General features: G+C 37.8%; 2 protein-coding genes across 5 annotated transcripts; one reads left to right on the forward strand and one right to left on the reverse strand.

Annotated features, from left to right (window-relative positions):
- Window positions 1-9,691: 9,691 nt before the first annotated feature.
- METTL8 (methyltransferase 8, methylcytidine) lies at window positions 9,692-200,512 on the reverse strand. 3 transcript variants are annotated; one of them, XM_046658544.1, is made up of 11 exons: window positions 200,394-200,507; window positions 173,573-173,631; window positions 167,967-168,121; window positions 150,947-151,038; window positions 141,280-141,650; window positions 139,014-139,063; window positions 134,251-134,314; window positions 132,882-133,021; window positions 128,914-129,020; window positions 128,714-128,779; window positions 9,692-9,795 (listed from the first exon to the last, which is right to left on the reverse strand). In XM_046658544.1, exons 2-11 carry the CDS (start codon window positions 173,603-173,605, stop codon window positions 9,701-9,703), a joined length of 1,173 nt encoding a protein of 390 aa, XP_046514500.1. In that variant the 5' UTR covers window positions 173,606-173,631; window positions 200,394-200,507; the 3' UTR covers window positions 9,692-9,700. The 3 variants fall into 3 exon arrangements, with proteins under 3 accessions (XP_046514500.1, XP_046514499.1, XP_046514502.1); XM_046658543.1 differs by lacking the exon at window positions 9,692-9,795 and adding an exon at window positions 127,446-127,936; XM_046658546.1 differs by lacking the exons at window positions 9,692-9,795; window positions 173,573-173,631 and adding an exon at window positions 127,446-127,936 and having other exon boundaries at window positions 200,394-200,512.
- Window positions 200,513-200,805: 293 nt separating this feature from the next.
- DCAF17 (DDB1 and CUL4 associated factor 17) lies at window positions 200,806-240,283 on the forward strand. Of its 2 annotated transcripts, XM_046658541.1 has the most exons (14): window positions 200,807-201,213; window positions 201,623-201,726; window positions 207,963-208,053; window positions 210,527-210,663; window positions 212,108-212,186; window positions 213,021-213,110; window positions 215,278-215,382; window positions 215,685-215,790; window positions 223,825-223,967; window positions 227,330-227,439; window positions 230,293-230,383; window positions 231,310-231,393; window positions 233,245-233,400; window positions 234,177-240,282. In XM_046658541.1, the coding sequence occupies exons 1-14, from the start codon at window positions 201,088-201,090 to the stop codon at window positions 234,324-234,326; spliced, it is 1,572 nt and encodes a 523-aa protein (XP_046514497.1). In that variant the 5' UTR covers window positions 200,807-201,087; the 3' UTR covers window positions 234,327-240,282. The 2 variants fall into 2 exon arrangements, with proteins under 2 accessions (XP_046514498.1, XP_046514497.1); XM_046658542.1 differs by lacking the exons at window positions 215,685-215,790; window positions 223,825-223,967 and having other exon boundaries at window positions 200,806-201,213; window positions 234,177-240,283.
- Window positions 240,284-278,610: the final 38,327 nt, after the last annotated feature.

Here is a 278,610-nt window from a genome sequence, read left to right on the forward strand (position 1 = left end):
CTTCTTCTTCTTCTTTTTTTTTTTTTTTGGTGAGGAAGATTGGCCCTGAGCTAACATCTGTGCCAATCTTCCTTTATTTTGGATGTGGGATGCCAACACAGCGAGGTGTGATGAGTAGTGCATAGGTCTGCGCCCAGGATCCGAACCCATGAACCCCAGGCCACCAAAGCAGAGCACATGAACTTAACCACTAGGCCATTGGGCCGGTCCAAAAAGGAGTATCTTTTTAAAAAAGAAAAATGTCATTAATATGAGGGGAAATGAATGGTGTTTTCTTACGGGAAGAAGTGAAGAAAACAATGTCTTAAAATCAATAAACATACAATGAAATTTCTAAAACTACCACTATGAGAAAGTCTTCAAGTAAATATCTATCTATGTAACTATTGTTCTCTTTGGGTACTCAGTGAAGAAAGTTGTTTGGGAATTTTTTATAACCTGTATATTCTTGGTTTTGAAAACAGTTATGGACAGATAAACATTCGTTTCAGGAAATACTTGATGAGCGCCTACCCTGGCTAAAGCCAAGTGCCAGGTGCTGTGGGAGTGCAGTGGGGAGTCAGAGGCCGAGCTTAGAGGTGATGAGCAAAGAATAGTCAGGCAAATTACCCCCATCCAATCCATTCGAGAAGTGAAGCATAGATAAATGGGAGAACTTAGAGGCAAGAGAGATCACATCTGAGGCTTCCTACATGAGGAACAATTTCAGCTGGGCCTTGAAGTGCATCAAAGTGATCTAAATTATTATTTCCTTTTCAAGATTCAAAACATCCATCAGAGCCTGGATCCATTCCATATACCAACTTAAGACTCTATTCTATTTTTTATTATATCTTCAGTTTCATATAGTCTTGAGCTCCTAGTTCAATCTTTGCTTTTTTGTCTTTTTTTCCTTGTTTAGAAACCTCAACATGCTTTCAAATCCCTCCTTGAACTGCTTTTTTTTTTTTTTTGGAGGAAGAGTAGTCCTGAGCTAACATCTGCTGCCAATCCTCCTCTTTTTTGCTGAGGAAGACTGGCCCTGAGCTAACATCCATGCCCATCTTCCTCTACTTTTTTTGTATGTGGGATGCCTGCCAAGAGGTACCATGTCTGCACCCAGGATTGGAACCGGCGAACCCTGGGCTGCTGAAGCTGAATGTGTGAACTTAACCTCTGCGCCACTGGCCAGCCCCTAGAACTGCATCTTTTAATTTACCATAGGCTTCTCCTTGATCTAAGGGTTGGGATGGGTTAGGAGAGCACAGGGACGCTAGTAACAGAAAGTAATTTTCCTCAATGAAACTAAGTCACCTACTACTAAACGTGCTGAAAAGAAAATTCAGTCAAAGCATTAATTTTATTTCGAATCAACAAAAAAGCGTATCAGGAACATTCTCCCATGGGTTTAACACAATTTGATGAAGCATAAAATCGAGAATCACTGAATCATAAAAAGAACTCACAATTTGGAAAATAGGGGTTGGAAAGAGTTGATGGGGATGTCGAAAACAGACTTTAGCTATAGATATAAGTTAATATAAACACTAATAATGAGAGATGAATTGACGCTAAGTCTAAAATTCTAATAGAAGTATAGTAACAAGATAGTTATATTCAGATTTTATTTATAATCATGGGATTTTTTTTTGGAAAGCAATTTAGCAGTAAGGATTAAGAGTCCTCTGAAAAATTTATTCTTTTTGACCCACCAATTTCATTGTGGGAATCTATCCTAAGGAAATAATCCTAAATTATATTTTTAAAAAATGTGCTTTTTCTCCTTTTGCACAAAGATAACTCTATTCAACATTATTTATGATAATTAAAAAATTGAAAATAACCTAAATGTACAATAATAAGGATATGATAATAACTTATGGCTCATCTACTTTGTAGAATATGATAAAGTCATTAAAATAATTGTGAAGATTTTATAATAACCAAATATAACTGATTTGCTTATAAGGGCATTTCAGTGAATAAAGCAGCATATAAAAATTATGTATACAATATAGTCTCAATCTTATAAAATGTATATGGTGAAAAGATTGAAAGGAAATATACTAAAATATTCACAGTGGTTGTCTTGGTGTGGTAAGATTATGGCAGATTTTAGTTACTGGCCTTGGTACTTTTCGGTATTGTCCCAATGTTTTACAGGAATAGAAATTACTTTATGAAAAAAAAAATATTTTTTTCAAATTACTGGGTTTACTACCCTAGATTAAATTAATGAAGACCTTCATTTTGCTGAAAAGGAAGGATTAACAGGGAGCTGGGGAAAAAAAATGTTTGATGCCTTCTTCTACATCAAGTTTCCAATGGTAATTGTTTGGCCTTTTATTGGTAAATTAACAAATGTAGATTTTAAAGTATTTGTGGAAAGCTCTCAGGAACCCACTAGCAGAATCAGAGGAACGTCCACCTTCAAAAATCACAGTAGAACATAAGAGCAAACAAAACGAAGTCTGCAGAGCAAATGACAAAAGTGAAAAGAAACAGCATCACAAGTGAAAACAAAGGCACAAAAATACAGCAGTAGCGAGATTAAGCATGATACGTTTAGTTATTAAATTTAGATTCCCTATTAATAGAAAAAGGCTCTCAGATTGTGTTAAAAATTAAAATCCAATACTTTGCTGTTTATAAAAAATACATCTAAATAAAATAGCACAAAAAGACTAGAAAGAAAAGGATGAGTAAAAATGTAAGCAAGCTTGAAATAAATTACAGATAGCATTATTAAGTTAAAATAGAATTCAAAGCAAGAAATCTTAAAGGTTATTTTGATTTGATATAAATATTAGATACCCCAAAAAGATAAGTGGCAATAGACACAAACAATTCACAAAGGGGAAAATATGATTAGTTAATTATGGGATTAGTTAATTATTAGTTACCTCTCTGGTATCTGGTTTTCCTCTCCGCCCTGGACACATGGGAAAACTATACTTCCCAAACTTCTTTCAGTGAGATGGGGCCATGTTACTAGGTATAGACAATGAAACATGAGCAGAAATCTGGTGTGTTCCATCCAGGGCATGGATTTAAGAGTCAGTGTGCCACGACCACACTCTTTCTTCTTTTAGCAGGCATTATAGAGACCACCTAATGATATGAAGTCACAAGACGAAAGTGACCTGGATCTCCTGGCCACTGCAGGGAGCCAGCTGCCCCATGAGTTGGCTCACTGGCACTGGACTTTGCATGAAGGAAAATAAACTTACGTTGTTTGAAGCCTGTGAGATTTGGTGCTTTCTTTGCTATTGTAGCATGGCCTATCCTGTCTTGATTAACACAATAGAGAAACATCAAACTGCCAAAATAATCAAGAAATTCAAATCAAACAATCAGGTACCACTTTCCATCTGTTCAACTTGGGGAAAAAAAAGAACCTTAAAATATTAACACCCAGTTCTGTGAGGGAAAGCATAATCTTTTCAATAAATTCAGCTAGGTCAAATAGATATCCACATGGAAATACATGCATCTTGACTCCTACCTCACATCAAACACAAAAATATACTCCAGATGGCTTGAAGATCTAAATATGAAAATAAAAAATAAAACTCTTAAAAGAAAACATAGGGAAATATCCTCATGACCTAGAGGTAGGCAAAAGTTCCTTAAACAGGACAAAAAATGTGCTAACTGTAAGGAACAAATTTGACAGATTGAACTATATTAAGAACTTCTTATCACCAAAAGACTTGCTTTAAGACAGTGAAGACAAACATAGAGTGGGAAAAGATATTTGGAACACATATATCTAACAAAGGACTCATATTCAGAATATGTTTTAAAGAATCTCCTACAAATCAATAGAGAAAAAAATAATACAGTAGAAAAGTGAACAAACACTTGAAGTTACTTCAGAAAAGAGAGTATCTGAAGGGCCAAAGATATACAAAAAAAATACTAAACATCTTTATTTAACAAGGAAATACAAATTAAAGCCAAAGGAGTTATCACTCACCAGAGAAAGATGAAATGTCAGCAAGCATGTGGAGCATTGGGAACTCCCACACAGTGATGGGAGTGAAAAACGGTAACCTTGGAAAACTGAGGGCAGTAACTACCAAAGCTGAACATATACCCATCTTATCATCCATCATTTCCATTCCTAGGTATATTCCCAACAGAAATGCATACATATATTCATCAAAGGACATGCACAAGAATGTTCATAAAGTGGCAATGTTCATAATAGTCCCAAACCAGAAACTACCCAATGCCTACCAGAATAAATACATTGTGGAACAGTCACACAATGGAATACTATACAGAAAAGAGAATTAATGAATCACGACTAAACAGTGACGTGGATGAATTGTACAAACATAATGTTGAACAAAAGAAGACAGATATGAAAGATTACATACTATGTAATTTCATTTATATAAAATTCAAAACAAGCAAAACTATTCTATGGTATTAAAAATCAGGACAGTGGTTACCCTTGGGGGTGTATGAAGGAGGCTTCTGAGCTGCAGGTAATGTTCTGTCTCTTGATTTAGCTTCAGGTTACATAGTGTGTTCACTTTGAAAAATCATCAAGCTGTACACACATTTGTACACTTTGGTGCGTGTATGTTTTACTTCAATTAAATTTTTAACATATATAATAAAAATATGTTCGTGCCACAAATACATAATATCAAATATGCCAAGTATCTAGTTAAACTTGGATTCTCATACATTGTTGGTATCAAGAATAAACTGGTACAACCATTTTGGAAAGTAATTCAGATATATATATACAAAACGCGTTAACTAGAGTCTAGCCCTGTGGCATAGTGGTTAAGTTTGGCATGCTCCACTTCGGTGACCCGGGTTTGCAGGCACAGACCTATATCACTCGTCAGTCATGTTATGGCGGCAATCCACATATAAAAAATAGAGGAAGAGTGGCACAGATGTTAGCTCAGAGCTAATCTTCCTCAAGCAAAAAAAGAGGAAAATTGGCAACAGATGTTAGCTCAGGGCAAATCTTCCTCAGCAAAAAACCCCAAAAAGCACATTAACTATATAATATATATATATATTTTCCCATTTCTGAGAATATTTCCTAAGGAAAAAATCCAAAATATGGGGGGAGAACTATGAATAAAAATGTTTATCACAGAGCTAAAGTCAACTATAACTATAGCATATCCTCTGGGTATACTTTTATTCAGACACAGTTATGACCACTTTGAAAACTCTAGCACAACATGACAAAAGCTTTTGGTATAATGTAAGGTGAAAAGGAAAAAGGAAATTACATATGCCCAATTATTACAACTAAATAAAGATATGAGTTAGAATAAAGTGACTAAAAAGGAAAACACATAAATGATACATATACAATTTCCCTGCCCAGTCTCATCTGCTCTTATGACTCCAAGAATCACATATGTAATGATGACTCTTAAGTCTGTATCTCCAGTCCATACACTTCTCCTGAGCTTGAGGATATTCAAATTGGTCACTACACATCTCCCCTTGGATGTTCCACAGGTCTCTCAATTTCTTCCTCCTATATTTGTTGTCTGGGGTAGAAATAGGACTGGGAATAAGAACAGAGACAGGGATTTAGTTATCCAAACCAGAGATCTGAGAGTCGTTTTTGTTTTGCCCACTCCTCCTTCCCCAGACCCCCATCCCTTACCATTCCCTAAGTCCACCCTGTCTCCTGAAGAGCCCTTTGAATTCATCCCTGTCCATCCATTCATTCATCCATCCCTCCTCTGCCATTGCCATTATCATTTCCCACCTAGATTATGGCAAAAGCTTTCTAACTAGTCTTCCTGCCTTCAGTTTCAGCCCTTTCAGTTCAATTGCCATGGTTATATTTGTAATACCAAATCTGAGCATGCTTTTCCACTTTAAAATTGTTCCTTGGCTACTCAGAAGTGACTGGATGAAGTTCAAACTCTAGCACAGCCTATGTGAGTCTTTTTTATCTTATTATCAACTGCCTGTCTTTCCAGTTTTACGCCTGGTTACTCCTTCATGGGAATCCCACACTCCAGCCACACCAAAGTTATTATAGTAGCCAAACGGGTTATATACTCTGTTTCAATTCCCTTGCCTTCTTCCAGCTCAGAATTTCCTTCTTCCTCCCACCTTTTCCTGACCTTATTTGCCTGGCCCAACAACCAAGACTCAGTTCAAGGCTTTCCTTCACTGGGATCACAATTTAAATGGTTGTAATCATGGAGTACACCCAATTTTCCATCTTGTTTTTATCACTAACATTAAACATGAGCAATTTTCTAGTTTGCCAAGGTGCTCGTCATAATTATCATTTAACATGCAATATTAAGTTCTCTATCTTCTCTGCTCCCACACTATGCTGCTTATAACCTTTATTATATCACTTATCAATTTGTTTTGTAATTATTTTTTTTACATGTTCACTTCCCTCACTAGGTCTTGAATTCCTTGAGGGCAGAAATTTTTGTGGTATCTATTTCTATATGCCAGCACTAAATGAAAGTGAATGAATGACTAAATAATGGTGGCTCTGTTAGTACAACAGAAAATGGGTAATAATTTTTTTCCTTTTCTCAATTGCCCAAACTCTGTGACTATTTATTTAGATTTAGCATCTTTTAAAAGAAGAAGAAGAAGAAGAAGAAAAAAAAGCAGGGGTTTAGAATACAATTTTCAGTATTAATATGTTATCTTAACCACTTAAAAATTTCTTTTTATTTATAAGAAGTCTTACAACTCCCAGTTTTGCTTAATAAGTAGATATATAAAGGAGAAAGACTAGAAAAGTTTTTGTCTCCTGTTCTGTTTGTAACACACTTCATCGTGCATAATTAACAATTAACGTTCAGTTCTTGTCTTGCTAGTCCTTCTAGCAGTATTTGACTCAGCCGATTGCCCCCTCCTCCTTGACCCTCTGTCTTTATTTGACCTCGGGGACACTATCCTGGTTTCCCTCCTACCTTGATGGCTGCTTTTGATCAGTCCTCTCTGGATCCTCCTCCTCTTCCGATCCACTAAATATCGGAGTCCGCCAAGCCTTAGTCTTTGATTCCCTTCTCTTCTCTTCCTACAGTCTGCTACCTCACTCCCTTCGGCCCTGGTTCTCAAGCCCAGCTACAAATTGGAATCACTTGAGAAGATTTTAAAATGAATTACCAACTCCAGGCCCCTTTTGTATCCGAGCCTCTGGAGGCAGAGCCAGGATTTCACAGGTTTTTAAGCACCCTAAGTGATTGTAATGTGGGACCAAAGTTGGGGATCACATTGGGTGGCTTTAAATACCATCTCTATGCAGATTAGTTCAAGATATATGTCCCTGGCCCTGAGGTCTCTTTGAACTTCAACCTCAAATATCCAACTGGTTCTCAACAGCTTCTCTGGGGCTCTCTAATAACTAGTATATTCAAAACTGAACTCTTGATATTTGCCCCCAAACCTGTTCTTTCCCCAGTCTTCCCATCTCTGTAAATAGTCCCATCATTTAGCAGTTGCTCAGACCAAAACCCTAGGAATCATCTTTCATTCCACACTCCCCTCACTTCCCACGTCCACGTAACTCAGTCCTGATCAGCTGTACACAAAAAGGATTTTCCAAATATCATCATTTCTCCTCTCCTCCAAGGCTGTCACCCTAGCCTGGGCCATCATCATCATCTCTTACTGAGTTAAAGCAATAACCTGGTCATTGGTCTCCCGGTTTCCACTCCTGCTTTCCTATCCTCCATTGCCCACACAGTTGCCAGAGAGATCTTGAACAAATATAAATTTGGTCACATCATTCCATTTCTTAAAACCCTTCAGTAGCTATCTTCATACTTAAGAGAAAATCCAAACTTAGTCCACAAATGACTGGCCCCTGTCTGGATCTCCAGCCTCCCCTCTGACTCCTTTACACCTTGCTTGCTTTGTTTCACCTCATTGGCCTTCTTAAAGCTATTCCTCAAATGAGCAAACACACTCCCACTTCAGGGCCTTTGCACTTGCTGTTTGCTTTGCCTGGAAATCTTTTCCACCAGACCTTAGCACAGCCTGTTTCCTCACTTCATTCCCATCTATGCACAAATGCCCCCTCCTCAGAGAAACCTCCCTCAACCATTCTATCTGTAGTGCAGTTCCTCCCTGCCTACCTTTATTATTCTTTAGAGCTTCAACACTACCTCAGATATTGCATGTATGTATTCTTATGTTAATGTTCTGTATTTTTCACACTAGAATGCAAGCTCCATGAGGGCAGATGTTTTATTTTTTTGCTGAGGAAGATTAGCCCCGAGCTAACATCTGTGCCAATCTTCCTCTAATTTTTGTGTGTGGGACACCTCCACAGCATGGTTGTTGAGTGAAGTAGGTCAACACCTGGGATCTGAACCCATGAACCTGGGCCCCCGAAGTGGAGCACATGGAACTTTAACCACTCAACCACAGGGCCAGACCCAGGCATATCTGGTTTCTCAGCACCTAAAACAAAATATGTTTTCACCTATAACACGTTTGAAATCAGGATGCCCCTTACAATTAAGGGCATGCCATAGTTAAATAAGCAATGTTTTCTTCTTTCTTTGTATAATATATAATAAAGATGCATTATATAGTCAATGATTTTAGGCTCAATGAAATATGGTACCAGGCACCCAACAAATTACATAATGGGCTGGGGGCACCAAATAAACATATAAGTAATTACAATAAGTGTTAATATACCTGGGCCAAAAACGTTACATCCTGGTTATCATTTACATAGAGGAAATGCACCATAGAAACAGAAGATTTTCACCAGTGTAAGGTGGTCAGAAAGCCCTGGGTTATACCTCAAACACAGCTGTGGGGACCCTTGGCATACAGAACCCTAGAAGTCTTGAGAGTAGGGGGGGAGTCACTGGAAAAAGAAAGCAAATTTGAAAGAGAACTGGTCATCAAAGAAAAAGAGGTATCAAAGATACTGGACAAAGGTATGTCTAAAACCTGTCTCAACTAACAAAGGGATGCAAGTATAGCAATTGTTAGCCTCAAAGTCATTGCTGAATAAGACCCCCAAAAGAATATGGGAGCATCTCCTACCAAGCATATAGTGCACTTTTCAAACAAAAATATTTTTTATATTGATAGCACCAATGTCTTATTAGCTAGCATTTTTCAATGCTTACCATATGCCAGGCACCAGGTAGTGTTTACGTGCATTATCTAATTTAATCCTAACCATAAACTCTATGAGATAGATACTATAGTTATCCTCATTTTACAAATGACAAACCTGGGGCATAGAGCGATTAGGGAGCTTGTCGAAAGCCATGCAGGTATTCAAGGAAGAAACTAGGGGCTGGCCCAGTGGCGCAGTAGTTAAGTTGGCACATTCCACTTCGGTGGCCCGGGGTTCACTGGTTTGGATCCTGAGTGCAGACATGGTACCACTTGGTAAGCCACACTGTGGTAGGCATCCCACATATAAAGTAGAGGAAGATGGGCATGGATGTTAGCTCAGGGCCAGTCTTCCTCAGCAAAAAGAGGAGGATTGGCAGCAGATGTTAGCTCATGGCTAATCTTCCTCAAAAAAAAAAGGAAGAAACTAGAATTGGAATCCAGGTCTGCTTGAGGCCAAAGTCCATGCTCTCAACTGCTCTGAACGCTGCCTTTTATTTAGTTCAGTTTCCACAGACTATACTTAATTTCTGGATGGAATGTCATGGAGCTTTCAATTATGTACTGGAACTGAAGCGAAGGGAGCTCTTTGGCTTCTCACCCTTTCCTACTTCCTGATCATGTTTTCTCTTCCTTGACTGTCAGCATAAGAGAGACGGGCTTGGGTGCAGACAAACTTTGTGACAACGGTGGTAACAAAATCTATTGAATAGGCAAAAACAACAGTGGAAAGGTAACTCCAAGCCTGACAATCAAACTAACCAAGACATTAAGCAAAGCATTAGCTGAAATGGATTGAGAATCAGTCAGCTGTATAAGAAAAACCACAGAGAAGTTTAAGATCAATCTTGTCTAAATAGAGTCAAACAAAGCTGCTGTAACGTATATTGCCTTTATTCTTTTTGTTAAACATTTATAGACATTAAACTGAAGAAATATAAGTGGAGTTTAGGCTTTGTACAATTTCCTGGTTTGGGTTATCAATTTAAGTTAACAGTATCAAAACAAGTCAATTTTGAAGTATTATGGCCTTTTACACTGATGACTATTAAATTTTATATATACTTTTTATTGCACTGGATTATTCAGTGCATTTTCAGTGCTGTAATTTTGAATGACTCTTTCCAAGTTTCTGAGGTAGCTTGCACCTGCTCGTGTTACAGCTTTTTACAGCCTCATGTAACGATGGATTTGAAGACTTTTCTAATATTTATTGTTACACCAGAATGGGTCTTATATTCCACATAAGAAGATACGGAATAGCAATTACCACTGTATAGGGAAATTGGCAATGCTACTGTGATGACAAGCACAGTTGTAGTAGTGTGACCAATTTCTTCATTTCCTTAATAACCTTCATAGTTGTAATGAGTCATCCCTGTCTCTTATTCTAAATTATAGGACACCCTTTTATTCCCAAACCAAATGAATATACATGATGACATTTTTTTCTTTCTCCCGCTCATTTCAAAGACCTAATTTTTCATAATCCAGCAGTTAAGAGAATCAGACAGACGTGAGTTGGAATCCTGGCTAAGATAAAGAAAAGGTTAGAGAAGGCGTGGATTCCTCCACTGCCCCCAACTTGTCCTCTAGACGTCTTTCAGAGGCTATGAAACATGGTCAGGCTCTTTGTTGCTGTGAGTCTGACATATAAGCAGCTAGCCCCTTCCATTCCTTTTATGAAAACAGAAGGAGGAAGAGAGGAGGAGAAGAGGAAGTAGTTTCCGGTTTGACAATCCAGCAGACAATATTTACTCTATATATCAATTTCACTATTCACAAATAAGAGATTTTTTAAGGAGCTGTTAAGTAACAGTCATCTGAGAAGACAGAACATATCTGCCTTCCAGGTCCTAGTGTGTTAGTAGGTGGCGTTCGTCACAGAAATTCAGACACTGAGCTCATGAGAAAGACAGCCTCAGCATATTATTAGTCATTTTATCCCTGTTAGTATCTTTTCTTGAGCGTGAATAATTGAAATCACTGATTAGCATCTTAGCAGTGCTGCAAACTAAGGAGACCAATTGTTTTCTCCTATGATTCCTGGAAACAGATGAGGAACTGTCTGAGCTGAGAAGATTGCAACATGTTTTAACTAGTTGCTTCAGTAGCACACAAAGTTTTTCTACATTGGCTTAAAAATGAGTGACTGTTATTTAGACAAAGATTTGAAACCAAAATTTTCAGTGATGTAAATTCTACAGATGAGTCATTTGACCTGTTAAAAGGAGTATGTGAGCATAAAAACAATGGTAAGAGGAAGTATTTTTGACTTGAACATAAACTTCAAAGTTAGAGAAGATGCCCCTCATGAGATATAAAACTATAGGCCTAACAAAAATATTAAAAAGTTCAGAGATGATTAACTCTGATAATGGTGATTGAGGAGTTATATTTAGATCAAGAAACAGATTCATTCTGTAAGAAAGCTTGAGAACAAGAAAGTTTCTGTTTGGATTTTGAAGAAAAACAATAAAGGTCTGCCATTTGTTCTGATCTTTCAACAGAAGCCAGAAGAATTAATGTCTCATTAAGGAAAAGAGTAGCTGAAACAAAATATGGTGTTTCTTTTATGAACTGGAAATAAAACATCAAAGTTGGTGGTGTAAAACTCTATAACATTGGGGCCCACCCAGTGGCACAGCAGTTAAGAGCACACGTTCCGCTTCTTGGTGGCCCGGGGTTCGTTGGTTCGGATCCTGGGTGCGGACATAGCACCGCTTGGCAAAAAGCCATGCTGTGGTAGGCGTCCCACATGTAAAGTAAAGGAAGAAGATGGGCATGGATGTTAGCTCAGGGTCAGTCTTCTTCAGCAAAAACAGGAGGATTGGCAGTAGTTAGCTCAGGGCTAATCTTCCTGAAAAAAAAATAACCAAAAAACACTAACATCACAAAGACCCCAAAATTGTGAGACTCACAAGTGAAAGCAATGTTGATTTGTTTCTTGACTTCAATTAGTATGAATCATTCTATGTGCTTAAACAATGAGGTGTCAATATAAAGACTCTGAAGCATTAGTGAGCATCTGAGAAATCTGAAGAACCCAGCCAAGACTTGAACCCAAGTGCTCTGACGTCTCTGTCTCCAGACCTGCCCATTCACCATGTTAACATCATCAAAGGTCTACATCTTCGCCTCTCTCTGTTTCCTCCTGATCTATCAGCTGCCTCTGGCTTCACTGTCTACCTAATGCAACCAAACCCTGCAATCTATTCCTTCAACCCCACTCTTGCCAAGACTATTAAGTTCCTTATTCCTTTGAGAGGTCATCCACTCTGAATCAATCCAAACACTGGCTTCTTATTCTCATACCTAAAAGTCTGGAGAAAAAAATCACCAGATTATCAAAAATTAATGTTAGAAATGGACATCTCTGGGGATAGGGCTATAGGGTAATTTCATTCTCTGTACTAATAAATGTAGAAGAAATGATGGAATTAGAAAATCACCTTTTGGCAATCAGCACAGTAACATTTCAGGCAAGAGGCAGCAATGGATGCTAATACTAAAGGGTGAAAGTGGAATGAGGAGCAGAATTTTACATAGTCTCTAAGTACTTCCCTCAAAAATGTATTAATTATAAATTACACAATGTTATAAACCATTATAATCCCAATAAAATTACTTAAAAAATTATTAATTATAAAAGAGTGGAGGAGGGGGAAGCCCCCTGGCCAAGTGGTTAAGTTTGTGCACTCTGCTTTGGTGACCCGGGGTTTTGCCGATTTGGATTCTGGGTGTGGACATGGCACCGCTCATCAGGCCATGCTGAGGTGTCAGTGTCCCACATAGCACAACCAGAGGCACTCACAACTAGAATATACAACCATGTACTGGGGGCCTTTGGTGGGGAGAAGAAGAAGAAAAAAAAGATTGGCAACAGTTGTTACCTCAGGTGCCAATCTTTGGGGAAAAAAAAAAGGTTGAGGAGTAATTTTCCAGTTGAGAAACCTGGTAGATACCATCTTAAGCAACTGATCAAATTAATACTACCAGAAATGGGACAAATTGACATCATGGGCTACCCACTGGGATGCAATAACAAGAATTTGGCTTCACTTCTATGATGTTCCAGCAAGATCTGGGTCTAATCATAAGGAAATTTCAAATAAACCTACATTGAAAGACATTCTACAAAATTATTGACCTGTAGTCTTAAAAAATGTCAAGGTCCTGGAAGTCAAGGAAAGACTGCAGAACTGTTTCAGGGTGAAGGAGACTAGAGAGACATAACAACTGGGTATAATACTACAATATGTGTTTTTTCAACACCACCAAGCAATTAACTCAATTCTGACACTATCTACCTGGAGAAAGCATCAGATCCTACAGGTTAAGGGCTCAGTCCCACAGGTTTGCTTCCTCTGCAACTTCAGATGCCAATCACAAGTCCAGGTTGTTACCTGTCTTCTAACTGGCTATTAATCAGTGGTTCCCACAATCAGGTTTGATTAATTTGCTAGAACAGCACACAGAACTCGGAGAAACATTTACTTATGCTTACCAGTTTATTATAAAAGGATATAACTCAGGCACAGCCAGATGGAGGAGATGCATAAGGTGAGGTATGTGGTAAGGGGCGTGGAGCTTCTATGCTCTCTAAGAGCACCACTCTTCCTGCACATCCATGTGTTCACCAACTGAAGTCCATCCTTTTGGGTTTTTATGGAGGCTTCATTACATAAGCATGATTGATTAAATCATTGGCCATTGGCATTGATTCAACCTCCAATTCTTATCCCCTATCTGGAGGTTAGGAGGGTGGGACTAAAAGTTCCAACTCTCTAATCACACGGTTGGTTCCCTTAGCAACCACCCCCCAACCTTAGGGGCTTTCCAAGTCACTTTGTTAACATAAACTCAGGTATGGTTGGAAAGGGTTGGAAAGGGTTTATTATGAATACCAGGACACCTTTATCACTCTAATCACTTAGAAAATTCCAAGGGTTTTAGGAGTTCTGTGCCAGAAACTGGACAAAGACCAAATATATATTTCTTGTGATAAATTGCAATATCACAAACACATAAATCTGGAGTGGATCCTTTTCCTATAAAGAATACTGTTGGGACAATTGCCAAACTTGAATAGGGTCTCTGGACAAAGGGTATATCGGAGTTCTTCGCACAATTCTTGAAATTGTTCTGTAAGTTTGAAATTGTTTCAAATAAGTTGTTTCAAAATAAAAAGTAAAAAAGCTCCTGCTTTTTCATTTTTAAAATCATGAATCATTAGATACATACACAAAAAAATAAGTATAATGTATATGTGAGTTATGACATTTAAAAATAAAAATGAACACCTATGGGGACTGGCCCTGTGGCCTAGTGGTTAAGGGTTAAGTTCAGGGTGCTCTGCTTCGGTGGCCCGGGTTCAGTTCCCAGGCACAGACCTATATCACTCGGCAACGGCCATGCTGTGGTGGCGACCCACATACAAAATAGAGGAAGACTGGCACAGATGTTAGCTCAAGGAGAATCTTCCTCAGCAAAAAGAAGAAGAAGAAGAAGAAGAAGAAGAAGAAGAAGAAGAAGAAGAAGAAGAAGAAGGAGAAGAACACCTATGAATTTATCACTGAATTTGAAACATAGAATATTTATCAAAAATCTTAAAGTTCCCCATGGGCTTCTCTCCATCTCACCCTCCCAAGGAGTCATTATCCTGAATACGTTTTATCATTCCCTTGTTTTTCTTGAAAGATTCACCACACATATAGAAATTCTTAAATAAAATTTTCTGATAAGTAAAGAGGTATAGCATTTTCCCCCTTCTTTGTTTATTGGTTACTTTTATGTCTTCTTCTTTAAATCATCTGTCTTATCCTTTGCCCATTTTTCTATCTGGTTGGGTTTTTTCCTTATCAGTTTGTAGATACTCTTATATACTATGGATACTATCTTTGTCTGTTGTATCTGTTGCAAATATTTTTCCTAGTCTGATGCTTGTCTTTTAACTTTGTAACTTTTTTGTGGTGCCTTTCATTGTATAGATACTTTAAATGTTTATCTGGTCTAGTCTGTAGTTTTATCTATAACCACTGTGTTTCTTATCCTATCTAGGAAATCTTCCTTTTTTTAAAGATATCCAAATTTTCTTCTAATACTTTGGTAGTTTTGTTTGTTTTTATGTTTAGATCTTTAACCCATAAGTAATTTATTCTTTGTTTATGGTGTGAAGTAGGGATCTAAATTGACATTTTTCACCCGTGATATGCAGAATAATGACCTGACAGAGATGTCTATACCCTAAACCCCAGAACCTGTAAATGTTACTCCACCTGGCAAAAGAGATTTTGCAGCTATGATTAAGGTTATGAAATTTGAAATAAGGAAATTATCCTGCATTATCTTGGTGGGAAAAGCCTAACCACACAAGTCCTTAAAAGTGGAGAACATTTCCTGGCTGTGGTCAGAGGGAACTATGACTATAGCAGAATGGTTAGAGAAATGCAATGTTGCTGGCTTTGCAGATGGAGAAGAAGGTCAAGAACGAAGGAATGAGGATGGTTTCTAGAACAGGAGAAAGTAAGGAAATAGATTCTCACTCACAGCCTCCAGGAAGGATGCAGTCCTGTTGATACCTTGATTTCAGCCCACTGAGACCCACCTCAGACTTTTGATCTACAGAACTGTAAGATAATGAATTTCTATTACTTGTCACCATGATTTTGGTAATTTGTTAATTAGAAAACTAATAAACCCCTCTAACCAACACCTTTTTATTAAATATTCCATCCTGTTCCTACTAAATTAAAATGTCTTTACTGTGTACATAATTCCCATGCACATGCTGATTTCTGAACTCCCTATTCTGATCCATTCATCAGAATGGATCTCTCGGGGCCAGTCCTGTGGCCAGGTGGTTAAGGCCATGCACTCCACTTTGGTAGCCCAGGGTTTCACTGGTTTGGATCCTGGGCAAGTACATGGCACTGCTCATTAGGCCATGAGGGGTGGCATCCCACATAGCACAACCAGAGGCACTCATAACTAGAACATACAATTATGTATGGGGGGGGGTTGTTTTGGGGAGAAGAAGAAGAAGAGAAAAACAAAAAGAAGATTGGCAACAGATGTTAGCTCAGGTGCCAATCTTTAAAAAAGAAAAAAAGAATGGGTCTCTTTTCCTGATCCATAACCATATTGTTTTAATTATTGTTAGTTTATAATGTTGTTTTTGTTGTTTTAATGTCTTGAATCCTTCCTCTCCTTTTAATCTCCATTCTTACTTCTTTATTTAGGACCTTATAATTTCGCTCCTCTTTCCTAGCATCGTTTTTTTTTAAAGATTGGCACCTGAGCTAACAACTGTTGCCAATCTTTTTTTTTTCTGCTTTTTCTCCCCAAATCCCCCCAGCACACAGTTGTATATTTTAGTTGTGGGTCCTTCTAGCTGTGGCTTGTGGGACGCCACCTCAACGTGGCCTGATGAGAAGTGCCATGTCCGCACCCAGGATCCAAACCGGCAAAACGCGGGGCCACCGAAGAAGAGCATGAAAATTTAACCACTCGGCTCCGCGGCTGGCCCCTTTCCTAGCATCTTAACCACTCTGTCTTCAGTTTCACTCTCCTCCAGTTCATTCTTCACTCTATTGCCAACATGATTTAAAATGCAAGCATCATCAGATTTCTACTCTTTGAATCCTTCATGGCCATCCTTCATCTTCAATACAAAGTCCAAATTTCTTGGTATGGTACATAAAAGTGGTATGAAAATGACACTGCCTATCTCATCAGTGTCATCTGCCCCTGCCTCACAGGTACCATCTGCTCCAGACACCAAAGAACCTGCAGTTCACAGAGTGCACCACTCTTTCAATTCTTTGTATCTTTGGCTATGTTGCTGCTTCTGCCTAGAATATCTTCCATTCCTCCTCCAAGCCAATCAGCACTGTACATTCAAAACTCAGATAAAGCACCAATTTCCCTCAGCAAACTTTCCACATTCCTCACTGTTAGATTGACCTAGTGCCCTTCCGTTGTCCTCCCACAGCAGCACAAATAGACCTCTTCCAGCAGGTATTATACATTTTTATTGCAATTATTGGTTTACTTGTCTACCTCTCTCACTAGATAGTGAACTCTTTGAAGACAGGAATTGTCTTTCGTTTCTGTATCCACAGTACTTAACAGAGTGCTAACAACCTTGTAATAATAAGAAGAATATGAAAAATAATGAAATAAGTGGTAACTCATTAAAATCTGGGCAAAGTGCTTTTCATAATTCAATAACTACTAAGTGTCAGCTCATAATTTTGTGTTCTGTGAAACTGATTTTAACTAAAAATAATATTGTCCAGCTTGTTCACTCATCTTATTCACAAATCTTGGCTACAAGTGACTTTGGGATGCTTCCAAAGGAAGAAAGTTTCCTATGTTGAACAAATTCAAAAGAACATGACTCAGGCTCTAAAAGTAATCCAGAAGAGAATTTCTAAAATATTTTGAGTAGGAATGTTATTGCTGGATTATTTTGATAGGAATAAATGCCTGTGAGAACCACCAGATTCAGTGAAGTGCCTCTCCTCTGTGCTCCCATAGCAATGAACACAAACATCTAGCCTAGCACGTGTTGTGTCATACGGAAGTCATATATTTAAATCTCTTCTCCATTACCAGTGGTTTTTAATCAGGGAAAATAATACAACCCCCTTCCCCTACAGAAGCGTTTGGGGAAATTTTTGATTGTCATAATGATGGGGGGAGGTGCCCCTCTCATTTAGTGTCTAGGAGCCAGAGATGCTAAATATCTTACAATGTGCAGGATAGTCCTGTACAACAAAGAATTATCCTGCCCAAAATGACCATAGTGACCCCATTAAGAAGCTGACTTGTTTTATCTTTGATTTCCCTTTGGCTAGGAGAAGGCCAGCACTAGAAGTCACTCTGAACTGAAACTGCAAAGGAATGGGGTCAGGAACACCCAGTCATAGTTTGTAGGCTGTGTGGGCTTAAATGACCAGTCCGTTACTTTGTAGTCACTGTTATAGTTACTTCTATATTTCTCTCTTATATAATTGACGAAAGATGAATGAGGAGAGAATTAAGTCATTAATCCAAGTATTTCTTTTTCTTTTTTTGTTGGTCCAGATAAGGTTAATGTTAATAGAAATATCAAAAAACCTTTATCTTCAGTACTTTCTTCCATCAATCTACCCATCTCTAGGAGTCTCCTTCATATTTTGGCATCTACCTCCAGAACCTTCCCAGTTTGGCACCACTCTAGGAAATAGCCATCTTGGCCTGGAACACCATTCCTTTAGAGTCCAAGGTATACCTGATACGCCATTCCTCTAGGGTCCAAGGTCTTCAATGTTGAAACTGAGAATCCAGGTGGTTCCCACATAGTACGGTTTCTACATTATCTCTAAATTCTCTTCTTTCTTCAACCTTCTACGATTCAACACCACTAAACATCTACAATATTTTCACAAGTCCTTCCTAAACTTACTCATGACTCTAAGCTATTAATGAACATGCACAGTTTTTAAAAGAATAGTGCCTGTGCCATGAATTGAAGTGCAAGAAAGAATTTTAAGGAGAAAGGGGCCATTTGAAGACCATTTCAGTCAAGCGGGAGATATTTTTTGGGCTGCTGGATTTCGGGTTTCTCTAATCATGATTTTTAGGAAACCAGCTCTCCACCATTCTGTGGGTCCATTCTTAATTTTAAAACGACGTTGTTTATTGTCTGCTTCTGCTAGAATATCAACTTCATGAGAGCAAGAACTTTGTTTGATTTCTTTATACTACATCCCCAGTGCCTAGAACTCTACCTATTATATAGTGGCCCTCATTAAATATTTGTTAAATGAATGAATAAGTAATTTACTATAAGTAGAGATTTAATCATTTACCAATAAAAGAATAGAGTGGTATATTCTACAACAAAAGAAAGTCATGGGAGGGGCAAGGAGCAGGAATCATATGCATAACATGAAATGTAAAAACAAATATCTCTAAATTATAAAGAGCACTTAAGCATGGTGCAAAGGTCAAGTGAAACTCATTTATCTTTTTTGTCTGATCTGGGTGAAGACTATCTGGTAAGCTCTCAGCAAAAATAAGATCGATTCTAAAGTATTACCCTGAAAAGTCCAAAGTCCATTAGCTTAAGCAATAATCCTGGACACACTTAAAACATTATTTTACAGGATCCTGATATGCACATTAAGACCCAAGCAAAATACCTCATAGGAGTAATGTTTGATACCTTACCAACAACATACAAAGAAATTACAACAATCCCATTTAACCATTTGTGTTTAATAGGAACCAGTAACTATTTCCATTTTGCAAAAAGGCAAAATAAAGATATTTGAAGTATAAGTCAACCAGGAAAACCATCTTAAATCAATACTGCATCAAAGTGAAATTTCCATGCAACTAGACTATAGTGAAGGAATTTAAATAAAACTAAAAAATCAACTCAGGGGTCAGCCCCATGGCTGAGTGGTTAAGTTCATGCGCTCCACTTTGGTGGCCCAGGGTTTCACTGGTTCGAATCCTGGGCACGAACATGGCACTGCTCATCAGGCCACGCTGAGGCAGCGTCCCACATGCCACAACCAGAAGGACCCACAATGAAAATATATAACTATGTACTGGGAGGATTTGGGGAGACAAAAGCAGAAAGAACAACAACAACAAAAAGATTGGCAATAGTTGTTAGCTCAAGTGCCAATCTTTAAAAAAAAAAATCAGCTCAAACATTGATAGCATAATTTTAAGACTCCAAATATTTCCTGATTTTAAAATGTCAATGAGAAGTATGAGAAAGACTTGTGAAAACAACGTGCATTATTCACTGCATATGCCAGCCAATCTTTTAAAAGTTCAAAGTGTCACAGAGGGTTGCAAAAGAAATTCTGTCTCCTGGATCCTTAGTTCAAAATCACTCTCAGGAGAAGTGTTTCAACTTGCAATTGCATTAAGCAGCAAATAACAGAAAACGTAGTTGTTTTTTCATGTACCAAGAAGTCTGAAGGTAGACAGTGATATGAGTTCAGGAGGCTTCTATCTTTCTGCACCTCCATCTTAGCATATAGTTTTTCACATAGTGTTGTCATTTCGTGGTCACAAGATGGCTTCTCCACCTCCATCACTGTACATGAATTCCAAGCAGGAAGAAAGTGACGAAGGGCAAAAGGCATGTGCCAGCTAAAACTTGGTGAGAGATTTATCAGAAGCCTTTATTCAGTGACTTTTCACTAAGGGCTCATTGACCAGATCTTGTCTCACACGGCCACCCCAAGTTGCAAGGAAATCTGTGAAATGCAATGTTTTTACTGGTACATTGCCATACTCTTGGTTTTTGTGGGACAGATGCATAGTAGACTGTTACAGATTAATGCAGTACTGAATATCTAACTGGGAGGCACTAAGTATGAAGGGATGCGGACCTCAGAGCCAATTTATCCTGATACTAATAAAGTTTAAACTTTGGCTTCCCTCACTTACGTGGACCTCTCCAAGGTCCTGGGAGAGGTCCTGAAAAAATGTTCACGAGGTTGTATGTCTTAGAAAATTTGCACAATTAAGGTTTTTTTTACTTATGGAATTATACTGTTATTATTTTATTTTATTTTATTTTATTTTATTTTATTTTATTTTATTTTGAGGAAGACTAGCCATGAGCTAACATCTGCTGCCAATCCTCCTCTTTTTGCTGAGGAAGACTGGCCCTGAGCTAACATCCATGCCCATCTTCCTCTACTTTCTATGTGGGATGCCTGCCACAGCATGGCTTGCCAAGCGGTGCCATGTCCGCACCCGGGATCTGAACCGGTAAACCTCAGGCCACCGAAGCGGAACGTGCGCACTTAACCACTGCAACACTGCGCCGGCCCCTAAGGTCTTTTAATTGCAATTAATTAATACCACTGCTCTCTTACACTCTGACCTTCCCATCCTCACAACATGAGGTGAGTGTTGTTGGAGTAGCCATGGGTATTTGGGGGATCAAGCTAAGTAGAAGCTAAATGGAGGATACATTCAGTTTGGATTTAGTGAGATATATTAAGGAGGGTCACAGTTGCTTCCATGTATCGTTGAGTTATTGCCAGCCACTGAAGTGTAGGAATCATTTTCAGGAATACTACTGCTGCCCACTGTGCTAACTCACCTGGCACCGTGATATGAAGGTACAGGGCTCAACATAAAGCTCATTAATAAGCCACCACGCTAACACATTGGTGACAAGCTGTTCAATGAGTGTCTTCAACTCAAGGAGTAGTTACATTAGTCATGAACAAGGAAACTTGAAATGCTCTGAAATGTCATATATGAAAGAAGCTAAGTAAAAGTTTTCCAAAATTTCAAAATAATCCTAAAATTTTACCTGACATTGCCAATAAGTCACGATGCTGAAAGAAACTTTTCTCTATTATCAACAATAAAAAACAAACTTCAAATTTGCTAGAGGAAAGTCTGGATTATCTTTGTATTCTATGTAAAATGTTATTGCAAAATTCAAAATCTTCACATGAAGAGGCAAACAATAAGCATGCAGCAAAAAAATGTTTTTAAAAATAGAGATGTGTCTGTCAGTTAATAAAATTTGTGTTGTTTTTCTGGATTTTGTGATATTCATGGTATTTGTCAGTTTTTAAAATCTAATGTGTTGTGATTTCTTTCCTCATTTTAAATAGTCGCTTTTGTTCCTGATTTTGTATCTTTTCTATTAACATGTTCCCCCTTCCTCCAAATTGGGTAACTTTCAAGCCCCATTGAACCTGGATCTGCCTTTGGGCCTCGGGAACCCAATAAGCCTCCTAGCAAGCAGTAATCTCTAAGGCCTTCCAGATATATCTCCATGTCCATTGGGAGAAGAAAGTGTAAGGAGAGTGGCATTCTCCTTTCAAGGCAGAATTGGAGCTGGCCAGAGATGCCCACTTGAAGTGTCTTTTTCCCTGAGCTGCATCCTGAATTCATTTAGCCTTCTTAGATGAAGTTCACTGTCAGGCATCCCACACCAGCCAGGAGAGGGTTATAGGAAGAAGACAAGAGGAAATGAGTTTTAAATTCTCTTACTCTTCCCACTGAAAACTAAACCTTTTGGTCCCACTGTATCCTTAAGAACTCCATTTTGTCATCGACCCATATTAGCTGTGTCTTTACCTGGACCTAAGAAGGGGTTTACCCAGCAGGTCCAGCACACTTCTCTAGGGGTATCCTGTGAAACATCAATCTCACAAATCTCTGATCCTTTAGCGTAATAAACTGGGGAAATGCTGCATGTTAGAGTCTTCTCTGAAGATGCCCAAAGCACACTAGCATCTCCAAAGCTTTAAAAAGTGCAGAAGTGGGTTGACTTTTATTCCACGTTTCCCAATCTAATTTGACCACAGGATCCTATTTACCCCTAGAATACATCTTGAGAATTTTTGCTCTAAATAGATGTACAAACATTTTATTATTCTTATCATTACCCTCATAACACAAGTAGCATGCCTCCAAAGGGCATTTGGTCTTTAAAGAGCTGTTGGTAACAAAAGAAACCAAGTGTCGTGGCCAAAAGGTTAGAAATGGTTTAAGACAGTGTTAGGGGACTATCTGTACACACTTCAAATTCCAACATCTTGATGACTGTTGTCCCACCATTCATAAGGCAGATCTTGAGTCTATTCCCAAAAGAGAGGATTATAATGGAGGATCTTATTTGTTACTTGATTATGTTTCCATGCTATTATTCTCAGATTTGGAATTAGTTGCCTAACAGATCAATGTACTTTAACACATGCACTTTTTAGTTCTTAGTTACAGAATCTATGGAATGATTGAGGTGTAAAGTCTGCTCATTTTCCTTGGTTAATAACAAAGCCAGTTTAAATCGCTATAAGAAATCTTGTTTAAATTTGCTCTTTAAAACATTCTGCTCAGGTATAAACTTATAGTATTGGTTGGTAGCCACAGATTTGGTAAAAGGAGAGGATCTGTGAGTTCAACCATATGCTAAGATAAATCAAGTGCATGAGACCAGTAGGCGTGCTTAGAAACACCAATACTAGGAGTGAATGAAAGGCCTGCTTTAGGAGTGGAATCACTACCGCTAGGACTTCATAAGCCTTACCAAAACCTTGTGTCTTAAAGGACACAAAATACATGTCTGTGGTGACTTTTAATTTCTTGTTTGCTTTTATTATTTATTTGTTGCTTTCATAATGCTATTGCCCTGGTCTTGGCATATCTGAATCTTTTTTCCCTCTTGTGCTAAAAGCAAATGGAGGGCATAGTTGCAGCTCTCCATTGATGAAAGGTATTTCTTAGTTTCTAGTCATATTAACCTGCAAACACAACACTCAGGAAATGTAGGAAAATGAGCCTCTGCAATCAGGGCTGCCATATATAGTGGTATAGGTTGTGGACTGTACAACCTGCACAGCTATACACAGCAGCCCGGTGCTGCAGTCTTCAATGGGGCCCTGTGTCTCCATCTTCCATACTTGCAGAAATAGGTTGACTGAAGAAGAGGGGTTTGTAAAGCAATCTTATGAAATTCTATGATTTTTCTTTTCACACAAGAAGCAAAGTTGATAATTTATGATGTAACTTTAAGTTCCACACTCTTTATTACGGAAAAAGGTAAATTTTTGTATTTGAGAAAAAAGTTCAGTAAAATAAAATTTGAGTAAAAATTAGAAGTGAAAGCCATTGTGATTATTTTCTATAAAGAGAAAAAAAATCCATTTTTTTAACATTAGAGAAAAAGAGGGGGATTAAAATGTGAGGTTCTTGGCAACCACTACATGAATCATTATTCTGCTCATTCTCTGCTCCTTTTCTAACACACCCCTTTCTGCAATCAGTTCAAAATGCAGAATGTCTATGGCTGGCAAGTTGGAGTCAGCAGCAAAATTTCCCTGAGATGCATTTTTATATTTGCCTTCAGTAGAGATGGAACTAGTGAAATTCTTCCAGCTTTCAAAATTAAACACATGAAACACTCTTCACAACCCAAGACACTCTTTTCCCGATAAGATAATGTCAGACACTAAGAAGAAAACAATACGTAAGCAAGATCTATGGTTAAATATATACCATTTTCCAGAGGCCCATAAGTAAATACATCCTCATCTTTTGCTCCTAAAATTACATATATTGTTCCTGAATAATCAACACTGTTCATTTTATAAGATATTGTCTTCTTAGATCTCTTTTGGTTGAGTATATGGATAAACATCTAAAAGTGATTGCTCTTGTATGATTTTCTGTTGACATCCCAATTAGCTCAAAGGCATCGTAGCTGTTTTAAGAGAGATGTGGTGGGACTGTCTCATTTTATTTAAATATAATGTGGATAATTGTCTCCTGCTTATTAGGAAACATCAAAACAGTGGGGAATTTTTTTTAATGCTCTCAAAAAAATAGACATATATATATGACAATATTATATATATATATATATATATATATATATATATATATAAAATCATTAGATAATATATGGCAGCCAAGCAACTGTATGTGTGTGTCTGTGTGTATACATATATATATGTGTGTGTGTGTGTGTGTGTGTGTGTACACATATATATATATCCTCAGCTGCATGGACAGAGGTCGTAGAGAAGTAAGACAAGGGGAATTGATTTCCTCTCTGTAGGGTAAGCTAGGGCATCCTTTTAATTGACTCTAAAATACTAAGTAGCTTGCAGTTGAAATGCAAAAATAGTATGCAATGAAGGAAGTAGTCTGGAGCCATTATCAGCTTGGTTCTAAGAGAGACTCCACAATGAGCTGGGACGGGGGTGGTGGGGGACTCTGCCTGACCAAACTTAAGCATTAGTGAGAAAAATACCAAATTCTACCTGTATGAATAGGGCTCTAAAATCTTACTTGGTGAGGTTATTTAATGTTTTGCTTTGTTAAAACTTATTTTCATAGTCTCTTTCAAAGTAGTGGGCATATAGCTGGAATCTGCATCTCAAGTAAATCATAATTTGGGCTTTAGTTGGACTAGAAAAACAAAATGTTTCTTTCCTCCTCGAAGCAGGAGACCCTACTTGCAGGAAAAGTATCTATGAAGAAAAACAGACTCAGAGTAGCAAACTAGGAAATCTAAACTTTTACAAAGTGATAACATTGTTATAATAGTGTTATAAGGTGTCTAATTTTATGGTTTAATGGTGGAAAAATAACAAGGAAAATATATGATAATTTTCTAGGTTTTTAGCAAAGTACTCATATTTTAAATCTTCTTATACTTAACTGGTAATCTCTGAATATGAGAAGATTTCTTATTTAAACATGACAGAAAAAATATTTACAGAAAAGGAAACTTGTTAAGTAACATTTGCCTTTAAATAATATATTTTTTTTAAAAAAACTTCATGGTAGGAGTACAGAACTATAGGCACAAATATGAACCATTCAGTAGAAGTTAATATGGTGTCTTGAAAGTGTTATCAATGGACTACCTGCATCAGAATCACTAGGAGGACTTGCAAAAATGCTCCCTGGGCTCCACGCCAGACTCTTCAAATTGGGGTAGATGAGAACTCCGGAATCCACATTTCAACAAATACCCTCATATGACTCCCAAGAACACTAAGATATGAGAACCACTGCACCAAAGTTTCTTGTAGATAAAATAGATACAATGTGCCCATTTTTGTCTCTTTAGTGCCTAGCATGCTGCCTGACCCAGAGCAGACATTCAATAAATATTTACTAAGAACTTGTATAGAGGAGAAGGTATTTCTCCTCTTAATCCTAGCTTAAGACCAAGCATTTACCTTAGGAAAGTATTCATCTATGTTCTATAGTTTCCAGAGGAAAATGACTACAGCAAAAAAAAGTGAAAGGCAAAGGACATGGGCCGGCCAACTGGAAATACATTATAAATGTATTTGATGTGCATACTTAATGCATGATATAAATGCATAGGCTTAATTAATGTGCTATAAATGTGTCAGCTCAATTAATTAAAGCATGAAACTTTTCTGCCCAGAGGCACCGTTTAAGAAATAACCATGGACAACATAGCCTCAATTGCAAAAAAATTTGTAAAATATTTGCATCTGATGGATGAGTAGAATAATTTTCAATATAAAAATTAGCACATTTAAAATTGCAATGGAAAAATACTAGAATGAATGTGCCAAAGTAGAGGATTGGAGTGGGTTTGGATAGGATGTACAAAAGGGCCATTGTAACTATTCAATTAGCAGGTTGTGAGAGCAGCTGGGCTGGATAGAGTTGGTGGTTGGGTTGGCAGTGATAAGAATGGGAAGTTAGACCAGTATCCAAAGATGCATCAGAAATAGGTCTGATCAACTAAAGGATGAATATGAGAAATGAATACAAATGGCCTTTAAAACCCTGTATGATCTGAAAAATCTGACCGTAATAAATTTATTCTCCAATCTACAAAAGCAAATGTTTGCTTATTTCAGTTCTTTACTGATAACTTAAAGTCTTCCCTATTTACCCATTGATCAATTTTAGAGTAAATTTATAGCACATTTATTCATTTAAGTACTTTATTTAATAGATTAAAATGAACAAAGCATGGTTCTAATATCACCAGAATCAACTTTTTGGTAATATGTAATATTATTAAAAAATAAAAATTGGGGCTGGCCCCGTGGCTGAGTGGTTAAAGTTCGCACGCTCCACTGTGGCGGCCCAGCGTTTTGCCAGTTTGGATCCTGGGCGCAGACATGGCACCACTCATCAAGCCAAGCATTCCACATGCCACAACTAGAAGGATTCACAACTGAAAATACACAACTATGTACTGGGGGGCTTTGGGGAGAAAAAGGAAAAATTTTAAAAAATGTTAAAAAAAAAAAATCAAGTCTTGTCCAGCCAGTAGATTTGTAATGAAAGGGCCATGTACCCATTCATTTTTCAAAAGAATGAAAGGATTGTTTTCCAAAATGGCATCTGTAACTACATTGTTTGCTACTTGAAAGTATTTCTCTTAGAAGTAGTGTTATATTACCATTGTGAATCTTTTAGATTAGTTTTCTAGGCTAGCCCACAAAACATACTGGAGTCACTCTGAACTCAAAAATCCCCAAGGGTACTGAGTCATTCTGAGCCTTGAGATCTAAAGCCCAGAGTTATCTCTGAAGTTTGAAGGATCACTCAGCCAGTGGGTCTTCCTGGATGTGTGTGTTGGGGGTGGGTCACAGTCAAAGCCGTAGAACCAGTGGTCCTCTTTGTTGGGGAAGAAGTTTCCAATCAAGGGGAACGGGCATCTTACAAATTCAAAGCAGAATCTGGAAATTTCAGAGCCTAATCTCTTGAAAAGGTTCTACAAGGTAAAAATCATGGAAATGAGGTTTGGTGTTTTCAAGTCTTCATCGTCAGAATACCGGTGAACAAACAACCTGAGATTTTGTTGATATTTTAAACAGAGCAAGTCTAGAGGGAAAAAAAGCTATACAAAGTGGATAATTAGTAACTGTTGAATAGATGGCACACTTTTGACACCACTTACAGTAATGGCTCATGGACTCCCTTTTCCTGAAAACATAGAAACCCCTAGCATAAAAGTGGGAGACTGGAAAGAGAGGCCAATGTGGCAAGAGTTTTTCCCTGTAACTAAATCAGAAGCAATACAGTTAGAAAATAGGGGCCAGCCCCACGGCCAAGTGGTTAAGTTCACGCACTTGGCTTTGGCGGCCCAGGGTTTCACTGGTTTGGATCCCGGGCGCGGACATGGCACTGCTCATCAGGCCATGCTGACATGGCGTCCCACATGGCACAACCGGAAGGACCTATAACTAGAATATACAACTATGTACTGGGGGGTTTTGGGAGAAGGAGAAAAAAAACAAGAAGAAAAAGATTGGCAACAGTTGTTAGCTCAGGTGTCAATCTTTAAGAAAAAAAATCCCAGTAAAATATACAAATAAGCATATTGCTTTCTTTGGAAAACACAATAGAAATAAAAATTGTGGGGTTTACACTTTCTCCTCCCATCAAAGATGCTATTTCTTAGCCTTCCACAGTTATGTTAGATTAATTAAAGTGTGCTTCAGTGCATCCTTCAGGTATTTCTTTGCCATCCCATTTCCTGGGTTGTTAAATTTCAGTTGAGTGATACCATCACATAAAGGAGTTTTAAATTTTGACCTATGCAACAATAATGATTTGAATTCATCTTTATCATATGGCTTTCTGGAAGTCGTGGTTCTTTTCTTTGCACACTATTAGGATAACTTATATCGCCCACATTTTACAACCTTGGTGTGATGTATTGAGATCCATAAAGGTAGGCCTGAGCTTAGGAATTTTAAATTGCAGGCAAGTTAAATTGGACAAAATCAAAATTACTTGGGAGATTCTTATCAGGTCCTAATTAGTATCAGAAATACATTAGGATCCATCAGTTTCAACTTGCGTTATTTTTTATCTATCTAAATCATTTAAAAATTGCTCCTAAATCAAATTAGGCACTTGACTGAAACCCCATTTTATATTGTCTCTCTTCTTCATCCTAATTTCATTACAAAAGTCTGTACATTCATAGAGTAAGTTTGTGATTAATTTTAAATTCACTTTACCAATGCTTGTTATGATTTAACTGCCATCTCATTGTTTACAGACATACATGCAATATTTTATCGTCAATCATTATCTAACATTCTTTGAAATCACTAGACAGATAGCCATGAATATTGTGGTAAGAGGCACAATATTAATACCAACCCTGCCTGATCATACTTCAGAGCATCTGAGATGATAACTGGGCCATATATACAACCATTCAATTAAGAAATCGCCTTTATGACACATTTAACAGGAGTCATCCAACCTCAGTTGGCAAGAAACTCACTACTCGTTAGGTCCTAGCTTACTGGATCTACAGACTGCTCCAACCCTTGAGAATTTTCCTCATACTGGGCTAACTTTTCATGCTTCAGTCTCCCCAGCTTTTCTCCAGCTTAAGCAGAACACAACAGAGGGAGGTGAGGCCCTCAGCTCTCTTGGTCTAGACCTCACTATCAATTTAGCCTAAAACTACTTCTATCTATCTATCTATCTATCTATCTATCTATCTATCTATCTATCTATCTATCTAAACAATTTGCCTCACACTGGGGGCTCATGTAGAAGCTGGAGTTTGGGACTGTTACTGGGTTTTGTTAACAGATATTGAGTTCTTATTATGCCTAAGACATAGGGTTGTCACATAAAATACAGGAAATTGAGCTCAATTTGAGTTTCAGATAAGCAACAAACAATATTTTAGCATAAGTATGTCCCAAATATTGCATGACTATACTTATACTCAAAAATTATTCATTGTTTATCTAAAACTTAAATTTAACTGTGTGTCTTGTACTTTTATTTGCTAAATCTGGCAACCCTATAAAGACTTTAACTTATTTTATCTTCATAATAACATGGTGAAATTAGGTACAATTATACTCCCATTTTATAGATGAATAATCTGATGCTAGCAGAGTCCCCCAGCTGGTGAGCATGGGAGTGGGGATTCAAACTTAAGCCGTCTAAAGCCACAAAGCTTAACCCTGGTGAGTGTTAGAAACAACTATTGAACTTAAGAAAAATATAGATGTCAGGGCCTACTGCAGACCTATTGGATTAGACTCTTCAGTGGAGGAGCCCAGGCATCTGGATGCTTGCACAGAACTGCAGGTAGTTTGGACGTGCAGCAAGGGTCGATAAGCTTTCTCCTACCACTCCAGACATTTTTACACAAAGTGCTGTTAAGCCAGTGTTCCATGGAGAAATTAATTTTTTGAATATAAAAGCAGAATTTTATATTTATCTGTTAAATTGTTAGATTAGGCTTATTTTGATAGAATTTATTATTTTTAAATCTTAATTCTAGTACGCTTGAAGATTTCCATTTCTGTAGAATGATGGTTTTTAGCTTCTTTCAGAGTCACATAAATTTTGGGGAATTTGATGTAAGCTATAGATTCTCTCTCCAGCGGAAGAGAAAACACATACGAACACCCATGCAATTTTGGGCACAATCTCGGTGGTTCTACGACCCAGTCACAGATCTAAAAATCCATGGACCTCTAGGTTAAGAACTCATTTGTAGAGGATTTTTAACTCTGTATTGCAAAATTTACGAAAAGTGCTACTAATATATTGTGTTATTAATTCTTCCAGTTAACTTCATTAAACTTTGTAGAATAAAGCCAGCTGCTTTTTCCATTGAAAAGTAATTTTAGGAGAAATAAGTACTGCCATACCCTACTGGTGAAAGAGTAAATTAAAAAAAAAATTTAATTGTGGCAAAATACACTAATATAAAATTTACTATCTTAACTATTTTGAAGTGTACAGTCAATAGTTAAGAATGGTTAAGTCCATTTACTCTGTTGTGTAACCAATCTCCAGAATGCTCTTCGTCTGGCAAAACTAAAACTCCATTTGTGTGAAACAACTCGCCATTCCCTCCAGCTCCAGCCTCTGGCAACCGCAATTCTACTTTCTGTCTCTACAAATTTGACTACCCCACGTAACTCTTATAAGTGGAATTATACAGTATTTGTCTTTTTGTGACTGGCTTATTTAACTTAGCATAATGTCCTCAAGATTCATCTACGTTGTAGCACATACATAGATTTTCCTCCCTTTCAAAGACTGAACAATATACCACTTTATGTATACACTACATTTTTTTTTTAAAGATTTTTATTATTTCCTTTTTCTCCCCAAAGCCCCCTGGTACATAGTTGTATATTCTTCGTTGTGGGTTCTTCTAGTTGTGGCATGTGGGACGCTGCCTCAGCGTGGTCTGATGAGCAGTGCCATGTCCGCGCCCAGGATTCGAACCAACGAATCACTGGGCTGCCTGCAGCGGAGCGCGCGAACTTAACCACTGGGCCACGGGGCCAGCCCCTACATTTTTTTTTTATTCCTTCATCCGTCAGTGGGCATTTGGGTTGCTTCTACCTTTCGGCTGTTGTGACTAATGCTGCTATGATCATGAGTGTAGAGAGTGGAAATTTATACAAAATTTCTTGGAGGAAATTTAGCAGTGTCAATAAAATTACTACAGAATGGTGATTGATGCGATATATAAGGATTATAAAGAGAATGATAAAATTATGGTTAAGAGGTTAAACATTTAAGTAGGTATGTTATATAGAAGACAAACTAAAAATTTGTGTATTGGATCAGAATTTAGAGGGATTTAGAGTTAGACTGGAATATTACTGTTCAAGTGAGAAGTCAATGTAAATTCAAGATTTTCAAGAGAAATACCTTTTCCAGCTCTGCTATCAAAGCGGCCTAGCAGTGTCAGGCTCCTGACTACACCAGTACTAACAGGGAACAATCTAATTTTTAACCCTAGTGTGTGCCCAGATTTTGGTCTTTAATTTTAGCAGCCATTAAAAGTAGCTAATTCCATGTTCTACAGTAGGGAAAAAGATTAAGATAGGCTTAATATATCTTAATGTTTTCAGAAAACAGGGATGTTTTTAAAATGTCTGGATAATGTTGAAAGGACAATGGAGCCAACTTAGAGGTAGGCCTGGTTAACTCATGTCAATCTGAGCATTCAGGAACAAAACTGATAATTATGGCTAATTAAAATGAGTTGCATCTGTGAAAATCCACAAGCCTGTAATAATACTCAAAACAGGAAAAGTCTACATATATTGTATAAAAAGGAAACTGTGACCTAAATAAGGTAAATGCAATAGAATATGCCTAATTTTTTTTAATTGAGATTCATAATAGTTTACATCATTGTGAAATTTCAGTTGTATACTGTTTCTTGTCTGTCACCACATAAGTGCTCAATATGCTTAATTTTTAAAAATGTATTTTTAACAAATAGGGGAATGTTGACGTTTGTGGGTGTTCTATGTTTTCCTCTATTAAATATATGACAATTAGTAAATTATAAATACATATTTATTGATTCTAAGACAGTTTTTTTTTTTTACATTTTAACATCTCTGAAATTGTGCTTCTACAAAGGATGGTCTTTTTGATCGCTGTTAGTGAAGAGCTGTGTGTGTTCACCGTTGGTCATAACTGTTCATAATATTCTCAGTTCAGTTTAGTAATGTGCATTGTTGGTATTTTATAGATTGAATTCAACTGCCATTTGAAATGTCTAGAAAAAATTTCTTCTGTAATTTTGGCTTTGGCATGAGGTATTGTGTACACAGAAAGGGAATGAAACAGAACAGTGGAATGTGCATTTGCTATTAGTGAAGGCTTCATCTTCAGAGGAATGTCAGCATATTTTCCATATTTTCTTTCAAAATTCAACAAGTAAGTGCTTTATGGAAACTGTGAAAGAAAGATACCCACAAGCAGACGAGCTATGCTATATTTTGTTACTAAGATACATACAAAAAGATTTTTATTACATACCAAGAAATACAACTGAATGCAGGAAAATTTGCCAAATCCCTCGTAATAAATAAAAAGCATTTCAGAGCAATAAGAAGTTAGTTTAACTGATTCCTAAATCGTACAAAACTATTGTTAAGGCATTGTGTCATAATTAGCTTTTTCTTTCTTAGAGATATGTGTATAAGATAATATACTGAGCAGCTGACAACCGATAGCATCTTATACTTGATGAAATATGGTATGCATTTTTCTCCATTTGATTAAGAACGGAAAAAGAAAGTCGAAGAACTGTGAGATAGCCAAATAATAATGAAAAAAACTAGGAACTCTACCAAGAATAGAAAGAACTAGTAGAAGAGAGTCCAAGAGAGGTGGAAAGATGATGGATTAGCCACCTGTTCTAAAAAGGGAGGCTAACAGTACAATCTCTATCCCTTGTCTCCATGGAGATGAATCTGTAAAGGGCCTATTACTTCTAGGGCCTAGTAAGGCTTATATGTTTTCGCAATAGTGCTAGAAGACCAGGTCAATACTTAACAGGGACATGATATCGGTTTGTATAATGCCGACCAGGCAAACCAAAAGGAATATGTGATTTCAGGGAAAAAAGTTCATCTTGCAAGAAACTAAAATCTACCTGAAAATGTGGTCCTCTTGAGGGCCGGCCGGGTGGGGCAGTGGTTAAGGTCGCGCGTTCCGCTTCTGTGGCCCGGGGTTGGCTGGTTCGGATCCCGGGTGCAGACATGGCACCGCTTGGCACACCATGCTGTGGTAGGCGTCCCACATATAAAGTAGAGGAAGATGGGCATGAATGTTAGCCCAGTCTTTGTCAGCAAAAAGAGGAGGATTGGCAGCAGTTAGCTCAGGGCTAATCTTCCTTGGAAAAAAAAATAGTCCCCTTGAGATGAGTAAAACCTAACTATAAAAAGGGAGCCTACCATAAAAAAAAATACATATATATACAGATGGAAAATAAGCATATGGAAAGATGTTCAACATCATATGTCATCAAGGAACTGCAAATTAAAACGAGATACCAATATTACAATGGCCAAAATCCAGAACAATGACAACACCAAATGCTGATGAGAATGTAGAGCAACAGGAACCCTCATTGACTGCTGATGGGAATGCAAAATGCTACAGCCACTTGGGAACACAGATCCGTGACTTCCCACAAAATTAAACCTACTCCCATACAATCCAGCCATTATGCTTCTTAGTATTTATCCAAATGAACTGAAAATGTATGTCCACACAAAAATCTGCACAAAGATGTTATAGGAGCTTTATTCATAATTGCCAAAACTTGGAAGCCACCAAGATGTCTTTCAGCAGGTGAATGGATAAATAAACTGTGTTACACCCAAACAATGGAATATTATTCATTGCTAAAAAGACATGACCTATCAAGCCATGAAAAGACATGGAGGAAACTTAAATGCATACTATTAAGTGAAAGAAGGCAGTCTGAAAAAGCTACATACTGTACATTCCAACTACATGACATTCTGGAAAAGGCAAAACTATGGAGCTGGTAAGAAGATCAGTGGTTGCCAGGGGTTAGGTGGAGGGCAAGATGAATAGGCAGAACACAGAGGATTTTTAGGGCAGTGAAACTACTCTGTATGATACTAAAACGGTGGACAGGTGCCATTATAAAGGTTTCCAAAACCATGGAATGTACAACACCAAGAGTGAACCCTAATGTAAACTATGGACTTTGGGTGATAATGATGTGTCAATGTAGGTTCACCACTTGTAACAAATGCACCACTCTGTTGGGGGGATGTAGATAGCGGGAGAAGTTGTGCAAGTGTAGGGTCAGAGGGTATGTGGGAACTCTCTGTACTGTCTCAATATTGCTGTGAACCTAAAACTGCTCTAAAAAATAAAGTCTATTTTTAAAGAGGAGGAGGAGGGAGAGGTATCCTGATGACTGATGACTTAGGTTTGAATCACCTTGGCAGATGCAACTACAAGTCAACTAAATTGACAACCCAGGCTCTCTAACCTAGTCTGGAGCAGTCTTTTTTCTTTTTCTTTTTACTTTTGACCCTCATTAAATTACCAGAAGAGTATAATCCTGGAAAAGTATAGAAATTAGTATTATTATAACCTGAGGAAGGGATAAGAACAAGTATACAGATAATTTTTAAAAAAGAATTGAACTCACAGTGTTGCTATTTTAAAACAGTAAGTATGAGTTCTATTATCACTGCTGTTTAAGACATTTAAATATTCTAAATTACATTATAGGAGTGGAGAGTGCTCCTCTCCATGCTTAAAAGCCCACGAGACTTCGAGAATCCTCAAAATAGATAGTATAGATCAAAAGCCCTAAAAATGCAAGTACTCCTGAAACAACATAATCAACTTTGAGAAATGTATTGTAATGAAATAATTAAAATATGAGCAAAGGAGTAGCTATAAGGATATGAAACTTAGTGTTGCTAAGTGTAGCAAAAGCAGAAACAACTTAAATGTTCAAAAATGAGGCATTTGATATTGATAGACATCGAAAAGTTTGCAACTCCTCCTACTAGAGAGGCGGTGAGGATTTAGTCACTGTCCACTGCGGATGGGACTGCAAAATGGTGCAGCCTCTATGCAGGGCAACTTGACAGCGTCTACCAAAATTACAAATGCATTTTGACTCAGCGATCCCACTCCTAGGAATTTATCTCAGCAATACACCTGTACTTGTAGGAAATGACATATGTATAAGTTTATTCTTGGCCCCTCTGTTTGTAATAGAAAAAGATGAGAAACAACCTTCATAGAGGACAGTGGTTAAATAAACTATGGTTCATCCACACAATTGTATATTTTGTGCCTGTAGGGGAGAATGAGGATGCTCTTGAGGTACTGATAACGGAGAAGCTCCAGAAATATAAGTGAAAAAAAAAAGGAAGGTGCAGAGCAGTGTAAATAGCGTGTTCCCTTTCGTGTGTAACAGAGCAGGGCAAGGAAATAAGAATGTATATTTGCATTTGCTTTTATTTGCATAAGAAAACACTGGAAGGATACATAAGAAACTAATAAAAAGGGGTTACTTATGAGGAAAAGGGAGTGGGATGGGAATGAGTCTTCTCAGTGCTCACCTTTTCACACTGTTTTGGTTTTTGAACCATGTAAATATATTTTTTATTCAAGAAATTAAATTAAAAATAGAAGAATTGTTAAAGAAATTATGATGTGTCTGTATGATAGATTACTAGGTAGTGATTAAAATAGATGTTGTAGGTGTTTACATACATAAAGAAATGTTCAAAATACACGATGAATAAGAAAGCGGGTTATAAAAAAGTAAGGTAGGATCCTATAATTTGAGGAATTGTATTTATTTCTTTAGTATAACTTCCTAAAAACAGAGTAACTCAGTAAAATATCCTTTTTTAAGTCTATTTATTGAAGTCCTAACCCCCAGTACCTCAGAATATGACTGTATTTGGAGATAGGGTCTTTAAAGAGGTAATTAAGTTGAAAGGAGTTCACTAGAGAGGGCCCTAATCCAATATGACTGATGGCCTTAGACGAAGAAGAAATTTGGACACAGATATGTACACTGGGAAGACCATGTGAGGACTCAGAGAACATGCTCATCAGCAAGCCAAGGAGAGAGGCCTCAGAAGGAAGCAACCGCACCTACACCTTGATATTGGACTTCTAACCTCTGGAATTGTGAGAAATGAATTTCTGTTGTTTGAACTCTCTGGTCTGTAGTCCTTTGTTATGGCAGCCCTAGTAAATGAATACGTTATTGATCCACATTCTCAAAATTTCTAGGAGCTTATACCACCAGTGATGTATGAGAATGCCTGTTTCAAAACTTCTACTAGCTAATTAGGTAAGTCAAATTATGGTATCATTTCCTAATTTGCATTTCTTACATTTTTCTTATGTTAAAAAGTTGTTTTACTGTTCTGAATTTGAATGTCATTACACTGTCATGATCTGTGAACCAACTGATTCTTCTTAGATGACTAAAGCTGAGCTGGAGTGTGGTAACAAAGGCATGTATTAACAGTGCCCTGCTGAAGGAGGAATAAGGGTATAATGCCACCCACAGCTTCCTGGTCAATATTGCTCCCCTTGTGTGCAACAGTCCTGTTTGGGGCTACTTCCCACCATTCCCCCTCGTGCTACCTCTCAGGCCTCACTGTGACTGCTGTTTTCCCCAAGACCACACCTAGGCAATTATGTGGGACAGGCAAGTATTTCAACCTCGGAAATAATCAGAAAAATCTCCATAATGAGCACATCTAATGGGCTGAGCACCACAGTAAACAAAGAGAATTTCTCTGTGCAACAACAAAACAAAACAAACAAACAAAAACCCAGTCGTACAGCTCAGAGATCCTTTGGACTGTGAAGTTTTTTGCATTGTTTTGCAACATTCTTATATCTGAACCATCTAGTGACCAAACTAAGATGCTTTACATGGAGAACTTGCTGGCTAATTAATTTAGGGAAAAGTTAATTTATCAAGAATGCCATGAAATGTAGAGGGGGAAGCTAGAAACTGCTAACAGGAAATAGGCTCCTCCCACTGTTACCAGCAGGAGAAAGGAAGCTGCATTTGAACCTGAATACATCCCAGAGGCTGAGAGTAGCTTCACCCAGCAGGTACAAACAGCTGGGCATACCAGGGAGAGCAGTTATGAGCAGCCAGTTCAGAAGGCACTTTTAGAAGTTTCTTTAGAGATAGATCTGCTTTATCTCATAAGATCTTTGCGGCACATGAAAACCTTACTTTTGGTTGATTTCTCTACTTCCTGCCCCATGTTATGTTCTCAGAAACTAAAAATCGCTCTGAAGACAGATGCTCAACAATTCGGAGAACTGGAATCTTATGCGGTTGTCAGTGCCTGTAACACGGTACATACCGCTCTAGAACATTTCATGCAACAAAAACTTAAAGTATTGTTTTATTATTTACCTGGCTCACTTTCTAGAACAGATTTTGGTTGTAGGAAGCCTTTTGGTTTTCACCACAAGTTATTTCAAACCATGTGCCATGTTAAATTCACTTCCTCTTCCTTTTCTTGCATAAGCTCATCTGAGACGCCAATATGGTTACCCCATCTTTTGACCCACCAGAAACATAATATATAAAGGTACTTCATTGATGTGCACACCAAAGTTTAATTTTTCAATGCTATTTTCCATTGACCCCTCTCAGTCTAGTATTCTACATCATAAATACATCTGGTGATATCTGAGTTAAATGGATGCTCCTTCTCCCTTCCCTCTTAGGTCAAAGCCTGTCTAACAAGACTTGCCAGTTTGAAACTCAGAAATTGATTGCCATCTGCATAACTGCAGCCTGGCCTCTCCAGCAGTTGTGTTTTGTCACAGAAAAACATTCCTGGTTCCCATCCCCCAAACTCCACTCCTTCTTATGCTGCCTTTTCACCACTTGAACTTAACATCCCCAAATTTCCCAAGATCTCTTGAGTTGCTATTATCTATATATCTTGTAATAAGTCCTGACGTTTGATTTCATCATATCTTTCTTGCCAGGGTAAGTTAATATGTTGCCTCAAGCAAATAAGAGACATCCTATTAGACTTTCTTTATCAACGTCCGTGTGGTCTAAGGGAGAAGGATTCTGAACCACGAAATAGAAGATTTCAATTCCAGCACCAGCTCTTTTTATAACTGGGTATGTGACCTTGGAAAAGCAATTTCAGTCCTCTGTACTTCTAGCATGTAGTTTCCCGACTGTAATAAATATTATAAATCCATTCTGTCCTCATCATTTTTACCATCAAAGAACATTTATCAAATGCCTACTTGGTGATGGCACCTTGCAGGGTGAAGCAGGCAATCAGGGCCCCTGTTAGTTAGGGGTCTAAAGCAGAGCCTTTGAGCCTCATATGAGGCTTTGCTCATATGAGCCTCATATGAGAATTTCCTCACAAAGTTTTAATGCTCTTTGGGGAAATAAGAGGAAAACACACAGTAAAAACCTTTTTAAGAAAAATAAAGCCAAACGTATTTAATATTTTTTAAAAAAATCTGTTCTTAAGGGCCGGCCCTGTGGCTGAGTGGTTAAGTTCTTGTGCTCTGCTTTGGCGGCCCAGGGTTTTGCCGGTTCGAATCCTGGGCGCGGACATGGAACCACTAGTCAGGCCATGCTGAGGTGGCGTCCCACATGCCACAACTAGAAGGACCCACAATTAAAAAAAAAATACACAACTATGTATTGGGGGGCTTTGGGGAGAAAAAGGAAAAATAAAATCTTAAAAAAAATCTGTTCTTAAAGATTATGCCTAATACATTTTGTTGATATAAAAATATCATTTCTTTTATGAAATTATGGTCATAGTAGATGTTACTTTCTAAAATTGTCCTCACCAAAATTTTTTAAGAATTTGCCCTTTGAAAACATTTTATCTCCTAAGGTTTTGCTGAAGGGTGAATTCCAAGTTTGAGCTCTGGCCTGGGCCTTATCTGTCTTGAGAAAGAGTTTGCATTCCACCTCTGGCAGCCATCACCGTCTTCCAGACTCTGTGATGTGTAGTTTTAAAACACTCTGAGCTGGTGGTCTCTAGGCAAGCTGGGACTCAGCGCCTGCACTGCCTTTTACTGTCCATGTGGTGTGGGTTAGTCCTTTAACCCCTCTTCCCCTCAGACTCCCCATCTGTAAAATGCGTCGAGAGAGGTCACCTTTTACCCTAGTAGGTGACAAAGACTCTCTCTTTGACCTAACTCTACTCTCTCTCCTCTAAATTCTCAAGGCCCTGACCTTGGGTTCTGTCCTTGAGCAGTTAGCCCAGTTTTAGCAAGAGCCCTGCTGGGTCAGTTTAGCGGAAAATCCCCCACCCTTGATATCTGATCAAATTCCTCATCCCTGCCCTCGATATCTTATCATTCCAGCTTGCCTTCAGCAAAAATCCTGTTGAGTCGGTCTAGCAAGAATCCCATTAGCCTTCATGTTTTATCATAGCAACTTTCCATATGCTGATCTCCACCCGGATCTTTGGCTATAAATCTCCACTCATCCTTGTTGTATTCGGAGTTGAACAAGATTCCTCTCCCTTACTACAAACCCCATTGTAGTAGTCCCTTTGAATAAAACCTTCTTTTTAACAAGTCTTATGAATAATTTTTTTCTTTAACGTGGGACACCTGAGAATTGCACGTGCATATGCATAGCTCTCTGTGCCCCATTCCCTGGGCGCTAGTTGTATACAACTTCATCCTTTTCACTTTCCCTTGATAAAGCACACCTGGATGCCAGGTGAGTTAGATTAATGCTATTTTAACAGAGGTTCTCAAACTGAAGTGGGTATCGGAATAACCTCCAGTGCTTGTTCATCACAGGTTGCCAGGCCCCACCCCAGAGTTTCTGATTCAGTAGGTCTGGGGTAGGAGTTAAAAACCACATTTCTGTTAAGTTCTGAAGTGCTGCTGCTGCTGCTGCTATGGCTGGTCCTGGAACCACACTGTGAGAACCAATGTAGGATAAGAACTTTGAATCCATCAGAATTAGTAATCAACCAATCAATCAGTCAATCATTCACAAACCACACTCTTATTATTTGTAATAAATTACTTTCTACACTTTGGTTCAACTGCTGAATTAGTGACCCCTCAAGGGCTTTCTGGTTAAAAAATTCTATAAGGTTTAAGTGAGGCAAGACAATGAGTCTTGATTCGACAACTGAAGCCTGACTTCTTCTGCAATCATCTTCTCTTTCAACTCTTCCCAGTATCCCCTCCACCCCACCTAAAGACCCTAACACTCAGCATCATAGGGACCAAAGATGGCACACTATGTTTCAGTTTCCTGCACGAGTGCAGAACGGAGCGCTCTTCTCCAAGTTTTGTCAGTTGTGATGAGAATCTTCTATTTCTCTCAGAGCTTTCTCTAATGGGATCAAATCTACATTCTGGCTCTTCTGAGGCTGCAGGGAGGTCATTCCAGGCCCAGCAAATACTGCAATTTGCTTTTAAGAATGTCCAAGACGGGCACCACAGTGATGTATTGCTCTTTCTCTGATAAAGCCTACAGGTCATTTTAAGTTGAAATCCAAAAGGAACCAAAGAAAATTTAAATTCTATATATAGGCTTTCCTAATAGTGATGTATTTTCTGTGAAAACATTTCAATCAATTGTTCTTCAGAGGCTGAAGAAAGAAGAAATCTTTCTCCTGGAGTTTTGAAAGTCCACTGGCTTTACAGTTGGCCAGAGCCAAGAAAGGCAACTTAGCAGCTTGGGGAGTGAGAAGCACACTGGGCAGCTGCCCGCTCACTCCAGGGCCAGTTTCTCTGAGAAGGAGGCTCTGATAGGAGCATTCACACTGTGGTCTGCTTTATTCCCTCAGGCTTTTTTTTTTTTTTTTTTTTTATTAATGTTATGATAGATTACAACCTTGTGAGATTTCAGTTGTACATTTTTGTTAGTCATGTTGTGGGTACACCACTTCCCCCTCTGTGCCCTCCCCCCACCCCCCCTTTTCCCTGGTAACCACCGATCAGATCTCCTTATCAATATACTAATTTCCACCTATGAGTGGAGTCATATAGAGTTCGTCTTTCTCTGACTGGCTTATTTCGCTTAACATAATACCCTCGAGGTCCATCCACGTTGTTGTGAATGGGCCAATTTCGTCTTTTTTCTTGGCTGAGTAGTATTCCATTGTGTATATATACCACATCTTCTTTATCCAATCATCAGTTTCTGGGCATGTAGGCTGGTTCCACGTCTTGGCTATTGTAAATAATGCTGCGATGAACATAGGGGTGCAACGGACTCTTGAGATTTCTGATATCAGGTTCTTAGGATAGATACCCAGTAATGGGATGGCTGGGTCATAGGGTATTTCTATTTTTAACTTTTTGAGAAATCTCCATACTGTTTTCCGTAGTGGCTGTACCAGTTTGCATTCCCACCAACAGTGTATGAGGGTTCCTTTTTCTCCACAACCTCTCCAACATTTGTCACTCTTGGTTTTGGATGTTTTTGCCAATCTAACGGGTGTAAGGTGATATCTTAGTGTAGTTTTGATTTGCATTTCCCTGATGATTAGTGATGATGAACATCTTCTCATGTGTCTATTGGCCATATTCATATCTTCTTTTGAGAAATGTCTGTTCATGTCCTCTGCCCATTTTTTGATTGGGTTGTTTGTTTTTTTGTTGTTAAGCAGTGTGAGTTCTTTGTATATTATGGAGATTAACCCTTTGTCGGATAAGTGGCTTGTGAATATTTTTTCCCAATTAGTGAGCTGTTTTTTTGTTTCAATCCTGTTTTCCCTTGCCTTGAAGAAGCTCTTTAGTCTGATGAAGTCCCATTTGTTTATTCTTTCTATTGTTTCCCTCAACTGAGGAGTTACAGTGTCCGAAAAGATTCTTTTGAAACTGATGTCAAAGAGTGTACTGCCTATATTCTCTTCCAAAAGACTTATTGTCTCAGGCCTAATCTTTAGGTCTTTGATCCATTTTGAGTTTATTTTGGTGTGTGGTGAAAAAGACTGGTCAATTTTCAATCTTTTGCATGTGGCTGTCCAGTTTTCCCAGCACCATTTGTTGAAGAGACTTTCTTTTCTCCATTGTAGGCCCTCTGCTCCTTTGTCGAAGATTAGCTGTCCATAGATGTGTGGTTTTATCTCTGGGCTTTCAATTCTGTTCCATTGATCTGTGGACCTGTTTTTGTACCAGTACCATGCTGTTTTGATCACTGTAGCTTTGTAGTATGTTTTGAAATCGGGGATTGTGATTCCACCAGCTTTGTTTTTCTTGCTCAGGATTGCTTTAGCAATTCGCGGTCTTTTGTTGCCCCATATGAATTTTAGGATTGTTTGTTCAATATCTGTGAAGAATGTTCTTGGGATTCTGATTGGGATAGCATTGAATCTGTATATTGCTTTAGGTAGTATGGACATTTTAACTATGTTTATTCTTCCAATCCATGTGCAAGGAATGTCTTTCCATCTCTTTATGTCATCGTCAATTTCTTTCAAGAAAGTCTTGTAGTTTTCATTGTATAGATCCTTCACTTCCTTGGATAAGTTTATCCCAAGGTATTTTATTCTTTTCGTTGTGATTGTGAATGGGATTGAGTTCTTGAGTTCTTTTTCTGTTAGTTCATTGTTAGTGTATAGAAATGCTACTGATTTATGCACGTTAATTTTATACCCTGCTACTTTGCTGTAGTTGTTGATTATTTCTAATAGTTTTTCTGTGGATTCTTTGGGGTTTTCTATATATAAGATCATGTCGTCTGCAAACAACGAGAGTTTTACTTCTTCGTTACCTATTTGGATTCCCTTTATTTCTTTTCCCTCAGGCTTTTTTACAACTTACCCACCACCACGCCTCTCTAGTGGGACTTGATCATAAGAATAGTCAACTCATGGTTACTCATTTTTCATAAAAAAAAAACTAACATGTATCAAGGTTCTCTATGTGGTGGGCATTATTATAAGGACTTTCCTGCTATTAATTCATTTAATCCTTACAACAGTCCCATCAGTACTATTATCATCTTCATTTTATAAACAAGGAAACTGAGGCACAAAGAATTAATTAATTTGCCCAAGATCCCACCAGTTAGTAAGAGGTAAAGAAAGGATTCAAACCAATTCTGGCCCCAAAGTCACATTTTATGCTGCCTTTAAAAAATTTTTTTAATAGAAAAATAACCTTCTAGATTAATTAAATCCATAATTCAAATGCTTTGTTGAACCACTTGACAATGAGAACCTGTTATGGGTTGAATTGTGGCCCCCCCAAAAAGATATGTTGAAGTTCTAGCCCCCAGTAGTCTAGAATGTGACCTTCTTCAGAAATAGGGTCATTGCAGATGTAATTAGTTAAGATGAAGTCATACTGGAGTAGGGTGGGCCCTTAATCCAGTAGGACTGGTGTCCTTATAAGAAGAAGGCCATGTGAAGACAGAGACAGACAGAGATAACGCCATGTGACTACAAAGGTAAATATTGGAGTTACACAGCTGCAAGCCAAGGAACGTCAAAGATTGCCAGCAAACCATCAGAAGCTAGAAAGAGGCAAGAAATGATTCCCCTACAGGTTTCAGAAGGAATGTGGCCCTGCCTACTGACGCCGTGATTTCAGACATCTAACCTCCAGAACTACGGAGACAATAAACTTGTTCTTTTAAGCCAACCAGTTTGCGGTACTTTGTTATGGCAGCCTGAGACACTGATACGTAACTGATGGGTTTAGGATCTGTTTTCCTCACTTCTCCCTTTTAACTTCCAACAGCAGTGCTACAGAACAGCAGTTCTGCTTAGTAGGACAGGAAGCAAAAACCTGAGTTGTTCATTCATCCAGAGTCCAGCATGATTCCTGGCACATTGCAGGTGCTTAATAAATGCTTGTTGATTAAATGAATTCTTTCAACATTTACTAAGGGACTACTCTGCCAGGATTATCTAAAAATGGGAAAAGTCTTAAAAATCAAGAGTATACAGTGAGTAACATTCCCTCTCTCAAATCCACAGATAACTTAATAAATATTAGCCACCAAAGCGTCTTCCAGCATCCCTAATACAAGTAAAAACGACTGGGCCCTCCTATTCTGTGGATCTCTGTCTATTTGTTAGTAATGCTTTACCTCTTTTCTATTTTCTTGCCCCTCTCTGGTTGGAGGTGCTAATGAATGGAGAAAGATGTGAAAAGCTGAGAGCAAGAAAGAGAAGTACAACCCCTAAGCCTTATCATGACAACGAGAGGATAATAGAGAGGACACCACTGACAAACTGTAGAAAGAGTACTCTGAACATGTCTTAGACACTAGCATCTAATGAAGATACTAATTCATTAGGGTAACTAACGAAGGCTTATAAAGGTCCTTTAAAAAACACTTGCCCAAAGACAAAGAATAAAATGATTATTCTGAAAGTAAACTTATTAAACATGTTGAATGGAAAGAGCAAATAAAAGTGTGTATAATATAGTCTCAGTTTTGTGAAACAATGACAAAAATTCCCAAGCATATATGTGTGTGTAAAACTATGTACATTTATGTGTACTTAAGACAGTATGAACATGGAGAGAGAGGTAGAAGAATACTGTATTAGTTTCCCATGGTTTCTATAACAAATTGTCACAAACTTTGTGCCCCGAAACAACAGTGAGCAGTTAAAAACTCATAGAGATAGAGAGTAGAATGGTGGTTTCCAGGGGCTGGGGAGAGAGGAGAGTGAGGGGTTGGTATTGAACGGGCATAGAGTTTCAGTTTTGCAAGATGAAAAATTCTGGAGATTGATTGTACAACAATGTAAATGTACTTCACACTAAATGTACACTTAAAAATGGTTAAGATAGTACATTTTATGTTACATGTATTTTACTACACTTTTATTTTTAAAAGATTTAAATCTTTGAGGTAGGTATTAATTTTAGCCCTATTTTGGAGGACATGAGGCACTGGAACTTGCCCAAGATCACAATGAGAGTAACTGGCAGAGCTAGGATTAAAATCCAGGACAATCTGACTCCAAAGGCCTTCCTCCTAATTGTCATGACATATAAAAGGCAAAATAAATAGTCTCTACCTATTTATAAAACAAAAAAGACATCCCAAAACCCAGAACATTTTCTCTTACAGTTCTGGAGGCCAGCAGTCTGCAATCAGCTTCACTGGGCCAAAATTAAGGCATCAGCAGGGCTGTACTCCCTCTGGAGTCTCTGAAGAGAATTCTCTTCTTGCCTCTTCCAGATTCTGGTGGCTGCTGGCATTCCTTGGCTTGTGGTTCCATCACTCCAATCTCTGCCCCCGTGGTCATATTGCCTTCTCTTCTGTGTGTGTCAAATCTCCCTCTGCTCCTTTCTCTCTCTCTTTTTTTTTTTTTTTTTTGAGGAAGAGTAGTGCTGAGCTAACATCTGCCGCCAATCCTCCTCTTTTTGCTGAGGAAGACTGGCCCTGAGCTAACATCCATGCCCATCTTCCTCTGCTTTCTGTGTGGGATGCCTACCACTGCATGGCTTGCCAAGCAGTGCCATGTCCGCACCTGGAATCCGAACTGACAAACCCCAGGCCACTGAAGCGGAATGTGCAAACTTAACTGCTGAGCCACCAGGCTGGCCCATGCTCTTCTCTTACTAGGATCCTGTGATTGCATTTGGAACACACCCAGAAAATCCATGATAATCTTCCCATTTCAATATCTTTAACTTAATCAAATCTGCAAAGACTCTTTTTTCCTATGAGATAACACTTACAGATGCCAGGAATTAGGACCTGCTGTCTTTGGGGGGCCATTATTCATTCTACCACAGATGCATACTACATCATTAACATGGGGAGGGGTAGCATGGTAGCTAGCCTTCAAGATGGGTCCCAATGATCCTTTCCTCTTTATATTCATGCCTTTTTATAGTCTTTTCCCACACTGAATGAGGGCCATCTGTGTGACAAACATAATACGGCAGAAGTGACAGTGTGTGATTTCCAGACTAAATCATAAACAGTGTTGTCATTTCTGCCTTGTCTTGGATAGCTTGCTCTGAGGGAAACCAGCTATCATGTGAGGATGCTCAGGCAGCCCCACCGACAGGCTCATATGCAGAGGAACTGAGGCCTCCCACCAACAAGCAGCACCAACTTGCCAACCATGTGAGTGTGCCACCTTGGAGGCAGATCTTCAAGACCTGGGCAAGACTTGAATAATGACTGCTTGTTCAGAACTGCCCCATTACCCAGCCAAGCTTCTCTTGAAATGCAAAATTTATGAGAGATAATAAATGCTTATTGCTGTTTTAAGTCATTAAGTTGTGAAGTAATTTGTAACATAGATAGTGATGTGGGAGGGGAAACCAAGCCAAACAAACCAACTTATACTGAAAAAAACTCCTCTTTGTACCCATGCATTTAAGTAAAATTATGTATTTAAAAAATTTTTGCAGAGAATATTTAGGGCTTATAAGATATTAATGTCTGAGAAAAAGAAATGGGGGGGGGGGCGGCCTAGTGGTGTAGTGGTTAAATTCACATACTCTGCTTTAGCAGCCTGGGGTTTGTGGGTTCGGATCCTGGGTGTGGACCTACACACCATTCATCAAGCCATGCTGTGGCAGCATCACACATACAAAAGAGAGAAAGATTGGCACAGATGTTGGCTCAGGGCCAATCTTCCTCACCCCCCCAGAAAAAAGAAAAGAAAAGAAGAAAAATTAATTTGAGTGGCACACAGCATTCTACATTCCTGGGAGCAGAGAGAAAGGAGCCTGCAGCTTTGTTGTGGTTACCCTGCATCTTCTTATACTGGGTAGTGTAATTAATACCTATTGTTATTGCTTCCCCAGTATCCATTCTCCATTCTTCTGGTAATAGTGGCCCATTATCCCTCTAGGGAATACCCTTGAAGGACATAAAGAAACAAGAGAATGAAGAAACAGCCAGATGAGAAGGCAGAACGGATTGAAATAAATAAATAAATACCTAAATAAATACCTAAAGCAAGCAAGCCCCTGGATGCTCTGCTTATGACTTCAATAATCTATGTGAATCAAACATTTAAAGGAGTACCTAGTTACGTGTGTGATACCAATCCACTCCTCTCCTAAACCTCATAAACCCCGTGGAGGAAAAAAGATGACACATTGCTATACAAGCTGTGAAAAAGTCCAAGGCTTTCCACTGCTTAACAAGTAAATATAGATTAAGTCAAAGCATTCTTCAATATGGTCCAACCTATTTTTCTAGTTTTTCCTCCCTCGATGCGGCTGAGATATTGTACTAGTTGGTTCAGGCTGCTATAACAATGTACCTTAGACTGGGTGGCTTAAAAACATACATTTATTTTCTCACAGTCTGGAAGATGGAGGTCTAAGATCAAGGTGCCAGCAGGGCTAATGTCTGGCGAGACCTCTCTTTCTGGCTTCTAGACAGCTGCCTTCTTGCTTTGTCCTCACATGGACTCTTCTCTGTGCACATGTATAAAGAGAGGAAGAGAGATCTCTGGTGTCTCTTCCTTGTCTCATAGGGATACCAGTCCTATCAGATTAGAGCCCCACTCTTATGACCTCATTTAACCTTTATTACCTCCTTAAAAGTCTTATCTCCAAATACAGTCCATTAGAAGTTAGAGCTTCAACATATGAATTTTGGGGGGACACAACTCAGCTCATAGCAGACATTTTCTGCTCACTAAATATCCATGTGCTCCCTGACATTTCCCAGCCCTTTACAGCCAGTCAGGGTCATGTGACTAATCTGGCCAATTGGCAGTTAGCAAAAGGCACATATATCACTTCTGACTGAAACTTTTAAAAGCTGGCACATGACCCTTCAGTTCTCTACTTTTCTCTTGATGACCTGGAAGCTGTATATTCCAGATAATGCAGCTGTATGATCACACAGCTTCCATTAGCCTGGGTCTTTGAATGACTATGTTGGAGCATAATCCTCAGTCAATTTGCACTGGGTATGTATCACAAATTAGAAATAAATCTTTGTGGTGTTGAGCCTTTGAGATTTCAGGGTAAATTTGAAATTAAGCAAAACCTTGCATTTCCTGACTAATTCTTAAACTTTATCTTTTGACCATAGTGAACTACTAAGTAAATGGAAAGACATCCTATGTTGATGGATCCAAAGTCTTAATATTACTAAGATAGTAATACTCCCTAAATTGATCTACAAATATAACACAATCCCTATTAAAATCCCACTTGCGGTTTTTTTTTGCAGAATTTGATAAGCCAATTCTAAAGTTCATATGGAAATGCAGAGAACCCAGAATAGCCAAAACAATCTTGAAAAAAGAACAATGGAGGATTCAGATTTCTCAATTCAAAACTTACTACAAAGCCACAGTAATCAAGATAGTGTGGTGTTGGCATAAGGATAGACATATACATCAATGGAATAGAAGTGAGAATCCAGAAATAAACATTTACAGCCAACTGATTTTTAACAAATTTTCCAAGACTATTAAATAAGGAAATAATAGTTTTTTCAATAAATGGTTCTAGGACAACGGAACATTCACATGTGAAAGAATCATTTTGGGCTCTAATTCATACCATAAACAAAAATTAACTCAAAATTAATCAAAGGCCTAAATGTAAGAGCTAAATATGATAACAAAAGCACCAAGTGACAAATGAAAAAAATAGATAAATTGGACGTCATCAAAATTAAAAACTTTCATGCTTCAAAGGACAATCATTAAGAAAGTGAGAAGCAACACAGAGATTGGGAGAAAATATTTGCAAATCATATATCTAATAAAGGCCTTGTATACAGAATATATAAAGAACACTTACAACTGAACAATGAAAAGAAAAATAATCCAATTTAAAAATAGGCAGAGGATCTGAACAGACATTTCTTCAAAGAAAATATACAAATGGCCAATAAGCACATTAAAGATGCTTAACATCATTAGTCCTCAGGAAAATGCAAACCAAAACCACAATGAGACACCCTTTCACATCCCCCAGGATGGCTATAAGAAAAAAACACGAGGAAAAAGCAAGCATTGGAGAGGATGTGGAGAAATTGGAACCTTTGTACATTGCTAGTGGGAATGTAAAATGATCCAGCTGCTTCGGAAACCAGTCTGGCAGTTCTTTAAAAAGTCAAACATAGAGTTACTATGACCTGGACTTTTTACTCCTAGATACATTTCCAAGAATACTGAAATAGATAACCACAAAAAACTTGTATATGGATGTTCACACATTATTATTTATAATAGCCAGAAAGTAGAAACAATCCAGATGTCCATCAATTGTTCAGTGGATACACATGTGTTCCTTAACGCTTCCTTATTTTCTGGAACAATCTTTCCCTGACCCAAGCCTAGAAATCAGCCATTTCTCTAAGGAATCCTGGTTTCTTTCATCCTTGGTAAATGAAATTTAGAAACCAAGATCTCGGTACTAGGTGTGCTCATTGCTACTGGGCTGTAGTTGTTTCTAGGCACTTTTAGTGGACAGAGTTGATTTTTCAGGCATTAGTTTTTTAAAAAAAGTATCTTAATTTATAAACTTACAAGATTCCCACTCACTCCCTGTAGTCTTCATATAGAGTATTTATGGATTTTCCTTGGTGGAGTCCCACATTCTAGAGCCCCAAGGAAACAAACTGCATGGTAATCTGTGGAAAATGGTGGAACATGTAGTGAGAATGAGAAATAAGCTTTTGTTATTATGAACAATTGAAATATGGGGTCATTTGTTACAACCACATAATCTAACCTATTCTAACTGTTATAGTAATTGTGCACAAAGCACTGGGCTAGATACAAATAGTTGTTTTAATATAAGTAGCAAGAAATATTAAGAAATTAAAATCTTGTTTGCTTTCACATAAATCAGGAAAACATCAAAAGAGCAGAAGACCCATCAGAAATTTCAAAGTGGCCAAATTTCCTAAAAGGCATCTGGTACTCACCTCTGACAGGATAAGGGCCAGCCTCTATACAACAGAAGTTAAAGCCCAAGAGTTATAGGTAACAAGGGCCATGTTTTTCACATAAAAACCACTTCCCTAGAATCTGAGGACTCCATGTCACTGTGCAGATTTATGAAGAAAACAGAATTCTTAATAGAGCCTTGGGCATCTGCTCCTATCATAGAGGGAAAGCACTCCCAGAAGCAAGGAGACAACATTTGCCTAGAACCTGCTATTATTACACTCTGTGCATATGGTAGCTAAAAACTCATTAGTTCTATAATTCTGGCTGAAGTTGGCAAGCCACCTCCAGAAATATTTCATACAAGCAAAGTGACAGATGGCAATTTCCTTTGTTATAGAATGAGCTGATTAAGGTAGTGGTCATGCACACAAAAATCATCCAGACAAGAGTGAAGCTACTCATATGTAAAGTGATTTATTTGCAGCTCTGATAAGTCAATTTTTGTGTAGTAGGCCTCATTTTTGTCACCCAAGAATACATTATTGGTCAGACTTAATTTCTTTCACATAGGATTAGAAAATAAATTACAGTGGCCACAATGAGGTAGATAGGTAACATTTTGTAGCAGCAAAAAACCAGAGGGTAGTGATTTTGTTTTAACTTCCTTCCCACAGCTGCAGTTCCTTCTGTAGGGACTGTTTGTTTGTTTTCCTCTCCAGCACACCATCTCCAGTCTCTTTCTTCTAGTAAAATGTCCCAATAATACTTTAAGGCTCCCTACCAGCCCTCCAAGTGCGTCAGGTAGAGCTGATCCCCACCCCTATCCCCAGGCTCTAGGGATGAATACATGACCCAAATCTGGCCAATCAGAATATTGTATCTCTTGCCCTCGTGATTGGTTCAGATATGGGTGTGTAATCCAAGTTGGGCCAATGAGAGTCTTCCTCCAGTTTTGTGCTAGGACTATCAGGAAAGAGATACTCTCTTTCCAATGGATAGAATGTAAGCCTGGAGTTGCTTTTAGAATCTTTTCGATCACTACAACAGAACTTGTCTGACTATGCAGCTGTACAGAGGAGAGAAGAACCAAGGGATTCCTGGCTTCATCTTTTGTGTATGTGGATCCAAATAATCTTGAAGCCACCATACCCTGGACTTCATTTACATGAGTCAGTAAATTCCTTATTTTTGTTTAAGCCAGTTGGATTTCTTTCTTTTGCAACCATATGAGTTCTGACTAATGCGCTCACTTTTATAAGACAGTCAGAAAAATACTACAGTCCTCCTTGGTCTTATCTCTATGACTTAGTTATTGAACCAGAAACACAACACAACTAAAATTCCTTCCCAATATAGTATATTTTCCTGAAGAATCTCAAAGCATTTACAAACTTCAGAGAACAATACTCTGGAGGCATCTTGGAAGAACAATACATGAGGCACCTTGGAAGAACACTAACTCTTATTAGTAGAGTTAAAAATAGATTTGACCCTTTCCTGAGAATAGGCTATGTGCCAAGAACTGTACGAGACATTTTCTAGCTTTACTGTACTTAATATTCACAACCATTTTATTAGGTTGGTATTATTATGCCCACTTTACAGATCAGGGAGTTGAGGCTCAGGGAGATTAACTTTCCTGAGGGAATTCAGCTCATAAGTGACCTCTCCAAAATTTAAACTTATGTCTTTCTGGCTCAAAGTCTGTGTTCTCCTAAATGACATTTCCTGTCTCTTTTCTTATGTCAATATTATGTCAATATTGACCTTTTTGTCAATACCTTTCTACTCACCCCTGCCAATTGGCCTTCCTCCTCCTGGGGTCCTAGCTGCATGGAGCAGAAATGGACACCTGACTTGGGCAAGCTAATTAGATCCACTCGCTTGAGAATTTAAATATGAGACACTGAAAGAAGTTCCACTTAGTAGTACATTCTTGAGCTGAAATGGTATTTATATAACTTACAAGACACACTTTTCCAGCTTAAGAAATGATATGGTCTTATATTTTTTATTTTTCCAAAAATTTACCCAAATTCTCACATGTTCTTTTCCAGGATCTTCCCTGTGAGGACTTCCGACCGGATTGTCCAAGACTCTCAGGGGCTTTCTGGTGCAAAAGGATCCACTCTGTCAAACTTCAAAAAGAAAGGACTGGAAATCTGATTAGTTCCCTAGCAGTGTTAGTCCAGTCCCTGCCACACAGCATCAACTTCAGCTGGCCTTGTGCAGGGTGATGGATGCTTGTCTGTCTTCATTAGCCCAGAGTCTCATGCTTGGCCTCCAAGATCAGAGTTTTCTTGGCTTACATTCACTTATTCAACACAATGCCAGGAGAGCTGAGTCTCACAGGGAATCTACTTGTGGAATTTCATGCTTAGTCCAGGTGACTAGCTTAAACTCACCCTTCCCTCTTGGTGCTACCCCTTTTGGGAACTGTAGTGTCCAGCTCTCCTAGAGGACAGGACCAATTTGGTTGATCTGATAGACTACTTCAATTCTCAGGAAAGATGGGTAGGGTCTCTGTGTCAATGGCCCTTATATTTGCATAACTGAGAGAGGGGAAGTCAAAGGATTCCTCCCATAATAATGAAACTCTGCTCCTGGTTTAGTTATTGTCTCCACCTAAGAACACAGATACCTCTAAATCAATGTCTAACCAGGCACCCCGTGCCATTTTTGTTGTTGTTGTTTTTTTAAAGATTTTATTTTTCTCCTTTTTCTCCGCAAAGCCCCCCGGTACATAGTTGTATATTCTTTGTTGTGGGTCCTTCTAGTTGTGGCATGTGGGACGCTGCCTCAGCGTGGTTTGATGAGGAGTGCCATGTCCGCGCCCAGGATTCGAACCAACGAAACACTGGGCCGCCCGCAGCGGAGCGCACGAACTTAACCACTCGGCCACAGGGCCAGCCCCCTGTGCCATTTTGGATCAGAGGCTTGACCAGATAGTTAGTAGAGGAAGCTGATTGATATGAGAGAGAGAGAGCGAGGCCTTCTGACTTTGCATAAAGCTCCCGGTTCTATTGTGCACAAGGCCTTGCTGTTCTTCTTGCCCTTTCCTGGGTTTCACCCATGTTAATAAGACACCACCTTTGTGTAGGAGTTCATAATGCAGGTCGAGTTTATATTCCAGGAAAAGGCAACTTGACAGTACAAAAGACTAATAAAAGATAATTATTTCCATAATGATTAATATTAAAAAACTAATATACATTTCCAGAAGCCCATAGTCCAACTCTTTATCTGTTAACTGCCACAGAACACTTAAATAACACTTCATTGCTTTGCATAAATAATAAGAGACTTTGTGTAATCATTCTTAAAAATGTTGGTTCTGGGCTTGATGCAAGAATTTTTGAACATTCTATGGAGAATACCAAAAGCAAGGACTATAAAAACTTTTTGGTGAAAGGACCAGAGTTAGGCAAAGGAGAAATGGAGGAGATGACTGACTTTATTTTCCACTATCAAATCTGCACATATATCTGGAGCCAAAAGCAGCCAGCAGACACAAAGGAGCATTTTACCATAGGCTTGACAGGCCTCTCCTTCATATATACATGGAGCATATGTATGCTTTTAAATTATGCGTTATTTGAAATCTATAGAAAAGTAAGAGAATAATACCCATAAACCTCCCAGATTTGACATAATTTCACTTTTTGCAGTGCTGTATTAGTTTCCTGGGGCTACCATAACAAATGACCACAAACTTCATGGCTTAAAACAACAAAAATTTATTCTCTCAAAGTTCTGGATGCCAGAAGTCCAAAATCAAGATGTCAGCAGGGTTGGTTCCTTATGAGGGCTCTGACGGAGAATCTCTTCCATCGCTCTCTCCCAGCTTTTGGTGGCTGTAGCAATCCTTGGCATTCCTCTGTGTGTCTTCTCCCCTTCTCTTCTCTACAAAGAATACTTGTCATTGGATTTAGGGCCCACCTTAATTCAGGATGATCTCATCTCAAGGTCCCTAACTTAATTACACCTGCTAAGACCCTTTTTCCAAATAGGGTCATATTTACAGGCTGTTGGTGGAACATATCTTTTGGGGGGTCACCATTCAACCCACTACAACTCTTTACTTTAAGCTTTACAGATAAAATGGCACAGCTATCATTGAAATTTCCTCCTCAACCCCCTTCTATCTATTTCACTTCATCCCCAGATGTAACAACTGTCCTAAGTGTCACTGCCATGTGTTTTAATACTTTTGCTATCTTTGTATCAGCAAAGAACATGCAGTTGTTTAAATATAGACACTTTTATAAGATAAAAGATTTCTGTAAATGATAACACCTTGTACATTTTCATCTTGTTTTTTCACTGAACGTTAAAATTTTAAGATTTACCTATGTTGATACACGTAGCTCTGACTACACTTATTTTGACTACGGTATGAATATCCCACAATTTTTCCATTCTCCTGTTGAAAGAGGTTTAGTTTTTTATGATTTTGGGTATTATAAACTTTGTGGTCACAATCATCCCAGGATGTTTCTCCCTATCCTTATACACACACACGTGTGACAAATTCTCCAGGGTGAATCCCTTGAAGTGGAATCAATAGTTTTGTTTCTGTATTTTTCTATTCTCTCGAAGAAAATAGGTAGATGTTAACTGTTGTTTGTTGAAGGTTTGCTGACACTAGGCAATAAACTGTCTGGGCCTCATTCTGTTTTGGGAATGGATTGCTTTTCACTGTAATTTAATTTCTTTAATGATTATAAGTATATTAAAGCTTTAAAATTTCCTTTTTCATTACTTTTTGTCATTTATATTTGTCTGGAAAATCATCCACTTTATCTGTATTTTCAAATGTTTGGACTTACGGTTGTTTATAATAACATGAAATTGTGGTTTTATAAGGTCAAAAGGTCAAACAGTGGCAATTTCATAAGACTTGACAATAATTTCTTGTAGCTTTAAATTTCCCTTCTTTATCTGTAATTATGATCTCCTTTCATTCCTAATATCATTATTTGTACCTCCTGTGTATTTTTGGCTTATCACCAAACATTCCTCTATTTTATTAGTTTTTCAAAATATAAGATTATTTCTGCTGTTTCTTCATTTTTTATTTCATGAATTTCTACTCTTGTTTTTATTTCTTCTTCTTGCTACCATCTTGCTATCTTTGAATATACTCTGTCACTCTTTTCCTAACTTCTTGAACTGAACATTGAACTCACAGATATTTAATGTTTCCATTATCTGATTTACACACATCTGAGGCTGTACTTTTTCAGATGTATCCAAATTTTAATAAGTAGTATTTTCATTGTCATTTGATCCCACATACTCTTTATTTCTATCTTGACTTTTCTTTGAAAAGTAAATTATTTAAAAGTGTATTTTTTAGTTTCTACAATAGATGAGAGTTTTATTTATTCATTTATTGATATTTTCAATAATTCATTTCAGATTTTATTAGTTTTTGTTAAAAATATATCAATTTCTTGGAATTTCCCTTCTTCTATGGCCTAATTTATGATTTGGTTTTTTGTTGTTTTTTTAAAGATTTTATTTCTCCTTTTTCTCCCAAAGCCCCCGGTACATAGTTGTGTATTTTTAGTTGTGGGTCCTTCTAGTGTGGCATGTGGGATGCCACCTCAGCATGGCTTGACGAGCGGTGCCATGTCTGCACCCAGAATTCGAACTGGCGAAACCCTGGGCCACTGAAGCAGAGCACATAAACCCAACCACTCAGCCACGAGGCCAACTCCTTATGATTTGTTTTTGAAAGAGTTGATGTGTGCTTGAAAAGAATGAGCACATTATTATTTTGATGGTAGAATACTATTTTTATAGGAAGCTGATAATTGTGCAGTTCAAATCTTCTAGAGGCTTACTGGTTCTTTTTTTTTAACTCTGATCTATCAGTTTTGGATAGATATATTAAAATCTTCCACTATGATTCTGGATTTGTAAAATTTTCTTGTGATCCTGTTCATTTTTGCTTTTTATATTTTGAGGTTTTGTTGTTAAGCATATACAAAGATGGCAGTTATTTTCTCTTAGCAATTTTAAGACATTAATTCCTTTTGCCTCTGACCTCTATTTTGTTGTCTATCTAACTGTTGATCCAGTGAAGGCAATCTGTCTTTCCTTTCTGTTTATTTTAAAGATTTTTTCCCTCTGTCTTTAATGTTTTGCTATTCTGTGATGTTTCTTGATAGAAATCTTATAGAATTCCAAGGCTGTATAAGTGCTGCCACTCAGCACCCATCCCCTAGGGCCAATATCCTGGTTTGGTCTTACTCTGAGCTATTGGCAACTTCTGGATCTTATTACTCTGACTTTGAGGTTTTGTGCCATTTTCAGAATCAATTGTTTTATTTCTCTTATTTTTTCTTTATTCATTTCTTCCATTAAAAAATGTTTTAGTAATGTTTTACCCAGCATTTCTATGTGTTTATAGTGGGAAGAGGTTCTTTGTCAGCTCTGTTATCAATACTGATGAATCAGAAGGGTATGGAATCCTCTTTATTCTTCTGTGAGATCATGAGGAAGAAAGAGTGAACTGCTTTCCACTGAGCTCCTGGCATTGAGAATCAAGGAATAATATTCTCTTCCATCCAAAATCCCTGGGTGACTTAAGATCAGTATAATTAAAAAATGTGATGACTGGTAGATAAAAAGGTTGTCTAAAAGTGAGTGATGCCATTGTGAAAGGACGTGTTATTATTCATACTTTATAGAGGAGGAACTGAGGCTCAAAAGTTAAGTAACTTGCCCAAAGTTAACAATGACAGTAAGTGGGAGAATCAAGATTTTAAGCTACAATGCTGAGACCAAAGCACATACTTTCTCTACAATGTTGCCTCCTAGGAAATTGTAATCTTTATAACAAAAAGAGACACTTTTTTTTTTTTTTTAAAGATTTAATTTTTTCCTTTTTCTCCCCAAAGCCCCCCGGTACATAGTTGTATATTCTTCGTTGTGGGTCCTTCTAGTTGTGGCATGTGGGACGCGCCTCAGCGTGGTCTGATGAGCAGTGCCATGTCCGCGCCCAGGATTCGAACCAACGAAACACTGGGCCGCCTGCAGCGGAGCGCGCGAACTTAACCACTCGGCCACGGGGCCAGCCCCCAAAAAGAGACACTTTTAAAAGATAAAAATTAAAGAATCAGAATATATTTAAGGGCTAAACTGTGTAGTACAGAACAAACTATAAAAGGAAGCTATCAAGGTGGAGTATATATATCTCTTCATTCCTGTTGAGAGAAACCAAATAGCTGCATGTCAGTTGAATGCATTCCTCACAGATAGAATTACCTGTCGAGTATCGTTTTTGGAAGAGCTCAGCAGATGGCATTCCAAATGAGAGATGCCCACATGGGCTGTGAAGGCTATAATGGATTTCAAACATCTTATGTCTGTCTCTCTGGCAAATGACATTGCTTTGAAAAGGTGGTTTTTTTTCTTTGTCTTTTGAAGCCTGTATCCACTTATAAAGAGAGGCACACCTGCCTTATATGGATTGGATCTAAATCTGTGTAGACATCAGATTGTGTGTGGTAGTTGACTGAATGATATTGGGTGATCCTGAGCTTAGAGGTGCTTTAGCTGATTTTATTACCCCTATTATTAGCCCATTCTTATTTCTTCCTACGATAAAAGGATCTGATTTCCTGAACAAATGCACTGTTCCCTGATGTAAAGCTGGTGATAAGTGAGGTCTCGGGTTTTAATTCCAATGCATTGGTTGTATATAACAAAAAACTCAAATAAACGTGGCTTAAATAGTAAGGAATTTATTTTCCACATAGGAATTCTACAGATAGAGTGATTTCCAGGTTAGTTAATTTAAAAGCTTAACAATGTCATCAAAAGCTCTGGCTTTTTCCATGTTTTCTTGCTTCCATCCCCAGTGTGTTGGTTTTTGTCCCCTTGCTTGTCCCATCACAGTTCTAAGATGGCTGCCTCATCTCCAGGCATCTTCCCCTCAAACAGCAATATTGAGTCATCAAAAAAGGGCAATTTTTCCTCCCAGTTGGAGGAAAACCTCTGCGAGAAGCTACCACTCACCCCAGAAAAATTTCTGTTAAGTCTCATTTGCCACACCTGCCTCACACACCGATTGCCACATCAATGGCAAAAAAAATGGATTTTCCACAATGGACTTTGCTAACAGAGACTCACTTTTTGGGGTTGGAGAGAGGCTCCTTCACTGAGCACATGGCCATGATAAGCGTGAAGCAAATTATGGTTCTATTGGTAAGCAATACGGGAGGCACTGCTTGTTGATAGGCGACCAATACTACCTGCCACACTTAAGTCCTGTTGGACTGGGGAAATGTGCTAACAATGATTACTTTGGTCAGTTGGTTGAAGAAGGGAAATTATCATTATTTAACCAGCAAAGTGCTATGAACGACAGTTTGTTTTTGACCAGAAATATTTTATCTTTTTCAGCTCATGAAGCTTGAGCCTATATCTTAAAATACTATAGTTTTGTCTGCTCAAAACAGCATTCCGTCTTTTTTTTTAATCAAATTTTTCACCACTTCAAACAAGTGAATCTTTGAGCACTGCTGATCGCTCTCAACCCACCTCCCTGGCCACAGAGCTGAGCATGTGACCCAGGATGGGCCAAACATACTCTATCTCTCTGATCACAGTGATTGGTCTATGGTGGGTTCACAGTCCAGGCTAGGCCAAGTGTCTTTCTCAAGATTTTTCTAACTGGAGATAACAAGAAAATACTAATTTATTTGAGAGTTAGGGTGGGATTCAAACATAGAATTATAGAGCCTGGACACAAATGCAGCCATGATGCTAGATGCATAATTATAGCTGGCCTGAAACAATGAAGCCACATGCATTAAAAAATAGAAGCAAGATATGGGGTGGGGGAAGGAGGGAGAAAGAAAGTAGGACAGAAACTGAGACATGGTAGAGTTTGATTCCCTGAACCTGTCATTTGTGCCCTTTTTAAGGTTTGGGATTTTTGAACAATAAATTCTTTTTCATTTAAGCTAATTTGAATTAGATTACTCTTAATTGCAACAAGAAGAGTCCTGACTAAACAGAGTCTTTTAGTTACCTAAGCTATATAATTGAGGAGAATCAACATTCAAATTGTACAATAGAGGCACAGTATCAGTCAAGGTCCAATCAGGAGGCAGAAATCATACAGTAATTTGAACAGAGGAAGTTTAATATGAAGAGTTATTAACCATAACAGGGGATCATAGTAATGAGGAAATGAGTAGTAACAAGTAAAGAGGACTCTAAATAATACAGGAATAGCAGCTGTAATGGAGCAGCTACTACCCCTAGGACAGAGATAGAGTAATCATGGAATCATTCTCCAGCCCCTCTAGGCTGAGAGCCAGACCTTGTTGGAGTGAGTGGGGTATGTGGCTCACTGAATGGCAGAGAGATCTCTGTGGTACCAAGTTAGTGCAATCTGCTGGAAATACACCCTGCCAAGAAAGCTGTTAAAGGAGAGGTGTCTTGCGGGAGGTGTTCTACCATAAAACTGTCTGAGTGGGGTGCCAAGAGAAGCCGCTGGCTGCTGGGCACTGCCGACCACCACCCACCATGGTAGTTCAGTTCTGGAGAAAACTCCTGTACTGCTGGTTGCCAGAGAAGCCACCTCCACTGCAGGAGCTGCTGCAAGACACACAGTAACCAGGAGGGAAAACAACTGCTTTCTGCAATGTCTCCAGCAGACCCTACAGACAAAGCTTAACACTGTGTCAACTGACAAAGGAAAAATATTTAAAGGGTCCAGCTCCATTTTTGCAGAGCAGGCAATGCATAGTGATTTTGGAGCTGAGAGGTAGTAAATGGAGAACTGGCAAAGGTATCTAACTGGAATGTCTTGAGAACCTCACAACATGCTGAGTCAGGGGTCCAAGAACAAAGACAGCCTTACTTGACCTTAAAGAAACATAAAACTTTAGAAGTGTTTCAGGATAACTGTTCCTTAAGCAATTTCTTTCAGTAATCAAAAAACAAGACCCAGGGTCACTCAGCTCACTTTATGGTTGTTTCATAAACAAACTGGACTCCAATAGAAGATTCTGTCATAGCAAAGCTCTTGGTGGATATCCTCTCCCCTGCTATGAAAGACTGTAGAGCTTGTTACAATCATTTGGTAACTGTTAGTCCAGGGCTTAGAAAAAAATACATTCGTCTTTAAAGGGAAGAGCATACTACCTAATGGACAGAGTACAGGTTCTGGAGTTGGATGGCCTGAGTCTGAAGCTTCATTTGGACCCTTACTAGCTATGCATCCTGGTACAGGACACTTACCCATTCCCTTCCCTATTTCCTTCATCTATAAACTGAGGATAATAATAGTCTCTCCCAATGGTTGCTTTGAGGATTGAGTGAGATGATATGCTCAATTGCTTAGAACAATTCCATGCCTCATAATAAGTAGTTGATAAATGGTAGCTATTATTATTAAAATCGGACCCTGGAAAATACAACCACCAGAGATCTATAAAGGAAAACAAGGTTAAATTACTTGCAAACACAAACCCCCATGTGCTCTAATTCTCAATAAATTTCTCTACCGAAAGACCTCTTCTAAGTGGATAAAACCAAGAGAGAGTGGAGAGTAGAGGAGAGAGAGAGAGAGAGAGAGAGAGAGAAATGACGGGTCTCATTCATCAACTGTATTCTCAGGACCTCAGTAACCAAGTGACGGTTTCTGCTCTGTTTTGCCGTGCTCCTGATTAGGCTGTACTTGACTAAAGAACCCAACATTCTTTGATTTCTACAGTGAAGTCGAGGTCAGTGGCAAGAGGAGTCTCTATCCTCTTTGGCTGACACTTTCTTAGAGGAGAGAGAAGCTCTTTTCTGATTTTATTATGTAGCAGATGATTGATAAAGTGAACAGTCATTGTGTCAGTTTAAATTATGCCCTCTATCCTGACACTAAACAAAAATTTGCAAAAGATACTCTCTTCAAATTGCTATGCTCAGAAGTACCCTCCCTCTGACGCTTATCCTTCTATTCATGGACCCCAAAATGCAGCAATGCGAGGGGGCTGGGGAGAGGGGGAGCCTGAGAAAGGGAAGGCCTATGGCAGTGGGGGCAGGACACATTTGCTGACTATGAAATAAGGAAGTGACTGATTGTGCAAATACCAGGTGGCAGAACAAAGACCAAAAGTAGAAATGAAGGGCAGAATTTGGCTGAATATAAGGTTACATTTCCTAATAGAGTTACTCTCAAGATAGGCTACCTTACTAAGTTGTGATTTCTCCAAAGTAGACATGTTCAGGTGCAACTAATGAAACTGGGGCCCAACTTGCTTTAACTACACTCAGTTAATTGTCTGTTTGCAAAAGTAGTTAGATAATGCATTACTAAAACCCACCCTACAGATAACATCCCTGATGCTTGGGTCACCATGGTAATAGGTGCTTAAGTTTTTTGGGAACTGAGAACACACTCCTTGTACAGTTCAGGCTGGTTAAGACCACTGACTCACCAACTGGGCCTGCTGGGATGATCGATATGTAGCCCTTTGACATCAAGGAGCTGAAAACTCCACCCTCAGATTGTAGTAACACTGCCATTTCGTGAATATGTGTCCTATGAAGAGCCATGAAGCTTGACTACAATTGCAGAGATCATCAATTACCTCACTTTGCCTTACCTCCAATTATCCATTCCCATGCTTCAGACTACCCTGCCCCCTTATCCCACAAATATCCCTAATTCCCATTTTTCAGGGAAGTGGATTTAAGATTGATTCTCCCATCTCCTCACTTGGTTGCCTTGCGATTAAATCCTTTCTCTTTGCAAACTCATCATCTCAGTGATTGGCATAATCATGCGGCAGGCAAAATGAACCTGATTCAGTAACATTAATGGGTATTGTAGAACAGATTCCTGCCTTGGTGAGAGAATGGATGAGGTGACCGCTAGACTTTTGATGATTCCATAGTACTTGATGGAACAAAGGGACAGCTATGCTCTGACAATCAGTCTTATAGAGAGATACTTCATCATGGTTACTGGTTCAAAGGCTCAGGCATAAACCAATTCTTATTTGGTTATCCTGACTCACCAGACTTTGTCAAATCTTTCATTATGTAATCCCCTCAGCAAGCTGATATCAATTATTATTCCACTTTACAAAGGAAGGAACCGAGGCTCAGAGAATTTAAGTTGACAGTCGTAATTAGACTCTAGTTCTGTCTTTAAAGACTGTGTTCTTAAACATTTTACTAAACTGAAACACTGATTACGAATGTGTAAACGTATTTTAGACACTATACAAAATCAAGCAAACTTTAAAAGTAGTCAAACAAGTTTAGATACAAAATTTTGGTACTATGTCATTAGCAGCCACTCCTTAACAAAATCTTGATTTTTCTCTTTTACTTTTCAGAACCACCTTCTTTTTAATCCCCCTCAATTTTAAAGCTTCAAGACCTATGGCATGTTATGAATAAATCACTCTTTAAAAGTCATGGTAGACATCACAGGGGTTCTTCTTCTGTGTGTGTTAATTCAGAATTCTGAATAGTATGACTTTCATGTCTTTAACGGCATCAATCTTTCTCTAATATCTCCCTTCCTGGTTCTTTCCTCTTCCTGTTCAGAAAAAAATAATGTTCTTATAAGGGAGGAAAATGTTTCCCTTCTATCCTTCTCAGTTCTGTGGCTGGTCTAAAATTAAATTGACATAAAATAGATTAACAGGAGAGGGAAAAAAAGCAATTTTAATTATGGCCACGGAAGCCTCACAAAGATAACGGAACTCAAAAAAGCAGGCAGGCAATTGGGAGCTATACACCATCCTGAGCTAAGGAAAGGGATAGGTGTCTGGGGCTTCTAGGTGGTGGTCGTGGCAGGGAGGCAACTTTTGAGGAGGGTGAGAGATGGAAATGCATGGTAAATAATGAATGCCTTGCTAGGCAGATAAGTCTCTCAGGTGAAAAAAGTTATCTCCAGTAGTAACTCTCTGCCTGGTCCAGGTACCCTTTCTAATGGAAATTTCCTTTATAAACGTAGATTTCCCCCACAAATGAGGAAAATCACACTTACTTTTAGGCAGTTAAGGGGGAGGTAAAAAGCTTTTCCAGAATCTGCTGGGTCTCAAAATAATCCACATAGAAAAGTGGCATATTTTGGGGTGACATGTTCCAAAACTCTTCACTCTCCTCATTTTTTTCTTCTACCACTGTCCAAAGTTTGTATCTAACCACTCTGTTTTCTTTCAACCAGGAAAAATTTACTGAAGTAACCAAGTTACTAATTCACTCAATTAACTTCTTCCTTCATCACGTCTCAATCAGCTTAAGTGACTTCTTTGCTAAACCCTGCAGTTTTACAATCTGCTCTGGCCAACCTGCATCTTCAAAGAGACATTTTTGTTTAATGAAAACACTTTAAATACTTCTTGACAGAATAGAACCATTTAAAAATAAGTTATCTATGATAAAGGCATAGGTATAGGGAGTCCAGACACCTCACCTGATTTATATTCTCAAAAATGCTGCTATCAATAAAAATGATATAAATTGAATCTGATTTTCCCCTTGGAAGCCATAGGAAGGAGATGAAGCATCTGACTAAGGGTCTGAAGCCCATGATTTAATGAATGCTATGAATTCATTAAAATGAAAGAAGTGAGAAACTGGAAGGAACCTTAAAAATCAACCAGAGACTTTATTTCTTCTATTTTACAAGTATAGAACAGCAACCTCACACTCCACAGTCAATAAATTATATATTTAATGCTGAATAGTGTATAGTTTTCAAAAATATATGTAACCCAAATAGTAATTCATCATACACAAGTTCAATTTTCATAGCAACATATGAACACACCATAAAAGGTCTTTTTTAATATTCTTCATAATTTATTCCTTATTTTTATCGTAGCAAAGCAAAAATTAAAGGATCATTACACCTTGGGCGGAGGAACTGAAAATAATTTCTGATGAAGATTTTGAGAAAGCTTCTTGGGAAAGTAACTTTGGGGGATATTTTGGGGAGAGTTTTTGGGTACCTGGCTCAGGGAAGCTTGTTTCAATGTCTCACTTCCCAGCTTTATAAATCAAACTAATGGTGTTGGATCCTGGTATAATAAAAATATATATTTGGTCTTTGCCCCCAGTTCCTGGCACAGAGCTCCTAAAACCCTTGGAATTTCCTGAGTGACGGGAGTGTCTTTTGTTATTTGTAAGGAGTCCCTTTCAAACATGTCAGAGTTTATGCTAATGAGATGACTCTGGGTGGAGCCCCTAAATAGTTTCAGAATGGAGGCTGGACACCAGAAAGACCAAAAGTGTGATTAGAAGGTTGGAACTTTCAGTGTTCAACCAGAGGTTGAGTTCCATCACCAATGGCCAATGATTAAATCAACCATGCCTACTTAATGAAACTTCAATGAAAACTCTTGAACAATGAGATTCAAAAGCTTCTGGGTCAGTGAAATCGATGTGCTAGGAAGGAGGGCATGTTAAGCTCTGCACCAACCCCACCCTACCTCCAATACCTTTCCCTATGGATCTCTACATTTGGCTGTTCCTGAGTTGTATCCTTTATAATAAACTGATAGAAATAAGTAAAGCTCTTTCCTAAGTTCTATGAGTAGTTCTAGACAATTATCACACCTAAGGGAGTGTCATAGGAACCCCCGAATTTTTAGCCAAGTCAAACAGAAGTACAGGTGGCCTGGGGACCTGGGACTTGTGACTGGCATCTGAAGTGGAGGCATCTTGTGGGACTGAGCCCTTAACTTGTGGACTCTGCACTAACTCTGGGTAGTTAGTGTCAGAATTGGATGGAATTGTAGGACACTCAGTTGGTGCGGGAGAACTGAAGAATTGGTGTTGGAAGAACATATTTATTATTGGAAAGAAACCACACATTTGGTATCAGAAAAAAAACACACATGGATGTATGCAAGATTAGGATCTGTTATGGACTAAATGTTTGTGTCTCCTCAAAATTCATATGTTAAAATCCTAACCCCTGGGGCTGGCCCCGTGGCCGAGTGGCTAAGTTTGCGCGCTCCGCTGCAGGCGGCCCAGTGTTTTATTGGTTCGAATCCTGGGCGCGGACATGGCACTGCTCATCAAACCACGCTGAGGCAGCGTCCCACATGCCACAACTAGAAGGACCCACAACAAAGAATATACAACTATGTACCGGGAGGCTTTGGGGAGAAAAAGGAAAAAAAATAAAATCTTTAAAAAAAAAAAAAATTCCTAACCCCTGATGTGATGGTCTTTGGAGATGAGGCCTTTGGGAGGTAATTAGGTCATGAGGGTGCTGCCTTCATGAATAGGCTTAGTGCCCTTATAAGAGGATGAAGGAACCAGAGCTTTCTCTTTTTGCCATGTGAGGATACAATGAAGTCAGCAGTCTACAACTTGGAAGAGGGTCCCTACCAGAACCCTATCATGTTGGCACTCTGATCTCAGATTTCTGGCCTCTGGAACTGTGAGAAATAAATGTCTGTTGTTTATAAACCACCCAGTGTATGGTAATTTGTTATAGAACTGCCTAAGACAGGATCCATTTTCCCCTAATTGGTCAGATGATGCCACATGGCAGCACCTGTGACACTATGTTGAACTCTTCATTTCCTTGTCTGTCTGACCTACTAAACTGTAAGCACATGGAAGATGGAGTTGGGCCTTAATACATCTGCATTTCAAAAGCCATATAGCAGGAGCAAATCTAAGTTCTGTGGGCCGAAAGCTTATACAATTTGGGGGAGGGGTTCTTCAAAAGAATGCAAAATTAGATGGGAAGAAATCAGAACAAATTATAAATATAAAGAGCTGATAAATACCATAAAATCTATAAAAATGAAAACTGCCTGGCACATATCTATAATTCATTTTTCCTACTTTTTTGACTCATACTCTTTGATTACCTCTTTCTTATAACAACAATTTATAAGTTCATTTTCTATAAAGATTAGAAAGATCATGCTTTTCTCTAGCATGGTTGATCAACATATTTCTATTATTGATAATTTTAAAAAGCTTCTTTCAGTTTCCCAAGTCATTATTGATAAGTCATGCACATTTCTAGGAATGTTGTCTAATTTGGGAAACCTCTACGAAGTTTCTTTCATATATGCGCCGTGATACTTCAGGATATTTTGAATTATCTTGTACAGTGACTAGTCTTAAATACTCTTTGAACTGACCATACTCATATTAACCAGTGTGTCATCAATGGCTTTGCATCTTCAGGTCACAAGAACAGGTGAATTGGCACACTGAAGGGTAGGAGTATTCCTACAAGCCATTCCTAAGCTGGGACAGCTGGCAATAACTTATCTATTCACAGAAATGACCACCAACCACATACACTAATCCCACTAAACCCAAACAAAATGTGTTCTCAACTTAACTTCCCTTAGATGAACCCTTGAAATGACCATGGACTCTCCAAGGCCATCAGACACAAGGGAAAATTATGACAGAGGGGATGTCAGATTGGAAAGAGATAATAATCTTAACGAACTGTGGTTAAAATATTTTACTTTTGCAAATTTTGCGAAACACAACCTCATGCATATATTGCTCGGTGCCCCCTGGGAAGAGGTCTATGAATTTGTGAGTCCCTGAAGATCAGGCTTCTTTGGCTTCACATCAAATTCCCCTCTCCCTAGCACAGTGCCAGGCACAAAACAGATACCTAACAAGTATGAATGAGAGACTTTATCTGTGTGCAGCCTGTCGGAGGGCAGTAACCCTAACACGGACAGGGAAGGAGTAAGCAAGCTCTTGGAGTCAATTATTCTAAGTCAGGGACTGCCTGAGCTTTCCTTTTAAACATTTGTTCCAATGTAGTAAAAGAAATGAAAGGTTCCTCTGGTTAAAAACAGTGAAGTGATTAAATCCCAACAGCTCCGAAAATAACTTTTGCAGCACATCCCTCATAGTCTCTTCTTGCTGCATAAAAGCAAGGAGAGGGCTGGCAAATCCACCCGGTGATCAGGAGCCTTCCAATTCCCTGCTGCCCTGATTCTGAACAGCCCCCTCGTCACTCAGCCTCATCACTCTGGTGAATATCTCCATAATTTGGGACAGTCTTTAAAAACTTTGATATGATAAGGTCTTTCTTATCTTCAGGTCAGAGCTTAAGTTTTATTTTCACCAAATAAAAATGTGAAAAGGAGCTTTAAAAAATTTAATTGGCACACATAGGCACCATCAGGAGAATGCCTTCACAAACTGTTTAGGGAACATTTCTGATCATGAAAATAACTAACATTTCCAAAGTTTGAAAGAATAACTCTAAAAGTTCCTATAAAAACACTCCCCATCCTAATAATTTGGGCTACTTATATCTTGGATGAAAAATGATCTATTTGCTAATATTATGGGGTATAGGTATTGGTAAACGTCTATATTGCTATGTGACATTTTTTTCTCTTACAGCCTCAATTCTGGGTTGTGTTCCAAGTTGTGGCTTATGAGGGGGCAAACAGTTGTTACCTAGTTGGGAGTCAGAAGTGGGTGTCAGAGTTGGCCAGCAAGAAGAGATCCAAAACTTGAGAAAACTAAAGCTAATAAAAATAGGCTACACTATAAAGGATAAAGGGTAACAAAGAGGAGCACTGGGAACATACCCAGGTTGGGGGCCAATTCTGCAGGATGTGTCTTTGTAGTTTCTCCAACATTAGATAGTCATTCCCCCCTTAAAGATCCCACAGAAGAGATATTTCCTGTTGTTGGGGTACTACTCAGCATCTGAAACTCCTTCCTATGTTTGGGGAATGAAAGTTACTTTATGAATCTCAATGGGAAACAGTGCCTACTTCTCACTTTAGAAGCAGAAAATGCCAGATTCCCATTTCCCAGCTTCCTTACTGGAAAGTTATGTCACAATGTGAGCAAAGCCAATGAGAAATAACTGCCTTAGACTTTGAATCAGTGACCCAAAGACATACATATTGCAGAGAATCTTTTTTTTTTCAGCAAGGGGCAGTGGCATCAGTAGCAACATCAAGTGGGGGGCAGCGTTTGGTGACATGGTTTTGGCCATGCACCTGGCTGCTTTCTCTTCTCTTTATTCTTACCTATTTTTAAAACCTGGTGATTGTGGGAGTTACTCAATGTTATTTCAAAAAAATTTCTTTCTCTCATGCTCTTTTTAAAAATTATTATTATTTTATTTATCTTTTTTCTTAATCAGCCAGAATTAGTTTCTGTTGTGTGAAACTTGTGACCAAATCATGGCTCTGACGACTTGGTCACAATGGAACTGCTATTTTAGGGGGCTTGAAAGGCATTTTGAAATTTTGATTAGTTCTCTTTAAGTATTTAAATATGACCTTTTCCTGCACTTTAAACTTAAAAAAAGTTGACATCTATTATGATCATTGACCCTCATAGCAACACTTAAACAATTGGGGCACATATTATGAACCCAATTTTACAGCTTAGGAAACTGAGGCACAGAGAGCCAAAGGACCCGGCCCAAGTAACAAAGCCCATTTAATGCCAAAGCTGAGAGTGTTGAAATCCAGTCCTAGATCTTTCTCTTTCTTTAACAAATCTTTATTGTGAAAGCAAAAGAAAAGCAGAGGGAAAGGTACAGTATCAGAACTCAATCCATATAAGGAGCAGACAGGTGAAGCCCAGCACCAAAATGACTTGAAGCAGCTGCTTCTGTCAAGGCAGCCCCCCAACTCGCAAAACAGGACCTAACGGCAGCGGGAGGGAGTCTCTCACTGGTTTTCCTGCAAAAGAGGCAAATCAAGACATTCCTCCTTTTTCTATGGCCAGCTTAGACTGTGACCAATTGTGAAGGGCAGTGACAAGATAATCAATCATCAATTCTTTCTGGTTAAGGATGACCTCTGTAAGGTTATCTTAAGGGGAGGAATTACTGCTAAAGACACAGTCAGGGAGTAGTAATCAGAAAGGCTTTCTCTAGTGCAAGTCCCAAAGGAGATATTTGTACTGAATAACATACTCAAAACAAACCTATTCTGCAGAATACATTTCAGTTTCTTGATAATGCTTCTGCTTTATATAAAACTCAGCTCTGTAAAGAGTAACTTGAACACTCATAGCTCCCAGGATATCAACCCCAAAACGGTAATGTGCATTTAATGAGAACTTCAAGGAACGTTCCTTAATTTGGAAGAGGTGCTGTCTATAGGCAATGATTGTAGTTATTGCAGGCAACCACTGAGAGTTCAGCTGTTGTGTTAAAAATAAAAGGTCGGATTCCATCTTGGAATTTCTCACAGATTATGTTCTATTCACACTGACAAATAACAAAATGCTTGGGGAAGTTATTCTGTTGTGCACACTGCTTTAATTCCGGTTTTTGTCTAGATTTAGTTGAAAAATGTTTAGCTGATCATTTATATCCTCTATTACCCACCTCAGATAATGAACTGCAGATTGAGCTCAATGTAGGTAGCAACTGCTGTCCCTGGTGGGCTGTGGAGGGCTGGAGAATAAGTCTAGCAAAAGGGAAAGTCTCCTTTTTTCTTTCTAATATACAGCTTTTTATTTTAAAACAGTTTTAGATTTACAGAATTATCGTGAAGATAGTAAAGAGTTTCCACATACTCCACACCCAGTTTCCCCTATTGTTAGCATCTCACATTAACATAGTACATTTGTCATAATTAATGAAGCAATATTGATATATTATTATAAACCAAGTCCATAGTTCGTTCAGATTTCTCAGTTTTTCCCTAACGTCCTTTTTCTGCCCCAGGATCCCATCCAGGACACCACATTATATTAGTTTCATGTCTCCTTAGGGTTTTCTTGACTCGGACAGGTCCTCGGTCTTTCCTTGTTTTTGACGATCTTTTAAGGTGATACTGTTCAGGTATTTTGTAGAATGTTCCTAAAATCAGATTTGTCTGATGTTTTTCTCATGATTAGACAGGGGTTATGGGTTTTGGGGAAGAAGACCCCAGAGGTAGAGACCCAGTCTCATCACATCATATCAAGGGTACATATTATCAGCATGACTTATCACTCTTGATGTTTAGAAAGTCCACTTTTTCTCTCACTCACAAGTACCACCTCTTCTAAGTCGCCGAATAACACTGACTTGGTTTCTCTTCTGACTATTTAATTATTATAATTTCACAAGTAAAATTGAAGATCCAATATTCAAAGGTAGACAGAGTCCCTAATGCAGGCAAGAATTCTATAAATTCCAGACCTGTAACCAAGGAGAAGGCAGAGAGAGGCCTTCTTGTCTAAGCCTCTGCCTTCTCATTGTTCCCCTGACAAATCAAATCACCTCAGACTGATGAGGCTTTCCCATGTCACAGTGTCTACCAGGTGATTCTGTCAGTAAAGGACAAGAGGCATTGCCAATTGTGTCAATCATATTGTCCAGTACATTTTTATGCAGCTTTGATTTGGCTAAATATAGCTGTAATCCATTTCTGTTGCTAAGCATCATATTTTTATTAGGCAAGGCACTCTATTTGAAAATGCAAACAGAGGCTGGGTCTTGTAGTGAAGTACCTGGAAAAAAAGGGGCAGATTCTAAATGTCAATGACTTGGGTCAGTTTGAACTTCCAGAATGGTGTGGTACAGTTTCCTAAATCCACCTTACAAATGAGTCGAGGGAATGACCTGCTTTCATCTTGCAGCCTACTTTATTTTACTGCCATCTCTGTGTGTCTTATTTCACATATCGTTCCTGTCAGCTCCAGAAGGGCTGAGCTACAGCTATGGCTGCTGAGCTGTGTCTATCCACAGTCACGTGGTTCAGGTGACAACAAAACAAATAACTCACTCAGACGAGCAAGGGCTCTCCAGAGCAGGGTAATCTATAGCTGAGGGAAACAAAAACTATTTAAAATCCTTCCTCATGAAGAGACTCTGGGAATATATTAGACAGTGCAAAGAGTCTATGGGTTGCTAAAAATTGCAGCAGGTGACCCATGGAGGTTTATGTAGAAAATTCTTCTCTGGCAGTTGAAGAAAAGCAGAATAGGTGTTTGTCTATCTCAGCAGCTTAAGAATAAGCTTCTCTTGAAACAGTCATAGACTAAATGTATTAGTCAGGGTTCTTAGTTGCAAATCAGAAACCAACAGTAGGTTGTTTAAGCACAAAAGGCGTGTTTTGGCAGAGGTCAGCAAATGTGACCTGCCACTTATTTTTGTATGGCCTGCATGCTAAGAATAATTGTTACATTTTTAAATAGTTGGACAAAAAAACTCAAAAAAGAATATGACATGACCCATAAAAGTTATAGGAAATTCAAATTTTAGTGTCCATAAATAAAATGTTCATGGAGCACAGTCACACTCATTTGTTTACATATTGTCTATCTGCTTTCATGCTACAGCAGCAGAATCGAGTAGTTGTGACAAAGATTACCTGGCCCACAAAGCCTAAAATATTTACTAATGTCTTAGGCAGCTTGGGCTGCTAAAACCTCATAGGTTGAGTAGTTCAAACAACAGAAATTTATTTCTCATAGTCCTAGAGACTAGAAGTCCAGATCAAAGCACCAGCATGGTTGGTTTCTGGTGAGAGCTCTCTCCTTGGGTTGCAGATGGCTGTCTTCTTGTCATGTCCTCACATGGAAGAGAGAGAGAGATAGCAAGCTTTCTGGTGTCTCTTCTTATAGGACACCTTATGACTTCATCGACATCTAATTACTCCCCAAAGCCCCATCTCTAGATATCATCACATTTGGGGTTAGGGTTTCAACATATGAATTTTGGGAGGACACTGTTCAGTCCATAGCAACTAACTCTCCTTTTACAGAAAAGATTTGCTAACCCCTGTATTAAAGGATATTAGGACACAGAGAGATTCTTCAAGAGGGACAGAAAAACATCCTACACATTGTGTTGGAAGCAACACAGACAGGAAATTCACAAAATCACACTGTAAACTGGTTCAGGGAGATTCCACTTCCACCACTCCAAGGTGCTGCTAATACTCTCAGCACCAGGCACTGGCCAAGACTGCCAGGAGCCTTGGCACTGCTGCCTCTGTAAACTGGAATATTGCTCTTTGCACCTCACCAGAATGGGTTCAGCCAGTGCCTGTTACTTGCTCACAAGCTTTTTTTTTTTTTTTATTAAGATTATGATAGTTAACAACCTTGTGAAATTACAGTTGTACATTATTATTAGTCATGTTGTAGGTACACCACTTCACCCTTAGTGCCCTCCCCCCACCCCTCCTTCCCCCGGTAACCACCAATCAGTTCTCTTTGTCTATATGTTAACTACCACCTATGAGTGGAGTCATACAGAATTCGTCTTTCTCTGTCTGGCTTATTTCACTCAACATAATACCCTCAAGGTCTGTCCATGTTGTTGTGAATGGGACGGCTTTGTCCTTTTTTATGGCTGAGTAGTATTCCATTGTATATATATACCATATCTTCTTTATCCAATCATCAGTTGCTGGGCACTTAGGTTGGTTCCATGACTTGGCTATTGTGAATAATGCTGCGATGAACACAGGGGTGCATGGGACTTTTGGAATTGCTGATTTCAGGTTCTTAGGATAGATACCCAGTAGTGGGATGGCTGGGTCATAAGGTATTTCTATTTTTAACTTTTTGAGAAATCTCCATACTGTTTTCCGTAGTGGCTGCACCAGTTTGCATTCCCACCAACAGTGTAGGAGGGTTCCTTTTTCTCCACAGCCTCTCCAACATTTGTCACTCTTGGTTTTGGATATTTTTGCCATTCTAACAGGTGTAAGGTGATATCTTAGTATAGTTTTGATTTGCATTTCCCTGATGATTAGGGATGATGAGCATCTTTTCATGTATCTATTGGCCATCCGTATATCTTCTTTTGAGAAATGTCTGTTCATGTCCCCTGCCCCTTTTGTGATTGGGTTGTTTGATTTTTTGTTGTTGAGCTGTTTGAGTTCTTTATATATTATGGAGATGAACCCTTTGTCTGATAAATAACTTGTAAATATTTTTTCCAATTAGTGGGCTGTTTTTTGTTTCAATCCTGTTTTCCCTTGCCTTGAAGAAGCTCTTTAGTCTGATGAAGTCCCATTTGTTTATTGTTTCTATTGTTTCCCTTGTCTGAGGGGTTATGGTGTCCGAAAAGATTCTTTTGAAACTGATGTCAAAGAGTGTACTGCCTATATTCTCTTCTAGAAGACTTATTGTTTCAGGGCTAATCTTTAGGTCTTTGATCCATTTTGAGTTTATTTTAGTGAATGGTGAAAAAGAATGGTCGATTTTCATTCTTTTACGTGTGGCTGTCCAGTTTTCCCAGCACCATTTGTTGAAGAGACTTTCTTTTCTTCATTGTAGGCTGTCAGCTCCTTTGTCGAAGATTAGCTGTCCATAGATGTGTGGTTTTATTTCTGGGCTTTCAATTCTGTTCCATTGATCTGTGCACCTGTTTTTGTACCAGTACCATGCTGTTTGGATCACTGTAGCTTTGTAGTATGTTTTGAAGTCAGGGATTGTGATGCCTCCAGCTTTGTTCTTCTTTCTCAGGATTGCTTTAGCAATTCACGGTCTTTTGTTGCCCCATATAAATTTTAGCATTCTTTGTTCAATTTCCGTAAACAATGTCATTGGGATTCTGATTGGGATAGCGTTGAATCTGTAGATTGCTTTAGGTAGTATGGACATTTTAACTATGTTTATTCTTCCAATCCATGTGCATGGAATGTCTTTCCATCTCTTTATGTCGTCATCGATTTCTTTCAAGAAAGTCTTGTAGTTTTCGTTGTATAGATCTTTCACTTCCTTGGTTAAATTTATCCCACGGTATTTTATTCTTTTTGTTGCGATCGTGAATGGGATTGAGTTCTTGAGATCTTTTTCTGTCAGTTCATTGTTAGCATATAGAAATGCTACTGATTTATGTATGTTGATTTTATACCCTGCAACTTTGCCGTAGCTGTTGATTGTTTCTAATAGTTTTCCTATGGATTCTTTGGGGTTTTCTATATATAAGATCATGTCGTCTGCAAACAGCGAGAGTTTTACTTCTTCGTTGCCTATTTGGATTCCTTTTATTTCTTTTTCCTGCCGAATTGCTCTGGCCAACACCTCCAGTACTATGTTAAATAAGAGTGGTGAAAGTGGGCACCCTTGTCTTGTTCCTGTTCTGAGACGGATGGGTTTCAGTTTTTGTCCATTGAGTATGATGTTGGCTGTGGGTTTGTCATGTATGGCCTTTATTATGTTGAGGTACTTTCCTTCTATACCCATTTTATTGAGGGTTTTTATCATAAATGGATGTTGGATCTTGTCGAATGCTTTCTCTGCATCGATTGAGATGATCATGTGGTTTTTTTTTTTCTCATTTTGTTAATGTAGTGAATCACGTTGATTGACTTGTGGATGTTGAACCATCCCTGTGTCCCTGGTATAAATACTTGCTCACAAGCTTTTGATTCAAAGTCTGGTGTGGGTGCATCTGATTGGTGCATCCTAGATCACATATCTGTATTACTTACAGCTGCAGGAGAAGCTGAGACAATGAGTGTCTGACTTCTGCAGTGATGGGGGTGGGAACCTATAATGTGGGGGATTCCCTAAATATCTAAGTCTATCTAATATCAAGTCACAGTGTTAAAATAACTTGTTCCTACATTGTTTCTCCTCCACTATTTTCCCTGAGAATTGTCACCTCTTGAATGAACCCCTATTCTCTTTGGGAAGTATCCCCATGTAGCATCCCAATATTTGACAAGCCTTCCTAGATCCAGAGATTGTTCTTGACAAAATGGAAAACAGGAGAGCCAGCCCTGATGGCCTAGTGGTTAAAGTTTGGTGCACTCCACTTTGGTGGCCCAGGTTTGGTTCCTGGGTGCAGAACCACACCACTTGTCTGTCAGTAGCCATGCTATGGCAGAGGCTCACGTAGAAGAACTAGAAGAACTTACAACTATACACAATTATGTACTGGGGCTCTGGGAGGGGAAAAAGGAAGAAAAAGGAGGAAGTCAGCAACAGATGTTAGTTTAGGGTGAATCTTCCCCTAGGTGAAAAAAAAAGGGAAATGGGAAAAAGTGGGGCTCAGTGATTAGGAACCTCTCTGCAGTGGCATGACATGCTTGTGTCTCTACCTGCTTCTCTTGTTAAATTCTCTGCACCAGAGATTAGCTGCTATCAGTCTTTCCCACTTTGGAATTAGGATTTGCCTCCTCTCTCTGGGTCAGAATTTACTTTGACTCTTTTAGACCACCACAACATGGAAATTTTGGGAAAACTATAAAGAAAAAAAATCAAACACTTCCACATTCCTTTTATTCTCTTTAAAATTCCATGTCAGGAGAACTTTTACTTTTCACCAAGATGGGGTAAGAGGGAACAGATTTGCCTTCCTGTGCAGAACAACTGAATCTTCCCTTTTCCATCAACAAAAACCCCAAACACACAAAAAATCCACACAAAATACATAAAACAATGGGTTTCACAAAACCACCGGACAACAGGAATTGAAAGACACAAGATGAGCCCTATGATTGACCTAGCTTACTGCCTTGAGAGAATTTCTAGATAACAGTGCAGGGAGGGGGAACTCAGGAGGAGTATGGCAGACTCTGGGAGTTGAGGAGAGCAAGTTGAGAGTCCTGGGTGATAAAGAGGCTAGAGTTCAAGGGGGGAAATTGCTCTACAGAAAAAGAACTCTAGAAATCTGCAGAGTCCCACTTGAGCATTCATCAGAGTGATCATCAGTCTATGTGAGCAAGGAAACTGTCCCAGGCTGGAGAAAGAGCAATCTTAGGATATGAAAGAACAGTGTTCATTGGTAGCACAGGACCAGGAATACTGCTTGTTCCCACCAGTTAGAGTGCTAAATCTCAAAATTTACAGGGCATTTAGGAGACTATGAAGTAAGACTTAGTGGGGAACTGGTCTCACCCAGCAAATTTTAAAAGCAAGATGCAAAATGTCAATCTGTTTCCAAGTAATTTAACTTCATCCTAGAACAAAGCTCAAGAACATTGATAAGAATACAAAAATAGCCAGCACCCAATAGAGTAAAATTCACATTTGCCTTCAGTAAAAACTTACAGTCATGCAAAGAAGCAGGAAAATACAACTCAGAATGAGGAGAGAAACCAACCAACTGAAACAGATGTGAAACTGACACAGATATAGGAATTAGTGACAAGCACATTAAAACAATTGGTATTACTGTATTCCAGATGTGCAAAAAGTTAAGTAGGCACATGGGGGAAAATCAAATTTCTAGAGATAAAAACTATAATATGTGAGATGAAAATTACACAGGTGGGATTAATGGCAGAAGAAAAGATTATTGAACTTGAGTACATAGCAATAGAAATGATTCAAAAATGAAACAGAGAAAAAAGAGGATTTAAAATAAAATGGAAAGAGAATCAATGAACTGTGGGACAACTTCAAACATCCTAATATACATGTAAGTGGTGTTCCCAAGTGGAGGAGGGACAGAAAAACTATTTGAAGAAATGATAGCAGAAAATATCCCAATTTTGATAACAACTATAAACCCAAAGATCCAAGAAGTTCAATGAATTCTAAGCACAAGAAACATGAAGAAAACTACACCAAGGCACATCAGAACTAAATTGCTCCACATCAATGATGAAGAGAAAAATTTTAAAGGCAGCCACAGAAAAAAGACACACTATGTACAGAAAATCAAAGATAAGGGATGACAGAAAATTCCTCATAGGAAAGAATTCAAGGAAAAGATGGTGGAGTAACATCTTTAAATTATTGACAAAAAACAAAGTGTCACCTAGAAATTTATACCCAGTGAAATATCTCTCAAAGAGGAGATTGGAACAAAGACTTTCCCAGATACACATAAGTTGAAAGAATTCATCACTAACAGACCTGTACTACAAGAGATGTTAAAGGAAATCTTTCAGGTAGAAGGAAAATAACACCAGATGGGAATATGGACATACACAAGAATACAGAGCAATAAAAATGGTTACTACATGGGCAAACATGTAAGATTTATTTTTGAATAATAATAATTTCAATATCTTTAAAAGATAACTGATGGTTTAAACAAAAAAAACAATATATTGTGAGTACTATAACATATACATAAGTAAAACATAGGAAAACAATAGTGTAAGTGTTGGGAGGGAGAAAGGGAAGTATATCATTATAAAATTTACATAGTATATGTGAAGTGGCATAATATCACTTGAAATTAGACTGTGATAAGTTAAACATATAGTAACAACCCTCAAACAGACACTAAAATAACAAAACAAAGAGTTGTAGCTAATAAATCAACAAAGAGATAAAATGGAATTATAAAATATACTCAGTCCAAAAGAAGACAAACAGAGAAGAAAGGGGTAATGAAGAATATATGGGTGGAATAGAAAACAAATATCAAGATGATAGATTTAAACCTGTGACAATAATCACATTAAATGTAAATGGACTAAATACCCCAATTATAAGGCAGAGACTGTCAAGTTGGATAAAAAAGCAAGACCCTGCATCATGCTGCCTAAAAGAAATCCATTTTACATATAATGGAAACAAATAGGTTAAAGAAAAAGGATGGAAAAATATATGCTGTGTTAGCACTGGTCAAAGAAAGCTGGAGTCGCTACGTAAACAAAAGAAAAAGAAGATTACAGAACAAAGAATATTACTAAGGAGAAAGAAGGTCATGTCATAGTGATTAAAAGGTCAATTCATCAACAGAACAAAATGATGAGCTGCAAGGAGAAATAGACAAATCCATAATTATATCCAGAGATTTCAATACTACTCTTTTGATAATTGATAGAACAATTGACAGCAAATATTGAAGACTTGAACAATACTAGCAAACAAGTTGACCTAATTGACATCAACAAAAATCAGCAAAATAACATTCTTTTTAATTTCATACAAAATATTTACCAAGATACACTTTGATATTAAGGTCTATATAACAATTCTCAATAAATTTAATAAATTTAAATATACGTTCTCTAACCTCAATAGAATTATATTAAAAATCCAAAAGCTCACAAATATTTGGAAATTAAATAACAATCTTCTAAGTAACCTAGTGCTCAGAGAAAAGGAGTCAAAAGAGATATTAAAAAGCATTTTGACTTGAATAAAAATACAACACATCAAAACCTGTACGACGCTGCTAAAGAAGGTCACTTATGGCTCTAAATGCCTATATTAGAAGAGAAGAAAGGACTCAAATTAATGACTTCATTTTCCACCTTAAGAAACTAGGAAAAGGGGCTGGTCCCATGGTGTAGTGATTGAGTTTGGCACGCTCCACTTTGGCAGCTTGGGTTCACGGGTTTGGAACCCTAGCATGGACCTACACCACTTGTCAGCCATGCTGTGGCAGTGAGACATGTATGAAGCACAGGAAGGTTGACACAGATGTTAGCTCAGGGCAAGTCTTCCTCAGCCAAAAAATAATAATAATAATAATAAAGGTCGGAGTGGAAATCAATGAAATAGAAAACAGAAAATCAATAGAGAAAATTGATGAAACCAACCAAAAGCTGGTTTAGTATCCTTATTTGGAAATAGAGTCTTTTGCAAATGGGCTCTGTAAAGCGTACATCAAATAAAGGATTTGCATCCAGAATATATAAAAAACTCTCAAAACTTAAGACGAAGAAAACAAGCAATCCAATTAAAAAAATGGGCAAGAGATTTGAACAGATACGGATGGCAAATAAGCATATGAAGCATATGAAAAAATGTTCAGCATCATTAGTGATTAGGAAAATGCAAATTAAAATCACAATGAAATATCACTATATACCTATTGAATGGCTAAAACTAAAAAGATTGACCATATCCAGTGTTGACAAGGAGGCAGGGGAACTCGATCTCTTCTATACTACTGTGGGAATAAAAAATGGTACAACCACTTTGGAAAACAGTTTTTCAGTTTCTTAGAAAGTTAAACATACACCTATCATATGATCCAGACATTCACTCTTAGGTATTTACCTAAAAGAAAAGAAAGCATACATCTACATAGACCTGTACATGAATGTTCATAGCACCTTCATTTGTAATAGCCCCAAACTAGAAACAACCCAAATGGGTGAATGGATAAATAAACTGTGGTATAGGTAACCAATGGAATATTACCCAGGAATAAAAAGAAATGAACTATTGATACATTCAACAACCGATGAATCCTCAAATCATTATATTGAGCAAAAGAAGCTAGACAAAAAAAGAGTATGTACTGTATGAGTTTATTTACATAACATTCTAGAAAATTCAAACTAATGTATAGTGACTGAAAACAGATTAGTGGTTTCCTGGTGGATGAGGAGATGGGGAGGTATAAGAGGAAGGGATTACAAAAGGGCACAAGGAAACTTTTGGGAGTGATGGCTATTTTCACAATCTTGATTGTGGTGATGATTGCATAGGTGTATACATAAGTCAAAACTTATCAAATTGTACATTTCAACCATGTTATTTATTGTATGCTAATTACACTTCAATAAAGCTCTTTAAAAAAAATGAGTCAGTTATTAAAAAAAATCAGTGTCGGGCATTACTCATACTGTGTCCATCCTCCTAACTCTTTGAAGCTGAGATTCTTCAGTCATCATAATGGTTCAGGCCCAGAAACTGGTAGTTCTTCGTGGAGTTTGGTCTGCTCTCTTGCAGTCAAGTCTTTGTAAGCCATTCAAGGGGATGGGAAGGGGCGGGAGCCACAGTGTTGAGCTTTCATATTTATTTCTTCAAGGCAAAAATTAAAGGCCCTTGGGGTCTTCCAAACACAATTCTCTTATCTCATTTGAGTCACTGCAGGCAGGTTTCTGTTTTATTTTATAGAAACATAAAGAGTGAGCATGATTCCTAAACAGAGGAGGGTATTTGCAGATGTTCTTGTTCCTTGATGCGATATAAAGTCTATCTTTTGAGAAAAGACCAAGAGATTCATATGTGCCTTGCTTAAGAACAATAGACAAATATCGCAGCCTGTTAATTCCATCTGCTTCCCACGAGAAGAAAGAATTTTTACCATGAGGTGTCAGAGGGTCTTCAGGCCCCACAGAGGGGATTTTCCTGAGTGGATCCCCTAACAGCCTTCCTGTGTATTTAAACCAACAGGCTCCACCTCCTAGGGTAGTTTGCCTTATCTCTGAGGAATAAAATACTTTGTCTTATTAAAAGAATTTGAGCCATGAGGAGAATGGAAAGTATTTTGGTTGATAGGGGGTGAAGTCACATGGTTGTATACTTCTCTGGCCGTGATGAAATCATTTGTGTAGGGAAGAAACATCCAAAGTAAAGTACCGTCTGTCAGTTACCATATTCTAGAAATTGTTAGCTTTCCTGAGGCATTTGGTGACTGGAGCAGACAAACAGCTAGCAGAAGATAGTAAGGACCAAAAAAAGCAAACAGGTTCAACTTTGAAGGCCATATCTCTCCATCCTTTCTTTTCTGGGTTCGTGGGGATATGTTTGCATAGCAAGGAGTGCCCCTTTCCTTCTGTCCCTAGCAGAACGTCCCAGACCTCAGATGCCTCCCTGGCCCCGGGGCTGCTATCCCAACAGGCTAAGAGGCAGGCTGCTCTGCAGTGTGGTGCATGAGTGTCCAACAGGCTCCCACCCAGCAAACGTCCCTTCCTCTATGACGATTCTAGCCACCTTTCTAGTCTTCTGCATAGGTGGCAGAGTGTGCGAGAGGAATCCTCACAGGGGAGTTACTCAAGACTGCAGACCCTACTCATGGCAAGTTTCCCTGCCAGGAAATTGGGTTTTGGCCTCAATCAGCTGGATGCGGCTGGGATGTATTTTGTGTTTCTGGATACCCAGGATATGCGTTCCTGCTTCATGAGAGTGTGAAACTGAGGGTCAGCTGTATGGCTGGAGAGACGTGAAAAACAGTGTGGGCATTTTGTGTTAGGCCTGACAATTACTACGGAACTCCACGGAGAGCCTCAAAAGTGAACAAAAATAAAAATAGTCCTCTTGTATGTAATCTCTCCCCATAGGGAATATCTCAGAGACTATTTTCCAACAAAGGTAAGATCTGAATAAAATGAAAAGTGTTACTTTTATCCCCGTAACCTGATGGGCATTATTAGCCTATTCTATTATTCAGGGCCTGGTGAGTAGTTCCAGAAATCCTCTGAGTACAAGAAAACTTTGGATGGACATAGAGCATTAAAATAAACCATATTGACTAACCTCGAGCGAACCCCAACTCTATGTTTTGTCTCCCCTTAAAAAGTACCTAGTGAATTAGTTTGAACAAAAATGAAACCAAAATTTGAGAAATAAACACATAAAAACGAAAACTATTCAACAATATAAAAGGAGGAATACAATGAAAGTAATTCCTCATTTAGTCTCTGTCCCTTGTTCCCTGTTCCCCTCCATGGAGCATTGTTAACAACTACTTAATCTATACATGGTATTGATATGTACATTATCAATGTACACACACAGAGAAGATAGACAGATAAGTAGATACAGATACATAGATACATAGATATCTCATATATCCTTTTTATTATTATGAATTTCTTCATACATACAAAAGCATATAATATATAAGAGATGGGCAAAGATTATGACTAACATGAACATAACTGTATCAGTCATGGTTCTGGAAACAGATGGCATGCTCAAACTAGGAAATTGAGGAGAGTTTAATAAAATGAATATTTACAAAGTTGCAGGCAGGTTTAGAGAAACCAATAAAGGACAATGCAGTACACAACGGTTTATTCAGGTTTAAAACATATTCAATTTTTAAAACCTTCTTTAAGAAAAAGGATGCAGGGCTGGCCCAGAGCATAGTGGTTAAGTTTGTGTGCTCCACTTCAGCGGCAGGTTCGGATCGCAGGCGTGGACCGAGCACCACTTGCCAAGCCCATGCTGTAGTGGCATCCCACATAAAATAGAGGAAGATTGGCACAGATGTTTGCTCAGAGCCAATCTTCCTTACCATAAAAAAAAAGTGCCAAATCATTGATACAAAAGTAGGTACAAAAGTGAATTTAGAATGAGAAAGAAAGAATATCAAATTACAAATTTATAGAACTTCAAATACTACAAATGTCACAAAATCTAGATAATATTATGAACATCACATTTCTTTAATACTTTTTATTTTTGCGACATGCTCTTTGATCACTGTGTCATACGACATTGACATCATCCTCTACAGAAAGAATAGAGAGCTAATTCAGTCTTTCCTCTACCATAATCTCTTTCTGGATTCTCTATTCTATTCAATTGGTCTATGAGTTCCTTCCTACAACAGAATGAGAACAGTCCAGTGTCACAATTGGAAAAACAATTTATAGCACATATCCTGATAAGCACTGGTCAGAGGCAACATTTTTTTAAGTGTAAAGGTCAGGGTATTTTACAAAGCTAAGGAAATCTCAGCCCATCTTCCACGCATAAGAATGGTCTTGTCACTGCTTACACCAAGTACTTCAGTGGCTCCTTATCCCTTCAGGATAAAAATCTAAACTTCTCCGTATGACAAATGGGGCTTTTCATCTTCCTAGTCCTTCTTACTGGTCTGGCCTCAGCCCTCATCACCTGCCTTCAACCACCTCCAACTGTTCCTTTATACTCCAGTAACACTCAGCTGTCTACAATCCCAGAAGCTACCATGCTCAGTCTCATCCCTGAGCCTTTGCTCATGATATTCTCTCTGCTTGGAATACCCTCGCCAGCTTGTCCACCTGGCAAACTCACCCTATGCCTTCAAGTCGCAGACGCAATGCTATTCCCTCTGTAACGCTTTCTTTGACTCCCTCAGATACACACCTCAGGTTTTCTTCTCCTTTGTTACATTGTGTCTCCATTGACACAACGATCTTTCTCCAGTGCAACTGTTTGCAGGTTTATCTCCTCATCGGCCTGTAGCTTTCTGGAGATCACAGACTGAGACTTCTCATCCTTGTATCCCAGGCACCCAGCACAGGGCCTGGCACACAGTTGGCACTCAATAGGCGTGTTTTCAATGAATTAGCATTGAGCCATGTTCTACAGGCCTACCACTGTACTAAAATGTTATCTCATCTTGAGCTTATAACAAGCCTATGAAGAAGCATTATTATCCTTATTTTACAGATGAAGAAACTGAAGCTTGGTGAGTTTAAATAATTTGCCCATAGCTATTTTAACCCACTTCTGATGCCAAAAATGTGTGCTGTTCACTCCATTACACTGTTTCTCTTAGCAGGTAAATTGTGCAGTTGCAGTAGCACTTAAGTTACCTGCATATTGCACGGCTGATCCAACTTTTTCTGAAATAATACACTATTCTTCATTCTCTCAGAGATCAAAACCACTATTATGTTTCTGCCCCAGTCACTCCCACTGAAATTGCTCTTTTCAAGGTCATAAGTGACTTCTTTGCTGTGGAATCTAATGACTACTTTTCTCTTATCTCTTTTGACTCTCAATAGTTTTCCACAAACTTGACCACTCCCTTCATTCTGAAAATAATTTTCTTTCTCAGTTTTTGTGACAAACCATTCTGTCAGTTTTTTTCTTGCCTCACTGGGCACTCTGTCTCAATTCCCCTTTCTGGCTCTTCCTCCTCTTTCCTACCTCTAAATACCAGACTTCCTTAGAATGACAGTTTGAACTAGCTCCTCTTCTCTGCCCATCTGCTGCCCTGGGTGAACTCACCCAGTCTCGTGAAATTAAACAAAATCCATACCCTGTATGCCAATTGCATATCTCCAGCCCAGTTGTCTGCTTACATTCATATATCCAGCTAACTACTTGATATCTCTACCTGATCGTTTCACTGGGATGCCCTCGATTTTCATTGGCATCTCTTAATTTCTCCCTCTACCAGTGTTCCAGTTATTTTTGCTATGTGACAAACTACTTCAAATCTTAGTAGAGCAGGAATTTGGACAGGGCACAGTGAAAGTGACTTATCTCTGCTCCAAGATATCTGGGGCCTCAGCTGAGAAGACTCAGAGACTGGGGGAGACTTAATACCAGGGGCTGGAATTACCTGGAGACATCTTCACTCACCATCTGATGGTTAATGCTGGCTATCAACTGGGACCTCAGCTGGGGCTGGTGACTGGGACATTTACACATGGCCCCTTCCAGTGGCCTAGGCTCCTGCATAGCAGGGTGGCCTCAGGGTAGGTGGACTTCTTACATGGTGGATTAAGCAATGTCCCAGCAGACAGGGCAGAAGCTGCACAGCCTTTTATGGTCTAAATTCAGAAGTCCCAGGGTCATTTCCACTGTTACTTTATTGGTAGAAGTAGCCACAAACCTGTCCAGACTCAAGGGGATGGGATGTACATCCCACTTCTCAGTGGGATAAATAGATAAACCTGGTGCAAGTTGCCATCACCTTGCACCTCCTAACTGGTCTCACTGCTTCCGTTTTTGTTCCCTTCCAATACATTTTCCACATAACAGTCAAAATGATCTTACTAAAATATGTCAAATTTTTTTCTCTTGCTTGAAAGTCATCAGTATTTCCCCATGCACTCAGAATCAAATCCTAATTTCCTGTCTCTCCAACCTCATCTAGTATCACTTTTCCCTTGACTCATCATATCACACTAGATGCATGCCCCTTTGTTTCCATTTTATGACCTTTGCACTTGCTGTTCCCTCTGCCTGAAACATTCTTTCCTTTCCTGTTGTTTCCAGAGAGCTGGCTCTTTCTCATCCATCAAGACTTGGCTCTATGTGATCTGACCACTCTAACTAAAGTGACCTTTATTTAATTGTATGACCTTTTTATTCACTCCCTCATCATCTTGTTTATTTTCTCCAGAGCTCATTTACAATCTATAAGTATATTATTTATTTGTGTACTTGTTTATTTTGTGACTCCTCCATTAGAATGTAAACTCCATGAGGGTCTCATTAACTACTTTATCCCCTGCACCCATCACAGTACATGACACATAGTAGATGCTGAGAAAGTATTTGCTGAATATAATAGGTAGATAGACAGATAGATAGATAGATAGATAGATAGATAGATAGATAGATAGATGATCTATTTATCCAATGGCAGCAAAAAAAGAGACAGTTCCTCCTGAGTGCCTCTTTAGCCAAGAAGAAAAAATAATTCCCTTAACAAGCCCTCTCCCATAAGAGCCCAGGTCCAATTCCCAGTCTTCTTAAGATTTCAGACATCAGATCCAGGTCCTGGAATGCACCTGGCATCTTGGATCACACTCTGTCCCTGGAGGAGGCATGCTTGTCAAATGATTGAAGCAATATATCATTTTCACTGTCTTAGAGGTAGTGACATCATTAAAACATGCCGGTTTCTGGAGCTCAGAGAGGTCTGTGATGGGTTTCCTAGGATCCCCTTTTTGGTTCAGGCAGTCATTGGTAGCCAGGTCTGACCATCCACTTTTAGATCATCATCTCCGTAAACATCTTACAATTCCAAACATACAAAGACACAGATACAATGGTTTCCAAATACTTTGGATTCGTTACAACACTACATTTATGCTTTTTAGTCCCCACTCATCTAAGAGCTATAGGCATCTATTTGATTTTCCTAAAGAGGAGCACAATAAATGATTTTGAAAGCATTTTTGCCAATTTCTCTAAGCTCGGTAAACAGCTTCAGGTGTCAAAAAACCAGCACTCCAAATCCCCATCTGAAAGCTTCTTGACAATCTCATTAGTACTGAAAGTTGGTTTACCATTTCATTGGCCTTATCAAGATGTTATTTTTTTCCCTTTTATTCACACTGGATCTTTAGCCAAGGAAATGTACTCCCAGCTTCCCTTCAAGGAAGAATTTGCTTTTATTGTTTTCACACTGCACTTCTTTCTATTATTTTTTTCTCAACTTATGATGGCCTGCTATGTTCCCTCTAAATTTTATTCTTAAGAAGGTATTTAAGCCCTTTACAATCTGCTACCTTTATTGATAAAATGGAAGCTTATTTGTCTCTTCTCCTTGAAACTCAGGAAGGATTTGTCAAATGTGACGTTTAAAAAAACCCAACAAACCAACTGTATCTGTTTGGCAGAGATTCACTGCTGCATTTGCAATTCTCCTCTCCAGTGCTTTTCCTGGGACTGACAGTTTTTTGGTCTATTTTACTGGCTGCTGTAACATGTTCCCTTACATTATCTCATTCCCAATAGTTTGGTAGCAAGTCTGCAATGAATGACTCATGGGGAACTGGAAACTAGAATTAACACTTGCAGCCCTCCACACTCTCCCTGGACCCTTGTAAAGGCCACTTCACATCCTTTGCCTGTCACAAAGAGCCAAATAACTTACTCTAATACCCATTCATCTGTTTATGAGTGGAGCTTGTGAAGCCTTTGTGAGAGCAGAACATGGCTGCCATATTTGGGATTTTCTCTGCTCTCTCTTTCCCTTTGGAGAGTTTACACTGTTTACAATTTAACTTTCCTGATATCTAAAGGATAATCTTATGGTTAGGAAAAAAAGAGAGTGAATGTTAATGAGCAACATTTTTATCAATTCTCTCAAGCTTTACCCAAACCATTCAACTATCTTATTGCTAAGAAGAATTCTACAAACTCTTCAGATGGAAATCCTCTGGACTGATGGGGTATAGATCAACCTTGCGAACAATTTATTGTGACGGGGCTTTTATTGTTTGCAGTTTCTTCAGAGAAAGGCAAATATTTACTACATCTGATACTTTGTCTCTAGTCAACTTATTTTTCAAAAAGACAAGGTCTTTTGAGCACTTGATTTTCTCCTAAGTACTCTGAAAAGTATTCTGTTTTGCAATGCTCTTTATAATGTTCCATCTGTTCTGATTTTTCAGAGGCTTTTTTTTTTTTTTTAAATCTCCTCAGAAAATTCAATGAAAAAAGGTAAAGGCTTTACTGCCAGTAAATTTTTGTTTCTCTGCTTTCTGGGAAAGAGCCAGTTTGAGTTTAAAAATAGACCTGAGAAATGTCTACAGCTTGAGGTTCATTCAATCCACTAATATTTGCACTAGAATAATAAGGAGATTTGATACATTTGAATTAAAATGATCCCCATATTTGTCACCTTTCCACCTCAGATCAAATAAAACACCATAGCAGCCTTCTGTCGAAGCAAACTTCATTATGTTAACTACCTCCTCTCTGATTTTTAATTTATCCTGAAAAATGTGAAGTTGGTAGTTAAGGTCATTCTAAGTGTCCCATGTTAAACATTTATCCATTAATGCTATTTATTATTAATTTTCAATAGCAGTCCCTGTGATCCCAACAGCAGATATCCACTGGGATAAAAACATTGGGGCAATAGAAAACAATGACTTAATTTTAAAGCTTCTTTAAAAAATCAGAATTGTTGAGGTACAATTGACATACAACAAAATTCACAAAATTTAAGTGTACAATCAATGAATTCTCATAAGTACATACATTTGTTTAACCACCCTCACAATTATGGCATAGAACACTTCCATCAAGCCAAAAGCTTCCCTCTTGCCCCTTTGCTATTCTCTTCCTATCTTTGGCACCAGGCAACCACTGATCTGCTTTTAATAACTCTAGTTTTGACTTTTCTAGAATGTCACATAAATGGAATCACACAGTGTGTGGTCTTTCATGTCTGCTTTCTTTTACTTAGCACAACACTTTCATCCATGTTGTTGTGTGTATTACTAGTATGTTACTTTTTATTGAGTACTAGTCCATTGTATGGATACAGCACACGTTGTCTATCCATTCACGATTTGATGAACATTTGAGTATTTCAACTTTTTGATTATTATGAATAAAGCTGTTGGAAACATTCAAGTAAAAGTCTTTGGGTGAAATATGTTTTCATTTCTCCTGGGCGAATATCTAGGAGTGGGACTTCTGGGTGTGATGGAAAGGTACTTTTTTTTCCCCAAGGAAGATTAGCCCTGAGCTAACATCTGCTGCAAATCCTCCTCTTTTTGCTGAGGAAGACTATCCCTGAGCTAACATCTGTCCACCTTCCTCTATTTTATATGTGGGACACCTGCCACAGCATGGCTTGATAAGCAGTGTGTAGACCTATGCCTGGGATCTGAACTGGTGACCTCTGGGCCACTGAAGTGGAGTGCGTGAACTTAACCACTGCAACACCAGGCGGGCCCCTAAGTGTACATTTAACTTTATAAGAAAGACAAATTGTTTTCCAAAGTGGATGTACAATTTTGCATTCCCATCAGCAATGTACAAACATTGTGGTTGTCCCACATCCCGTCAACACTTGGTATTATTATTCTTTTTTATTTTAGCCATTTTAGTGCTTGTGTAATGGTATTTCATTGCCATTTTAATTTGCATTTCCCTAATGACTAATGGTATTGAATATCTTTCCATGCACTTATTTGCTATGTTTTTCTTTGGTGAGATGTCTATTCAAATCTTTTGCCTATTTTTAAAAACCAGGTTATCTTCTTCTTATTGAGTTCTTTATTCTGGATACAACCTCTTTATCAGATACATGTTTTAAAAATATTTTCTTCCAAAAGAATGACTTAATTTAGCTAAAAATCAGAGGATTTCTGATGAGATGACAAATCCAAAAGTGTGGCTGCTTGAATTTCTAATGTCCAATTAGAGTTCTAGATATTAATATATTGATACTTTGGTATAGCCTCAGGGACAATGTCAAAAGACCTCTATAAGACGATTGGATGCTTTGCCCTAGAAGCAGTTCATCTATGCATACAAAATCAATTCTAAAGGAGCCATGGGTAAATTTCCCATACAAATTGTTTCCAGAGTAAAATAAATATCCCCCTTCCCTACATTGGGGATGGATTTAAATTATTGCAGCTCTAAAGCTTAAAGGAGAAATTGAGTACCCTAGGAAGATGGGCAGATAAAGGACACTTGGGTAGGCAAGCTCCTGAGTTTCTTCTTCTGGTTTCTGTCTTACTCTCCTTAAAATAAGCTTTTGCTCTTTTTCTTGGTAACTGCTTATTTAAATGTAATTTCAAACACGGAAAAGTTGCAAGAATAATACAAGGAACTCCAATATACTCTTTACTCAAATTCATCAGCTTTTACATTTTGCCGTAACAATTAAATTTTACATTTATTTATTTTTTTAATTTCAGAAAAAAACTAAGGCCTGGTTCTTTTTTTTTTTTGAGGAAGATTAGCCCTGAGCTAACTGCTGCCAATCCTCCTCTTTTTGCTGAGGAAGACTGGCCCTGAGCTAGCATCTGTGCCCATCTTCCTCCACTTTATATGTGGGACACCTGCCACAGCATGTCTTGCCAAGCAGTTCCATTATCCGCACCCGGGATCTGAACTGGCGAACCCTGGGCTGCTGAAGTGGAATGTGCGCACTTAACCGCTGCCCCACCAGGCCAGCCCAAAGGCCTGGTTCTTTTTAAAGTGTTTTTTTTAAGTTGTGGTGGTGAGGAAGATTGTCCCTAGGCTAACATCTCTTGCCAATCTTCCTCTTTTTGCTTGAGGAAGATTGTCCCTGAGCTAACATCTGTGCCAATCTTCCTCTACTTTGTATGTGGGATGTACCACAGCATGGCATGATGAGCAGTGTTTGTAGGTCCATGCCCAGGATCAGAACCTGCAAACCCTGGGGCTGCTGAAGCAGAATGCATAAACTTAACCACTATGCCACTGGGCCAGGCCCCCTTGGAAGTTTTTATTTCTATTTATCTCTAGCCTAAGTGGTAGAAAAAGTAGCAATTAACACTCCCAATTTACAGTCTGGGAGACTGAGGCACAGAGAATCCTGTCACAGAACTCTGGGGACCCAGCACTACCTGTGGCCACCATAATAAAGCCAATCACCATTCAGCCTTGTAGTGTAGAGTTGCAGCCCATTTCCTGACTTCTTTCTGGTATCCTTGGCTCCTACCTAAAGCTCTTGCACTTGACTCTTAGTTTTTTTTGTTTGTTTTTTTTAGATTGGAACCTGAGCTAACATCTGTTGCCAATCTTCTTTTTTTTCTTCTTCCTTTTCTTCTGCCTGAAGCCCCCCAGTACCTAGTTGTATATTCCAGTTGTAGGTCCTTCTGGTTGTGCTATGTGGGACGCCATCTCAGCATGGCCCAACAAGCAGTGCTAGGCCTGCACCCAGGATCCAAACTGGTGAAATGGAGGCACAAGCTGGGCCGCCAAAGCAGAGCGCATGAACTTAACCATTTTGCCAAGGGGCCGGCCCCTACTTGACTCTTAGTTTTGACAACAGACATTGCTCTTATTATCCTGATTTTCGATGTGTCCTCTACCTTTGGTCATTCTGGGAAATAGCCCACCTGGGACCTTAACCTGATACCCTGCTTTGCCTCAGCCCTAATATCAGGCAACTTGACAAGCAGTAGCATTTTTGAGTCTGTATGACTAGTGATACTGAAGCCAGGTACCTAAGGGTTACTGTAAATATGCAATAAGATTACCTTTGACCTATGAAAAGAAATTAATCTTGTCAATTTGCTGTTTTCCTGTTTAAACTGAGGGGTCACTCAAGGGTCACAAGGATTTATGACCTTGTTTTACAGAATAAAGAGAACGCCTTCAAGGATCACCAGATAACCAGCCCCCAGCTGCTACTGACACCCAGAAGTCAGATTGCCCAGGGGCTTATTGGGAGTGAAAGAAACACAGATTATCCCTTTGTTTCTCCAAAACTCCTCCTTTCACACCCCTTAGCTATATAAGATCCCCTGCTTTCTTCTTTTATTAAGGTGAGTTTGAGAGAATCCCTGCTACCGCCTTCTTGTCTTGGCCAATTTGAATAAACCTTTCTCCATCTCCAAGCACCAAAGTCCCAGTGTTTGGCTTACTGAGCATCAGCAGGTGAACTTGAGAATTAAGAGGTTTGGTAACAATACCAGCTATCCCAGCATCTAGAATGACAGAACTAAGATGTAGTAGTGCTGAAAGGACCTTGAGATCATTCGGTACAACTCTTCCATCTTCAGATGAGAACACTGAGGCTCCAAGAGATTTAATACTTGATCCAAGGTCACATCGTGACTTAGCAGCAAAGGCGTGACTAAAAATCTAGTTTCGTGCTTTTTTCTACAATATACTGCTGCCCCCAATTTTTATTACTACTCATAATGAATTCTCAGATGGAAAAGTTCATGTATTTGTTCATGGAGTTAACATCTATTTATTGATCATTTATGATAGGCTATGCACTAGGTATACAAGAGACTTAGTCTGCCCTCCCAGAGCTTACTTTCTAGCAGGGAAATAGATAATTAAAAAGTAATTACGCATAGTGGAAAACAGTATAACAGTTCCTCAAAAAAAGTTCCAAACATAGAACTTCCAGCAATTCCCCTTCTGGAATTGAAAGCAGGGACTCAAATAGATATTCGCATACTGTATCAGTCAGCTCGGGCTGCCATACAAAAATGCCACAAACTGGGTGGCTTAAACGACAGAAATCTTCTCACAGTTCTGGAGGTGAGACGTCCAAGATCAAAGTGCCATGAGGGTTGGTAAGCTCTCTCTCCCTGGCTTGTAGACAGCTGCCTTCCCTTCTTGCTGTGTCCTCAAATGGCCTCTTCTCTGTGTGTGTGGGGGTATCAATCTCTGGTGTTTCTTTCTCTTCTTTAAGGACACCAGTCCTATCAGATTAGGGCCCCACCCTTATTACCTCATTTAAACTTAATTACCTCCCTAAAGGCCCTATCTCCAAATATAGTCACAATGGGGCCTAGGACTTTAACATACGAATTTTGAGGGGACACAGTTTGCTCTAAAAGACACACCAGTGTTCATAGCAGCATTAGTCACAACAGCCAAAAGGTGGAAACAACCTAAATGTCCACTGACAGATGAAAGGACAGTCAACATATGGTAAATACCTATAATGGAGTATTACTCAATCTTAAAAAGGACAGAAATTCTGACACATGCTACAACACGAATGAGCTTTAAAGATATTATGCTAAATGAAATAAACCAGATGCAAATGGACAGATATTGTATGATTCCACTCATAGGAGGTACCTAGAGCAGTCAAATTCATGGAGACAGAAAGTAGAATGGTAGTTTTTAGAGGCTCAGGGGAAGGGGAAATGGGGAGTTACTGTTTAATAGGTACAGGGTTTCAGTTTGGGATAATGAAAAAGTTGTGGAGATAGATGGTGGTAATAGTTGCACAACAATGTGAATGTACTTAACATCACTGACCTGTATGCTTAAAAAGGCTAAGTGTAAGTTTTATGTTATGTATATTTTACCACAGTAAAACAAAAAAGTAATTTTGGCTTCAGTATGCAGCCATGATACTGAGAAACTGGATTTACTCTCCCACTTTATATTGAGAAACAAGACAAAATATGAAATAATGGTTTTCAGGCATTGGACGCATGAAACCCAGGACAGTAATCCCTCAGAGAAAGGAAATAAATGAGGTGAGCCCTATGATTGCCCTAGTTTATTGCCTAGAGAGTTTCAATGCTACAGCACAGGGAGGAAAAGCCCAACCAGAGACCACAGTCCCCCTGAATTGAGTAGCCAGAGTTGAGAATCTGGAGGGGCCAAGGTGGATAGAATATACAGAACAGAGTGCCAGAGAAGAGAAAGCTGCACAGAGAAAAAGTGAGGGCTCCTCCTGAGTCTGCAGTTAGGTCCTAACCAGACATACGAATGAGGAACCTATTCAAGTAAAGGAAAAGACCCACTGGAAAGGAGCAGACAGACAATTCCCAGACTCACACAGGGCCAGGAGTAATCCATGTTCCCAGCATTCAGAGTGACAAAATTTTGTGCTACACTGGTCATCAGAAGAATACTTAGAAGGGTATTATTTTGGTATGACCAAACTCATAATCCTAGTCTAATCATGAAAAAAAATCAGATAAAATCCTATAGAGGGGCAGCCTACAATATACCTAACCAGTACTCCTGAAAACTTTCAAGGTCATCAAAAACAAGGGAAGTCTGAGAAACGGTTACAGCCAAGAGGAGGGAGACATGACAACTAAATGTAATTTGGTGTATTAGAGGGATCCTGAAACAGAAAAAAGATATTAGGAAAAGACTAAAGAAATCTGAAGAAACTATGAACTTTAGCTAATAATAATGTATCCACATTGGTTCACTAATTGTAACAAATATACCATACTGATATAAGATGTTTATAACAGGGGAAACTGGATGTGAGGTAGGGGGTGAGCGGGGCGAGTAATATGAGAACTCTCCGCACACTGTATTAGTCTTCTAGGGCTATCATAACAAAATGTCACAGATCAGGTGGCTTAAACCACAGAAATTTATTTTCTCACAGTTCTAGAGGTGAGAAGTCCAAGATAAAGGTGCCCTCAGGCTCGGGTTCTGGCAAGATCTTTCTTCCTGCTTGTAGACAGCTGCCTTCTTTGTCCTCACTTGGCCTCTCCTCTGTGCACGCATGTAGAAAGAGACTGATCTCTGGTGTCTTTTCCTCTTCTTATAAAGGACGTCACGTGACTGGATTAGGGCCACACTCTTAGGATCTCATTTAACCTTAACTACTTTCCTAAAGGCCCTATCTCCAAACACAGTCACATTGGGGGTTAGAGCTTCAGTATCTGAAATTAGGGGTGGAGAGAAAACACAACTCAGTCCATAACAGAGAAGAAAGAGAAGGGAGGACAAAAGAATTGTGAAGAAATAATGGCTGAAAATTTTCCAAAGTTGATGAAAATTCTAAACCCACAGATCCAAGAGGCTCAACAAACCCAAGCACAAGAAACAAGAGAACTATGTCAAAGCACAGCAGAATCAAATCATTCAAAATCAGTGAAAAGAGAAAAATATTAGAAGCAGCCAGAAAAAAATAGACATGTATAGAGTAAACAAAGGTAAGAATGACAGCATACTGGTAATCTTCTTGTCAGAAAAAATGGAAGCCAGAAGACAGTGAAGAAATCTTTAAAGTACTGACAGAAAAAAAATTGTCATCCTAGAATTTTACACCCAGCAAAAATATTTTTCAAAGTGAAAGGCCAAATAAAGATTTCTTCAGACGTACAAAAGCTGAAAAGATTTTCACCAGCAGATCTGCACTACAAGAAATGTGAAAGAAAGTCCTTTAGGTGGGAAGAAAATGATACCAGATGGAAATCTGGATTACACAAAGGAAAGAAGAGCACCAGAAATGGTAACTATGTGGGTAGACATAAAAGACTTTTTGAGGTTGTTTTTTAAAAAAATTTCTTTAAAATATAATTAAATGTTTAAAGTAAAAATAATAATACATTGTGGGGTTACAGTAAGTAATTATAATAAAAGTGAGTTCAGAGTGATGCTATGGGAATAACCTAAAGCTATGAAATTGGTTCAGAGCTGCAGGAGTTTTAACTAAAACTGCTTATTCCCTAAAAGAGTTGACAAAAGAAACATTTTTTAAAAACTCTCTTAGCATTAGCTTGATCACAAAGCAAGATGATTATGCTTCATCTGATCTTTTTTCTCCTTGTAACCTTACGATAGTGATATCCAGGCTCACAATTCCTCTGGGAACCAGACTCCATTTTTAATAAAGTCTGCTTGGGAGGACTGACTGGAGGGGCTCAGAGACCTGTCTTTACTAATTTCAAAAATAGTCATTTAAAATAAACTCAGGCTTAACTTCTGATACACTTGATAAGACTTCTTTTTGGATAAATTAGGAAGACGATGAGGCAGAAGTATCTCTTTGAAAGTTAAAGGCAGACATTTGGCTGGGGGGATCATATGGGCAAGCTAACTCTATGCCCTTTCTCAACCAACTTGAGGTAGAGGGACATGGGAAAAATTGGACACAATAGGCTGAGTTAAAGATGGAAAAGAGGGTTTGGGTTTGTAAGATGGTCTCGCTATTCCCTTATTCCCACATATGCCTTTATTGGAAACACTACTTTGGGTCACTTTTTTATAACCTCATCTTATTTGCCTTTTTCCAAAAAATACTGGTTTTGCTTCCCCAAGTAGAAGGTAGACTTCCTGATGGTTGGAACCCCATTTTGGCCTCTCTAAAAGTACGCAACTACTTCACAGTTAGTATGGCAAAATGAATAAGGAGAAAAAATGCTTTATATTTATGTAAACACAAAAGAGTTAAAAGTGACTGCCTGTAGGGATTGGACCTATGGGTTGGAGAGGAGCTGGGAAAAAAATCAGTTACCATTTGGTACCTGTTGGGGTTTTTTTCAGCTTTATTGAGGTATAATGAGAAATAACATTGTAAGATATTTAAAGTGTACATCATGATGATTTGATACATTATGAAAGGAGGTAATATGTTGCTGAGGAAAACAAGCAGGTAACAAGAGCGTGTGTGGTGTATTAAGATGAATATCAAGCTGAGTGATGTGATTTTAGATTTTTTTTCTTGTTTGCTCATTTGTATGCTGTACTTTCTTTACAAGATACATGCTTTATTTACAAAACTAGGAAAAAAATATAAAAGTATTTTTTTAAATTGAATGAAATTCTGGACTCTCATTGAGAATTTGGACCTCAACAGCCTTTTCAAAATTCTCACCTGTCTTCAGTGGCTCAGGGGTGTTCTTTCCTGGGGAGAGGATTCCCTCCAGTAGAAGAAAAGTCCATCTTCAAACAGCCTAGGCAGCTCTTGAAAGTACAAGGCTAAGGAATCCTCAAGAAACCAACACAGAAGTCTCAGCAACATTGCAAACAACCTAACGGTCCAACATTATGGGATTCTAAATGTAAATTATGGAACCTCCAGATAATTGGAATATTTGTAGTCATTAAAATCTCTGTTTATAAGAATATTTAATAAGATGAGAAAATGCTCAAAGTTTAACATTAAATTTAAAAAGTTATATGCAGTATTGTGCTATTTGAAAAGAGAATTATATACGTAGTTTAATTTCTAAAACAAAATAGACCCAAATATTAATAAACGTTATCCCTGGGTGATAAAAATATGAATAATTTTGGCTTCTTTACCCCTTTTTCTATTTTCAAAAACTCCTACTATGACTTACTTTTATAATTAGAACACACACAATGTTATTATTACAATTATTTTTAAAGAAGCTGGCTCATAGGACTGGAAAGTGGTTCATTGCACAGGTTCTAAAGCTGACGGCTTGAGTGTACATCCTGGTTCTGCCAGGCCAGCAAGCCACTGTCCCTTTCTGTGCCTCCATTTCCTAATCTTAAAACAGAGAAAATGATAGCACCTACATAATATGGTGGTTGAAAGATTAAATGAGTTAATGCATAACAATATACTTATAGTGCCTGGCATATAGTAAGCGTTCCCTAAATTAATCTATTATGACTATTATTACTGTAGCTTGAAATTCCAGCCTCCTACCTATTTACAAGTTCAGAAGATTCAATAAAGGCTATTTTCTGAATATGATCACAGACCTCCACGACTCAGTGGGGCCTACATACAATATTTATTGCAAAAAACCCTAACCGTTTCCTCAAGGATCAAGTATTTAGCTTGCTGAATTAGGCAATGGAGGGCAAACTAGTTAGGATCCGACCTGTGGCTGCTCTTCCTCTTTCTCTGTGGCTTTAACGCTGCAGGTGAGATCACTGAATTACACCTGTTTATTCAAAGAATAGAAGGGTAAAGGAGCCCTCTACGAATTTTTCCTTGGTGGGTTCCAAATTTAGAGCTCCACCTCTCAGAGTTTGGTTCAATCCTGTGGTCTAAATTTGGGTGAAAAAATTCGAAGATCGCCCAGCTAATAAGGGGCAGATCTGGGGTTTGAACTTACGTCTATCTGGCTCCAAACTTTAGTATTTAACTTGTATCTTATAATACCTTTCAACTGAAATAAGAAAAGCTCCAGGAAGGCCATTTTATCCATCAAAATCGAATAGTGGGACATAGAGAGGATCAGTTTGTTTCCCACTTCACATTCCTGAATGTCAGCCACATCAAACAAATCAAGATCCAGGATGGCATCAGTGCAAAGATCAGCTCCTGACTCTAAAACAGAGCATAGAGCAGAAGGGACCTACTTTCTTCATAAAACGGAGAATGAGTTATAAAAGAGGCCCCATGTGCACCATGAATTGGGCCAGAAATCTGTGTCCCAGTGACATTAACTCAGGGAAATCAATCTTCTCAGTTGATGCAACAACTCTAGGTGAATGCTCAGGAAGGGAGGGGTAACCTGGTGCTCTGAGAGCCTGGAGCTTCCCTAGCTCCTGCAGCACTTCCAGTCTGGGCTATCAATCCCTATCTGTCTGTCTGTCATCTATATCCCTGCCTGGCTGGTAGTGATCTCTTCCACACGTCTTGTTCCTGTTTAAAAACTAGAATGCTACCACCTGTGAAGCCTGCTCCCCTCTCTCTGGGGACAGCTAACCATTCCCTCCTCTACTGAGCTTACCCACTCTGGGTCTGTTCCTTCATGACATTGCTTGTCACACTGTGTATTGTTGTTCTCTGTTGTGTCACACTCCGATAACCCCTTAAAGTCAAAGATTACAACTTTCTTTTAGAGTTGATGGGAGAATAAATTGAGATGATGTAAGTGAAGTGATAGACTGTGTCTGGTACATAATAGATGCTCGATAAATGTTCTCCCACTTTGTCAGTTCTCCAATTTGTAGACCCAGCACTCAGTGCACTTCCTTCAAGGCCATGGTTACTAAACAGATTTTTCTTGAATAAATGAATGAGTAAATTAACAAATGCATTCCACCTTCTGCTTTGAGGGGAGGCATCACATCTTATACTGATCTGTATCTCCTTGAATATCTTTACTTTTATTTATGTCCTCTGAAATATCTGTAACAACTCTGGTCACATGGCTAGGTGCAGAAAACAAATTGATTTATTTTCTGTTGTTGCAAAGGATATTAACTGAACATTGACCTCTGGGGCAGCTACAGGAAATATGTCTTCTCTCGTCTGTTTCATCATGAATGGCGTGAGATTGCCAGGGGTCTTATAGATAGAGCTTTTGGTCTCTCTAGTAAAACTTAAGCTTAACCCACTTGACAAGGAGAGGGCTGTTTTCCTTTCTTTATTTATAAACAGTTAATAACCTATATAAACTCTAGAAGAATAAGCCCTCCAAAAGTGAGAACCTTGATGAAATCCAAGTATTTACTGTTATGATCCCAAGCAAGGCCTAGAAAGTCTCCCTTATTTCCATATCCCCAGTGCCAGCCTGGTATTTGGTACTCAAAAACTATTTCTTTAATAAATGAAGTCCCTTTTAAGGAAATAAAGAGAAAGAAAGTGATGAACTCTACACTGTAATTTTGTGTTGGTGTGTGGCTTTAAAGCCACACAGTACAGAGGAGAGATGAAAAAATAATAATTAACATATCTGCACACAATTCCACAATTGTAAATGCATTTTCCCATATGTTATATAGTATTATTTACATAGCATTAATTGGGCACCTACTGTAGAATAGGTGATTTAAATACCATTGTGTCTAATCCTGAAAACAAATCTTGAAATGTTACGATAGCGTCCTTTTGACAGTTGGAAAAAACAAACTTACAGGGGCCAAAAGATTTGCCTAAGGCCACAGAATAATATTGATCAACCTCCCACCCCACTGAAATGTGACTTCACAGGGGCAGCATCTCCGGCACCTAGAACAGTACCTGGCATATAGTAGATGCTAAATAAATGTGTTGAAGAGTGAACAAGGTTGACTGACTCCAAAGTCTTGATTCTTTCCATAACATCACTGTTACTCTGTAAAATGATCTTTTGAAGCATCCAGAGAATGTAGTACAGTTCTTTACACCCATGAGGAACTGAGATTCAGGGAGATGAAGTTAATTTGCCAACAGCTAACAAGAGTGGCTGGGCCACTTATTACACCAGAATCTGAAGTTTGAAATAGGGCTAGTCTTGTGGTGATGTCTAACCAGGCAGCTGCAACCTGACAGTAGTTACTTCATCATATAATTGTTTTTCTCCTAACCACATCACTTCAAATGGTCATGGGCCTTGAACTTTTCAAGGAAGAGATATTTTTCAATTAAACACCTTAAGGTTATACAGACATCATATATCTATATCTATATCTAAATCTCTATCTATATCTATATATCTCAACTAGACTTTTTTCTTCTGTTTTTTAATTTTATTTTTAATACCGGAGAAAATGTCTATGCATATCCTACTGCTAATGTAAGTTAGCAGCTATGGTAATTCATACATCTATTTGCTAAGTACCCTACTGGGTATGTCCCTATGGTAGGTATAGTGTAAAGTAAGTAAATATATACACAAGTAAGAAAAAGTTTACAACATTCCATAGAGTATAAAAGAGCCATATAAAAGTAGATTATGAATATACCAAAGCCACAATCAAATGAACCTATTATTATCTGATATAATGCACAACGCAGGATTTATAGCTATATAGGTCAAGGACTAGCCCATCTCAATGTCATTCCTTCCTTGCTTTCAGGCTATTCTTCCTCTTTCTTTTTCATTTTCTCATACTCATATATCTCTTGGTATTTTGCCTGTTAATCTTTCCAAAGCATCAAAATCGGTGGAGACAAACCAGAGCCTATTCTGGCTACACCCACTCCAGGAATCCCCAAACCTAAGTCTCTGGCAACAGCTTGCAGATAAACCATACAAACTACTCCTGGTGAGGAAAGAAGTCACCGACCTCACCAGCAGCTCATGTGCTGATACAGCCGGAACAAAGGAGATTATATGTGGTCCTAATAGCCACATAGATAGGCCTTTTGCAGCTGACACACAAGTCCCTGGATTCTCACACTGTGTCTGCTATATGCCCTGGCAAAGCTCACTGGGGGACCCCGTGGAGTCCTGGAGCCATGTTTTCCTTGGTTATTCTTCCTCTCCATCTCCACACATAATAACGCCACATTGGACAATGAAAAACTTGGCAAAGTAAGAAAGAAATCAAGCCTGGATGCCAGAGGTGGCTCCTGTCATTGGGAGGGATCTGTGTCTTCTCTGCCCTTCTCCCTCCTCCTCAGTGCACTTTTGCTCTCCCCTAATTTTTCCATCTTATACATCTTTTATTGTTTTCTAAATATAGACTTGCTAAAACCTCAGTGGAAAGACCATCTATTGAAACCAGAGTGATAGCAAGTAATGTGCCCAGCAGGCAAATCGCAAAACAAATAGAGGATGCACTCAGCACTTTTGCTTTGGCTGCACAAAAGAACCCAAATAAGGCTCCTGGAACATGGGTTGAGTAATCAAGTCCTTTTCCTGGGTGCACAACAGCACAGCTTTGGGAGATAACGAATTCAGCTAGTGTAATTGTACACCCGTCTAGAAGAGCAAAAGGAAGCACAAAGAGGAAAAAGGAAAGCGGGCCAAACTTTTAACTGCTTGCCCTCCTTCTGCACCTGCCATGACTTGCAAGCATAATATTGTGTCCCAGCTGGCCACTTGTCCTGAATTCTGAGACCCCAAGACACCCATTGCCCTTGGAATTAAAGAATTACAAATGGAATTTTTGCACCTGCAAATTAAAAAAAAGATAGTGAGATAACTTAGAAAAGATCCTTTGAAACATTCCTATCACCCTTGTCAGGCTGTGTTTTCTGCCCCTGGTGAATGCTAACCAGACATATGAGTAAGGACTCCTGAGGACCATTTGGCTATTTCACTGAAATTAATTTTGGTTCCTACAGATTAACCATAAAGATGTGCACCGGCTGCAGGTGTACCAAAGCCAGCGTTAGAAGCAAACCCAGCAAATTTTGTGGAGACGGTTAATGACTCCTGAAAAATTAATTTAAATTGAAATAGGATAAGAACATATGGAAAGAATCAATCATTCCCCATTTGAGTGAACATTATTTTAGCATGCGTAGATTTCTGATTTAATTTTCTTTCTTTCCCTTAAGGGTCGGGATACATTCACACACTAAGTCTTTTTGCAAAAGAGACTTTTTTTTTTCCCCAGGAAAAAGGAGATATGTGTTTCATAAATCTTTTTCCTTGTCTTATGCTGAAACATACATCTGGGGCTCCACAGACACTGACAAAAGCCCTTCCAGAAAACATAACTGTGTTCTCAGGGTAATTATGCTTTCCTAGTGTCTGGACTTTGGCTCTGGCTTCCATTTAGAATAAGATCTGGGCCCACTTGCTATGCGTGTCCACATTAACTGGATGGTTTATAGAATTTAAATGTGAAATGAGAAGAAAGCACAAAGGCAATGGCAACAGAATGGCAACAGAATGGAAAATAAAAGAAAAATATTTTTCAAGTGTTTGGAAAGAAATGACTACATTAACAAAAATCCCACAGCCTCATGTTCACACTCTTGTACTCCTATTTCATGTGCAAAGCCATCTCCAAAGTTCGGCTCCAGTTTCTCTCAAGGGGAATAAAATAGAGGTAGGAACACCCATTTTAAGGGATGGGTTCCCAGAGCAGGAGTTACATCAAGAAGTCTCTTCTCCATAGACATTCTTCCAATACTATTTATAGTTTATTTACCTAAGTTATTTATAGTTTGTTCCAGAAAATATTTAAGGTAACATGGTTGATAAAAATCCTCATCCACATCAACCACAGATATTTACTGATATTTATTTACTGATATTTATTCATTCTTTATTCAACAAATATGGATTAAGATTGCTCTGTACCAGGTATTGGGTTAGGCACAAGGTAGGGGAGGATACAAAGAACAAAGCCAAGCCCCTGTTCTTGAGGACCACATAATCGAGGGATAAAACCGACACATAAACCTCTAAAGTTCAATATAGCAACAATGTTGATGCAAAATGATCTGATTTTCTTTCCCCTCTTTTCACTTTGGATTTATTTCCACATATATTTATTGGACATCTAATATGCGCCAGGCAGTATGCTAGGAATTGGGGATATAAATTTGGATACAAAAATCCAAAGAAGAATTTCAAAACAACATTCCACAATTCTAGGGACAGCAGGAAAAAAGTCAGACGATATCTATTTGTAACATCTGTGCCAATGGAGGTGGAATGGAGAATTCAGAAAACTGAAAAAAAATTATTCCTATGTGGCTTTGGAAGAGATTCTAAATTTTGTGGCGAGCAGGGGAACAGGGAGTGGTGAAGAACTAATGACTGTCTAATTCAACTTTCCTTAGGATAATGTTACAACTAATCCCTGTTCCCTGAGCATCCATCAGCTGGGGGCAGAAGGCTGGTGGAGAAGATTAAATCCAGATTCCAGTAGTCAGGGTTCAAACATTAATTGTACAAAATCCACAAAAGAGATCATCTGGAATTGGCTGTATAAATAATAAAAGGTATGAAAAGAAAGGGACATGAGATGGCCAGAAAAGGAAGGTCTTGAGAGAAAAGGAAAGCTGGAGGAGAGTAAAATAAAAGACAAAATCAGATAGTAACAGACCAAAAGAATAGCACTCTTCCTCTGGCCTTGCTGACTAGAGTCCTGGTGTAAGCATTTAACCAATTGGCGTAACCATTATGTGCTCCATCTGTCTAGCTAATTCCTAGGGACTGTGACCGTGTTCTGGTCATCTGTATCTCCAAACCTCAGCACAGTGCCTGGCCCAGAGTTGGCCTTCAGTAAGTGTTGATTAAACAGATAAGAAAGTGAAGGAGAAGATAGAAATAAACACGTCCAGGTATTCTGTAAATAGGAGGTTTTAGCTGCATCCCTTAAGTTTTGGTATGTTGTATCTTCATTTTCATCCATCTCAAAGTAGTTTCCGATTTCTTCTTTGATCCATTTGTTATTTAGGCATGTGTTATTTAATTTCCACATATTTGTGAGTTTCCCAGATTTTCCATAGGGAAATGATAATGTTAAACTGCCTCAGTTTGGGAGGCCCAAGACAAATGTCATTTGGAGCAGACAGGAAGACACAAATTAGAGTAAACACAAGGTTTCCTGGTGATCTCTGCTCAGAATGAACTCATCTATATAAACCTGCCCTCCCGCTCTCCATCCAGAGAACATAGATATGCTCAGCAAGTGCATATTCTTCCAAATTATAGGTAAGTATGTGTCCAATCACACGTAGTCCCAGACACAGAAAGGTGTGGCACATAGCAGAATCAGGATTCTGGTCAGGCCACACAGCACCATAGTTAAGAGCAGAGGTTCAAATCCTATTCTGCCATTTTTTGGCTGTATGTTCTTTGGCAAGGTACTTAATTTCTCTAGGTTTCAATTTCCTCAATTGTAAAACGAAGATAATAGTAGTACCTATCTTACAAGGTTATTGTAATAACAATAATTCACATAAAACACAGCACCATAGGAAGCTTTCAATAAATGTTAGCCAGTATTATAATTAGCACTTTGGGGCCTAGAGTCTGAAGCTTTTAATATAAAAAATGCTGCTGTACTGCTGAGTTCCCACTGAGTAAGAGAACTGGAGCCAGCCTTCTTGGGTTTGAATCCTGGCTCTATCATGTAACAGTCACGTGACCTTTATCAGATCATTTAACCTCTCTGTTCCTCAGTGTCCTCATCTCTAAAATGGGGTCAGAAAGACTCTCACAAGGTTATTGTGAGTAGATGAATTAAAATAGGTAAAGCTTGCACAACAGTGCCCCACCCATGCTAAGTAGGGACTTAGTCTCTGCAATGATGAGATTTAAATTTTTGTTAAGGAAACAGACAAAACCCAATAAAGAGACAATTAAACAAAAAACAGTTACAAATTGTGATAAGTGTTATGAAAGCTGAAATAGAGAATGAGGAGGGGAACCTAATTAAGATATTAGGTGGTCAGGAGAGCTGTTCTTGAGGAGGAAAGGAAGGATTGAGGAACACAATAATCTCAACCTTAACAAGAACTGAAGGAAAAACCTTCCAGGCGTAGGGAACAGAAGATGCAATGGCCAGAAGTGTATTTCAAATAGAATTTCTAACAACATCTGCAATTGTAACATTCCTTAACATAAATATATCATGTTCACAGAAACATGTAACATGTAAAATGATATAACATGATGAGACATGAGAACATGGCCAAATACACATGCCTGAACTTTGCCTGGCATTTCACTGAGATATGGATATATGCTACAGTGATAAACTAATGCGTACAATTTTAGGTAAGTGAACATGTGTAGACCTGAATTTTTATAAAAGATTAATACAGACCTAAACCTTCCTAATTAATGATACATTTAAGACATCCAAATAAAAGTACAGAAGAGGCAGGAGGACTCTTATTTTTATGCTTGCACAAAAACAAATTTACCTGGCAGCACAAATTGATGGTGACTTGTTTCCCATGTGTTAAAATTTTGATATATAACACATTTGGGCATGCATGTCGTGTGTTAGCAGAGTATTTTATTAAAAATTTTTTAAATTGTGGTAACATTTGTTAATAACATTATATAAATTTTGGGAGTACATCATTACATTTTGATTTCTGTGTAGATTACATCATGTTCACCACCCAAAGACTATTTACAATCCATCACCACACACATGCGCCTACTCACCCCTTTTGCCCTCCTCCCTCCCAGCTTCTCCTCTGGTAACCACCAATCTAATCTCTGTCTTTATGTGTTTGCTGGTTATTGTTTTTATCCTTTATTTATGAGTGAGATCATACAGTATTTGATTTTCTCCCTCTGACTTATTTCGCTTAGCATAATACCCTCAAGGTTCATCCACGTTGTCACAAATGGCAGATTTCATTTTTTATAGCCAAGTAGTATTCCATTGTGTATATATACCACATTTTCTTTATTCATTCATCCCTTGATGGGCAACTAGGTTGCTTCCAAGTCTTGGCTATTGTGAATCATGCTGCAATGAACATAAGGGTGCATATATCTTTATGCATTTGCGTTTTCATGTTCTTTGGATAAATACCCAGCAGTGGAATAACTGGATCGTATGGCAGTTCTATTGTTAATTTTTTGAGGAAATTCCATACTGTTTTCCATAGTGGCTGCACCAGTTTGCATTCCCACCAGTGAGATTTCCCTTTTCTCCACATCCTAGCACTTATTTCCTGTTTTGTTAATTATAGCCATTCTGATAGGTGTAATATCTCATTGTAGTTTTGATTTGCATTTCCCTCATAATTAGTCATGTTGAACATATTTTCATGTGCCTGTTGGCTGAAATATCTGATCAGATCTGTTGTTAGTTTTTTTGTTGTTGAGATGTATGAGTTCTTTATATATTTTGGATATTAACCCCTTATCAGATATATGGTTTGCAAATATCTTCTCCCAATTGTTAGGTTGTCTTTTCATTTTGTTGATGGTTTCTTTTGCTGTGCAGAAGCTTTTTAGTCTGATGTAGTCCCATTTGTTTATTTTTTCTATTGTTTCCTTTGCCCAGTCAGACATGGTACTTGAAAATATACTGCTAAGACCGATGTCGATGAGCATACTACCTATGTTTTCTTCTAGAAGTTTCACGGTTTCAGGTCTTACATTCAAGTCTTTAATCCATTTTGAGTTAACTTTTGCGTATGGTGTAAGATAATGGTCTACTTTCATTCTTTGGTACGTGGCTGTCCAGTTTTCCCAATACCATGTATTGAAGAGACCTTCCTTTCTCCATTGTATGTTCTTGGCACCCTTGTCGAAAATTAGCTGTCCATAGATGTGTGGGTTTATTTCTGGCCTCTGAATTCTGTTTCACTGATCTGTGTGTCTGTTTTTGCGCCAGTACCATGCTGTTTTGATTACCATAGCTTTGTAGAATATTTTGAAATCACGGAGTGTGATACCTTCAGCTTTGTTCTTTTTTCTCAGGATTTCTTTGGCTATTGGGGGTCTTTTGTTGTTCCACATAAATTTTAGGATTCTTTGCTCTATTTCTGTGAAAAATGTTGTTGGAACTTTGATGAGGATTGCAATGAATCTGTAGATTGCTTTATGAGGTATGGAAATTTTAACTATGTTAATTCTTCGAATCCAAGAACATGGAATATCTTTCCATTTCTTTGTGTCTTCTTCAATTTCTTTCACAATGTTTTATAGCTTTCAGTGTATGGTTCTTTCACCTCTTTGGTCAAGTTTATTCCTGGGTATTTTATTTTTTTGTTGCAATTGTAAATGGGATTGTATTCTTAATTTCTCTTTCTGCTACTTCGTTGTTAGTGTATAGAAACTCAACTGATTTTTGTATGTTGATTTTGTATCCTGCAATTTTACGATATTCATTTATTATTTCTAAAAGTTTTCTAGTGGATTCTTTAGGGTTTTCTATAGATAAAATCATGTCATCTGCAAATAGAGACAGTTTTACTTCTTCCTTTCCAATCTGGATCCCTTTTATTTCTTTTTCTCTGGCTAGGACTTCCAAAACTATGTTAAATAAGAGTGGTGAAAGTAGGCATCCTTGTTTGGTTCCTGTTCTTAAAGGCATAGCTTTCAGTTTTTCTCCATTGAGAATGATATTAACTGTGGGTTTGTCATATATGGCCTTTACTATGCTGAGGTACTTTCCTCCTATACCCATTTTATTCAGAATTTTTACATAAATGGATGCTCTATCTTGTCAAATGCTTTCTCTGCATCTATTGAGATGATCATGTGATTTTTATTCTTCATTTTGTTAATGTGCTGTATCACAGTGATTGATTTGTGGATGTTGAACCATCCCTGCATCCCTGGAATAAATCCCAGTTGATCATGGTATATGATCTTTTTAATGTATTGTTTTATTCGATTTGTTAGTATTTTGTCGAGGATTTTTGCATTGATATTCATCAGTGACTTTGGCCTGTAATTTCCTTTTTTTCTGTTGTCCTTGTCTGGTTTTAGTATCAGGATAATGTTGGCTTCATAGAGTGAGTTAGGAAGCTTCCCCTCCTCTTCAGTTTTTTGGAGGAGTTTGAGAAGGATAGGCATTAGGTCTTCTTTGAATGTTTGGTAGAATTCACCAGGGAAGCTATCTGGTCCTGGACTCTTTCTTTTTTGGGAGGTTTTTAATTACTGTTTCAATCTCCTTACTGGTCTATTCAAATTCTCTATTTCTTTTTGATTTAGTTTTGAAAGGTTGTACGATTCTAAGAATTTATCCATTTCTCCTAGATTATCCAATTTGTTGGCATATAGCTTTTCATAGTATTCTCTTATAATCTTCTGTATTTCTGAGGTGTCCATTGTAATCGCTCCTCTTTCATTTCTGATTTTATTTATTTGGGCCTTCTCGCTCTTTTTCTTGCTGAGTCTGGCTAAAGGTTTGTCAACTTTGTTTCTCTTTTCAAAGAACCAGCTCCTAGTTTCTTTGATTTTTTTCTATTGTTTTTAATCTCTATTTCATTTATTTCTGTTCTGATTTTTATTATTTCCTTCCTTCTACTGATTTTGGGCTGGCTTTGTTCTTCTTTTTCCAATTCTTCTAGGTGTACTGTTAGATTATTTGAGGTTTTTCTTGTTTGTTGAGGTAGGTCTGTATTGCTATAAATTTCCCTCTTAGGATCATTTTTGCTGTATCCCATAAATTTTGGCATTTCCTTTGTATGTAACTTGTTGCCTTTCTCTTGCAGCTTTTAGGATTCTCTCTTTAATTCTTGACATTTTAATTATAATGTGTCTTGGTGTGGGCCTCTTGGGTTATCTTGTTTGTTGCTCTCTGTGCTTCCTGTATCTGCATGTCTGTTTCCTTCCTTAGGTTAGAAAAGTTCTCAGGTATTATTTCTTCGAATAGATTCTCTAGCAGAGTACTTTAAATAGTTAGAAATATATGTATTTAAAACACAGGAAGAAATGTCCGTGGAACTTTTAAAGTAAATTAATTCAACTCTTGTGTCACAGAACAGTTTGAAAAGCACTGCTGCAAAAAGATCCCTGGTGGAAAAAAATTAATTTATCACTTCCTCCATTTTCTCCCCATTGGCTAGTTTTGTTTAATTCAATCACTTAACATTTATTGAGCCCTGTACTGGTTATTCTTCATCCCTGCCTCCTTTTCGCTCTGATCCATTCTCCACTATTCTCTGCACTGCGTAGAGCCCTGGGAGGCGAGAGGTGACCCTGAAGCACTGCATCATCCAGGATTCCTTGCTCTCTGGGTTTTGATTCCCTGGAGTCCAGGGGAGCACAGCAGGGGATCAAAGGTAGGTTCTCTCCCTGCTTGGGTTCCATGGTTTTCTGACAGTGACTAGGTCCCTCTATAATGAGAGCTCCTGCTAGGTGTTCCTTGAATGCCTCCCAGTGCTCACCAGCTCTTGTAACATCAATTCCTGCCCTTCTTTTATTTAGGCTAAGTGTAACAGCTTCCCTCTGTTGCTAGTCTCTTGGTGCTTCAGCATCTTCTATGGATTTCCTTAACCTTAACCTGCCCATGCTTCTGTAAATTGTCCTTTGTTTAACACCAAGTCTATCTTCTTTTTTCTGCTAAGACTCTGACTTGAACAAACCTCTGTTATATTCTATACCAGTCTTGGCCAACAAAATGTAATGGGGGGGCCTGCCCGGTGGTGCAGCAGTTAAGTTCACATGTTCTGCTTCTCAGCGGCCCAGGGTTCGCCGGTTCAGATCCCGGGTGCAGACATGGCACCACTTGGCAAAAGCCATGCTGTGGCAGGTGTCCTACATATAAAGTAGAGGAAGATGGGCATGGATGTTAGCTCAGGGCCAGTCTTCCTCAGCAAAAAGAGAAGGACTGGCAGTAGTTAACTCAGGGCTAATCTTCCTCAAAAAAAAAAAAGTAATGGGAATCACATATATAATTTTAAACTTCCTAGTAGTAATAAGAAACAGATAAAATTTTAATATATTTTATTTAACTCAATATATTCAAAATATTATCATTTTAATGCGTAACCAATGTAAACATTTCTTAGTGAGATATTTTTCATCTTCTTATTCATACATCAAAATCCAATGTGTATTTTATACTTGCAGCATGTCTCAATTTGAACTGGTGACATTTCAGATGTTCAATAGCCACATGTAGCTGGTGGCTCCTGTACTGGACGGTGTAGTTCTAGATACAGTGTTAGGGCAGGAGATACAATGATGAAAAATACTGTCCCTACCACCATGGAGTTGACAGTCCAGTCAGAGAGATGGACAAGCAAACCATTACAAAACAATGTAGTAAATGCATAATTAGTGCTATGCACAAGATGCTATGGAAGTAGAGCTCTTTCTACTAGTGGGGTTTAGAGAGAGGGTATAATAGGTAACACTTGAGTGGATCCTGATGAGAGTGGGGGAGACAATGCAAGCAGATAGAGAATCTTCACCTTTCCATCTGCCCTAGCTATATCAGCTCTTCTCTAACTCTACACTTGAGATGGGCACCCTACCCACCTAGGGTACACTTGGATCTCCCTAGCTATTCTAGTCTAGGTTTGGATAGATCTCTTCAGTCTTAGCAGAGGCTCTGGGACAACAAGTTTTTGTTTGTTTGTTTGTTTTAAATTTTTATTTCCTCCCCATAGCCCCAGTACATACTTGTATATTCTAATTGTAGGTCCTTCTAGTTCTTCTATGCGAGCCTCCACCACAGCATGGCTACTGACAGACAAGTGGTGTGGTTCTGTGCCTGGGAATCAAATTTGTGCCTGGGTCGTCAAAGTGGAGTGCACTAAACTTTAACCACTAGGCCGTCAGGGCTAGCTCTGGGATGAGAGGTTTTCAAAGGAAACTCAACTTGGAAATAATGGGGAGGGTGCTGGTGAGATATGTGTAAGAGAAGAATGCCTATAAACAGACACATTGAGAGAACCTGGATCCATTTTCCTAAGGTAATGTGTATCTGGCCACTGATTGACTTAGTTGGCTCAGGTTCCTGGACACAAAGCCCAGCTTTATTTTCCCCATTGAATCTGTTTCCTTTGCTATGCAATAAGTGTTGTCACTGGACAGATATTAAAAATCAATGTTCTTATCCTTTGGAGAGGTTTCTTCTGTTGTTGTTGTTTTTCATCTATTGTTATTGTATGAACCTCATTTCTCTAGTGGTTCCATGGACTTAAGGACCAATATCAACATCCCCAAAATCTGTGTCTCTCATATGAAAATCCGCCTTTAGCCAAGTATGTCTGCCTTGTCCTATTTTAAAATGCAGACTCCCTATGGGACAGCTCAAAGAGTTCTTATTTCCTGTCTGAGAGGCACTGCTGGTCCTCTACCCTTTGAAGGGAGGATATAACTTAAGTGACATTAAGGAATGGTCACATCTTTTCTGCCTCAACTTACCCTCTGAGCATACTTTGTTAGATGATTTTGGAAGACTCACCTGACTCTCCTGGAATCCACCAAATTTCTATCACAAAAGTATTTCACACGTATACCAATGACAAAATAGAGCTCCCAGCTTACAAGCGTAGGGGCTCACGTGAGGTTCCTCTGATCCTCTTTAGCAAGTAATAAAGTACCCTACGGACTTCTTTGGTTGACTCCATAGTGCTTAATAGCTGGTGAGGTTTTTTAAGGATACCCAAACAGTTACGGGAGAGGAAAGGAGGATAACTATTCTTAGATACTAAAAAAGAAGTATGCACTTAACTCAGACAAACATTCTGGCGCCTTTCTGTATGAACAGAGCTCTGATTTCCAGGAGGCTGGAGAGCTATGGCTGTTTACATCCTTTGTCTGCAGCAGTCAGATGGTATATACTGCAGCCTTATTTTCCTTGTCTCCTTCTTAAATCAACCATAAATCATTTTCAATGCTGAGCTTTCCACAAAAATTCCCTGTGGTTTTTTTCGGTCTCTCACTCCAACTATCACATTGCGATTCCCATTGGCAATAATGTCAGCATCTGTTCTCCATACCAGCACTATTTGCAAATACTTTGAGACCAAGTCCTTGATTACTCCTCAGAAGTTCAACTTCTGTTTCCTCAGAGCCAAAACACATACTGTATTATCCAGTTTAAATAGTTTCCAACCCTCATCTATTAAGTGGGCTTCTTCAGTTCCCCCCATTACTCATATTTTTTTACTGCTCTTTATCATTTTCCTTCTATTCCACTCACTGTAAAGATGATTAGCTTTAGTCTTGAACGTTGCTGGCTTTGCCATCCTGAGCTGCGTTTCCATCCCTCCCTAAGGATCTCTTCCATCCACGATGTTGTGGACTCTAAGAGGTTCCTTTACTCCCAAAGGCAATTTATTGATGCCACCTTTTTGTTTTTCCTCTGAGTGGTCCAAGTTAGATCTCAGCATGCCAGGAATTAGGCAATGACTACACACAAAGAATCAATTACTCTTAAAGAGAAATTTCCATGGCTTACATCTGGCTTTCTTTCATCTCTACGGCTTAAAACATCCTCAGTTTTGTTTGCTTATAATGTGCATATACGTACATGATTTGTTTTCGGTTGTGGTTTTGTAAGTGAGTATATGTATGTGGTTTGATTTTGCTTTATGGTTTTGTTTATTTGTTATTTTTCTAAATGACCTGGTTGAATAGTTCTTCAACAGAGCTGGGCGTGCCATTCTGAGCACTGTCCAGCAGTTAATATTTTTATGAGCTGCCCCTTTGGCATAGACATTGTTTCTGGGCTTGTGAGAAAATACATACTCTTACACTCATGTGTCTGTGTACATGCAAGCAAAACTAACACAGAAATTAAAACAACAAACTGGGGGAAACACTTTACCAAACCCAGCAGACCAAAGGAGTCACAGTGATATATAAAGAGCTCTCCTATGAATTAATCAAAGATATGTATGCATTTATACAAGGACTGGAAGAAATCATATAAATTGTAAAGAAAATCACTAATACCTATTAGATAACTAATACCAATGCTACTACTAGCACTAATACTAACATTTTTTGGAAGGTTCTCTGTGTGTCATATACTATTCTATATGCTTCACCTTTAGAAATCCATTCAATCCTTACAACAACTCTATAGATAGGTACTATTATTATCCTGTTTACAGAAAGGAAAACAGAGCCACAGAGAGGTTGAGTGACTCATCCACGGTTGCAACAGCCAGATAGATGGAAAAGGGCACAATGAGACAATTCATAGAAGATAAATTGAAATCACAAATGGAAAAATGTTCAAGATTGCTGGTAATAAATGTGCATTAAGACATTAAGTATTATTTCATATCACACGTTTGGTGAGGCTGTGGTTAAACTGTCATTCTCAGATATGATGGCAACAATGTAAATTAGTGTAAGCTTTTAGGAACGCCATTTGTCAATACTTAGAAACAACTGTAAAGAGGCTCCCTTTAACTCAGTAATCATATCTGTAGAAATTTGTTCAAAGAAAGTTATTCAAAAGAAAAGGTCAGGGCAGGCCCCATGGCTGAGTGGTTAAATTTGCATGCTCCACTTTGGCGGCCCAGGACTTTGCTGGTTTGGATCCTGGGTGCAGAGCTAGCACTGCTCATCAAGCCATGCTGAGGCAGCGTCCCACACAGCAGAACCAGAAGGACCTACAACTAGAATGTTGGGTCTACAACTATGTACTGGGGGGCTTTGGGGAGAAAAAGGAGAAAAAAAAAGAAGTTTGCCAACAGATGTTAGCTCAGGTGCTCATCTTTAAAAAAAAAAGGTCGTATAAATAAAAAGTTTGTTGCAGCATTCTTTATGTTAGCAAATACTGAAAGCAATCTAAATTTCCAAACATAGGAAATACTTAAGTAAACAATGTACATCAATGAAATGAAATATCATGTAGTCATTTAAACTATAATTATGAGTGATAGCGGTAATATAAAAAGTTATGTAACGTTAAGTGAAGTAAGCCAAATATAAAATTTTACCTATTTTATGGTTGCAATTATGTAAAATTATGTGTACATATGTTCAAGGACCAGAATGGAACATAAAATGAAAACACTGGAGATGTTAGGATGGCATAATTTTAAGTTCTTTTTTTTCTATTTTTAATTGCCTTTATTTCTGTTGTTTTCTATATGATGGCAAAACCAGGAGTTGGGAAAAAATAGAAGGTGCTGTTTTTGCCTTTTTTTTGAGGAAGATTAGCCTTGAGCTAACATCCGCTGCCAATCCTCCTCTTTTTTGCTGAGGAAGATTGACCCTGAGGTAACATCCGTGCCCATCTTCATCTACTTTATATGTGGGATGCCTGCCACAGCATGGCTTGATAGGCAGTGTGTACATCCACACCCGGGATCCGAACTGGTGAAGCCTGGCTGCTGAAGTGGAATGTACAAACTTAACTGCTAAGCCACTGGGCCGGCCCTTGTAAAAAGCCTTTTGATAATACTTAATTTAGCTGAGAATTCATAGAATCATTGACTTTCAGAGCTGGAAGGGACCTTATCAGACTCTTGGTACAACTTCCTAATTTTATAGATAAATACTCTGAGGCAGGAAAAGATTGACTTGCTCAATGACATATATTTAATTAGGAGCCAGAACTTTTACAGCCCCAAAATGACTCACAATCATTTGGGGTACATTTCTCCCAGAGAAATTAAATTGTTAGGATCCTATCTTGAAATATATCATGTTAATAAAAATGACTATTTTAGCCTAATTTTACTTTCTTATCTGCAACATCAACTGCCTCCTTTCCCCACCTGAAATAAGCTTTATGCAAAACAAGAGCCCTGCCTAATTCTTGACTGTATAGTACACATCACACACATTTTTGGCATTTAAAAAATGTCAAAATATTTATAAAGAAGATGAGTATTTCAATAACAATGGGAAAACTGCTAGTTATTTTCCTGCGATGGTAAGAGCAGGAATTCAATTAAGATTTGATAAATCAATTAAATTGAATTTCACTTTCAAGCATTTTTAGAAAATGTTTTCCAACATGGACAGACTAAAAAATCTATTTAAACCTCTTAAAAACTGGTTTCTGGGATAGAAATGAAGACTATGGGTGAATACATAAATGGTTACATAAGCCCTGCAGAGAAGCCCTCAGCTACTCTCCTGTGACCACAAAGGAAGAGCATGTCTCAGGAAAAGTGAGACTCACCTGGCAGGTGAAGCTCTCTACTCTTGAACCCACTTAGATTAGGACAGATTCTGGCTGGGCTCTCTGAAAGGACAGATGAAAAACGAAAAAACATGGGAAGAGGCTAAAGAAATTTTGGAAGTTGCAAATTGGTTGGGGATACCAAGTTGTCCCAGTTGTGGGAGGAGGTTGGTATGTCAAGCCCACAAGGCTGATTTGCAAGGAGCGTGTAAAACGACAACTTGAGGCCATAACATGCTCACTATTGGGATTCAAACATGCCTGGGCAGAGTGGCTTTAGCATAGTGAGTCTCTGGGGACATTAAGAGAACAAAGCACCAGCAGCCAAAATGATAGTGATGGCTGCTCCCACCAGAACCCTATACCTGAGCCTTCAGCAGCAGCAGGAAACAGCACCAGCTTTGGCACTAGGATGGAAGCATGGCCCTCTCCTTGGGCGTGGAGGAAAGCCCCAGACACCATTTAACAGAAATTAAGAGAGCTGTTGAGACACTCTAAGGACTGAGGAAACAGAAAATAAGAGAAAAACAAGGAATAAAAGAGGAAGACTTTTAAGGAGAAATCGATTACACATACAATCTGTAGTTTCAGGTTAATATTTATATATTTAGGTTAAGAAACCTATTCAAATTTAACAATCTGACTCTGCTTTTTTACAGCTCTAAAGCAGTTCAAAATTCATGGAATTCTCCATGATATTTTCCTTTAAGTCACACTCAGTGGTTCTCAACCCTGGCTAAATATCAAAATCTCCGTGAGAATAAAACAGACACACTCAAATGCCTATAGCCCCCGTAGATGGATGAAATCAGAATCTGGTGGTGGGACCAATGAACCAAGGCATCAATATGTTTTAAGAGTTTCTCAGGTGCTTCTAATGAAAAGCCCAGGTAGAGATCCATCGCTCCAATGGGGACAGTTAGAAACTTTCTAGAACAGTTCTAGTTTTAGGGTGCATATGAATTAATGGGGGATCTGGTTAAAATGCAGATCTTGATCTGACAGGTCTAGGGTGGGGCCTGAGATTATGAATTTTTAACAACCTCCTCTGGTGATGCTGATGCTGCTAATGTGCAAAGCACCTGAGTACAGAAAGGATCTAGGCAAACTAAGATAGGTGGTTAATTTCAGAATAGAGTGGGCAGAGATAATCAACTAACAAAATAAGGAACTTTTTAATAAAAAAGGGTGAATAGAAAGTGTATATGGCCTCTTTTTATACAACTAAAACTTTTAACCTGGTCACCTAATGTGAATATTCTTTAAAGTCAAGGAAATACTGAAATAGGTAGCATGGACCTTTCTTTATTGCCCCCTACCTCCCAGGTTTGCAATATGTGCCTTCTAGTCATGTCATATTTGTCCAGAAGGGCCTGCAGGGAGTGAAATTTCCTAGGACCAAGCTTTAGGCAGCACAGTTGGAGGGATATTTGGTTTGAAATAGCAGGGAAGCTGAAGTAATAGGTAAGAAGATGAGCATGAACTCTGAATGGACATGCAAGATCAGAAAAAGGGAAATGAACACTTTGGTCAGAAGGCAGGAGGCTGGAGAGCTGGAACAAACGTAGTGCCTGCAATTCCAAACTAAGGCCCTCAACAAACGCTGGTGTTCTTTTATGTCGTGCCAGCATACTGTGGGGAGAGCCAAACGGAACACCTCTGCTTCAGGCCCTCTTCCCTTACCCATGTCCCAACCACCAGGGTTGGCAGAAGGGCTGAAACTTTTCTAGGTTTGCTTGTTTAAGGGTTGTGATGATCCTGGAGAATACTTAAGGGTGCAGGTTATGAGAAGGTCCTGTGGTGATAGGAGCTCAGGATCTCTTGTACTTAACCCCTTTCTCCTGGGACTGGGCAATGAGAGTGGATGTAAAATGCCAGGTCGAGTCCAAGTGGGCTGGGCATAGTGGGGAACAGCGGGAGACAGTGGTCTATGTGACAAGTGGGTGGGAAGGGCAGAGAGTCAGAGATAGAACGCAAGCACATTCACGATTTTGGAAGGCCAGGTTGAACAAAAGGGCTGGTATTTTTTTTTAAATTGTGGTAAAATACATTTAACATAAAGTTTTCCATCTTAACCATTTTTAGTATACAGCTCAGTGGCATTAAGTACGTTCATACGTTCATTCATACTGTTGTGCTACCATCACTACCATCCATCCACAGAACTCTTTTCATTTTGCAAAACTAAAACTCTGTATCTGTTAAACAATAACTTCCCATACTCCCTCTCCCCCAGCCCCTGGCAACCACTATTCTACTTTCTGTCTCTATTAATTTGACTATTCTATGTATCTCAAATAAGTGGAATCATACTGCATATGTCCTTTTGTGATTGGCTCATTTCACTTAGCATAATGTCCTCAAGGTTCATCCATGTTGTAGCATGTGTCAGAATTTCCTTCCTTTTTAAGAATATTCCTTTGTATTTATGTTACCATACTGTGTTTACCCATTCATCCACTGATGGACACTTGAGTTGCTTCCACCTTTTGATTATTACAAATAATGCTGCTATGGATATGGATGTACAAATATCTCTTTGGGTCCCTACTTTCAATTCTTTTGGATATATATCCATAAGTGAGATCACTGGATCTTACAGTACTCTATTTTTAATTTTTTTTGGAACCACCATACTGTTTTCCACTGGTGCTGCACTATTTTACATTCTCATTAACCATGTACAAATGTTCCAATTTCTCCACATCCTCAGCAACCCTTCTTATTTTCTGTTTTTTGATAGTAGCCATCCTAAATGGGTGTGAGGTGCTATCCCACTGTGGTTTTGATTAGTGATGTTGAACATCTTTTGATATGCTTACTGGCCATTTGTATATCTTTGGAGAAATGTTTATTTAAGTCCTTTGCTCATGTTTTTAAGTGGTTTGTTTGTTGCTGAGTTGTAGGAGTTCTTTATATATTCTGGATATTAACCCCTTTTCAAATATATGATTTCTCCTGTTCTGTGGGTTGCCTTTTCACTCTGTTGATTTTGTCCTTTGATGTACAAAAGTTTTTAATTTCGATATAGTCCAACTGATCTGTTTTCTCTTTTGTTGCCTATGCTTTTGGTGTCATATTTTAAGAAACCATTGCTAAATCCCATGTCATGAAGCTTCCCCCTATGTTTTCTTGTAAGAGTTTTGTCTTACATTTAAATTTTTGATCTATTTCAAGTTAATTTTCTATGTGGTATAAAGTAAGTGTTAAACTTAATTCTTTTGCATGTGGATACCCAGTTTTCCCAGTACAGTTTATTGAAAAGACTGTCCTTTCCCCATTGAATGGTCTTGGCACCCTTTTCAAAAATCATTTGCCCATATATGCAAGGGTTTATTTCTGGGCTCCACAGGGGCTAGTATTTGAGTTTACCTGAGGATCAAGTGATGACTGTGACAAGAGGTGAGCCAGATCAGGTTCCTTGCTTGGATGACCAATTCAGATGAATGGTGCATGATGCATGAGGTGACGCTTTGTAGCACTATTAGGGGGAGTCTTGCTGATCTCTTGAAGGCAGCACAGATCTCATCTCAATTGTGACCAGTTGGATGGACTATGGTGAGAGGTGCTGAGAGGCGCTGAGAGGTATTATGAGTGGAAGCCCTAAATGCTGTGACAGGAAGAGATCTGTGTAGAGGTATGGGCAGCATTATTAAAAGTGACCTTGGACATCAGGATATGTGATGCAAGGGCTACACTTTGAGGACTTGTTTCACATGCTTTGTTTGGTTTTTGCTGGGTAGGATATGACTAGATTTATTCATGGAGAACCTTGAAAAAGTTCTCAAAAATGAGGATGCCAATTGATAAGATGGAGTTGGGTAGACTTTGGTAGTCAAATGGTGGAGGTCAGCTAGAGCGAAGAGATTTAAGTAGGAGATACTTACCACATCTCAGACAAATGGGCATCCATCCTAAGTCATAGGCATCTAAAGAGCAAGGGCCAAGTCTTATTCATTCCAGTATTCTCAGTGTCCAGCACAATTTCTGGCACACAGTAGATGCTTAATATGTTTGAACTGAATTGAACATAAGCCATGGAAACAGCAATGACTTTCTAAAATAAGAAAACTTGACTCTTCATAGTTAGGAATCATTTCCTATGGCTAATTTAAATTGCAGAAGAGTGCATTTCTCCTTCTCTCCTCAAAAGAGACAAAGACTTGATCACTACCCTTTATTAAAAAAATCTATTAATACTGATATTAATTACCACTTATTGAGCACCAGTCATCTCCAGGCATCATGCCTTGCACTTGATGTGTATTATATTTAGTCCTTGCAACAATCTTCAGGTAAACAATATCATCTCCAATTTATAGTTAAGGGTACTGAGGCTCAGAGACGCTAAGTGTCTTGCTTAAGGTTATACAACCAGCAGTAGCGAAGCCAGGATTCCAAATGGGTTCCACATTTCTTCTTTGAGAATACTTTTTACCGTTTCTACCTGGAAGCTATCATTCTCCTCTTCTAGTGTGCTCTTCTTTTATGGTAAATAAACACATTTTCTTCAGCCTTTAATCATGGCCCTTAAAAACAAACTATTAATAATCTTTTATCTGCCTCTGGCCTTTCCCCAAGTTCTCCATGTTCCTTGAGTTTGGCACCAACCCAACCTTTAAAATACCATTCAGTGGGGGAAAAAATCACACATTTTGACTTCAACAAAAGAATAGAATCATCTCCCTTACCATTTTAAGTCAGCATAGAAACTATTTCACACATATTCACAAAAAGTCAAATTTTAAAAAGTAAACAAATAAAAGGAACGATGATCACCAGGAGCCCTGGTGAGAGGTGGGTGGTGAGGTGTGGTTTTGTGTGCTTAATACAGCTATTGGTGTGAAAAAGATACTAGGGAAAAGCACTGAGCACCTGGACAAAACATTTTCTAGGGTGCAAGAGCCCAGGTCCTGGCACTGTACACTCTGAGGTGAAAAGAGACAACAGGGTTCAGAAGGCAAAGCAGGACAGACACTGTGATGTGCAAGAATCAGATAAAGGCAAGTTTTTGCTTGAGCACAGCCGCTCAAGGTGTGGTGTGTGGGCGGGTGCTGGTCTGTGAATTGTTTCATTCCCAGTCTGACAAGGTAAGTAAGAGAAACTGAGTAAGTTTATATCTGTTGAATCTTATAAAAATCTTGGCCTTGTATTTCGTCTATCTTTACTTTTTCCTGTGCATCCCTTCATTCTCCAAACCTAGAGCAGTATCTGACATGTGGCTAATACTCGCTGGCTGCCAGCTATTCATTTTGTGAGTCAGTGTAGAAATGGTGCTCGGCAGAGTTGCTAGTCTAATATTTATTTAGCAGTCCAGTAAAGATTTCAGTGTAATAGGGTTCCCACAATAAGTCACTGGTTATAACTTTGGAAATTCATTTTGTTTGCAGTTCCCAGTATTCCAACCACGTACAAGTGTCAGTGCATACCCTGCAGATTCCATCCATCACTACGGCAAATGATCACTGACCAGGTAAGTTGCCACAGGCTTATAGGTAAATGGTGAAGAACCACTGACAGTGTATCTATCTGAGAAGACTACTCACTAGGTGACAAAGAGACAAAGTAGAATCCACTCCACATTACTCTTGCGTCCGTATATGTGGGGTTTAGGTAATTCCTACTCCTGTTGTTTCTTGCCATGTGGAGAGACAGCAACTGGTGTATGCTGTCCCATCCTCTTTAGTCCCATCCTCCTCATTCCTGGGAGAGGTAGAGTGACTTATCTAATCAGTGAATTTGGGAGATGAATTAAGGCATGTTTTAGCTGGCCCTTCTTCACTCTTTCTCTCGGAAGCCAGCTACTCTGTAAAAAGGCTTTACAGGGGCAGAACCCCAGGAGTAGGGTACTGTGGCTGTCCAGCTGTGGGTCTTGATTCTGGGGTTCAGTATTAGAAACGCAATTGTTCTGATGTATCCTGAGTCATTTTCTGCAGTATCAATTTCATCAGTAATTAAGCTCACATTTTAATCTTCATCTGTTGACACCTTAGTCTCTCTCAGTTGGTTTAAAATTTGGGCAGGGAACATAGGGATAATATTTTTTGAGACTCTTTCAAATCTCACCAGATGGTGGTGATTGCACATTGTGGTCTTTTCTCGTAGGCTATTCTGGCCTGCATTCTTCATGTGCCTCCATTAATTTTCTTGCAGAGAGTCAGCAGATTTTGAATCACTTGGTGACTCCATTATACTGATACCTAATCTGTTCCCTTCTGCAAAGTAGAAGCTAGATCTTCCTCTATCACAATGGGGAATGAGGGTGATCTTCTGGCTTGGCCAATGTCCCCTTCTACCTGCATGTCTCTGGGTATGTTTCTCCTAAAACTGTGCCCCATCTTTCCAGGTTTATGAAGATCAATAAATTCATACTTCAAGACATAGGTGGTGGAAAACAAACACAAGGGCTCTGAAATCAAAAGGAAGAATCAGATAAAGGTGAATCTTTGCTCTACTAAAATGTATCAAGAACAAAATGTCTTTCTAGCCATTTCTGTGGTATAAGTCAGGGCAGCAGAAAAAAGCTCATGGCTTCTGCAGTCCTCCTATTCCCAAGGTTCAGTTAGGGCTCTTTCTTTGGCTGTTCCTGAGTTAGGCCAGGGGGCATTAAAGTTTATAGTCCAGTTCTCTGAGATTCAGTTACAAGTCACTCTTGCTACAATCTTCTCTGACCTTGTATTTTTCTTTGGGTCACTGGAGCAGTATTTGGTCTGTACTGCCTACTTTAACTAAGCCAGAGTGTGGCTTGCTTCTGCTGGTAGCCTTTCCTAGTGGTGACTGTCTGTGCCTGGCTGAGCTTTATAGGAGTCACTGACCCTAGATTCCTTGTCACCATACTGACATGGTATGCTTCCTCAACTGGACCTTGTCTACGCCAATAGCTTTGTCTTTGTCTGTACCTCCCCTCCCCTGAATATGGTATTTTATTTGCCATCTTACTTTATATTACAGATTAAGTCCTTAAATAAAGACAGTGTCCACCCCCGATGTAGTTAAGATCTTAGTCAGTGTTTTCTATTTTTATCATTCAATTTTTCTAGTCCAAACATCTTTTTTTTTTTTTAAAGATTTTATTTTTTCCTTTTTCTCCCCAAAGCCCCCCGGTACATAGTTGTATATTCTTTGTTGTGGGTTCTTCTAGTTGTGGCATGAGGGACGCTGCCTCAGCGTGGTTTGATGAACAGTGCCATATCCGCGCCCAGGATTCGAACCAACGAAACACTGGGCCGCCTGCAGTGGAGCGCGCGAACTTAACCACTCGGCCACGGGGCCAGCCCCTAGTCCAAACATCTTTTAATGTAAAAATGCATTAATATATAGAAGTATAGCCTCCAGGTTTAGAAAGCCCTTTTCTTTGGAAAGTTACTGAGTTCATAACAAACTGTGAATAAATTCCCCAAGGTAGGATGAACCAAGAGTAACTTATATTCATATATAAACATAACTATAGTATAGATAGTTACATAACTAGAATCAAATTTAATGTAAATGTGCCAAAGAGCAGAAAGCACAAAAGATTTACAAAACTTACACGAAATAAGAAAATGTTCAACTGGGTAATAACCAAAGCTTCATTAACTCAGCAGTCTTGGGGACCTAGAAAGTGAGGTAGCCCATGCCAAATTCCTTTGGTGTTACAGTCCTCTTATACCAGGCCAGGCAACTGGTAATGGAATTGGAGTAGGGGTAAGCCCTGCATGTGTCATGTGGCACATCGTATTGTAGGTGAAAAACAGCAAACAGCAAATTCATTATTCTTGTGAGTTTCCCTGTATACATGATCAGCTTCTGCATGCATTTGGAGGAGAAACAACTCTATTAAAATGTCTTTTAAAAAGCCAAAGCTAAATGACTAAACATGAAAACCTTGAGGAATGGAAAACAAATCTATGAGGAAAATGTTAGCTTGCTTATCCAGGGAATGAGCAGAACTTAATTCTCATTCCAGCATGGCGGGGGCCGCTGGGCATCCAGCTCCTTTCACTCTGCATAGAAAACAAATCCCCAAGTTGCTACTGAGCCAAACTTTAAAGGCCAGTCAGGAAATGAGCAGCACTCCCGAATGGGAAAGCCTGGATCAGTGTTTTTTCTAAAGTAAACAAAAGATCTGCAAAAGTATTTCCTTGCACTATTTGGCAAGAGAAAGAAGCACCTGGAGAGTGAGTTAGGAAGAGCAAGTATATAAGAAATGGGAGTAAAATGAGGATGGTTATAATGAGGCTTTGTCTCACTAATCTCCAGAGCCCAAGTGTTCTATTAGGAAACAAAGCTGCAAATGAAGAGATGCTCAGAAAGACTGGTTGATTAAGAGTACATTCATGGAAAGGATAAATAGAATAAATACTTTTCTGGATCTTGAATTTCATCTGTCATTTGGATTTTTAAAAAAACGTTAAAAATATCTTCTAGAGAGTCAAAGTGGAATATATACATTAAAATAAATGAGGGCTGTGAAGGAAGAAGTATGAACAACGAGAAACACAATTATCCTTCGAGACAGAAATTTCCTTGTTACAGTGTCGCCTGTGACACTGGTAATTTCAGCCATTCTCTTTCAGGTGATTTTCAGTGCGAGCTCCAGATGCTGCTTTGAGGGGATGCTGTCTCAGCTCACCTGAGGGAGTGGGGTAACTAAAGATGTATGGAGAGCTATCACATTCTTTACGCCAAACACTCTGTGTGGCAGGACAGCCTCAGGAGAAAGACATGCGACTCTTGGGAGGCCAGAGGTGAGAGAAATGAGGCAGCAACTGCGTAGTGTTGCTTGTGGTAAGCACACAGCATTAAAAAAAAAAAAACAACAAACTAATGACACAGCAAGTGACTCAACAGCATCTCATCATTAATTTTAGGAAGTCACACAGTTTTAGTGCTTTTTCCCCAACGAAAAAGGCTTAAAGACCTGAAGGGCCATTCCCCACTGTTTTCTGAAACAATCGATAATTGACGTATAAAGACTAACTGAGGAAAAAATTAATTTCTGCTTTTTCTGCAACGAACTAGGAAATGTCACATAAAGCAGCAATGAGTTGAAAACACTGCCAAAGAATTCGTATAAGCATAACAAAATTCATAGTTTTCCTGGATCAAACCTCATAAAACCAAGTAGGAGAGAGGATGCTTGGGGCTTTTTAGTAGGTAATCAATGGCTCACTTAATTTGGTAGGTAACATCTGGGGCCCGGGCTCTATTTAGTGCCTATCTGCTGGAGAAAATCAAAGATAAAGACACAAATCACTAGGATGCCAAGGACACAGCTAACTGGACACTATTTGTGACTATCTGAAGTCCATGTGCTCCTAAAGTATTGATTTTTTCTCCTCATGTAATGTTAACGCGTATTTATTCATTCACCTGCCTCTAGCTGTTCCTTAGTAAAGGTTAAGTGGCTGTGAAACCACATGCACTATAGAATCTAAAGCAGCTGTTTCAAACTCTTGGCCAAGTAGTGCTGCCTTGTAGCTCGCCTTTGACGGGCTCCAGGGGCAGCTGAGGGTGGGCTGTCTTTGACCATCTGGAGGTTTTAATGTGCTCCATCCATCTCATGCCAACCCGACTTGCCAGAGTTGGGGTCACTGTGCTCTGAGACACTTCAGGATGGTGCTCATGGGAACGTGCTCTGAGCCTCCTGGGCCTCTCCTGCAGGTGCACTTGCATTTTCAGTTTGATGCTGTTTTTCTTACCCTCTGTAGGCACTCACACGCAGAACTATTATTACTTGCTTGTTAGTGCATGCTGCTGATTCATACTCGGAGGAAAAAGTAATTTTGTCTTCAACACCTCTTCCCTGTCATTTAAGGCATATGTTAATGAACGACAGATTTTGGCATCCACTCTCCTCTGTAGCTTTGAGGACACAATATAGATTCATTATAAATGAAGATGCAACTGTTATTTTACTTCTATTTATATTTGTAACTACACCAAAGCCATCTTGCAGGTACCTTTGTGCCTCTCAAATCCCAAACCCTATTCCAAGAAATGCTCAACATTTCATGCTTGAATTGGCATTAATGTGGCATTAATGTACATACAATGTTTTAAATAAAGATGTTTTCACTCATATTTTATTATTGACACTCCCTGAATTCACCTATTTTAGATTATGCTGGAGCTGAATCCCTCTGAAGACATTTTAAGGGCTTTTTTCCCCTGTTGCAGTACAGACTGATTTTTTCCTTAAGTGAGGAGTATGAAAGTGATGGGTGCTCTGCTTGCTTGGAGGGAAGCCAAGTGGAAGGCGGAAGGCTGAAGCCTGAAGGGGGTAGGGCAGAAGAAGAAGTAAACATATGCAGAATGCTAAAAAGAACTGATTGAAAGCTTTTACTTTGTCATTCCTCTCGGGTCCTTTCCTTCTCTTCCTTCCCAGTTGTAACAACTGTGGACAAGTGCAACCTACTTTCTTCATAGAATCACTGGATCTAGAATGAGCTGTCACCTTGAAGATCATCTGATCTAAACTCCCACCCATTGCTATAATTCTCTGCTTGATTCAGGAGCTTGCTTTCTTCTCCAGAAGCTTTCTGAGCAGCACTTGAGTCTATCAATTAAAAGTACACTGATGAGAGTAGAAGTTTTGGAATCAGACCGTTCTGGGTCCAAATTGTGGCTCTGCAACTAACTAGCAGTGATATCCTGGGCAAGTCACCCAATGTCTCAGAGCCCCAGTCTCATCTGTTAAATGGTTATAATAAAAACTAATTCCTAGGAGTTTGAGGATTAAATGAGGGAATAATGTAGTATATAAAAGTATAGTATGTAAAAGATTTGGCATTCAGAGCTAAATTAAGAGTAGCTAAGCAGTTCAACAAGAACTAGGACCCATGCTTCCTGTCTGACTCCAAGGCAATACTTTTCCGTGGCATCTTAGTGTCTTTCTCACAAGGTCTCATAGAACCATTAAGATGGTTTCTGTTGCTGGAGTACTCTGCATGCTGCTTTGTAGACTGTAAACGCTGTTATTAATGATAACACCTCACATATATTCAGTGCTTTAGAAGGTACAAAGCCTTCACAAGCAGGGGGAAAAATACCCATGTCAACATGTCGTCTACTGATGACTAATAGAAGCAGGAAGCAGAAGGAGCAGAGGCTCTGGAAAAGGTCTATTAGTGATGCAAATGTGAAATTATCTGCACTTGTGAGGAGCATAATAAACATTAAAACCCATTAGAAGTAACAATGTGTGATATACTCAGGCTTCAGAACTTGGCTTTGATGAGTGGAAAAACCATAGGAGTATACCATAGGAGTTTTGGAACAAGAATTTAAGTTATCCGAAGTTTAACAGTCTACATGGTTTGAATGCCCAGGAGGGCAGCTCTTTGTACGTAGGTGAATTTTCATGTACAAACTAGAGTACATGAAACGTACAGCAACGATTTAAACTGCATGACGGTAGAAACCTGAATGTGTTCATAATTTAGAGACAAAGCATGTGAAACTGAGAAAAACAAAGCACATAAGTTCTCAGAAGTCAACATTAACTGAGTGTTTCAATACGACAAATGTGTCATACTGTATGCAAAATTTTTAATAATAGACACTGTTACCTTGGCTTCCTCACAACCTTCTGAAAGAGTTCATGTGTGTGAGACTTTTTACATTTGGAAAATGCTCAAAAGTGAATTTTTAGAAATGGAGAAAAATGGAGGGTGCATTTTCAATATAGCATATTCCATTGTCTCTGTATTATAAGAAGATGAAGGAACATATCTTTTTCTGTTAGAAAGAAAATGGTCCTTTTGAAATTAAGCTCCCTCAGAAGATGAATTTTTAAATATCAAACTCTACCTAACTAACTGGTCCTAGTTTTATGGATATGAAGGGAAAATTAGAATTTCATGCAGTTATCAAATACTTTAATACCCAAACAGATACATTTGCAACACTTCATGATTTCTTAATATCTATAGGGAATATTCCAAATCAAGTCTTTCTCTTTTTTCCTTTGCCAAGCAGCACACTCTAAGTAGGGGGTTGATCCAGGCAGGCTAAGCCAGAGAAAGACTGACCAAACAAGCAGAAGACCCTGTTAGAAATGGCCCTACTGAGCAGACACGTGGAATAGGAGATCTATGCTAGACAGAGACCCAAAGAGCCCAGTTTGAGTCTCACAGTCCAAATTTGGTTGATGTATTTTTGAAGTTTCTAAAGGTTAACTACATGCTGTAAAACGTTATAGAAAGACACGAGGCTGAATTTTACCGTGCCAGTCAAGAGGCTGGCTTGAATCTGCTATTTAGGACTGAGAGAGACAGTACAATTTACATGTGTGAGAATGTGAGAATAATTTTACCTTCTGTTGTTTTTAAAACCACCTTGGGCCACGATTTTTAAATTGAGACACAAGAAGATCTGCTGGGGTTCCCATAGCAACATTAACTTAACTAACCGCCCTTGTATGTAATACTTTCATTACTAGTTTGGCTTTTAAATGTACACCTTAATTATGAAATACAACTGAGTGCAGAGTCTCAGGCAGATTTTAACTTTTACATTTACTGACTGATGCATGTTTAAACAGAAGCCTTGATATTGTACTTCTGAGGACTTCCTACCAAGACAAGTATATGCAAAAACCTTTTTGTGGTCTTCCTTGCCCCTGACCTATGACCTCACTGCATTCTGTCCTATAGACAACTCCTCAATCTCTCTAAATACATATATAACATGGCATAGATAGGATAAAACAGAAACAAACAAACCTCAGATGGCTCCAGTTTAGAGACTAGAACCCAATGTGTCCTCTATTCAAGCCTCCAAAAGCTGACCCCTTCCCCATCTTTTCTCCATTATTCTGAATCACGAATGTCCCATACTAAACAGACTTGTCTTCTCACAGTCTTCTGAGAACACATGTTTAAGGACTAGCCTAAGACCCACCTTCTTTTTTTTTTGAAGATTGGCCCTGAGATAACATCTGTTGCCAATCCTCTTTTTTTTTCTCCCCAAAGCCCCAGTACATTGATGTATATCCTAGTTGTAAGTCATTCTAGTTCTTCTACATGGGATGCTGCCACAGCATGGCTTGATGAGTGGTGTGTAGGTCCACGCCCGGGATCTCAACCGGCAAACCCTCGGCCCCTGAAGCAGAGCGCACGAAATTAACCACTATGCCAGCAGGCCAGGCCCCTCCCCTCTTTTTTTAGATAACAGTGTCTTGAATTTCCTTTGAGACACTTTCCTCCATTCCATACATTCTTGTGGCACCATCAATTAAGCTGCCCTGCCACAGCCTGTCAAGAGATGAATCCATGACCCAAATGGGACAAATCACAGTCTTTCAAGAAAGTGAATTTTAAGTGAATTCAAAAAGGAAAAATAGTTGGAACTGAATTATCCCAAAGGTGGTCCTTTCAAGAGATTGTCCATTTTTTCCAGATTTCTGTGGGTTATAATCAAAATCTACTAGCTGATAAGCTCCCCATTTGGGTACTTGCTCATATATTATCTTAGATCATGGTTTAGAGGCTTGGGATGTACATATTTTGCTTTGGCAGCTGGATCCTATTTATGCTTTCTGAAGACAGGGCTAGGTCTTTATTTATTGTATTATTCCATATAATTCAGCACAATGTAAGTACTCAGTAAATGCTGTATAATGAATGAAAGACCAATCTTAGAAACTCCATTTTTACAAAGTGCAATTTGCAAGCCAACTTACATCCTTTTTTGAGGCAAGGTGGTAAATAAATTTTTAATCACTACAATTTAAGAGTTTTCTTGGGTATAACAGTTGTCTTAAAGAGAGCTTACAACAACTTGTACACCCAAGAATAGCCTGAAAATAATGTTAGCATGGGTCATACTTCCCCAATTTTAGGAAAGGAAAGAGAAACTAAAATTCTACTTTAGACATTAGGCTCTGAATTAAAAAAAAAAAAAAAGTCTTGGGGAAAACAGACAACAACAGACCTTCATCTTGGTCTTGTGACTTTCCTTAGAAACAAGGTAAGCTGCCTCTCTACTATCAGATAACAACGGAGGAGAGTTCAACTGTGTTCAACTAACGTATAAATAAAGTAGATGACTTTTTTCCACTTCTGAAAAATGACAGGTTATGGTTTCTCAGAATCATCTGACTTACATCTGCAGTTTAATTGAATGCTTATAAAATTCAAAGAACAAACAAAATGGTTAGACATAATTAACCCAAACAAGCTTGAGCATATTAAATTTTGAAAACACACAATATATTGCAATCTTCCAAATCACCTACTTATGCTTAAAACACACAAAGAGCTCACCCATGACAAACAGCAGGATATACAAATTCTCTTCTTTTCTTCTGTCTTTTCAAAAATGAAAGATTTACAGAAGTCACAGAATAGTTTAATCCTCTGGTTTGTACCTTAATGTGGTACATAATTCAGCCATGAGAAAGGAGTGAAAATACCAATTTGGAGCTTTTTTGAGTCAAGTGAAGTATCATGGTTTCTGGAATTTGCCTTGAACCCACACTCGGTGCATTTTCACCTGTTTTTTCCTATTAACTTGTAAGCGACGATCAACCAGATTTTGCTTCTCATCTAACCCAGCCTTGCAGAACATATTGTAGACTTCCTCTGCAAGACGAAAATTACAGTCAAATGTATGATGTGTGACTGGGGGAAGAGGGGGAAGGGGCATTCAGGAACACTGGAACATTAATGGAATGATGGGCCATCTAAATTTTATTTATATCAAGAAACCCCTCTAGTACAAATTAGTGAAGGACACCTGTGAAACCAAGTGGGTTTCTTCTACTTCACACAAATACACCAAGTACAAACAGTTTGACACGGCAGGTATAAACAGACACAGAACACTATTGGTTGCAGCTTTCAATATTTTGAAAGGTGCACCCTGTTTGAGTTTTTGTTGGTTGCAGAGACCCCAAACAGCACATTATAAAAGTACTCACGTAAGTTTGGGGAAAGTCCTTGAACGCAAGATTAATTTTAAATGCTTTTTTAAAATAAGAAATTGATAAAAGATAAGTAATTTTCTATGGACTCTTAAAATCAAATACCCTTCTTTGGCTGTGGCCTGCCATCAATTTTTTTGTAGGTACTGGGCTAACCTCAGTTAGCTCAGTAAAATGGAACAGACTACACCTTCATTTGGGCATGAGGATGAAACAAGTGATTCTTTAAAGCAATTTCAACAGGAAAAAGATTAAAAGGCAAACAAGCCATTTTCAACTGTTTTATATAGAACAGTTATAGTCACCAAAGTATGAGGACATCCAATGTTTAATCAACTACTGAAGCCTCATTTTTCAGGCTTTTGAGTTTCTCCCTGCAAATAATAACCAAAGAGAGTTTTTACAGCTAATTATTTTCCCTTATCGATAAACATACCTTTTGTAAAGAAATATGCTCTGGTACCATCTCCTCGAACATAAAAATTTTCAGATAAACAATGACCTAAAAGAAAATAACTGTGATAAGAGAATCTTTGTATTCTTAAAAAAACAAAAAATAACAAAACTTGACATGAACTATAAACAAAGCATTCTTTAAAACACATGAAAATAACTCCAAATCGAATATACTATTACCCCTTTTAAAACGAAGCTGAGTCTTATCATATCTTCCATAGTCCCGAAACAACAGCATTCCCCCAGGTTTCAGTAACTTGGACAGTCGATTTACAACACCTTGCATCCTTTGAAAACAAAGCAAGATACTTTGTGGAAGTCTTGTTTTGTATGCCACATTTAACTGTCTTAAAGATAAAATGAGCAAAGTTTGATAGGCCAAAGAAATTTAAACCATAAACATAAAGGCAACAAAACCAAAAATATTTCGTATAGAAAGAAAAATAAGACACCAGCTTGCTAAATAATCAGATTCAAAAAGCCTAGACGATCAAGAAATCACCCAAATGACCTGAGTGGTAACTTCACAGGGCTTAATGTCTGATGTCAAAGCTGAATTACAAAACCATGTAGCCATTTCCAAACAGCAAATTAAGGTAGTTCCAAGGCAGAAAAAACTGAAGTCATTTCATTTTCCTTGTAAGATAAAAAATATGTGAGAGCCATCCCAAAGTGTACATATCTAAACTGGGATCACCTTCCTCCAAAACCAGCTCCTTTTCCTCCTGACTTCTTTATTTAGTTCAAAGGTACCATCATTCACCAAAGTGTAACCTCAGAGAAATCTTTGACCCCTTTTATTTTTCTCTTCTTCCACTATCCTCTCCACAACCATTTGGTCATCAAATTCTATGTCTTTTTCTTCTTTTTAATGGCATCTTTAATATATTTTGTCTCTCTTTTGTTTCCTATTAGTACTCCCTTCATACAAACTCCTCCCTTTTCAGGCCTGGAAACTGAATAGCTTCCTCATGTGCTTTATTATTCTCCCTGTCAATCCTTCTTGCATATTATTGATGAATTATTCTGCTTAAAATGGTTTTGTCAAATCATCCCTTCACTCAAACATTTTCAAGATTTCTATCCATAGGATAAAATCTTAATTTCTTACCTGAGCCCTTTAGATTGCCTACAACTGGCCTCAATTAATCCTTCCAACATCTTTCCCACCACCTCCTAATCTGAAGCATCTCCTCTAGTCAAACCGTTACATGCTTGGCTCTGAGCAGTCTACGCCTTTGCTCACGTGGTTTCCCCAAAAGAAGTCTCTCCTCCTTACTCTCTGCCCGTTTGAATTCCGTTCACACTCCAAGCCCTAGCTTAATACTGGGAAGCCTTTACTTTCTTTCTTTTACTGTTTATTCTACTCATCTGGCTCCCAGTCCAACGCGACCCCCTGTGACTTCTCTGGATTTAACATTTTTGGTTAAGTGTTCATGGCCTTATGTATAGTTATGAACCAGAGATGGCAAAGATTTCAGATCTCATATCAATGGCAAGTGACTGACACTGGCTGCCTCCAGAGCTCTACTGAGGACTCATAAGACTCATGGGGAATGACACAGTACAAAATCAATTATCAGTGTCTGCCCTGAGCAGAGAATGGTAAATGGCAGCTTGTGTGCTAAGTTCTTGCTGTCTCTGCTTTATCAATACTACTTAAAGCTTCTGAGCTTTTATTTTAGAAATGAGGGGTTTGGGTCAGATAATCTGTAAATTCCTTCCAATTAAAACACTGTTCAGTGGAATAATGGGGTGAAAGTCAGATCACGCCAGGTTATGAAGGAAATAGGTAGTAAGAAAATGAAAGTAACTATGAAAATAAGAGAGAAATATGACAGAAAGAGGTCGCATGATTAGATGAAAAGCTCTTTTAAAAAAGTGAAACATAAGTACATGAAAGGGAAAAAGAAAAGCATTTTTCCTTGTTTATTTTATCACAGGTTATTTTCACACAGTGCTTATATCCTTAGGCTTTGGCAATTAAAGAAAACCATATCTGAACCTTAAAATATTCACTTTCAGGATAAATGTTGTATGTACAGAGAAAAATCTATTTCTGCAATTATTAGTAAAACAAGCATGAAATGAAAATGCAGAAAAACAAAGAGTCAAATACTTCAAAATGCAGCACCTCCTTCTGCAAATCCTTTCCTCCCAATTATCCTTTAACATCTGGGGTTGTGGGTAAAGGGAAGGGGTGGGAAGCTGCTTTTCTTGATGACTCATCTTGGCTCATAATACAATTCCAGAGCCGGTTCCTGAGAACTGCAGGTGGCAGTGGGCTGGGGGTGAGATGGACAAGACAAGAATGGGAGAAAGCCCCTTATCTTTTTTTATCCTACTTGGGCCAACTCTGCTATCCTCATCTATCTCTGGATGAAGGGAGAGGAGAAGGAAAAGAGATTTAAAAAATAAGTATTTATTGGCTTCCTGGTCTATACTTGGACCTTTGGGAAACATATTATACTTTCTTTTATTTCAATGACAAGAAGGACAGCCGGCTCTTCTTTTGTAGCCTCCTATGGTTTATTCCCATTTAAGGTGGGATGCCCAGACACAAGGTCCAGCTGAATTGCTTGCCATTCATTTGTGCGTGGATTTTTCCAAGCTGGCAAGAAGCCACTTTTCTAGAACTTTCCTGGGGCTGAATCAACTACCACAGTCCTAAATGACCCTAAAGATATTGCCTTGTCTTTTCACTCACTATTGCTTTCCTTCTACTCATTTATTTTATTTTTAGATCATTTCCACGTAGGTAAGAAAGTGGCTACTGACATGACACATCCAAATTTATTTTATAATAAAGAGAATGAACATACTGTACTATAAAGCAATCTTCCCAAGACATCTGCTTCCCCTTCTCTTTAACATTCAATTCAAATCATGAGAAAATACATTAGCTAAACTAATTTCAAATACTCTTTTTGTGGTCTTATTTGGAATTGAAACATTTCCTGTTATGGGTGTCAAATAGAAAATCTTGTTCTATATCCACCTACTCCATCCTTTTAACTATGAAACAAAATACATAGATGACATCTTTCTACCAGTACCTGAATAATGCCAATAGTCTAAACAAATCAGCAGAAAGAAATAAGCTATAGAAACTGGGAGGAAAAAGTAGCTTTATGGAACCTGATATATCTCACCAGGTGCAAATGTATCTTTTATTCAGATTTATTTGGAAATCTAATTTGTTTTTCCACAAGTAATCAAAATGCTAAGTTTGGAATGAGAAATAAAAGGACTGTAAAGAGTCCCAGTGACCTTGTAATTGCAAAGAAAGAAGCACATGGTAACTTAGTTTCTTTGGGAAAGCGTCACACTCATCAAAAATTCGTTGATGTCAAGTCTGTATCTACTACCAGAGGATCTTTCCTGGGTTGAATCTACTACCACAGGAGAAAACGCAATTTTCAAAACCTTACAAAGGCACAAGCCCTGACACTTACCACACACATGCCTCAATACATATGAGGTGGCAAAATTTTAAGAAAAGTAATCATTTTAATTGTTAGTAATACCTCTTTAGACTTCCTCTCTGGAGAAAAGCTATATTTATTGTTTCAAAACATTGTGTGAACAAAAAAATCTAAGTCATAAATATTTAAATGATGGCACTAGGCCAAGTTACATTATAAAGGTCCAAGGTTAATCTGACAAATCTTGATAACCCCTAATTCCTTAGTGGGCTTCTTTAAAACAAATTTTTTCAAGCCCGTCGACAGACCTGTGTGAAGCCAAACCAATTCAGCGCCCACCTCTTCATGAACATTCAGTAAGATGCTAAATCAAAGATGTTTGTTTCTGATCACCAAGTACAATTTCCCTCTTGGGAGTCTATTAGGCTGTTCTGAATTTGTAATTTCCTTGAAGCATTGTCACTTTTAATAGGTATGTGTCTTGCCAGAATATGCTCACTTCATTCTGAGGGTGACAGAAAGCTCACTAATGAAGTAGTTTGACCAGTTTCTTTCTAAAAGTCTGAAGAAAGGAAAAACTGCATTTAAAAGGCTGCATATTATACATAATGTAGTTCACCAAATAATAAACTCAAGAATTGTAATTTTTGCTTTGATAGTTCTGAAAACCACTATTGATAAAGGGGCTTTACACATTTGCTTTGCCCTTTCATCTTCATTTACCTGTCAGGATGAATAGAAGAGAGCACAAAGACAAGGAGAATGACATCCAGGATCCCATCTGGAAAAGGGTAGGGTGAGCCATCATCGCAAACGTCATGAACAAAGGCACAACACTGGGCTGCTCTGTAGGATGAGTGTGACTGTCATGATAAGAGAATAAAAAGGAAAAAAAAAAGCAGTTAGCAGGCTTCTAGTATTTTTCTTAAAATAAAAAGGTCAAATTTTTTACTTCTCCCAAGTGCCTTTCCTCTATAAATTTGAATGCACTTTATTTCCAATTCAGTATTCTGCTAGCTTATTTCAAGCTGCCATAAAAAATTAAGTCTAGCAATCAGACTTGATAACAAACATTCTTTGCAATCTCTCTTTAATTTTAAAAGTGGAGTAGGGCAGTCTTTATGAGTCAGTAGGCAGCGTGGTTGGAAGCCTACCCTATGTTATTTCAGACACACTGAGATGGTCCTCAGCTCCCTCTCCCACTGTTTGTTCCAGACCTCCTTTGACTTAAAATATAAATATCCTACACTACATAATTGATATTAGATAATGGTGATGGCTGCACAACTCTGTATACCAGAAAATCACTGAATTCTATACTTTAAAATGGTGAATGTTATGGTATGTGAACTATATCTCAATAAAGCTGTTATTTTAAAAAATTGCATTAGAGTACACACACATGCAATTTGCCTACAAACACAACACTAGAAGGATATATATCAAAGTATCAACATTGATTCACCCCAGGATTCTAGGAAGTGAGATTACAGGTGAATTTTATCTTCCGCTTCAGGCTTCTCAATATTTTAGAAAATGGCGACAACTGTAATGAATAACTATTACTCTTATTATCAGAAATTATGTTCCACGTGTCCACTACACATTTTTGTTAGTAGAATTTCCTTTCCTTTTCCATTTCCTAAAATTACCTCTTCTTGCCAAGGTAATGCTCACTAGTATTCGGGCATTGGTCAAACAAGTCCAGGTTCCCCACTGTTTTCCTTACAGTGTAGGACATTTTAGATTTACAATATATGCCTTTTCAGACTTTTTTTCCCCCCAAATTACTAATTTATTGAGTGCCTACTATGTGTCAGACTGTGTGTAAGGCTCTAGAGACATAAATACAAATATCACCTTGTAGGAGCTGTTGACCCTTGAACTTTATATGTTAAATTCAAAACAACTTTTATTGTTTTAGGGTAGTATCTTAGGCACCAGTTTATGATATGATTCCCAGAAATAGTAAAAGCTCAGTTAAAAATGGTCACCAGTAACATTTGAGGCAGAAACATTTCAAAAAAATCACTTCAACAACAAATAAATTAGATTCTTATATGGCTCTCTTTAAAGAAAATATAAGGCATACCTTTACTAGCTCCACAGCTCCAGAAGCAAAATCACAACAATACAGAAAGGACTCTGGAGCATTCCTATGAAAATGGAAGAAATATTTAAAACTAGAGTCCAGATATGCTCAGCCGACACAAGAAAGGAAACTGCTAAAGGAACTTGTTAAAAAGTACTTCCTTAAAAGAATTTTGGATGACACTCGGTTTGCTGTTTCTGCTTTTTAGATACTGGCCTCTATAGTGGTGTATGGGTACCTTCATGTTGTTTCTGAACCAGCATTGCCTCAAACACTTATCATTAATGATGGCATAACTTTCAAATTCCTGTGCTGGTTTTAAGGTCCTCCATTACTTGGGCCTACCTGCCTTAGAACCCATCGTACTCTCACATGGGAAACTTCCAAAGCAATCCATCAGCATTGCTCCATCCTCCTCCTGGCCACTCCCACCACAGGCACTCTCTTCTCTGCCTCCAGCCAGCATGGCCTGTAGTTTCTCTTAGCTTAGCCAAGTTCTACCCTTCGCCAAGGGCCCTCAAACCCCTGTGTCCCTTAGTGCTTCATTCTTCTTCCTGTGTGTTCAACTCATTTGGCTCCTGGGCCTCTCACAGAGGCTCTGATGCCCTGACGGGGCAGAAAGATTTAAAAAACAAAAAACCATATATATATGTATATATATATATATACATATATATATGCTTATATTTATAAGCATATATTTAACAGCATGCAAGTATAACTTCTAAAAAAGAATAAAACACGAATATATTAATTCTTAGTTATCTTTTTAAGTTATTGTCAAACTTTTATTGAGCCTCATATATGTACCAAGCATTAGAATACAAAGTAGTAAATGAAATTGTCTAATAAAATAGTAAGAGTACACTTTTTGGAGCCAAATAGATTTGTGTTTAAACTCTGTGAATTTGACTTAACTTATCCAAGACTCAATTGCTTTATTTACAAAACATAAAGTACGTAAATTCATGGCTTTTTTTAGGGGCAAATGTTTACCCACATGAAAATCTTGACTAATTTTAATTGGCCTCCACTGAACTTAGACAAGTTCTATTTGGTTTTTATCTGAAATTCAGTAACAATGACTAGACCATGGTTATTAATGGGAAAGTGTACACTTTGAATTTTGTGGGTAAGTACCCTTCCTAATCATATCTTGTATGTTGTTATCAAATAATCCTTGCATCATATTGCTTAGTACTTAGAAAGAGATCAGCATGTCCTTAAACAGTAACTATAAGTATGGTCCTGGGTCTTGTGGATTTTATAGCCTATTTGGGGACATGATTGGTTTTATACAATCTCTATAGAGGCAGGCACCCTGAGGTGTAAGACTTAAGAATTTTGAAAGAGAGGGATAGTATTGCTAAGCAGGGAGAAGGGGAAATGCTATTAGGGTTTAGAGGTGGGAGTCACATGCCAGGGAGGAGAAGTAGAGTTGATTCCGAGAGCCCAAGCTCTCGGAATGTTCCAAACAGTATGTTGCAGTATATACAGGAGGGCCTTGAAGCACATAATTAGAACTTCTAATTTGATACAGGAGGCTTTTCAAGCAAGGAGGACTTCTAAATAAATATGGAATACAAGCACAAATAAGCATTTAGCAAAATCTCACCCAGGCTGATTACACTCTTAAATGCTACTCATTGATGAACACTATGTTCATGTATAACTTATTCATTGTGTGCCACTAGGGATTTGCATTCAAATTAAGATGTGTCCAAATAAGTTAAAGTAATATTTAATGATGAATAATATTTGGTTATGAAAAGTTAACCAGTACTGAATCAAAGTTAAAACTTGCACAGCTTGTCTTTTCTCATCTATCCTATGTAAAAACTTTATTGCAGCATATACACCTATTGTTTCCCATGAAATCCATATATTTGTGACTCATAATTTGCTGGGTGGTTACATGTGTTTGAAATGTTCTCAATAAACACTCAGACGAATAGAGCACTATGTGGTATGATGGCTAAAGGCGAGGGCTCTTACACCAGACTGCTTCAGGTGAATCCTGGCTTTACCATTTAGCTGTGTGACCCTGCAATAGTTACTTAACCTGTCTGCAACTCAGTCTCCCCATCTTTAAAACAGAGATAAATATGGCATCTAAGGTGGTTCTGAGGACTGAATGGATTCACATAGATAAAGTTTCTAGAAAGGTGCCTGACTCAGAGTAATCACCTAATAAATGTTAGTCATTATTATTGTTGTTGCTGTTGCTATCATCATCATTATCATCATCATCATTATTAAAGGAAGATCTGCCTTCTGCCTTCCAGGGACTTAAAAACTTAAGAACTTAACTTGGTTCTGTAAAAAACTTCCATATAACTCAAAATGTTTCTCTGGACACTGGCACATCTAACTCATTACGAAAGGCATGCAGTCTAACTTTGGGCAGTGGCTACTAAACACCCACAAGATACAGAATAGTCTAGTAGCTAAGGGAAAGCATGTGCTATTTGCCATGTGTCCTACCAGGATGGCAGCATGACCTCTGAGACTGAAGTCCCACTGCATCAGCAGTGCAGGCTGAAATCTTGTGACCACCCAATACTTTCCAGAGCTTTTCTGTAAAATCAGCTGACTGCCTTGGCCCTTCTCCCAGCAAGCAGGTGTAAATATCTCTACTACCACTACACCACCAAACACTCTCTTGGCTGGGGGTTTAAGAATTAAATGATCCTTGGAGAATGACATGACCTCTCAATTCCAGAGGTCTAATTATGGTAAAATATTCTGAAAATGTAAAACATTAATCCTATACTCTTGAAAAGTAACAAAACATAATTTCTTAGATGGAGGAAAAAGTCTAATTCTCCCTTTGGAAGGCTAATCACTGGTTGCCTTTTAAAGATGAATTAATTATCTCAGGTTATTGAGCTACAGTGATTTCTAAAATATGGATATGAGGCAAAAATAGACACAGCCAAGAAGAAAGAGAGAGTGAGGAGGCAAGAGCTTGCAATTATTAGTTGGAGGGAGCAGAGAGAAAAAAATGCAACTAACAAGTGGGGAATCAGAGATATTAATCAGTAAATATGTATTGAGCTCTATCTATATTGTATTGTACTGTTAGGATACCTGTAAAATCAGATTAGGACAAAATATGTTCTCTACCTCAAGGAAAATAAACAGTGGTTGGAGAAACAAGACATAAAGAAATGACATGCTAAATAATACCTTGAGATTAGTCATAAAGTAACACAAAATCAACTGCCCATGTAGTAGATTTATGTATATTATAAGCTCGGACATCACTAGGGTGAACGAACCTGGCTATGTGGTATAAAAGAAAAGAAAATTTTGGCCCAGAAATTGGAAAAGGGGAAAACAAAGAAAATAAAAACAAAAGGAGAAAGGCCATTCAGAACTGCAAATCCGCCAGTTTCATTTCTGCCTGGTCACTTTAGTTGGTGATTTGATAATATTAGGGAATTACTTACTAGCTATTATGTTAGATTTATAATAGTGATGAAGAATGTCCTGATTTTTTTCAGATATATCATAAGTATTTTAAAATAAAGTGTCATGATGTTGGCATTATGTTAAATACTACTGAATCAAGGGGGTGGGTATATGAGAATTTACTGAACTACTCTTTACTTTTCGAATGCTTTTACATTTTCATAATGAAAAGTTAAAAATATAGCATCATTAAATTTAAAAATACACATGTCAGCAGCTATGTTAGGATGATGGGTGATCCCCCGCCCTCCCCTTTTCCTCTAATGGAAACGTTCTGGAATGTGCTTATGTTGGTTTTATAATGGAAAAATAACATGAAAGCTATTACGTAAACTTAAAAAAAAAATAAAACTTGACAGACCAACCATGGGTAAAAGGTGTTAGAAAAGCTTTGTAAGGTGTGTCTTCTTCATCCATGGAAATGCTAAGACGTATATGTGAACAGGAAGGGCAGGTCAGGAGAGCCCTGTCATCTACCTCTGCTTTTTTGTCTTAGGGTTAGTCGCTGTTACCTCTAAACAATTTCAAGTATAGGGACAATCATTTGACACAGGGAGGTTTTATACCGGGTGTGACTCCAGAAGTGATGACAAAATAGAATGAAGGTTAAAGTGTAAGCTTTAAACTCAATTCTCTATGTGTAAAATATGTATGTATCCTGGAGGAGCAAATAAATCTCTGAAGTTTAGCAATTCACAGTTTAGTGGGAAGATTAAATCTCTTGCTCTTTTCTTATTCTCTCATCCATACAAACAAAAGCTTAAAAAATTACTTTCAACCCTTGGGGCCGGCCCTGTGGCCGAGTGGTTAAGTTCACGTGCTCCACTTCAGGGGTCCAGGGTTTTGCTGGTTCGGGTCCTGGGTGCGGACATGGCACTGCTCATCAGGCCACGTTGAGGTGGCGTCCCACATGTCACAACTAGAAGGACCCACAACTAGTATATACAACTATGTACTGGGGGGATTTGGGAAATAAAGCAGAAAAAAAGAAGAAGAAGGAAAAAGAGAAGATTGGCAACAGTTGTTAGCTCAGGTGCCAATCTTTAAAAAAAAAAAAATTACTTCAACCCATGGTGGACAACCCATGGCTGTTAAACACTATTTTCAGAGTAATTCCAAGTTCACATGAAATTAGCCACTAAGACTAAGACACTTCTTTTGAAATTTGCTTTAGTTATTGTTCATATGGGAACAAGAACACTATGGCATATACATGACAACATGTTTCCAGAATTTCCCAACATCCCATACATATGTAAAATTTTGTAAGAGAAAACTCTAAAACTCACTGCAAAGTGTTCAGAATTGGAAAAACACTATTTCCAGCACCACAGCCAACCTAAAATCAAAAGAATAAACAAATATCAAAAACAAGGTTAAATTTTCCTCACCAACATCAGATTTTTTATTTAAAAAAAAAAGTAGAAAAAATTTACTGCATCTCTGGGTATAGGAGAGTTTTCTCAAGCCAAAAGGACAAGAATAATACTGAGAAATTTGACTATGAAAATATCTAAAATTTTACACACTAAACCCCAAAACAAACCAAATTAAAAGGTGACCACACACTGTGAAAAAAAAACATTTGCAATAAATATGATAAAGGGCACAGCTAATTTTAAAAAACAACAGATAAATAAGCAAAGAAAATAAACAGAACACAAAAGTACAGATGGCTTCTAAACATGTGAAGAACTATGTGACCTATTTAATAATCAAAGAAATGCAAATTAAAACAAGGGGGGGCCCTCAGGCCAGTGGTGTAGTAGTTAAGTGTTCACGTTCAGCCTCAGTGGCCCAGGGTCCACATGTTTGGATTCCCTGTCCCCACCACTCCCCAGCCCTTTACCTCCAGCACAGACCTACACATTGCTCATCAAGCCATGCTGTGGCAGGGTCCCATATACAAAATAGAGGAAGACTGGCACAGATGTTAGCTCATGGACAATCTTCCTCAAGCAAAAAAGAAAAGAGGAAGATTGGCAATGGATGTTAGCTCAGGGCCAATCTTCCTCACCAAAAAAATAAATAAATAAAACAAGGTATAATTTTTGTCTAACAAAGCAGAAAGCACTAAAATAAGAATATTCCAACCAATAAGAATGTGATGAAACAGATCTCCACTGCTGCGAATTGGTGTTAGTACAGTTTCTTAGAAAATAATTTGTCAACACATTTTAAGAATATTAAAAATTTTTAGGGTCCGGCCCCATGGCCGAGTGGTTAAGTTTGTGTGCTCCACTTCAGTGGCCCAGGGTTTTGCCAGTTCCAATCCTGGGTGCAGACATGGTACCGCTCATCAGGCTATGCTGAGGCAGCATCCCAAATGCCACAACTAGAAGGACCCACAACTAAAAATATACAACTATGTACCAGGGGGCTTTGGGGAGAAAAAGGAAAAATAAAATCTTTAAAATAAAAAATTTTTTATAAGTTATGAACTAGTAAATCTAACCCAAGATAATAAAAGAAAGTGCAGAAAAGTCTATACCCAAAGATGTTTGCTGTAGAAAACCTGAAAACAATTTAAATGCCCAGTTGTATGAAAATAGATAAGTAGAATTACTATACTCCCCATAGTAAAATATTTTGCAGCCGTGAAAATGTTACAGAAAATTTTTAAAGATAGAGAAAACTGCTTAGAATATAATATTACATAGAAACAAAGCAAAACCCCCAAATACAGGTACAGTATAGCTGAACTATAGAAAACAATATAAACAAAAAGGAGAAAAAAGTCAGTAAAATGTTAAAGTGTTTAAATTCCTTGTTTGTGGGATTGTAGATAATTTTATTTCTCTCACCTACTCCTTAGCAAAATCTCTGTAATCAAATATACTCCCTTTATAATCAGAAGGAAAATGCTTATTTTCCAAAATAGAAAATCAAGGTCTATACCAGATTAAAGCAAATTATATATCTCACTTTATTTCTATTTCACCTAAAAGGGGGTAATAACAGAAAAAGAGAGAAATTAGGATCAAAACTTTATTGGTATTTAAAACTGGCTTCAAGTCAGAAATTAAAAAAGACAGGGGCTGGCCCCCTGGCCGAGTGGTTAAATCTGTGCTCTGCTTTGGTGGCCCAGGGTTTGACTGGTTCAGATCCTGGGCGCAGACCTGGCACTGCTCATCAGGCCATGCTGAGGTGGCGCCCCACATAGCAGAACCAGAAGGACCTACAACTAGAATATACAACTATGTACTGGGGGACTTTGGGGAGAAGAAAAAAAAAAGACGAAGATAGACAACAGACATTAGCTCAAGGAGAATCTTTAAAAAAAACCACCAAAAGACAAATTGAAAAAAAAATAAAACTATAAACTTAAAATCTGCCCGATTAAAGATGAGTTTCCTTAAATATTTTTTATGCACAAAAGTATACTGAACATTTATCTATTTAGTTAGATTTATTTAGTTAGTTAGACTTATTTACATTTATTTAGTTAGATTTGATCATTTTCCCCCTAAAAAATCTGCATAGTTCATAACATGATGTGGAATGCACATTTTAAAGTGATTTGCCACCTCCTGTCTTGGCCCTGCAGTACCGTACCTCTAGGATTCTGAAAGTGGCATTGCTACCAGGAAACAACTCCGCCTTCAGAGGTCCTTTTCTGTGTTCTTCCGAGTCCAGGTTGGAAAAATCAGACACTGCTTTGCTTTGCCCATCTGACGAGCTAGAACTTTTCTTGTAATGACTTTTTAATTCAGGCAGACTAGGGCAGTGCATTCTTGAAAAACAATTTGCAGCATTAGTTTTTATGTGATCCCTTGATAATTCTTTCATCTTCTTTTCAGTTTTTTGATCAACTGGAAGAATTTCAGGAAATTCCCTCAACAGCCAATTACGATCCTTGAAAAACTTATTCTTATGAATCTTGTAAAATGTGTCCCAATATTTACTAGCTTCGCTTTCATACTTAACTAAAATAAAGAGAAAAAAGATTTATTTTACTATGAATTATATTTACTATTAGTTACTATTTTAATAACTAACTATATTTAATAATTATTGTTAAATATATTATCATTTATAACAATTATGTTTATTATCGAATAGCTTTAATATTATAGTAAATTTTATTTGCCTGATTTTTTTTCTTTTACTTATTAAAGGCCAAAACTACGTAATATTAATTCCCTCAAAATGTGTCAATGTGTGGGGTATTTAGTCCTACCCCCATAAATCTGCTTCTGTCTTAATAGTTTGGCCAATAAATTTCTGTAAGGAATATAATTGTTGCAAATTACTTTCTACAGTCTAATCTTGGAATCTTAATAATCTTAATAATCACATTTTTACCAATAACCTGTAAGGCTCTATATTATCTTAGAGAAAGGACACTTCATTTTTTGTCTCTTTGCAGTTTCAACACATTGGTAATCAGACAGGAAATTGCAAAATTATAAATGACATAATCTTAGAGTGAGAATGTTCCACTGAAATAATCTACTCCAACTGCCTTGTTTTGCTTTTGAAGAAAGGACAGCACAGAGAGATGAACCCACTTCTTCCAGGTCCCAGAGCTCTGTCACAGCAGAACCAGGACCACATATCCCGACTCTGGGAGTCTAGGGGCCATCCTGTAACTCCATTCTTCCCCCACCTCCAGAGGCATCTCTTCCTATTGCCATCTCCTAGTATGATGAAGCCTTAAAGAGAGTTTCCGATGCCTCTTTAAAAGAGATGTACATTTTGTGATGTCATCCCTTAGATTTCCCTGGGTCCCAGGGTCAGGATTAGGTCAACAGTCTCAGAGCTTCAGGTAGTTCTTAGCTTTTTGCTTCTTTCTATTTGTACTTAAATTAATAAGATAATTAATTCCCTCACTCCTTCATTCATTCAACAAACATTTCTTGGGTACTATTATGTACCAGGCCTAATCCCTAGGCCCAATCCTTGGGTTAAGAATTATTTTCACCCAATGTAGACACATGACATTTTTAAAGTGTTTCAAAGAATAAGAAACCTTCTATTGATACAGAATAATTTCCAAGATTTAATGTTAGGCAAAAAAGCAAAGTGTAGAACAGTATGTATATGATGCAACCATTTGTTAGAACAAGAAGAAACAGAATACACATGCGTGCATACACAGAAACATACGTGTATGTTTAGACATATATTTACTTGCATCTGTACAGAACATTTCTGGAAGGACAATCACATAATTAGTAATACTGGTTGCCTGTAAGAGGGGAACTGAGTAGCTGGGGGAGAGACCTGGGTTTGAGGAAGAATTTTCCTTTGAATTTTGATCTGTGTGAAATTACTATCTATTCCAAAAATAAATTAAACTAAACTAAAAATAAAAATAATGGACTCATTCCTTTCATAACTTTAAAGAAGCCCCTGTCTTCAGAACGAGCACTGCCTATAGTCAGGTTCCTCTTTGTTACAGAGCCCTGTCTTGAAGCCCTTTAGTTTTCCTTTTCTTTCCATTTTTATCTTTATGGCCTTGTATCATGGATCTCCACCCATCTGGCCACAAGACTTCCTTCCCATCAAAGCTGAATTTTATCTGGCAGCAGGACTGTTATAAAGACAGAAACTCGAATCTGTATTTAAGGTCTGAGAAATGAAAGTAGATCTCCGTAACAAAAGAATTATGTGATGTTGAAGACTAAAACATGCTCGCATCTGCACTAATGGACAGAAGCCTATTTATGATTAATCCAAAAATGTTATATATTTATCTTTAAAATAGTTCTATCTCTGCTTTTAAAAACTCGAGTGTACCTGATATGCTGTATAAGAAAACAAAACAACATTCTGAAAATCAGACTCAGGAGGAATTAGGAAACTGTCAAATTTCCCCCGGGTCTTCTCACACCTTCTCTTCTTCCTTTTCCCTTAAAAATTCTCTTTGTAGCTCACTCTATGCTGGTAAAAAGATTTTTCTGCTTAATAAAAGCAACTACCTAAGAAGACCTACATTTAGTCAAACCTCTAGTATCTGAGTTGCAATACCAAGGTATTTGTGAAGTGAGTTCGAAGCTATCAGTAACTAGAATGTAATACATTACTTTGATTAATTTGCAGGAATATTACCCTAGGAATTAATTGGAGGGGGGTAGACAGCAGGGGAATAACTTGAAAGAAAAGATGTTCATAGCAGTGCTACTTATAATAGGAAAAAGTGGGAAATAACTCAAATACCCAACAACATAGGAATGACCAAGCAAACCATGCAGCCCAAAAGAGAGTAACCATATTAATAATTAAAATTGAAAGGATAATATTAAGAGAAAACATTCACACAGAATGGTCTATACACTGATTGCAACTCTAAAATATATTTCATATTTATTTATAACAATCAGATGAAAATTTGGAGTGATGGTAACAACTTAATGATTATTAGGTAGTTCTTTCTTTTGCAAAGTTTTATTTACATTTTACACAAAGATAAAAAATCTTAGTTGAATTCTTCATTAAACTTGCCTACAGTTTCCTCATTTGATGACAGGTTGAATTAGAGTATCTCTAACACCTGTTTAAACTCTAAAACGTCTACGTACTTTCCTATTAGACCTATTAAACCCCATGAAATTATGGAGCACGTTAAACAGTATCACTTCTACAAACTACAAAATCCTGGCTCAGATTGCTGTCATAAATAGGAGCCTGTACTACTATTTTAATTTCTACAGTTTATAAAGAAAATGAATCTGCACTGAGGTGACTGGAATCGGGTTCAGATACCAAATATGTCAAGACCTAAATTCAACCCTAGCCTCTGCAATCTTTAAAAAGGATCTGATTACTATTAGAAGACGATGGTCAAGGTCTGCTAATATACACACTTTCAAGCCTTTTTCAAGTATTTCCCACTCAGGAATTAGGAGGAAAAAGCCAAACAATGACATAAATCATTATACCAAAACAATAACATTAAAAATAACAATAATAGCACATACTGAGTGTTCATTATGTGCCAGGCACTATGTCAAATGCTTTACTTGGATTTTTTCCGATTTAATCCTAATGATATCTTTCAGATAGACATATTATTATTCCAATTTACAGACAAAGAAATTCAAGGTCAGAGGGAATAAAAAATTTCGCCAAGCTTACTCAGCCAGAAGGAGCTGAGCCAGTCACCTGGACCAAGTCTATTGGACTTTAGAGATCATGCTCTTAACCATTATACTACCTTGCCTTCCTAACACAAAATCAATATTAACCCACTCCAAAATATTTCTTAAAATAATCTCTGTTTCTCTAGTTCTGTACTTTCCTCTTATTAGGAAGCATCAAGTTGACATTAAAACCTCAGCATGACTTATATAAGTAGATTGTAAAAATATTGCTGATGGAAGTGAATCTCCATACAAACAGATCAAAAATACATAATTAAACCCTATTCTTTGAATTATATAAACCAGGCAAGGTTGTATGAAGAAATTACAATGAGCAATGGGAACACAAAATGTTCTAAGTGCGGGCTAGCCAGGTGGCATAGTGGTTAAGTTTCCACCCTCTGCTTCAGCAGACCAGGGTTTGTGGGTTCTGATCCTGGGCACCAAACTACAGATCACACATGAAGCCATGCTGAGGCGGTGTCTCACATACAAAATAGAGGAAGACTGGCACAGATGTTAGCTCAGGGACAATCCTCCTCAAAAAAGAAAAAGCTCTAAGAGAATAGGCTGGTTTGTGGGATAGAAACAGAACAGAGAAAGAGCTCCTGGGATGGGCTGGGATGGGCTGGGTTAAAGGCTAATGGGCGGGAACTGTTTTTTTGCTTTTTAAAGCTGTGCTTTCAGCAGAATCTTCAATCAACGCTGGCAACTCCACAGTTCCCAGCAATGTGTGACAACTTCTGAGACCCTACGGAAGGTCAATCAACTCATCATTATAGTTATGAGACAACATAAACACCTTCAGTGGATAATTTAATTTCCTGAACTGCAAGAGTATCTGTGATAACAGAGGAATTGGAAGAGCTATTTTTCTGACCATGAGTGAAAAATTTAGTTTCAACTTGCTGTTAATTCATCTCAAGTTCAGGCCAATAATGATAAAAGAATATAGTGTGGGGAAATCAGCCCTGTCTTCATCTTGTCCAATTGACCTTCTAAACAGGTATATTAATGATCAATTTTTCTTGGAGGATCATTTTTTCCTTTCACTTTCCTGGGTTGCTGATTCAGAATTAATTGCTCCATGCCAATGGCAGTAAAAAAGATGTAGTGATCTGTTTAACCACAGCCAGATGAAACAACTTCTCAATTATTCACCTACTAAATTCAATACTGCTGAGGGCAAGAAGGAATGTGACACACTAACTATACTCACATATTCAGAATTCACCCTGAATCACCCTGAATATCACAACTAAGAAATTGAATTAAACCATTTATGTATCTGACATATATGATACAATGAATATGAATTATGAAAATTTATTCTAAGTTGCAATGTAAAAAAAAGCAATTTAAAGTTATTTTTGCACATCAATTACACAAATACCTGAGCTCTCAAAGTTGGAAATTTCCACATCACTGATAAAGTTCATTGTCTAATAAAGGAAAATTCTTGAAGTTATGAAATGGAAAGTATATTTCCAAGAGCACTGCATGAAATTTTAAACAACCAAAGCTGACTTATAAACAAGTACCCTAAATTTATCAGCACACGAAACTTTTAGCTACTTTATTTTTCCTCACATAGGACACGCTCGGGGGTAAAGAATTCACAAGGTAAGGTAAAGTGAGATTCTTTTACTATTTTGCTTGACATAGATAACTCACCCTAGATAGGCAGTTATTTACAAGGATATTTTAAGTAAAAACAGCAGCTGCTCTTGTTATTAAGTTTAAAAAACCCATTACATTTGCTAAATAACCAGCTGAGATATAACACACTGGAGATGTTTTTAGGAAATTATAAACTATAATCATGTTAACTCAAAAACTGCCAAATGTATCTTTCTCATTTCTCTGAATTAACCTGCTTTTAAAAGAAATATGAGCTATAATAAAATTTAAAAGAAATTACTACAAGGAAATGTGGAATTAAAAATCATTAATCTGGACATCTAACTGAAAGGAATATTGCTAATGAGAGCCTGGATGCTATACATTTTAATCACAGAAATGAAACGACAACCATCCCACAGCAAGAGACTGTATTATTTGTGATGGATAAGTTCTTATTGTCAGAACTGTGAGGGTGTTTCCTGACTTCAGTTCTCACCAACAGCTGAGACAATAGGTGAGAAATGGGAAATGGGAGTGACAGGAGAGAACGGCACACACAGAGACCAAAAGAAATGTGCTGGAGAGTTGGCCAGCATGGGAGAAAAACGAGTATTTCCTCCCAGGGGCATTAAAATAAGTGAGATAAGATCAATAAACAGTGCTCATGCTGTATAATAATCTGCAAATGAAATGTTTCTGATGGGAGAAAACTAGCTCTTTCAAAGACTTAGGACTCTCCTAGATAAGAAGAGACAGTGGTTAACAGAGGCACTGGGAGAAGAACCAGGTCAGAGCTTCCTTTGGGTTTTCACAAAGTTTGGGAGTAGAGCTTTTAAATGAATCTATTCACCTTGACCCATATTCATCAGAGACATTAAATACCAAATTAGAAGGCTCACCTAGGGCTTCCGCAGACTAGCAGGTCTATAAGCCCTGGTGAGACTGGATTGGGTGGCTGGATAGGTATTTACTGTCACTGTAATGTCCTGTCACTCAACACAGGTCCTCAGGACAAAAGTTTTCTTTCTTCGCCACCCTCACAGCAGCCTCAGCTGCTGCTCTGCACAACCTTGCTTAAGTGTGAACAAACGGTCACCCTCATTGTGTGTTCCTCTCCTTGCAGCAGTTCCCTGACGTACGAAGCCCACCTCACTGAGTAGTGTTACAGGGGGACGCGGAGGGGCCCAGCGGAAACCTCAATCACTTTGAGCCATTTTAAAATGGAATCTTTTGTTCTTTGTCCATAGCAGCAAGAAAACTTGCTCAGAAAGAGACTGGACATGCTAATAAGCAAACCAAACGCTTCAAAGCAGTAACATCAGTCCTCTCCAGCCTGCTTTTCCTGCTTCTATAGAGAGAGGCCAGTCACCACCTTTCTATTTCAGTCACACTATGGTTCTGTGGGAACCGTCATTTTCCTTTACTGCGGTTTCCAAGGCCCTAAAATAACCTTCTCATTAGCTTCACTTAAGTTCATTGTTAACATAAATAGGCCAAAATAGGCAGCCACGTACAGAGCACTTAAAGGGAACATTATCAGCACTGCTCATCTATTTATCTTCTAAACAGAAATATTCAAAAAAGTGTGAAAAACATTCTTGTTTTTTTATATTATCAGGTAATATACTGTGGATAATTTTTAACTTCCTGGAAACGAATTAAGATGACTGATAACTTTAATTCGGTTTAGGCTTGACTCTTTCTGTCACGTCCAGGTGGCCACTAGCAGAAGCTTGAGTAATATGGAAAATATGTCTGTGCAGCTGCTGGCAAAGAAGCAAAATTATACTTCCTCAGAAATAGTGTGACAGAGTTCCTGCAAAGGAATGCAATGTTGGCTGATTTGTAAGCAGAATTGCCACTGGTATGCACCCTCAAATCCAACCCCAACACTCCCTGGCCATAGCCCACTCTGGGACTGCATGGCTGGAGCTCATAAAAATAGAATGGTTCCATTGTGGATCAGGTGCTCTTCTTTCCTGTCCTCCCTCCAGGATACATTCATCCTTAGGATAAGGAAGGAGAACTAGCCCTAAGGAACAGCAAATGATGCCAGAGGATAAGACAGGTTATCAACGATGCCCAGGGATAAGATAGAGCAGCACTGCCCACTTCACTGGTTGAGGGCAGCTAATGACGGCTGTTTCATTAGCGCAGTTTCCACAGCTACCTTTGCCTCAAACTTTAGCCTAAAGTCTTTAGCCTTTAGACTAAAGTCACCAGAACAACAGTTAACTACCAGTGGGATTACTGATTTGCATTATGCTTAGCTTGCACAGAGGAAAGCAAACATCTTTCCCTGGGGCGTTTCAGGACAGCTGATCAATCTGTCCTGAAAATTCTAGCTCAGAGGTTGGCAAATGTTTTCTGTAAAGGGCTAGATACTAACCGGTCTTTGTGGGCTACATACAGTTTCTGTTGCAACTATTCAACTCTGTAGACGTAAGCTCAAAAGCAGCCATAGACTATATGTAAACAAATGAGTACGTATGAGTTCCAATAAAACTTTATTTACAAAAACAGGCAGTGGGCTGGATTTCGCTAATGGCCAGAGTTTGCTGACACTTGCTCCATCTAAGGGGTACTGATAATGCTACAAGAGGGACGGAGAAATGTTGATGACCAGAACCAAGCTGTTCTAATCTATGGTATTAGAAGCCAGAAAAGTGGTTGCTCTTTGTGGGGTCCGAAGGGTTGGGGGAAGTATTGTAATCATGATGGAGCATGAGGAAGTTTCTGGGTTACTAGTAATATTCTGTCTCTTGAGTTGGCTCTTGAGAAAATTCATTAAGGTTTGTCAGAATTCATTTATGAGTTGTCTAAATTTCTGTGTGTATTTGGTACTTCAATAAACTATTTTTTTAAAAAAGAAAAAAGAACAAACCTTTTTTAAAGGAGAAATAATTTTAAGAAAAATAAGGTAGAAATTCCTATCTAGAAAGTGCAGGGGTTTGTCAAAGTGTCTACAGGTTGGGGCCGGCCTGGTGGCGCAGCGGTTAAGTGTGCACATTCTGTTTTGGCGGCCCTTGGTTTGCCGGTTCGGATCCCGGGTGCGGACATGGCACTGCTTGGCAAGCCGTGCTGAGGTAGGTGTCCCACGTATAAAGTAGAGGAAGATGGGCACGGGTGTTAGCTCAGGGCCAGTCTTCCCCAGTGAAAAGAGGAGGATTGGCACCAGTTAGCTCAGGGCTAATCTTCCTCAAAAAAAAAAAGTGTCTGTGGGTTCCCAGCAGTGCAGTGAGAAGGACATAGGCCAAATTTTTCTTAGTGTGCTTTTTAAAAAATTGTGGTAAAAAACTCATAAAAGTTACCATCTTAACCATTTTTAAGTGTACAGTCCAGTAGTGTTAAGTATATTCATAATGTTGTGAAACAGATGTCTAGAACCTTCTCACCTTGAAAATCTGAAACTCTATACCCTTAAACAACTCTGTTCCTCACTTCCCCTAGGCCCTGGTAACACCATTCTACTTTCTGTTTCAATGCATTTGACTCCTTTAGATACTTCATATAAATGGAATCATATAGTATTTGCCTTTTTGTGACTAGCCTATTTCACTTAACATAATGTCTACAAGGTTCATCCAGATTATAGCATGTGACATGGTTTCCTTCCTTTTTAAGGCTGAATAATCTTCCATTGTATGCATATCCTACATTTTGTTTATCCATTTATCCATCAATGGACATTTGAGTTATTCCCACCTTTTCCTATTGTGAATTCTGTTGCTATGAACATGCGTATGCAAATATCTCTTCAACACTCTGCTTTCAATTCTTTTTGCTATATATCTAGAGGTGGGATTCCTAGATCATATGGTAGTTCCATTTTTAATTTTTTGAGGAGCTTCAATACTGTTTTCCTTAGAGGTTGCACCATTTTACAATTCTACCAAAAGTGCACAAGGGTTCCATTTCTCCACATCCTCACCAACACTTGCTATCTTCTGTTTTTGTGAGAGTAGCATGGGCCAATTTTTTAGAAGCCATTTTTGAAGGTTGGCAAGGCCTTACCTAAATTAAACTCTAAATATCAAAGGCTTCCAAGAAAAGTATCTTAAAGCCTTATTGAAACTTTATCTTTATCCTAAAAGACCAGCAACATTTTGATATGATTTTACCTTCTTCACTCAATGTTTTTGAATTTGTGGAACATACCTAGCAAGTGAAATGCACAACAGCATTCTAAAGGATGCATAACAAGAGGAAAATTGTAAAGTTATGTATTCATATCTTGTTTGAAATGCCACCCGTGTGTGTGTATCTTCCAGAAAAAGCAATAATATGGATACTAAAAGAGCAAATAAAGGGTGAATACAGAATTTATGTCATTAACTTTGGTCCTACAACACTAGAATAACTGGGAATTCTCCCAAATGAACCAAGTGGATTGGTCTAAGAACTTTCAAAGTAATGCTACAACTAGGAAGAAAAGAGACTATGGTGTGAACTGAATCAGTGGAAGGTCAAACAGAAAAGTCAGGCTCCGGGAGCTGCACCATGTAGTTGCCTACCTTGCTCTTCCAGAAGGACTCTCACAGCTGAGTTTTCCTCAACTTCTTTTCTGGCTGCTGCTTCTTCTTCTTTTGACCATTGCATGTGATCCCTATCAAAAAATAAAAAGATTGTAAAACATGCTTTGTAATTGAAGAAGGCAGAAAAAGGTGACGGGATACATCTTTCACTCTAGATGAGTCAAAGACAAATGAATTCCATGTCGAATAAATATATTTTGCGTCAGATGTTCCCTCTAACAATGCTAGTACAACTGTGGAACTCCCATGGTCCTGCTTAAATCTGGTTGTGTTGCAAGCTGCAGCCACATTTTAGAAATGATTGCTGAAGTAATGTCCTAGGAGCACTATGGTGCACGATTATTTGGATGCTGGTATGGTTTACTGTATTTTACTCTAAGGTTAAATCTGTCTATTGTTAATTTATGAATAGGGCATTCTTTAACAGTTTTTAAATGCTCCTCTTATAATATTTGTATTCTAATACTTTCCTGTCAAAGAGATATGCTTTAAAATATTTTGTACAGTTTTTTAAGTAACTTTAGATTTTTCTTATTAGCTGCCTTAATTTCTGTAAGTGGATTCATTTACATTTAAATGACAGATTATAAAGCATATAAAAGGGTCACCTTTCTAAGAGCTGGCATTTTCTTTAAGAATTTTTAGTTTCAGAATTTACTTTCCCTATATGAGAAGACGTTATTTTCTGCCACAAAAATGTCTTTCTTGGAATAGAAGCGAGATCTTTATACAAAAAAGGTGATTTTGTTTTGTTTTGTTTTAACAAAGCTTGCATTTCTTTTTTTGCAACAGGTAAAACTATAAGTGAGAAATGTAATTTCCTGAAATAAACCATTTTTCTAAACAATAAAGAAATCACATACCCCAAATTCAAGTTCCATATAGCTCATTGATAACTGTAAGAAAAATATCTAACATTATTATCACATGGTATTTGTAGCTATCTCACTGATAGGAAAGGGGTAAATTATAAAATTCTTGAGGTGCATCACTATGGTGACTGGTAAACATTAACTGAGATGTCTGTGAAACTGGGAATGTGGACAGCTTATACAAGAAACAATGAAAAAATCCACTTTTATTGCTTCTCTTAGGAAATTGCCAATGAAGTTAGGAGCTGGGTAATGGGCAGATTTCAGAGGATCTTAAAAGTGAACAGTTTAGATGTGTGCAAGACACAGTGAAGGGGCAGGGACTGGAGGAAGGGAGACCAATTAGAAGACTGTTGCAGTGATCTAGGAGTAACGAGTTTTCCAGGATTATGGTGGTGACATGGAAAACAGAAAGGAAGACTAGAAGGGGAGACACGGTGAAAAAACTGTAGTTATGACCTGGAGATTAACGACACGTTGGGGAGAGAAGAAGAAGAGTCAGGAATGATTTCAAGGTCTTAAAACTGGGTAGCATGGAAAGTCAGGGTAACAATCAGAGAATAAGAAGTTGGTTTGGGTGGAATGATGCTAAGCTTGGTACTATTTTAAGTCATGTTTATGCAATCAGATATGAGAGAGTATATTCCAGTGACCTGGCTAAAAATACCACCATTGAAAGGTGAGAAACTGCTTTCTTTTAAGAAGGATTAAAACTGGCATACTGAAGTCCCCAGGAAAAGCAAATGATAATGTAAAAATCACAGTTTCACAAGTGAAAATTTAACCACCATTATTTCAAATAAAACCTAATCATTTACAACCCAAATAATCATTAAGCAGCTTTGTCACTTGCTTTAAAGAATGAGATTAGAACAGAATTTTGTTTTGACTCATTTTAATATATGTGAGCAATCACATATATAACTTGGAGCTGGCAACCATACTTTACATTCTGTACATATAAATATAGAGAGAATATTATTACATGAAAGTTATGACATTACAGGCAACAGTCACTTACTGAAAAAACAGTATTATTAAGACCGCGGACAAGTTTCTCATCTATGAATTTCCATAACATATAAGAAAATAAAACAATCTATTTGCCTGTAAAGAATGAAGCTCCGAGACAATGAGAGTTTATGTGGTCTTTAGCTTTAAGCATTTGTTTTAAACTGTTAGTTTAACTTGCTTCTTCCTGAGCATTTAATAGATTTAGTTATTCTTAAATTGCTCTAACTTCCTTACACTGTTCTTTATGTTGCTTCATTTTCTTAACTGCTAAGTGAGGGGAATATTATACCCTAAGCTGCTGCAGAACAGATTTTCCACCGTACAGTTATAGAATCCCCAGCGAACCTATAAAATGCTCCTATTGTATTTATGGGGACTTCCTGCAGACCTGCTGCTTTATGGCAGTTCTTTATATTAGAAAAGTCTGATTCGTGTATACCAAAACCCAACAGATAGTAATAAGAATCATTCAGGTTTATAAGCAATAAATACAATTGCAATAAAATTTCAGCACAGAATTAACTAACAAACAAACTGAAAATAATCAGGTATGTGACAACCACCACCACCACCACCCAAGGAAAAAAATGGTTCACACTGTTTGACCTATGAATTGTACTTCTGGGAATTCATTGTAATGAAGTAACTCAAAAGAACAGAGAAGTTCTGGACAGAGAAGTATCTGTACAATGATCTTCACTGGAATACCAAATATAATATAGTTAAATATTGGAAACAACCTCAGTGACTGGGTAATAAAAAAAATTATGGTAACTCAAAGGAATGTTACACAGACATTTAAAATGATAAATATGAAGGTTATGTAACAACATGGAAAATGTTTATGAAATAACCTGAGGTTAAAACAGCAGACCCCAAAATTATACATAAATTATAATCACAATTATAGAAAATTATATACACATTGGGTGAAATAAAAACAATTATGTGAGAATAGTGAAATTAAGAGAGAATTGTCTTAAAATTTCCTTAATATTGTAAAGCTGCTTCAACTAGAAATAATTTTTTAAGAAACTACATAAAAACACTACTATATGTTTAAGACATAACAATGGTCATTAAAACTTTATATCATCCGCTTTGTGGGAAAACCCAGCAATACTTATAATAAGAAAAGGGAAGATATGCTTTCTTAAAAACGAAAAAAGTAAAAAAGAGAATTAAGCAGAAAATACAGAATATATTGAACATTTTTCCTGAAAACTTGAATTTGAGAAAAAAAAAAATCTCAAAAATAAAAGATAGGAGTTTGTTGTTTTTTGTTGTTTTGCTGAGGAAGATTCACCCTGAGCTAACATGTGTTGCTAATCTTCCTCTTTTTGCTGGAGGAAGATTAACCCCGAGCTAACATCTGTGTTCATCTTCCTCTATTTTGTATGTGGGTCGCCACCACAGCATGGCCGTTGATGAGTGGTATAGGTCCATGCCTGGGAAGTGAACCCAGGCCACTGAAGAGGCGCATGCTGAACTTAACCACTAGGCCACAGGGCTGGCCCAGGAGTTTTGTCTAAGAAATTTTCACAATATGGCTGGGAGAATTAGTCTTATAATTTTGTGGTAGTCATAATTCCCATGACATCAGTTTATATGTGTACATGTATGTATGTGTGTGTATTTCCTATTCCTTTACATGTATAGTACAATTGAATGATGATTCCTTGCTTTAGCTTTAAGCTGACGACAATAACAGTCCATATAATTGTACACTTGGTTTGGTTTGGAAAAATTAAAACATACACATGCACACACACACCTCCCCACTGTTGTTTAGCTTGAGTACTAATATTTTTGAGGATCCTACCTATAGAAAATTCTGCTGAATGTGGTGCTATTGTAATTTTTAACAATCAGATATAAACCAAAGCACCCAGTGTAAGCTATGTGTATAGAACATTTTCCTGTCTGTCATTTATTATGTACGTAAAATCTCATTATAGAACAAAATTTAAAGACAAATTTAACAAATGTATTAAGTGACTAGTGAATTAACAATAAAATATTTATTCTTAGGTAAAAGGAAGAAATGGAGTTTATTAGTTTCAGCTTAAAATTATTTCAATAATCTTTAGTTCCACAACAAGTCATATTTCTTACATAGTTATAATTACAATAACAGAAAAATTTAAAAAGAAAAGTCTTACCTGTCATTTAAATATCCTAATAGATTAACAGTTCTTAATTTTATCCTCCTATATTTGTGTATACCCACCCACTCACACACCCCCACATACACACAAACACACACATTTTTCTATATAGCTACAAAATCTTCATAATTATGACTTAAAACTGCTGTATAGGTCTTAAGATTTTGGCCATGACAGAGTACCTGGTAATGGGCTTGCCCTCCTGCCATAAACAATGATAAAATTGGATAAAACACATGAAGCAACTATTTTTTTAAGCATTGGACTACACTTCAGACAGTGCAGGACTGTGATCCTTAAGAAAAGAGAAACACCAAAGGTCGATCCCCATATTCACCCTAGCTTTCTGTCTGGGACACATTCTAGACTGTGGTGCAGAGGCAGAGCCCAAGCAGAGACTGGCTGTCTCACTGAGTGGTAGTTTTTATGGATTGAGAAGGCAGAGATTAGAGTTCAGAGTTGCTGAGGTGGTGAGACTTTGTGTAGCAGAATACTGAAGAAGAAGTAGCTGGACAGAAGGGAGAGCCCCTGAAGTCTGCAAGAGAGTTTTCCTAGGGTTTTTAGCTGGTGTTGGCTGCTCACTCACAGCACAGACTCCACTGGGTCTAGTGGAAAGGATTCTTGGGGGTGATGGTGAAGAAAACAGAACTAACTGGACATAGGCAGTGCAGTGCTACAAGGCATTGGAGTTCTGGCTAAGCCAGACGGGAGAGACCTCTATGAATACATCAGGTATTCAATTAACACCCAAAAATACCACGCTATAGGAATAAGAACCACACTAAATTTAAGACAATACCAAAACAGTCTCACTCTAACAACACTTAAAATTAAATCTGACCTGACCAAGATTTGGCAGTAATTTAACCACTTGTTAGAAAAAATTCAACACATTTAAAGAAAGACAGCATAATCCAGATTCCATACAAAATATCAACCAAAACGTCCACCATACAATCAAAACTATTAGCACGTGAAGAAGCAGGAAAATATGATCCTAATCAAGAGAAAAGGCTGTCAATAAATACAGACTTTGAGAAAACTCAAATGTTGTAATTAGTACACAAGAAGTTTAAAACAGCTTTAAAAAATATATTCAAAGATCTAAAGGAAAATATGGACAGAATGAATGAATACATGGGTACACCCTGGGATACAAATGGGAACTATTAAGAGGAAATTCTAGAACTAATCCATATACAATATCTGAAATAAAAAATTAATTGGGTAGGCTTAACAGCTTATGGACAATGCAGAAATAAAGAGTCAGTCAACTTAAAGACTTAAAGGTATAGAAATTATTCCAACTGAAGAACCGAGAGAAAAAAGATTGGGAAAAAAATGTACAAGTTTTGGTAACCTATGGGATAATACAAATTAATCTAAGAAACACATATTGAAGTCTCAGAAATAGAGAATGATTATGAAAAAACTGAAGAAATTTTGATTTTAAAAAAAGCAACCAATAAATCTAGAAGTAGAGCAAACCCCAGGCAAGACAAAAGCACAGAAAACTGCTAAAAACCAAGATAAAAAGAAATCTCAAAAGGAGCTATTATATGCAGGGGAAATGCAATACAAATGGCAACTGACTTCTCTTCAGAAAAAATGGAGATCAGAACACAAAGGAATGACATATTTAAAATGCTGAAGGAAAAAAAATCTGTCAATCTAGAATTCTATAAGCAGTGAAAATATCTTTCAAAATTTAAAAATAAAGACATTTTCAGATGAACAAAATTTGAGAGAATTTGTTACCAGCAGAATCTACACTATAAGAAATGCTAAAGAAATTTCTTCGGGCTAAAGGAAAATGGTACCAGATAGAAATTCAGATCTATGGAGTAGAATAAAGAGACCAGAAGTGGTAAATATATAGGTAATTACAAAGGACAATTGTTTTTTACTCTTTCTTAATTCCTTAAAAAAATTACTATCTATATATAGCAAAAATAATAACAATGAATTATAGAGCTTATAACACATATAGAAGTAAATTATATAGCAACAATACAATAAACATTGGAGGAATAAGTGGAATCATATTGTAAGGTTCTTATATTTTATATTATGTGGTACAATATTAATTCTAAGCAGACTGTATTAAGTTGAGGAAGCAATTGTACCCTTTAGAACTGTGGTTCTCAAAGTGTGGTCTACCCTTTCAGGTTACCCAAAAAGCCAAAACTATTTTCATAACAATATCATTATTTGCCTTTTTCACTGTGTTGATATTTGCACTGATGGTATGAAAACAATAGTGGGCAAAACTGCAGCTGCCTTAGTATGAAACAAAGCTGTAACACTAACATGTATTAGTAGTCATTGATTCTATAAAACCATCCAGTTGGTGGTAATGAATATACTAATTTTTGTTTTAAAAAAATTTCAATTCACTGAAGAATGTACTTGATGAAGCAGTAAAAATTATTTTATAAAATATTTACCCTTGGGTACACATATTTTTAATATCCTATGTGACAAATGAGAAGCACACATAAAGCACTTCTGCTGCATGCTACAGTACGGCACCTGATTTGCTAAAAGCTCTTGCACGAATGTTCGCATTGTGAACTAAACTATCTGCTTTTTTTCATGGAATGCTATTTTTACTTGAAAGAGTAACCGTACACAAACTAAAGTTACTCAGACGTGGGTATTCGGCATATCTTAAAAGTAAGCAAAATGAGCCTATCACCCTAAGAAAAACAAATAACAGTATTTGTGCTTTCAGGCAAAATTAAAATTTTGGAAAACTGGTATCCACAACCATGAGTTTGACAGCTTCCCAATACTTAGAGGCTTTCCTGATGAGAATAGTGGTGATATTAACAAATACGAATTTTAAATATTGTATAATGAAATGTGTCAACATTTGGAAGATCTACATAAAACAGGGAACAAAATTTTTCCAAAGCATGCATGCACGATGTAATAAAATGATGCATGGGTAAAAGATCTATTCAATGTACAAGGAGTACCAATGGATTATAATATAGCAGAATACCAAAAGTTCATTGATATGGTTTCATATTCCATATTGCAACTAAGAAACTACCATTGCTGAGATTTAGTGTAATATCAAGAAAAATACCTACACTTATCTTAAAAGACTATTAAAAAACTCCTCTCCTTTACAAGTACCTATCTGTGTGAGGCCAAATTTCCTTCATGTAATTCATCCTAAACAACATATCACGACAGATCGAATGAAGAAACAGATATGAAAACTCAGCTTTTTCCACTAAGCCAGACATTAAAGAGACCTGCAAATATTTAAAATAATGCCACCCTTTGCACTACATTTTTGGGGAACATAGATATTTTCATTAAAATATGCAATTTATGTTAACATGTAATGGGTTTATTATTGTTGTTTTAAAATGAATTAATATTGTTAATGTTTCGGTTTTAATTTCTAATATGGAACATATTAATGGATATAATCCACATAATAAAAGGTCTTTGGGGCCCTCAATGAGTATAAAGAATATAAAGGGTTTAAGAGTATGAAGGGGTTTTGAGACCAAAATGTTTGAAACTATTGCTCTAGAATAACATCTAAAAAATAATGCAAAGATGGATAGCTAAAAAGCCAGTAGAGAGAATAAAAGAAGAGATGAGATAAAAAATAAACAGAAAGATAACCAAACAGTTGTATTAATTTACAATTCTACCAGGATTAGGTTATCTTAAATTTCTTTCTGTCTTTCTTTTTTGGTGCTGTTTTAATCGATACAAAAAGGCACCATATTGTTTTAATTTGTATTTCTTTTACTGTTGTATATTTTCCCATATGCTCACATGTACTTCTTCTCGGATCAACTTTCTACGTCTGTTGTCCATCTATCCATATAACAAAAGGTTTTCATGCTTTTCTAATAATATAACAAATACTCAAATGTTAACCTTGATGTATGGCAGTGGAAAATCATTTAAATTTTCTGTCTCTCAGTTTTTGTATTAGCAAAATAAGACTAAAAGTTCTCAAAACAGTGTACAATTAAGATTAAGTACTTTGAAATTATAATTATCCTATTGCACCAAATCTAAGATACTATTATTTTCTGCACCAGTAAGAAAGAAAAAAAACATTTCCAATTACAATTGTAGGATGCCATCAATTGTAAGAAATATCATAATTTCAGAGATATTAATCAGTGAAAAAAATGTGAGTCTCAGAATGGATGAAATATAGTTGTTATAGGTATATCAGCTAATAACTTTTTTTTGTTGCAGTAACATTGGATTATAACATAACTTTAAGGTATATCAGCTAATAATTTAACTTCAATTAAATCTTTTCTACTATCAATCCTAATTTATAATTCTGACTCCTGGCTAACCACTTCTCAGCTGTAATAAATATTTCAGTTGATTATTTTTATTAGTAAATCAGTTTCTTACTTAGGAATGAGTGACTTACAAAAGAAACAAACACAGAAAGAACCAGTGTCTTCTCACTTTTGCACACAATGGAATAGAGGTCACAGCTGCTAGAAGAAACCAATACCCACTTCCCTCATTAAACATTTATTGAGAACCTATATCTATGAGGTACTGGGCTGTGAATTGGGGATGCAGAGATAAAGAAGATTTGATAGAACTCAAAATTGTTGAGAAGACAAGGAGTTGTCAGTGGTTATTAAAGAATAAAGAACTTAACAAGTAGATAAGATGGGAATAGGTACATGGGAGGCATTCATTTTTTATTAAAAAATTAAAATTCAAATAATATTAATGCACATAAAATATATTCTCATCTCTACCCAACCTCTCATCCCCATGCTCATCCCTGATATAAACACTGTTATCAGTATGATGTGGACCTTTCCAGACTTTTCTCTCTCTCTATGAGAACAAACACATGATTATACATGTACCAGATGTACAAGAATTCCTTAAAAAATAGAGGCCATACTAGAGATAGTTTTCTGCAACTTGCTCTTTTTGTTTAATTTTTGTTTAATGACATACCATAGCCATCTCTTGATATCAGTATACATAGATCTCATTTTTATTAACTGCTACATTATTTTCCAATGTATAGATGCAACCACATTTTTTAATGGCTTTATTGAGGTGTTACTGACATACAGTAAACTGCACATATTTCAAGTGCACAATTTGGTAAGTGCTGACATATATAGACACTCGTGAAACCATCACGACAATTGAGATAATGAATATGTCCATTACCTTCAAAAGTTTCCTTGTGCCACTTTGTAATTCCTCGTTCCAACTCCCCTTCTCACCCACTCCCATCTGCTGTCTCTATAGATTAGTCTACATTCTCTAGTACAGTACAGTAAGAGTACAGTATATACTCTTTATAGCTTCTTTCACTCAGCATAATTATTGTGAAATTCATTAATAGTTGTGTGTATCAACAGTTCATTAATTTTTATTACTGAGTAGTATGCCATTATATAGATATACCACTATTTGTTTATCCATTTACTTGTTGATGGACGTTTGGGTTGTTTCCAAATTTGGCTAATAGAAATAAAGCTGCTATGAGCAATCATATTTAAGTATTTGTATGGACATATGTTTTCTTTTCTCTTGGGCAAATATCTAGGAATGGCTGAATCATATAATAGGTATATATTTAATTTTTAAGAAATTGCCAAGCTGTTTCCCAAAGTGGTTATACCATTTTATATTCCCATCAGCAATATAGGAAAGTTCCAGTTCCTCTACCTCTTCATTACGCTTGGTATGGTCAGTATTTTGAATTTTAGCTATTCTAATAAGTATGTCATGGTATTTCACTGTGACTTTAATCTGCACTTCCCTAATGACTAGGGATGTTGAGCATTTTTTCATGTGCTTACCATCTGTGTCTTCTTAGGTGAAGTGTCTGTTCAAATATTTTGCCCATTTTTATTGAGTTGTTTGTTTACTGAATTTTGAGAGCTTTTTTTTGGCACCTGAGCTAACATCTGTTGCCAATCTTTTTTTTTCTTTCCTTCCTCTTCTTCTCCCCAAACCTCCCCTGTACATAGTTATGTATTCTAGTTGTGAGTGCCTCTGGTTGCACTATGTTGGACGCCGCCTCAGCATGGCCTGATGAGCGGTGCCATGTCCGCGCCCAGGATCCGAACTGGAGAAACCCTGGGCCGCTGAAGCGGAGCACACGAACTTAACCACTCAGCCTTGGGGCCTGCCCCTGAGAGCTTTTCATATATTCTGATTAAGAGTCTTTTATCAGCAGTAAAAATGAACAAACTATTGGTACATGCAACAAGATGGATAAATCTAAAAATAATTATGCTTAGTGAAAGAGGCCAGACAAGAAAGACAGTACATATTGTGATTCCCTTGACATAAAATATTGGAAAATGCAAACTAATCCATAATGTGTGTTAAGTTCTTTCTCCCTCCTTCTACCTTTCCTTTCTGTTTTTCTGCAGATAAATTCTCTTGACACCCAACCTTACTCAGGGACCTGTTTATCTTTCCCTGTGAGCTCATTTGAAGGCTGGGGATAATGTATTTTCTCCACTTTTCTGTAACCTGAGGGTGTCAGAGGTAGCAGGAGGGAGGGGGAGAACTCCACAGGGCAGTGGGCAGCCTTTATAAGGATCTGCTTTTTTTTTGAGATTCATTAAGTCCTATGGTAGGTTTCACTTACCTAGTTAGGACTGTCCTACTTCTAGGAGGATTTCCCTTGGGCTTTGGATAGTTCCCTCAATTTTCCCTGCTCTGCCGAGATCTCAAATTCTGCTGCAATAGGTAAGAACATTTATTTTCAAGGGTTCTTTCTCACCCTCTGCCAGGACTGCCTAAGGAGTATTAGCGATGCTTTCTCAGCTGGCTTTCTTTCCCTAGCTCTGCTTCTGAGGGATGAAGGTGGGGTTAGGAGCCACTCTGAGCCACACATGCATCTACCGTTTCTTTCCTTGGTCACTAATTTTGCATGTTTATGGACTTTTTTGGTTGCTGTTGGTATAGTTTTTGCTTGCTTTTATTATTTCTTATTCATTTTATTACAGAGGGAGTACTTGGTTTTTCAGTTTTATCCCATCGTCTTTACCTGGAAGGCTCAGGCTTCTTTGTGAAATAGACTAGAGCTCCTTCAGAGCGGTGATCATCTCCTAGTCCTCTCGAGTATGCCACAGAACCTAGGCCAGCGATGGGTGTATGTCAACAAACAAAAAATGCTGGGGATAAAAGATATCACTTCATGTTCTATAATGGCTAACTTTAAGTATCCTGAACAACAGAGCCAGATTAAGTCTCCTAAAATTCTTCTTTTGTCACACCACTCGCTGACCCAGTTTCAAAATATAAAACCTCTCTTCTGACCGGACTGTTCTATTTGCTTGTTTTGGAATATACCTCACATATTCTCAAATGCAGATCTTTGCTCATGCTACCACTTGTATAGAATAACTGGTTTTCACTATTCAAACCCTCCTCATCCTTCAGAGCCCAGGTTAAATCCTACCTGCTTTATGAAGTCTTACTGACTTTTCTTCCATTCTCATCTCAGGAATCTCTTCCTATTCTGAAGTCCTGTGGTCGTCACTGTCTTCACTATACGACCTTGCATACTCCTCTACATTGTTTATTTGTTCATTGGTATAAATCTCAATCTTCCATCTACTACTACTACTAAGAATGATGCCCTTTAGTGAGAACTTACTACTACTATGAAGAGTTCTCTATATTTTTCTGTTTTAATACTCATAACACTCCATGAAGGTACTTGCTCAAGTTCACATAGGTGGAAAGGGGTAGAGTCAGAATTTAAACTCAGATCTTTTTGGATTCTAAAGCCCATATTTAGCCACTATATTAACTCTCAGTTTAGCTATAAACTTCTAGTAGACTTGAACTGGATGTTATAATTCTCTATATTGATTCACTTATTCAAACATACTTATTGGGTGCCTACCTATTGGGAATATTTAGCTATGAAACAGGCATAAACTAAGCTCTCCTCTGAAGAATCATACAATCTAATAATGAAAATAGATTCATAATTAACTAAACTACATGTCAGGAAATGGTAATAATAATAATAGAATAGTTAATTCTGATGTGTTGCTTATTTACTAAGTTGTATACACTTTATATTATATACCTAATTTAATCCTCACAACAACTTTATGAGGTAGATATTACTATTATTATCCCATTTCAGAGATGAGGAAACTGAGGCACAGAGAGATTAAGTAATTTCCCAAGTTTAGACAATTAATCAGTCTGTGCTCTCAACATCTAGACTAGACTGCCTCTCATGACAAATGTCATAATCGAGACAGACAAAGAAAATACTTATTAACTGTATTAAAGAACCATGTATGAAACAGGGCAAGAGGAATCAGACAATAAATACAATGATTGTATAAAGAAAATTCACAGTAAATAATAAGAAAGAATTCTTGATATCTGAACTCTATTGGGATTCTGGAAACACTCTGTTATTTAAATGGATTACAGAGTAGAAAGTCACATGGCAACATACAGGTCCTACCTTGGCTCTATAGATAATGGCTTAGGTTAGTATTTTTTAAACTAAAGGCCACGAACCTTTTAGTGAACCGTGAAATCAACTTAGTTAGTCTAATCAACACTTAAAAAGAGAAAGAAACAGAAACAGTAGAATAGAGTAAATGAAAAATATCAGTGCATGTCTCACATGGTAAAACTGCAGAAAACTTTTGTTCCTGTTTCATATATGTGTATACGTTATATGTACAGGCACTGGTCCATGATGTAAATGGTACTTCTTATTGTGGATCATGCCAAAAAGCTTGAAAGCCACTGGCCTGGCTGATTTAGTTATATGATAATATAAGTGTTTACTGCTTCCTTATAAATTTCAGAGATCCCCTGAAAAGTGCCTACATACTTAAACCAGGAACAGCGTGGAATAAGGAGAGATTTTTCCAAGTAACTGTATAAGCTGCTCAGTATAGACAGATATCTTGGCCATTTCTCAAAAGCATTCTGAATATAGTTTCATGTCAGTGCCCCCCAAAACTGATAAACGCACTAAGTATAATTAAAAGTATAATTATAAGCAGAATGTAAAATGGTTCAGTCACTGTGGAAAACAGTTTGGTGGTTCCTCAGAAAGTTAAAACATAGAATTACCATAAGAACCTGTAATTCCACTCAGCAGAATACACCTTAAAGAACTGAAAACAAGTACATGTACATGCATGTTCATAGCAGTTATATTCACAAGAGCCAAAAGGTAGAAATAACCCAATGTCTATCAGTGGATGAATGGATAAACCAATTGTGGTATAGTCATACAATGGAATATTATTCAGTCATAAAAAGGAATGATGTACTGACATATGCTACAACATGGACAAACCTCCAAGACATTATGCTAAGTGAAGGGAGCCAGACCCCAAAGGTCACATATTGTATGATTCCATTTATATGAAATATCCAGAAGAGGTAAGTCCATAGAGACAGAACACAACACAGACTGGTGGTTGCCAGGGCCTGGGGGACTGCAGGGTGAGGACAAACTGCCTAGTGGGTAGGGATTTTACTTTGGAGCGATGGAAATGTTTCGGAACTAGAGGTGCTGGCTGCACAAAATTGTGAATATAATTAATGCCAGTGAATTGTTCACTTTACAATGGTTAATTTTATGTTATGTGAATTTCACACCATTAAATTATTAACAATAAAAGCCTACAGGCAGATGTAAATACTAGTAATACAAATATCCAGAATATGGAAGGCAAATCTTTCTCAGGACATTAGAAATTGAATAGGAAGGGATATCTATTTTTTCTCAAAAAATTTTCTAAAAAGAGGGTCATATATAGAGTAAATAGTCCTTACTAACTAAACTAGAGGCTAAACGGAAAAATAAACTATAGACAATTCTAACATCTCTGAGAGAAAATTGACATGTACTTTTCTAGAAACTTGTTTGAAAAATCAAAATTCAGCAAGAGAGGGGCCGGCCTGGTGGCGCAGTGGTTAAGTTCGCATGTTCCACTTCTCAGCAGCCCGGGGGTTTGCCGGTTTGGATCCCGGATGCGGACATGTCACTGCTTGGCACGCCATGCTGTGGTAGGCGTCCCACGTATAAAGTAGAGGAAGATGGGCACGGATGTTAGCTCAGGGACAGTCTTCCTCAGCAAAAAGAGGAGGATTGGCAGCAGATGTTAGCTCAGGGCTAATCTTCCTCAAAAAAAAATTCAGCAAGAGAGGAAACATTATTCTTAATACAAAGGAGGAAATAGGAAGGAAGGGAAAACTTTCGGACGGAACTTTGGACTTGAAGGAAGTGGGGAAAGTATACCAGTCTTCTGGTTTTCAGTTTAACTTACAAATCTTCTCTTTAAGGAGGAGAAAAAAAAAAAAAGGTGCATGGGTAGGTGATGTGAAGCAACTGCTTTCCTCTTCCCTTGGAGAAAGTTATTTTTATTGTTATTACGGTACGTATCTGTCTTTGGAGAGAGTTCACTAGAGGTATCCTGGCAAAGGCTGGACAACTCCTTGCGGGGTATGCTATGGGGGAGGACGGCTGTCAACACTAGATCAAGGTTTTCAAACTTTGTTCATCAGAATCCTGAAGGTCCTTTAGGCTGCTAGAGTGAGAGAAGAGGAGTGAGAGAGGAGAAGGGATGGACCGGTTGATGCCCCAGGCCTCTATGCCTGCTTCATTCTGAACAGGTTTGTTTTTACCTTTTAAATATTGGGATTCCATGTTAAGACTTCACTTGGAAAAAATTCTGCTGCTAAAGAACACTTTGAAAACCATTTGACTGGATCAAGGATTCCTAAACCTGGCTGCTCAACAGAATTCCTAAAAGAGCATTTTCAAATTACAAATTCCTGGGCCATACCCCTAGACCTGGTGAAATAATAACTCCCCAGGGGATTCTTGTGCAGCAGTCTAAGTGTTTGAGAGGCACTGAACCGGATGACCCTTGCTTCCCTGAGAGCCTACAACAAAACAGAATTTATATGGGTAGGCAGGAATCTTGGGCAAAAGAGCTGGTGGTAGCAGATGGAAAAAGAGAACATAGACAGCTAAATCACTAGAGTGTAATGAAGAAAAGAAAATGGGTCAACGAGGAGCTGGCCTAGGACTAGAAGTTCCTCTGGAGGTTTAACTGCCTGGCAATTATCTCACAGCCTACTATAACTGTCCATATTGGTGATTGCAGTCAAAATGGTTTAATCCAACCGTCCAAGAAAGTATAATGTTAGCTACACATGTAATTTAAAATTTTCTAGTAGCCATGTTAAAGAAAAGTGAAAAGAAATGACATTAATTTTAATAATATATTTAATTCAATATGTCCAAAATAATATCATTGTAACACGTAATTCAGCATAAAAATTAATAATATATTTTACCTTTTTTTAAATTAAGTCTTCAAAATGTCACAGCACATCTCAATGCAGACTAACCAGGTTTCAAGCGCTCAGTTACCACGTGGCTAGTGGCCACCATAATGTATAGTGCAGGACTAAGTAACAAAAGGCCAATCTATGTCCTTTTAAAATTGCTATCTTCTTGCAACAAAAAGTCCATGAATCACTGTCCTAGCCCTGAGACCCTGCTCTGAAGGCTAGGCAGATAACAATTTTGTCTGCAGATATCACACCCAACTTCACATCTTCAGCCCTGACCCCTCTCCTTCTTCCCAGCAGCAGAGTCTGTGTTCTCAACATGTTTCCCACAATGTCCTGCTCCCAAAGCCTATTCAAAATATCTAAAACGAAATTCACCATTTTTCTTCCAAAATAAAAAAATCAGTTTACCTCTTGATTTTCCTGTTTCTATTAGCCATCTAAGATCAAAATTTCAGAGTCAAATGCTTCCTTTTCCTTTCTTCTACAAAAGTACCAAGTTCTATTTATTCTTCCTTCACAATCTCTCAATCGTTGGCCATTTCCTGCTTCTAGTTCTACCTGCTGATCTGTCCAGTATACTGTTAACCAAATACATATACTTAACATGCTATGTAGAATGTTGTTTCTCTTTAGTGGCTCTGTAATGCCTGCCACTGAGCTGTGAATTCAAGACCACACACAATCTTGCTCCTACCCCCACCCCTGGCCTAGATCATTCCAACCTTATTGTTCATCAAGCTCCTAGAAAAGCCTTTATTCTGGGCAAACTATCCTGTTCACTGTCTCCTGAATCTGCCTTATACTTCCTCATCTCTGTGTTTTATAACTTTCTACCCACCTGGAATGCCCTTACTCCAGCTTTACCTATCCAAGTTATTATTCCACAAATATTTATATGTCAGGCACTCTACTAGATACCGGAGACAGAAAAATAATCCTAGTCTTAGTTTCCACAATTGAAGAAATCTTCCTTTAAATGTCAATTATACCTCAATAAAGTTGAACTTAAAAAAACAGAAGAAATCTTCCTGACTATGCCAAAACAGAAATGATTTTGTATGGTTGAGTTGTTCTTGTAAGGCATACAGTCCTTACAGTTTGCTAATTATCAATTTTTCCTATAAATATCAATCTTCCCAAACAGAGCATGGGTTTCCTGGAAGTATGGACTAAAGACACACCAGTGTGTTCTCCCTGGTGCTCAGCAAGCAGCAGGTCTTGAACACATACTTGCTGATTGACAAGTACTTGTAAAAGAGAGAAGAGCCTGTGGGGCAGGAGGAGGGCTCTATCTGGAAAAGAAGGTCTCCCCCTCCCCAGTGGTATGCTGGCAAATCAGGATCAGAGGTGAGCGGGGAGGGCATGCAAGAACCCCAAAGCTGAGGAAAGCACTTGGGAAGTTTCACTTTTCTAATTCCATTTGCAAAGACATTCCAGATTGGCAACACTTAGTTAGGATCAGTTATCCTGGCTTTTGAACCTCAACAACATAACTTAAGTGATCAGCCTTAAAAATCCTTTCTTGGTACTAAATGAAAATAATACCACCGGTGATGTTTAACATACATACATAGCAGACCTAAAAAGATAACTTACCACATGTTGTGTTCAAACACTTTGGCTGGGTCAGTTAAAATCCTTGATCCCAGAGGGGCCACTGGGTGATAACTACTTTGGTATCTGTGTGGCACCTTTCTTATCCGTAGACAGGAAACAGAATTTCTCCAAATCACATTCATCCTAATCAGTACCTGGAAAGTTACAAACGATTGATTAGTCAATATGGACTAAACAGCGTGTTGTTTATCTAATAGCCAAAAACTGGCCAAAAGGGGTACAACCTGAGAAAGAACACGGAAACTAAAAATTTTTAAATGAAAGATGGGCATGATAGCTTCTCTCCTCAAGTATTTTCAGGCCAAGAGAAGGGAAAAGAATAGAGTGTGTGACATCGGCTGGCGTTCTTTATAAGTCACAGCCTTCACCAACTTTGCTTTGTTTGGTATTTGCTTATTTAATTTTCAGCACATGGCCAAAGCATCTAAGTCCAGAATCTGGATTTTGTGTACTAAAACATTTTTTCAAAAGTGATTTTATTATTATGATTTGGGAATTTTAGGCACACAAATTTCTAGGGAATATTTTGTGACCACTAGACCAAAAACCCATGTATAATAGCAGAATAAGAAAACAAACGTAGTAAACCTCATTCCCACAGCTGAACTGAATAATATGAAAATTAGTTAAATAAATAAATACTGTATTAAGATATGATCCCAGTAATTCTTAATTCTAATAACCCTGTATACATCTATTTTTAAGAATAGTCAGTAATACATTTGCAAAATGTACAAAACGCATTCTTAAATCCTATGTCAAGAGGAGAATCATCAGCTGATTAGCCAAATCCATGCCCATTTCTGGAAGAATAACTTAAACATTTAAATAGTGTGTCATCTTAATTATGTACTGGCAACATGTTGGTTTAAAATCTTTATGGAAAAGTACCAAAATGAAGCTCTAAAGAGCTTATCTTTTCCAATAAGAATCCATTGTAATACTGCTCAGCATTTCACTCCTGTTCAGTTGCTGATCACAATATTCAGCCTAATGCTGTAAGCTGTCATGTAGAAGCAGATGCTAAAAGGTGTGTATACATAATACACATTAGAGACTATCCAAGGTGCTATTAGGCATAAAAATGACATGTATTGTATACCCTTTACCACCTTACTGAAAGTCAATGGGTTTTAAGACTGTGAATTCTAAAATGAACTGGAGAATGTCAAAAACATCTCATTGTGCTTTTAAACATAAAATTCAAGATTTTCCTTTAGGAAAAAAAAAAAAGGCTTAGTTATACACACCAAAAAGACTGTCATGGTTCCATTCAAATGTGACCAACAGTGATGAGAAATGAAACATTCAATAGCTAGTGCAGATCTCCCGTTTCTTGTTTGTTTTTCCTTCTGCACTAAAAGCAAGCTCTTTGGTGGAGGCAAATGAAATTAAATGCTCCACCTACCACTACCTTTCCCCTGATACGCCTTTGTTCTTTTCTCCTGACAGTGTTCCACATAAGATGAACAAAACCCTACCTGCACAATTATTTTTAGAGCTCTTGCTGCACCGAATATTATTCATAAAATCTTCCATATGCTGAAGAGTAGAAACTGATTACACCTAGAAAGAGAGGTAATTCATGCTCCAAAGTGTAAAATGATGTAAATGTTTTCCACCCAGGAAAGCCAAATCAAAATGAAATTTCAATTTTTCAAATAATCATGTGATACTTATCTCTATCTATCTATATATAGAAGAGGAAGAGAGGGAAAAAAAGATAAAGAGTTTCTCTCACTATAAAGGACCAAGAACCTCTATAGATAGCTGGAGACAAAAAGTCATAACCAGACTGGATATTAGGCAATTCAGGAAAATGCCAGAGAAGTGTGTGCCTGGCAGACTGCTACCCCTTAGAAAGAGAATGGCATGGCCAGGGCCTAAACATGTGGCAATTTGTCCTGTTTAGGCAGCTCTTTTTCTAATTAATCACAGAAACATCTTTATCTATTTCATTTATTTATTACGTGCAAGAGTCACACACAGCCTTGCATTGCTCTTCATCTTTTTATTATATAAATACATAATAAACTTACATAATAAATATAAACAAATAATAAAATTATATAAATGCCTTCTCAACTAAATTGCAAGCTTCTAACAGCAGCAACAAGGTGCTCGTGAATTAACTGTTTGACTGAATATACAAAACTGACACTTGTCTGACATAAATCTAATTAGAAGCAAGTTACTTTGTATTTTTCAGGGTGGCTCCTAAGATCCTTGCAGTGTGGAAAAAGGAAGTGACAGGAGAGTGTGACAGTATACAGGTAGCTATCCAGCTATATTGACTACAATGGTTAACAAACATATGCTTTATGTTATGACTATCATGTTAACATTGCTTACTAGGTCATGGTTCCATTTCGTGATGGGAAAAGGGGAGAAGGGCAAGGTCAACTCCAAACAAAATTCTGGCAGGGAAAGTTGGTTTCCGCCACTAGAGACTCCCACTCTCTTTATGTACCTTTTCTTAACTTTCTTTTGGCATCCCCTAATTTGAATACAAGTTTAACGAAGATATTATTTGCATAATGGAACTGTATGGATAAATACTATTTTTATTTGAAATAACACAAAGAAGTATAGCTAAAAATATTCCATTCACTCAAAAGGCAGGAAAGGAAGAACAGAGGAAATCAAAACAGATGGGACGATTAGAAATCAAATATCAAGATGGCATATTTAAACACAACCAAATCAACAATTACATTCAATGTAAATAGACTCTAATTAAAAGACACGGATTGTCAACTTGTATGAAAAAGCAACACCCAACCATATACTGTCTATAAGAAAAGCACTTTAAATATAGATATAAATAGATTAAAATTAAAAAAAGAGATACCATGCAAACACTGCATGAAAAACTGGTGGAGATATAATAATACACAAAGTAGACTTAAAAGAAAGACTATAACAGAGATAAAAACGGACATTTAATAATGATAAACCAATGATAAACCATTCATCAAGATATAACAGTCCTAAATGTGCATGTACCTAATAACAGAACTTCAAAATATATGAAGCAAAAATGAACAGAACTTTTTAAAAGGAGAAATTAATGAATTCACAGTAATACTTGGAGATTTTAGTACTCCTCTCTCAGTAATAAATAGAACAACATTCAGAAATAAACTATCAAAAATCAATAAGGATAGATAAGATTTGAACACTATCAACTTGACCTAAATGACATTTATAGAAAGGACACTATACCTAATAACAGCAGAATACACATTCTTTTCAAGTGAACACGGAACATTTGCCAAGGCAGACCATACAGGCTGGGCTATAAAACAAGTCTCAATAAATTCCAAAGTATTAAAATCATACTGAGTATGCTTTCTGACCATAACAATATTAAATATTAACATTTTTGATAAATTGACTCAATAATAAATATCCCTCATTATCTCTGGTAATAGTCATTTTCTTGAAGGCTACTTTGTTTAATATTAATATGACCCCACCAGCTGTCTTACACAGTGTTGTGTATGGTATACCTTTTTAAAAAATGTATTTGTGTGTTTACATTTAAAGAGACTCTCTCATAGGAGCATACTGATTCTTGCCTTTTTATCCAAACTTAAAATAATAAGATATCTGGGAAAATTCCGAAATATTTAGAAATTAAGCAACACATTCCTAAATAACCTACAGGTAAAATATTTACATGAGTTAGTAAATCTTAAGGTACATTAGAAAATACATTGAATTGAATAATAATGAAATCTTAAAATATAAAAAATTCTGGGATGCAGCTAAAACAATGTTTAGAGAAAAATTTATAGTTTTTAAATACTTCTAGAAAGAAATAAAGATCTCAAGTCAATGATCTTGGCTGCAATCTTAAGAAACCAGAAAAATAGCAAATTAGCTACAAAGTAAGTAAAAAGAAGGAAATAAAAATAAAAGCAGAAATCAATGAAATAGAAAATGGACAAAATAGGGCAAATTAAAGTCAAAAATTGGTTCTTTGAAAAGATTAATAAAACTGATAAACCTCTGGCAAGGCTGATCTCAAACATTTGTGTTTCAGTAAACACAAATTTCTAATACAAGAATGAAAAGGAAACATCACCACAGACCCCACAGATGTTGAAAAGCTAATAAGGAGATATTGTGAAAAATTCTAATCCATTTATTAGATGGGATAAATGCCTGGAAAAACACAATTTACCAATAATAACTTACCACAACAGCACAAGAAAAAAATCTAAATAGCCCTAAATTTATTAAATAAATTAAACTTGTAACTAAAAGCAAAACAAATATCACATCTATTAGCATGGTCATTATAAAAAAAAACACACACAAGAGAAAATAATAAGTGTTGATGAGGATGTGAAGAACTTGGAACCTTTGTGCATTGCTGATGGGAATGCAAAATGGAGCAGCTGCTATGGAAAACAGTATGTATGGCAATTCCTCAAAATATTAAACGTGGAACTACCATATGAGCCAGCAATTCTACTTCTGGGTATATACCCCAAAGAAGAGAAAGCAGTGACTTGAAGAGATACTTGTACACCATGTTTATAATAGCATTATTCACAAGGGACAAAAGGTATAAATAACCCAAGTGTCCATCGAAAGATGAATGGATAAACAAAATGTGATAGATACATAAAAGTAATATTATTCAGCATTTAAAAAGAAGGGAATGTTGACACATGCTACAACATGGATGAGCCATGAAGATATTAAGCTAAAGGAAAGGAGCCAATCACAAAAAGACAAATGTTGTATCATTCCTCTTACATGAATTTCCTAGAGTAGTCAAAAATTCAGATAAACAGAAAGTAGAATGGTCGTTGTCAGGGGCTAGGGGGAGGAGAGAATGAGGAGTTAAGTATTTAATGCGTAGAGATAGAGCTTCAGTTGGGAAAGATGGAAAAGTTCTGGAGATGGATACTTGTGATGTTTGCACAACAATGTGAATATACTTAATGCCACCCAACTGTACGCTTAAAAAAGAGACTTAAGATAGTAAATTTTATTTTTCCACAATAAAAAACAAAAAAACCCTTCCTACAAAGAAAACTGCAGGGCCTGATGGTTTCACTAGTGAATATCAAACATTTAAGGGAGAAATAACACCAATCTTACACAGACGTTTTTGGAAAACAGAGAACACTTCCTAATTTGTTTTATAAGGCCAGCATAACTGGATAAGTAGTATACTCGTATGAAATAAAGGTTTGAGTATTGGTCATATTGTTACAATGCATTTTCCCACAGACTTAATGCTTCTCATTACAGTTTCAAGTTACCACGGTTTGAAAGGAATAAAACTTGAGGATATCTAAATGGGGGAAACCTGGGTAAGTTTTCTAGGCATGTCTTGTGTGCTTTAATTGCAAAGGCTGATATTTAGTTTGAGTTATTCCAGTTCAGAGCAGAGAAATATGAAGGCAACAAATCTCCACAAATCCTTGTTAGGTGTCTGAGTTTTTATTTACTTTTGGAAGCAGCTAAAAGCTTCGTGGTCCTCACCCTTCACTTAACTTGGGTCAAACTAATTCTGCCATATCAAATTACAGCCCATATAATCAAGTGGTATTTCTTTTACTTACTTTGCCTATAGGTTCCCACTTCCAGCTCACCATCCTATGGTAGTTCTTTCTCTCAAGTCCTGTCAAGGTCAAAATGAAACATGGTGAGCATGACTTTAGGGCCACGGCCCTCTGAAATCTCAATGCTAAGACTCAGTCATGAATAGTCAGTTGGCTAAAGAGATCACTAAGGAACAGATCCAGAAGGGAACTGAAGTTCACATAAGTATCAGAGTGACAGAATTTTATTATCAATAGCATTTATTATGCTAACAAGTATACAGAGGTGTGCTGTAAAGAGCTGACAGACTTCTTGCCAGCTCTAGGTGTTAAGTGCACACCTATTTTAGAATGCAAGGAAAAGAGCAAATGTATAAAATGACTTGGGTTCCGCACATAGTATGACAAGCCAAGGAGAAGATGTTTTCTGTTTGTTTTTTCTTGCTGAGGAAGATTCGCCCTGAGCTAACATCTGTTGCCAATCTTCCTCTTTTTGCTTGAGGAAGATTCGCCCTGAGCTAACATCTGTTACCAATCTTCCTCTTTTTGCTTGAGGAAGATTCACCCTGAGCTAACATCTGTGCCAATCTTCCTCTTTTTCCTTGAGGAAGATTCACCCTGAACTAACATCTGTGCCAATCTTCCTCTATTTTGTATGTGGGTCATCACCACAGCATGGCCACCAAAGAGTGTACCGTTTTCTGGGCCAAGCAGTGCCACCACAGTGTGCTTACAGCAAAAGAAGAGGCTTGGTATAGGACAACTTGTGGGGAAGAGATCTCTGCCTCACCTCGAAATTTTGGCTAGATGCTCTGCTTTCACTAAAATGAAGCCCTTTTCACAATGATTCATGCGTCTCCCTTACCATACCAACCAACTATAACATATTCTACCACAACAGGTAAAATGTACATACAAGGATATTTTATGTTAAAACATGAAAAAAGTAACTGCAAATTTTGTTTTTGTAGAGTAATAGTTTTAAGTACTTTTTAAAGAAAAAGGACAATTTTAGTTAAAGGAAATACTCCATGCTATATTTTGCAAGTTGAAAAAATCTTTGAGGAAGTAAAGCACCAACCCCAATTGACCTTTCATATAAATCTCAATTAAAAAAAAGTTAAATATTTTCCATGTGTGAGGCCCTTTTTGAAGGACTCTATGTGTATTATCTTATCTAACTCCTATTTCCCTATCAAGGGGTTCTATTTTTATACCCATATTACAGAGGAAAACCCCACACAGGATGAAGTAAAGTAACATGCTTAAGGTCACCCAACCAATAACTGATGGGGCTTTAATTTGAACTCAGGTAGTCTAATTGGAGAGCTCACATTCTACCTTTTTTTATTCTTTTTTAACATCTTTGTTATTCCCATACATACTCTTCACCATTTGTGTTCCACGTTTATACACCACACATGCAAGAAGGATCTCAGTTCTGATTCTCCCGTCTTTACTGGGATTGCTAATTTGTTGTAACTGATTTATGGAGGCCCAGAATTCCTTCTCTCCCTTCATCTCTCTCAATTTTGTTTCTTCTCTTGGGCCTTAATCAAATAGCAAGCAATGCCACTGGGAGACACCAGTCCCCAGATTTAGGAGAGCATAGTTATTCTCTTCCCAGTGCTTAAATCTCAAGATACAGGCAAAGTGCTCTGGCATCACGTAAATAATGTAACATTTTAATACCCAGTTCTTTTCACTGGTCTACTTTTACACGGCTGAGGAGTGGAGGCAAACAGGACTTATTTCCCTTGCTATTTAAGCTCTATCCTAAGATTGCTTTCTCACATTTCAATACTACTAGAGAAGAACCAAACAACTAGAGCAAATAGTACTGCTGTTTGTATATTATCGTTGGAGCACTTAGCTGGCTCTGAGCACAAACTACTTGTAAGGCTCCCCGAGAATGATTCCCAGTTGTCTCAGCTCACTGAAGTCTCAGGGAAAGAAACTGCCATTAATCATACACTACATGCCTACTCTCCATTTAAAAGTTAACTCCCCTTCGATGTTTCCTGGGTCCTAAGCATCCTTTAAATAAATAAATTAGTGAGACATTCATGTTTTTACCTTTGTGACTGTTTAGCTTTTCTTTTCAGCTGGGAAGCTGGTACAAAGGTTTCATTCAGAGGAACAAACATCATCTAGATAAAGCTGCACTAAACATTACCTGAGTGGCTGGCATTAATGAGAGCAAATTAAAGAGCTATTGTTGTACTGTTTTGGATAGTGAAAGCCGACAGGTAAGAAACACTTAAGTATCAACTACGCTGCGGTGAAAACTGAAGCTTCAATTAACCCTGGCAATTTCAGAGAACTCCGAGGGTGACCATCTGTGAGGCAAACGGCTCAGGCAACTCATACATCTTGTTTTAATCTTTCTTTGGATGATTATAATTTCAGGGTATAAATAAGGTTATTAGCAAGAACAGAACAACAACAATAATTATAGTAAGTGTTTGCGGGGCACTTTGATTAGACTATGACGTCAGTCACTCTGCAGCTTCAAAATGAGGACCTCATGCTCAGTGTTTGCTCTCCAGGACCACCCTTAAAGGTGGCCACACCATGTACTCACTCACAGAAAAAGAGGCTACGGGGACTCACAAGTTATTTCTTTAAGGGATTTCATGTAAACCCATCTCAAAGCTGCCTAATATCCTAAATATCTGAAGAGTATACTATTCTAATTACTCTGGAAGTTGTCTCCAAAAACATTATGGTGGACCAGAATGAAATGTTTTAACTCATCCACCTGACATTTCACATTTGTGTGTGCCAATAGTAACTTCTGGAGACATTAATCAGATTTGGTGGGCTGAGAAAAGGTATTAAGTTACATGCATACTTTATGTGTGATCAGTTCTTATAAGTTCTAATAAAAACTCACATGGATGAGATTAATGGAGTTCTGCCCTCAGTGAGACTTCTGCTTTCATATTCATTGCAAAGGTCTCTATCCCTAAGTACTCTAGATGGCAGGAGAGGCTTCCACCTGTATGCAGGATTTACCCTGTCGTGTTTGGACTAATGTATCAATAAGGCTGTCTGGGCACAAATTAGAATATTATAAATGAATGTGAGATATAAAAGGTTATAAACATAACATTAGTGAATAAAAGTGTCCAAACGAATGTATTTCCATAATTTGAAAAGAATGTAGGATTTAGGTAGACAGAAGTAATAGCACTGTGTAAATTCTACACAGTGATGTTGCGTACACAGGAGGAAAAATGCCTGGCTCTTAATGGCATCATTGAACTGGTAAATCAGTGATTATCACCTTCCTCTGAACTTCTTGCTAGGTGAGAAAAAGAAATATTTACATATTTCAGCCACTATTAGGTTTTCTGTTATTTTCATCTGAGAGGATTCTAACATATATAACATCCATTACTGTTAAGTCCTGGGAATCCAGGGACAAATCTATTTGGTTCCTTCCCTCAAGAACCTTACCATCAAGTAAAGAAGAATGAGATGCAAACAAAGAATCCCGACACGTGCAGTAGAGGTGGGTGTAAGGTGCTATTAGAGCACAGAGGAATGAATGATTAAGTCTATTGGTAGCTGCTAGGGAAAGCTTCCTGGTAGAGGCAACGTCTGTGCTGGGTCTAGAAGAATAAGTAGCAATAGTCCAAGGAGATAAGGGTGAAAGCCAGGCATCTCAGGCAGAGAATTTAGAACAAATAAACACAAAGAGCTGTGAAAGTGTATGGTATATTCAGGGAATAAAAAGTAATTTGGAAAAAGATGCTAAGTAACTTCGGAAATCAGTAGAGTAAGACTAAAGGCAATAAGAACTGTAATAAGCACTATACTCTAGCTGATAAATGGTTAACAATTCTGAAACCACTATACAAATATATTGAAATTGAACAATTAAGAGATAGATAGTAGATGGTGGGTACCAGGTTTTTCACTGAGAGTGGAAGGTTACAGATAAGCAAGGGGAGAAGGCTAGAACAATCCATATGGCAATGAATTAGAATTTAAGTCATCAGTATGAACTCATGTTTAGCTTACTATAAACACAAATATTACATATAGAAATATTAGATACATGCATATATAGTCAGGTTAGTATACACACACGTATTTCCTTACCCTGCCAGACGAAAGGGCCCAGAAGCAACTACATCCCAGTAGCAACAAGCACACCAAGCACCTAGATCTTGGTTTCTAATACTATTCTCCAATAAAAGGAACCAGGGCTCCTTAGAGAAATGGCTGATTTTAGGACTTGGGCAGGGAATACATAAGATGAGCCTATAGCATCTTATAGCACCAGAAAGCAAGGAAGTGCTAAAACAAAGAAACAAAAAAACCCCCACACACTCACAAAAAACCTAAAACAGGAGTATGTCAAAAGGACACAGGAGCCAACTGAAAGAGCTCCCAACGGCTAAAGTCGAAACACTCTGAGCAACAAAATAAATGAAGTAATTTTGGATTATAACCCAAAATATAAAATAAATATCCATGTGTCCATACTGACATAAATGATTGATTGAATAAATAAATAAATGGGGGAGAAGAGACAAATCTCCCATGCAGAAGAATTCTAAACAATTTATGTAGCTACTCCACCCTCAAGGAGGTGGAGCATAACTCCTCTTTGCTCAAGTGTGGGCTGTGCATAGTGACTTCCTTCTAAAGAGGACACTATGGAAGGCGGGAGAGAGTAACTCTTCAGTGGAGAAATTTGACAAACACTCTCTCAGCCAGGTGATCAAGGTCAACATAACAGCAATAAGTCACGTTGATGGTATGTATTCTTGATAAGATGTGATGAGAATGGCACTTCGTCTTCTTTCTCCCAAAACCCCATATCCTCAGTCTAATCAGGAGAAAACCATCAGACAAACACTAATTGAGGAACAGTCTACAAAATGTTCTACCTGACCGGTACTCCTCAAAACTGTCAAAATCATCAAAAAACAAATTAAATCTGAGAAACCGGTACAGCCAAGAGGAGCCTAACGAGACATGATGACTGAATATAACGTGGTATCCTGGATGGGATCCTGGAACAAAAAAAGGGTATTTGGTAAAAACTAAGGAAATGTAAATAAACTATGGACTTTAGTTAACAATAATGTATCAATATTGGCGTATTAATTGTGACAAACATACCATAGTAATGTAAGTTGTTAATAATAGCGGAAAACTCGGTATGAAGCATATGGTAACTATATATACTATTTTCACAATTTTTCTGTAAATCTAAAACTGTTCTAAAATTAGAAGCTAATAAAAAAAAATTTTGTATGCTTCAAGCCTATGATGTGAGGGGAAAACGGGGGTGGGGGTGGAAAGGTGTTTATGGGGCTGGAAAGTTAGGAAGGGGCCAGATAGTGAGGGATCTTTATGTATACCAAATTAAGCAGCTTAAATATTTTCTTATAGGCATTGCCAACAAATGAACAGTTTTAAACAGGTGAGCAGCACAATCAGATTTGTATTTTATAAAGATTGCTATGATGGTCTTATACTACCAATCACTGGGCCCTATACCAGACCAGTGAAAATCAGAGCTCTGGGACTGGGGCATCTACAGTTTTGAAAATCTTCACATCTGATCCTGATGCACATTAATGATTGAGACCCAATCCTATACGCAATTGATTAGAAGAGGGCTACACACAATAAGAATCTGTCAGGGATCATGAGAGCCAAAGAAGACAGTGGCATGAAAATTAAGGAAGGGGCAAAGTCAAGATACACTTTAGAGGCAAAATCAGTAGATTTTTTTTAAATGACTAGATGTGAAAGGAGGATAAAGCCAAATATGAACCAAAATTTCTGGCTTGGGTAGCTGAATAGATGATGACAGTATTCAAGACAGAATTCAGAAAAAAGGTGAATAATGTTAGGGTGAGGGTAGGGAAGGAAAGATAATTTCCGTTTGCCCATGACAAATTTTAAGGATCCCACAATATACTCAAATGGATATCCCCAATAGGTAGTTGGAAATGTGTTCAGGTAAATAGTAGGCACTAGAGATGTAGATTTGGGAGACAAGTCACTGGTTTATAGGTGGTAGTTGAAGTCATGATGATTGATCAAGAAAAAAATGAGGGGCCAGCCCCATGGCCAAGTGGTTAAGTTTGCATGCTCTGCTTTTGCAGCCTGGGGTTTCACTGGTTTGGATTCTGGGCACGGACATGGCACCGCTCATCAGGCCATGCTGAGGCGGCATCCCATATAGCATAACCAGAGGCACTCACAACTAGATTATACAACTATGTACTGAGGGGCTTTGGGGAGAAGAAGAAGAAAAAATAAAAAGAAGATTGGCAACAGATGTTAGCTCAGGTGCCAATCTTTAAAAAAAAAAAAGAAAAAATGAGACAGATGGAACTCACGGTAATATAACACTTAGGAGGCAGTAGAGGAAGAAATGCCACTTTATGTGATCAAATACTAAAGAATATTAAAAGAGGAGAAGCTAAAAATAAATAATTGGTTTTGGAAGCACAGATCAATGATGATCTTTATTAAAGTGATTTGAATCCTGGCTGTGCCAGCAGAATGGAGAGTTCAGGAATAAGTAGGTCAATGGAGTAGGGGAGGCAGTGAATGTAGACAACTCTGACAGGCAGTGGAGAGGAAAAGACAGAAGTTGGGCTATATCTTGAGAGATCACCTGGGTCAAAGAAGAATATTTGTTAAGCTGCAGAGAATTTTGAGTATCTTTGGAGGATGAGAGAAAACCCAATGTTGAAAAAAAAAGAGACTGAAGATACTGGAAAGAGATGGATTATTGCCAAATAAGTTTTGAGAAATAGGAAGGGTGGGGGAATAAGTACGCAGAAAACATGTTAGCCATGTAAGATGTCAAGAACAATCTCATCCTCTGATGAGTGAGAACAGTTCTTAGTGGAAGGGATGATTGTTAAGAGAGTCCTTTCCCAATGCTCTCTTCTTTGTGAAGTAATAAGCTGCAAGGAAGGGAATTTGAGAAAAGGAGGAACAGAAAAAAATGGGAAAGAAAACTAACAACATGTAAGTAAAGGAAAGTCAAAAACATTAAGTGGCCCATCTGAAGTTGCAACTCAAATTAGTAATCATCCATTGGTTTTCTCCGCAGCACTCACTCCCCACTCCCAACAGCTCATGGACTTGGGATCTATGAGTTTGCAGAGAAGCTACAGTGGACCTGACTGAAGCCAGAGGTGGACTGTATAAGCTACAGTAAGCCAATCAGCACATTCCAAACCTTGGGGCATAGTGATTGGTTGACAGATGAGCATGTGACTAAGCCTGTCCAACAGAGAGCATCTTAGGTCTACTGCTAGAGATTTTGGGACAGAGATGATTTCTTATAACTGTTACACCTGAAAAAAGGAAGCATGAAGCCCCAAAGCTGTTGAAAACTGTATTACTCAGCTCAGGCTACCTTTGCAAAATACCATAGACTGGGGTGGCTTAAACAATAGAAATTTATTTTCTCACAGTTCTGGAAACTAGAAGTCCAAGATCAAAGGGGCATCAGGGTTCGTTTCGGGTAAGGCTATCTTGCTGGTTTGTAGACAGCTGCCTTCTTGCTGTGTCTTTACATGGCCTTCCTGCTTGCATGCTTGTGGAAAGAGATGTCTGGTGTCTCTTTCTTTTCTTCTAAGGTCACAGTTCTATCGGATTAGGGCCCCACCTGTATGACCTCACTTAACTTTTATTACCTCCATAAAGGCCCTATCTCCAAACACAGTCACACTGGATGTTAGGGCCTCAACATTTGAATTCGTGGAGGAGGACATAATTCAGTTCATAACAAAAGCCATCTTGAAGCCATGAGTGGGCCTGGCCTTAGGACGGTATGGTAACATTTTAGGATGAAGCCAACTCTGAAGAAGGAAAATTAGGAAGATAAAAAGAATTTAGGTCCCACTGTTAAGTAGTTGGACCAAGTTTCATTTGAAGCTGGTCCCATCTCTCGCTTTTTCAGTTAATAAGCCAATACCTTCCCTTAATTGTTTAAGCCAGTCTGAGTTTTCTGTTATCTCCAACCAAAAGTAACCTAATGGATACAGCAATTATGTGATTTCCTCTACCATTGGCAGGCTGGGGCAAAATATTTGGTTTTATCTAGATTAGGCCTATCCAGGCTGGTGGTACAGAAAGTAGTAGTGATGAAGGATGTAGAATTGAGGGAGAATATAAATGATGACCATAAAGTAAGCCCCAAATGACTAGAAATAAAAAATAAAGAGGAGAGAGTAGGAGGGATTGGGGGGTGGGAGCTGTGGGCTGATGAACTTGATGTGACTGAAGTCTGGGTTTAATAGAAAACAAGGGGAAGGGAAGACAGATAGAAGGTACTGGTTAGTAACCAGGCCTTCTGAGTTTGTTAACCAATGTCACCTAGTAACAAAAAGAGTAACACTGTAATACTGAGAAGGAAATCCTGCTTTGAATGAGAGGCACTTATAGTGTGGCTAAAACCACAAGGCTATGAATACCTATGAAAGAGAAACTTCTTCTTCTTTTTTTTTTTTTTTTGGTGAGGAAGATTGGCCCTGAGCGAGCATCTGCTGCCAATCTTCCTCTTTTTGCTTGAGGAAGATTTTCCCTGAGCTAACACCTATGCCAGTCTTCCTCTATTTTGTATGCAGAGGATACACACACAGCACGACTTGATGAGTAGTGTGCAGGTCCACACCCAGGACCCAAACCCGCGAACCCCAGTCCGCAAAAGCAGAGTGCATGAACTTAACAACCACGCCACTGGGCCAGGCCCTGAAAAAGAGAAACTTTTTAGCATGAACAAAAAGCTAAAACATGGACTTCCATCTACCACTTCATTTTAATCTTCAGAAGGTCATTATGACAGATCTCCATCCCTTGCTCTTCAAGAACAATCCCCCACTAGACACATCTATTAAAACACGGTTTGTCAAACTAAGGTCCTATGACAAATTTTAAAAATGTGTTTTTATTATGATGATAATCTAAAAATAAAATCAACAGCAAATGTATGACTGCTACTTGATTTCAGTGCCTGTGTTTGCATTTATGATCTTGTTGGCAACAAGCAGCATAGATACAATATGGAAATGATGCATCTGAGTATACAGCACATCGTAAAAACATTCTGCAGTATTTTGAATTGAGAAACGTGGTGAGGGAATTGAGAAGACAAATGGCATACACAGTACAGATGGGCTGAAGCCAAGAGAACCTGTGTGGTGGTGGTCAGTACCTTGTTTAAAATGAGAGCTGCAGGATGGGCCCCGTGGCTGAGTGGTTAAGTTCGCACACTCTGCTTTGGTGGCCCAGGGTTTCGCTGGTTCAGATCCTGGGCGCGGACATGGCACTGCTCGTCAGGCCATGCTGAGGCGGCGTCCCACATGTCACAACTAGAGGACCCACAACTAAAATATGCAACTATGCACTGGGGGCTTTGGGGAGAAGAAAAAGATAGAAGAAAAGAAAAGATTGGCAACAGACGTTAGCTCTGGTGCCAATCAAAAAACACATGAGAGCTGCAATTTAGTTTTGGTAATACATCAGCAGTCACATCATAATGCTATTAATTTGGATTTTATTGGCTTTGTGGTTGTACTGTACTTATTATGATTTTATAGTTGAATAAGAGCTCTACGCACAAGGAGCTTATATCTAGATTTGTGTAACAATACAGTAAAAATATTTTAAGTCGACCCAGGGGGTCTGAGAATTTTTTTCCTTTAAATGGAGGTTTATATGTTTTTCCACATGGAGAAATACAGTATTAGATGATTCTCTTCAAGAGACTGCTACTCTTACTCCTCCTAAATAGCAGAAACACTGCTAAGTAGGGCAGAATCACCTCAATCCTCCTTGGAAAGCAATTTCAGGTGAAGCGGCGAAGCGTTTAAACTAAGTTGAGTGCAGGCTCTGCTTTTTACTACCACATAACCTCTGACATGATAACTTCACTTTGTTAATCTCAATTTCCTCAATAAAATGTGGTTAATGAGATTATTTCAAAACATAGGAAGGTTACAGGAGGTGATCTATGTAGCACAGATGTAGCACAGTGCTGGGTGCATGGAGTGTGCTTAACAAGCTTTAGTTGATATTACTGTTGTTATCATTTGTCTAGCTCTTCTTACAATTTCCACAGGGCTTCAGGAATCCCACAGGATCAAGCCTTCCACTATGCTTCTTAGTTTAAACAGCTCCGGAGTAGTCCCAACTTCCCAAGAAGGTGAGGACTAATTTACCAGTGAAGTAGGACGGTACAGTAGAAAGTGCTGAACAGAGCAATAAGATAAGCCTCAAATTCAAGTCCTGGTCTAACCATCTGTTAATCCCGATTTTTGGGAAAGTCACTTACTTTGCCTGAGCCTATGGGCTCATTTGTAAAATGGAGATTATTCCTAAGTCAAAAGTTCTTACAAAGAACATTTAAACTTCATAGTGCTTCACAAATGTAAAGTCAAATTATTTATTCAGTGAGTTCCAGAAACATTTCTAAATGGCACCCCTTACAGCTTGAAAAGGAAAAAAAAAAATCATACAATAAAATTAATAAATAATTAGGAACACCCACTGTTGAGCAATCAGGTGTTGAGGTGATCAACTAGGACAACATGCCAAACTGAAAGTTAACAGTCAAGCCTTTTACTTAGCGCAACAGTGCAAGCAAGAGGCAAAAAGAGGCACCAACTCTCCAGTGTTCCATTTTTTCTAGTGGAACGGCACTGGGTAAGGATCAAGTGGATGCAGCACAGATGGCGGAAATTGTCTCACTGCCGAGGAGCCCTGAAAGAAAGGTTCCTGCCTTTGTATGGACCCTTGGGCAGACGGGGGAGTGTTGGTGGAGAAAGAAGAGGTAGGAGTGGAATTGTACTGAGCCAAAGTGGAGAAAGTGTCTCAGCAGTGGCCCCTCATTACTGAGCCTGGCTACCCAGGGGGGCCTTGACTGCAATCCCTCCAGAAAACGGCACTTCTCGGGCTGTGCATCAATTCTGGTGTGGGCATGGCAGCTTCTCCCGATGAGACCTTCCATGAAAAGTCTTGTTAATTGTTCATGGTCAGGCCTGAAAGATCATACACAGGATTCTGTCCTAGAGCCAGAGTCCTTCCTCAAAGAACAAAAGAATACAAGCGTTCTTTACCCAACACATAATAAACCCTATTCCAAGAAATGCTATAAACTAAAAGATCAGTAAACTTGAGAACGATTTTTAAAAAGCCCATGAATAATAATGCCACAGCAAGTTGCTTAAGAATAATTGAGAATATTAATTATATTCTTAACCTCCAGGGACCACATCACGTAGAGAAACCTTAGTAATCTTCAACCTATGAAAGGTCTTATTTCTAAGATCACTTGTCAGTCAGTCGTTAAGAGCTCAGAGCCACATTTTCTACAGGAACATTTTAAATGGTGATTAAGATACCAGGCTAGTCCACACATGTTTTTTAAATCCATAATGTGCATGAAAAGATACTTGTTTGTTTATTTTAAATGATCTTAGAAAACTGGCAAATTCCATTTTCCCAAACAGCTGAAATACTGCCAAGCCATACTGCCTGGGGCAACTTGAATCTTATTTAATATGAAAACAATCTGAGTAAATGATGATCTTTTAAAATAAGAATAAGACACCTAAAACTTGTCAGCCATCTCTTTGCCATCTGATAACATAAGGTGTGTCTACAAAGTAATGTTGTTTAATAAAAACTAGAGCAGTACATCAAAATAAGTGTTGACCTTTCAAATAAGTTACTTTAGGAGATTACTATTTATCCCAAAAATATCTTTGAAATTCCATTTTCAGATAATGTCCTCATAGCAAGCTTATTGATTCATTTTCATATCCTCAGTGGTGGCAAATTCTTTGCTTTAGGATAATACACTTTGTTTTCTTTTAGAGTAAGTGTTGTTGTTTTTGCCATAAACATATAGACTTCCAGCATAACCAGCTTGGATGGATCATGCTCATTGACATGCAGCTTCTGGTATGTTCTGTTTCCTTAAACAGTCATACCTCATAAATCAAGTTCACACAGTACACAATGTACTACCACAAATGATAGTATCCTTATCCTTATTCTTTTTTAAGAAGCCAAAACTATCTGGAAATATGAGCCATAAACATTATATTAAAAAATGTGGTCTTTTTAAAGTTTTTCTTTAATATCAATAGCAAAACTAGAAAACATAGAGGGAGAAAAGATCCCTCTCACAACAGAAAAATAATATGAAATACCTAAGAATAAAGTTAGCCAAATATGTACAGGACTGATATGAAGAAAGCTATACAACTCTACAGAAGGGCATGGAAGATAATTTTAATAAGTAGGAAGACAGTAGATGGGTTTCTGGAGCTGAAGTTTCAATATTGTAAAAATGTAAAATCTCGCCAAAATCATCTATAAAATTAAAATAATTCCAATCAAAATTCCAAAAATGTTTTTGGGGAACTTGAACAAATAATTTAAAAGTTCATCTGTTCAATAAACATGCAGGAAGTGCCAGGAAAACACTGGAGGAGAAATGAGCGATGATGGTTGTAGTAGGGTAGGGTTATGGGTGCTGGGGGTGTGCTTGCCCTTCCAGACATTACAATACTCTACAAAGCAAGCACACCCTGGCTATGTCTATAGTGCTAGGATATATAGCCAAAGCAGTGGAACAGAATACAAAGTCCAGAGACTAGTTAAAATTTATATAAGAATTCCATCTGTAATGAAGTTAGTATTTCAAATCAATGGGTTAAGACTGGACTATTCAAAGAACTGTATTAAGAAAATGGGCTACCATTTGGAAAAAATAGTTATATTCCTACTCTATATCTAACGCCAAAATAAATTCCAGATGAATTAAACTTTTTTAATGTAAATAAATGCTTCCTAATAGGCCTAGAAAAAATATAAGTGAATATTTATTAAAAAGTTGGGTAGAAAAGACTCTTTTGAACACGATAATACCAAAGCCATAAAGTATAAGGAGAAAGGAAAAGACTAATAGGTTGCGTCTAAAAATGTATGGGAAGATACACTATAAAAGACACTGGTGGAGATACCTGAAAAATAGTACAATGTGTTAATATTATTAATACATAAGGAATGCTAAGAAAATATTAAAAATGACCTCAGTAGAAAATGTGCTAATGCCATCAACAAGCATTCACAAAAGAAATGCAAATGGCCACTGAACATTTAAAAATGTTTATCACACTAATAATAAATGTTTTGGGGGATGCTTTTGACTGCAAGTAGCACAAGACCCTATTCAACCTGTCTTAAATAAGAAGGGAAAAATATCTCTCATCACTGGAAATCCAGAGGTTGGGCAAGTTCCAGGTATGGTTTCATCTGCAGTTCTATAATATCATCTAGGACCCAGGTTCCTGCCATTTCTCCATCTTGCTCTTCACAGCATTACCTTCTCCCTAAGGCTAGTTCCCTTTGCCAGTTACGAAATGGCTGCAGCAGGTCCAGGCATCACATTGACATGGCAACAACCAGAGGAAGAAAAGCACCCTCTCTTCCTTACGTCTCTTTTTAGGGATGAGGAAACTTTCTCACAAGCTCTTCAGTAGACTTGCTCTCAGATTTCACTGGCCAGAATTGGGTCATGAACTATTCCTAAACCAGTCTTTGGTAAGAGAATGTGTTCCTATGATTTCCTTAGACTAGAGGTTCTCAGAGTGTGGTGCAGGGATCCCTAGGGGCCCCCAAGACATTTTAAGGAGGTCTGTAAAAGGTCAGAATTATTTTCATTATAATATCAACACGTTATTTGCCTTTTTTACTATGGTGACATCTGTACCAATGCTGCACAGGTAAGGGTGGATAAAATTACTGGCACCTTAGTCTGAATCAAGGTAGTGACACCAAACTAGACTGAAGGTCATCATCTTCTTCACCAACCATGCATTCACAGAAAAAAAAAAGAAAAAGCCAGTTTCACTTATGCATATCCTGGATGAAGCAATAAAAGTTGTTTTCATGGAACACCATTTTTACTTTGGCATTTTCTTAAAAACAAATAAAACCTGTCAGGAAAACTGATAACATTTGTTGTCACTGATAAAATTCAAGCTTTTAAGCAAAAAATTAGAATTCTGGAAAACCTGTGTCCACCACTGTCTGCTTAACAGCTTTCCGACATTTGACACTGTTCTGATGAGAATAGGATACTTTTGATATTGTATAATGAAACATGTCAACATTTGGAAGACCTGCACAAATCAGTGACCCAATATTTTCCAGATAACCAACACAAAATACCACAAAATCATGTATGGGTAAAAGATTCATTCACAGTGCAAGACAGACCAATGGATTTTCATATAATAGAGTATGAAAAGTTCACTCATGTGGTTTCAAACATTATATTGCAATTAACCTTTAAGAAACTACCACTTATCGGGATGTGGTGTAGTATCAAAGGAGAATATTCACACTCATCTGAAGAGACTATGAAAGTGCTCCTCTCCTCTCTATCTACTTATATATCTGTGTGAGATCAGATTTTCTTCATATATATTAACTGGAACAACATATCATAACAGACTTAATGCAGAAGCAAATAGAAGAATCCAGCCATCTTCTCTTAAGCCAGATATTAAGGAGATCTGCAAAAACGTAAAACTATGCTACTCTTCTAATTTTTTTCCTTTGGAAAATATGTTTTATAAAAATGGTATTCATGCTAATATGCAATGGGTTTCTTCTTATTATTTTTAAGTGACTTCAATAAATATTTAAATTTTTCTTAGGTTTAATTTCCAATACAGTAAATATTGACAACTATGATCCATAAACAAAAGCTTTTGGGGGCCTCTATACCTTTTCAGAGTGTCAAGGGGTCCTAAGACCAAAAAGCTTGAGAACCATTGCCTTACATTAATTTCCTGTGGTGACATGGAAAGTCCACCAATTTTTCAAAAATAGTGCAATGGCTTACAATTGTGGCAAAAGTGAAATGTGATCAGTGGTGTGCAGGAACAAGCATCCTCACACACTCTTCGGGGACACTGCACTGAGAGGCCTTTCCTGAGGGAACTGTGGCAATATATATGAAAATTTTTAAAGAAAAAAAATGATAGAAATTCCATTTATAGAAATATATCCTAAAAATATAACCAGAAGAATATATTAAGGATTTGTTACAGCATTGTTTGTACATCATGTGGAAAAACTGCAAACAATCTAAATACTCATCTTTAGAGGACTAAATTATTGTACATCCATATAAAGGAAAATTATGTAGCTACTTAAAATGTTGCTAAAACCCTAAATTTATTGATATGAAAAGGAGTCCATGATTTATTAGGTAGGGAAAAATAGACAGGTACAAAAGAGTACCTACAGTATTATCTCACTTTTAAAAATTAATATTTATACCAACAAATATACCTAAGCGTGTACAAAGTCTGGAAAAATTTACAATAGCTATCTTTCATTGAAAGGCTCAAGGAGATCCTTATATTTTCTTCTTACTACATCTCAAAATGTTCTTGTCTCTTTCTTTTTGAGTAAACTCAAATTACCTTTATAAGCAGAAAAAATAAAAATATTTTAAAAATCACTTTGCTGTTACTGTCATTGAGTTAACTCCGACTCCTAATGACCCTGTGTACAGCAGAGGAGAACTCTGCCCAGTCTTTCTGGACCATCCTCTCACCTTCCAGCGCTATATCAGACAATGCTCTGCTGTTATTCATAGGGTTTTCATAGGGCCAATTTTTTCTTTTGGAAATGGGCGGCCAGGTCCTTCTTCCTAGTCTGGAATCTCCACTGAAATCTGTCCACCATGGGTGACCTGCTGGTATTTGAACTGCTGGTGGCATAGCTTTCAGCATCATAGCAACATTGCAGCCCAGCCACCACAGTATGATAACTGACAGACAGTAGTGTGGTTTCCTGAGCAGGAAACGAACCCAGGCCGTAGGGGTGAGAACATCAAATTTTAACCATTAGACCACCAGGTTTAAATCACTAAGTATTAAAATTCTATATAATATTCATGTGTAGAGGATCCATGCTTGGGCAGAAAGGGAAGAAAAGATGGTATGAGCAGCACTGACATTAACACTAGAAAGGTTTCAAAACTTTTCTGGTGTTCACTCATTTACATGGAGGAAAAGATACTATGGAATCTGTAAGAGCCTGGTTAATGGGACCCAGACAGTGTGCTGTGGCTGGTTGGATTCAGGACCCAAATACCTTTGGGCCAAAGAAGTCCACTGGCTGCTTTTAAAAGACCTCAATTGTTAGACCAAGTAAGGCAAACAACTGCAGGTGCCGAGAAGCTGGGGGAAAGAATCCTGAAAGACAAAGAAATTATTGGAAAAGGCAAAGAGCAGCAGGAAGAGGTGGAAGACAGACAAATAATCAATGCCAGAATATCAAATTCCAGTTATCCAGAAACTTCCTATTCACCAACTACGGTGGGTACTTGCTACATTGCTGTCTGACATTATGGCTGCTCTCTTGTTCCATTTGGTAACTGTTTCTGACGTGCCAGAACCTTTTCATTTATAGTACTTGTTAATCATCAGGCAGCAAACACAGATGGCACCAGTCAGGTCTGCCCAGCCTAGCTCCTGGAAAGCTCGTGCACCCTCTGCTGGTCAGCTCCACGCCAGGACAAGAGGGTCTGTCTGAAGGAAACTTCCCAAATCACAGGGATACACTTTTGTGTTCTCTATATAGCTAATTTCAGTGAAGAGTTTGGAAACCATTTCCTCAAACTGCCACCAGAAAGAGATGATTCCAGATAAAAACAACGCCCTCCTTTGTTACTTCAAAGAAAAAATCATAAAAACTGAAATCTTGTGAGAAAATATACCATCAAAAGCATTTTAGATTCAAATGATTTCACCTTATTACATAATAAATAAAGGTGTGCAGGTGACTGCAACACTTAACATGACTATAAACCTTCATTAGAGTTTACTCTGGTTGAAAACCTGGAATTACTGTAGCAATAATATCTGTATAGGTTTTAACAACTTATAAAAACCTCTCATATTCATTTTCATACCTAATTCTTACAACAATCTCATAAGCGAGGCAGGGAGGCAGGACAGGTATTTTTGTTACCGCGATTTCACAAATGTGGGAGAAGAGACTCAAACAGGTTACATGAGTCACCTTGATCAGGATTACACAGCTACAAGAGCCCACACTCCAAGCAGGCCTCCTGAATCGAAATTCTACGCTCTACTCAGAACACTATTATACCTTAGCTGCTGATCTATACAGAGTTTTCTAAAGAGTTGGGATGTATTTTAGGCAGAAAAGTAAAAGGCCTACAGCATATGTTTCTATAATACACTCCATTTTGTATCAAATATCAAGAAAATTTTAGATGCTGAACCCTAAATCTGATGGGTTTTCACTGTAGGCAGTGCTTTGTCCTAAAAGAACATCAGTTTAACAAAGGAAGTGGGTATTTTAATTAGGAATCTACTTAAAACCAAATAAAGTTAACTTCAGAATTCCTATGTGTGACATGTCTATGCCCATAAAAAGTAGATCCGGTCAGGCTTTGGGGCTTCTGCTTGCTCAGTCAATACTACATATGCAGCATAAAACCCAGCCTGGGAATCCTCAAGTTCTGATCCTGCTCTCTCTTAAATCTTTACAATCTTAATGACTTTCCCCTTATGAACAAAGCATTATGGGCACTATTTTGTTGGATTGCCAAGCTAAAAATCAGTATGCTGAAGGAGAAGAGAGGTTTAGTGAAATTCAGCTATAACTACAGAGATCCCCAAAACTACAGAGAAAAGCAAAGCAGTAACGATAAATAGAATCAAGAAATTATATATAGTGCTGGCTATGTTCCAGACATTACTCTAAGTGCTTTATATACATTAACTCATTTACTCTTCCCAAGAACCCACTTAACAGATAAGTATATTGAGTCACAGAGAGGTTAAATGATTCTAGTTACTTAGGGCAACCAGGTTCACACAGCTAACAAGTAATGAGGCTGAGATCTGAACCCAGGCAGGCTGGTAATAACTGAGTTCATCTTCTTAACCACTAAAGCTAGGCTGCCTCTATCCAGTGGTGTCTACCATATTCCTGTGCATTTTTTAAATTTTAGAACAGTTTTAGATTTACAGAAAAGTCACAGAAAGTACACAATTCCCAAATGTCTGACAGTTTCCTCCATTATTGCAATCTTACATTAGTATGGTATAGTATTTTACAATTAATAAGCCAATATTAATAGATTACAGTCACGTGCCCCATAAAGATGTTTCAGTTGATAGACTGTGTATATGACAGTGGTTCCATAAGATCAGTACCATATAGCCTGGGTGTGTGGTAGGCTATACCATCTAGGTTTGTGTAAGTACACTCTATGATGTTCGCACAATGATGAAATCTCCTAATGACACATTTCGCAGAACGTACTCCCATTGTTAAGTGACACATTGTATTATAAACTTAAGTCCATACTGCATTTAGATTTCCTTTGTTTTTACCTAATGTACTTTTTCTCTTCCAGGATTCCATCTAGGGGACCACATCATATTTAATCATCAAGTCTCTTTAGGCTCCTCTCCAGCTCTAACAGTTTCTCAGACTTTCTCTGTTTTTGAAGACCTTGACAGTCTTGAAGAGTACTAATTGGGTATCTTGTAGAATGCCCCTTAATAAATATTTATCAGATTTTGTTTTCATGATTAGACTAGGATATGGGTTTTAGGGAGGAAAACCACAGGTAAAATGCCATTCTTACCACATCATATCAAGGGTAGACAATATGAACATAACTTATCACCATTGATGTTAACCTTGATTACTTGGCTGAGGTAGTGATGGACAGGTTTCTCCATTGTAAAGTTATTTCCCTTCTTTTCCATACCTTCCTTCTTCAGAAGGAAGTCACTATGTGCAGCCTACACTTAAGGAGTGGTGAGTTATGCTCCATCTCTTTAACGGCAGAGTGTCTTCATAAATTATTTGGAATTCTTCTGCATGGGAGATGTATCTCTTCTCCCCCATTGATTTATTTATTCAATCATTTGTTTATATCAGCATGGACTTACAGATACTTGTTTTTAAAGTTTTGATTATAACTCAGTACCACTTTATTTTGTTGCTCAAACTATTCCTGCTTTGGCTATTAAGAGCATTTTCAGTTGGCTCCTATATGCTTTTGACATTGTTTTTTTTGAGCACTTCCTTACTTTCCGGCATTACAAGATGTTGCAGGCTCTTCTTGTATTTCCTTGACCCAGTCCTAGAATCAGCCATTTCTCCAGAGAGTGTTTGTTACTTTTACTGGAGAATGGTCTGGGCACTGGGTGTGCTCCTTGCTAGGCTGTCCTTGCTTCTAGGCCTTGTCAATGACAAAGCAAGGAAATAGATGTGTGTTTATTAAACCATGTATATACACAAATCTTTATCTATAAATGTTTGTATATACACAAATCTTTATCTATAAATGTTTCTATATGTATACATCAGTATCTATAGTAAGATAAACTAGAGTTTATACTAATGTCTCCAACTCTAATCCATTACCACATGGATCATTCTAGCCTTCCCCTCTTGCTTGCTTCCCACTCCAACAATAAGAAACCTGGTTCCCATTATCCACCATCCAGTTACTAATTGTTCAATTCCAGTACACATACATAGTGGTTTCATAATTGTTAACCCATACTTCCAGGAGAAACTTTATCAACCAGAGTACAGTGCTTATGCACAGTTTGTATTACCTTCAGTCTTTTTTTTTTCCCAAAGATTGGCACCTGGGCTAAAAACTGTTGCCAATCTTTTTTTTTTCTGCTTTATCTCGCCAAACCCCCCCTGTACACAGTTGTATATCTTAGTTGCACGTCCTTCTAGTTGTGGGATGTGGGACACCGCCTCAACGTGGCCTGATGAGCGGTGCCATGTCCGCGCCCAGGATCCGAACCCTGGGCTGCCGCAGCGGAGGGCGCGAACTTAACCACTCGGCCACGGAGCCGGCCCCTACCTTCAGTCTTATAGTCTCATTTTCAGTTATTTCAGTCAGCAAATTTTCCATGGCCCCTTTCAGTGAAGTTATTGCATACATTTGTAATACAGTTAGATTCCTTTGTCACAATCTGCATTCCGTCCTGGAATCCCCACTCCCCCTAAACTGTTTCTAAAATTTTGCATACATTAAGGTTTACTCTTTGGGCTGTAAACCTCTACGGGTTTTAACAAATGCATGGTGTCATGTACCCACCATTCTAATATCATATGAAATAGTTTCACCACCCTAAAAAAATCCCCTGTGCTACCTAATCAACCCTCTCCCCTCCCTAATTAGACTCCCTGTTTCTATTTTCCTAACAGAGAACGTACTCGACATCATTGCTTCTTATCCTTTCCCCTATGATAACATGTTCACATTTATAAACTTATGTGAGTCTCACTTCAACCTTGAGTGTTTCCACTTAGCAGATGATTAAATGAAACTCAGAGAGAATAAGTGTCTTGGTCAACATCTCACTAAGTGGTGGTGCTGGTACTACAACTTGTGCCTTTTGACTCCTAGTGTGCTGCTGTTTTTACTACACAATGCTGCTTCCTTGTTTTCGGCATGGAGAGGAATGGCTGTGCATAGAGACAAGAAGAAAAGAAAAAATGGTGGTAAGTAATTATATCTTACATTAACGGAAGCTTTTACGCTAAAAATATGAGAACGTGGAATTCTAGTTCTGGTAATCTGGTCAGTCTGACACCTCAAAAACCTTTCTACTATAAAATACTCCCAAAAGGCTAGATACATACATTAAAATAATATATCTTGTTAAATACATCACTGAGCTAGCAAGAAAGAAAGAGAAATCCTTGGAGACCAAAAGCTAGCAAAAGTCTAGAAAGCTGAGAACCGAAGTGAGCAGCTGCCCAAATCCTCCAGTGTTTGAAAAACAAACACATCACAAAAACTTACCTAAAGAAACTCAAGTTTGGTTTAACATTAGAAAATATATTTATGTAATTCACCACATTATTAGTGTAAAGGAAAAAAATTATATGATCATCTCAGCAGATACAGAGAAAGTAGCTGAATTCAACACCCATTCATGATTAAAAATCAAATACACAAGACTTTTAGCAAATATGAAATGGAAGAGAATTTCATTAACCTGATAAAGGGTAGCTAACAAAAACCTACAATGTCATCTTTAATAGTGAAATATTAGAAGTATTCCATTTACAAACATGAACAAGACAAAGATGTCCACTATCACTGGTTCTATGCAACACTCTACTGGAGGTCCTAACCAGCAAAGTAAGAAAAGAAAGAGAAATAAAAAGTAAAAGAGTTGAGAAGGAAATAACAAACTGTCAGTTTCCTGAGGACATGATCATATAAATAGAAAAATCCCCCAAACCCTACAAATGAAAAATATTATTATTAAAGATAAACTTTGGCAAGGTTGCTAAATAAAAGATCATTATACAAAAATACAACTGCATTTTTATATACTAGCAAAAATATAGTTAGAAAATCTAATTTAAAAATATATCATTTACAACACTGACCCAAACTACAATGTACTAAGGAAGTTGCAAAATACGCAAATCCCTTAAAGAAAAAATGATAAAATTTTGTTAAAAGACACTAAAGATCTCAATAAATGGAGAGATATATTATCCTCACAGATAGGATAATTTGCAAACCTCAAAAAAGAAATAAAATACTTCTGAAGAAAAGCAATAAGGCAGAGGACTTGCCGTACCAGCTCTCAAACCTTACTATAAAAGTGGTCAGGTATCAGCCCAGGGATAGAAAAATAGAACAATGGAACAGAAAACAGAGCCTAGAAGCAGAGCTGACTGTGAATGTAAACTTGATATACAAGAGAGTTAGCACTGGGGAAACGAGGGACCCTCCAATAAATGGTTCTGGGACAAGCGGTTATTCATGTAGGAAAAAAATTAGGGATAATAAGTGGGTGTTGGTTTAAGCTGCTAAGTTTGTGCTAATTTGTTACACAGTAATAGAAAATGAATACACTGTTTAACATGTGTACTAGGAGCCAGGTTTTAAGAATGTCAATAGCAGCACTTTTCTAGGAATAAAAAACCTGGAAGAAACAAAAGTCCAGCCAGTAGGAAATGGACAAATAAACTGTAGTAAATTCTCATACAATGAAATATAATGTAGTAGCAAAAATAAATGAAATGATCTACAGGTACTTTGCCAAGTGTACTTTGAAGAAAAAATAGGCAAGTTGTGGAAAAGTACACATATATGGTAGGATTCAATTTGTATGGCGTTCAAAAACACTCAAAACTTAAGAATATTTTATTTGTATAAAGAGGAAAGAGGGATCTGAGAACTAGGAGGGACACATAGGAGATGTCAAAGTTTTAGGTAATGTTCTGTTTTTTTAAAAGTTGATGATAGATATATGGGTATTCATTTTATAATTATTATGTATACATTATGCTATGTTATCTATACATATTCTTTGAATACATAAAATATTTTTAAAATAAGAGGAATAGTTTGCAAACTTTACTATCAATCCTTTAAATCTAAATCTTTCTGGATTTTGTATATGCATGAATGCACTACACGTTCAGACAAATATCATTAAAATCTACAGAGAAAGGGAAACATAAGAACCAAACTTGTGGTCAAAAGCCTCAATAATTTCAAAATAAATTTCCAAAAGTGACTCTCACCTGGACTACCACAATTATCTGCTAACCGGTCTATTTCACTCTCGTTCCTGACACTGCACCCAACTGTCTCAATATATATATATATACTTTTTTTTTAGGAAGATTAGCCCTGAGCTAACTACTGCCAATCCTCCTCTTTTTGCTGAGGAAGACTGGCCCTGAGCTAAAATCTATGCCCATCTTCCTCAACTTTATACATGGGACGCCTACCACAGCATGGCTTTTGCCAAGCAGTGCCATGTCCACACCCGGGATCCGAACCAGCGAACCCTGGGCCGCTGAGAAGCGTGGAACATGAGAACTTAACTGCTGTGCCACTGGGCCAGGCCCCCTGGACTGTCTCTTAAAGAGAATGTCACATCACTAGTGGTTTTTCCATTATGTTACCATGGTCCCACATGCTCTCATCCCTGCCTACTTCTGGGACATGATTTTATTTCCCTCTTCCCACATGCCCCAGCCACAGAACAGATCCTAATATTCTTTAGCATTAATGTCTACAATACTAATGTGTACATTTAATAAAATCTAGGCATCGTTTCATTGACAGCACATAAGTAATAGTTTCCTGTTTTCCATTTGTTCTGGGGAGTTTGGGGATGTTTATTTTTGATTCTGCTTTATCATGATTTTGCTTGAATCTTTTCTTCATCGTTAATATCCACTACATTAGAAGTCCTGTCAACTCTACTTCCAAAAAATATCCTGAATCTGTTCACTTCTTTCCATCTCTCCTGCTACCACTCCACTTCAAATACTATCATCTCTTATCCGGACCAACCAGGTAATGGAACGGCCACCTGTCTTCTTGCTTCCATTCTTGCACTTCTATACTACATTCTCCAACTACAGCCATAAAGATCTTATTTATAACACAAATTAGATCATGTCACTCTCCTTCTTCAAAGCCTCCTATGGCTTCCCATCATAATAGAATAAAATCCAAAATTCCTTACACTTGACAGAACTTGGTTCCAGCCTACCTCTCCAAGGTCATCTCCTTCATGCACACTAAAAAGCCACACTAGCCTTTTAACAGTTTTAGAGTAAGCCAAGGTTGTTATTGCCTTGGGAACCCTGCACTCAAGCATCCTTCTGCCCTGACTACCTTAACCCTAGTTCTTTGCATTGACTCATCTTCATCAGTCAGGACTCAGCTCAAGTCCACTCTTTAGAGAGGACTTCCGTGACCACTCTGGCTCACGCAGGGCACCCAACCACTCTCTACCAAGCACATCACCCTGTTTTATCTTCTTCACAGCACTTATTACTACCTAAAATGCTATTTTTTAAATCTATGTATTTATTGTCTATCTCCCCCTACATGTAGAGACCTTGTCTGTTCTGTTCACTGTTATACCCTATGCCAAAGGAGTTGCCAGCACATTGTACATGAAAATAATTACACGTTGAATGAATGACCTCTTGTGGCCTTGGTTCAAATTTCTTTGTCTCTGAACAAATGTTCAAATTTAATAACCTGAGTGTTTTATATATTTATCCAGTTATACTACGCTTCTTTAAACAAACTATATGAACAAAAAGCATTTTGTTAACTTCTGAATTTATATCTCCTCTTCCTTGTCTTTAAAATATCATGGCAAAGATGGTTAATTATACTGTAAACATCACAGAGACACAGACTGAAAAAAACAAAGAATCAGTGTTTGTTCTATGTCCCAAATTAAGAGAAGTCACTTCCAAATCCTAAACTAGGAATATCTGTTCATGCCATTTTACCTTCAACAAATGGAAAATATCTACTTTATACGTAGAACTGTTGAGGATTTAAGTTTTTGAAAAGTTATTTCTTCTTATTAATGTTGTAGTTTCCTGCTGACTTAAAGAATAAAGGGAGAATAAATCTGAATCTATGTTAAAAGTACTTAGTTGCTAATAATAGATTTTATACAAACATTGTTTTTAGAGTAGCCCATTCATTCAACATACATATGCACCCTTAGTACACTGCCTAAAAATGTGGTTCATGCATATGTATATTGAATGAATGAATGGACTACTCTAAAAACAATATGTTGGGAAGACAGACAAATGACAATTCTAATACAGTGCCACAAGCAATATGCAGAGTAACAAGTTGAAGAGGCAAGGCTATAACTAAAGTGGAATGGTTAGGAGAAGTGTCTGAGTGGAGCTGTGATACCTGGAATGTCTTGAGATAAATGGATAAGAGGAGAGGAAGGAGCTCCAAACAACAAAAAAATCTGAAAGGTAAAGGCACATTGGCTTGAGCAAGTGAGCAACACGTCAGAAGCATAAGAGCAAATGTGAAGGTTGGACAAAGAGATGAAGCTGAAAATGTGGACAAGATGCAGATAATAGATGGCCTGTATACTACACTCAGGAATTCAGATTTTGTCCTATAAGGCACCTCCACAGACCCCTACGGATTCGTACATGTAGCCTCAAGGCTATGAGATTTCTCTCAGAGAAACTTTTTATTTTCAATTCGATAAAAATCTATAGGAAAAAATTTTAACAAAAGGATATTCTGGATGATCTCGATGACCACCTTTAATCGATTACTGTCACAAGACTTCAGTTTGCATGTTTGTGTTTGGGAGTGCACTGGCAAACAAGTGGTACCATTTTGATTGGCACAGGTTAATGAGAAATGGGGATTCCTTTATGTAAGTGATGTTGTTGGTGAAATGATGGTTTCGCTGTGGTCTAAGAAAAGAGGTGAGGACATTGGGCAATCTCTCAACACAAGGATGATATGGAGAGGCCTTTCTGTAAGGAAGTTACGCCATGGAGGACAGTGAACATTTGCTTTCAGAATGTGTTAGGTCCAGTAAAAACAGTCTCATTGGTAACAATGAATCAGTATTTATTTGAACTTATTTCTTTTATAGTTTTGCTTAATTTAACTTATAACTGTTTGGGAGCTATAGCTGTATAAAAGATACAACATAAGGAGTTTATATATAATTTTATATTTGCATGTATTTAACATACTGAAACTATTTTAAGTTAACAATAGAGAATTCTGAGTATGTACTCGGGTTTGAGAACTTCTGCTCTGGGTGACTGGGAGCCACTGGAAGATTTGAATAGGGAAATGATGGATTAGTGCTTTAGAAAAATCACTCTGGCAGCAGTGTGGAGGGCTGGAACTTAAAGTATTTAAGTAAGGCAGAAAGGAGGCTACTTAATATTAGAATGTGATAAAATACATGGTGAGGCCCTAATTATGCAGGGGATATGAAGAGGAGATGGACAAGAGAATCAAAAGGACTTGGTTGTGGGCGAGGGAAAGGAGGGCATTCAGGATGAGTGCTCCTTGAGTGACTTGGTGGTGAGATAAAGGCCACAGGAAGACAAACAAGTGGGTGTGAAGGGGAAGGAGAAAAGAGAGATGATGAATTCAATTCAGCAATGATTTGAATTTCATTTCAGCCAAAGAAAATCCAGTTATCTTTTCTGGGTCCCAGTTTTCTCAGTGACAGCTGCATTCATGAATTACCAAATTAACTATTATAGCACTCTCTAAAAATATACAAAGCACTCCACAGTATGCTGTAAATAAGTCATGAAAAATCAGCAAAAGCCCAGGCCCTGAAGGAAATTCAGCAGGGTTAAAAAAAGATATGGCATATTTTTACTAAACACTTCAATTGTGACCCAATGCATTCACCCAGTATTGTACGTTTTGCTTTGTCAGTCAGATACAATCACTCCTTTGAGCACATATTGAACAAGAGGTGGCACGCAAAGCCCACGTGGGAGATGCAAAGACACCACCCTCAAGGGACTTAGAAGCAAAGCAATGGGACACATCTGGCGGTTGATTACTGAAAATGTGGTGTGATGGAACTTTGACCCTACAGGCAGGGTTAGTTAACAAAGTTATCTCTTACTTAAAGGAACCAATGTGGAATATCTTAGGCAGTCCAGTAAGAATGTAAACATTTCATATTTTATTCCCAATAAGGAGACAAACAAAGGAGGTGAGAGGAAGGAAAATGCAGCAAATGTTGCAAAACCAGTCTTCGCAGGCCAAAGAAGGGCAGTCCTCTGGGAAAGAGTAATTCAACCCTAGTTTGGCGGGAGTGCCAGCATCTTCCACCACTAACTCATAGTACAAAAGCACAGTGTTTAGAGATCCCAAATGCTTAACTGTCAACCTTACCCACAATGTCCAAGGTGCTACTGAAGGGAAAGTCGCGGGGCGTACCTTTAGCACAGGACGATGCTTTGAGGGGGCCGCACTCGACACAGCGCCCCTCTCGGCGGCCGGGGGAGCGAGGGGGTAGTGGGGCGACAAAATAGGGATCCCTGAGTGCAGGGCGCGCACAGAGAACGCAGACCAGGAGACCGCAGCACAGCGCCCCCACGGTTCTCCCCGGGCACCTCGTGCAGACCCGGAAAGGCGCGCCAGCCCGACAACGCAGCCTCCGCGCGGCCAGAGGAGGCGGGGTGGGGCGGGGCGGGGCCGCGGCGGGTTGGAGGCGGGGCCGGGGCAAGTGCTCGCTCCCCGCCGCCTGATGGGAATTGTAGTTCTGGGAACAAGCCAAGCTCCCTCAGAGGGCACTGGGAACTACATTTCCCGGCAGTAGCAGTGCTCCAGCAGGCCGCGCGTTCCGGGGGCGTCGCACTGTCCGCAGTCGGGTGCAGAGACTGAGAGCGGTTGAGGGGGCGGCCGGGACTGGTATCTTTTCCTTTCCTATTCGTGCTGAGGCAGCGCCGGCTCTGCCTTCTCTCGCCGCGCTGCCGTGCGCCCCTTGCCCGGCTCCCCGTGTCCGCTTTTTCTGGTCCCCGCAGCGAATTGGGGGCCTCCAGGTTTCCGAGGTAACGGCCGCCGCTCCGCGCGGGAGTGAGGGGCGCGCCCCTCTTCGGCCCAGCCAACCCGGCGCCTGGCCCGCGCCTCAATGGGCCCAACCCGGAAGCCCAACGTGTGCCGCCGGCTGAGTCACCGGGCGCTGGGCTTCTTCTCGCGCGACGCAGGCGTGGTGCAGAGGACGAACCTGGGCATCCTGCGGGCGCTGGTGTGCCAGGTGATCGCCCGCCGGCCGGGACCGGGACCAAGGGCAGCGGGGCGCCTGGCGGTCAAGCCTCCTGCTGGGGTGCAGTTTCTACGCGAGAAAACCCTCTTTAAAAAATCACGTGTTGGGCAGGGGGTTCTATGCTCTGAATCTGGGGGATTAGTAAATAGCTATTAATAGGACTGTCAGATGCTTTTAGTTTTAAGCTTCTTATGTCTTCCTGCAAATAATCTTTCTAAAAATCGGTCACCTCACTTACACCAAAACATGAGGGCAGAGTAAGGAAGAATTGAACATAATTTTTTAAAATAACGTGCGTGAAATGACTTTGAAAACTGTAAATTTAACTATCCACCTATAATTGTTGCACAGTAGAGGCGTATGCGTTATTTCCTAAACTGAAATTCCTTGTGTCTTTCAGGAAAGTACTAAATTTAAGAACGTTTGGACTACTCATTCCAAGTCACCTATAGCCTATGAGAGAGGAAGAATATATTTTGACAATTATCGGTGCTGTGTCAGCAGGTATCTTCTGGTGAAAATTTTTGCTGTAATTCACCTCACTGTTGATCTCAACTCTAATTTTTATGGAACCACATGCCTACATTAGTGCTTAGTGAAATAAGAGACTGGAAAAATGGGTCCAAAATAATAGTAGGTGGTAAAATGCGAGTAATTTAAAAATCTTGTTAAATCTAAAAGTTTCATCTTTGTAAATACTAGTTTAAAGCAAAATTACTTTATAGTGCAGGCAAAGTGATAGTTTACTCAGAAAACTGTAGTATCTAAAAGGTACCAGAGGCAAGAGAGCTAGGTATCCAATAATTAGATGCTGGTTTAGAGTAGAATTTCTGTCTTTTGTTTTGGAACTATTTGCCTTTTTTTGTTTAAGAGAACATTTTCAAACTCGCTTAAGTAGACAATAGTATAGTGAACCCCCATATACTCATTACCTAGATTCAAAAATGATCAAAATTTTGCCACATTTGCTTTATCTATCCCATTACCCCCCTTTTTTTACCTCTTACCTAAGTATTTTAAAGCATATTCTAAATATCATGCCATACTTAAGTTTGCTTCTCTAAAAAATATGGGCATTTTTCTTTTTTTTAAACAGCGCTTTTTTTTTTTGAGGAACATTAGCCCTGAGCTAACTACTGCCAGTCCTCCTCTTTTTGCTGAGGAAGACTGGCCCTGAGCTGACATTCATGCCCGTCTTCCTATACTTTATATGTGGGACACCTGCCACAGCATGGCTTTTGCTAAGTGGTGCCATGTCTGCACCCAGGATCCGAACCAGAGAACCCTGGGCCGCCGAAGTGGAAGGTGCGCAGTTAACCGCTGCACCACTGGGCCAGTGGCGTTAAACAGCTTTCTTAAGATACAATTCACATACCATATAACCGTCCCATTTAAAGTTTACAATTCAATGACTTTTAGTTCATTGAAATTCATAATGAACCGTTGGTGGTTCATATAGATAACCATCACTATAATTAATTTTTAGAACATTTTCATCACCTCAAAAAGAAACCCTGTACCCTTTAGCTATCACCCTAATACCTTCATCACCCTCAGCCCTAAGCAGCTACCTTCTGTCTCTATAGATTGACCTATTCTGGATATTTCTTATAAATTGAATCATATAAGATGTGGTCTTTTGTGACTGGCTTCTTAGTAGAGTCCCAGTTTATTATAAGATGATGTAATTCAGAAACAGATGGAAGAGATGCATAGGGCAAGGTATATGGGAAGGGGCGCAGAGTTTCCATGCTCTCTGCGAGCTCCACTATCGCTGAATCTCCACGTGTTCACCAACTCGGAAACACCTCTCCTTTCCTAATACAGTGTATACATTTAATGCTATAGGTTTCCCTCTAAGCGTTGTTTTGCTGCATCCCACAAGTTTTGTTTTTTTAAAGATTTTATTTTTCCATTTTCTCCCCAAAGCCCCCGGTACATAGTTGTGTATTTTTAGTTGTGGGTCCTTCCAGTTGTGGCGTGTGGGACGCCGCCTCAGCATGGCTTGATGAGTAGTGCCGTTTCCTTGCCCAGGGTCCAAACCGGTGAAACTCTGGGCTGCCAAAGTGGAGTGCTCGAAATTACTCGGCCACAGGGTCCAGCCCCCTACACAAATGTTGATATGTATGTTGTATATTCATTTTAATTTCCCTCAAAATACTTTAAAATTTTTTCTTGAGGCTTCTTTGACCTGTGTGTTAATTAGAAGTGTGTAGTTTAATCTCCAAATATTTTGGGATTTTCCAGCTATCTTTCTGTTATTGATTTCTAATTTAATTCCGTTGTAGTCTGAGACCATACTTTGTATTATTTCTAGTCTTCTGAATTTGCTGAGGTGTGCTATATGGCCCATATTGTGGTCTATCTTGGTAGTGTTTCATGTGAGCTTGAGAAGAATGTGTATTCTGCTGTTGTTGCGTCAAGGATTCCATAGATGTCCATTAGATGCAGTTGATTAATGGTACAGTGCAGCTCAAGTATATCCTTACTTCCTTACTGCTTGCTTGATCTGTCAGTCATGGATAGAGGTTGTGCTGGGGTCTCCAGCTGTAATAGTGGATTCGTCTATTTCTCCTTGTGTCCTGTCAGTTTTTGTCTCATGTTTTGACACTGTTGTTGGATGCTTACACATTAAGGACTTTTATGTCTTCTTGGAGAAGTGACCCCTTTATCATTATGTAATGTCACTCTTTATCTCTGATAAATTTCCTTGTCAAAGTGCTTTGTCTGAAATTTATGTAGCTACTCCAGCTTTCTTTTGATTAGTGTTTACATGGTATATCTTTCTTCATCTCTTTACTTTTATCTGTGTCTTTATATTTAAAGTGGGTTTCTTGTAGACAATATATATTTGGGTCTTGTTTTTTTATCCCCTCTGACAGTCTCTGTCTTTTAATAGGTGTATGTAGACCTTTCACCTTAAAATGGTTATTGATATAATTGGTTTATTGCCTACCATATTTGTAACTATTTTCTATTTATTGCCTTTGTGTTTTGTTTCTTTTTTGTCTTTTATCTTTTTCTACCTTCTCTAGTTTTAATTGAGCATTTTATATGATTCCATTTTCTCTCCACTTTAGCATATCAATTATATTTCTTTTAAAATTTTTTTAGTGGTTGCCTTAGAACTTGCAAGATACATTTGCAACTAATCTAAGTCTACTTTCAAGTAACACGATACCTCTTCACTGGTAGTGCAGATGCCTTATAACAGAGTATTTCTAATTTTTCCCTCCTGCCTTTTATAATATTGCTGTCATTCATTTTCCTTATCCATAAGCTATAATCACTGAATACCTTATTGCCATTATTATTATGAACAAGTTTTTATCTGTTAAATCAATTAAGAATAAGAAAAATAAAGGATTTTGTTTTACCTTCATTTATTCCTTCTCTAACACTCTTCCTTTCTTCACGTAGTTCTGAGTTTCTGACCTCTATCGTTTTTCTTCTCTGTAAAGAACTTCTTTGAACATTTTTTGTAAGACAGGTTCACTGGCAATACATTCCCTCTATGTTTGTTTGTCTGAGAAAATCTTATTTCACCTTGACTTTTAAAGGATAACTTCCTGGGATACAGACTTCTAGAATGGTGGGTTTTTTTTTTCTTTCATCACTTTAAATATTTCACTCCACTCTACTTGCTTGCATGCTTTCTGAAGAGAAGTCTAATATAATTCTTATCCTGTTCCTCTGTAGGTAAGGTGCTTTTTTTCGTTTGACTTCTTTCAAGATGTTCTCTTTGTTTTTGATTTTCTACAGTTGGAAAATGATACGCCTAGGTATATATTTTTTGGTATTTATCCTGCTTGGTGTTTTGTAAGCTTCCTGGATTAATGGTTTGGTATTTGTCTTTAATTTTTGAAAATTATCAGCCGTTATTATTTCCAATATTTCTTCTGTTTTGTGCTCTCTGGTATTCCCATTATGTGTACATTACACTTTTTCTAATTGTACCACAGTTCTTGGATATTCTGTTCTGCTTTTTTCATTCTTTTTTCTTTCTATTTGGGACGTTTCTGTTGATGTATCTTCAAGCTCACTTATTCTTTCCTTGGCTGTTTCCAGTCTATTGATGAGCCCATCAAAGACATTCTTTATTTGTATTATTGTGTTTTTGATTTCTAGCATTGCCTTTTGATTTTTTCTTGGGTTTTTTATCTCCCTGTTTAATAACCCATGTTGATGTTGTCCATTTTTTCCATTAGAGCCCTTAGCATATTAATCATAGTTATTTTAAGTTCCCAATCTGATAATTCCAAAGTCTCCAACATATCTGAGTTTGGTTCTGATGCTTGTTTTGTCTCTTTAAACTTTGTATTTTGCAGTTTAGCATGCCTTGTAATTTTTTTGTTGAAAGTTCTGTGTGATGTATCACGTAAAAGGAATTGCAGTAATTAGGTCTTTAAAGTGAAGTTTTATGTTTAGCTGGCTAGGAATTAGGCTGTGTTTGTTGTTTGCTCTAGCTGTAGGTGTCAGATGCTAAATTTCCTGTAGTGTCCTCTTTTTTGTCTCCCTAGTACTGACTCCAGCGGCTTACTCCTGGGCTTTTGCTCCTGGTAAGCTGTGGTTCTTGGTATCCACCTCTCTTTCCAGTTTTTGGGGCAGCGGTTTGCCCTGTGACCTCAGTCCTCTGATGGATCTAATAAGAATTGTTGGTTTTCAGTTTGTTCAGCTTTTTTCTTGTTGTGAGAACAGGAGTGATGACTGCCAAACTCTACATGTTGGACAGAAACCAGAAGTTAGAGAGGATACTTTTTTAGGTAGTGTTTGAGATTTATTCTGACCCCAGGAGGGCTCCCAGCAGTCTTTTTCCGGTTCTCTCTGGCATATTAGCCAGCATACGGTGTAGCCTGTATGGCCAGTGACTCTACCAATCTCTTCCCATTTGCCTTTCACCACAACCTCCACTGGTTTTGAGAGTGCACTTAGGCTAGAACTTTTCCACACTCTGTTGCAAATGAAGTCAGTTCCTCTAGGAAGAGACTAGGGGTATCTGCTTTACAGCCTGCTTCTCCCCCCAGGCATAAGCTTTGAGCCAAGACTCTAGAGCTGAGGGATAGGGGGGAGGGTCAATGGTACGTTTCTCTCTGAGTGACTACCCTACTCTAAAAGCTGAGCACTTGGAGCTGGGGCAAGCATTAGCCTCAGATCTTCTTGCCTCTCTCAGTGTGGAACCACTGCTTTATGAGATGAGATAGGGACAGTCAGGGCTCCTGTATTCTTAGGCATGGCCATGCCTGAGGGTAGAGCCTCTATCCTGTGAGTAGGGAGTGGGTGGAAGAAGGAAACCCCACCACTTGACTGCACTCACCCTGAACTCAGTCCCAAGAACAAGCAGCTGGGAGCTGGAGAGCTGGATGAGAAATGCTGTCATCCTGCCCCTCCTGGGGAGGTAGCCCTCTGGAAGCTGGGGGTGGAGGAAGTCCTGTGTTCTTGGCTGTACCAGTCTGGAGTGGAGTTTTCATCTTGTTGAGCTGAGTGGTGGGGAGGTAGCACATTCTAGTTCAAGCACCACAGACTTGCTATTCTTATTGAGCTCTAGTAGATTTTCTTGAATAAATGTTTCTTTGTTTGCTGTATGCCCCCAGGACCATTTTCAGAGCCTATAAATAGTTGTCTGTTTATCTTTTCCACCTGGGGAGGTGAAAATTCATCAGTTTTCCTGGGGAGTATGGCATAAGAGCTCCTCGTGCTATCATGTTAGAGGAGGAAATCTGGACATTTCTTAAATGATCATAATATCATTATCACACCTAGCAAAATTAGCAGTAATTCTTTGGTATTAATTAATGCCCATTTAATAACTTTCCCAATGTAGCGGTATGTGCTTTAATTTAAAAAACATTTTAAATCAGAGTAAGTGGCATTGATTGGTGGTCTGATGGTAAGTAGAATTGGTGTTATTTAGTATGCCATTCAGGAGTGTTTTACCCATAGGTTAGAATCATATATGTGGTTACTTTTGTTCTTGTGATTTCTGTTTGGTTTAAGCCATTGAATCAGGGAGAGAATGTCAAAGGTGAATAAAATTGTCACCCTGAAAATTTATTTGAAATAGTAGTTTAATTTTAAAGTTCACCAGTTAAAAAAATCAAAACGTCTATGATCACGTCTCAGTAGTAATCAGAGAAGTATAAATTAAAGGTAAGAGACACTTTTTCACATCAAAAACGTAGTGTTCGATATTGGCAGAAGTATAAACTTATATAAACTTATTCAACCTTTCCGAAAGGCAGTTTGGGAGTAAAAAAATGTTAAAGAGTGTTTCTTTTTTTATCTGCTAATTTTCATTCTAAAATAATGGGACTCTTTTTAACTAATTTTCATTTTAAAATGTTGGGATAACAGTTTATGAACACCATGAAATTCAACAGAAATATTCCTAATAAGTGGTCAAGGGTAAAGAAAGAATTCAATATGATCCAGTTTTGGAAAATAATCTGCAGGTAGATAGCGGAATATGAATAAAAACTAGAGGGAAATGAACCAAAATGCTAATAATGGTTATTTGTGATAGTTTTACAGTATTATAACCTATTTTAATTTATTATATTTTTCAGATTTTTTTCTATGAGTGTCTATAACGAATTTTGTGATTACAAGAAAATGTTAACAGTTAAGAAAAAGAAAGCAAAGTAGCAAATTGTATTGATATTCTAAATCTCTGAATAGAAAAAAATTAAACTTGAGCAAATGCTATCTCAGTTATCAAGAAGAATAATCTTTTTTTTTTCTAGTGTTGCTTCAGAGCCAAGAAAACTTTATGAAATGCCAAAATGTTCGAAATCGGAAAAAATAGAGGACGCTTTATTATGGGAATGCCCAGTGGTAAGATTTGTTTTTGAGCATGTTTCTAAAGCATTTTTAGCCTAGAAAAACTGATTATTGTTAATATATTACATAAAGGAATAAAACTCATATATCATGGTGTTCTTGAATCTTGAAAGGAATCAAAAAGAAAGTATATCTTTTGATTATCATTTTTCCTCATGAAACAATTTCTGTCTTAAAAACTTGTATATTAATGGGGCTGGCCCCGTGGCCGAGTGGTTAAGTTCGCGTGCCCCGCTGCAGGCGGCCCAGTGTTTCCTTGGTTCGAATCCTGGGCGCGGACATGGCACTGCTCATCAAACCACGCTGAGGCAGCATCCCACATGCCACAACTAGAAGGACCCACAACGAAGAATATACAACTATGTACCGGGGGGGCTTTGGGGAGAAAAAGGAAAAAATAAAATCTTTAAAAAAAAAAAAAAAAAAAAACTTGTATATTAATATTACAAATATGTATTAAAAATCTGATACCACTTGTAAATCCAGAAAACTAGAAAACGTTATGAACTGATTAAAAGTTCTATAAGTAATATAAGCTAGTTTATAGTTATTCTTAGCATTTAAGAGATCATTCTACTTAATATACTGAAACAATATAATATTCATTTAGGGCAACAGTTATGTTACATGATTCTGAAAGTGGATTCTTTCGAGTTTCCTCCACAAATCTTGTTAGGAAAATCATAAGATAAAAATAAAATAAAAGAATAAAAGTAAAATAAAAGTAATAAAATTCAGAAAGGTTTAAATCTATGTTTTCTTTCCAAACTCTATTGAAAGCTAAAAATAACTGTTGTGTCCCCAATATCTAAAGCTTTTTAGTGTATTTTCATTGGTAGAAAAGAGGAAGATGACAGATTTCTTAATTGAGAAAAGTTTTGAAGACACCAGTACAAAACACCAAAAATTTAGAGCAGTCCTGCAAAAACGAAGTTTCTAGTAACCTAATTCCTATTTTCATTTCTCTTTAAACATTTTGTTCACATTTGAAGTGAAGCAAGATTTTCCATTAAGAAAAACTAAGTAGCATATTGTTAACATATTGATGTGAAACTACGTTTAAATTAGCACCCCTTTTTTCTGAGACAATGTGTGAAATACAACTTTTGGTTTAGGAAAATAGCTCAAACCTATTATGTATGCTACTTCAAATTCCTATTTTTTTCATAGGCAAGGTATAAATAGTACATTTTAAAAAACTTTAAAATCTCCATGAGATGATACTTGTAAGACACCATTGAATGAAAAATTTATATCATTGCCTGTGAATTTAGTGTAAGATGTTCAGTAGTTAATAAGCTTAAAAACACACATGCACAAACAAAACCAAAAATACAAAACCAAAAATCAAAAAACAAGAAAACCTTGTTTCTCTCCCTAATATTCGAAAGGACAGACAAATCATTAGGAGCATATATAAAATAACTCTTCTGTTCACTAACAGCTTAAGGAAATACTAGATTAATGTCAACTTTCCTATTCTTGACTTTCCTCTTAGGACTTCCTTTTATTCCACAAATCAGTGTAGAACCCTTTGCTTCTCTTTCTCTTCCTGCCTCAGACTTCCACCTTGTGGTAGCTGCTCAGTGGCAAGGATGCCCAAGCAGCTATTGTCTGCCTTTTGAGGGAGTAATTCTTTAATGATATAGGTCATCTTTAAAACTAGGTCTGTCTTCTCTTCTTTGGCAGCTTTGATTCTAGTTTCCAGCTTTTCATTTGGGTTTAGAGTAGAGCCACAGTGAATAATGGCATAATTTGCTCTTTTGCCTTTTTTACTTCTATCAAAAAGACAGCAAATCTTAGAATAAAGAAACATTTATTGTAGCAAATCACTCTTAATTGCTATGCTATTCTACATGGTTTTAAGAACTGTTATTGTGGGCTGGCCCAGTGGTGTAGTGGTTAAGTTCACATGCTTCACTTTGGCAGCCCAGGGTTCGCAGGTTCAGATCCCATGTGTGGACCTGCAGCCACTCATCAAGCCATGCTGTGGTGGCATCCCACATACAAAATAGAGGAAGATTGGCACAGATGTTAGCTTAATTAGAAAGAGGAGAATTAGCAATAGATGTTAGCTCAGAGCCAATCTTCCTCACCAAAAAGGAAAAAAACCCCAACTGTTATTGTTATCATTGTTATCATAGATAGTAATACTCCTACTACTATTGTTATTATGATGTTTGGCTAGCATTTATTGGATACTTAATGATAAACAATAATTAATAAGTAATAAATTATTTCAGGTACTGTTTAAGTGCTTTACATGAATAAACTCACTAAGAAGTTAATGATGAAAATAATTTCCCACAGTTTTATCTTTCCTTAATTCTCTATTTGCACATTTAATATTCCTTGTTTGGTTTACGTATATGACTATTTCTTTAAGTGTTTAGCTGTTTTCTTTGGACATTGATTACTGCAGATTGTTCATAGCCAGCAGTTTTAGTTGTACACCTAATTTTTCTAGGGGGACATGCTGCCCAATCCATCAGATTATAAATCCTCTCTCATAGCATTGACTGCTCATAATTGGCTGCTTCGTATATCAGCAACTACAGGAAAAGTGCTTGGGAAGGTTTATCTTGCTTCATATTGCAAATTCAGGTATGAACTGTGACTTTATTATTCAAGATTTTATTATAAAAACTTGAGCCATGTGACCTCCAGCTTTTTTGTTTTGTTTTGTTTTCCGTTGTATACCTGGATCTTGATTTATAAACCTAATGTCTTTTTTTCCCCTCATGACTACATTTCAAGATCCTCATATAGAATCCCTTTATGATTTTCTTTGTATCTCTCATAAGTAAGTAACCTATAATAGTTGGCAGATAGACTTAAAAAAAATTTCCTGTGTTTTCCTTTCTACAAATACTATTTTATAGGAATTTTCCTGAATGCTAGTCTGTTTCAGTTAAATTATCTGCCTAGTACACTCTAAGAACTGTTAGTTTAACTATGAGTTTTATAAGTTAAATGTAAATTTTTGGAGTGAATACGTGCATGCAAAATGGGAAAGTAACATTTTTAATGCTTTTTATAACTTCCATTTTAAAGCAGGAATAACTTTTCTAAGTTTTAAATACTGTTAGATCAAACAATTATTATTCATTGAAACTCCAGAAGGATTAAAATTATATATTTTTTATAGGAATATATTCATATAAGGATCTGGAGGGAATTATTTTAGCTTCTTATTTGTTTCTAAAATCAGTTACTTTGCTTTTATAATTTGCGTAACTGAAAAACTGTTGGCTTATAAAATATCTGTTATTCAGTAGTCCAAGCTTATCTGCAGTTTTGCTTTCCATGGTTTCAGTTTACCTTCAGTCTATTTACTATTCAGTCTAAAATATTAAATGGAAAATTCCAGAAATAAACAATTCATATGTTTTAAATTGTATGCAGTTCTGAGTAGCGTGTTGAAATCGCCTGCCCTCTCCCTCTGTCCTGCCCAGGATGTGAATCATCCCTTTGTCCAGCATATCCACGCAGTGTATGCTATCACCCATTAGTCACTTAGTAGCTGTCTCTGTTATCAGATTGACTGTCAAGGTATCTTAGTGCTTGTGTTCAAGTAATCCTTATTTTATTTAATAATGGCCCCAAAGCACAAGAGTAGTGATGCTGGCAATTCAGATATGCCAAAGAGAAGCCATAAAGTGTTTCCTTTAGGTGAAAAGGTAAAAGTTCTTGACTTAGTAAGGAAAGAAAAAAAATTTTATGCTGAGGTTGCTAAAATCTACAGTAACTTTTATTATAGTATATTGTTATAACTGTCCTATTTTATATTATTATTAATCTCTTACTGTGCCTAATTTATAAATTAAACTTTCTCTTAAACTTTCTCTTAGGTATGTATGTATGGGAAAAAACATAGTGTATATAGGATTCAGTACTATCTGCAGTTTCAGGCGTACACTGGGGGTCTTGGATTGTATGGTCTTGGATTGGATTGTATGGTCATGGATAATGGGGAACACCAGTATTTTGATTTTAAGTATAAGGAAACTGACCCAAAGGAATAAACTTCTCTTTATTCTTTTAAAAGATACGTGAGCTGGGACACTCCTCAAGAAGTCATTGCAGTCAAGTCGGCTCAGAACAAAGGCTCAGCGTTGGCCCGGCAGGTAAACATCTTTAAACATTCAATAAAATGAAGTATTTATTTCCATAGGAATTTGTCTGCAAATTTGTTATGAAAGAACTAATGATCTTTGTTTTCTGAAGCATGCAGTAAGAGTTGTTTACCACAAATTTAAGAAATTCCCTTCAAGCCACTCTGGGGAAGTACAATAGATTATTTTACATTCCGTAGTGGAAAGGAATTGACTGGACCTTGTTCTCCAAAGTAAGGAGCTATCCTCTTCAAGCAGAGAAATCACTCAAGCTTTTATTGTTGATATTTTTTTCTCATTTCATATACTTATATCAGTGTAACACTACTTTCAAATGATATGACCATGATAATTATGTGTCTTTTGATTAGGCTCTTTGTTAAAATTCCAATTTATAATATAAATTATTAATACAATATTATATTAAAATACAATATATATTCGTCTATATTATATTTGTATTAATAATAATATTAATGTATAAATGAATATATATTTATAATAATATTACACAATATATAAATATATTTTGTTATAAAGTATATAAAATATGTTTTCATTGTATAATATGTAAAATACATTTTGTTGCTAAGAAATGTTTACTTTTGTAGATTTTTATGTGTATGTGCCTGTCTGTGTCTGAAGGGCTGAAGGTTTAGTGGACATATTTTGAACATGTATGTCTTCCTGTTTAAGTAACTTTGCAACGTAGATAGATGGATGTTTTCAGTTCGTGAAAACATCTACATAACTGCATGCTAGGACAGATGGATGTTTCCAACTCATGAAAACAGTGTATTTCAAATCCTCTTGAGAGCTGCCTGTAATTTTAGTCTTTCCTTTTAGGCAGGCGTTCGACAGCCTGTTTTGCTGTACCTTGCAGTGTTCCGTGTTTTACCTTTTTCACTCATAGGGGTTCTGGAGATCAACAAAAAGGTAAGAACTCATTTCTGATTGAATTGCAATATTAGTTTTCTGACAGCAAAATTTAATGTCATCATTTAATTATTTGCTTATTAGGTGTTTTGATTCGAAATGTTCCCCTGACTGTAAAAGGCTTGCTAACCTAGTGTATTTCATATCAAAATACATGAGAAGATTTGATGTGGGAAGAGAGCCTAATCATCCCTTGCATGTTTTTATGTCTCTCAAGTGGATAGTGTTGAATACCTGTGGTCATTAACAAACCATTACTTTATAGAATTATGAGATGAATAAGGTATTTTTTTCAGAGGACTATTCCAAAGCTTACTAAAATGATCATTAAAGAAAGGTGAAAAGCTGCAGCAAAATGCCTCATTTTAATTGTAAGGTATAAATCTAAAACTTGGCATATATGATATATAAACAAGCTTATAGTTAAATATGTAAATTTTCCAACTCATTCAGTTTTTAGCCTTACTGTTGTTGCCATTCTTCTTGTTTGTGGGTGGTTATATGGGAGGAAAGAAAGGACAAATTTCCTTTAAGTAAAAGATTCGATACTCTTCTACTTTCCTTGAAAAATTTACTTCTGGGTGAATAGTTATTTATTGGTCTATTCTACTAGTTTTAATTAAGCACCTGAAGTATTATAACAAATCTTAAGGGCCGACTAATATTCATTAGCAAACAAGATGAATGTATTAAAAAATTTTTATATTATATAAAATATACTAAATAATGTATTAAACTGTAAAAAGGCTAAAGAATAATATTAGTTATTAATTTTTTATTTTGTGCCGGGCAGTTTGAGCATTTTACAACATTGTAACACATAATATATTCAACTAGAAAGTTAAGCAGCTGCCTCAATCCTAAAGGTAATAAATGGAAGAGCTGGAATTTGAACAGAGATTTGACTCCAAAGTTTAATAGAGTGGCTACTTTATTGTAACACTCATTATTTGAAACTATGTTTGTATTACACAAGTCCTCCATTCAAAGTGGGAAACCAAAGTGGGGAACAAGAATCAGTGAATAAAGTCATGAGCTAGTCAAGATCAAAGCAAAGCATAATTATCCTTCTGAGAGATGACAAAAAACACAGCTCATGAATTCTCTTTGTGCTTGTGGATTAAGTAATTGTGTATGCTTATTACAGTCTGCAACAGAATGAAGACTTAGCAAAGTCACAGATTGTTTCTTTTTATTCTTACGTGTCCGAGATAATCATTTGAGGGATTTGGTTTTGATTATAGTTACTTGGAATTGAAGTATATCTTTCACTTACCATGCATAGTACCCAAGGTCTAGGCTCAGAATGTGCTTTAAGCTATTTATTGGGGTAGTAAATCTTCACTAAGTAATTTGTCTTGAGTAGAAACAGAAACAGATTTTCACTTATGTTCTAGTTGTTCTTTTGTTGCTATGAATATTTTTCTATGTTGGCTTTTGTTAAATATTAAAATAGGCACAGAATCAAGTTCTTTATCAGAGCTCTGTAGAGAATCATGACAGGATCCAGTGCATAGAACAGAAAGAAAGGGAACAATGAGCCAGAGCCTTACTCAGGGTCAGCGAGGCTAAGTGTCTCTGCAGGTGTTTGGTCTTTAACATGTTTGGTTTTTATATGACTGAAAATATCAAACAGTTTTAGGGATTTAAAGAGCAAGGTAATGATAAAATTCTGGAGTTGGCTGTTTCTCATTAGAGTTACTTTCTTAGATCCAGTCTCTTCACCCTCTAGCTAAAAAATAAATCTCTTTATAAATAACAGCTTAGCATAAAGAATAGGTCCTTGGCAGGATATGCATGGTAGAGTAAATATTCATGCAGACTTACATGGACTCAGTCTATGCCTATGTCTGAAGGAACAGGATTTGTTATTAGAAGACACTGACAAAACTATGAAGCAAATGGATGAAGCAAACGAATGCTGCTGCATCATTTTGAGGAGTATGTGCTGCGGTCCCAGTAGTGCTCTAGTCTGAGACTCCAGTGGCTTACCACCCCCTCCTAATAACACCTTAGCTTCATGTTTCTAAATGATAATTAAGTTAAAATGCTAGACAGCAGTGTTGTAGTGGTGACCTGAGTATTAAGCAAATGTACAAACCGCTGTGAACACTCAGCGGATCAGCCTTCTGGTCTTTTCTCAGGTGATAATCTACTTTCCCTTCAGATTTTCGGGAATGTAACAGATGCTACCTTGTCTCATGGAATACTGATTGTGATGTACAGCTCTGGATTGGTCAGACTCTATAGCTTCCAAGCCATCGCTGAACAGGTAGAGAAAACTGAAATTTGCCATACATAATTAATTAACTTGAGGTTTGGACTGAGGTATGAGTTTTTTAATGAGATGCTTTCAGAGTAAGGCACCTGTGTAGATTTCAACTCTACGAAACTACAAATGCAGAAAGACAAAGTAATCTTTAAAAGAGGGGTGGGAAGATAAACAGCCCCTTATATAAATAAAGACATTTTCTATGTCATATGATGCATGTGAATTTGATTTTTTCTCTCTCCAGACAGCAAATAAGTAGGTGCTAAAGCTACCATGTTTGTTTTGTTTTGTTTTGTTTTTAGTTCATGCAACAGAAACTTGACTTAGGGTGTGCATGCAGATGGGGTGGGACTACTGGAACTGTAGGAGAGGCTCCTTTTGGCATTCCTTGTAATATTAAAATCACAGGTATGGCTACTATATAGTATTTTTTTCACCTTAAAAAATAAGTGGTCATATAAATAGTTATTAATTGTAATCATCCAAATGTTTTTCTCATAATTTAATTATAAACTCAATTCACTTTACTCCTATATAGCATATTCCTTGTTATTGAGTAGATGTTGACAAAAATCTGTCAGTTATTTATTGAACTGAAGGCCTGGGGATGCTGGGTCTTGCTTGGCCAGAGATAGGGGACCTTTACCTTGCCACCTGAACATACAGTTTAGACACAGAGAAAACCTCCCGATATACTTAAAGATTGACAAAGCACAAGCAAGAAAATTACACACAATTCTGTAAATATAAGAAAAATGTTCTGTATTTAACTAGATTATCAAATTCACCAGTTTAATAAAAAAGAAATCAACTACTACTCAAATTTGAGCAGGGTATATTAAAAGATATAAACCATGACTGACTAGAATTCATCTCAGGAATACAAGGATGGTTTAATGTTTGCAAATAGATATAAAATTCACGAGTAAATTAAAAAAGAAAACATTTTATTATCCTAATGTATATTTATCTGTATTCTTAGTTCATTAAGAGTCATTCATTATCATGTTAAGAACGTCCTTTTATTTCCAACCAATAAACATCGTATTTTTAGGTGAAACTCCAAAGATTTTTCTAATGTAGACAGAATAAGGTAAGAATTTTTTTCTATCATTCTTACTTAACATTTTATCATTAACAGATCAAGAAACAGAAATAAAAGATTTCATTGTTAGAAAAAAGGAGATATTCTTTTTAGTTTTAAATGACCAACTTTGAAAACTTCTGAATGAAGGAGTTCAATATAGCCAATTAAGTTATCCAAGAGGTTAAAAAAATTATGTAAAAAATTAGTCAAGTTTTTAAATGCCTTGGACAAACAGAATTAGGCAGTTTTGTGAAAACTCAGCCCCAGCAATGCAAATACACTACAGGACTCTATTAAGAATTTTAAAACTACAAGCTCCAGTGGTAACTAAAATGAGTTATTTTGAAGAGTTCCCCAAAATGGTAGCATTGTTCTTGTTGAAATGCAGAGAATAAATGAGTAAAACAAAGAGGGTGATAAAGACAAAGTGCATAGAGGCTGAAGGATTGTGCTATGGTTTAGGTCTCTGTTTGTAGAAAGAAGACTGGATTCGTGAGCAGAATCTTGGTCTACCGTTAGTAAGAGTGAAACTTCACTACTAACTTAACTGGGGGTGTGATAGTGGGCAAATCACGTAACTTGTCTGGGCCTCATTTTTCTCAACTGTGAAATAATGATGTTTGAAAACATCTATGACATCACTTGTCACTATAAAACGTTGTAATTCAATGATTTTTAGACATTTGACTAGAAAAGTAGCATGTTATACTGGAAACTTTGAGTGTTTTTTCAAACTGTAGAGACTGAAATGCTTTTCATTTCTCCAAATTTATTTTTCAGGATTAGTTGTCTATACAAAGTAATATTCATTTTAACTTTAAATAGCTTTTTTCTTAATGCAAAGCAGTTCATTTTCATTACAGGAAAATTAGGAAATAAAGATAAATAGAGGAAATATAAAACACTCATAGTCCTTGTGCCTGGAGCTGTTATTATTTTGGAGTTAACCTTGGTGTTATTTTTTTCCTAATCTTATAAGGTGTATATTTCTATATGTCTAAAGCCAAAAAAGTCATACTGTAAATCCTCTTTCGTAAATTGCTTTTTAAAAAATTAACTCTGTTGAGGTATAATTTACATGCACTTTAATACACCCATTTTAACTGTATAGTTTGGGTTTTGCCAAATGTATATATTCATGAAACCATCACTACAATCAAGATTTAGAATCTTTTTATCACTCCAAAATGTTTCCCTGTGCCTTCCCAGCCAATTCCCTTCCCACCTCCAGCCTTGCAACCAGTGATGTGCTTTGTTTCTCTATAGCTTAAATTTATATTTTCTAGAGTTTCATGTAAATGGAATCATATGATGTGTATTTTTTTGTCTGGCTTCTTTCACTCAGCATATTATTTCTGAGATTCATTTCATATTGTTGTGTATATCTGTAACCTAACCCACTTTTATATGTTAATATTACGAATACTGATTTCCATCTCGATTATTTAGTAGATGGTCTTGTGAAAGCAATAAAGTTGGAGTCTTATCTCACTCTCTCTGTTTTTTTAAAGATTTATTATTTTTAATATATCTTTTTTTTAAAAGATATGCTTCTTTTGGTGAGGAAGATTGGCCCTGAGCTAACATCTGTTGCCAGTCTTCCTCTTCCTTATTCCCCCCCACCAAAGCGCCAGCACATAGTTGTATATCCTAGTTGTAAATCCTCCTACTTCTATGTGGGGTGCCACCACAGCATGGCTTGATGAGTGATGTATAGGTCCACACCCAGGATCTGAACCACTATACCCCTAGGCCAACCCCCCACTCACTCTTTACACCAAAATAAATAATAGATGGATCAAAGATTTAAAAGTTCTGTAAGAAAACTTGGGAAAATCTTTTTATCTCAGAGTGGGGAAGACCTTTCTAAGCATGGCGTAAAACCCAGAGCCATAAAAGAAGGGATTGATAAGTTTGGTTACATAAAAATAAACTTAAACATAGCAATAAAAACCCAAACAAACACACACACACAACATAAACCAACTCAAAAATCAAATAACAGGAGCTAGCCCTGTGGTGTAGTGGTTAAGTTCACACACTCTGCTTCAGTGGCCCAGCGTTTATGGGTTCAGATTCCAAGTGCGGACCTACACACCGCTCATCAAGCCATGCTGTGGTGGCATACCACATACAAAATAGAGGAAGATTAGCACAGGTGTTAGCTCAGTGACAATATTCTTCAAGCTAAAAGAGGAAGATTAGCAACAGATGTTAGCTCAGGGCCAATCTGCCTCACCAAAAAATAAATAAATAAAAATCAACAAACACGACATTATTTGCAAAACATCCTGTAAAGGGGTAATTTCCTCTCTATATAAAGAGTTCTACAGCTCAGTAAGACAAAGGACAACACAACAAAAAAGATAAGCAAAGGATATTGTTCAAAAGACAAGGAAATATAAATACCTTTTAATTAGAGGAGGGCAAAGCCCAGCAAAGAAAATACAAATTAAAATTCTCAAATATTAAAAAATTGATAACAGGGTTGGTGAAAGTATAGAAGAGGCACTTTTATTTATTGTTGTCCTTTATAGAGGACAATTTGTCAATATGTATCAAAATTTTAAATGCATACACTCCTTGAAGAATTTCATGTCTGGGAATTTATCCCAGATATGTGTGCAAAATGACAAATGTACAATCACAACATTGTTTCTAATAGCAAAAGATTGGAAACAACGTATATATCGATAGGTGACGCTGGTATTGTTTCATTGTTCGTATCATAAATTTAATTGTTAAAAAGAATTCTTTTTGCAATGGTGTAGAGCAATTTCCAATATACATTATTTAGTGAAAAAAAGGAGTGCAAAACTGTGTATATAAAAAGCCTCATTGTGTAAAGTGTTCATATTCATATATTAAAAGTATATATATGAATGTATGCTTTTAGATTTGCCTGGAATATCTGGAAGGATACACAAAAACCTGATAAATAGTAATTACCTCTGAGGGATACAGATGAAAGAAGTTTTCATTATACATGTTCTGATAGTTTTTGAATATAGTGCTTATGTTACCTCTGCCAAAAAGTGGTTCTGTGTGTATACATGTGCATGCACAGCTCCTTGAGGCTTTAAGAACTTGACTTATATACCATTTTATGGGTGAACTATAAATTTATTTAACCAATTCACTACTTTGAACATTTAGATTGTTTTTAATTTTCTGTGATTATAAATAATACAAAAATATTCCTATAACCATTAATGATTCTTGGCCTGAATCAATTAGGTCATTGCAGGTTGCAGAATGGCAGTTTAAAAAAATTCTGTCATTCCTTCTGCCTTTAATAGCTGGCATTTTTCTGTAAATAAAAACTTTCACTCATCACCTAGGGATGAACTATAATTCCTCCCAAAAGTCAAAGTAAATACTTACTCCTTCTCTTTAATGACCAGTATTCAGAGCAAGGAGTTGGGGTAATACTCACTTCCAATTGTGGCTAAGTATTTTAGAGGTGAACATATATATAAGCAGGGTCATGGATTTTTGTTTATCCAAAATTATATAGTTATAGCCATTATATCTTAGTGATGCTCAAATTGTCCTAAATTTGGCCAATGAGAACTCCATTTTGACATCCTCCATAGTCTTAGAGAATCTCCTTGCTTTCTGGAACCATAATATGTCCCAAGCTTACTTGTTACCTTCCTTGTCCTAGATCTGGAAAGGGGCCATTTTATTAGGGAACATGATTATCAACTGTTAGCTTCCTAGGGCTGCTGTAACACCACAAACTGGGGCACTTGAAAGAATAGGCGTTTATTCTCTCAAAATTTGCAGGCTAGGTGTCCGAAATCAAGGTGTTGGAAGGGACAACCTCCGTCTGAAGACTCGAGGAAAAAATCCCTCCTTGCCTCTTCCAGCTTGTGGTTGTTGCTGGCAATCCTTGGCATTTCTCGGTTTGTGACAGCATATCCTAACTCCAATTTCTGCCTATCTTCACTTGGCTTTCTTCTCTCTGTGTCTTCAAATCTCTGTCTCCTTATGAAGGTGCCAGTTGTGGAATTCAGGACCCACCTTTATCCAGTATGACCTCATCTTAATTTATCGCATCCACAAAGACCCTATTTCCAGTAAAGTCACATTCACAGATACTGGCAGTTAGGACTTCAGCATATGTTTTTGAGGGACACGGTTCAGCCCCCAACAAAGACCAAGAGCTAGTTGTGCTCATTGCAATCAGGTGTCTTTACTTTTCAATGAACAAAGCTGGGAAATGTGTTAAAACAAAAATTCAAGAAAATTAGTTCATTTTCATTTTTCCAAGTTTAACTGTTCTTTGATTTTATATTTATATTTTGGCTTCCACTGAACTTCCTGAGTCCTAATAAAACTTTATCCTATAATTTATATTTCATAGTCTTAAAATTGCCATATCAGTGCTGCTACTAAAAACTAAAGTATGGAGTGATGGTTAAGATATCTCTGCAGTTCTTTTTGTCCTTGGTGTACAGTCCAGTAAGTGTACTATCAGAATAATGTGTTCAAATATTATTTGAAATTATTTCTCTATATGATTAGATTATCAATTTTATATAGATAGGTTTGTTTGGTTTAGTTTGTTTTCAATTTTTGGTTTGCTTTTTCCCTTTTGACTTTATTCTGGAAGTTATGAAATGTGTGTGTTTCAAAGGTCAAAACTATATAAAAAGATATATTCTGAGAAATTTTGCTTCCACACATAGTCCTTTCATTCTGTTACTTCACTCCCCCGTCCCACCCGATCCCCATAAGTAACCGTTATTTTTAGTTTCTAGGTTATTTTTCTGTTGTTTCTTTTTGTAAAAATAAGTAAATGTGTGTATGTATCCTTTAAATATTACCTTCTTTCTTAGACCAAATGTAGTATAGTCATGCATTGCTTAACAACGCGGATACATTCTGAAAAATGTATTGTTAGACGGTTTTCTTGTTGTGCGAACATCAGAGTGTACTTGCACAAACCTAGATGATATAGCCTACTACACATCCAGGCTATATGGTACTAAATTTATGGGACCACCGTCAACTATGTGGTCCATTGTTGACTGAAACATCATGATGTCGTGCATGATAGTATATCATACACTCTGTTCTGTACCTTGTATTTTCACCTAACACATATCTAAATTTTTTTAAACAAACATTTATTTAATAGAAGAATTATATAAGGTTAACTATCCCCTATACTTTAAAATTACAGAAAAGTCATATCCTATTATAGCCATTCTTCTTTTATAGACAACAATCATTTTGTACGCTTTATGTTAAACCTTTCCTTTGAAGTATCATTGTTTGACCTTTCAGAGACTCAAAGCATTATAATTAGTAATAATTACTGTTTTCTTTTTGATGCTGCTTTTTTCACATTCTAGCCAGTAGGAACCACTTTCCTGGCACTCGTATTCTTTTAACACTACCCTGACATCCTTGTAAATATCCTTTATAGCAACAACGGGATGGTTCAGACCTATCCTAAAATTACCTCACCAAGAGACATGGAATCAGCTACTCTCTGAGAACTTCTAGGATTTTTTAAATTAAGAATAATATTAGAGGTCAAAATTTGGGCTCTTGGGGTTCGTGGGGACCATCAGAGTTGTGGTGAGCAGAGTACTGCTGCTACCTTTGGGCCATTTTTAGCAACTGCTTGGAAAAGTATTTCTTTTTAAATACATCTTTTTACATTGATTTGTTTTTCTATTTTGAATACCTAGTTTATATTCTCTACAACATACTTACCTAAAATTTTAACCCCAAATTCAAACTCTAATTATATTTTTTCTTTTTATAATTCTTCTTTTCCTCATACTCCATCATTTGGTACCCACCACATTATCACATGTGATATTTGTATTTCTTTCGTAATTTACCTACTGATGTTCTTTGCTGATTTTTCTGTTGGGGTGTTCATATTTTTATTATTTAAAAAGACTTCTTTATATATTAAGAATATTACCCTTTTCTTAAAAGGGTTAAAAAAACACTTTAAATATATTTGATATGTTTATGCTTCTCTTCTTCCTCTGTAAGATTATCAGTTTGTGAACTCACTTTTCATTATTTGTTTTTCTCGTGAGTAGTGAATTGTCCTTATGAAGAGGCCTAAGAAAGCACACATTTCTGTATGTTACATGTGACTCTTGAGTGAATGGTCTCCCTAAGACAAACCTCTTTACTGACAGTGGTGGCTTCATAAACCAAAGATTAAATTCTCAAGGTAGAGAGGTAAACAAAGGAGTTGTGGATTAGCCACCAGCCCAAACAGACCTTGTGGTATTTCCCAAGGACTGACCCAAAGGAATTCTGGTCTTCTAGAGCTGCAGTACCTTCCACTTAGGCATTTCTCTAAAGTAAATATGTTATATTCTACCTAAAATTAGTTGTTATCAAAGTTAAAAGGCACCAACAGATAGTTCTTTTATGGTGTCAATCTCCAAAAGACAATGACTGACTGGATGTATCTAAACTACTTTAAAGTTAGCTTGTCTAATGATAACACTAGTAGTAGTGGCTATCCTTTAATAAAGCTTCCACTGTGAAAGGACCTATCCTAAGTGGTTATGTTTTATTATAACTGATGTCACCTCTATACTGGAAATTTTAAGCAAGACTGCTCTTGTAAAATTTGCTAAGTATAACCTGTTAGTCTAGAATATGGAAGATCTTTTCCTCATGTTTGAAGGAATTATTAGACCGAATTACCTTGTAGGATTGTTATGAGAGTTGGAAACAGTATCTAACCCAGAGTCTTGTACATACGAGATCCTTAGTAAATGGCAGCTTTTTTTTTTTTTTTTTGAGGAAGATTAGCCCTGAGCTAACACCTGCCACCAATCCTCCTCTTTTTGCTGAGAAAGACTGGCCCTCAGCTAACATCCGTGCCCATCTTCCTCTACTTTCTATGTGGGATGCCTGCCACAGCATGGCTTGACAAGCGGTGCCGTGTCTGCACCCGGGATCCGAACTGGCAAACCCTGGGCTGCCGAAGCGGAACGTGCAAACTTAACCGCTGCGCCACTGGGCCGGCCCCAGCAGCTGCTTGTATTAGGCATACTTTTTCATTTTTTGCCATCTTAAGCACCTTCAGCCCGCTTTTTATCTCTACTCAGCTGGAGGTCACACATGTCCTGAAAACAGATGTCTAGAAAGTTGACTAATAGCCTAACATTTGTTTCCTACCAGTTTTCTCTTTTCTTAGCAGTAAGCCTCTTTCCTGATTGTATTTTATTTTCTTGAACATAGTGATTTTTCATTAATGGAAACTCAGAGATGGTGCATGCAAAGCAAGGTTGAATTTATTTAATGAATGTCCCAAGACTATAATACCAGAGAAGCTAATAAATGCATTTTGCCCATCTCTACAGACACGCCACCACTGCTCTTTGAGGTGTCCTCCCTGGAGAATGCTTTTCAGATTGGAGGCCATCCTTGGCACTACATCATCACACCTAATAAGAAGAAACAGAAAGGAGTATTCCATATTTGTGCCCTAAAAGACAATTCCTTGGTAAATTATGAGTGATCAAACTTTCTAGTAGCGAATTTATATCAGTTCTTTATTCTCTACTTCTCTAATGGGTCTATATTCCTAAGAATTAATTCTTTGTTATTAATAATTAGTGAAAATGTACAGAAGAATACAAAGAATATAGCAAACACTTGGTGTACTACCTAGAATTTAAAAACATTAATATTTTAAAATTCTTAGGGCATCAAAGATTGCTTAGGTTTTTTTTCTTACCAGTCGCCTGGCAGGGAAGCCCATTCAGAACATCTCTGAAACTCTGTAGTGGCAATCGTTGATGGAATACTTTCAGGTTGCCTCTGAAACTGCTGGTAGAGTGTGTTGTTGTTACTGCTTTTCATGGTTTGTGGCTGTTTGCCTTCCAGAGCAGAACCAGATAGAACTTTGATGGTCACAATGTAAGCATTGAAACACTTTGAATGTTCAAGGTTATTCTTAAGTTATTTATGACAGAATAGGAAGAAATGGTACGTAGTAAGGCTATAGAAATTTCTACCCCTTGAATTTTTCTTCATTTTCTTTTTAAAAATGATTTAGGCATTGATTTATCATTTAATAAACATTGAGGGCCTACTGTGTGTTAGACATGGCTGGGGACACATTCCCTTCCCTCAAGTTACTTACAGTTTCAAAAGAAAGCAGACATGTAGATAAGATGCAGTCTGTTAAGTACAGAGATTGAGATAAGTGCAAAGAGTGAGTGCACAGAGGAGAGGGAGTCCATCTTTGTTTTGGATTGCTGATTTAGTTTTATTTATTTCTAGAACCCCTTGATATATCAAATGAACTTACTTTGTCTGAGGCAGACTCAGTTTATTCCACACCCATCTCTTCCAGGATCTTGCTCAGTCAGTCACTGTTGGATCCAGTGGCTTTTAGAATCACAGGTCACCTTTCACGACACTGAAGATCAGCACAATCTTGGGTCCATTTATCTAACTCCCTTGATGTTGTGGCCACTGGGGAACACTCTAGAGTCTTCTGGTTTCCTTTTGTGGGAGCTTTGTTCCCTTCCATTTTTTCATTTATCTGTCATCTGTGGCAGCTCCTGTTTGGCCCAGCCCAGTGGCATCCTCTTTTACGATGGAATCTCTATGGGCTGTTTCCTGCCATGGCAAGTCTGTGGTTTTTGTTCACCTTCCAGCCAGTGGATATCTTTCAGCCACCAGGACGTGTCACCTCTCTTTTTCACTTAACTTTTCCGTCCAGTCAAACTCTGCACAGTTCACATCCTGGGTATTTAGTACATATTCCTCTTATATAAGATACATATTGATATGTATGTATCATTATGATAATACATATTATGCATCAATATGATAACACATATTCTGTGTGTGTATATATAAAATGGCCTTCAACTTCTATGTCAAGCATGCCTGTCAAATATTCTCCTTCTGTAATAACTGATTATAACATTTAATCAAATCTGTATTTCAACATATTCATAATCATTGCCAAATCCAGAAGTAGTTTTCAGTTCTTTTGCCAGGCAGCTTTGTTGCAATGACATTACCTTAATGATGCATATGCCCATTACTGTCCCACCTGTCAGTCAGAAGAGTAGATAACCCAAAAACACATATGGGGCCAAACTAAAGAATTCAGAAAATGTTTCATAGCTTTCTATTAAGCTGAACTTTAAAATCTAGCATTTGAGTAAATAATAACAACTATAGAAGCTGATAATAATGCTGCCTAGTAATTAACACAAAGATAATGTTTCTTTTGTGTGTTATAGATATTATATAAAGAGAATAGTCTTCTAAAGAAAGAGATGTATAGTATGTTCATGTTTTATATTAAACACAGGAGCATCTGGAGCTGATGCCATCATGGACACATTAATTTCAGTGGTTGCAACCAAGATTTTTAATTACATTGACTTTCTTATATGTAAAATGTAATAATACCACCATGCCTATTAGAAATTATTAGTATACTTATAAAAATTATTGGAAACTTTAAACTCATTCACTAATTTGATACATACGTGTTAAATTCCTTTTTTTTTTTCTAAAGCAAAGCATACAAAGCACTTGTGATGTAGCCCCAGCCTACTTTTCTAGTCCCATGGCTGGTTTAATTTTGGCTGCTACTCATGTTTATGCACATACGTGCTACATGGGTTAACACTTCTGTGCTTTTGGTTTTACTGTTTCTTTTTTTCTAGCCATTTTCTGCTCATCCTTTAAGGCTTAGTTCAAGATTTTTTTCTTCCTGAAATTCTGCTCACCTAGGTTGTTGAATGCTTGATAATATCACTTTGTTTTCTACACCGCCTCATTATTCTCTTTTTATGTTTCTGCCTTCCCTCTTTACTATGAGGTTTTTGATGGCAAGGGTTATGTTTAATTCATGTTGGGTACAAACACCTAGTGTGATACCTAAAACATAATGTCCTATCAATGTATGCTCATGGAATTAATAAATTAATATTTCAGAAACTTTTATGAGTATCTAATAGGAAAGATGCTATCACTGCATTTTACTAGAGAAATTAAAGAAATTAAATGACTTGGATAAAGCTAGTGAAGTTAATGTATTCATACTGGTATCATTTCCCAGTGCTCCTGTGTATAAGGTAAAACATTTATGTACATACATGATCACCTATCATGGAGATACCTTTTTCTTTCTTTTAATGTCTAACTATACTACCGTGAAATAAATATCTCTAGTTTCCTTCAAAAGCTAAGCAGCGTTATACCATTTCCTCAGCATTAAAGTTTAATATCTGACTTATCCAGGGAGATTATATGACCTGTATCTGAGATTTCAGATTTGGTTACATGTTTATTTTTGTACCACCCACTCTTCTGGTTGACAGTTTCTCGGCGATGGGGAAGGGAGGAAGAAGTAGGGGCCTGCATGTGCATAATTGTGTCAGAGTTATATAATGGAAAGTCCATGGACTTTGGAGTTAGATCTGCTGTTTAATAGGTGTAAAACATTGAGCAAATGGTTTATCCTCTTGTGTATCAGTTTCCTCATTCATAAAATGGGGATAACAATATATGCCTTGAGTGTGGTTAAGATCAAATGAAACAATGACTGTAAAACATCTGATGCAGTGCCTGACACAAATTAGGTGCTTGAGATATGATAACTTATTATTTGTGAGGTATAATGTATGATACTGAGTAAATCTATGAATTCTGAGTTTGTTGTGGATTTCTCAAGTTTGTGTGTTCTAATTCAGCCCTTTTGCACATCCCAGTTCAACTGGATAATATTTTCTTTTCCCTGTACCTTTGACTTACTGATCTATCACTGATGTTAGATTTGAAGAATTATTTAATTTTCCCTTAATCTTTATTTTCAATATTTTTCCCCAACTTCAGGCAAAAAATGGGATCCAAGAAATGGAGTGTTGTTCTCTAGAATCTGACTGGATCTATTTTCATCCCGATGCTTCTGGTAGAATAATACATGTTGGCCCAAATCAGGTCAAGTGAGTATTTTCGTTAGTTACTTTAAAGTTAAAAGTAGCTTTTGGTGGCATTTATTGACATCTTTATTTTTGTCAGCTAACTGTTGAGCCAATTGTAGAAATAATTAGCTTGTTATCAGGTGCTTCCTCAGAGACTGGCATCTAGAAAAGCTGACTTTATTCTTTCAACCTCATTATTACTATTTGTAAGTGTTACACTTGAATAAGTTCTTTGATGGATGATATATGAGTGAAAAGAGATTACAGATTGGCTTGTCATCATCAGGTCTTAATTAATTCTCCAGGATTAATGAGAGAGAAGATGATTTGTCTTTGTTCTAAAAGACAGTCTTGCCACAGGAGGAGTGGATTGTTTGAAGTAAACCGGGTTTTGCTTTGTTTACCCACCATCTTCCACATGATTGACCTCTCCTTCCTTGACAGACTCTTCATTTGGCTTCCCTGACACCACAATTCTCTTGAATATGTTCCTCTCTCTCTGATCTGTCTTCTTAGTATCCTTTCATGCTCTTCCTCTTCTGCCCAGACTTTAATTTTTGAATTCCTCAAGACTTAGACCTTTTTTTCTTCTCACTCTTCATTCCCTTTCTGCATGCTTCTGTTTATTCCCTTGGCTTCAAAGATGAATGTGTAACCCAAACTGCAAAATTTATATCCCAGCCCAAACCTCTCATCTAGGCTCATGCCAGAAATCTGGAATCATTCTTGACACTTTTTTACCTTCTTGACTTTCATTGATAAACATAAACACGTGCATTCTCTCCCTTTCTCTCTCTCACACACACACGTACATACACATATCCCCCCCCCCCCCCCCCCACATATCTGTCAATCCGGTTTATTTTGCTACTAAATATTTCTTAAATCTACTTCTTTCTGCCCTTGGCCACTGTCACCGTTTTGGTCAGACCATTGTCATCAGTAGCCTGCACTATAGTAATAGCCTACTTACAGGATTCCAGGAATCCACTTTTGCACTTTTTAAATCTATTTTCTTCTGAGAAGCTAGAATGATTTTTAAAGACATTAACAAACGCAAAAACCTAACCAGGTGAATTCTGCTTTAACCTTTTTATGGCTTCTTGTTGCTCTTATGATAAAGACCAACATACTTCATGGTCTGAAGGACCCTCCTCCCGTTCAGTTTATTTCAGACATGCTGTCTTTTCAGAAAGCTGAGGGCCAATTCCCTCTGTTTGTCTGTTTCCCAGACCTGGGCTCCTGCCAAATTTCTATTCATATTTTATGCCCCAGATTTCATGTCCCTTTTTCACAAAGTCCTTCCTTGATACCCCTTGTTAGATTAGCTCCCCCGTTATATTTTCATTGTACCCACGGTGTAATCTTCCTCTGTAGCACTTACAGCAATTTTAATTCATGATTTGTGTGCTTATCTGTTTAAATATCTTGCTTTGGAATCATGAGGTCCATAATGACAGGGTGACTGTGTTTTGCTGATACCTGTAACCACAGCACTGAGCACAGTGCCTGGCACAGAGTGGGTGCTCAGTAAGTGTGTGTTGAGTAAGAAGGGCAGTGCCTGCCTTCTTTATTCCTTATGCTTCATAACTAGTCTGCTTCTCTGGATCCATTATAAGGAAGATGAAGGGACGTGATGAAATAAGATTATGAACTTTTACAAAAAGTCTTAAAAACTATGGTTCAGCTTTGGTAAACCTTATTTTTAATGTTTGTTACCACTCATCTTTTGTATTAGTTTGAATTTAAGAAAATAAAGTCCACAAAGAGTGTGTACCCTTTTGCCAAGTTTTAAAAGATAAGCACTTTTAAATATTGGCACTAATTAAGATAATTAGTTGAGTAATTTAAAATGTAATCTTATTTCTTTGTCTCTGGTAAATTCTAAAGCCTCCAACTCTCCCTGGCCACAATAGCTGCTGCTTCTGCTGTTCTCTTTGCCTGCATTTGAGACTTTAAGCTCAGAGAACATTGTGCTTTTGAAATTTGTTAGTGCTGTGAACAGATTTGTGTGGGTGGTGAGCAAATTATTTTATTTTCTCTTGCTTAATAAGCTTGATCCATGAGGTCATTTGCACTCAGAAAACCTAAGTCTTTAAATATAATCCTAAGAAAAAAGTAAAGTCAGTTGCAGTTTTTTATTTATTTTTATTTAATTTTATTTTTAGTTTTTGCTGAGAAAGATTAGCCCTGAGCTAACATCTGTGCCAGTCTTCCTCTATTTTGTATGTGGGTTCCCGCCACAGTATGGCTGATGAGTGGTCTAGGCCCATGCTGGGGATCCAAACCCGCAAACCTGGGCCGCCAAAGCAGAGTGCACTGAACTTAACTGCTAGGCCACAGGGCCAGCCCCAGTTGCAGTTTTTAAAATATTACTCTATCATGAAAACTCTTAGTTAAGGTTTAGTTGCTAATCCAGTCTGTCTTATAGTTAACTCTAGGATGTTGTTCATTGGTACCTCAGTCTATCTTCAGAAATTAAAATGTAAATACCTACTGTAATGCCGTTGGTAAAGCTGAAACCTTGAAGACCTGTTGTAGAAGGGCAGAGATGAGGTTCTTTAGAGTAACTTTCATCAAGCCATTTGGGAAGGTGGCTTAAGACTGAGCAAGCTGATTCATTACCTACTTTAGTAGCACCTGTTGTCACAGTTCCTACCTTTTTCTCTTTAAGAAAATCTCTGAATTTGAAGAAGTTTATGGACACTTAAGTGATCGGTCCTTAATATTTCAGACTGATCAGGAGGAGAGGAGAACTAACTCAGTGTTGTTACGATAATTTTCATTTATTGAGTTTCATTTCAGAAGTTCAACTTTGGCACTTTGATGGTGTGTTAAGGTCTTATGTTCTTAGAATCCTTTTTCCCTTTTCAGAGTTTTAAAGCTAAATGAAGTAGAAAATAATAGTGCTCAGCATCAGATCTCTGAAGATTTTGTCATTTTGGCCAACAGGGAGAAGAACAAAGTAAGTTAGGAGTACTTTAAAAATCCTTTGTATATCATTGTCTTTCTGTATAAGAATATAACATACAAATGTGTTTGCCTTTTAGTGTGGCTGGAAAAAACAGCACAATCCTATAAAAGTCTGTTCGTTTATCTACATTTATCTACATAGGTAGCTAGTCTTAGCTCCATGTACATATGAGATTTGAAGAGAGTTGATTATATTGAGTTTATCTTTTTTTGTTGTTGTTGAGGAAGAGTGGCCCTGAGCTACCATCTGTGCCCATCTTCCTCTATTTTATATGTGGCTCACTGCCACAGCATGGCTTGATGAGTGGTATAGGTCCACGCCTGGGATCCAAAACCACGAACCCAGGCTGCTGAAGCAGAGACACTGAACTTAACCGGTGTGCCACCAGCCCAGCCCTATTGAGTTTATCTTTTGCTTATTTCTATTTCTAAACCTTTCTGGGTTTCTCTTTAAGTTTTTATTAATAAACTACTGACCTTTGGGTTTAATTAATTGTACAAACTTAGAGAAAGTTATGGTAGATATAAATCTTTAAAAATCATATACTGTGCTTTAACTCCAGATGATTCATTTCCTTTAGCATACAATTTAAGAACATGAAGAAAATCATGCAGAGGGAAATTTCCAAAAGCAGATCCATTCTTTATTTGTTGTATTATACTAAAGCAAAAATCAGAAGAGCGAGTGAAGTAGCAAATTTCTAATCTTTATATTTATTTTTGCCTATTTTGGTATTTTATTCATTAAAAACTTTACTAGGAGGATCAGAAATCTGATTCAGAATCTTCTCAGTTGAGGAAAGAATTGTGGATATTAGAGAATGGTTGGTTAGTTTTACCAAATCTTTTAATACAATCTTGCCGTTGACTGTATAAAGTAGGACTTGTCACATCTTTTTATTTTTTTCCACATGATAGAGTGAAAACTTACCTACTGTTACAGCCTCTGGACGGGTGGTAAAAAAAAAATTTAACCTTCTGGATGACGACCCAGAACAAGAGGTATTACTTTAGCCAGAAATGGCAAACCAAACTAGTGTGCACTTGCCCCGTGGTTTTTAAATTATGCGTCCCAGACCTTGGGCTAGAGGTTGGGGGTAAGGAGCTCCATGCAGCCTTAGATGATAGGATTGTGCGTGCTGTTTCAACCACTTCATCCCCATCATCCTCTCTTCATAAATGGAATTACTCATAAGATTTTGTTTGCAGAAAGTTTCATAGGATGGAAATAATTTGAAAACACTGTTAACTTGTTTTGTTTTGTTAACGTGCACACTTTCTAAGGAAGTCTCTCAATAGCAACTCTTGAGTTATATCCTGATGACTTTATGGCTTTTGCTTTATTTTTCACTTATTAGACATGGCTATGTTTGTTAATGTTCATGGGCCAGGTGAGGAGGGTGTGAGGGTGTGGTAAATCAGTTCAGCCTCTATCCTCAACTTGACGTTGCTAGTCCCTGAGCTAATATATTTTTAGCCTTTTCTTTTAAAGAGACAATGGAAGTACTTATGAAATCAACTGACAGTGATCATGCTTCAAATATATAACCATTGCATAAATACTAAATCCATTTAGACCTCATAACATTATTGTTTGTGTCATTATTTCTAGGTAGAAATATTAGAGTAGCCTGCTAAGGATAGTTTTTAAAAATCTTTTAAAATAGTTTGGAAGTGGCCCAGTATGTGGCTACTCTCAAAAAAGAAAAAAATTTATTATTTTGGACCATGGGAATCTATTGAGAACAAAGCAGAAAGCTCCCTGCCTTGTATATAAAACTATATTCAAGAAAGACATACTAAAATTATCAAAAGAATAATTGGAGGGGGGAGAAGATAGTAGCAAATAGAGAGAGACTCTACATCATGAGACTAGAAAACGAAAACCTTTAGCCTGTAAAGGGAAAGTTGAAAAGGGTTGTGACTAAATTCTGTAAAATCACTGACACGTAGGCAAGAAGTCATCTTTTGAAGTTTGAAAAAGATAAGATTAAGGCAAAAAGGTAAATAAAAAGGAACCGCGGGTAATAAACCTATGTAAATTTTTATGTCATGTGTGGTAAAGGCAGGCAATATAAGTGGATTAAAGAGCAGTTTGACCACACGTAAGCGAAGGATTAGTATGTGGTGATTAAGAGAAACTTGCTGTGCCTGCCTGGGTGTCCCTGGATGGCTGGGCACAGATCTGCTTCCCTTGTGAGGCTGTTGGAGTCCCAGGTTTTCTTCCTTGAGACAGAGTTCTGGGGTTAGGTTTTTTTTTCCTCCCTTAAGTCTTCACCATCATTAATCATTTCTAACATCTCTCATCCCAGTCTTGTTCTGTGGGTTGGATTTTAGTTCCTAATATTCTCCCTCAAGTAAAAGTAACCGTTTTTGTTTTCTTTAGGGAAACAAAAAGGTTTTAAAGGAAAAAAACGGTGACAAATAGAGTCATAAATAGTATATGGTGGGCTATCACTTCTTCAAACAGCTTGTGTTTTTCTGGTGTAAGAGCTTTCTGAGCACAGTAAGCAGTCTTCAGGTTTCAGAACTGGGTTTACATATTCTGTCCTGTCTGGGAACCAGTGAACACACATGTCAGAAATAGCAGTTGAATACCTCTTTTGAATCTGGACAAGCTCTGGTTCTGTTTGTCAAAATCTGGATACTGCTTAAGTCTTGAAAATCTTGAAAAACTGATGTTTTACTAGGCATATAAGTAGAGCTACATTTCCACCTATGCTTCCACCCATTCATTCTTCTTTCTACGTATTTTTATAAGTACTAGAATAAACTACAAACGTGGAAATAATCCAAACTGAATAACTGGATTTTGCCCCTCTTTTCCTTCACCCTATCCATCTATTCCCTGAGACTTTCAAAATTGTGGATTATGAAGATGAGTTGGATTTGCTTTCTGTGGTAGCTGTTACGCAAATAGATGCTGAAGGAAAAGCTCACCTGGATTTCCACTGTAATGAATATGGGACTTTACTTAAAAGCATTCCACTAGTGGAGTCATGGGATGTGGTGAGTAGAGTCCATGGAATAGAAAGTTGTAAGTTTTCTTTATAGGTGACATTTGTTAGAACAGATGTTACTGTGTTCATGTGAGTCCAAGTTCACCCATACCAATGACCGTATGAAAGAGGTTGTCATCCTCCATGCAGGACAAAACGAGTACTTCTTAAAGCCTTCCTCCCCTAGCCACTAGAGGATGCCTCCTTACCAATGGCCTTAAAGATGAAGCTTTATGTTTTTTCCTGGATATGCTATTTATTTCCTTACCATAGTCTTTGTTTTTTTCTCATTTTATAAGTTTAATGATGTTTAAAAAAATAAAAGTATACTGTATTGAATCCCCGCAGTTATTTAACAGAGACCTTATCTAAGCATGTAGGGTTTCTAGGCACTCTTAGAAGCATTTGTCTGCTCTTCTGAGTATTATAAAATAAGGAACAGTAAACATTATTTTATACAATCCTTGTTTCATCAGTGAAGAACCTGAGAGGTTTAGCAACTTGCCCACGGTCACACAGTGAAATAGTAGCAGTGTTAGCAGTAGAATCTGGGTGTTCAGACTCCTAAGTCCAGAACTCTTTTCATTCTCGACATTTTGTGTAATGCTTTTCTCATAAGTAATCTGCATATCCACAAATAATGAAAAATAAACTATTTCTGGCAACTGTTTGGCTTCCAAGTGTATATTGAAGATCTCTAGCATACGTGCTGTGACATTTTAGTGACACAGTAGCAAATATGACTATGTGAAGAGGAGATTCCATTTGACTGTGTTTTCATTGCAGACATATAGCCATGAAGTCTACTTTGACAGAGACTTGGTGCTACACATAGAGCAGAAACCCAGCAGAATTTTCAGCTGCTATGTTTACCAGATGGTATGTGACCCTGGCGAAGAAGAAGAAACCATAAACAGAAGTTGTGAAAAAGAGTGAGATGATTTTAAATTTTGAGATGTAACTTACTGAGACTTTTAGCCAAACACCCCAGCAGCTATGTCCAGTCCTCCTTTTTATTATCTGCAGAGCACGTTCTCCAGTATTTTCCAGAAAAGATCTTGCGTTGACTTCAGATGACTGACTTTTTTAAACTCTTGCCATACAGGGTGGTGTAAAGGTTTTTTAGAATGATGGCCGAAGAAGTCTAGCATTTTTGGAGCTTTTGGCTAGGTGGTGATGCAAATATAAAATGTTGGGGAGCAGAAAAAGATTAATTGTTGGGGAGTTGGGGAGAGGGTCATTGAAGGGGAGGTGTTTAACATGGTTCTTAAAGAATGACATGGAATTTTGATTGGTGAGACTAGGAGGGAGAGACGAGAAGAAAGATACAAAAGATACAGAAAGAAATCCTGTATCTTCTATAACAAACTTTGCTTAAGTTTGAGAAATGAGATCTGTAATATGAACACATACTTCTGAGCCAAAAATGTGTCATCATGGTTTTCTAAAAAATCCTAACATATGTATATATGTTTTGTATTTGTATATAGCATCGGGAATTGGCTCTAGTTCCCAGATTATTTTTTCTTCCATGGTCTTATTCTCTTGGCTTGATGTTCCCATTGGTTATTTGTGCTTCTGTTATAGACTAATTTAAAAGATTCCAAGCAAACTCTTAAGTGAAATTTTTTCCAAGATATAGCCATTTTGCTCTTAATACATCTAAGAATGTTGCACTCATTTTACCATTCTCTTTATTTGGTGAATCTTCCAATTCTGCTTAAGCAATATTTTCATACGTATGCAATAAGATAAAGGTATCCTGGGTCACAGTTCTGCTCCCTGTAGAAGAGTAGATAAAAGTCCTAAGAGTTCTTACTATCTTGGGAACTGACTGATTAGCTAGAAAAAGCTTTTGGCTCTATCTTAGTTGTGAAATAAGTATTTTTTCTTTGTTAGAACCAATCTAAACGGGTCATTGATCCTTAGATTGATCCTTTAACTCAGAATTATTCTTTTTCAGAATGTTAAATAAAAACGACGTAAGTAAAGGGAGAAAATGCTTCTTTTTGCTTCCTGTTTGAGAAATCTAGTTGCTTGCAATCCACATGTTCAGCACATTTCTCTGATTCAGCCTCAAAAGAATAACTAGTCAAGATAGAAGGGGAGGAAAGAGCAGTAAAAATCATTGCTGATTCAAATTTAAGGTTAAAATATGAGATTTTAGCTTGGATGATTTACATTAAAATTCTTCAGTTTTTCCTTCAGTTTTGGCCTGGTCCCATGTTAAGAATGATGTGAATTCTGCCCTCTTCTGCCCTTGAAGTTTGCAGATAAATTTCAGTCTTATGATGATTAACAGGGCTGAGGAGAAAAAGGTATTAGCTATTTCCAAAAGTCAAGAAATTAGTAACAGAGTCCACAAATTGAAAAGAAAGAAAGGCAACAAACCTAAAACTCTATTGCGCAATAAAAAAGAAGATTTAGAACATTTTAGAATAAGAGAAAATATATGTGGGCTAAAAATAAATCTTTCTGAATCTGATCATTTGGGAAAGTAGAAGTGATTACCTTGTGAGCAAGATGATAACACTATCTTCGTATATTAAATCCTAATACTTTTATATCTACTAATTGAAAAATCCATTCTCATCTTATGCATATTAAAAGTACTGTTTAATATAATATTTTAAGCTTTCTGAGCATTTTAGAGACATGATTGTGATTACAAAGCAGCTGAATAGTTACGATGTGCTAGATATTACCCCAAACTTCTAATTAGACACTAACTATATCTAAACAGCCTTGCCCAGTGAATTTACATCTTGAAAAACATGTGCAGTAAGAGGGAATAGATTAAAAATACCAAAGAAAAGAAAGATACCAGTGTTGTGTGGGTTTCAAAGCAGAAGCAGTGCTATGTAAAAGCAGAAAGACCCAAGAGTGTTTCAGAAAAGGATGTCTTAAGACTTCAATCCTGTCAGATTTTTTTTTCAAGAAGAGGTTTATTGTTTCCCTTCTCCTTTAAAAAGTCTGCCTTCTTTTGATGAAATGATAGAAAGGAACTCATCTACTCAGAAAGGCATCTGAGAACTATCTGAGATTCCTGGCTGCTTTTTTGGTGGGGCAGGGGTGAGTGGGTGCAATACTTCTAGTCTAGAGATGAACTGACCACTAAGAAATTCTTAATGTCTCACCACTGCCAAAATCAAAGTAGACTAGGATGGAATTGCCATATGGGCCAGGCAGGAAATGTACCTAGTGTGAAAGATGATAGGGAGTTGTGGGCAGTGTAACAAACAGGGGGGCTGTGCCCAACTAAAAGGACAAGCTGCTGCTATTTCATTTTAGTCGATTGTAACATTATGTGGGAATGTGGGCTGCATGATTGTTAACAGGATGGTTGATAAAAAGATGCCGACAGACACAGAGATAGCAAAGAATGTGGGAAAGTTACAGATAACACACAGCAGGAGACAATATAGCATGCTTCCCAAAAAAATATGGACTTCCCAGCTCCCCACAGTGGAGTGCATCATTCTGCCACCTGCCAGGCATAAATGAGACTGCCATTCTCTTGAGGGTGGAAGGAAGTGGTGCTTAATATTCTCCTGACCCACCTTAACCCTCCTCTCTACTTGAATGTTTTAGAGACTTCAGCTGTGTGCCTACCAATTTAACAGGTGCTAGTGACAAGCATAAAGCATTATGGGTAACATTTCTGAGTGTTTAATGGGAGAGTGGGTGAGGCAGGGTAGCTTCTTTCAGCAGGTTCCCCATATTAAGCTGATAAGAGGTTATTTCTGCATTTCACCCCTTGATCTAAGATTCTGTATTCTCACAGTGTCAATGCAGCAAGATTATTGTTGTTTGACTTTCTAAAACATTTCTTGCCACTCTGGGAGAAAACAAAACAAATCCTATCATAGTTACTATTTGAACTACCTAGTGAGCAGATGATATTGTTCTATTCAAACAAACTAAGGTACTCTGCATTCTTCCACCAATTGAATGTTTTGTTTCTTGTACATAACTTTTTTTAATGCTAAGTTGTATTTATTGAGTGCTTTCTATCTACTGTTTACTGTGATACGTGTAAAGTGAATTGTCTCACATAACATTCAAGATAACCATATGAGGTATGACCTACATTATCCTTCCCCATTTTACAAATGAGGCTTACAGAAGTTAATTTGCCCAGAGTCCCACAACTAATAAGTGCACATCTAGATTTGTTTGATAGAAACTTACTGGGGGCTGGCCTGGTGGCACAGCAGTTAAGTTTGCGCTCTCTGCTTCAGCGGCCCAGGGTTCACCAATTTGGATCCTGGGTGTGGACCTAGGCACCACTTGGCAAGCCATGCTGTGGCAAGCATCCCACATATAAAATAGAGGAAGATGGGCACAGATGTTAGCTCAGGGCCAGTCTTCCCCCAAAATAAAAGAAATATACCAAATTTCCTCCAAAGCTCTCAAAAGGTAAAGGATGTTATTTTATCCCACATATAGCATACTGACAATTATGTTAGGTGAATAGGAAAATGCTTAATTGTTTTTTTAATGATAATTGCATATCCAAATTTTGGACAAAGTTTGGATGAGACACAATTGGCCTATTCACACATATAACTTGACATAAAGATAATTCTTCATTCAATGGTTAAAAGTCATTTTTTTTAAAGGTACAGAAAATGGTAGTCATCCTGTTTGTGGTGATAATAAATACTATTAGTATTATTACTAATTACTATTACTAATTACTATTAGTACTATTAGTATTACTATTATTACTAATTACTATTACTAATTACTATTAGTAATTACTGTGAATGTAACTTGGCTTCGTTTTCAATAATTTTTATATGTTCTTACCTTTCTTAACATGTTTACATATATCATTTACCTTTTGGAATCTCAGGGAAAATTCAGGGGCTAATTTTTGGTCCCTGTGTTGCTATAGAATCTCTCTTATAACAGGAATAATTTATTTCAGGCAAAGGATATATAGTAGAAAGATAAGACCAACTGAGGGCTTTTCCCCATCATTTTATTGTGAAAATTTTCAAACATACAGCAAAGTTGACAGAATTTTACAGTAAATACCCAAATAATAACCACATGGATTCTACATTTTACTCTACGTTTTATTACTTATCTATTCATGTTACTTTTATCGTGTATTTCAAACTAAATTGCAGGCTTCAGTATACTTCCTCCTAATACTTCAATATACATATCATTAAGTAGAGTTTAATATTGTTTAGTTGTTAAAATTTTTGATGTGCACTTACATGCAATGAAATGCACGAATGTTGAGTATAAATTTACTGAGTTTTAACAAATACGTACACCTGTGTAACCCAAACTCTTTTCAAAATTTAGAACATTGCAGTCATCCGAGAAAGTTTCTTCATGCTCTTTCCCAGTCAGTCCCCACCCCACCTCAAGTGTAGCTACTGTTCTGGTTATTTTTCCTCACAGATTGAATTTGCCTATTCTAAAACTTCATATAAATGAAATGATACAAAGCATAATGCTTCTTTCACTCAGCATGTTTTTAAGAGTAATTCATGTTGCATGTATCAGTCGTTCGTTGCTTTTTGTTGAGTGTTCTTTTGTATGAATATTTCACAGTTTGTTTTTTCTCTTTTCCTGTTGATGGACACCTGGGCTGTTTCAATTTTTATTTTTACTATTATGAATAAAGCTGCTGTTGACATTCTTGTACAAATTTTTTTGTGAACATATGTCTTTGTTCCTCTTGGGTAAATATCTAAGGATGGAATTGTTGGGTCCTAGAGTAGGTGTATGTTTAGTTAAATAAGAAACTGCCAAACCTTTTTCCCAAAGGATTGTACCATTTTACATGCCTACAGCAATGTATGAGACTTCCAGTTGCTCCACATTTTCTCCAACATTTGTGGTTGTTAGTCTTTTTATCTTAGTATTTATGGTGGGTGTATAATCATTTCTAGTTGGTATTTAGATTGTTTCTACTTGTGCCTAGCAACCCTCTTGTCAGGCCGACCTCTTTATCCTTTGTAACACCGCTCCCCTCCCAAGAACTGCTAAAAACCTTTCCTTGTGATAATAGTTAAGAAAACCCAAAATTCAGCTTGAGTTACTCTTTCAGAAACATGGAATACATTGCTCACCAAAGAACCCTGTTTTCTTTAATGGAGACCAACACTAGAGAACAAACCTGGGTTGCTGAGAGTACACGTTAGACTATTCCAGATGACTCCTGGAGCTGGACAGGATGGCACCAGAGAGGAGGCTATGTAGAGTATTGTAATAAAAGCAGAATATCGCCTTTCTCCTTTAAAGATTATGAGTCATTTTATTTCTAAATCAGGTGAATTTTTGCTGTAATATGAAAACGTATTAAACTTTATCCTTTCCCAATAACTACAGTGGATCTCAATGTGGTTTTAATTTATATTTCCTTATTAAATAATGATGGTAAGCACATTTTCAAGTGTTTATTTGCCGTGTATAAATTTTAAATTTACTGAGGTATAATGGACATAAAACAAACTGCACATATTTGAAGTGTACAATTTGATGTTTTGCCATGTGTACAACCATGAAAACATCACCATAATCAAGTTAATGGACATGTCCATCACCCCAAAAAAAGTTTCCTCTTGCTTCTTTGTCATCCCACCATCCTGCCTCTCTCCCCCACTTCCCAGCACAGCCACTAATCTGTTTCTATCCCTTTAGATTAGTTGGAATTTTCTAGAATTTTATATAAATGGAATCACAGAGTAAGTACTTGTTTTTTCTGTCTTCTTTCACTCAGTATGGTTATTGTGAGATCCATCTATGTTGCAGTACCAATGGTTTATGTCTTTTTGTTGCTGAGTAGTACTCCATGGTATGCATATAACACAATTTGTTAATACATTCACCGGTTGATGTAGATTTGGGTTGTTCCATTTTTTGGCTACTACAAATAAAGCTACTCTGAACATTTGTGGACAGATTTGTATGGACATGTGCTTTATTTATGTTTGGTAAATACTAAGGAGGGAATAGCTAGGTGATATGTTAGGTATATGTTTAACTTTTTAAGAAGCCTCCAAACTATTTTTCCAAAATGGCCATGCCATTTTGTATTCCTGTCATCAGTATGCAAGCATTCCACTTGCTCCTTATCCTTGTCAACACTTGTTATGGTCAGTCTTTTTAATTTTATATATTTAGTTTAGGCTTTACATTTAGATTTATAACCCAATTTTTGGTACTTTTTGTTTATGGTACAAGGTATAAATCAAACTTCTTTTTTTGCATATGGATATCCAATGTATAGAGGATAGTATTCAGTCATTCGTCATTAAGTATGATATTCACTGTAAATCTACAGCACCCATTATCAATTTGAGAAAGTTCCCTTCTAGTCCTAATTTTCTGAGTTTTTATTGGATTTAGATGTTGGAATCTGTCAAATGCTTTTTCTGCCTCCAATGAGATGATTATTTGGTTTTTCTATTTCAGTCTGTTAACATGGTAAGTTATATTGATTGATTCTTTTTTATTGATGCATAATTGATATATTAGTTTCAGGTGTAGAACATAATGATTCGATATTTGTATACACTGTGAAATCACTACTATAAGTCTAGTTACCATCTGTCACCATTGAAACTTAATTTTTTTTCCTTGTGATGAGAACTTTTAAGATTTATTCTCTTGGCAATTTTCAAATTTGCACTACCGTGTTATTGAATATAGTCATCATGCTATACGTTACACCCTGTGACTTATTTATTTTATAACTGGAAGTTTGTGCCTTTTGACCCCCTTTACCCATTTCACTTATGCCCCAACTTCCCTCCTCTCTGGCACCCACCATTCTATTCTTTGTATCTATGAGTTTTGTTTTTTACATTCCATGTATAAGTGGAATCATATAGTATTTGTCTTTCTCTGTCTGACTTATTTCACTTAGTATAATACCCTCAAGGTCCATCCATGTTATTGCAAATAACAAGATTTCATTCTTTTTTTATGGCTGAGTAGTATTCTGTTGTGTATATATACCACATCTTTATCCACTCATCTATCACTGGACACTTAGATTGTTTCCATATCTTAACTATTGTAAATAATGCTGCAGTGAACTTAGGGGTGTATATATCTTTTCAAATTGGTGTTTTAGTTTTCTTTGGCTAAATTCCCAGAAGTGGAATTGCTGGATCATATAGAAGTAATATTTTTGACTTTTTGAGGAACTGCCCTACTGTTTTCCATGGTGGCTACATCGATTTACTTTTCCACCCAAGGTGCACAAGGGTTCCCTTTTCTCCATATCCTCCCCAACACTTATTTCTTGTCTTTTTGATAGTATTCATTCTAACAGGTGTAAGATGATATTTCATTGTGGTTTTGATTTGCATTTCCCTGATGATCAGTGATGTTGAACATCTTTTCATGTGCCTATTGGCCATCTGTATGTCTTCTTTGGAAAAATGTCTATTCAGTTCCTCCCCCCATTTTTTAATTGAATTGTTTGTTGTTTTGCTATTGAGTTGTATGAGTTCTTTATATATTTTGGATATTAACCTCTTATCAGATATGTGTTTTGCACATATTTTCTCCCATTCAGTATGGTGCCTTTTCATTTTGCTGATGGTTTCCTTTGCTGTGCAGAAACTTTTTAGTTTGATGTAGTCCCCCTTGTTTATTTATCCTTTTGGAGTCGAATCCAAAAAATCATTAGCAAGACCAGTGTCTCAAGGAGCTTACCATCTATGTTTTCTTCTAAGAGTTTTATGGTTTCAGGTCTTACCTGCAGTCTTTAATCGATTTTGAGTTAATTTTTGTGTATGGTGTAAGATAGTAGTCTAGTTTCATTCTTTTGTATGTGGCTATCCAGTTTTCCCATCACCATTTACTGAACAGACTGTCCTTTCCCTGTTGTATATTCTTGCTGCCTTTGTCATAAAATTAATTGACCATATATGTATGGATTTATTTCTGGGCTCTCTCTTCTGTTGCATTGATCTATGTATTTGTTTTTATGCCAATACCATACTGTTTTGATTACTATAACTGTGTAATATAGTTTGAAATCAGAGCATGATGCCTTCAGCTTTGTTCTTCCTTCTCAAGATTGCTTTGGCTTTTCAGGGTCTTTTGTGGTTCCATATGTATTTTAGGATTGTTTGTTCTATTTCTGTGAAAACTGCCATTGGAATTTTGAATAGGGATTGCGTTGAATCTGTAGATTGCTTTGGGTAATATAGACATTTTAACAATATTAATTCTTCCAATCCATGAGCATAGAATATCTTTCCATTTATTTATGTCTTCTTCAGTTTCTTTTATCAATGTCTTATAGTTTTCAGTGTATAGGTCTTTCACTTCCTTGGTTAAATTTATTCCTAGGTATTTCATTCTTTTTGGTGCAGCTGTAAATGGGATTGTTTTCTTAATTTCTCCTTCTGATAGTTTGTTGTTAGTGTATAGAAATGCAACAGATTTTTGTATTTTGATTTTGTACCCTGCAACTTTACTGAATTCATTTGTTAGTTCTAACAGTTTTTTGGTGGAGTCTTAAGCATTTTCTATATGTAAAATCATGTTGTCCACAAATAGTGATAGTATTACTTCTTTCTTTCCAATTTGGAGCCTTTTATTCCTTTTTCTTGCCTCATTGCTCTGTCTAGGACTTCCAGTACTGCATTGAATAAAAGTGGCAAGAGTGGGCATCCTTGTCTTGTTCCTGATCTTAGAGGAAAGGCTTTCAGCTTTTCACCATTGACTATAATATAACCTATGGAGTTGTCATAACGGCCTTTATTATGTTGAGATACGTTCCCTCTAAACCCACTTTGTTGAGAGTTTTTATCATAAATGAGTGTTGAATTTTGTCAAATGCTTTTTCTGCCTCTATTGAGGTGATCATGTGATTTTTATTCTTCATTTTGTTAATGTGTATAACATTGATTAATTTGTGGATGTTGAACCATCCTTGCATCCCTGGAATAAATCCAACCTGATCATGGTGTGTAATCGTTTTAATGTATTGTTGAATTCAGTTTGCTAATATTTTGTGTAGGATTTTTGCATCTATGTTCATCAGAGATACTGGCCTGTAATTTTTTTTTTCTTTTTTTTTTTTTTAGTGTCCTTGTCTGGTTTTGGTATCAGGTAATGCTGGCCTCATAAAATGAGTTTGGAAACATTCCCTCCTCTTCAATTTTTTGGAAGAGTTTGAGATGGATAGATATTAAATCTTTGAATCTTCACTAGAATTCACCAGTGAAGCTGTCTGGTCCTGGATTTTTGTTCGTTGGGAAATTTTTTGATTACTGATTCAATCTCCTTACTAGTAATTGGTCTATTCAGATTTTCTATTTATTCATGATTCATCTTGGTAGGTTGTATGTTTCTAGGAATTTATCCATTTCTTCTAGGTTGTCCAATTTGTTGGTGTATAATTGTTGATAGTAGTCTTTTGTGAGCCTTTGTATTTGTATATCAGTCATAACTTCTTTTTTGTTTCTGACTTTGAGCCTTCTCTCTTTTTTCTTGTGAGTCTAGCTAAAGATGTGTCAATTTTGTTTATCTTTTCAAATAACCAGCTCTTAGTTTCATTGACTTTTTATATTGTCTTTTCAGTCTCTATTTCATTTATTTCCACTCTGATCTTTGTTATTTCCTTCCTTCTACTAAATTTGGGCTTCATTTTGTTCTTTTTTTTCTAGTTCTTTTAGGTGTAAAGTAAGATTGTTTATTTGAGATTTTTCTTGTTTCTTGAGGTAGGCTTTTATCACTTTGAACTTCCCTCTTAGAACGGCTTTTGCTGCATCCCATTTTGGTATTTTTGTATTTTCATTTGTCTCGAGGTATTTTTTAATTTCTCCTTTGATTCTTCATTGACTCATTGGTTGTTCAGTAGCTTATTGCTTAATCTCCATGTATTTGTGATTTTTCCAGTTTTCTTCTTATAACTGATTTCTAATTTCGTACAATCGTGGTCAAAAAAGATGCTTGATATGGTTTCAGTCTTCTTAAATTTATTGAGACTTGTGTTGTGGCCTAATATGATCTGTCTTGGAGAATGTTTCATATAAACTTGAGAAGAATGTCTATTCTGCTTTTTTTTTTTTTTCTGAGAAAGATTAGCCCTGAGCTAACTGCTGCCAATCCTCCTCTTTTTGCCGAGGAAGACTGGCCCTGAGCCAACATTCATACCCATCTTCCTCTACTTTATATATGGGACACCTACCACAGCACAGCCTGCAAAGCAGTGTCATGTCCGCACCCAGGATCCGAACTGGCGAACCCTGGGCTGCCAAAGCAGAACGTGCAAACTTCACCGCTGCGCCACCGAGCTGGCCCCTATTCTGCTGCTTTTGAATGGCATATTCTGTGTATATCTATTAAGTCCATCTGATCTGAATGTGTTGTTTAAGGTCGATATTTCCTTATTGATTTTCTGTTTCAATGATCTATCCATTGATGTAAGTGGGGTATTAAAGTCCCCTGCTATTACTGTCATCAGTTTCTCCCTTTAGGTCTGTTAATATTTGCTTTATATGTTTAGGTGCTCCTATGTTGGGTGCATAAATATTTACAAATGTTATACCCTCTTGTTGGATTGACCCTTTTATCATTATGTGATGCCCATCTTTTTTTTTTATTACAGCCTTTATTTTAAAGTCTATTTTGTCTGATATAAATAGAGTATTCCAGCTTTCTTTTGGTTTCCATTTGCATGGAACATCTTTTTTCATTATTTCACTTTGTCTGTGTGTGTTCTTACATCTGAAGTGAGACTCTTGTAGGCAGCATATAGATGGTTCTTGTTTTTTTAATCTACTGAGCCATTCTATGTCTTTTGGTTGGATAGTTTAGTCCATTTACATTTAAAGTAATTATGGATAGTGTGTGCTTATTGCCATTTTGTTTATTGTTTTCTGACTGTTTTGTAGTTCCTCTCTGTTCCTTTCTTCTTCTCTTGCTCTCTTCCCTTGTGGTTTGATGACTTTCTTTAGTGTTATGCTTGGCTTCTTTTCTTATTATCTTTTGTGTATCTGCTATAGATTTTTGCTTTGTGGTTACCATGAGGCTCACATATAACAACTTATGTGTATAACAGTCTATTTTATGTTGATAGCAACTTAAGTTTGAGTGAATTCTGAAAACTACATTTTTACTCTTCCCTGTTTTATGTTTTTGATGTCACATTTTACATATTTTGATTTTGCATATACCTTAACTAATTATTGTAGTTATAGTTATTTTTATTAATTTTGTCTTTTAACTTTTGTACTAGCTTTATAAGTGATTAATCCACTACCGTTACTTATATTTGCCTTTACCAGTGAGATTTATACTTTCATATTTTTTTTATTACTAATTAATTCCCCTTCTTTTCAACCTAAAGAAGTCCCTTTAACATTTCTTGTAAGGCCAGTTTAGTGATGATGAACTTTTTAAGCTTTTGCTTGTGTGGAAAACTCTTTAGCTGTCCTTCAATTCTGAATGGCAACCTTGCCAGATGGAGTATTCTGGGTTGGAAGTCTTTTTCTTTCAGCACTTTGAATATATCGTGCCACTCCCTTCTGGCCTGAAAAGTCTCTGTTGAAAAATCTGCTCATAGTCCCCTGGGGGTTCCCTTGTGTGTAACAAGTTGTTTTTCTCTTGCTGTTCTTAAGAGTCTCTCTTCATCTTTAACTTTTGACATTTAATTATAATGTGTCTTGGTGTGGATCTTTTTGAGTCTATCTTATTTGTTACTTTCTGGGTTTTGTGGATCTGGATGTCTGTTAACTTCTCTAGGTTAGGGAAATTTTAAGCTATTATTTCTTCAAATAAGTTTTTTGCCCTTTTCTCTCTCTCTTCTCCTTTTGGGACTCCTGTAATGTAAGTGTTATTCTACTTGATCCCATAGGTCCTGTAAGCTGTCTTCACTCTTTTTAATTCATTCCTCTGTTTGGGTGAGTTCCACTGCCCTGTCTTCTAGATCACTGGTTCTCTTTCTGCTTCATCTAGTCTGCTGTGGAACTTCTCTAGTGTATTTTCCATTACAGCTATTGTATTCTTCAACTCTCTGACTTCTGTTTGGTACTTTCTTATATTTTCCATCTCTTTGTTAAGTTCTCACTGTGTTCGTCCATTCTTCTCACAAGTTCAGTGAGCATCTTTATGACCATCACTTTGAACTCTTTATCAGGTAAATTACTTATCCCCATTTTACTAAGGATTTTTTCCTGAGATTTTATCTTGCGCTTTCATTTGGAACATATTCCTCTTTTTTCTCATTTTATTTGACTCTCTGTGTTTGTTTTTATGTATAGATGAAAAAGCTACCTCTCCCAATCTTGAAGGAGTGACCTTGTGTAGATGAACCTTATCATTCAACCTTGCCCTAGCTCTTGCTTGTCTCTTGAATCTTTGTGATTGTCTAAGCAGCCTGATTCATTCTTGATCAGTCCCATTTGTTGAGGGTGTGCCAAAATATGTCAGTGTTCCAACTGAAGGGATCTTAGTCAGCACCTAGTTTCACTCTGGTTGGAAGCCAGACGCTCAGGCAGCAGCTTTTAAACTATGAAACTATATACAGTCCTGTGGGACTGCAATCGTAAGTTTTGCTGGCCTCCAGAGCGGGCAATGTAGAGGTGTCCCCCTAGGCTACAGTTGCAAAAGTTGGGGCTCCAGATGAATGTATAAGCTCCTTTCTGGGAGGTATTGGCAAACTATAGCAAGGCTAAGGGAGAGTACAAAGATTTCATCCCCTGGCCTATGTTCCCTAAGAGCACCTCTTTAGCCTGTAGATGTGTGGCAAACCTGAAGCCTGCCCATCAGGCTGAAGCTCCAGGACAAGTAAATAGACATTTTTTGCAGAGAGACTGGGGGTGTGTTTCAGTCTGCTGTCTGTGTAGTGCCCTGGGGGTGGCAGCCTGCCAGGAACTGTCTCTCTGATTGTGACAGCCCTGTGGGACCCCGGAACACAAGCCCTGCTGACCACCAACTGCACACGCCCATTGGCTTTAGCAAGTCATCAGGAGAGTGCTGGACCAGGGAGCAACCATAGGCTTTAGTGGGACCGCGGAGGGAGAGTGCTGGGGCTGCATGCATTCGCTGGCACTAGCAAGGTAGAAGGAGAGCACCTCTGTCCCCAAAGAAAGTCCCAACAGGGCCCTGCCCCTCCAGCAGACACTTTAAGATTAACATATGAGGGGCCGTCTCCGTGGCCGAGTGGTTAAGTTCGCACGCTAGGCTGCGGTGTCCCAGGGTTCGGATCCTGGGCATGGACATGGCACCGCTAGTCAGGCCACATTGAGGCGGCATCCCACATCCCACAGCTAGAAGGACCTGCAACTAAGATATACAACTATGTGGGGGGTCAGGGGAGGAATTGGGGAAGATAAAGCAGTAAAGAAAAAAAAAAGATTAACATATGAATCTCCTTCACTAGGTGCTTTTCAGACTTGCTTTTGCCCCTGGGCCCTGCAGTGAGTGAGTCTGCACACAAGCCCTTTTAGAACAGTATCTCAATTCGTTACAGCCCTTTGGGTCTCCTGGATGTAAAGTCACACGGGTTTTCAAAGCCAGATATTTGGGGGTCTTGTCTCTCTAGTGCATTTCCCAAGGATTGGGGTTTGATGTAGGGCACAAACCCCTCGCTTCTCAGGAGGAGCTCTGGATTTGTGAGATCCCTCCCAATTGTGTGGTGCCACACCCAGGTGGGATTTTGGCAAGACTATGTTTCTCCCTCTCCTACCCATCTCAGTGTGACCTTTTTAATGTTTGTTGTGAAGGAGCTGTTCAGCTAATTTTAGTCTTTTTCGGAGGGAACTGTTCCGTATGTAGCTGTTGATTTGGTGTGTCAGTGGGAGGAGGTAAGTTCACGAACTTCCTTTGCTGCCGTTTTGAAATCTTGATCCAGTGGCTTCCATTTCAATTTGTGCTGGAAAGCCTCTGCTGTTTTGGATAGGGTTAGACTGATCATATAATTTATTGTTCAAACGCAGACACTTTTGAGAGTGAAAGGAAACATTACTAATCATGCCTGGACAACAGGCATAAACCAAGCCCCCTCTGAGCATTGTCACCCTACCTAGAGCTAAGAGAAATAACCAGGAAATTATAAATCTGTCTATTTACATATTGTAATTTCTTTTCAATTAGTATGCCAGCTTCTCATAATCAAGGAGGTAATGGACACACTCCATTGAAACAGTTTCTCATTTTTATCCACAAACCACTGACAATCCCTTGTGCCAAGGGTAGTCTTATTGCTACCCTGGGACTCCAGGGTATTTTCTCCTGCAATTTGCTGATGTCTCCCTCAAATCAACCTGGTCATTTTAAGATCTAGAGTCTGTGTCAGTCTCATTTCTGACACCAATCTGTATCATCAAACAGAAAAGTGATATGAATGATAGACAGCAACAGACAGAGTTAGAGGATAGGAAAGTTGCTGTAATAGAAAAGTACATGAAAATTTACAGAGATGATCCCCAAAATGCAGGAGACCGTAAAGCGTGCTGGAGGTACAGGCTTTACAAATTCTCACAAGGGTTTACAGCAGATGAAGATACCACTTATGCAGGATGAGGTTCCTCCAGGCATGAGGTTCTCAATTTTCTTTGTCATGCGGAATTTTATACTTTTCTGATTCTAGAGACTCTGTACCTCCTGTTAACCAGGTACAACTAATACAAAGTAATCTCAGCATAATCCTCAGTTTTTAACGTGAGACTAGGTAAAGTGAAGGTCAGTTTTCTATGTTTAACATCCCTCAACAGGCCCAGACTTCTACATACCTCTCTGGGGTCTGTTTCTACCATTTCTACATCAGTCCAATGTTGCCAGGTCTCATTTTTTTTTTTTTTAAGATGGTAGAAATCTTGATTTATGCTAAATATTCCAATTTTTAAATGTTGACCCTTAACTCTGATTTTAAAACACTACACAAGTCAAACAAAATCTGCAGGCTCATGACTGCCCTCCAAGATACTCATGGGTATACCTACCAAAGGAAAATTGTGTTTGCTTCTAAATCTTTTTTTGCCAGGTATGTATGTTACTGTAATTATATTATTTATTACATTAACTCATGAAATGTATTAAGAAGAACAGTTTGCTTTTTCTATTAAAAAGATTAAATGCTTTGGAAAGACTTGTTAAAATCAGGCACTAAAAATTCCTGTCAAATAAGAAGCGGACAAAATAGCTGTAAAAGATGGAGAGAGAGCTTAGCCTGGATTCCCCCCAAAGCAGAGCCTGAGCAAAAGCTTATGTGCTACTTCTTTGATAAGGAGTGAAATCTCAGTAGGAATGAGGGGCAGGAGGAATGAAGCAGATCCAGAAGGAAACTCAATTTGAGGATGTGGTATCAAGCTGTCCGCCACTAAATGTATCTAAATATGTAATCTCGTGGACCAACCTCTGAGAAGCCACATAAACTGCCTCAGGGCAGTATGTGAGGGACAGGTTGGGGAGAAAGAGGGAAGAATTTATCCCCCAGCTCTTATCTGCCACTCATCAAAGCCTCACCCCCCAGAACATAACTCCCCTGAATTTCCAGATTGCACAAGGCAAAATTCGCCTTGACAGCAGTGGGCAGGAAGCAAGGGGAACTCAAAGGAACATGGTATGAATGAGGTCCTGCTAGGCAGGTCGTGCTGGCATGAAGTTTGCAGAGTTCGCACAGAACCGTCTTGGTAGCAGTGGCTGGAGCAAGAGAGGGATAAGACCAAGAGAATCTGAATTAGTGTAGGGTGTCTAATAAAAGGGGAAATTGAAAAACTATGGAAGGATTCTGGACTCAGATTTCATATGTGTCTTTGAGTTCTTGTCTGCTTTAAAAAATACCAAATCTGAAGGAATCAGGAGACCAGAGAAGTTAAATAATTTGACCTGGGTCACACAGTTATTACCTGACGAACTCTAGAGTAGAACTTGGACTTCCTTAAGTTAGGCAACATTCTTTACCCTGACCTACACTGCCTCTTCTAGCATCTGATAGTTTATTAGCATAAACTAAATGTATTCTCTGGTTAATAATTGGTTTTGTTGGCAAAGTTTTGGTGAAAGTAGCAAAGTATACATTGTGACTGGCAAAGACTCTAGTAGCATGTATCTTTAAAGAGTCTGATGTTTAAGCCCCTTTCCTTTTTTTGGACATTTATCCCAAGGAAATAATCTAGAAGAAAAGGTTATACACAAAAAGGTGTCTACTGCTATATTCTTTGAAATACTGAAAGACTAGAAATAACCTACATGCCCAACAATAAGAGAGTAGCTAAATATGGTAGACCCGTGAATTTTGGAACCATTAAAAAATTATGAAGACCACAATGAAACATGTAAAATATTCTTTATCTCATTCCAAAAGGAGGTCATTTAACAAGTAGAATGGTAATAATTGTGTTTTTTTTTTTTTTTAAAGATTTTATTTTTTCTCTCCAAAGCCTCCTGGTACATAGTTGTATATTCTTTGTTGTGGGTCCCTCTAGTTGTGGCATGTGGGACGCTGCCTCAGCGTGGTTTGATGAGCAGTGCCATGTCCGCGCCCAGGATTCGAACCAACAAAACACTGGGCCACCTGCAGCGGAGCGCGCGAACTTAACCACTCGGCCATGGGGCCAGCCCCATAATTGTGTTTTTATTGTAATTACAACCAATTAAAGATTATATATATGGATAAAATCAAGAAGATAAAATGGAAAAATGAGGTGATTTTAGGAGGATTGGGATTAGGAATGTGTTTTTCTCTGAGTTCTCTTCATAATAAAGAGATGCAATAAAGGGGAAAAAAAAAAAAAACCAATCTGGAAGTTATAGCCAGTGAGTGTGGTTTTTGCTAGAAAGATGTCAGAGAACACCAGTAGGGAAACTCAAACCTAGAGAAAGCCCTGGGCCTTATATCAAAGATAGTTAAATGAATGTATCCTTTTATGTTTTAAGTTGGAATAAAATGTTGATAGGTTGTATGTATCTTTATATAATAATTTCTTTTTTTAACTAACTTTTTAAATTAACTGACCAGCCATCCTCAATAATGTCAGCTAATAGAGGTTCTTTATTCTTTCTAAAAGGTTAAACCTTACTGATTTTTATAACATCTTTACTGAGGTGTAATTCACATACCATAAAATTCACCCTTTCAAAGTTTACTAGTCACTGATTTTTAGTATATTTGCCAAGTTGTGCAAACATCACCACTAACTAAATCTAGAATATTTTCATCACCACAAAGAGAGACCCTGTACATATTTCAAGCAATTACTTTTCTTCCCCCTAATCCCTGGCAACCACTAATCTACTTTCTATTTCTGTGGATTTGCCTATTCTGGTCATTTCACATATATGGAATCATGCAAAATGTGATCTTTTGTGTCTGGTTTCTTTCACTCAGCATAGTATTTTTAAAATTTCATCCATGTTGTAGCATGGATCAATACTTCATTCCTTTTTATGGCCAAACAATATTCCATTGTATGAATGTAACACATTTTGTTTATCTGTTCATCTGTTGATGGACATTGGGTTGATCCCAATTTTTAGCTGTTATCAATAATGCTGCTATAAACAAGTTTTTGTATAGATATATGTTTTCAGTTCTCCTGAGTGGAATTACTGGGTCACATGGTAGCTCCATGTTTAACTTTTTGAGGAACTGCCAAACTGTTTTCCAGCAGCTACACTGTTTTATATTCCCAACAGCAGTGTACAAGAGTTCCAGTTCCTCCACATCCTCACTAACGCTTATTTTCTGTTTTTATAGCTATTGTAGTGGGTGTAAAGTATTGTCTTATGATGGTTTTGATTTGCATTCCCTGGTGGATAATGATGTTGAGCGTCTTTTCATGTGCTTATTGGCCATTTGTATATCTTTAGAGAAATATCTACTGAAATCCTTTCTCCACTTGTGTGTGTGTGTGTGTGTGTGTGTGAGGAACATTGGCCCTGAGCTAACATCTGTGCCAGTCTTCCTCTATTTTATGTGGGATGCTGCCACAGCATGGCCCAAAGAGCAGTGCCAGGTCAGAGCTCAGGATCTGAATCTGCGAACCCCAGGCCACCAAAGTGGAGTGTGTGAACTTAACCACTATACCACCAGGCTGGCCCTCCTTTCTCCATTTTTAATGGGAGTGTCTTACTGTTGAGTTGTAAGGTTTCTTTATGTATTCTGAATACATGTTCCTTATCAAATATGTGATGTGGAAATATTTTCTCTCATTCTGTGGATTTTTTCTTTCTTGATGATGTCCTTTGAAGCACAAAAGTTTTTAATTTTGATGAAGTCCAATGTATTTATTTTTTCTTTAGTTGCTTGTGCTCTTGGTGTCATGTCTAAGAAACAGTTGCCTAATCTAAGCTCATGAAAATGTACTCCTATGTTTTCTTCTAAGAGTTTTTGATTAGCTCTTACATTTAAGTTGATTATTTTAATCTAAAATCTTGGAATGAATGGAATGCAATGTTAACACTATTTACTTTCTTTCTTCTTATTCTTCCTTCTCTTACCCAGGAAAATAAGTGGCAGTTTGATTCTAAGTTTATTCACAAATTCGAGGCTTGGGACTGCCCTGGGATGGATGAGCATGAGGGCTATGAGGGATGTTGCTGGGAGCCCATTCCCAGTAGGAGTTGGTGAAAGAAACAGGCCCTAGCCCCTGGCTTTAGAGCTGGAGGAATAAGATTTTATCCATCCCAAGTGGAAGTATGGGAGAAACACAAAGGTGCTGCCAACATCTCAGGACCCCACTGACAGGGGTTATATGTTCCACAGTTCTTAAGTATGTTTCTCCAAAGTTCAGGTTCATGTGGTTTTCACATGCTCTTATAGTGATTGCATGATTCTGTGAAATTAATACATTATTTTAGAAATGTTGACTCTAATAAGTGACAGCAAAATAGTGACTTATAAGCTTGTATGAATTTCTGAGCAATTATTAATTTTTTTCCATCTCAGAATATATCTTAGAATTTGGACAATGTTATGTGATAATTACCTGTTACCCATTTTGAACTTAATAGACTACACAGACGTGTCTAAGAATGCTTTTGAGTCATCACAAGGACGTGCCTGCTAATCTACGAAAAGACGTATTTAGACACAGTAACTTCTGTGGCTATCTCATGAGTTTGATCATTGAACTCATTAGGTGCTGTATCTACAAAGAGCATTGTTAATTGTGTTTTTAATGACATAGAAATAAAACAAAATGTGTTTTAGTAACTATTGATACCTGCTAGAAGAAATGTATATTAGGCAAGAAGGGGAAGCTAGTAATAAAATGTCCATGTCAGTGAATACCGTAATTACATACACAGTAATGAAACAAAACTATTTTTACGACTGCTGATGTTAATCTATAATTCAGATGAATGAGAAATCCTATTTTTAGGTAAGTTCAGAAATGCATAGTCACTGACAGCCATTCTAATAAGCAATGTTATTTGGCATATAGTACTACATTTAGTGTGTTTTTAAAACCTAAGGCGTACTCATCTTTGAGACTTTGAGTCATCTATTGGTGACTCAAGGAGAATCATTGGACTTATCAGGAGGGAGAGCAACTTGCGAAGATTTCTTTCTTTAGAACAATCCAGAGTTGTGAAAGACTAGGAGAAATAAGGAGATGTCTTTGATGTAGCAGGGATCCAAGAGTGGAAGCAACTGGAAATGTCCCATTTGGGATTGGACTGCATCGGCATATGACTGAGGACAGGAAACCTGGGAATCACAGCTCAGTGGAGCTTTTTAGCTTAATGGTCCTTATCACAAAGGAAGGAGCTTAGTATGAAATGGTTTCTGACAGTGTCTTTCACAAGTTTGGGTCTATATTTCAAGAAAGGGATCTAGATCTTTTCAAAGAACCAATTACTGTGAGCCACCATGTCTCAGTGTCACTTAAATACACTGTAGCAGGGTAACTCTCAGTTCCATTGCAGGTACAAAATTCAAAATGTTCAAAAACATAAAGCAAATCTCTCTCTTACCTGCTTTCTGGCTCTGTGTCTGGGTTCTCTCTTTCTGATCCTTATTTTTTACATTTAGAGCTACAATCCATCTGGAGTTGATTTTCGTTTATGGTGTAAGATGGGAGCTAACTCTTTTTTCCCCCTTTTCATAAAAAAATCCAATTAATCCAGCACCGTAAGTCCACCTTTGCAGTGACACTTTTGTCGTAAATCAGGCGTCTATATATGGACACTACTCTGTTCCGGTGGTCTATTTGTCAGTGTTTTCACCAATATCACAGTCTTAATTACTGTAGATTTATAATATATCTTAATATCCAGTAGAGTTTTGTCCTCACACATTCTTCTTTCTCAAGAGTGTCATAGTTATTCTTGACCCTTACATATACATTTTAGAATCTACTTGTCAATTCCACAAAAATTAACTCACTGCAATTTCTATTGGGATTACATTGAATCTATAGATAAACTTAGGGAAAAATGATATCTTTACTATTTCAAGTCTACTAATACATTGACATAGCATATCCTCTATTTAGCTCATTTTCAGTTTTTCTAAAACTGTTTTTAGATTTTCTGTATAGAAGTATTGCACATTTTTCTCTAAATCTTTTACTAGGTATTAAATATGTTTCAATGCTGATGTAAAGGGTATCTCTTTTAAATTTCACTTTTTAATAGTTTGATGCTCACCTAGGGAAATTCCATTGGTTTTTGCATACTAATCTGTATCCTGTAAACTTGTTAAACTCACCTAGTAATTTTAATATTGACCTGTAAATTTTATTTTCTAAGAATGCAAAGAATCTTTTCTTTAATCCTTTCTCTATCTTTAATCCTGTTGTTTATTTTTCTTGCCTTATTGTGTTGGCTAGGACCTCCGCTACATTCCTGATTTCAGAGTAAACAATCTCAACGTTTTCCCATTAAGTACAATGTTTCCTGTAGTTTTTTTTTTAATAGATATCCTTTAACAAAGACATTTCCTTCTATCCCTAGTTTAAGAGGTTTTTTTTTCATGACTACATGTAGAATTTTATCAATCTTTACATCTATTATGATAATCACGAATTTTCTCCTTCTGTTAATGTGGTAGATTACATTGATTGATTTTTTGTGTGTTCAAACAATCATATATTCCTAAAATAAATTCAACTTGGTTGTGATGTATCCTTTTATATGATAACTGGATTCAGTTTGCTATTATTTTGTTTAATGAAAATCTTAATTTCTAAGAAGGATGTATGTATTTGCAGTAGTCCAATGCTTTTGCTCCAACTGTTAGAAAGTAAAATGAATGAATTGCAGAATTATATTTGTAAGGATATCAGAGTTGTGGAACAAGGAGGAATAGGTGAACTAAAATTCCAAAACAGTAAGAACCCTTCCTATGTGAGCTAATGATTGTCTTTGTTTTCTGCCTTGGTGGGCTTGACTCAGGCAGAGGAACTCTGTTAGAAGAAAAAGAAGCCAACAGAACTTTTAACAGTCATACAGGGCTCGTGTGACCTATTAGAAACTGGAAAAGCCCAAATGCTAGACTGGTTTTCCCCATGAGATATTTCCTGAGTTTTAGGGTGATGTGTGAGGCTGGGAGCTGGGCCAGAAAGGCAGATTGTCACCTCTCTTATGGTGCTTAGGGGAAAAATACTACTAGGGGAAAGGAGCCTTTTACAAATTCACAAGTGTCTCTATCAGGTGTGTGTACATGAGTGTATTAGTTTGCTAGGGCTGCTGTAACAAAGTACCACACACTGGGTAGGCTAAATAAAACAAGTTTATTTTCTCACAGTTCTGGAAGCTAGAAATCCAGGATCAAGGTGTCAGCAGGTTTGCTTTCTTTTGAGGCCTCTCTCCTTGGCTTATGGATGGTGGTCTTCTCTCTGTGTCTTTACATGGTCTTCCCTCTATGTGTGTGTATCTGTGTCCTAAACTCCTCTTCTTATAAGGATGCCAGTCATATTGGGTTAGGTCCCACCCTAATGAACTCATTTTCACTTAATTACCTCTTTAAAGACCCAGTCTCCAAATACAGTCACATTCTGAGGTACTAAGGGTTAGGACTTCAAGATATGAATTTTAGGGAGATACAATTTAGCACGTAACAATGAGCTTGGAGGCCAAAGAGCTAAGCTCAGACTTCTGAAGGACAGAACTACAGGTTTTCAGGGCTGAGGAACAGAGACTTTACAAACTCTCAAAAGCCCTAACCCAGCTCAGTCACTAATTGGATTGAGGTGATCTGTCCTTCAGTCTATCTGCCTAACTGAGGAAAGGGGGAACGCTCAGTAATGGGAGATATCAGCTGGAGCCTTCTTTTACACACAAGGTCTGTCATATAATAAAAGGTTGTTAGACATGTAAAGAAGCAGGAAAAATGACCAGTGACCAAGAGAAAACACTAATAATAGAAGCAAACCATTCCTTCCTTGGGAAAGTTTTAAATTACAGATTCAATTTATTTAAGAGTTATTGAATTAATCTGGTTTTCTCTTTCTCTTGTGTCAATTTTGGAGAATTGGGTCTTGCTAGGAATCTGCCCCTTTCATGTAATTTTTCAAAGTTACAATGGTAAAGTTGCTTAGAATATCCTTTTGTGATCTTCTAATATCTAAAGGATTGGGAATGTGGTAAACAGATGTAAAGCACCTGAAAAATCAGTTCACAGCTGGTCCAGGCTGTGGAAATGGGAGATATTTTCTCTTTTTTCCTTGATCAGTCTCACAGAAAGTTTATTATTTTTTTTCAAAGAACTCTCTTTTGGCTATGTTGATTTTCTCCATCATATGTATGTTTTTATTGCGTGAATTTCTGCTTTTATATTTATTTTTCCCTTTCTTCCATTTTCTTTGGCTTTTATTTCTGCTATTTTTCTAGTTTTGTGAGATAGATAGTTACTATTTACTTTTTTTTGGTTTGTTTTCTGAGGAAGACTCTCCCTGAGCTAACATCTATGCCAATCTTCCTCTATTTTTTTTTTTTACTTTTTTTCTTTTCAGGAAGATTAGCCCTGAGCTAACATCTGCCACCAATCCTCCTCTTTTTGCTGAGGAAGACTGGCCTTGAGCTAACATCTGTGCCCATCTTCCTTTACTAAATATGTGGGATGCCTACCACAGCATGGCTTGCCAAGTGGTGCTGTGTCCACACCCAGGATCCAAACCGGCGAACCCTGGGCCTCCGAAGCAGAACGTGCAAACTTAACCGCTGCGCCACTGGGCTGGCCCCAGTCTTCCTCTATTTTTATGCGAGTCACCACCACAGCATGGCTACTGACAAGTGGTGTAGGTCCATGACTGGAAAATCTACCCAGGCTGCCGAAGCAGAGCACACCGAAGTTAACCACTAGGCCATGGGGCTGGTCCCAAGTTAGATATTTAGATCATTAGTTTTTCAGTCTTCCTTCTTTCCTAATATATACACTTTCCCTGCTATAAATTTCCCTCTTAGCATGGTTTTACTGCATCTCACAAATTGTAAAAGGTTGTATTTTCAATATTAATCAGTTGAAAATATTTTCTTATATCCTGAATGATTTCCTGCTCCAACGATGGACTATTTAGAAATGTATTTCTTAATTTACAAATGTGTGTATTTTCTACTTATAATTTTGTTATTTATTTCTAGCTTGATTAAACTCTGGGCAAAGAATATGCTCAATATCATTTCAGTTCTTTGAAATTTGTTGAGACTTGCTTTGCGGTCCAGCATTTGATCACTTTTGCTTCATTTTTCCATGTATATTTGAAAAATTCTACTTTTCTCCTGAATTTGCCTCTTCATTCCCAGTACTCTCTTACAGCTTGTTTATCAGAGTGGTGGTTTCCTTTAGTTTCTTTTTTAAAAAAATTAAACTGTGAAATATAACATGCATCCTGGAAAAAGCATAATTCACAAAATAGTCACAAAGCAAACAATGACACAACCCATCCTCCAGGTCAAGAAGTAGAATATTATCAGCACCCTAGAAGCAACATGTATGTGCCTTTCTGATCATGGGTCTCTCCCCTGCCAAGATGTAACCATTATCCTGACTTATAGTAATTTCCCTGCTTTTCTTTATAAATATACTATCTCTATATGCATCTCTGAACAAAAGGGTTTTTTTGGCCTCTTTTTGAATTTTAAGTATATAAGTTCATCTTATATATTGTTTTGTGTCCTGCTTTTTTACTCAACATTAGGTATATAAAATTCGTCTATGTTTTTGTGTGTATCTCTAGCTTGTTTCTTTTGTTGCATTTTAGTTTTTTATTATTGTATAATATTCATTGTGCCACAATTTATTTATCCATTCTACTGTTGGACATTTGGGTTGTTCTCAGTTTGGGCCACTCGTTAATACCATGATGAACGTTCTTGTACAAACATCCAGATGCACATATGCTTGTCTTTCTCTAGGGCATATATCTTGGATTTAAATTGTTGAGTCACAAGGTGCATATGTGTTCAGTTTTACTGGATGCCACACGATTTTTCAGACAGATTATACCAATTTACAATCCCACCAGCAGTATTTGAATCCCTGTTGTTCCATTTTTCTCTTCAACACTTAACATTGTCAGACTTCTAATTTTTTTTCCAATCTGATAGATGTGTATCCCATTGTGGTTTTAATTTGTACTTCCCTAATCACTAAAGGTAGAGCTCCTCTTTGTCTGTTTGTTGGTCATTTGGATATCACCTTTAGTATATCACCTTTAGTATAATACCTGTTAAAGTCTTTTACCCATTTTTCTTTTTGGCTGTTGGTCCCATCAGTTTGTAATAGTAATGCTTAATAGGCTTTTCTGATTTTATATATTGCAAATATCTTCTCTTTTTTCTTCTTTTATTCTAATTATATGTAATAATAATGGAGTCTTTTGAGGAACAGAAGTTCTTAATTTTTTTTCAGAAGTTCTTCATTTTAATGTGGTTAAATTTGTCGATCTTTTATTTTATGGTTGTTATAGTTTGCATCTTCTTTTATAAATTCTTTACTGTCCTGGGGCATGAAGATACTCTCCTACATCCTTTTCTAAGAGCATTATAGTTTTGCCTTTCTTATCTAGGTCTTTAATCCACTTGGAACTGATTTTTGTATTCCTGTATTTCTTAAACATTTCATTCATTGCTGTTCTGTATTTTTTAATTGTTTATGCAGATTCTCACTAATGGTGGCTTGCCTTGTCTTCTGATGAGCCTGATGATCTTTGATTGTGAGCTTATTGGTAGATCTTCATCTGCGAGAGTCCCATAGCCCCAAACTGGGAAAGCTCTCCTCCAGAGAGGAGTTTTTTCTGCTTCTACATGTAGCCAAAGATGCTACCATCCCGGGACCACTTCAGGATCTTGGCTCAGTTCACCCTTCCCAACCTTGTGTTGGCCAAAGCCTTAGTATCCTAATAGCAGTGTTTATTACTATCATCATTTACCTCAGGACAACTCTGGTTTGTTTTGGTTTTTGGAGGGGCAGGGTCTTCAGAGACCTCCCCTACCTCTCGAGAGACTAACGATACCTCAAAGAAATGGGTCCTATCCAAGGTCTAGTTGTTCCTTAGCACAAGGGTGCTTCCATGCACGTAATCAGCCATAATATCGTATTTGGAAGTCCTTAACAATGTATTTTTCATATTGCTCCAAATCAGTACATACAGAGCCTCTTTATTCTTTCCTAAGGTTACATAATGATCTATTGTGCGAAATTTATTTAACCAGTTCCCCAGTGATGGACCTTTTGATTCCTTCCAGTCATTTACTATTACAAACAGTGTTGCAGGGTCATTTCACACCTATGTGAGTGTATCTGTATTATAAATTCCTAGAGGTACAATTACTGGATCATATTCCCCTCCTCACCATAGAAGTTGTGTCAATTTATACTCCACCAGAAATGTAGGAACGTACCTATATATTACCCACTCTCACCAATGCATTATAAAATTGTTTGATTTTTATCTAAGTGAAAATGGTATTTCATAATTTTTAATTTGCATTTTTTACTATGGGTGTGATTGAGTACTTATTCATACATCTAAGAGAAATACATATTTCCTTTTCTGTGAACTATTATATTCCTAGTCTTTGCCTTTTTTTCTATTGAGTTTTCCAGGTAATTCTTAAGAATCCTAAAGTTGGGGGCTGGTCCTGTGGCCGAGTGGTTAAGTTCACACACTCCGCTGCGGTGGCCCAGGGTTTCAACGGTTTGGATCCTGGGCACAAACACGGCACTGCTCATCAGGCCACACTGAGGTGGTGTCCCACATGCCACAACTAGAAGGACCCATAACTAAAAATACACAACTATGTACCAGGGGGCTTTGGAAGGAAAAATAAAATCTTTAAAAAAAAAAAAGAATCCTAAAGTTTGCAAGATCTTGCTGTTTCCTGCCATGTTTCTATTCAAAAGAATTTTGTTTATAAATACTGAAATATACATAGAATGTTTGCTTTATGCAATTTTAAAAAAATGTACCACAGTGCCTTTTGACAAAGCATAGATGTAGTGTTGCAATTTAGATATTTCACTGAACTCAGGAAAAAGGAGGTTTTATGACATTTGGAGAAAAAGTAGAACTTTCAAAGTACACAGGGAATATTAAGCAAAACTGATCAAATGCTGGACCGTAAAGCAAGTCTCAAGTGTCCCAAGTGTTATTCTTTACATATGGAAGAACATCTTGGTTTTCTTTCCCTAACAAGAACTACTCTTTACAAAAATTTGTTACTGCCAAACTTTTAACCTAGTCAGTTAATTTGTGAATCACTTAAATAGGCTTGTAAGTCTGAAGTCCAATGATAGATTAGAAGTCATGGAATTGAAGGTACACAGCTAAGATGGGCAACAGATTCTATTATCTTCTTTCCTTTGCCCTTAAAGTTAATAGCACTTTCCAATGGTATTTTTATGGTAGAAAATTAGCCCAGCTTGTCGGCATTCATAAACTTAAATGTAACTAAACCTTAAGAATATAAACACTAATCATTAACTTAGTACACTGTTAATTGAACTGAACTTTATTTCTTATTTTAAAATTATGGTAGTAAATTCCTTTGGAAGCAAACAAGGGAAAGGGATTTTCATGTCATCCAGCCTTTCCAATTTAGGACATTAGGGTATCTATTGCAGAGTATCTTCAAAGTAAAGCAAATTCGCACTCACATTACTTTAAAGACTTTTAACGTCTTTGGAAACCTGATAGTGTATTTGACCAGCAGAATATATTCGTATACTTTCTATGCTTGAGCCACTGTCTAAGTTATATCTGATTAAACTGCACAAAGATTTGACAATTCCCCTTTAGAATATATCCCAACTAAGTAGATAGCCTCAACACTATGGTTAGGAAATCTGACAGTTAATCTCAAGTTATTGATTTTGCAAAATATATACTCTTTAGCACTTTCCCTTGGAAAACTCTAACAGACATTTTCAACATTTGAGTCACAGGTAAATACCATTTTTTAAAGATTAAATTATTTTAGGATTGGAGGAATTGTGAAGAATACCTAGATTATTCCCCTACTTCATCCTAGGTGACAAGTGAGGCACAAAGGGATTGTGGCTTGCCCAACAGATAAAAGCAGCTCAAATATACAAGACTATCTATGTAAGTCTGCTTCCAGCCGATTGATAGAATTATTCTGTTCTAAGGTTCACTTTTGATATATAAAAGCTGCTAGTGATGGAAACCCTCTAAGGTAAATAACCTCTTATTCTTTGGAGCTGGGTTTTAGTAATAAAGAGGACATTCTGAACAACTAAAATAGTCATCCAGTGCTTGTGGAAAACCATCACTTAAAAGTCTCCCACCAAAAATGGAAGGATGATGGCAAATATCCTGGCCCCCAAAACCACATCACTCTAGAATCAATGTGAATTGTTCTAAGTTTAATCTTGGAAAACTATATAAAGGCAGAGTATGTGAATGTATTCTTCTCAATTTCAAACCGCAAATTAAAACTAAGGCTGGATTTCCAGATCATTATACATTTCCATAAAAGATCTTTCCTGAGTTTAACCTGTGTGAGTCATGCAAATTAAAAAAAAAATCATTGGTACTTAACTGCCCCTAAGTAAAGACTATTCCCGCAGAGATAGATATAGGCAAGATCCGAGTGAAAGCAAACATGGGAAAGAAATACCATAATTCATTTCCTAGTTGGCAGGTACTGTCTTTGCCAGAAAGTGTCATAGCGGAGATTCCCAGCCAAATCAAGGTCCTCAAATCAGTGGCTTTTATGACTCTGTATATAAGGAAAGAAGGCCTTCATGATGTCACAGGAGAGGAGCCGAGAGGTCGCTAGAACCTTGTTAAGTAATCATCTTGACACACCTCAAATGCAGATTTACTACCTAAGAGATGGGCTTAGAGGAGTTTCTAGAAGCTGGGTTTGTCATAGCTTGAACACAGCTAGACTTGGAGTGGCCTGGTTAATCACAGTGGTCTGGGATAATTTCTATAGTTGCTGATTTTTAGAGTTAATCTGCCTACGTGGTTGGGGAAGACACTGAGAGAACTGACCTGACTGATGATGGCCGTGGGGGCATGTTCTGCCAGGAAGCAGAACATGGTATCCGAAAGCTACGGCCACAAACAGTAGTTAGGAAGACTAAGTTAGCAATAGGAAGATGCAGCCTGGAGTAATTTAAAACTGGTCCAGGCTGTCACATATAGTTGTTCAGATCATGCACTGCACAAACCTAGATGATGCCATTTACATAGATGGTATGTCCCAACAGGTGGACCAAACATAGACCCTGGGAATGCGGAAATAATATATAAATGGTTCTCCAAATGCGTATATGGAGACAGTTGGAATAAACAAAGTCACCCACAGTTAAGAGTTCAGAGGCAGGACTCCAGCCTAAGAAGAGGGACAATAAAGGAAATATTTCTGTCTTTAACAGCAAATAGAATCTTAAGCGTTTTGTCACCTTAGAGTATCATCAGGGGATGATTAAGCAAGTGGGTCTGAATACCTCCCCTTGAATTTCACCTTTCTGGATTCTTGCTACTGCCATGGGCACTGTGGTCCAGTGGTCCACTGCTCTGCCATTAAGCAGTGTGTACAAAAATACTTTATTTTGATTCTTCTTAGAAATAAGCTGGAATTTTTCCAAAAGAGAATACAAATAGAAAACATGAACAAAAAGAGATATTTAAGGGAACTGAAAAAGGAACTATTTCTATCCTGCTTTTGCACTTCTAGGAATTTATCCAAAGGAAATAGTTATAAATGTGGTCAATTACAGTTTAATCAGAGAAGCAGAAGCACTATGAGTGATACAGAGGGATTTGTATAGAGATTAGACCTTACACAGTGTGGGAGCTGGTTGTGCAGCCCATTTAAGACTGCAGCCCTTCATCTGGTGCTAGGCCTGAAGTCAGGAGGACAGCAGTTAGGAAGGGAAGATGCATGTGAAGTGAGAGAGAGTGGGGACAAACTGGAACCCACAGCATAAGCTAAAACTGTTGAGATGGAACTGGAACTTGCATCTGGCTCTCACTGCTTCCAAACATCCAACTTTGATGATGTGACAGACTTCGAGAAGATCTAGCGCCCCTTCACCACAGAGTTGCACACGGACCTGGACCCAAATTGGGAGAAGTTGAAAGAGGAGATCCAAGAGGAGCTGGATTTGTTAGGCCCAGATACTATCCCATGAAGAACCAGCTGGAGTTGCTACAGGCCTGGCCACTGGCCCCTCTAAGAAGATGAACCAGCAGATCCATGCCAATGTGCATGAGCTGCAACAGCACCTGACCCTACGTTAGTCTTCCAAGCATACGCATGACCGCTGCTTCATTTCCACCTTCCAAATCTTATGCAAAAAAATTTTTATGACTCTCATTGACTCAGAACCATGCAGGGAAGGGGGTGCTGGAAGTGTAAATCCAGCTTACTTGAGTTGACGTAATACAAAGTCACCATAGAGTGTGTGCCAAAAATTAACTACAGAGATTTTTGTTGCAGTGTTATTTATAATGATAATAGGATATAACCCAACTGTCCAACAGTACAGAAATGGTTAAAAATTTATGGTGTATCCACACATTAGACTATATTACAAAGGATGTAAAAGAATGTTTATGTCTATGAACCTATGTTCACAACGTAATTATTGTACCTGGTTGTGTAAATACAAAGTTGTGATTGAGACACTGTGGGAGGCAGACTAACGACCTCCCAAAGATGTCCACATCCTAATCCCCAGAACCTGTGAATATGTTCCTTACATAACAAATAAAAACAAAGGTTGGGGCCAGCCCGGTGACGTAGCAGTTAAGTTCACGCGCTCTGCGTTAGTGGCCTGGGGTTCGCCAATTCTGATCCCAGCTGCAGACCTATGCACCACTTATCAAGCCATGCTGTGGCAGGTGTCCCACGTATAAAGTGAAGGAACATGGGCAGGGATGTTAGCTTAGGGCCAATCTTCCTCAGCAAAAAGAGGAGGATTGGTGGCGGATGTTAGCTCAAGGCTAATCTTCCTCAAAAAAACAAAAAGAATTAAGATTGTAGATAGAATTAAGATTAATAGTCAGATGACTTTAAAACAGGGAGATTATTCTGGATTATCCAGGTGGGACATTTAAGGTTACTTCAAAGTGGAAGAGGGAGGCAGAAGAAGAGAGTCAGAGAAAGATGTGATGAAGGAAGAAAGGTGCAGAGAGATGCAGTGTTGCTTGCTTTGAAGATGGGGGAGGGGGCCATGAGCCAAGGAATGCGGGCAGCCTATAGAAGCTGGAAAAAACAGGGAAATGGATTTTTTCCTAGGACTTCCAGAAAGAAATGCAGCCCTGCAACCCCTTGATTTTAGCCCAGTGAGACCATTAACAGACTTCCATCCACAGAACTAGCAGATAGTAAATTAGTGTTGGTTAAGCTACTTAGTGTATGGTAATTTGTTACAGCAGCTACAGAAAATGAATACCAGCACCATTATACAATAGATGTGAAAATCCAAAGTGTGGTGCCAGAAATATCAAAGTAGATGACCTAGAACAGGTCGTGTAGCTCTAAAACCCACAAGGAAGATGTAAACATTGTGAAAGTGGAGATAGACTATTTTGTGAAGAACTTTTCTTTGGGGAGAGCTGTGCAGAGTTTTCTCTCTCCCTTTTCAGGGAGAAGGGGTAGTGGATAACTACCTAGTTAGAGGGGCTTGGAGAGTTTGATTTGTGTCCCCTTGAGTTTGGGGCCACAAAGGACTGAGTCTAACTGTTGCTCAGGAAACCTAAAGGGCAAGAGAGATGAGCTGGTGATGGACTCTGGTTTCAGAGGATGAAGAGCCACTACTGCTGCAGTGGGATCAGTCTGTCCTCCCGGGGTTTGTCAGAACAAAGAGCGAATGGGTCATTCTTTGGGATGTGGGTCATCCCTCAGGGAAGAGGAGGCAGATGATAGAGCTCTTTCAGAACAAAGAGTCTGAATGAAAACCCCGAGCTGAGGGGATAGCAGCAGCTGAGGAACAGACTGCAGTGCAATAGCGTGGAAATTACAGCTAGAGAAGCTCAGCAGGGGAGCCCCGAAAGAACCCGGGAAGGCACCCATGAGAGAGATTCAGCTCTGCATGTCTGCCGGCTTATGATCGAGCTTGTCAAGTAAGAACTTGCCGCTCCTCCATCCTCCTATGAGAAGAAAGGGAGGAGAGGTTAATCATTTTCCTCCTGAGAGGTCAGGCATCAACCAATTTCACATCTACAACTGGGAAGGGTAAAGTGTTATCTTTGAGTGAAGATTGAAGTATTAATTCGTATATTGGCTTAAACATTAATAAATACCAAATTGAGACTGTAGATTTGCAACTTAAAGTGATCATAGGTCATTGTATTATCTAAGAGGGACCAGAAAAGTCATGGGGCCTGTTGGAAGTTTTATTTAGAGACAGGGCAAACATTCTCCCACTGAGTAGCTTCTAAAGGTGACCCCTCTGAAAGATACCAAATAAAGTTGTATTTGGATTATACAAACTGGTTGTACTCATTCAACGTACACTTGCAATGAATGGAAACTCTGTCAGGTAACTCAACTAATGGAGAATTTATTTTGAGGAAATGTATGTATTATATGTATAAACACACATCGAAAATGTCTAGAAAGATATGTGGCAAAATGATATTAGTAGTTACTATCTATGGAGTGTGGGATTATAGGTGAATGTTTTGTTTGTTGGTTATCTGTATTTCCCAGGGGTTCCCCCCCCCCAAAATAAACAAATATTACTTGTGTAATTTGTGTGCGTGTGTGTGAGGAAGATTGGCGCTGAGCTAACATCTATTGCTGATCTTCCTCTTTTTGCTTGAGGAAGATTGTCCCTGAGCTCACATGTGCCAATCTTCCTCTATTTTATATGTGGGATGCTGCCACAGCATGGTTTGCTGAGCGGTGTCTAGGTCTGTGTCCAGGATCTGAACCTGCGAACCCCAGGCTGCTGAAGCAGAACGTGCAAACTTAACGACTACGCCATCAGGCCAGCCCTACTTGTGCAATTTTTAAAAATTAAAAATACAGAAAGCAAGGAAGGAAAAAATTACTTAGGTTTATACAATAATGATCCTACCTATCTTATCATCTGGATTCACAAGGCTTGTCCCCTATCACATCCTGTCAGACAGGCTGAGCCCAAAAGGATGGGTATAACTTCCTGGGGACCTGGCCCAGAATCCTCACTGTCTAGCCTCTAATCTGCCTCCACATGGAGGGTGCTGTCTTGTGAACTGCTGAATGGGAGCTGGACTCCAACATAATATCTTTGAATATGACATTGGCTGCTTGGGACTGCCTTACAAGCCCAACCCTGGGTTTCATCTTGAGAGACTCACCTCCTCTCCAGGTATTTGGCAGGAATCTAGAGATTAACGTAACATATTTCACTCTTCAGATGAAGCTTGCATCCCTCATTCCCCGTTCACTATGATGTAAGATTTAAGAGGGCACTGGTCCTTGTTTTGTTCACTAATGTGTCCCAAGGGCCTAGAAGAATGCCTGGCCCGTAATAGACTCTCAATACACTGAACTCATTTCTTCTGCAGAGGAAATGGCTTAGTCTTTTATAGACCACACAACTAACAATCCCTTATTTTTAAATTCTGGGACAAGGACATCTGTGCTTTCTCCCTCAATCTCCACCCTTATCTCGTTCTCTAGGAGAGGAATGCTGATTGGTTAGTCAGAAACTGGACAATGATTGGGCTGAGTTTTCAGAGAATGGAGCTTTCAAAGAAATTAAAAGCTCAATGAAAAGTTAGTTTTTGAGGAAATGACCCTCCTTCAAGTATCTCCCTTCCATGTTCTCTCTCACCCTGTGGCTCCATTCCCCTGCTGCTGGAAGTAGGCACTGGATCTACTTTTCCTCATATCCAAACTGATTTCAGGTCCAGGACTCAGGTTTAGTGTTTGAAGGGGACTAGGAGTTCCATGAGGACAGAGACCTTGTCAATTTGTGCTCTCAATTATATTCTCAGCACCTCACATTGTGCCTGGCATCTCTCTCAATCTCTCTCTCTCTCTCTCTCATCTTTCTATAGAGATAGGTCATTTTGAATGAATGAATGTGGGGGGCCGGCCTGAATGTGGAAGGATAGAGCTCAAAGCATGCTTCCGCTATTTAGGAAGAAGGAGACTTACACATGGTCTAGCTTAGCACATCAGATTTCTACTTTGAGATATGGGGTGGAAATCAGTTCATCATAAGAGGCCACTTTACCTTTATGTGTTGGTCATTGTCCTGAGCGTACATTTTCATCAAGAACCTTGAAGTTTTACTGGGTTCTCTGGTCATAATGCCATTTAAGAGCCCCAAATCTCACCATTTTCCAATGCGAGTCAATTAAAAAAAGAAAAGCCATACCATTTATATAAGAATTATGGTTAGACTTCTTAAAGGAAGCCTATCAGGATAGATTCTAGCCTTCCTAAAAGCTCACTGATTTGAGACACAGAGCCTTGGAAAAATACCAACCCCCACCCCTGGCACTAGCTAAGCATCTGAAAGGGCCACCGCTGGCCAGGCTGTGGTTGTTAGATTGTGATTGTCAGGTGGTGGCTCCTCGAGGTGGTGCTTTTCTCCTAGAATAGAGCTGCTCAAACTTTTGTATGCTTATGAATCCCCTAGGAGTTTATTAAAATGCAGATTCTGATTCAGTGGACTGCAGTGGAGCCTGAGGTTTTGCATTTCTAACAAGTTGGTCCATGGACCACACTTTGAGTAGTAAGGATCCAGAACACTGATTCCTTCTTCTTTCCACATATGGAAGTTGCTTTTGTCCCATGTTAGTGGAACAAAAGTAGTTTTTGGAAGTGGAAAGCTATTTAAACATTCTATGCCCCTGTTTAATCACTTTTTTGATAAAAGTAATATTACAGGTAAAGTCGTTTTCTTAATGAGGAAGTGAGACTTCTAAACATCTCAATAGTTTATTCTCATAAGGTAGATAAACTCAACCTACATGATAAACAGAAACCACAAGACAAAATGGTAGAAACAAGTTCAACTTATCAATAATCACAATAAATATAAATAGATTAAATCACCTACTAAGGGACAATGACAATGTCAGTGATTGACTTTTTTTCTAACAGTTCATTATGAAAATTTTCAAACATGCAGAAAAGTTGAAAGAATTGTATAGTATATACCCATATACCCACCATCTAGATTCTGTAATTAATATTTGCTGTATTTGCTTCCTTGCCTATCTCTCCAGACAGACTTTAAAAAAATCCAGTTATATGCTGCTGACAAAAGACATCTAAAAACAACACAGAGAAGTTAAAAATAATAGCACTCAAAGATCATTTGCACTTTATTTTATCTTTATTATGAGTTCCAGTTCTACATGTTCAAAATAATGGGGAAAAAATGAAAAATAAAAAAAGATTAGCTTTATACTAAATAATTTGAGATTCTTCCTTATAATATCCATATCTACTAATGGGATTCTCAATCTACAATTTGGGTAATGGTTTTGTTGGCTCATGCGCATTTCATGCAGAGCTTAGGCCCTTTCAAATTATTTACCCTCTCCCAATTCTGGGGATTTCTAGGCAGTGTTTCACAGGTACTTATAAACAAATGTCTCCTGCCAGACCATTTGGCAGCAGCACTGTTGGGCACTGCAGCCTTCCACTGGGCTGCCACCGATGCCCAGAGCCTCACCTCACCAAAGCTGCTTGCAGAATGGTACTGAGCTATCCATGTGGGCTGCTGAGTGTCCTGGGGAGACAGAGCTTACTCACTCTTTATTTACACACTCCATTCTCTGCATAGGGCTCAGGCATGAGTCTCTTGGGGTCTGGAGACTAATCCACATGCAGACTTCTTGCCACCCAGGATCCCTCCCAAGAGCTAAGGCCTTGTCCTCCACTACGAGGCTCCACAGTCATGCATGGAAAAAGGTTTTTAATTAAACTAATCAGTATATCATGAATAAGTGACTTTTTTGCATTTATATTTCCCCTCTATAAATCTGAAAATGTGTAAGATGCACTTGACTGACCAAAATATGACAATAAATCTAACTCAGAAATGCCTAACTCAATATATATTAAGCATCCACCTAGGAACAGAGTTATTTAAAAAAAAAAAAAATCTGTCTCTACTTCTGCAGATGCTCGATTTTGAAATCTTAATCTACTTAAGTATCCCATGTTTCAGTCAGTGTAAACATAACAGAATCCAAACCTGGGAGAAGCTGGAATGTTATTTCTTTGTTTCCAGCATAGTTTGGGGTGAGCACATTGCATATTAAGCAAGGAATCTGATCTGAGATTAAGGACTCCTTCTTTCTCTCAGCACTATTTTTTATCATTCTTTTCATTCCTCTTTTTTTCTCAATATTATCTCATCATTCTTATAATTTTTTTTTTTTTTGCTATATCAAATTGACTGTTACTTGGTCAAAAAAAAAATCTTGTAATTCATTTCACAGGCTTTTCCTTAATTATTTTACTATAGACCTGAGCACTGTATAACTGTTCAGAGTGGAGATAAACATAATTATATTTGCAAAGGACTCATGAGTCAATTTTAGTTGCTTTTTCTGATTTATAGCTACTCAATCAGGATGGAATGAGTCATCAGGCAGAAGAAGGTTCATGTTACTACCGAGTTCTAGTCTGCAGCAACAGTGTGTGCAAAAGAAATGTCAGAAGTTAAGAGAGCGTGGCATTTTGGGGAGACACTGTAAGTAATTCAGGGTGGTGGCAGCGGAGATTGCTGGAGGAGAGCAGAGAGAGATGAGCCTAGGGTGATAAGCGAGGGCTCTGTCAGACAGGCTTTGCGTGCCATGCCAAGAAAGTTTTCTTTAAATCTAGTGCCACTGAAAGACTTCTAAACAGAGGAATGTGCTCAGGTTTGTATTTTGGGGTTATCTTTTAATGTAGTGTGAGAAATACATTGCCTGGGTGAGGTGTGGCAAGACTAGAAGCAAGAAACCCAATTGGATGGTTTTTGCTAATCTAGGCTTGATAAGAGGGTTGCTGGAACTAAAGCAGCAGCAGCAAAGATGGAGAGAAATGGATGGGTTTCTCAGGGGGTGGAATGGACGCCCATTCCCCCCCCCCCCCCCCATTAATTGGATGCAGGGGCTAACAAGGGGAGAGAACTTCAAAAGACAAGTATGTATCCCTCTCCCCAGTGATTTCTGAAGAGACTCCATGGGGGGAAATAGACCCCCATGATATGCAAATTTGAGGTGCTGTGGAAAAGAGCAACTTAAGGTAGGATGGGTAATAGTAATCAGTGTAGGTGCTAAACAGTAACAACAAAAGGAGAGTGAGAGGAGAAACGTGCTTAGCAGGGAATTATTTTTCCAGTTTTTTTGTTTGTGGTAGGATTGCAATGAGAAGAAAAGCAGCTTAAGAATCTCAAAGACAAGAGACAGGAACAGAAAGAGTTCCCCTGCTCAGACCAAGGGGTGCTCAGAAATAGCTGAGAATGCTGTTAATGACTTAAAGTAACCCAAATAATTCCCTCGGTCTCATGACACTAAACCGTCGTCAGACATTGTGGAATCTCAATCTTCCATGCTCAGTGAAGAACTAACATTATTATTTTTGGTTAAATGTTTCCAAAGCACTATGTTAAGAATTTATTAGGAAAGAAGTAGTACACAAAATACAAAAATGGTCAAAGGGAAAGAAGCAGCAATCACAAAAGAAGAAATACAAATGACCAATTAATACATGAAAAATGTTGCATCCTATCTTGCAGATTATAATGAGATATCATGTGATGTCCATCAGATTGGCAAACATTTTAAAAATATAAAACAAGGCGGCTTGGTGGCACAGCGATTAAGTTTGCAAGTTCTGCTTTGGCAGCCTGGGGTTCACTGGTTCGGATCCTGGGTGCGGACATGGCACCGCTTGGCAAGCCATGCTGTGGCAGGCGTCCACATATAAAGTAGAGGAAGATGGGCATGGATGTTAGCTCAGGGCTGATCTTTCTCAAAAAAAAAAAAGGAAAAAAAATATATAAAATAATCATACCTTTTATTGGCAATGGTGTGAAGGGACATGATCATATAGTTCTGGTCAAATTCTATAATCTTTTGTGAGATAATTTAGCAATTTGTTTAAAAAATTTTAACATGGCAGTTTCACTTTTAGGAATTTGCCCTAAAGAAACAACCAGAAATGTGTAAAATTATTTATATATAAAGACACGTATGAAGGCAATGTTTTAGTAGTGAAAAACTGTAAACAACATAAATGTCAATGTCAACAAATAGGGAATTTGTTAAATAAACCATGGCAGTTTAACAGAGTGTCTGCGAGGGAGGGCTCTGGAGCCAGACTGCTTCAGTTTGAATTCCAATCCCACTCTTTCCTTGCTGTGGGAACTTAGGCAATTTGCCTACCTTCTCTCTGCCTCAGTTTCCTCATCTGTAAAATCGGGTAAGAAATTAATAAATATATGGAGAGTTCATAGAACTGCACCTGCTCATACTAAGTTGTCAGTAAAGAGTTAGTAATTTTCATGGTTTGTGTGAGCACTGACCATCAATACTTAGCATGAAAGAGACCTGCAGTCACTCCGTATTGGTAGAGGGTAAAGGAAGGTTAAGTCTCCATCAGGGGACCTTGATGATGGTAGGCAGGTCTGAGTGTTGGGGCTTCTTCTACAAAACGTGGTGCTGGGAAGGAGAAGAGCCAAGCTACGGGTGAAAGCTTCAGAAAGAGGGGATCACAGGATAGATACCCTTTACCAACAGGGCCTGTTTGACACTCTTGCCTGTGCTGGCTATGCTTATAGAACACATCTACCAGACGATGAGTAATGAAGATTAAGCAATCAAGGGACAGACTTTTTATTCTTGAGGCAGTAGGACACTCAGGACAACTCAGCGTTTAACAATAACTCTGAATTAAGAACATGTAAGGTTTTTCTAGGTTAGTTTTCCAAGAGACATATCAAGTTCTTTAAGTGTTGTTTTTTACATTCCTGTCCTGTTAGGAACAGTGACTGTATTTTGTAAGATGTGAGTTTAATTTAGTTGATAGCCTTCCCCTGGATTTCTGGTACAACTGTTCAAAGTATAGATTAACAGGAATAAGCCTGGGGCCGGTCCCGTGACACAGCAGTTAAATTCACGTATGTTCCCCTTTGGTGGCCTGGGGTTCGCTGATTCGGATCCCAGGTGATGACCTGCGCATCACTTGTCAAGCCATGCTGTGGCAGGCGTCCCACCTATAAAGTAGAGGAAGATAGGTTCCGATGTTAGCTCAGGGCCAGTCTTCCTCAGCAAAAAGAGGAGGGTTGGTGGCAGATGTTAGCTCAGGGCTAATCTTCCTCAAAAACAAAACAAAACAGGAATAAGCCTAGAGGTCATTTAGCTCAGGGGTTCTCAACCTGTTGTGTGCCGTGGACTCCTTCAACAGGTTAATAAGGCCTATGGATCTCTCCTCCAAATATTGTTTTAACATGCATAAAATTTAAAAAAAACATAGAATTACAAAGAATACCAATTACATTGGAAAGTAGTTATCTAAATTTTAAAAAGCTAATTTGCGATGTAATCGTACATGTGCTTTGTTATTGATGCATTAATAAGATCTAGCTGCGGTTCTGACAACTGCTATCTCTGAAGAAGTGCTGAGCAGAAATGATGAGCTGAGATAGCTGCAGCATGTCACATGAAAATCAGTGATTTCTATTAGTGACAAAATCATAGCCACTTTGAATACTGGTGGGGTTTGTTGTCTGCATTCATAATTAAAGAAATTGATAAATTTCAGTTAGAACCTAATGAAAATAAAGATGCAATTTTACCCCCCAACCAGGTTCTATCCATAGACACCAGGTTAAGTGTCTGATCTTGTCTGAAGCTGTCCTGTCACAGATTAGCAAACTGCAGCCTAGTTTTTGGCCCTTGTGAATTGTTCCATTAGACAGAGAGCTAGTAGCAGATTGAAGTCCTGGAATAATATATATTCCCTTATTCCAAGCTGCAAGCATCCAAGATTGACTGGATCTAGACTTGGAGGAAACATATGAATGAGAGAAACCACGCTAAATTATTTTGGAAGAAAAGTAAAATTTGGACTTACACCATTTGGTTTTCTCTTTAAAAAGAGCTTTGCCTGCTAACAGAAATTATAATCAAGGCTTCCCGAGATCCAGTGAGGTCTGTCTAAGCTATTTGCAGAGGAGAATTTTTTAGCCAAATATCTGGCTGATTGAGAGAGCCTCTCTGGTCTACTTTCAGAGTTCTTTTTTGGACACGCATGATTGCTTCACACTTCAATAAAATCTTGAGATCCATGAACCAAAATTCTGGACATATATTTCTGAGACACTCTGCCTGTGAACGCCCTTAAATAAATGCATGAGTGACAGAGAGGACTGTAATAGAGCACTTATTCCTGTTATTACAAAGCCAAACAAGGAAGCATCCAATAAAAGTTCTCCAAAGGTAAAATGGTGGTGTTGGCTACTCGTTAATAATAGTGCAACCCAGTTCTTCACGTACTATAATGTCCCATTCAAATAGTCCAATGTACTGATGAAACTCGGTTTATGTGGAAGAAAGATTGGTTATAAGAAAATTGTTCCTTCCTTTGCTACATCTCTGACTTGATCTTAGGCTCTCTAATCTAACCTTATAGTCAGTCCGTGAATATTTTTTTAAATGCCTTTTCTTTGTCAACTGTTTTAGGTTGTATTAATTATATTTTCTTCTTTTCCTTATTTTTGATGCTCTGGCATTTGGGGCCTTGTGGACTGGGGAACCGCCCCTCCCAGGATAAACTAAGTCCCAGAGATAAGAGTTTGCCTGCCAGCACGCCTTTGATATGCAGACTATCCAATTCTGAGTCTATCCCTGACCCGTCTCCTTTATCAGACTTCTATAGTCTAGGACTCTGTCCCTTGCCTCAGTCACTATAGGGCCAGGAACCAGACAACAGGGGATCACCAGAGCCCGCCAAAATTATTCAAGCTAGCCAATCATAAGTCTTTTCTGCTTGCTTACTTTGCTTTGCCCATTCCTTCCCTCAAAAACCACAATAAAGGCTCATGCTGGCAGTTTCCCCTCTCTGCCTGCTTATCTTGCTTCAGTACTTGCCTGTGTGGCCCTGTGTGGCATGCCATGCCCCTTGTGTCTAGGGCACTGAGAACATAAAAAAATTACTTCTTCCTTCATGGCAATCATTTTCGTGTCTGTGTGTCATACTATACATGCTCAGAACAAGTCCTGGGCACATTTTCAGAGCATAGGCTCTGGATGAACGAACAGCAGCAAATAAGACAGACCAAATCTTCACCTTGAAGGAGCTTCTATTTTAACCTGGGGTTATAAATTTGTGTGAGGAGGAGGGTTCTAAAAGAAATAGAACCTAGGTGTGACCAAGCCCCATTCTTTTCTTCCTCCCCTGGTTATTTCTTGCTAACCTAAGGGATAAAGGGGGCAGATGAGAATTAGGGAATCAAGGAATTTAATCCTCTTTCTCTTCAGCCTGGATAAAGAGTCTGCCTGGACTAGCCTCACCGACTAATGGCTGGGCTGGGGAGATAGGACCAGGATGGGGTCATTGCAATTTTATCTTGCCAGATGTTTAGGAAGAGCTACCAATTTCTTTCCTAACTGCCTCCCGCCTCACCAGTTTTCCCCAAACCAAACTCACCCAAGATGATAACGGAAGCAATTTTAAAAATTAAATGGCGGGTCAGGTAGATCTTACCAAGCAGTATCGTATGGAAGGAACAGAAGTAATGCCTTGGTCTAACCTACCCCTTCCCACCAATGCAGCATGAGGCTCCAAAGAGTTGGGCCTTTTGCTTGGGCTCCTTTCAAGGTCCTCCCCTCACTCCCCCTCAGACATCTTCCTCTACTCCTTGTGTCTGCTTCCCAGTCTGCTGTACTATTCTGCTCCCTCAGGAAGAGAGTTTCTTCCCACCTCTTCCCAAACTGGGGTCCCTCGGGCCATGGCCAGATACAAGTGAAGTCATTTCTCACTCCAGCTGCCTTCTTGGGGCAGGCGGACTCTGAGGGCCTCCTGAGTTAGGGAGGTGGTAGAGGCTGCTTCCACAGCCACTCTCCCCACAGCGAGAGCTGGAGCTGATCTCTTCACCACTTCCCTCAGAGGAGAAACACCTCAGCAAAGAAGACATGGAGTTTTTTACCCCGAAGACAACACAGTCTAGCCTCAGATGAGGAAATTATATTCCTCCCATTAACATGAGTTTGACTGTGATCTTTTCAAAACTGCAACCCTCGCTTTATTTCACTAAGGAGCCTTTGATCACCGCCTGAGCTTGGCTTACATCGTGAATCATGGTGTCAGCTCTGAGTCCATCATCTTAGTCATCTGAGACAGCTTTGTGATCCCCAAATCTCTTGTCTAGTAGAAGGGAGGACAGAAAGATGTGTGAGCTCATTCCTCCCGCTTGTGATTTTTTTTCTTGCTTCATGTATTCCTCCTTTCATAACATGTCCTAAGAAGGCATAGACAATTAGGAGGGGCTAGGGAAACAGTAGTGTTAGGTGAGAGTATTTTCCCACTTGTCCCTGTCAGGAGCCTGCAGGAAGCAGCTGGTTTGCACAAAGGATTTAACTGAAGAGAGTTTAATAAAGGGACTATTTACAGAGGTGCAAACAGACTTAAGAGAACCCAACAAAGAATGGTGAAGACCCAGGACAAGCAAAAGCAGGCAGCCAGTACTACACCTGGGCCTGTAGAAGCAAGGGGGCGTGGTCTAACTGGACCCTGGGAGAGATGTAGCTGTGGGAGAGGGGCCACCCAAAAGTTGAAAGTCATAGTGGCAAAGGGGAACTCAACCACTGCAAAAAACATGGCCTGGCAAGGGGGCCTAGAGGGATAAATAGGTCGACCTCTCTTCCTTCCCTCTGATCTCTCTTTCTTCCTGCCCTCTGATCTCCTTCCAGCACTGCCATTGGCCAAAGTCAATTGGAAGCCAGCAGGCAAGGAGCCTGCCAGGACACAAGGGAAGGCAAAGAAGGGTGGAGAATGGAGGGGCAAACAGAGTAAGCAACACACAGTCAACATTTGAAAGTTTAAAAAATGATCCACTAATCCCACCAAGCAAACCACTATGTACAACTTATCATACTTTACAGTAGAATACTGGACCTCTGCACACACCAAAAGAAATGCACCGTTACCTCATGGAAGTTCAATGGATGGGTGGGTTTGGGTTTTCTTGCCCTACCACTTCACCCCCTTTCTTCTTACTCTGTATTTTATGTCTATGTCAGCGACAATAAAAATCTATGTCATTATGTACATGTTTCTAGAATCACAGGTTTTTTAGAAGCTTATCTTGTTGAATGTCCCACCCCTGTGCTCCCCCCACTCACATCAGGAACCCCTCAGATCGAGTTGCTGACAGGTTATCTAGTCTGAGTAAGTACTTTGGTGACAAATTGTCTACCATCTCCTATCATTGGACAAATCTATTAAGAAAATGTTAACACTAAGCCACAACAATATTTAGTGAAAATTTTCCTCTTCCAGGTGACAAATTTTATCCAAGTTAGGTCCTTAAAGGACAACTTAAAAGTTGAAATTTTCTCAGTTTAGCTTGTAACTTCGAGATGATTCCACACCATCCATACCATTTGGCCATGTTTTCTTTCTCTGGAGATATTTTGTTAAACAGGGTCTGGAATCCAGAGATTCTTATTTTCTGCTGCTGTGGAGCAAAATCAACTCAAGAGTGGAGTGAAGGTACTGAGTTAAGGGGATGAAGAAGTTAACTGGGGACAAAGACTAGATACTTTTAAGGAGAAGGACAGGCACACGATGACGTTGTTAAAGAATTACCAGCTAAAGTTCACAGAGGAAGAGAAACAGCACACAATTAAACAGGGAATATATGTAGCACTCAGGAACCAAAAAGTTCTGAAAAAATAGAACTAGAAGATTCAGTGCTAGTTTCTATTTATTCCTACGGATCTACTGTGTGTCCTGGGAGGCTGACCCATATGGACTGACTTCTGGCTTCTGATTAGGTGCAGCCGCTGTATCCCTGGGCAGGAAATTGGAGGGGAAGAGAGTAAGGCTGGAATATTCATCCCGCCTCCCATTCTTCCTCCCTGTGGGGTCCCTGCAGGCTGGCTGCTTCCTTCAACTCCAGACTATAGCGTAGCCCCAGTCAAACTGCCTTCTCTACACAGTTCTCTCCCTCTCTTTCTCTCCCTATCTCTAGATCCCAGCAACCATGTCCCCTTCAGGCATGGGCACTGTAAACCCTTGTGGTTTCACACACCCTGCCCACACTTTTGTAAATAGTCCTGCTCATTATTAAATTGCCCACTTGGAATGTGCCATCTGTTTCCCGCCAAGCCCTGACTGACACACTCCATCCCATTCTTCTCCCAACAAACACTTACTGAGTAACTACTATATGCCAAGCAAAAAATAAAATGATAAATTAGACAGTTAATACCCTCAAAGGGGCAGTTGGGGGAGTGGAGACAGCCACAGAAACAGATTATTACATTACATTTTGATAAGTGATGCAGAGAGGCACTGGATGGGGAGGTGGGTGGAGGTGTAAGATAGGGCCTTAGGCAGACTCAGAGGAGGTTTCTTGGTGGAGATGGGGTCAGGAAAATTTAGAGGCACGGACATGGGTAGGGAGTAGTCTAGAGCTGGGAGAGAAGTTTGCAGCCATGGACATCAGGGCCAGTCAGGTTGTGGTAAAGGGGTAGAGTGGAGGACTAGTCTGGGCCAGACCACAGAAAGCCTTATACTGCCGGCAGGGGTCCTTCTTTCCCATTTGCTTACTCTCCCTCTTTTTCTCTGTCCACCAAGGGAAAAATAATGACACTGGTGAAGTCTAGAGCCTCTTACTCTTAACCCTTAATCCTGC

The sequence above is a fragment of the Equus quagga genome, chromosome 4 (assembly GCF_021613505.1).
Source record: "Equus quagga isolate Etosha38 chromosome 4, UCLA_HA_Equagga_1.0, whole genome shotgun sequence".
NCBI lineage: Eukaryota > Metazoa > Chordata > Mammalia > Perissodactyla > Equidae > Equus > Equus quagga.

What these genes read in the sequence shown, in the direction of transcription:
- METTL8 (XM_046658543.1), bottom strand. Translation starts at nt 173,605, where the DNA reads ATGGTGAGCTGGAAGTGGGAACCTATAGGCAAA. An exon ending in CCACTTTCAGAATCCTAGAG is followed by an intron (nt 139,064 to 141,279) that starts GTACGGTACTGC and finishes TTTTGATTTTAG; the next exon opens with GTTGGCTGTGGTGCTGGAAA. An exon ending in TCTTCTATTCATCCTGACAG is followed by an intron (nt 129,021 to 132,881) that starts GTAAATGAAGAT and finishes TTGTTTTCAAAG; the next exon opens with GATGCAAGGTGTTGTAAATC.
- DCAF17 (XM_046658541.1), top strand. Translation starts at nt 201,088, where the DNA reads ATGGGCCCAACCCGGAAGCCCAACGTGTGCCGCCGGCTGAGTCACCGG. An exon ending in TATCGGTGCTGTGTCAGCAG is followed by an intron (nt 201,727 to 207,962) that starts GTATCTTCTGGT and finishes TTTTTTTTCTAG; the next exon opens with TGTTGCTTCAGAGCCAAGAA. An exon ending in CCAACAGGGAGAAGAACAAA is followed by an intron (nt 230,384 to 231,309) that starts GTAAGTTAGGAG and finishes TCCACATGATAG; the next exon opens with AGTGAAAACTTACCTACTGT.